The sequence below is a fragment of the Citrus sinensis genome, chromosome 3 (assembly GCF_022201045.2).
Source record: "Citrus sinensis cultivar Valencia sweet orange chromosome 3, DVS_A1.0, whole genome shotgun sequence".
NCBI classification, from domain to species: Eukaryota; Viridiplantae; Streptophyta; class Magnoliopsida; order Sapindales; family Rutaceae; genus Citrus; species Citrus sinensis.
The window spans coordinates 44,429,847-44,710,149 of NC_068558.1; the positions used below are offsets into that span (position 1 = coordinate 44,429,847).

A 280,303-nucleotide genomic window follows, 5' to 3' on the forward strand; every position below is an offset into this window, starting at 1 on the left:
CCAGAAACGCTTAACCAAAGCACAGTCCCGCAAGACATGCATAGCATCCTCAGTCGCAGCCCCACACCGGTCGCAGGAGGTTGATACCGGGATGTGACGACGAACTAATTCGGCCTTAGTTTTCAGACGATCGTGAAATGCTTGCCATAAGAAGATCCTCACACTTTGGGGACCCTTCCAACTCCAAACCGTACGCCAGAGCCTGTCATCATGCATGGGAGTATCATTCGAAAAGGCCAAGTAGGCCGAGTGAGTAGTGAAACGCCCAGATTTGGAGTGAGTCCAAAACAAAGAATCCGTACCCTTATCAGGGGATGGGGGATGAAAAGCCGCAATCTGAATAATGATATTAGCAGGAAGAAATTGTTCAAAACGCTCCCAGAGCCAGGAACCATCTTCTTTAACAAAATCAGCCACTTTACCGTTTAAGATATTGCTAGGAAGATTATTGGTTGTATAAGCCGCAAGAGGGACATCCTTAGTCACCCAAAGATCCCACCAAAACCAAACGGATTTACCATCTCCCAAGCACCAGCGTCGGCTTGCCAAAACATCACTCCACACATTTCCGATAGACTTCCACAAGTGAGAACCATAGCGCGTTGGAAGCAAAAGAGGCGGATTGCGAATGTCAACCCCATATTTAGAGACAAGGACCTGAACCCAGAAGCTGTTTGGGGAAGAGAGGAGACCCCAAGCAAGTTTCATATGAAGGGCTCGGTTCATGATAGCCAAGGATTTGAACCCCAACCCCCCGGCTGACTTTGGCTTACAAATATCCTTCCAGCTGATCATGCTAAGGCTTTGATTAGGTGAAGAGCCACTCCAAATAAAGCGCCTGCATGCCCTATCAATCTTCTCTCTGATACCAGCCGGAATAGAAACAGTTTGCATGACGTAAATGGGAATAGCCTGAAGGACCGACTGAGCCAGAGTAATGCGGCCAGCCAGAGACAAATGGGAAGCGTTCCAGCCAGAGAGCCGCTTTTCAACTTTATCAATAATATCCTGGAACATTTTATTGGTGACCCGTGAGTGGTGGAGAGGGACCCCAAGATACTTCCCAAGATCCTGCGTGACAGAATAACCAAGAATACCCGAGATCCTGGCCACATCTATACCCCTTACATTCTTGGAAAAGTATAACATAGTCTTGTTAACATTAACCTTAGCTTCTGAACTGTAACAATAAGCATCCAAGACTGCCGATAGAATACGAGCTTGCTCAATAGAAGCTTCAGCCAACAACAGGAGATCATCCGCAAAGAAAAGATGAGAGAGAGGGATACCATTGCGAGCCAAATGAATCGGTTTCCACTTATCAGCAGTCACGGCATTATGAATCCCATGGCTCAAGCGTTCGATGCAGAGAACAAAAAGATAAGGAGACAACGGATCACCCTGGCGAATTCCACGGGAAGGAACGAATTCATCCGTCACTTCCCCATTCCACAAAACCCGCATTTTGACTGAGGTAATACAAGCCATAATAGTCTGAATGAGATCGGGGGGAATTTGAGCTTCGCACAAAGTATCATTGATAAATTCCCAACTAAGGCGATCATACGCCTTCTCAAGATCAACCTTGATCGCCATAAAACCTTTAGCACCAGTCTTTTTCCTCATGGAATGGATGACTTCTTGAGCGATCACAATATTTTCCGTTATGTGACGACCGGGAACAAAGCTAGTTTGGTGGGGGCCAATCAGATGAGGTAAAATCGATTGGAGCCGATTGGCAATAATCTTGGTAATGGTCTTGTACGCTACATTGCAGAGAGAGATGGGACGGTACAACTTCAAAGAAGAGGGATTCTCAATCTTTGGAATAAGCGCAAGCAATGTAGTATTTAGATCCCCCGGCAAACGTTTATGCTTAAAAACATCTTTCACTAAGCAGCAAAGAGATGGGCCAACCGTATCCCACTGTGTTTGATAGAAAATGGCATGGAGGCCATCCGGACCCGGGGCCTTGAGAGGGTGCATGCCAAGGATGGTTCTTTTAATTTCATCATCATCCACATTCCCCTGAAGATATTGAAGCTCCTCATCATTAATAATAGGAAAAGAGTTCGGATGCGGATATGCCCGGAAATTTGGCGAGTCGCAAGAATACAGGGATGAATAGAACTGAATCACATGCTGCGTAATTTCCTCTTTATCATAAATCCAAGTGCCCGCATTATTTTTAATGGCTGTAATATGATTCCGACGCCTTCTAGATAAAGTTTTCTGATGGTAGTAGGAAGTGTTACGATCACCTAAAAGGAGCCAATCTTTGCGCGACTTTTGAAGCCAGAAAATTTCTTCCTGAGTAAGCACTTCTTCAAGCTCGGTTCTCAACTTTAATTCAAGCTCAAGGAGCCCTTGAGAACTATACTTCTCCAAGGCCCGCTGAATTCCCCCCAGCCGAGCCATTAATCGTCGTTTCCGCCAAAAAATATTCCCAAATTGCTGCCTATTCCAATCCATGACTTTAAGCCGAAAAAGATTTGCCGCCTCCATATAGGTGACGTTCCGATCCCATGAAGTGGCCACAAAATCCTTGAAACCATCATTCGTGAGCCAAGCCGCCTGAAAACGAAACGGCCTAGAATTTAAATTTCTCGGAGGATTAATATTCTCTTTCACTAGAAGAGGCCGATGATCAGAAATAAACTTTGGAAGGTGAAGGACAGTAGAGGCAGCATAAGTCTGAGCCCAATCTCCATTGCAAATCACTCTATCAAGACGTTTGAAAAGATTGCCGCGAGACCAAGTAAAACGTGGCCCATGAAAAGGAAGGTCATGCATGCCGTGACTATGAAACCAAGACTGAAAAAGTCTGCACACTCCTGCGCCCATCGGAGATCCTCCTTTCTTCTCAGAATTATACAGAATAGTATTAAAATCTCCACCTAACAGCCAAGGGCCCTGGACAGTCAAAGCAATCTTTGCCAACTCATTCCAAAGATGTCGCCTAATGCTAGGATTAGGACTAGCGTAGATTGCCGTCATCCAAGTTAGAAGATTATTGTTCCTTGAAATCTTGAGGTGAATGAATTGAGTATGATTCTCCACTATCTCAACATCAAATAAATTTTTCCAAAGGATCCAAATGCCGCCCGAAAAACCCTCAGCTTCCACTCGGTGAGACTTGTCAAAACCACTATTCTTGATGAAGTTATCCGCCTTGGACCCACTGATGCGAGGCTCCATTAACACCACCATTATGGGCTTGTAATTGGTAACCACAGCAGAGAAAGAACGACGAAAGGACGGTGAGGCAGCACCTTGAGCATTCCAAAACATAGTTGTAATACACATAACAAAAATATTTTAAAAGGGGAACGGGGGCGAAACTAAGACAGCCCTATGGCTTCAGCTTCATCATCCATGAAGGTGTCAGGAACCCCTGAATTATCGTCATCAGTTGAAGGCAAAATCCTACCCGCAACATCTGAATCAAGCTCCCTAAAATCTCCCCCCCGGAAATTAGGGCTCTCCATTCCATCCTCATCGGGAGGCTCTTTATCCAAATTTAGGGCCAAAACTCCCTCAGGCAAGTGTTCATGATGAGACCGAGGATGAGGAAATTGTAGCTGAAGGTTGGGGAAAGAAACTGCACTGTGGTTTAACGGGTTAAGGGTTACATGAACAGGCATCGGAGAAGCAGCCAGTGTGTTGGGATGGGCATGCATGCCATGCATGGAGCTACAGGGAACATCGGAGGTGGCACTTGGTTCAGATGTTGTAAGAACCTTGAGATGTGCGTGCATGCCTTGCATGGCTAGGGTAGGCTTATGTGGTTGGAAAGTCTGGTCACGGCTGTGATTGTTTGGGTTGATATTTTCAGCTATGGAGTTGTTTGCCGAAACTGAAATTTTCTTGGTAGGATATTTCCGCATAAAGTGACTCACTTGTTTCTTTTTCATGCTCCTGGATTTTGGGGCTAATGTGTTGGGGTTTTCTACTGTTGGCTCCAGGATTTCCTGATGGACTACCGAAGTGTTGTCCTGATTTTGTGGTACACTTTCGTCATCCATCACTTTGCCTAAAACATCAAACCGCGACACACGAACATTCAGCCCCTGTTGATCCTGAACCCAGACCTTAGAAGAAACCCTTTCTGTAGATCTACGAGGGCGAGGTTTACGGGTTACCACCATCCACGATCCAAACTTAGACTCATTTTGGTTAGAACCCTCCTCCACCACAATATTCTGGTTTGCAGCAACAGGACAAGAAGTTGGCTGTGCCGCTTCCACATGCGTGGTACCACCGTCAGGGCAAGCATCTTGATAATGGCCAAACTTGCCACAACAAAAACAAATCATGGGCAGATTTTCATACTCCACCTTTTGGATTCTTCCCTCAAAATTAAATTGAGAAACCAGCGGCTTGTCAAGGTCTAGTTGAACCGCAATGCGAGCGAATTTTCCCCTTTGGGCTGCGGCAGTGAGATAGTCTATCTTGATGACCGGGCCAACAATTTGCCCTAACCGCCGAATAATAGTTTTATGATAAAAGTGAATATTCATGCCAGACAAACGAATCCAAGCCACAATCCGATCAACTCTATTCGTGGTAGCATCAAACTCCGGCGTCCATTGCTGAACAAAAAGATAATGCCCCATGATGGTCCAAGGCCCCTCAGTAAGAGCATATTCCACATCTCCCTCGTTCTGAAAACGGACCAAGTAGTAATCATTAGCTAAGTCAATGATGGAGAAACCCATTGTAGAACTCCAGAGTCTCTTCAAACGCTCACTGATAACTCTATATCCCAAGTTTCGTCCAAGAGTTTTAACGACAACTGAGTTCGCCCAAGGTTTTGCTAGTCGATCGTGAACCCTTTGTGAGAAAGCAATATAGGGCATAGATTCGTCCTCCTTGCAACAGACATCCTCCTCTTCCAGTTCCCACTCGTCCCTCATGCCAAACCCCATATTTGCAGAACCCCCATTCGCCTCCATGGCAATATCACGGTAGGATAAGGGCTTAGGGTTATCTCCATCAGCCCCTTCAGCCCTAAACTTTGTCTTTTTGGTGAAACGGTCGCTCGCCAGCGGCGGTGGAGAAGCTTTCCCGTAGCTCATTAGGGTTTTAACTTTCTTCTTTTTAACTGAGTTTTACATGTTTCTTCTTTTATATTGCTTGCCAAGATTTTCTTTTCTTTTCTTTTCTTTTTTAATAAAGAAAAAATCCGGGTATGATGAATGGTCCATGGACATATTCTTTTATCATCTGTACGATTGCCAACCGTCCGTTCAAAAATACTTAAAAACAAAAACAAAAACTAAAGTAAAGCAAAAATAAATTAAAGTATGAGAGAGAGAAATAAAGAATGGTGTCACCACATTGGCTGATGAGGATTGCTGCCTTGCTGGTTCGATTCTCACAAAAAAAAAAAAAAAAGTATATATTCCCACTGGTGAGACATATATTATCGTTCTAAAATTAAAAAAAAATAATAATTGATTAATTTCGTAAGATTCAATCACGACAGAATCTCTTTACAATTGTTTTTCTTCAACACAGTTAAAGGTCGGTCCATTGAAATGAATTATGATTTTTTTTTTCAATTACGGTGCAATTCAGATTTATATCGTAATCTTACGACACTTCTATCTTACCAATACATATTATATACATATAAAAGAATTATTGAAAGTTTTTCTGTAGGAAGGGACTCGAATGTTGCGAAATAAAATATTCAAAAGAATATGCTCGTGTATGATGAGAGATGGATGCTTATATAATTTTGCAGTTGCAGAGTTAGTAAATGATATATATATATATATATATATATATATATATATAGCGAGAGAGAGAGAGAGAGAGAGAGAGAGTAGCACTTAATATGAATAACGGCAATAGCTATTTGACTTTGTAACAGATGGAAGGGCAGTGGCAGTGGTTGATGAGATTGTCTCCGTCCAATTTGGCACACACTTTTGAAGGACCTTACGCACGCACATACACTGATACACACACACACACACACACACACACGTCTGTTTGAGTTTAACATAGACGTCATGTGCAGCCTTGACTTTTTGCTTCGACAGGCAAATGGAACAGCCCCATTTTCATGGCGGATCCCACTTTTTCTGCGGGGCTTTGCTTATGGCTTTGGCAGAACAGAACCACTTAATTAGTGTTTGGTTTGATTCGGTTTTTGTGTCACACAAGAAGAATCCGGTAAAGCCAAACTCTAAAGTGCTAAAGTTAAGCTAATGAAACAAAGGAAAAATTTTCTCTCTGCTTAAAAAAGGGGTGCCTCTGTCCTCTTTTTACCCCCTTTTTCTTTTTTTTCTTTTTTTTTTTTTTTTTCTCTCTTGCATTGCAAAAGATTCATGAAAGTGACTCGTGCATAAAGCTCTGACTCAAAAAAAAAAAAAAAAAAAAAAGAGATTCTTTATGCCCATTTTTTTCCCCCCTAAACGCATTACATGTTGAGTATGCATCACAATTGGTCGTCAATATGCTTTTTTGCTATAAAGGAAATAGTTCGTATAAGATAATGATTCTTCAAATGCATCAAACTCGCTTTAATAATATTCTAATTTGATGATCTGATCCAAATAATTAGAATTTTAATTGCTCTACTCTTTGCATAAGAGGACCATTCAACAACACGATAGTGAATCACTTCTCCGAGTAAAAATAATTTAAGTGGGAGTTAATTCATTTGGAGATATTTCGAGTAAATTTGTACGAGATCGCTCAAAATTCTAATTGCAACCTCATATATAGCAGGTAGATTTCCAAAAAAAAAAAAAAAAGGGATGCTATGTGTTTAATACACCAAAATATATGTTAAACCTAATTAATCTATCTTTGAAGTTTAGAATAACTAAGGAAACTTTTTCAAAACTTTAATCAGTGCAGAATAAGGGAATAAGACATCACGTCTCTTTTTAATCCTTTCAATAAAAGAATTTATAAAGATGGAAAGCAACGAGTACTGCAAAAGTCTGAGTTAATTATTGCCGTTTTTTACTAAAACGCAGGAGCCGAAGAGGGGTGCCATAAATGGTTAAACGGTATCGTATCGTCTGCGTGTGCGCATCGGCCAGAGCGCCAGAGCGGCGCACCCACAGAGGCTGAGGCCTGGTGCAAAAGCTATTTGGGTCCCACTCGCACGAACCTTTCCTTCCTTGTCTATAAGCCAACAATTGAGGCAACCAAACCTCTTACCCTGATCCCTTCATCATCTGGACCCCACAGACGTGGCATCTTCAAAGTTGTCCGTGTCATCGGTTAAAACCGTGCCGCCTGCTGAAGCTCCGAGGCTCCTGCGTCTTGTGCATTGACAAAATTGACCCTGTATTCCTCGGAGGTTGAATTCTTAATTAAAATACTATTATTCATCGGATTCTTTCTTTCTGTTATATATATATATATATATATTCTTTTTAAAGCCATGAAAATTGATCCACGTTTTTGGTATTAGTTTAATCTAGATTTATAATTAGAATCTATTTATAACCCAACGAACCAATAATTCTATTAATAAATAAAATTTTCTGGTAAACATGGATTAGCCCAAATAATTTTCCACAACAAAATTGTATAAACTGTACATGTATTAATTAACTGCTGGATGCTGGATCCCAATTCTACATTTAGTTGCAGTTAGTTGGGGCATTCTAGATCTTCCAACTTTTGAATGCCTTCGGAATTGACAAATGCTCACAATCAACCTAATTAGCATTGTTTTCCTTTGGAATGTTCCAACTCAAATTGATCTTTGATGTTATTTTGGACAAGACAAGTCAAGGTCTATTTTGGTGGCTCACATTATTATTAGTTCGTCAATTTTTATTATCTTAATGGCACCTTTAATTCCATATATCAAAAAAAAAAAAAAAAAAACAAGCTATCAGCATTCAGCAACCTTATTCTTCGGATGCGACCTCACATGCTCTCCATCATCAATGAGTTGTCTTTCTACTACAAAGCGTCCATACCAAGTTTGCTCCACTTGTCCATGTATGCGACCTGACATCGAATCATACATAATACAGCGCCGTATATGCATAAAGGATTAATAATAAACTCTTATATGTTTAGGCTCTACAAAGTTTTATTGATTTTAGATTTAATTAACTAATCGCACTTAGCATGAATCACATGCACAGCTCCACCACATAAATCAAACGGTCGCACAAAGGTATTAGCAAATCAATAAACATCACCATGATTAAGCATCAATAAAATCACCACGTTCAAAAAGTCCCATTTCTTTTTGAGTTTTGTCTATACTCTGCATGGGAATACTCACCAACCCCAATTCCCCACGTGTCAAATACATAATCGTTCATATAAAAAAAGAAAAAAAGAAAAAATACCTAAGTGCTCATCAAGCCCATTTTCGTAATTCCATTTCAAAGCTCGCACTCACGGAGCCTTTGGAGTGTTCCAATTTATAACCATCCCTATTGCAGTATTGACACTTCCCAAGTCTCGGTAAATGCCACGTCACCACATAGCCCCTGCATGTACGGACATGCCACCCTTAACCCTTAATATATAAATAAATCAGCACGCGAAAAACCCCTCCACCTGTGACCCCAAGCCCTCATTTTCCCCTTCCACTCTCTAAATCTCCACACAAGCCGATACTTTCCTTTTATTTATTTATTTTCATTTTAACTGAGTTTTTGGTCCATAACCCAGCACGATACATCCCGATATTTCGGAAACAAAATATTACCAGACCGAAAATAAAATATATAAAGTGAGCTCTTTTTTCTCCAATCCTACTGACCAGTGATGCCGATGGCGGCAGGGCTAGCATCGGAGGCGGATCGAGCGGCAGCAGCGGTGGGGCCGGTGCAATCTCCACCGGTAGTGATGATGTCGGACGCGTTCGCCAAGGACGCGATCATCGCGTGGTTCCGGGGAGAATTTGCGGCGGCGAACGCAATAATCGACGCTCTGTGCGGACACCTCGCGGAGGTGAGAGGCGGCGGAGGGATAGGATCGGGATACGAGAAGGTTTTCGCGGCAATTCATCGGAGGAGGATGAACTGGATCTCGGTGCTGCAGATGCAGAAGTACCACTCGATCGCTGAGGTGACGCTCGAATTACGGAACGTGACCGAAAAGATGGTGGAAGAGAAGAAAGACGACGGTGAGAAAAAGGTTGACGAACTTAAGGAGTGTTTGGATAGTGAGAAATCCACGGAAAATGGCGAGAAAATGACAGAAAGTGAAAAAAAGTGTGAAGTTGAAGAAGAGACTGCGGTGGAAGAAGATGATTCTCCTAACAGTGATATTACTGATTCAGGTAAGTAGATTCTTTAACTTTTGATACTTGATGTTTTAACACTTTGTGATTCGATTTATTATTGGAATTCTGTGACGGAAAATCGGCTCTGTCAACATGATCATATTTCTCATCTCACTTCAGAGATAGGTGACTCCGAGGAAGATACTGATTTAGCTTCAAAGTTTTTTTTTTTTAATTATAAAAAAAAAGTAAATAATGATTAAAAAAAGAATATAACAAAAAATCATAAATTTTTTTTCTTTTGTGCGTAGAAAGATATGAGTTTTTTAATATAAAATGTGGAAGTTATGGTGTTTGGAGGCCGAGTCTCAAAGAGGGGAAAAAAAAGGTTTCTTTTTTTTGAGCTTTAATTTTGTTAATGCCGTACTTCTCCATTCTCTCAGGAGCCAAACGGGACTTTACGTGCCTCCAAGAGATCCGATATTCAAATTTTCGTTTGCGAATTTATCGTTAGATAGCGATACATGTCATTTTGCACTTTTGATCCTTCAAGTGTTTGTTATAAATTTTTTTTTTTTTTAATTGAAAGAATATGCCGGAAAATCCTATATTTAAGGTACCTATTTATCACTCTGATTTACAAAGTCTAAAAAAGAAAGAAATAATTATATTATTTTGTAAAATACAAATTACAAAATGGATGGTATTATTTTCCCGAGGTTTTGGTGGGGGTTTGAGATTTCGAGGTGTGCGAAAAAGAGTTTGGATGCATCCGGTGTTACAGCTAGTTTTGGAAGTCGCAAATACCATAACGTTTGATACGATGCGATGGCGTCTCCTTTTGCGTGCAATGATTTTAATGTTTGTGTCTCAGACTGAACCTTAACCGTCTGATCTTGAGTTGACATCATTGCCGCATGATGATTGTTTTTTTCTCATTGAGTTGTCTGTTGGACATTTCTGACCTGAAGGTGCCGATCTCTAGGAATAATAGAGTCGTGGGTCCCGCTTGTTGATTGGGCCGAGTTGGTGGGCCAACAACGGTGGGAGATCCAACGAAAGTCGAAAAATTAGGACTTTGAGGGACAAAAGTGGTGTTTGGATAGCCCGATTAGTTAATCCAAATTTTGGGAGACCGTAGCATTTTGTTGCCCTGTACTTTTTTGGAAAAATTGATTAATTGACAGCAAAATTGTTTTGTCATCTCCCATCTGTCACCACTCATTAGGTGTTGTTAATAGCAGAATTGAGTGGTCCAATAAGAAAATCATTGTGAAACTTAATGACAATACGTCAATGGATTTACTAAATAGGAACATGATAAGTAAGGTGATAGAATTTATTTACCATCTTAAATTTAAAATAGGGAGTTTGGCTTGACCTTCCAAAAATAAACATAAATTATTAATACTATCGATTAAAAAAGATTTTTTTCCCTTTCAATAGCAATTGCATTACTTACTGTACAATAAAAATTCAAACAACATATCGATTAAAGAATTCTTTTTTTTTTTTTTTGGAAAAGGAAAAATTTTCTTTTTTCAAAATTACTATGGAGATCTTAGAGTGAGTTATTGTTCATGTTGAATGTGACGGTGGTAGAATATTCACTGTTAAAAGTTGCTTGAAAGCTCTTGAATGAAGCTTCTCGCCGATGATAGTTACAGGATTTTTTCTTTGTCAAAATATAAACTTTCTTGGAGGCTGGAGCTTGCATGAACTCGTTACGAGTCCCCTGCAAAAGGCAAAGAAGATTATGATGTTCAAATATCTCCTAATTAATAGTCATATTTATATTATGTTTCTTCTCTTATCATGACATTAGTAATTCATTTCATTCCTTCTGTTGGGATGCAGGATCTCAAGAAATGCAGCCCATTACTGAAAATGTTGAGATATGTTCAAACCACGAAGAATGTGATGCACGGCGATCCCAAATCAAGTTGACAAAAGGTTTTGCAGCCAAGGAGCAAGTGAAAGGCCATATGGCGAGTTCTTTCTTTCACAGTTTGTAAATACATTATTTCCGTAGAGAAGATGGATTTTGGAGGGTTGATATCCTATATTTTTAGCCATGATAAAGAAAGCAGCTGGCTGTTATTGATTGATAAATAATTGCGACTGGCAGGTGAATGTTGTGAAAGGGTTGAAGTTATATGAGGATGTGTTTACTGATTCAGAGCTCTCTATGTTAACTGATTATGTCAATGAACTTCGGCTGGCTGGCCAGAGCGGAGAACTGTCAGGTGACCCACTGTAAAGCCTTCTTCTTGTAATCCTACGTTTGATGCTTATTTTTTAATATTAAGCCAAAAAGCCCACTAGTTTTTTTTTTTTTTTGTTTGAGACTGATTAATCATCAGATTACTGCATTACACAGATATTTACAACAACTGCTTATTGTAGCAGAGGTATTACACTGATATTTACAATCAGATATACATGATTGGGACTTACATTATTACAATGAATTTTATGAAGTACATGCCCAATACAAATAACCCCTCACAGGAGAGGATGTCCATACTCTACTTGCATTTCGCAAGGGAGAAGGATATAAAGAACTTTTAGTATGCTTGAACAGGGTAGTTTTTGATTTTTTTCTCTTGATAACATCAGCCACAGGCTCATGCTGTATGGAGGTCTCGTTTGTTGTACTAATACAGATCTTATATTATATAGTGCTAACTTTGTTATTCGTTGTCCCTAAAAAAACCTGTAACAAATGTATGGTACAGCAAATTTTTGACAAAATCTTTGTTCACAAGATCTAAGCGAATTTTTATTATTGAACATAGGTGAGACCTTTATTTTATTCAACAAGCAGATGAAGGGAAACAGGAGAGAGCTCATTCGGTTTGGCATTCCTATTTTCAGACACATAAAAGAGGAGGCCACAAGTAACAATGAAATTGGTAGACCCATACTTCTAAATTTTGTTACATTCCATTTTACTTCATATTGTGATTGCTACTGGAAGTCACTTATGCATAATCCAGTACAAACTTCGACTATCCCCTTAACTGAATTTCGTTTTTATTTTCATAGGTAATCTAGAACCAATTCCAGCTCTTCTTCAATCAGTCATTGATCACCTGGTTCAGTGGCAACTAATACCAGAGTACAAAAAACCCAATGGTTGCATCATTAACTTCTTTGATGAGGTAACTTCTGCTGCATTATCATGTTTTCTCTACTACTATATATTCACTACATACAAATACAGGTTTTAGATCTGCTCAACGAGCCTTGATTTTTCTCATTTTAGCCTTCAGTTTATTTTGGAGAAAGTATGATATGGAGTCACACTCCTCTACTATTTTTTTCTTGCAGGCAGAATATTCACAACCTTTTCTGAAACCACCTCATCTGGACCAACCTATATCTACGCTTCTCCTGTCTGATTCAGCAATGGCTTTTGGACGTAGTCTTGTTTGTGATAATGATGGGAACTATAAGGGGCAACTCATGCTTTCACTGAAAGAAGGGTATGCACTAGAAACCTTTATTTTTCAGTTACTGAAAAATAAAAGAAGAAGTGAAATTACACTGTAAACAATAGATATTGGAATTCCTTGTCCTTCAGGATCATGTAGTGTGATCATAGGCCTAGCGGGTAAATACCATTTTTAAGATAGTTCTCTCTTTTATGTTATTAAAAAGTAGTAGTTTTTTTATCCGAGATTTTAAAGTGCAGAAAAATTGGGAAATTTTTTAAAATTATGGACTTTAATAGCATTATGAGATTAAACTTTAAAACCGCATGATTTTAAAGTTTTTTCTTAGACTTTCCCACACTTCAGAATCTTGAATTGGAAAATTTCCCTCCTAAAAAGTTCTATCCATTATCCTTACCCAGTACATTGTAAAGTTACTGTATAATATACTCCTAAAAATATTGCAGGTCACTCGTAGTGATGAGAGGAAACAGTGCTGACACAGCAAGGCACGTTATGTGCCCATCTCCAAACAAAAGAATCAGCATCACATTCTTCAGAGTCCGACCTGAGTCCAACCAGAGCCAGTCTCCACCAACTACTCCAACTGGTACTATGAACGGCGCAATGGCTCTGTGGCAACCAGGTGTCCCAAGTCCATATTCAGTGCCCAATGGCGCTCCAAGTGGCTATGAAGCAATGGATATGACGCCCAAATGGGGAGTACTTCGTGCCCCTGTGGTCATGTTAGCTCCAGTGCGTCCTATGGCTTTGAGCCCTGGAAGAATGCCTCATGGTGGTACGGGGGTTTTCTTGCCCTGGGCTGTGGGATCAAGAAAACCTGCCAAGCATCTTCCACCTCGTGCTCAGAAAGGACGATTTCTTGCACTACCTTCCTCAGTTGTAGCAGAGTCTGCTCCTGAATCTGCCGTCAGCGTTGAAGCTAAAGAGGTATGAAGTTAGCTCCAGAAAGCCCTGAGGCTGCGGCAATGTGCGAAGAAAGTATCGTGCTTGTTCAATTCACACTCTTAAGAAGCATCTCTCATTGTACAAACAGGCTCAAGTGCCGCTAGAGAAGTTGGTTTTTCTTTTCATTTTTTGTTTTTGTTTTCCTCAGTAAGAATAGGTACTAGAGTTGGTCAGTGCACTTTTTCTTGGATGCCAAACATGGCAGGATTTAGAGGTAGTTGAGCTCTAAGTCTTAAGGAGTGTGAATTAGCTCTAAAGAGAGGCGGAATTTTTGTATTCGGTTCAGTTATTTATATCAATCTTATTTATCTAACAGATGGTATGACTTTCTAGTTGCACATGCTTAAGTTTCCTAATGAATCCACTTGGATATTTGCATAGGGTTTTGTAATTCTTGCTAGAAGGAAGAAAGCATGAGAAGCAAACATTATAAAGTTAAAAACAGAAACGTTTATCTTTGAGAATGTTTTAGCCATAACCAGCAAGTCACATATCTAGTTATATTGCTGTATGATGATGCTACATCAACTAAGTTGCAGTCCTTGAATGGAATACTGTCTGATCTAATCTCCTCTTACTTAACCAAAATTTAAAATGTCCATGTACCTGCATCGTGTACTTAAATATTTATCTCCTGCACTAGCCGGAGAACATCTGAAACTCCCAATGCTGGTAGCCATGGTCATCTTCTAGAAATTGTCTGATGTCAGGTTCCTGATTGAAAGTTATATCAAGTGCCAGAAGTGCCAACTCCTTTTTTTATAACACAATCATAGAGTTCAACAGTCACTAGCAAGATATAAAAGAAAATTGGTATTTTATGGTTTCCTGAAGATTCACAATCAATAAAGTTCATTGAAGTAGATGAACTAAAATGAAATTTCTTCATTCCATTCCATATATGTTGGATTGTAACGGCATTCAAGAGATCTGGTAGTATGAACATTTCATTTTCTACTATGCACACATATAAGATTAAGATTAATGATGTTAAGCAACCATAAACAATAAAAACCGTAATGAGATGTCTAAGTTACACAGAAAATTTTAATTGTCAGGCAAAGTACAATTAAGAAAATTCACAACAGTTAGGCACTTTCTATGACATGACAGTTTATTTAGCATGAGAAAATTTTAGCTATTTTTTGTAACCATTACTCCCTCAAATATCTTTCTTATCCATTATAATGCCATATCATGAAGCCTGAAATCAAATGCGGTTAACTCTCTTATTTCTTAGCAGAACATCTTTTTGCAAGCAAATTATGTGCCTTTACAATAAATGCTTCACAGCCTAAAAAGAAGGCCCCAAAATTCAAATGGCTCCTGAGCTTCGCAAATGTTATCACAAGCATCAAGCAAAGATGGATGCTGTCAAAACATTGGGACTGAATATAGCAAGCCTATTACATATAAGGCAATGTAATCAATGAACAACATCAATTTGCAGATTAGTTTAGACAAATAACTGAAAAATGATATTATTATGGCACAGTAGCTTAAACTCATATATTAAGATACACAATCATGGATGATATTTGCATTTAGAACAAAGATTTAAGGGAAAAAAAAAAAGGAAACTCCTCCACTCACATAACACTTACAATAAATGTGGAGGAAACAAGAACAGGAGTGCAATCAATTGTAAGAGTTATAATCTTAGTTGCATCAAGCTTTAACTGTGTCATCATCATCTTCAATATCCCAACTCAAATCCTCCTCTTCTTCTGCAGCACTCAGCCGCTTCCTCAATTCAGCTCGGTTAGGACTCCCACCTTGAGTCACTTTCTTCTCTTCAATGCTGCTAAGATCCTCAATCTCATCCCACCCAAGATCTTCTTCGTCAGGCACAGACGGCTGGCTTGACACAACCGAAAAATCACTGTCTTTACTTGACTCTCCTGGCTCAGCCGTACCCATCAAAGTTACTTTCTCTTCTGATTTGAGGCTTGAATTTTCCATGTTCATTCTATCATTACTCTTCTCTGTACCCACTCTCTCATTTATAACACTGTCTCCATTTGGTGCAACAACACTTTTCTTACCATCATCATCGATATTATACTTAGCAATCTTCTCTCCCTCCTCATTACCCAGTAAACTCTCCTCCTTCAAAATTTTCTCAGACTCATCATCAGCCAACTCCTTATTTTTAGTTAAATCATTTTTCACTGCGGCAGGAACCTCTTCACGAACAATTTCCCCAGAACTTTTACCATCCATATCCTCAATTTCCTTTGAATTTAAAGCTTTTTCCACCACATTACTTGCACTCACATTTTCTTCTTCATCATCATCGTCATCAACATCCCAACTCAACTCCTCCTCTTCCCTCGATATGGCTCTCTTCACAAGAGAAGCCCTCAAATCCTCAGCCTGTTTAAGCTTAAACACCCTATAAAAATACCTACACCAAAATGTCTCATGATCAACGTTATTAGGCACAACTGTTTTGTAAATATTATCCATAGCACCATTTTCTGCAAGCAACTTCTCAATTACCTCGTTCACATCACCCAAAACAAATCCAGATTTCCACTTATTATAATCATCCAAATCATCAACTTCCTCACAATAAGTATTCACATTACGCTGAATCGCACGGAGCTGAGTATCGAAACGATTATACCGTCTCTGTTGCCCACTATTATTCTGATTATTGTAGTTATTGCTCTCAGATGAATCGAATTCATGATCAGCAGCGAGGATTGCGTCCTTGATCTGGGCCGTTGATTTCAAAACGGTGTTCCCAAATTCGTCAATGACGGTACTCACGGTCCCCAGTGATCCCTGGGCCACTTCAAGTTCCTTTTTTAGACCCGACCCGAATTCCTTCAGATCCCGCCGGTACGTCTCGAGGACCGATTCGGATTTTGTGGTCAGGGTTTTGATCAGCCCACCAAACGACCACGCACCAGCACCAGAACCGCCAGTACTAGGGCTAGGGTTTGAAGAAGAAGCCGAGTCTGGGTTTTGTTCTTGTTGTGGCGGGTGTTTGGTATTCGTAGATTCGGATTCGGATTTGGGGCTAGGAGGATCTGGGTCGTCGGCGAAAACCGATGCGAAGAAATTCATGATCAGGGTTCCGAGAAGTAAAGTGGAGAGATTTTTAACGAGAAGAAATGGGGAATTTAGGCGATCTTGATTGTTTGTGATTTGAGTTGTTGCTGTTAGACCCGGTCTCTATCTATCTAAACCGGTCGGCTCCAACCGCACTGTGATGACGACTGATCCTTTGACGATTTTACCCTTCGTTTTGTTTATTGCACTAATATACATTTTGTTGACGAATAAAAATCTCATTTCATTTCTATCGGCAGCACTGATCAGTATTTTAAAGTCCTAAATCATATATATCATAATTAAGTGGAAACAATCTTCTCTCTTTTGAAATGTGAATAGAGTAGACATCTCTTGAATATTAGAGTGGGTAAAAATTTATGCAGTATTATATAAGAATTAATATAAATTAATCTAAATAATTGTCTGATTGTAAAAATCAGTTATAGTCTCATACAATATAAGTTGTAATCTGAGCATCAGTATCATATAATTAAAAAAAATCATAAATCATATCAACAATATTAAAGGGTTAAAAATTAATTTAGTTTAAAGAAATTACGAGCGGAACAATAATATAGTAAATTAATGCTACCGATGATATTTTTTTTTTTACGTATATTAAGTTCGTCGTACTCAAATTATCATTATGAACATATCATTAATTATTTGTCTGCTTTGATATAATCATATAAATATCTAGAAGAATTTGACAATTTTATGATTTTGGACAGTCTTAGACACAAGAGAGTGTCCTGTAAGATTCAAAAATCTCCTATACGTCTTTACACTTTTGTCGATATTTTGTTCATAGGAACATTTTCATAATTGGTTGCAAAAGACACATGACAATTAAACAAAATGAAAAAGAAGCGATACCATTATTTAAGATTTTTATTAATGCATAACAATAACATGATGATTGAGGTTTATGAAAATATTTAAGTCAAATTGTTGAGCTATCAATCTTTGGATTTATGAAAAAGGTTTTTGGTAGATAAATATGAATGTACGCTTAGGGTGCATTTGGTATATTGAATTACATAATACTATATGAAATGCATTGCTTTATAATATATTGTATTAGGGGTGCATTGCATTGCATTAATTTGTAATTAAACACTATATTTAATGTAATATAGATTGACTCTATTATATATATATAAAAAATTATACTAATGTTAAATTAAATTAATAGCATTTAATTTTATTATCATTTTAGGGTTTTATTATTAATTTTTAAATTAATTGTGAAATATTTATTTTTATATATTTTTTATATTATAAAAATGATTTAATAATTTACTATTATTAAATAATAAAATAAAATGATATTATGTTATATTAATAAATATTATATTATGACATGATATAACCTATTTCTATACATTAGTTATTGTAATATAATATAAATGAACATTATGTTGTAAAATATTATACTACATGATAAAAAAAGTTGTAAATTTATTATTATTTATTAATGTCAAATATAATTGTTTAATTTAAATTTATTATTTATTAAATAATAAATGACTAAATAAAACAAAAATGCTTTTTATGTATTTAAGTAAATAAATAAAATAACTTTATTTAACAAATGTAAATTAAAATATTATCATTTATTTATTAAATATTTAGGTTTAATACTACCTTATATTATTATTAAAATTAAAATTCTTTATTTAAATATAAATATAAATTAGTATTTAATAAAGTAAAATGATTATTTTGAAAATATTAACAATATCTTAATGCAATACAGCTTAAACCTCATCCCAGATAGTTTATTTATATATTTTTCATTGTATTAACTACCTTTTTAATACAATACAATGAAATTAAAAGTTATACCCAAACATAAGTTATTATAAAACTGGTATTTTAATGCAGTGCAATATAATATAATGCAAATTGCCAAATGTACCACCCAGACTCTCGGTTGGAGAATGATGAATAATGCCCGAAACAAAGTTTGAGAAAATATTCCATTGCTGACATCAACTTTCCATCTCTTTGTTTATTTATGTAAGTGGTAGTGCTCAATTTTATCCTTTGAAGTGTATATCCAAAATCCATGGAAATTGAAAGTGAATTAATTCATATCCATATCCATATCCATTAACACAACATCTATGATTTAATTAGCTTAAAAGATATATTAAGGTAGCGTTTACTTCTTGGATTGAAGTGAAAATCTTAAGGAGTGAGAATCAAAGATTGAGAGTGTGGAGTGAGAGTAAAAGTAGGTTATTTGCTCATATATAGAATGAGAGTGTGGAATAAAAATCACAATCCCATTTATGTGCTTACTTTGTCTTAAATTATGAGTGAATTGTTTCAAATTACAGTTTTATCAATTTTTAAAATATTATACTTTTTAATAAAAAAATGAATAAAAATTATATTTGTAAAAAAAATTATTTATTTTATTATTAATTTTAATTATACAAATTACTAATTATTACCAATATTATTATATTTAACTTGCAAATTAAAAATTATTGATAAGAGCAACACAATGAAACATTATTACTAATAATATAGTACAAAATTAATATTTTCTTAGAATAAATTATTTATTATTATCAATTATTAATACTAAATAAATATAATATCATTAAAATTAAGTAAATACAATAACATTATATTTAAATAAGTTTAATATAATTATTTTTGATAAATATAATATTATTTTATTTTAATAAATATAATTATATTATATTTAATAAGAAAATAATAAAAAAGAAAGATGTGAGAGTGAATTCTCACTCTCATGGTGGATTGAAAGTAGGAATCTCACTCCTCATTCAAAAAATAAATGGATATGTCTTTAAATAAACAAGTAAATGCTGAAGTAGAAGGAATTTATACTTCACACTCCCACTCCAACAAGTAAATACAGAATAGGAGGTTTCTTACAATTAAACCTCTCCAAGTTTTAAGTTTGAGAATTCTTCTCAATAAATATGCTTTACACTTGCTTTTACATGGAGTAAAAAAATGATGCATTAGGCAGCTACAGAATATAGAATTTTAGATTACTGGGTTACTGGGCCACATCGAAACAGTGTGAGGTTTCGCGTGATTGTTGCTGGTTGGGAATAAATGAACTTGAAAGCAAGGTAGAATTCGAACTCCATCTGTTATGCTTGGTATCAACGGTAGATTTGTCTAAGATATTCCTGACAGCTGCTGCTTTTTCTTTCCCACTTACTAAAGCAGGTAAGAAAATTGAGAAGACCCCTTTATAGTTAAAAGAGAGAAGAATTTAATGCATCAAACAAAAATTGAAATAATGTCATTTTCTTGTCTTTTTGTTACCCCATATCCAAAGAATAGAATCATGTATTGGAAGCAACCCATTTGTTCAAATAGACCTCTCCGACTCTTGTTACTGTTATTCCCCTTCAGTTGTTTTCTTCTCAGGCATTGGTTTCTCTCACCCAAGCAATGCAGGAGAAGAACAACAGCCATTCCGATGCCCTTGGTATTTGCCAGAGACTTTTTAATTTCTTCAGGAACAGCCTTATTGCTCGTGGCCTAAAACACGTGACTTTGGGGCAGTCACCGCCTCAAGGATATGATTCCTCGATCCCTGCCAAGTCCAATGGAGAGCTGACGGTGCACCGCAAGGATCATGAAACATCAAAGCAAAATTCGGGTCCTGAAATTCAGGTCCTGTACAAGCAATCTGAGGAGCTGGAGTCTTGGACTCCTGTTGATCCCATTGCGCCCAAAATTTCGGGCCAAGCTGGGAATAAGATAGGTAGTGAGCAGCGGCGATCCGGCCGCAAGAAGGAGATCCCTCTATTGCCTCTAGAGAAAACCGAGCAAGGACTTCAAGGCAAAAGGTCCGATCATGTTGTACAAGAGCCCAATATCACAGTCGGGCCGACACCAAGATCTGGTCCCAAGAAGACGGTCAGGGTAAAAGGTAGCGATGAGGAGGAGGATAGGCGCAAAATGAAAGGGAAGAGCATAGCAAGTGAAAATTTAAAATTAGCGATAGAGGATGAAGAGCTAAAAGGGACTCCGAGGCGGTTAAGACCACCTCTGAGTGTGGCTCCGAATATCAATGAAAAATCAGATGAATTTATCAGGTCAAAGAAGGAAGCCATGAGCAGAACTATGGGCATGGAGCCAAAGAAAAAGGATCAAATCTTTATCAGGGAGTCAGTTATTTAATTGGTAAGTTAAACATTGGATGTATAGTTTGGTCTATGATTTGACAATAAAATGCTCTAGATATATACGACTGACTTTTCTTATGCACTTCTTTGGCTGTTGTTGCAATTGTAAGAATAACTTGTACTTAATTTGGTATGATTGATGATGATAAGGCATGTTTATATAGTTAAATGGTAAAGGAGCAGTTACATAGTTTTTGAGATGATTAACAGCAAGAATCATAAGTTAATAATAGCACTCAAAACTGGATTTAGAGATAGATGATAAATATATAAACATACTGTTCATCGTTGTCATCAGAGCGAGCTAGACAGTGCACATGAAATTAAATCTGATAGAAGAGGATCCACGATCTGGCCAGCCATCATCATGACAGTCAGCTCATCCAAGTAATAAAATATTATCTACACAAAAAGGACAAAACTGACACTGCCCTTACCTGTTCATTAACAACAAAATTCACATTAATCTTCTCTATCTTCCTCAAAAATCATGATCTTAATTACTCTTTAGCTCCAGAAATTGAGACACACACACACACACACACACACACATATAATACATAAACCCTCTCTTCCCCCTTCTTAATTAATAAGAAAAGCGTGCTTTTGAATTGATATTCTCCTTCCTGTTTCTCACCCAAATCTCACCATATTCAATAATAACAACAAATCATTATTCTTCGAGTTCTGGAGAATGTGTTGATGGTGGTGGACGGTAGAGATCGTAAGGCGCCCAAAGATGATCAACGGTGCAAGGCTTCCTAGAGTCAAGTCGCAACCAAGGCTTCCCTTTGCCACTCCAATGAAGCAAACTGATAGGCCCAGGATGCAAATTCCTGCACTTGCCTTCAATATTATCACCCCCTAATCCATGCTGATTCCACCTGTGATCGACCCCCTTAATATTCCCGGCCAAAACCAACAGAAAAGGCGGCAGCGAACCCAAATGATAAATCCTCTTCTGCTTTTGCACCACCATCCACTCCTCGACTCTCTGTGAATACCCACCTTGTCTCCACTTCTCAACATTCATCACCATAACCCCCGTGTTAAAGTAACATGGATCCCTCCCATCAAATGTCTTCGCCAAGTTCCTGTCCGACCAAAACAAGTCCGTAAAGAAGTTTGTAAAATTTGCATGACAATACTCTGGCGCCGCCAAAACTCTGCCTTCCAAATCAACATCCCATAGTTTCCCAATATCATCAACCACAACAAGATCAGAATCCAAGTATATTACCCGTTTCACATTCGCCGGCATAATGTCGGCTAAATAAATACGAGCATAATTCAAAGGCTGGTCCAATGCTTGCCTGATTGATTTTGAAATTTTCCCACGAACCCTGTTGCTGTCGAATTTGTATACTTTGAGGTTAAGATAGGGGAAAGTTGAGTTGATGCTGGAGTAAACGTCCGGTTCGAAATTAGAGTATAAGAAATGGAACTCGATGTTTTGAGGACACGTGGAGTGTTGTAGGATGGAGAGGACAGCAGCCATGGTGCCTCGGAGGTAGTTGGCATCAAGGGTCATGGTGATGTGGATTGTTTGAGTGTTGCAGGAGTCACCATTGCGGAAAGCAGGCGCTTCGTGGAAGAATGGGACACGAGATGATGATGATGATGAAGGTCTGCGGATAAAGCCGCCAAGCCGAATACCGGAGGACGGAGGGGCCGCCGACGAGGCAGAGAGGAGGAGTGACAGGAGGCCAATAAAGATGAATGTTGAGGTGGTGGCCATCCTGTCAATTAACGGAAGTTGGTGATGATGATGATGAAGAAGAACCCCCAAAAAAAAAAAATTAAAAATTAGAAATTAGCTAGCTAGAACTAGAAGCTAATGAACATGAAGAGGAGAGAGAGGAGGAACAGCCATTGTTAGGCTGGTTAAGAGACGGTTTAGGAGAGAGGTTAATGATTGATTATAATGCTTAATAATATTATTGAGGAAGGAGAGAAGTTGTTGATGTGATTGTGCATTGTGAGGAAGAGAACAAACCTCGGATGCTTGCTTAATCTTAGTTTTATATTGTAACAAGAGCAAGCCAATTAAGTCACCATGCACCCTTTTCATATTTATTTTCTTCTATATAATATGCTTCTAATTTTTTTTCCCTTTCTAGGTAAAACTTCAATATATCACAAGGCAACTTCTGATACGGTTAATGTATGTTTTAAAATCCAGATCTAGAAATTCTCTAAACACAATTATACTAACATAAGCATTGAAGTGCCCTCTACAAATATCTCTTTCAGTCCAATTTGTGAAAATCCTCAAGAACATAGAGTTGATATTCAAGATTGCTGTTGAATATGCATAATTTATCATTTATTTATTTCTTAAACACTTGAGTTGGGATCATTGAAGGTTTTTTGAACCTTCACTTATGAAGATTTTTTGTTAATTTTGGTCAACATGTAGTCAAAAGTTGACATGTTAGCTCTAATGGGTTGCTTCAAAAAAGAAAAAAAAAAGAGAGATTTAATTTATATAAATAACATACTTACGTTTATTAGAACCTTTTTCTTTTTAATCAAGGTTGGAACAGATATTAAAATGTGTAGTCAAAAAATATTTTTCTAATTAATTGTAATGTTGATAATTTAAATTTAAAACTCAAGACGGAATTATAACGGAAATTATAAGAGGTTGATATTACACTGAATCTCTTAAGATTAACCAACTCCAAACGCAAGAACGGCATCATTACAACTGGGATCAGGCTACGGTGCAATTGTGGTACCGTGCCACAGTTACATTCAGCCGTTGGATGCACTTAGATTGGTGGGGTTCACTGACATCCAACGGCTGGATGAAACTGTGGCACGGTACTACTGTTGCACCATAAGTTTTCCCTTACAACCGACATTAAAATGGCATCATTGGGCAGGCAAATGCGATAATAACGTGTTTGAACTGGGTATTTATTTAACCAAATTTTGCTTTGTTTTTTCCATTACTGGAAAATTTTCAATTTAGAAACTCATTATGGGTTTCTCTTATAATTTGTAGAAGAGGACTCAAAATGTCACGTTGACTGTAAACAATTAAATTGCTATCAAGTATTGGGTAAGAATTTTACGATTTACATGACCAGATATCATGGAGATTATTCGCTAATTAATTGGCGCGATTCCCGAAACCTTACATAGAACTTTAATTAACGGATCAAATAAATTCTTAAAATTTCCTATAATGAAGTACAGGATCCCGTTGGAGTTACCATAGTTGATAATCTAAAATGTTAAATGGCATCATAAATATATATTGATAGGCTCTGTCATTTATTTGCTAAAAAAGAAAAAAAATATATATATATATATATCAAATCTGAAAATGTAGTAATGATAATATTAGTATACTGAGAATATGTAGTGACGTATTAAAGATGCATTAGTATACTGAACATGTAGTGACGTATAAAATTTATGCTTATCATAAAGAGCACTAATAAACAGCAGGGGCGCTAATCATAAGCTAATCATAATCAACACAAAAATGACGTTGTTTTGTCATGAATTTTTTTTTGTTTGTTTTTGTTTTTATTTTAAGATATCAATTTGCGTTAGTTTTGGTTTCGAGCTCTTTGTCATGTTCTATCACAACACCCTCTTTATTTACTAATTTTGTCATTTACATTCTGTAATTACGATTATTTGATTCCGAAAAACGCGAAGAATATTCTACGTGCAAAATATGATCAACAAAGGGACTGACTCGCTATCAAAATGTCATCAACTGATTCCTCCGCACATCAAGAGAGAAAGAGAAAATGGATGAGAATCATCTTCATCTCCAAACAACAATAGAATGGCTTAAAGGAGCATCCATCATCCATGGGCAAGGTCTGCTGGACACCAGTGCCCTTTAGGGTATTCAAGTCCTAAGAGTCACGTGTCGGATTTTTACGCTGCAGCTCCATCATACCAATTCGCCTTGCCGTAGTTTAATTTTCTCTTTAGTTGATCAATTCTTTCTTATATATTCGCTGTCCGATCGTATGAAATATATAGAAACGATTCAAATGAAAATGAAGTTTTTAATTATTTCATTTCCAGGCATCTTTTGACTTCAGTGTTTCATTTTGCTCCACTGCTAAGATTCAAGTACGCTTGCTAGCTCTAATTCATTTTAAATTATAACTGACATTCAGCATCAGTTTCAACTTTCATGTCATGTTTACGAAGTCGTGCTACTGCTAGCTACGAATTTTGTAGCTTTGTTGTTATCACTTATCACAACTACAAACTGTCATATAGTAAGTGACGGATCACTTATCTTACCATATTGCTGGTGTATAATCAATTCGGTGAACTGTCCGAGGGCTGCAACACTAATTTTAGGGTTAGTAATTATATTTCATTACTTGTCAAATCCCATTGCTTAATTATCGATCCCATGTACAGTAATTAATCATGTGATACATTGCAAAGTTTTGGTCTTTACTTTTGTTTCTGTCTCAGATGGAGAGATAAAAATAGTAGGCTTATCCGTAGCTCTCTCTATTCGAATTGCATTTAACAATCTTTGAAACTATACGAAGAGGACATGTAGAAGGAGAATTCAGTCACTGTCTTCCACACAAGAATAATACATTTGAATTGGATGCACAGAAAAGCAAAATAAAAGTGCAAAGCCTGCAGGGCGTCTTCTTCAACCCAGATAAATGGGCCCTTAAGATCATCAATCAAGAGAGCAAAACCGCCAAGCAAAATTTGTACATAGATTCAGCTCGAAGGGTGCTGAACCGTCAGCTAGAAACCTGACACACTTGTTCTCAAGTGTGGTCCTTTGCACATTTGCCTATGCCTAATTCGTTTACGGAATTACACATTGGACATCAACGACTGCAATTGAGCACAGAAACAAAAATGGGGCTAGTAGTTACCTGGATTTAGTTCGCAACTCATATATCTTATATAAAATTAAAGTCAGGGTGGGGTATATTGACTAAAATGTTTCAAATATTTTAGCATTTCAAGCATCAGAATTTGTACTTAGGCTCTGACCCAAGCAAAAGAATGATAAACAAGCCAGTTAATAAAAAGAAAATTAACCATTTTTCATATCTGTTTGAGAGAATACTGGGAACCAAATTAACTTCCTGTTGTATGGTTTATTGTCGACCATTCATACCGTTCTACCAGAAAACTAAGAATACAAGAAGATACTCAGTCTTTGGATCATAAAACTGAAAAGACAAGAACCAATTTATTACGGTATGAAGGTTAAAACTATTAAAATTGGCGTGATCAGATGCTCAAAATGGCAGCACCTGCATTTCAAGATGACGCCAAATGGATCAAAGTTACTGGTTTTGCGATCTCAAAGCAGCTTACTCCCTTTCCTTTTACTTATAATTTTGAAGTCATCCAATTCTTACCCAATGCAATTAGTTCTCCGTTACCTTTTCTTTTGACCTCCACTAGCACGGATGTTAGCTTTCCCCTGCTGCCCACAACCTTTGCTTCTATTTCAACTTCTTCCTGCCATTAATTCATATTTGCCATTACTCATTAACTTCTCATTTCACCAACACAAACACACAATTACTATAACATTTTATTTGAGTAAAAACACCGTGAAAAATTAAGAAATTCTTATTTCTTGAGGATTCTATGCAGTTCTGGATTGGATACCTGATTCACAAAAATTAAGTCATTTTGCTCAAAAAAAAAAAAGAAGCATTTTTCAGAAACTAATAATCCATATTAGGAATGAAAATGGATAGAGCAATGAGAAACATCACAAAATTTTATTTCAAATAATGTGATATGGACGTGTTGTTAATTAAGCAATTGATAATTTTTAATTATTTTCAAATTAATTAATTAATTTTAACAGCCCGGATGACTAAATATATATTTAACGTGTCAAAAACGTTCAACATTATAAGGGTGATTTAGTAGTTTTAAAGGAATCAGTGATCGTCATGGACGTATTTATTACAAATATACAAAATATATATTTAATCGAAGGGGGAAAAAAACCTCAAGGACGCAGATGTAATTGTTGCAAAAATGGGAAAAAAAAAGTTAGAAAAGTACTTGAATCTTAGCAGAGTAGTACAAAGAAATGGTCAAGTCAACGGAAGCCTTGGATTTGCCGGTGAAGGAATTGACGGTGAGCGCCCCCAAGCCGTCGATTAAAGTTGCAATCGCTCCGGCATGCCAATTTCCATCTTGATCCTACAAACAAACACACAAAGAGAGAAACTGACGTTAAAATCACAGGCTTCAACAGAAACAGAACAAAAGAGAAAATGTCAACAAAACTTTTCTTCTTCTGGTAATTAAAATTAAAAAAATTTACAGCTGCGTGGATTGGTATGACGAAATAGCAGCGCAGAAAGCCCGTTCGTAACTCCACGGCTTGAATACCCTGAAAAGTTATAGCCTCCAGCTCCGAACACTCGACGCCCTTTGATGTTCTTTCCAGCATTTTTATTGATGCTTGCAGGGCATCGTCATCTTCTTTCATTCTCATATTGTTCTATCTTACTGGTTTTGCTTTGTGATTGGTTCAATTTAATATATATATATATTAATTTTTTGGTTTGAATCTTAAAATATTCGAAAAGTCAATCAAAGTTTTAAAACAGTGGAATTTAAGTGATTTAAAATTTTAAAATTTTAAAATTCTGCATTAAAAAAAAAAATATATATATATATATATATATATATATATAGAGGGTCCAGCTATGGTACCATAGTGGTATCATTCCTCAGATAGATCTAGCCATTGGATCCCGCTCTAGTGACCACTGTGGACTGAATCCAATGGTTGGATCCAGTTGTAGTATGGTACCACTGTAGTACCATAATTTTACCCATATATATATAGTAGTTTTTAGGTTGGAAATATTAAAATACAGAAAAAGTATGAGAAAGTTTTAAAATTGCTGGGTTTTAAAAGTTTAAAACTTAAAGCGCTTAAATCGTAAGATTTATGCATTTTTCCGGACGATCCCACACTTTAAAATTTTGAATTAGAACATATATATATATATATATATATATATATAATAATAATAATAATAATAATAATAATAATAATAATAATAATAATAATAATAATCATTCTCAACGCCTACATTTTTTTTAATGCGGATATATTTTTAGACATTTCAGTTTAAAAAAGAGTTAGTTATTGAATGAATTATAAAATCGTGCTGTTTTAAAGAATTAAAAACTAACTCTCTTAAGTCCCGTGATTTTAAAGTGTGTCAGTATACAAAATAAATGAGGTCGCTACACTAAAAAATGATTATATATATATACATGCCAAAGTTTCAACCATTCTACCATCAAGCTTTGGTTAATGTTTTCAACCGATTTTGGGGTAGGAAAATCCAGAATCTATTTTAAATAATGAATTTATATTTTTGGGGGAAATGGGGTACCTCACTGATTTGTTGTGTGCGGTGCGGTGTATCTGAAATTCGGAGGAGGTGAGAAGGGGAGAGAGAGTGGTAACAATGGTGAAAGGTCAGAAACAAGAGATGTGTCCTTCAAAATGAGCTTCACGCCTGCAAAACAGTGAAATTGAGGTCAGAGGTGAAGCCGGGGTACCCCGGCGTTCACACTCCGACGCTCAAGTTAGCAAACTCAAGCTTTTATGGCAAATAGAGCTAGCTAGCCCTCTGTAAATTAGAGTTTAAGGTTGAAGAGAACCTATTTTTTGGAGTGTGAGTGTTCATGGTGAGTGAGAACATGAAGGAGAATGAAACCTAGGTACCTTTATATATGGAGCACCTCAGCTGCCATGTGGTGTACCATTTTTGGCTAACGTCCTTTTACCTCTTTATAATTTTTGGGCCGTTATCTGCATGTTCGCGGCGTATCTTATCTTTTGGAAACATGGCGCGCGCTGGAGAGTAGTCCAGGGTACCTCTGCAGTAGCTGTCGGGTAGGCGGTTGGGGACCACTGTCCTTCACTTTTGGCAGAGGTGGCAGGCGGCTGTCTCTCCTTTTAGCACGTCGTTTTTTATTCCTAATCTTGACAAAATCAAATAATATCTTTAAGGAGGTGGAGACGTTTCTCATGGCAGATATTTTCGGAGGATTCTCTTGCATCTGTTCTGTCGGGTACCTCGAGTTACGTGGTGTACCTCTAATTGTACGAGGTACCTCTATTTGTGTGGGGTACCTCTGTTTATATATGGGGTACCTCTATTTATACATGGGGTACCTCTATTTGTGTGGGGTACCTCTAATTATACGGGATACCTCAAATCACGCCGGGCACCTCAGATTGTGCGGGGTACCTCAGATTGTGCTGGAATCATTCAATTAGTTGACACGTGGCGCTCTATTGACTTTCCTATTTTTCCCTTAAACAGTTAATATTCACGATTTATATTGTCATGAGGAAACAACATTAAAATACATATAAAGATTTATCACAATGCAAATGACGCACTAAATTGAGAATATAATTAATTTACCAAGAGAAATACACAGAGAAAGAAAGCAAAGAAAGAGATGAATATAGTCTTCAACAAAAGTCAAGTCGACCACAGAATTAAGTGATAATGCCTACAAAATAAACAGAGTCAATGAAAACACACAGGCTCAAGTTAGAAAAATATGGGAACGTTTGAGAGAGAAATTTTAAAGAAAGAGAGAGAGAAGAAAAATTGCAAACTCTTTTAAAGAAAGAGAGAAAAATACTAAAATAGCCTCGTTCCAAAGCTAGCCTTACCCACCCATTACACATGTTGTCTAGGCATTAGTCTCATATTTCTTATACACGAACCATTTAGGCATCGAATGCTTGACTACTTAGATAACCATGTTGGATTGTTCTTTAATGGCACATCGACTAGTCACTCTCGTTCCAAGACCTCGATCCGACGCCAACTAACACTGCACCCTAATAGCTAAGCATTGCTCTAGATCTAGCAATTTATGTCTAGCTTTGGAACTAACATGGATATGTATTTAATGTGGGCAGTGGTTGATATTCTCTTGTTGAGATATTCCCTTAGTCACATGTGGAGATGACATCTAGCGGACTAGCACTTGTAATGATAAAGTGATGTCGAGATGATAACTTTGTCGCAATAAGACAGCACAAATAAGGTGCGTTGCTCTAAATGCTGTGGTGCCGAGGTGACACCTTTGTGGCAAGGAGATGGCGCAGGTGCTTTGCTCTTACACTTGGTGACAACTTTGTGGCATCGAGGCGGCCTCAACAAGGCACTTTGCTCCTACACTTGGTGTTGAGGTAACATTTTCATGGCAAAGAGGTTATGTCAATAATAAATGTTGCTCCTAACACAACAATGATGCCGAGATGGTATTGTTGGCACCAAAATGACATCTTACTTAAACGTTGAATAATGATCCTCTTTCTTAACATTGATTTGAGCGTATTATGTTACCTAGTTGGTTGATCTTGGTTTGCTTGGTTGTGATCTTGTTTTGGTCTTGATTTTTATATGATCTTGGTGTGCTTGGATATGGCATGTGCAGCTTCAAGCTTGGACCACGGCAGCAACTTGTAGATTTGGATCAAGCTCCGATCTGAGCAGCAAGGATTGGTCATGTCTAATCAAGTTGTATGATCTTATCTATCTCTCAAGCATGTGTTTGAACGAATACATTAGATAATGGTTTTAGGCTTAATTCAGCAGTTTAATTAAGGTAATTATTTTGGTTCCTTGCTAGCAAAGATTCTGAATCATGCCAGAAATGAAAGAATCTAGAAAATTGGGGCCCGGCTAGGGAGCTTACTCATATTTCCTCCTTCTAATACCGCTGCCATCTGCCCAAACGTTGCAAGGTAAAATCGCTGTCATACTGGCTGCAAAAACCATATTTATTGAGATATACTATTATGCAATACAATCTTAATATATTCGCCATTTTTTTTTCTCATTTCCTGGGGGCATAGTATCACATCCTTGTTTCCATGGGGGCATAATATCACATCCTTGTTTCCATGGGGGCCCTTAGCAGTAAAATAAGTCCAAAACACTGAAGATAGTCTATAAATATGCATGAAAAGAAGCCTTCCGCCGAGTAGTCAGGCTTGTTTGTTTTTTTTTTTTTTTGATGAATGGAAATTTCATTAAACAAGAGGATCAGTCAACAAAGGACATAACCATAGAGGTGGAACAACCCTCCACTCTCTAGGACCTGACATAGAACCCCCCACCCTAACTACATTGTGGGCAGCGGCGTTCGCAGATCGACGCACAAAAGAGAATCTCACTTCTCCAATTACTTGAGCTATAGCTCTACAATCCGCAATAAGTAAACCAAAACCATTAGAACTAGCTGATGGAGAAAGTAAAGCAGAATACACATTTAAGCAATCTGTCTCAATAATAATTTTAGATAACTGCATAAGCTTTATCCAACTAAACGCTTCTCGGACAGCCAACGCTTCAGCCTCGCGAGGGTGAAAAGAACCAGGAAAACTCTGACACTTTGCTGCAATAAAATCACCACCAGAGTCTCTAATCACCCCTCCAAAGCTGACTCTCCCCTGAGATCTAGATACCCCTGCATCCACATTACACTTCAGCCAACCTACAGGAGGCTTGCCCCAACACATCGAGCCGTGACCCAACGGAATATCCTCTGCAATAGTGAAAGTTCTCCTTTTAGCCTCTTGCCATTGGAAAAGACAATGACCAGCAGCATTTACTAGACTTTGAGCTTGGCTACCATGATTATTCCACACCTTATCATTCCAATTAAACCAAAGCCTCCAACACAACATCACAGCTAAATTACAATCGTCTTTACAGCAGCGGGTAAATACTTGCTCAAACCAATCAAACAAAGAAGAACAGCTCCCAAAAGTGCCAATAGAAGACAACACCCAGCAAGATTGAGCAAACAAACACTCCACTAAACAATGTAACACAGACTCATTTTCAGCATTACAGATGGGGCAAATTGGGGATACCTCAACCTTTCGAGGCCGCAAGTTATCCACTGTTGGTAATACATTCATCAATGCACGCCAAAAGAAATGTTTAACCTTACCTGGAACCTCCAGCCCCCATAAGCGTTTCCACACCCTACTGCTTGTCACATTAGCTTCAGAATTCAGTAGATTATAGCAACTTCTAACTGTAAATTGCCCTTTAGGATCTGCAAGCCAATACCAGCAATCGTCATCTTGTCTAACACTGAGAGGCACCTGCAAAATGAGGGCAGCGTCCCTTGAATTGAAGACATCCGCAATCAAATCATAATCCCACCTCCGTTGCCCTGGCACCATAAGACTATCCACAGTCGCTGTTGCAAGACTCTCATCCAGCTCCGATGTGATAAAGCCATTGTTTGCATCAGGAAGCCAGGGGTCCTTAGAAAGCTGAACCTGCTGCCCATTCCCAATTCGTATGCGACTACCATTTACTACTACATCCTTGGCAGCCATAATTGACCTCCATGTATAACTGGGGTTAAAACCAACAGAAGCATCAACAAAAGAAACCTTAGGATAATATCGGGCCTTGAGGATCCTTGCTACAAGAGAAAGCGGATTAGTCATAAGTCTCCAACATTGTTTCCCAAGCATGGCTATATTAAAGTCATGTATTCTTTTGAAACCAATACCCCCAACAGATTTTGGCTTACACATTTTGTCCCATCGAAGCCAATGAATACCTTTACCTCCAGTCCTCGTAGATCCCCACCAATATGAATTCATCATAATCTCCAGATCGTTACACAAGTCCAGAGGCAGTAAGTATATGTTCATAGCATAATTTGGAACAGCCTGGGCTACTGTTTTCAGCATGATTTCCTTTCCCGCCCTACTCAAAAATTTCTGACTCCACCCTTGAAGCCGCTGCCAGACTTTCTCTTTAATAAAATTAAATACCACGCTCTTCTTCCTGCCGATCTGTGAGGGCAGCCCCAAATAAGTTCCGTGATTGTCTGTGGCAGGAACTTCCAGAATGCCACACACCTGGCGTATAGACTCCTCGCCCATATTTGCACTGAAAGAGATTGAAGATTTATTCAAATTCACCTTCTGTCCCGAAGCAGCACCATAAACAGCCAATATACTTTTCATAATTCTGGCTTCATTGTGTTGAGCTTTAAAGAAAAGGAAGCAGTCATCAGCAAAAAATAAGTGGGATACCGCAGGGGCCCTCCTGGCGACTTTGACTCCATGAATTAATCCTGCCCTTTCACGATTTCGAATTAAAGAGCTTAGCCCCTCAGCACAAATGATGAATAAGTAGGGCGATAATGGATCCCCTTGGCGGAGACCTCTACTTGGAACAATTGGACCCACTTCTACCCCATTTCTAAGCACCTTGTATCTCACAGTAGAAACACACATCATAACAAGCTCGACCCAACCCTCATCAAAACCCATCCGCAACATCATGAGCTTTAAGAAACTCCACTCAACTCGATCATACGCTTTAGACATGTCAATCTTAAGCGCAGCTGTCCCAGCCTTTCCTTGTTTTTTCCTCTTTAAGTAATGAATAATTTCAGTTGATATAAGAATGTTGTCGGTGATTGCTCTGCCCGGAACAAATGCACTCTGGGAATCTGAAATAATTTCACCAAGAACAAGCTTCATTCTGTTTGCAAGCATTTTGGCAACAATTTTATATAATACATTACATAATGCAATGGGACGCATATCTGTCAGTTGCTCAGGCTGCGTATGCTTAGGAATCAATACAATCAAAGTGTCATTAAATTTTTCTGGGAAAGCTCGATTCGTGATATAACTAAGACAAGCTTCAGTAACATCCTTCCCCACTACATGCCAAAATTTCTGATAAAATGCTGGGTTCATGCCATCCGGTCCCGGGGATTTGTCTGGATGCATACTAAATAAGGCCTCTTTAACATCTAGAGTCGTGAAAGGTTCTAACAATAATTGGTTATGTAGTGCAGTGATACTAGCCTCAACACAAGCTAATACTGGTTCACATATACAACTCTCCGAAGAAAATAAAGTTTGAAAATATTCAACAATCAAAGCATCAATCTCAGAAGGGCGTGAATACCACATACCCTGTTGATTCCGCAACTTATCAATCATGTTTTTCTTCTTTTTCTTGGAGGCTGTAGTATGGAAAAACCGAGAGTTCATATCCCCCTCTTTAAGCCAAAAAGACTTGGCTCTCTGTTTCCAATATACTTCATGGCTGTGAAGTAATTCATTGTACTACTTCTTGACTTCTGTAAAAGCTTCCAGCCCTTCTTGATATCTCCTTCCACGCAGAATTGCCATCTGTTGTTTGCAGTCCACAATACGCTTGCGGAAATCCCGAAATAACTTTCCCCCCCAGATCCATAAATCCCCTCCACATACAGCTAATTTATGCTGAATTGGAAAACCAGCAGAAGAGCTCCAACTTCTTTGAACAACAGCCTCACAATCTGATTCTCGAAGCCACACATTTTCAAACCTAAACCGTGTGTGACGATGAATGAAGCCCGAGGGATTCTGGTCCACGAAAATGGGTAAGTGATCAGAACAAGTTGCCTCCAAACTCCAGACCTTTGCTTGCGGGAATAAATTACACCAGGCCGTATTTGCAAGAGCCCTATCTAACCGCTCCTCAACCCACTCCTCTGCACCACGCGACCTCTCCCAAGTGAATGGGTAACCCGCCATCCCCAAATCCACCAAACCAGCATCAGCCACAGCCTCACGAAAGCCACGCAACTTCCAATTGGGCTGAGCTCGACGCCCTCTTTTCTCATAATTAAAAAGTAAGTCGTTGAAATCCCCTAAGCAAATCCATGGCAGAGATGAAATGGTAGTAAGGTAACGAAGAAGATCCTAAGACTCACGTCTTCGAGCTGACTCTGGATACCCATAGTAACCTGTCAAACGCCAGTGACCCATACCCGCTCCTCTTATTTCGATATCCACAAAATTCTTTGCATATTTGATTAGGTGAGCTTCGTATTTGCCATCCCATAGTAAGGCCAATCCTCCACTACGGCCCACCCGATCCACCACAAACATATTTTCGAAATCCAATTTATTTTTAAGAAACTCCAATTGATTTCTATAGCAGAGAGTTTCCATAAGAAAGACAAAAGAAGGTTTTTTGTGCTTGACCAAATCTGTGAGAACCTGAACTGTCCGTGGTTGGCCCAGCCCACGGCAGTTCCAGCTAAGGATACTCATTGGGTTCGGTGGGCCCGATTGACAAAGCCCACCGCTAATCTGTTTTTTTGAAACAAACCTATCTCCATCATATGCGAGGTACCACTTTGAAGTACCAGATTCTCTTCCAGTTCGAGCTTAGATCTTCTTCTCTTATTCTCAACAACTACAAGGCCCAACTCAAAATCCTCCTCACCCTCCTTTGTTGGCCCAGTACCAATTACTTCTTTTCCTTTGCTAGTAAGTTGACTCTTGGCTGGCACCAATAAATTGGATGCCTTGTTAAGCAGCACTGACCTATCCTTCTCACCTCCCTCAGTGCTACGTAAGTTTGCAATTCCTGATTTTATGGGATGCACGGAATCAATCGACATATCATCCGCGGATTCCATGCAATTTCCATATTTTCCTTCTCCCATCTCCGGGGGAACCGAACACAACCATTTCTCACCGGAATTCATGTTATTCCTTCTTGTGGGAGCCTTCATCCATTGCCCATATGGCTTTGTAATGGTGCTTGCATGACAGTCATAAAGAGATGGACATTGTTTCTCAGTGTGGCCAAGCAACCCACATATAAAACAAAATACATGAAGATGCTCGTACTTGAAATCTATCCATATCCACTCACTCCCAATTTTCTTCAGCTTCATACGGCGTTTAAGCGGCTTTCGAACATCAAGAGATACCCTTATCCTCATATAATTCCTCCAAACCCCCATTAAGTTATTTTCATCCGAGGCCTGGAATTCCCCAATATAGTCAGGCTTGTTTGTTGATTGCGAGGATAATGGTTCAAACCTTATAAAAGTATTATAGAGGTAATTCTTTCCTTAATTATATTCTTCCCTTGATTATAATGTATAATGGAGTGTAGACAACTTTTTCCCTTACAAAATATTAAATATTAGGGAGAGTAAAAATATCAAAAGAAATGTGAGTAGACTAAACGTCTTTCGACTATTAATGAGGGTAAAATTTAGTATAAACTAGTGTTTCATAAAATTTAATGTAAATTAATAATTAAGTAGGAGTTTTGGGCGTCTGAAGGTCGAGTTAAGTAAAGACTATATATTACCTTCTTTAAGAATATTAGTGAGTCAAATATTAGTGAAGGTAAAAATATCAAACAAAATGTAGATAATGAGAGTAAGATTTAATGTAAACTAGTGTAAACTAGTGCTTCACAAAAGTTAATGAAACTAGTCACATTAATTGTCTAATTGTAAAAATTAGTAGCAATCTCATATAATATAAATTGTAATATGAGAAATAATTTTATGTAATTATTAAAAAAAAATACTTGTCTTCAAACTTACCTGAGATGTAATCTCAACAATAATCTCACGTAACTTTTTTAAAAAAAAACAACTACTTGTCATCAAAAAGTTTGAATCCACAGCATAACAGATGACGTTTAATATTTTAAATTAATATATATTTAAAGCTTAAAAATAAGGGGAAAAAAATTTATGATATGGATCAAATTCTTATTTAATAAAAGTCAGATAATAAGGCCCTCACACTTGATGGACAGTCAGAAACTTGTATGATCCACTATACTACACAATGGTACGACCATTAAAAAAAATTAAAATTAAAAAAAAAAAATCATTGTCATGACCAAGTTCACACCATTAACATCACGATCATCAACGAGTTAATTTCTGACCTTTGCATACTAATAAGCTAAGTGGTTTTTCAGTTCTCACTGCATCGTTCTTGGACTAAGTGAGCAAGATATGACCAATGGTAGGAAAACTAATCATTGACCACGCCACCTCCTCCACCAGGAGGAAGGAGAAGGTCGCTGAGGAGGAGGAGGTGTAAGGAGGTCCAGCATGGTTTCCTTTTCTTTCGGGGTCAATGGTACACCTCTAACAAGGTTCAAAGCCATGATGTGTACATTAGTCTTTTGCCTGTGCCTGTTGTAAGCCCATATTCCTGCGGCAGCACCTGCAACGAGAAGCTGTCCCCCAAAACACCATTACTTATATGTAAAGAGAAATATCACAGCAAGAATTGACCTTTAATTTAAGATGGTTCTACTTCTCTTAAGTTCTACTTCTCTTATGCCCTGAAACTGACCGGTGATAGCCACAAGGCTGCAGTCTGCAGATCAAACTTCGGGGCATATAGTACTGTCTCCCCAAAATCATCCTCAAGCTTCTTGTAAACCTCTTTATCAGTTTTCCCAGCTTGAATCTCATCACGAATTAACTGCAGCATTATTGCAAATATAATTGGTACACAGGTTCAAATAATCTAACTTGTGAAGTGACATGAATACGGTTAAAACATAAACAAAGGAGAAAAGGCATAGCAATAGACGACATCAAAATGAGCTACCAAATCAAGTTCTAGGCCAACTGAGGATTCCCTCGGAACTACGGCATTTATCCTATATTCCAATTGGACAAAATAGTTCCAAGTTCTCGATAATATTTCATGTTGAAAATAAGTTTTTATGCATTGTGAAACAAAATCAGTCATAATAAATCTAATAAAATAGTTTGAATTACTGTGGCGACATATTAGAAAACTGAGAATCTTAGGACTACTACATACAGAAAGAAACAACTTGCAATATCTGCTTATGAATGTTCCTGAGAACAATGACAGTATCTGCTTGTGAATCAATATTTATCTCAGAGCAAAAGAATTACCTTTCTGAGGAGAATGGCAATATCTGCTTGTGAATCTTCAATGGATTGACTCCCACAGTCAGTGCACCGGACATTTCGACTGATGTTTCTTGCCCTGGCATCAGCCATTTGTTTCTTTTTCAACTCATCATCATTACTGGCCATTGTCAGCGTGTATCACCTCTAGTCTGAAAAACTATCAAAATCCAAACAAAACCAAAAACAAAAACATTACAATAGTTACCCGAAACACAAAATACAAAATTCTTATTAAATTTTGGTAGTTCTATATTCACAGAGACATTTTGTCAAACACTTACCAAACAAGGCGACTATAAACAGAGTTTGACCACTCCCCGCTTGTGCACTCAATCTATTAACACAATATCCAAACCCGCTTCAAAATTCCAAAATTCCCGGATTTTCTATTTCTTATGGGTTGATTCAAGTTATTCAATACATAATTTGCCAGTAAAGAAGAATAATAACTTCAAACGTAGGTTACACAAAATTATATATACCATAACTTTATATCCATGACTAAATGATTGCATCTTTGATTCTAACCAAAACCAAGATGACTTTTAGTTATAAATGCAACGAAAGAGAGTTGGACTCTCTTCGGTTTCCCAGAAACTACTAACTTTAAACAACTTAGGTCTCACTTCAGGGACCTCAACTAAGCGAAACAGTTGAAATAGTTTCAGTTGATTAATAAGCTTTTCATTTCATTGTTACCCGATATCCCAGCTGCCTATCAGATATAGAGCGCGGGAAAAAACAGAACGATGAAGAAGCGATAGTACAAACAAAGACGAGAAAAAATTAGTGTAATCAGTAGGCACCTGGTACGCTCTACTGAGGCTTCTTTGTTCTTGGAACTTGAATCAGCTTTGATGATGATAGAGGTTTAGTAGGGGTTTAATAGTTAATACAAACGCTTGGTTCCTCTTCAACTGCCTCACAATTTGATGAAAAATGGTTCAGACAAATTTACAAAATAGATTTTTTTATTTAATTTATAAATTAAATTTAAATTCAAAAACATATCTTGTATCCGCCACATTAATCACGTACTTAAATTTATTATTTAGAAATTAATGTGTCATTAATTTACTGATATTTACAATAGAAATTTTTAAGTAAATTACATTTTTACCGTTAAAAAATTTAAAATTAATATACTTCTAATTTGATGCTGCCTTTCGCCTCTCACTTCACCTAAAAATAAAATAAATTAACGTAAATTTTTTTTTTTATTATTCTGACTATCAGTGAATTGATAATGTAATAGGAGAACAAATTCATTTTTTTTCACTTCATAGTTCATATGAGAACAAAATTAAATAAAATTTTACATAATAATTACGTATATTATGTTGTACTTTTTACCTAAAAAAAATTTATATTTATATTTTCTAATACGATGTTGCTTTTCGCTCCCTCATTTCCCTCAAAAACAGTTTTTCTCGCTTCCCTCCAACCAAAGTACCGAACAGGCCTTTTAAGTTAGGGTTTAGGGTTTTATTTCCTCTTCCTAAACTATATTCGTTTATTTTGGTGGTAACCGAAATGAGAAACTTACAGTTATCGTTCAATCAAACGCAAAAGGTGAGACTTGAAAAAGCTCTCGAAAGGCTTGAGTCTTTATCTTCAAAGTCAAACCCTAACTCCTGCGTCACCGTCGGCGACACCATCCCTGTTTACGAAGATGGCATCCTCAAGTAATCACGGATTCCGACTGAATCTATTTATTTTCGCTTTATTGTTCTTATTTTTCTAAAATATGGATTTAATTAAATACAGGGGACACGGAACCTCGGACCAGAAGGGCGAGCTTGCTGCGACAGTCTGTGGTGTTGTCGAACGCATCAACAAGTTGATCTACGTACGCGCTTTACGCGCCAGGTAATTGGAATTTGCTAGGTTTTAGTCAGTGTTTTAAATCTTATGCATTTTGTGTTGTTTGGTTCCGAAAAATCGTTGCTTTTGCTTTAGTTCTATTGTTTGTTCATAGATACAAGCCGGAGACGGGAGACATTGTCATAGGACGTGTCATAGAGGTAAATTCAAATTACTTAATTAACTTCATTATTTGAAAGTTAATTCATATCACATTCTTGTACTATATCGTCTCTTCTACTTCTTCAATTTTACTAGCTAGAACCTGAACAATGTTCAGGTTGTTCCGAAGAGATGGAAATTGGAAATAAACTTCACACAAGATGCCATTTTGATGCTTTCTTCAATGAACTTGCCTGATGGAATTCAGGTATCATACTTTTTCTTGAAGGTTGCTCTAGTTACCCTATTGGGTGAAATATGCTATAACTGGGAGTATCAAAATAATGATTTTGTTCATAAATATGGCACCATATGAAGCATGGGGCTTGTCTTATATTTTTATGTTTAAGATCTGCCTAAATGTGGATAGTTTTGTATTGAATTTTCTCTTTTGTTTGCTAGAGGCGGCGAACGGCCGTGGATGAGCTCAATATGCGCAGTATTTTTACAGAAAATGACTTAGTCTGTGTAAGTGAATTTCTACTTACTCTTCGTTTCTTGTATGGTGTGCAATGTGCCATCTTAGGGAAAGAACTAGTTACTTATTTGATGTTGCCAACTCTGTTCTCTTTTACAGGCTGAAGTTCGTAGTTCACAGGGTGATGGCAGTTTACAACTTCAAGCAAGAAATCAGAAGTATGGCAAGGTGTGTCCTGTTTGAAAAGTTTTCAGGTGCATCTTCCGCATTTTTTTATCTTTACGCTCACTCTTTTATAAGGAAGAACAATGTAGATGTGAAGGAATGGCCAATACCATCAGTGCAAGAAAAAAAATATATATATATTAGTAGGTAAATTTAATGTCCAACTAGCAATTTCCTTATTCCTTTTTTGGCTTAGAATTAAGCTGCCAATTTGACTATACCTTGAGGAAAGGAAAGTTGTACTTTAAAATTATGCCTTGGCATGGGCAAATCAATATTTGCTTGCAGCTAACAAACTGTTGAGGATGGGAACTTTAAGAATTCCAAAGAAGACTAGGAGTAACTTAGTGTAGTGATAATAACAATGTTTATGATTCATTTCGTTATGTAGGAAACAGAAAAATTTCATTGTTAAACTGTTTCTCTTTTTCACTTTAATACCTAGCATCGTTGCCATCAACATTATTTCATTAACATCAATTTCATGTTATTCATACCTCTAATGTATTATTATTGACATGTACCAATATGCCTGCAGCTCGAGAGGGGTCAACTGCTCACAGTTGATCCTTATCTGGTGAAGAGACGGAAACAACATTTTCACCACCTGGAAGAGTATGGAATTGACTTGATAATTGGATGTAATGGATACATCTGGATTGGTGAGCATGTTGAAGCCAGAGACAAGATGGTGGTGGATCAAGGAAGCAATTCTGAACAACTGATCGCTAAATGTGATAAAAATTCCATGGATCTTGATGAACAAGATGGAACTTGCACTCCACGAGAAGCGAGACAGAACATTTGCAGAATTGCAAATGCTATTCGCGTCTTGTCTAGACTAGGCTTCAATATAACAGTAGAAGTGATCCTGGAAACAGTTAACCTGAGCAACTCACTGAATCTTGATATACACGACATGCTTGGATCAGAGTTCTATGTTCTGGTTGCAGAGAGTGAAGCTGAAAGGCGAAGCCTGAGCAAAAGGAAGCGATGAAATTTCATACAAGTGATTAGAAAAGTCACGTCTTTTTTATACATTGGGAATTAGGATAACTTTATGCTGCGAAAGGGTGTTATTTAGCTGAAATTCTTGTTCAAAATCGAGGCAATAGTTTGTTTAGATGTACTAGTTTGTCATGCTTCATTCAGATTAAAAAAAAAAAGGAAGAAAAATGCAACAGTTCGATGGCTTGCGCTATTATCATCATCGTCATCATCATCATTATCTTTGTTATTCTGAAATAATTTGCTACTAAAATTGGTCGCAGACCTGAACTTTCTCCTCCCACACATTTGTTGGTAGCGTATGTTTATGTATTCCTCTAAACTAATGAAGGTAGAAATTTAGATTGATTTACAATAAAATTGATTTAAATTGATCCTTGTAGATCTTTATAATTTTAAACGTCAGAAAAATTCTAATGGTAACGTCTTAAACTAAAATTAATTACACATTACATCGAAGCTTGAAATCTGTTGCAAAGTTTCGCGACGGAGGGACTTTTTTTTTTTTTTCTCCATAACAGCTTATGCTCTCTGAAATTATAAAAGATCGTCAAAACTTGCAATAGTCTAGTAGCAATGTAATCATGTGTTTATAATTCTCAACTCCTACAAATTTACAACCCCCATTAGTATATTTTTCTACAAAGATCGACGTCGATCATAATCCTATTGTTTTGCAAGAATAATGTGACGGTAAGCGGTTGTTCCACCGTGTGCGGGGCATTAATAATCAAAGCTCATCTTTTACAGGAGATTGTAGGCATTGTTCATCCCAGAAGTAGGGAAACTTCAATTTTGCTGCAGTATGAGGCATGGACCAATCTTCGTATATAAACCTGAAGCAGGAGCCAGAACCTCGGTAATCACAACAAAAAGAATCAAGAAAAGAAAGGGAAAAATAAAGAAAGCAACAAGGTGCTTTGCACTCAAACATCTGAGAACATTATAGTATAAAACTGAAATAGAGTTGCCTCTATGCTACTAAATGGTTTTCATGTAAGACACATTGGACTAAAAGAAAATGCCATAATCTCGGTAATCATCTATTTGATTTCAACTCTATTCTGAATTGGTCTTACTAGAAACTAATGCTGGAAAGGTATTGACAGAAGTTACAGAGTGAGTTTCTTTTGGACCCCGGCCTGCAAATGAAGTTGTTCATAATCATAAACAGCAAGATCTTTGCCAATAAATATTTTTTAATGTTTATTTATTCTCATATAACATAAACTAAAGCCCAATTTTAATGTTCATTTACAGATAAGCCTAAACCCAACACTCAGTAGAGCTCAATTCAAGCTAAAAAGCAGTTGAGCCAAGCCTGAAATATCAAAGGCAAAATTTGGATAGGCTTGACTAGTCCTCTAGGTAATTCTATATGGAGCTTTTTCCTAGAAGTTTGTTCATTAGAAGTAACCGTGGATAACTTAGAGCAAACACTAAAATGGAAACAGTAAAGACCACAGAAACTATGAAAAAAACTTCAAATGGTAGCACGCACCTTGAGGCATATTTAAAAATTTTGAATATGCAAAACATTTTGACCCACAACTAGAAACCAAGCAAAAATATGGAAAAGTACAGTAATAGCAGTTATTGAAGAGCTATAAGTTGAAGACGAAATGTCACATACACTTTAACAGGCGGGCGAGATATTACAACAAGCATTTGCAAATCCTCGTTTTCATTTGTATTCCACACCTGCAATGAACATCATCAACAGTCGTCAGACCCTGGACATCTAGTCATCCATGTTTTGTTGCCCTTGCAGCAATTTAAAAAATTAGAAACTCCAAATGTGTGAAGCATGAGTAGTTGATTCAACCATCACAATTATCTGGCAGCATAATTATGAGAATTGTCAACTCTTTGGCTGTTGTATGGATATTAAATTCCTATATATAAAATTTTCTCTGTCATCCACAGAGAGCGATGGAGTGTGAATTTGTATGGTTGAAAAACCATGTAGATCTAAGGCTTCACATGTCGTCCAGCCTTTGTTGAGTGTGAATTCTCAAACAAGCTTGTCCACAACTGACTAATGTGCAACACTAGAACGGTAGTACCAGAGATAAAAAGTATGTCCCCTTATTAGTGGACACTGCTCAGTAAGATGAAATAATGATCAGTTTCTCCATATTAATAATATGTTTACAATGCAGACTCATAAACTAAAGAACATCTGAGGTGAACCATCAACAAGCAATAACGATGGTATGGTTTACCTGGTGAGCATCATTGACAGGAATGTGAAATGTGCTATTTGCAAAGAAAAAATGTTCTTGTGGCTTTCCAGGGTGCTTTTCATGTGAACTTGAGGCAAGATAGAGAGTGCCACTCCCTTTTAGGACAATGAAAATTTCTTCACAAGAGTGCCTATGAATTGGTGTTCGCGTTCCAGGAGAAAATGTTTGCAGCCAAACTTCAATCTGTAAAACCCCAGAAATGCATTACACGGAGCCTTTAAACAGATATAATGCATCATAAACTTGTCTGCAGGAGGATGACAACCCACATTGATTCAGGGCAATGTGAAGGAAGTGTGGTTCTAAAATGACAACCAATATGAAAAATGCAAACATTTATTGTTCAAAGGCACAATTTTGATAATATCATGAGAAAACTCCTAAAAATTCAGAATTGAAAGCAAGCAGCTGGTTTAACTCCTAAAAATTCAGAATTAAAAGTAAGCAGCTGGTTCTATTTTCAACCATACAAGTACAACCTCTAGCTAGTTACTGCATGATTTTATATGCGATACCTAGGTTAAGTTTTTAATAAGATCTTTGGTTTTGCAAAATGAAACCATGAACTCACAAGATCCTGGGAAAAGTAAATTCCCAAATGCAAATATGTATCAATACCTCTTTCATCCCATGTAAAATTGAGCCTGCCACAGTAATGTGGGCCAATCCTTCCCTTCCATAGTTATCCTGGGGAAGCTCACTGATATTCCTTACAAGTGGAAATCCTGCATCAAAAAGTAAACAGACTGAACTAGTAAATACCAGTATAAAGCATATAGAAAAGGGGATGGGAAAATCACATTTAAAATTTTTCATTAAGCCGCAAGCAGGTACATTTTTCTCACTAAAACACATTCAACGGAAAATCCACATCATTTTGGCTGCCTTATAGAAACTCAGTGCACAAAAAGTACTACGAGAATGTCATTTACGTATGAACAAAAGAAGGCAACAAGACCAATTTTAATTAGACACAATACAATGTCATACGCACATAGCTTGGTCCAATTATCACTTAATTTTCCTCAATCAAACCAATGTTTAATAATCAGCATTGAACTTAATAATACAAGTAACAAAAATAAACAAATAAATAACAAAATAAATAAGGGGGCTAATGCTAGCCGAGACCCATACGCACGAGTTAAAAGTAATATATTACTTGATTCTTAACACCAATTTTCTACGTCATTTTTGCAAACAACAAATAACTAAATAAAATAACAAAAATGAACAAACTTGACTCACCCTTGATTGAGCAATGTGAAGCGTCAGCTTCAATATTTGCAGATAATAAAATGAAACTTAAGCATAAGAAAATCAACCAAGACCTCGCCATCTTCCGGCTGCCCCTAGCTTTCTGTTTCAGCCGAACAAAACAAAAATCTTCTTTCGTACTTCTTCGCTAAGGCTGCTGGTTTTAGTAGTGTTTGTTTTTGGTATCCCGGTTTCTTATTTTTAGCACCTTCTGGTACTTTCTTCCCGATGTCGGATCGGATCTTCCAAATGGGTCCGTAACTGAATTGTATTTATATTTTTTTTCAAAATAAAACAGTTAATATCAACATCCAAATAAGTTAGGGAATTTTACAGTAATAACCATTAAAGTTTTGATTTTTTTCATCTTAACCCCTCAAAAATATTTCTATCAACATTAGCCATAAAACAACTTTTGAGACCAAAATACCCCTCCTTCATCTCTCCCCCAAAAAACTTGTTTTGTGGCCAAAAAGCTTGATTTTTTTTTTAAAAAAAAAATCTAATCTTTTACGGCTTGTTGCATGACTTTAAGATGGAAAATTTGTCAAGTTGTATTCTATCAGCATTATTATTATTAATGCTTTCACCTGCAAATCCATTGATATTCATTCCCCCTTCCATAATCTTCGTGCCCAAATTGCTTCTAACTTTTCTCGACTTCGACGCGGGTGAGAGATTGCTTTTCCTTTCACCTTTTTGTTTTCTTCCGTTTAGCTTCATTATTTAAAAAAAAAAAACCGAAACAGAACAGAAACAAAAGCTTCAGCCCGCGGCCACCGTCCAAGGCTGCCGGCTCTCGTTTTCCGTCACCGATCCGGACGCAACCACCACTAAACGGATCATAAATCGCCGGCCATCAAACCCCAAGCATCGGACACCGTTGATTAGCCACAGATCGCCGGAAAAACAACCAAAACAGCCGCGCCAACCGTGCCGTCATTCACCGGTTTCCGCCGCGATTTAGCCAGCACCACCGTAATCAATCCACTCCTCTCCACGAGCTCAACCTCTTTCGTTATTCCCCACCTCCGATCGACCAACCCATCGCCGGAATCTAAGCATCACCAAACAGTTACAACTTATCTCAAATTTCCGGCCAAAACGCCACCGTTTCCGACGAATCACAAACATCATCATGAACAACTTCAAAACTTAGTGCGACAGGGTGCCTGTCGCACCAAGCCTGTCGCACCAAAATTTGGTGCGACAGGCACCCTGTCACCAGATTCATCCCCTGTCTTGGTGCGACAGGCACCCTGTCACCAGATTCATCCCTCGACTCAGATCAATAAGTTTGAAAATAACTCATGCCACGATGCCGATTAGTTTTGGTCTGTAAAGAAGGGTAATTTGGGGAGAAAGACTTGTGTTTGGCTAATGTTGATAGAAAAAAGTTCAGAGGATTAGTTACAAAAATAACAAAATATTTATGGTTATTTTCGTAAATTTCCCAATAAGTTATGTAACACTCATATTTTAACGAAAATTATACTACAGTAATGACGGTAGAGTTCGTTTGGTTTAGAGATAAAAAGCTTGTAAGTGGAACCTTTTTTCCTTCAAATTTTATTCTAATGTTATGTTTATTTGGGGTAAATAACATGAGTTAAGATGGTTTATTTACATTTAAATTTAGTATTGAACTAAATCCAGATCTTTTTTTTTTTAGGGAAATAAAATTCATTAAGCAGATAACTTAGAAATCAACCAAGGGGGTGGAACATGCCTCCACTCCCCCGGAGTTGACAAAGAACCTCCCACCCGAGCAATAAAATGAGCAGCGGAGTTCGCAGATCGCCTAACAAAGGAGAAAGTAACATCTCCTATAGATTGAGCTAAAGCTCTACAATCGTTAATAATAAGACCAAAACCATTAGGGCTAAAACTATTAGTAGTCAAAGCATTGAAAACTTGCAAGTTGTCCATTTCAACAGTGACAGGAAAAACGGGTAATCCTTTGAGCCAGCTGAGGATCTCTCGCACTCCAATAGCTTCAGCCTCCCATGCATCAAAACTACCTATAAAGCAATCACTCCTTGCAGCTATGAAAACCCCATCCGAATTACGAATGACAGCCCCATGACTAATCTTGCCACTGGAAGAGAAGGTTGCCGCATCAACATTGCATTTAAACCACCCCACACTTGGCCTTTGCCAACACACGGTCCCATGAGAATCTGACACAAAAGTGTTATCAAACAGCTGCAGCTTCCTCACAGAACGCCATTGAAAAAGAACCTGGCCGGCTAGATTAAGAACACTTGACAGCCTCCCATTTTTGTTCTTCCAGACCTTAGAATTCATATTCAACCAAAGGCTCCAACAAATCATAGCAGCAAGGTCACAATCACCACTGCTGCAGCGGGCAAAGACTCTCGCCAGCCAATCCCCAAAATACATACAACCCCCCTCAAAACCAATTGGAGACAATAACCAACATGATTTAGCAAAAGAACAGTTCAACAAACAATGGACAACAGATTCATCAGCCGCATTACAAATGGGACAGGTAGAAGCTAACTCAACTTGACGGGGTCGTAAGTTATCCGCGGTGGGCAGGACATTAACCCCCGCACGCCACATAAAATGCTTAACTTTAGCAAGGACTTTAAGCTTCCAAATTCGTTGCCATATATTACTAGAAGGAATCTCCGAAAGGTAAACTAACATTTTGTAGCAGCTACGAACAGTAAACAAACCTTTAGAGTCAGCAGACCAATACCAAACGTCATCATCTCTTTTGCTACTTAGAGGAATTTGGGTGATAAAACCTCGATCTTTCTCATTAAAGATGTCTGTCAGAGCATCCAAGTCCCAGTTGCGTTGCCCTGGTAACATGAGACTGCTTACTGGAGCATTGATTATAGCATCAGGCAGGGGGGTAGTAACATATCCATGATCCAGATCTGGAAGCCATGGAGAGCCACCAATCGTGGTTTGAAGACCATTACCGATTTGAATGCGACTGCCCTGGGTAATCACATGATGCGCTGCCATAATAGACCGCCAAGCATAGCTAGGATTGCTTCCCACAGTAGCTTTGCCAAATGAGGTCAGCGAGTGGTATCTAGATTTAAGGATGCGCGCCACCAAGCTATCAGGCTGAGATAAAAGCCTCCACCCTTGTTTTCCATGCATTGCCACGTTAAAGTGGTGCAGCTGCTTAAAACCGATTCCACCATGAGCTTTAGGCTTACATAACCTCTCCCACCGCATCCAATTTATCCCTCTACTGTCACTCCGATGATTACCCCACCAAAATGAATTCATCATGCGCTCAAGCTCTCTACAAAGATCCAAAGGAAGAAGGTATAAGTTCATTGCATAATTCGGCATTGCCTGTGCAACTATTTTCAATAAGATTTCTTTCCCCGCTCTAGATAACAGCTTTTGATTCCAGTTTTGGAGACGACGCCAAGCCTTGTCACGGATAAATCGAAATGTCTCATTCTTGTTTCGGCCAATAGAAGATGGCAAGCCAAGGTAAGAGCCATGGTTGCTGGTAGCCGCAACCTTCAGAATGTCGCAAACTTGCTGAGCTGAGGCAGCCCGAACATTAGCACTATAAGAAATCGAAGATTTATTGTAGTTCACCACTTGTCCCGAAGCTGCCCCATAACTGGCCAATGATTGTTTGATGATCCTAGCCTCTTGTTCATTTGCGTGAAAAAAAAAAGAAGCAGTCATCCGCAAAAAAGAGATGAGTCACAATCGGAGCTCCCCTAGCTACCCTAACTCCATGCATCAAGCCTGCCCTCTCTTGCTTGCGAAGTAAAGAACTCAACCCCTCCGCACAAATGATGAACATATACAGAGACAGGGGATCTCCCTGCCGCAGCCCTCTGCTAGGAGCAATTGGGCCCACTTCCTTATTATCCTGGATAACCTTGTAAGTGACGGTAGAAACACACAATAAGATTAGCTCAACCCATCTCGCAGCGAATCCCAACTTCAACATCATAGCTTTTAAAAAACCCCATTCAATCCTATCGTACGCCTTGGACATGTCAATCTTTAAGGCTACAATCCCTGTCTTCCCTTGCCGCTTTCGCTTTAAATAATACATAATTTCTGCCGATATTAGGATGTTATCAGTGATGGCCCTCCCAGGGACAAAAGCACTTTGATTCTCAGAGATAATCAAGCTGAGGACAGCCTTCATACGATTAGCTAACATCTTGGCCACAATCTTGTAAAGAACATTACATAATGCTATTGGCCGTAAGTCAGCTAAATACTCAGGTTTAGACTTTTTTGGAATTAACACTATGGCAGTAGCATTTAACTCATCAGGGAATTCACAATTATCAATGAAATTTAAACAAGCAGCAGTAACATCACCTCCAACAATATGCCAAAATTTCTGAAAGAATACAGGGTTCATTCCGTCCGGCCCGGGCGATTTGTCTGGATGCATGCTAAAGAGCGCATCACGAACATCAATAGCTGTGAAAGGCTCCAGTAACTCCTGATTCTGTGCAGCAGTAATCTTAGTTGCAACACATGAAATAATATATGCACTAGTACTTCCTTCCGAGTGAAATAATTTTGAGAAATACTCTCCTATTAAAGAGTTCACCTCTGCCGGATTTGAGCACCACTGGCCAGCGCTATTCCGTAATCTCCCAATCATGTTTTGTCGCTTCCTCTTAGAGGCAGTAGAGTGGAAATACCGGGAATTCATGTCCCCTTCCTTCAACCACAGCGACTTCGACCTTTATTTCCAAAACACCTCATGGTTGTGCAATAACTCATTGTAACACTTCCTTGATTCCACAAATTCGGCCACACTCGTTTGATCTCGACAGCCCCTAAGAGACCCCATTTTCTACTTGCAGGAAGCCAACCGATTGAAAAAATCACAGGCAAGATGACCTCCCCAACACATGAGAGCAGATCCACAAAACAGAAGCTTAGATTGAATAGGACAACCACCTGAAAGCTCCCAACTCTTTGTAACCACCTCCATACAATTTGGCTCACTAAGCCAAACATTCTCAAACCTGAACCTCTTAATCCTAGAAAATTAATGGTGTGAGGAAGGGTCCAGAAAAATTGGCAGGTGATCTGAACACATAACTTCCAGACTCACTACACTAGCTTTCGAAAAAAGGGAGAGCCAAGTGCTGGAAACCAGAGCTCTATTTAATCTCTCCTCCACCCAGTCAACCGTACCCCGAGACCTCTCACAAGTGTACTGATAGCCTTCCATGCCTAAGTCAACCAAACCAGAATCTGAGACAGCCGCGCGAAAGCCTTGAAGCTTCCAATTTGGGTGCTGACATCTGCCACGCTTCTCACTATTATGCAGGAGATCATTGAAGTCTCCAATGCACACCCACGGTAAAGAAGAAATGGATGATAAAGAGCGAAGAAGCTCCCATGAATCTCGCCTCTTACTCGTCTCAGGGAAGCCGTAGAACCTCGTACACCGCCACGTTCTAGAGTTTGCATTTTCTACTTGGACGTCAATGAAGTTACGCCCAAATTTCATAAGCCTAACATTGTGAGAAGAATTCCAGTAAAGGGCGAGCCCACCACTTCGGCCCACTTTATCCACAGTAAACAAATTATTAAAGCCCAACTTAAACTTCAAGATCTCTAATTTTTCTCTACTACATAAAGTTTCCATTAGAAATATAAAATCCGGTTTTTTACTTCTGACCAAGTCCAACAAAACCTGCACTGTCCGTGGGTGGCCCAGCCCACGGCAGTTCCAACTTAAGCAACTCATTGCTCTCGGTGGGCCTGTGAACTAGGGCCCACCGCTAATCCGTTTTTTGAACCACCCACATTCTCCATTACTTGGGTGGATTTGGTCTCATCACTCCCCAACTCTAGCTGTATTGCACTATGAGCCCTTCTCTGTTTGGCATCTATAACAATAATACCAGAGTTAAACTCTTCCCCACATTCCTGTAATTGACCCGAAACTTTAGGAGGTGTCATCACTTCCTTTCCTTTATCAAGCAGTTGACCAAGTTTTGTCAGAAAATGTTGAGATCCTGCTATAGTATCCATAATCCCAGTAATGTCTCCCCCCTCATAATTGTTTCCCTTATTCAAGCCTGGATTTATGGTACCTTCCATATCAACTGTCATGGCCTCATCGGAATTAATGCAGCTTCCAACTTTCATCTCCTCCTCCCCTGGTGGAGTTGACCGCAGCCAGCGATCGCCAGCATTCATCAAATTTCCACGTGTAGGCGCCTTCATCCAATGGCCAAACGGCTTAGTAATAGTAGCCGTAGTACACTTATACAAAGATGGACAACTTTTCTTTGTGTGACCAAGGAGACCACAGATAAAACAAAACACATTCAACCTTTCGTATTTGAAATCCACCCACATCCAATCTCCACCTGCTTTCTTGAGACGCATCCTACGCTTGAGAGGCTGCCTAACATCAATGGCCACCCGGATCCTCATATAGTTCCTCCAAATCCCTTTAAGGTTATTTTCATTTGATTCCACAAACTTGCCAGTGTAATTACCAATGCTCTGTAAGATTTTCTCTGATTGAAAACCAATAAGAAGGTTGTAGATTTGGGTCCAAAATGATGTATGAAATAAAGGTACATGTTGAGGTTGATCCTCTGCCCCCAGCCGCTGAACAATGAGAATATGCTGGTCAAATGTCCAAGGCCCTGAGTCTATCACTCTGTTGATGTCAATTTCATGAAAGAATTGGAAGAGAAATAGTGTAGGCGACAGATCTTTAATACAAACTCCTCTGCCAGGCCTCCACAGCGACGCCATAGTGCTCTTCATGGCTGGGAAGTTAATCACCTTGTCCGTCAAGAACCTACCCACAAGGCAGTAGCGGAAATCACTTTTGGCCTCCTCGCATTCATCATCCTCAACCCCCGCTACAATTATCCCCCCTTCCTCATCCTCAGCAAGAGTAAGCCATGCATAAGAGTTGTTTAAGTTAGCCTCCATTGTTGTGTGCGTACCCGCCATACTCAGAACAACGTGACTAACTTGGTTGAGGCGAAACAGTGAATAAGAAAAAACTAAAGAGCAAAGAAAACGAAGAAGGTATTTATTTACTTGTCAAGCAGACAAGACAAACACACTTGCCAAAGGACAAGACTTTTTCCACAGAGACATTTAAACGAACAGAAGATGTCCATGTTAACTGTTAAGTAGATACTAAATCCGGATCTTTAGAAAACAAGCAATTGGTAATTATTAAATAAAATATATTAATAGTTATTAATATAGTAAAATTAATTTATAATTTATTTTAAAATATCTTTTGTATTACAAATATATATGTGTGTTCACGTTTTTGTGTGTGTATATATATACACACACACATATGTATAAAGGATTTATAACCGTATTAAAGTTAATGATAAATTAAAAGATAAAAAAGTACAAACTATAATGCAGTGTATTTTATCATGTAATGTATTGAAATTTGTACTTTTTTATTTTTTTACTTATCGCCGACTTTAACATGATAAAAAAATCTATGATTGAAAACTCACTTTATATACATACATACATACATACATATATCTACATAGATGTTTGTTAATAGCATTCTCACTTTTTTTTTAATACTGATATTTACAATCAGACATATAATTAAAATTATAATATTTTATAAAATTCTATGAAGTGCTTACCCAAACAAATAACCATTGTAAATGAGAGATATAACAATGGACGTTTCTGCTTCACTCGCATTTTATAAGGGAGAAACACTATAAATTAACTTCATACAATCATAATTAATTGAGGAAGATTGAATTCATGGAGACTCGAATCATTGTCCTCACAATTATAAGGGCAGTGGTTCATCACTCGGCCAAAGGCAACATTCTCACTTTAATGTCCTCACTAAAAAATCATTTTGGTATAACTTTTTAAATAAAATTTATTTAAGACAAATTTTTGTTAGGAGATATTTTACAAATAGAGTTTTCACAAAAAAAAAAATTTATTGCACAGTTGTCAATGAAAGTTTTATTAAAAGTTATATAAAATTATTTTAATGGACAAATTTTTTAAAAAGTTATGTTCTGAAATAAATGAAATAAGATTATTAAATAAGTAAAAGATATTTTAGGTATTTAATATTTTAAATAAGTATTTAAATCTTTACTCATAAAAACTCAAAATTTAGACTTTTGTTAATAGAGGTACAATAATTTATTTAATTTTTAAAAATTCTAATAAAAAATGAAATAACAACAAAAGAATAAAAAAAAAAATGAGAATAAATAATTACTATGCCCATTACATGAATCATTTGAAATGGGTACATAATTTTCCTACAAGCCAAACATTAATATCTTATCTTGACAGCAAAAGGCGAAAGGAAAAGAAATCCCACTGTAAACGGCTGCAGAAAGGACACTTGAAAGCATACAACGGAGCTAATTAACAGTAAGAAACCTTAGCCATTTCCGAGTCAGGGCTTAACTTCCGGCTCCCCTCCGGTCACCGAATACAGTCATATTTACCGACCTCCTCGAACAGGTCCTATTTTTTTCTCTTCTTATTCTATCTTTCTTGGATTTACTGTCAATGATTTGCGTGCTTTGGTTGCTGAGAAAATGCAGGGAAAGAGATAAGTTATTAAATTCGTAGACTAGCAAATGGGGCGTTTAGGATTTTATGCATGTGAATTGAAGTTTCAAATTTTGTTCAAACAGAAGCTTACTGCCTATACATGTACATATGCTTCTCGATGTTTTTACACTGCACCGCCTTAAACAAATTATTAGTGCTGTTGATAAGAGTCAATTTAGAATGGAACTGTTTATGGAGTTCAGATTGGAAAGTAGTGTCATAAGAACTTGTAAAGTTGCTGGTGACTCTTCTTATATTTACCTTGACTTTGTGCAGATTGTTGCTTTTAAGAACATGAGTATAAGAAGCTATTTTGGCATTAGAAAATCCAGTTTTTTGCTTGTACACCCAGAGTTACCTGCTTTTACATGTTGGAGACCCCAGTTAGAATCTTTATCAACTTTTGGAATCACTGGTAATCATGGAGGTGCGATTAGGTTGATTGCAAGGTCCCGGTACTCATTTGCCGATAGAAATGTGGATGCATCTGTGCGCAATCCCAGCACTGTTCGTTTGGGTCGGAAGCAAGGAGGTTCCTCATCTTTGTACAGTCGTCCTAGTATATTAGAGATGAAGAATGAGAGGATGGCAAATCGTGCCAAGGTCTATGATTTCTTGCAGGGCATTGGTATTGTTCCTGATGAGCTTGATGGGTTAGAACTTCCTGTGACAGTTGAGGTTATGAGGGAACGTGTGGATTTCCTTCACAATTTAGGGCTAACAATTGAAGACATAAACAACTACCCGCTGGTTCTTGGCTGCAGTGTGAAAAAGAATATGATACCTGTGCTTGACTACCTTGGCAAATTAGGTGTTAGGAAATCCACTTTCACAGAGTTCTTGAGAAGATACCCTCAAGTCCTCCACTCTAGTGTTGTTGTAGACCTTGCTCCAGTGGTCAAGTATCTGCAAGGCTTGGATATCAAGCCGAATGATATTCCTCGGGTTCTTGAGAGATATCCGGAAGTGTTGGGATTCAAACTTGAGGGGACCATGAGCACATCAGTGGCTTATTTGGTAGGAATTGGAGTGTCAAGAAGAGAAATTGGAGGTGTTTTAACTAGATACCCGGATATTTTGGGCATGCGAGTAGGCCGGGTGATCAAACCTTTTGTGGAATATCTTGAAAGTTTGGGTATTCCAAGATTAGCTGTAGCTAGATTGATAGAGAAGAAGCCTTACATTCTGGGATTTGGATTAGAGGAGAGGGTGAAACCAAATGTTGAATCCCTTCTAGAGTTTAGTGTTAGAAAAGAAGCACTTCCTGTAGTAGTGGCACAGTATCCTGAAATTATAGGAATAGACCTGAAACCTAAGCTTCTTGGTCAGCAGAGTTTACTCAATTCAGCTATTGACTCAAGTTCCAAGGATTTTGGCAGCATTGTTGAGAAGATGCCTCAAGTTGTGAATGCAAGTAATTCTGCTGTTACAAGGCATGTGGATTTCCTAAAAAGCTGTGGATTCTTCTTGCAGCAAGTGAGACAGATAGTAGTGGAGTGTCCCCAAGTGCTTGCATTGAATCTGGATATTATGAAATTGAGCTTTGATTACTTCCAAAGGGAGATGCAAAGGCCTCTGGATGATTTGGTTGTTTTCCCAGCTTTCTTTACTTATGGTCTGGAGTCTACAATTAAGCCAAGACACAAAATGATCGCAAGGAAGGGTTTGCAATGTTCCCTGTCATGGCTTCTTAACTGTTCTGATGAGAAGTTTAAGGAGCGGATGAACTATGACACTATCGACCTGGAAGAGATGGATGCAATGCCATCATTTGACATGAATACACTGATGGAACAAAGGAGTGATGAGTCAGCTTCTGAATATGAGGAAGACAGTGATGATGAGTATGCCTGAACTTATGAATCTGCGATTCAGAGAATGCGGTCCAGTTGGTCTTTATTTGTAGAGCTTCTGGCTTAATTTATCAAAAAGGCATGCCTTGCTAGACTGCGAGAAGATATACCTGGTTTGTGGAGATACTGATATGAATTTCTATGATGTAATACTTTTTTTTTTATGCTGATAAGTAATTTCAAAGCATTGGCCTAGTTTTAGGCAATTTATGTATGTGCGTGTATATACATTGAAGATGATAGGCATTTAGGTATTCATGAAAATTTCAATAATTCTATGTTAATATGTGATTTCATGAGTTTGGAACTCATGATTCTAATCCTTTTCTGGCCTTTGCCCAAAATCAGGTCTTTATATATAAATTCATGCCCACATAAGATGTTAACCTTAATTGCAAGCATCAATTAGAAGGCCTTGCGGAAAAAGAGATAAGAGAGTTCAAATTGGTGTTAAAGCATGTGGATCAATGTATGTTGGAAGGCAAAACAAACCTTACAAAAAGCAACCTTGGGTACACTTTCTTCTGCCATTTTGATGACTTCTTTCTTATAAATTTTAGTATTAGTAGATGTACATATTTCAAGTCTCAAAAGTTGTACCCATTCACAATTCTCCTAATGAACATTGAATTATATACATTCTGTCCTCGTAGCTGTAGGTTGTAGAAGAATAAATGGACAAAAGAAAAGGTGAAACCACCCGGCACCCAAATGGAAATGGTATATTTAACTAAATATTAACTCATCTCGTAGCTTAAAGCAAAAATTCTGTCTTGCTTCCACCAGGCAATAAATGTTGCCCTGTTTACCATAGGTTTGAAGAAACTTTACATCAGAAATCCATTGTGGACCAGTTGAACAGCATGAGCCTCTGGATTCAGTTGAAGAAATACACCACTGCATAAAAGCTCCTACTCTGTTGTTCGTAGCCACCCAAACTATGCAAAGAAAATTGTAATTTAACATACAGATGCAACTATAGGCAGGGTGTCAAATTCACATTTTCTGCATCAACAAACCATACCTTCCATGCATACATCGCAAAGAATGCAACAGTGTCTGCAGACCATACGACAGAAAATGACTTCCAAAAGAATGGGATTATGACATTGAGTAAAGGGATGAGGAGAAAGAGATAGTTAAGGGCTTCTTTCTCATTCTTTGAGCAGTCTCGAGCACGGAGGGATGGAATTGCTGCGAATAATAAGCCATGAAATTTTTTAATACAATTCAAGTCTACAGTGACCAGAAGTCAATGCCTGCAAATTATTATCTGAAAATTAAGGAAAGACCACAACAGAAAGGATTTGGTTATAGAAACATGCCATGGAATATTTTAACTTGCAGCAATATGTAGGATAAACAAACAGAATTATGGATAACTAGGTTTGAATGTTAATAGACATACTTCATATGCTAAGGCAACGATGAAGTGAACAGATGTAAATTGCTTGTGCAAGTAGTTAATTATAGTATTTCACCCAATCCACCAGAAGCACCAAGAAAGTTAATGGCAGAATAAGTAAAACTTGCTGCAGAGAAGTGCTGCAAAAACTAACATATTCCTGTCTCTCATTTATATTTTAAGTATGGAATTGAAAACAAAGGTGCAGAACTTACCGAACATCCATATAGACCACATCCCCATTAGTCTCCATATGTCGGGTTCATTCGATGGGAAAATGAGATTGAAAGATAGAGCTCCACCTAGCAACATTGAGGCATAACCTTGGACCTCAAAAACAGTGTACAAAATAGTTCCAGGCACTGCAGGATTTTTGGTTGCTGTAGAAGCTCTTGGTGCAAATGTGGCAGCTGTCTTTTGAACAACCTGTTTCAGCAAGGACATGGAATATAGAATTAAGAGAAAATAGTTATGAAAAAACTCTCAATGTCCTGAGTCACCTATCAAATTCCAAAATTCTACAATCAAAATATATTGGATGAACTCCCTTGCACTATCATCCAAATTAGCCCTTCAGCCAGAGTAATTTGGATGATAGGCAAATTTCAAATGCCTCGTTAAAGACAAATCAGATAAGATTAAAACTGCACTAGTAGATTTACAAAGCCGTAATTCAGTGTAAGCATGACCTTTCTCCCAAAAACTATGCAATTGCCAGGAAACACTTGGTGTATATATAAAACATCTCAAGGGATTGACTATCAACGTCAGTTCAGTATAAATACTTCTCAAATTCACATGACCAAATAATGTAAATCTCCGACATTCCCTCAACAAGGAGAAAGAATAACATGCATGCGACCAACTGAAACCGAATCCTGTTACTAATAAACGAACTTCATTTTTACTCAGCTTCAGAATCACAATAACTTGAAAGAACATCCATGAAACCATGTTGACAAAAAAAAATATATAAAAATACTAGCACAAATTAAGATCATATATTCATATATAACTGTCTTCATTATAGTATGCGCCAACGTAACCTTTTTGAGATCTTTGTCAAGTGCAGGTGGGGCGGTAGAGCTGAGCTTGTTAGTTTCTTTGGGTTCTGGTAGTGGCTCTTCATTCTGAGATGATTCCTCTACTGTTGCCTGTGCATCCACTTCATTAGCACTGGCTTGTATTTTCAAGCTTGTGCCACGAAACTTGGGCCAGCATAACCTGTTACGGAGTAATGGGAATTTCGAGACGTGGCAGCTGTATGGAGATGTTGAGATGATCAACGTATTCATATTTCAAATGCAATGTTCTTTTTAAGGTGTTTTCATCAGCGGTTTTTCGCCCAAGCGGGTGGAGCTACGAGAGAATAGAAAGAAACCGAGGCCGATAAGGAATGAAAGGCTGCGATCGACCGTGCCACTTGCTTCGAAACGACAGTGTTTCTGTTGCAGTCATGTATTTAGATAATGGTAATATGCTCCAACCATTTATATTACGCACAAAAATGTAATTAATAAAGAAAATTTCTAAAATATAATTAATGTATATATATATATATGATTAATTAAATTCTTTATTAATTAATTTATATATATATATATATATATATGTAATTAAATTTAATATAGCTACATACTTCAAAAAAAAATAATATAACTACCACCTGGTAATATTTTTTAAAAATAAATAACTAACATATGTGTAATCATTTTTTAAAATAAATATGCATTTATTATTGTATTATTTACTTATTAAATAATTGATATAGTACCTTTAATTTATTCTACAATTTTTCCTTAGTGAAAAAGATCAAATTATCCCCTTCCTAATTTTTGTAGACAAAAAGCATTGATACTAGAATCTTGTTAGTTTGATATAGGGATAGCAAAATCCTCCATGAGTTTGGGGCAACATTCCAAATTGGGTAAATTTTGAATAATTTTTAAGGAATAAGGAAAAAATAATTTCCAAATTCGCAATGAGGTGGGATTTGATTTTGTACTCTGCATCCCACCCCCATCCCAATTCCCATTATATATAAGTATTTTTTCTAATTTTTATTTTATGAATTACAATATTAGTTAATAAATTTTCTTTTTATTTTTACTTCATATAAATAGGCTATAACTAAAAGAAAACTTTACAATATAATTTTTATTCTACCCTAAAACACTATTATATTTCCTTTTTTCTCTAAAATGTTGCTCTCTTCAAATATTTTTCAGTTTTGATATTATTTCAAGATATTATTTCTAACATTTGGAGATTTTTTAAAATAATTTAAATACTTTATAATATGATAATAATTTTATTTAAGTTTTTAATTTTTAATTTATTGAAATCATGTGTATATATCTACTATAAAATAAAACAAATGAGGAATGGTATGAGGGAATGGAGACGAAATTTTTAATGGGGTAGGCCTCCCCACCCAATTGTCATTCGTAGTTTGATAAATTAAGTAAAACTAGGTAAGCCGGTCGAGTTAGTAAAAGTAAGAATACTTTAATAAATTGAGTAAAAGTTAGATAAAATTTGTTTAATAACTATAAAAGGTTATTTGGTATTTTTCTAATCCATTAAAAGCATATTCACTTAAAAATAATTTATCGAACAAGTAAATTATAAATCTATACAATTTTTATGTTAGTGGAGCAGTTGCATACTAGCATGTTAGGTGCAATATGCACCATCACTCCAACAAATTTTACTACATTTAGATTTTACTGTGTACACAAGAAACAAAATTTTCAATTTTCATTTTTTTTTAATTGCTAACTACTGATGGTATGTTAGGTAAATCATAAATGGGTGGAAAAATAGTCGCAGACTATTAGCGCGTTTGGGGCAGCTGCGCTGCCACCGCGCAACTGTTCCCCAAGCCATATTCTAGGGGAATATCATAATGGGTGAAAAAATTACCCTAGAAAAATATGGCTTGGAGAACAGCTGCGTGGTGGCAGCGCAGCTACCCCAAACGTGTCTTATGTCTTTCACACGTTAAGATACGTTTCTTTGCATAGATTATGAAGAAGAAAAAAAAAATCCAGTATTGGAGGGTTGTGGTCATTGTCAGCTCATTTTAAATTACTTAGACAACTGACAATTAACCTAATCATCTTAATTAAATATTATTCTAATTGTAGTTGAATTTGATTACTTAATTGTGCTAAACTTTTCATTGTAGTCTTTTCTAGTTAAATTATAAGAAGATTGTCAATTTCTCCGTATTAAAATTAAGATATTCTCCTGACAACAAAGATTTTAAGGAAGCGAGGAGTAATTTAATCATTTGCTTAATAATTTATCTAAGGAATGTAGAATATATATTTATTATAAGAAAAATATTTAAAAATAACAAAAAATATAAGAAAAATATCTTAAATTTATTTTTTATTTGCACTAAAACATATATTTATTATTTTGAGTACTTAAAATTTTTTGTTTTGATTTCCATTTATACGATTTATTCAATTTGTAATAAATATAGATAAAAATGTATTTGAAAGTAAGGGTAAAACTCTAAAATTATGTTATCAAGGGAAGTTATTGACTATTATGAAAATAGTGGTGAGTAAGTGGTATAAATTGATTTCGGTAGAAGAAAACTAATAATCTTCCTAAATTGTATAAAAATCTAATTTTACATGATTAAATCACAATTTTTAATCTAATCCAATCCACGGATTGGTGAAATTCAATCTACACGTCTGCAGATCAAATACGAATTTGACATAATGCATATCCAATCAATTATTTTACAGATTGGTTTAAGGACTAAAATTTTTTAATAATGTCATGTCCATAAATTAACTAAATAAAAAAATTAATATAAAAATAATTTTACTACCGATCAAATTCAAACTTAAATAAGATTTAAATAAATTAATTGTTTAAATAAAGGTAAAAAATACATTCAAGGTTTCAAAATATTACACATTAAAAAGAAAAAAACTCATTTGTTTATATCAATACATAAAAGTTAATTGTTTAAGAAGTTATTTTTTTTAATTATTTTTATTTTATATTATTATCGGATAATATATAATATGATGTTAATGTAACTATATTTTAATTTATTTATTAGTAAGTATAATACCGTATTTATAAGTTTAATTTTTTTATTAAATAAATATATATTTTTTGTTTTTTTAAGGATTGGCGGGTGCGGTATCGGCAGACTCGCACCCTTCCTTACCCACTGTCATGTCATCCTTGGCTTAGTCCCGTACGCGACGTCGTCTAGAAGTCTCAAATGGGAATTACTCGAGGAAATAGCGTGCTCCCATTCCCGTTGGGCATTGCCGTAAACAAAAACAGAACCCAACACTTTACAGCGTAGATGGGGTAGTTTTACAGATCCCATAGCTTCACGTTATAAATATATTTATTTCTCTATTTTGCTGAAAGCTGCTAAGTTGCTTAACACGATAAAATTGATTTTTCCCCAGACTTGCGGGACTTCATATTCCAAACTGTTAGTCGTTTCATCAATATTTTCTTAACTTCTAATCGTAATTTTAGAAAACCCATCATCGACAAAATTCAGTTCGTTCGTCGTTACATTTTCCTTTTTCTTTCCTTCATGAAAAGATCGACGAATTTTATTTCAATATTTGGGTTTCGTGTGAATTGTGTTTCCTTCATTTCTGAAGAAAATCGAAAACCCATTTGACAGATTTGTGAGTTTGACACTGAAAGAAGAATAATGATGAGAATTGAGTGATCGAACTGAACATAAGAGCTTCACATGGGGAGTTTTCTTATTGGATTTGTGTTGCCTTTGCTACTTTTAACAGGTACGCTTTCATTATTATTTTTTTAAGAGAGTTTTTTAATTCTTTTTTAGTTGCATAATCGAGCTAATGAGATAGTTTAAAAAAAGGTTAATACGACTGAAATTAGCACATAGGTGTATAAAGTTAGTGCACCTGTGGATTTAGAGCTTTAAAGTTTGTGTTTAATTGCTTATAGTTCTGTCTTTGTAGTTATATTACTCACAGCGCTGAATTGGGTTTATACTTAAGCTGTTTGTTCGGTATAAAATCATTTGAATAAATTATTTCGGGTTTGTTTCATGAGTTGACTTTCGATATAATTATTTACTCCTAAAATCTGCTGCCTTTCTTGCAGCTGCTTTAGTCAATTGGAGCTTGATCTCTCTTGTTGATTTGATAGCTTTTCTTCTTTTTCAATTTGTCGCACCAAAGATAGGTAATGCATTTTATGTAAATTTACCACTTTAATTTCTGTTTTATTGCTTTCAAACAGTTCTATTTGGTTAAAGTGTAAATCTAAGCTTGTATGATGTTCTGCATATTCATTTTTTGTTCCGAGTACGAAGATGGGCAAGGAGGGTGGAATTCTCTTTTCAAAGCTACTGAATGAGAGTATCTTGAGAGTTATTACATCAGAGTACTACTAAATTATTTCTGATTCTTGCATGATGTTCCACATGTATTTGCTGAGGGAAAGTGGTTAATAATAATTCTAAAATATTGTATAAATAATTTCTCATGTCCCATTAATGGGTTTGCATAGTTTTTTTTTTTTTTTTAATCTGTTGATAAGCGCATAGGAAATATCTGATATAACCGTATTGAAGAATTTTCCCAGTTTATTTCTTTCATATTTTTTCAAAGTTAGGAAGTCATGGGTCAAAAATACATTATGTTTGGGTGCTTCCAGCAATGGTGTTACAGACTCACTCAATGTGGGGCATGGCGATGGTCTGTCATCCCCGCTTTTGAGTTTGGCTGAAGTAAAATGGGATAAAAGCTATCAGGTGAATATTTGTGAGATAGGGGAATTTCTATAGGGGTTGTTTCAATGGAATATTCTAGATCTTCACTTTGCTTTATACATGCTATATGTCATTGGCTAGATTCCTCTTCATTGTACAGTAGGAATTTATATAGTCCATGATTATTTGAGCTTTGCTTGTTTAGTTTGTACTTCACTACAATTTTGCAATTTTGCAATTTTGGAAGCAACTATCTGCATACCAAACTTCGGCTTAAGCACACACACAAACACTCAAAAGGAGGAAAAAGAGAGAGAAAATTATCTAGATGCTAAACTCAATCATCAATGACTGCAAACTGTTGGTTTTTAAAATGTAAAAATGATTATTATTTTCAAATCTGGAAAATTTAGATAAAGAAATGATACTTAAGAGAATGCTGTAGTCTCCGTGATTTTTTTTTAAAGATTATTATGATTTTGATGGACTGATATTGGATTGTTCTTGCCTGTAGGTTTTCGCTTCCGAGGGAGACTTTTGTTGTTGTGGCCTGTCATTATCTTTTCAACATTTGTAATTGTTTGTCAAGTTGTATATCTTGTTATATGGGCTTGTAAGGGTTACAAATGGAATCTAGTTGATGCTTGGTGGATGAAGCTAATTGGTTTTATGATGTAAGAACTAATTTTTAATTTTAAATTTTAAATTCTGAAAATTCTTTGTTTCCTCTGCATGGATTGACAAATTGTATCTTGTTGTATGCTTTTGCAGAGTGAAGTCCTGGAAATCCCCATCAGTTGTATATTTTTTAGTTGGACAACTACTTGCTCTTTTTGTAGCTTTGATTGATATATATGGGAACAATTTTGGTCTGGATCCGTGGCGAGATTCCTGTTGGGGTCATTTCTTAACGGTTGTTGATCATCTAGGTTTGTAAGTGTTTCATTACAACTCCAAATGCTGTTCATGTGTTGCTAACTTTTCTCTCTCTTTTGTTTCTCCTTCCTGAATATTGAATACATTATGAATTACCACTAAGCTTTGTAATAATTTTTACTTAAATAAATCTCATTTCATATGTACGAATCTCAATTGATCCGGAATACTTTTTCTTCTTTGCAATTTGAAAGGTTCTCATCTTAGGGTTGCTTCCTGTTTGCTGTTGCCTGCTATTCAGCTGGTTGTGGGGATTAGCCATCCTTCATGGGTTTTTCTTCCATTTTTTATCGGCAGCTGTGCTGGTGTAGTAGATTGGTCTTTGACCAGCAATTTTCTGGGACTTTTCAGGTTCTTACTTTTTGATTCTTTATATGTTAGTACTTATATTTCTCGTTCTCTTTTCAATGGTCGGCCTTTGGTCTCTTGTTGGCTTACATTTGTGTATCTTGTCTCTAAGGTGGTGGAGGCTGCTTCAGCTGTATGCCTGCTTTAACATCATCCTGCTTTATGTCTATCAGCTCCCAGTAAATTTCCCAAGCATGTTTCAATGGATGGCTGATTTTGTTGGTCTGTTTAAAGTGTCTTCAAATACTGAGTGGCCTGAAATTTGCGCTGGTTTTTCTCTTATACTTTTCTACATCATGGTATGCACTGTTCATTTAGATATTTGGTCATCTTTGTTTAAGGTTAGTTGGGAAATCACTGGAAGAAGCAAAAATGATTATCTTATTTCTTTTAAGTTTCTGGTTCTGCAAGTCATATTTGGTTTAATAATTTTTTAATGTTATAATAACTTGCCTTCCTGATTGTAGAAACTACACCTGTCTGGATATGTAGTTTTGCATGTTTGTTACTGTATGTAGGCAACATTCAAGTATTTAAGAGCAATATGGTAGGGGCAATGCTCAAAGTGAATAATGAGTTAGTGGATAGAATGACTAAAAACTTGTCCTATTCACCTTTGGGTTGAGTAACTAGTACCTGTGCATATAAGTATGAATTAAGTATTGCCACATGGCAAATGAGTTCTCCTCTATGTTTGCTTTAGTTTTTTAGAAGATGGGTGCCAGCTCTATTTTACTGGTAGGAAGATGTTGGTATGACTTATGTCATCGAGTTCAATTGTGGCTACTGGTAGCCAAAATTTTTTCCTAAACAGATAAAATCAGAGCTTACATGCAAATTTATAGTTTTGGATTATTTGGGCCTAATAAATGGGACAAAATAAAATAATGATTTCAAAAAATTGCAGGGAAACTAAATTTTGTATTGAGGAAACAGTTTCTGTACATATCACGACGTATATGTTGTACTTTTTCTGGGTTGTTTCCTATAGATATATATTTTTCCCCCCCCTTAAATTTTCTACCCAACGGTGCAGCTTTCTAGCATTCAATGTGATTTGGAGGAAATGGATGTTATTGTGTCCTCGAGAGAAAGTAGCATGACAGAGCATCTACTGCCCTCAAAACATTCATTTTTCATACGTGAATCAAGGTAACAAACTTGAAATATCCTTATTGTTTCTGATAATCCTGAGTCAACCTTTTTCTTCTCAACCTTAGAATCTACCAAATCTGATTTGGTAACTTCATATTAAGTTCTGTCTACATTGCTTTGAATCAAAATCTGACACTCCATACATTTAACTAATAATTTCCTGCAATATTTTGAGCTAAGTATCCATTTCTACAAATCTGAGGGCTGGTCTTGCAAGTTTCGTTCCATAATTTTTCCTGGGTCCTTCCATAATAAGGTTATTTATGCATTCTGCATCAGAACAATTTGTAGGTTATATTCATTAAGTTACAAGAAGATATGGAAAGCCTATCTAGTGGCATCTTTTGATAAGATTTCAAATGCAAGACTGGACGTTAGAAGATGCTTTCGCAGTGAAATACTAAGGGAACACAATGCATTTAAGAAAGATGATGATGAGGGAGTCCTTGACTTGAACCTATTACCTTTTCAGTCTCCCATGACTACTGTGAAGTATTTCTGAAAGAATTCAATCAAATTTAGGAGAAATTGTTTTTAACTAGCTTTCTATTGCCTTCTGAAAAAAATTTATGTCAAATTGCAGGGGTTAAATTTTTTTTGCCCTCTATATCACTTTCTCCTTTATGATTGATGTAGATATGTGAGTTCTCTTGTCTATAAAACATTAAACGTAAAAATGATCAAAATCCACTATATCTCCTAAGATCTGAGTCCTTGGACAGACTGAAACTTAATGGTTTCAAATTGAAGGCAGACTGCTTTGCATGTGAGAAAAAATATTGGGAAAATATTTTTTTATTCATAGAAGCTGCAATCTTTACATTATATACTACTTTGACTGGGCTATATGAGGAAGTTATAGGAAATTAAGAAAAAATAAACCATATATCTCTGACTTTCAACATTCCCCCTCAAGCTGGCTCGAAGATATCTATCATTCCCAGCTTGGAATTCAGTGATTGAAAGACTTGTTTTGATAATCCCTTGGTGAGAGAATCAGTTACTTGCTTTTGAGTTGTAACATTTGGAATGCATATCAAACCTCTCTCCTACTTCTCATTGATAAAGTGTCTATCAATCTCAGTATGTTTTGTTCAATCATGTTGGACTGGATTATGAGCGATGCTAATGGCAGCTTTATTATCACCGTACAGTCTCATTGATCCAGCTTTTCACACCTTCAACTCCATTAGAAATATTCTCAGCCATAGAAGATCACAAATCCCCAATGCCATTGCTCTAAACTTAGCTTCAGCACTTGATCTTGCAACTACTAATTGTTTCTAGCTTTTCCGAGTAACTGGATTCCCCCTAACAAATGTACAATAATCTGATGCTGACTTTCTATCAGCAAAGGATCCAGCCCAATCTGCATCTGTATATGCCTCAACCCATAGGTGATTATTCTTAGAGAATAAAATGCCTTTTCCTGGAGATGTCTTCAAATATTTCAGTATCCTAAACACAACTTCCATGTGCTCTACATTAGGAGAATGCATAAATTGACTCACAACGCCTACTGCAAATGTAATGTTTGGACGAGTATAACACAAATAGATTAGCTTTCCAACTAACCTTTGGTACTGTTATTTATTAACCAAACTACTTTTAGTACTTGCCCCAAGTCTATGAGGATTCTATAGGAACATCGCTAGGTTTGCATCCTAACATCCTAGTTTCTTTCAAGAGATCCAAAATATATTTCTGTTGTGACAAAAATATCCCTTTATGAGACCTAGCCACTTCAATTCCGAGGAAATATTTCAGAGAACCTTGTTCTTTAGTTCCCAACTCTTTGGTTAACAACCTCTTAAGTCTTCAATTTCATCTCTGTCATTTCCAATCAAGATAATATCATTCACATACACAATAAGGATAGCGAGCTTATCTTCTTTACCATGCTTAAGAAACATCATATGATCACTATGGCTTTGTTGATGTCCACATTTGAGAATAAATCTCGCAAATCTGTCAAACCAGGCTCTAGGTGATTGCTTGAGCTCATATAAAGACTTTTTCAGCTTGCAAACTCTTCCTCTTTCAAATGTATTCTCAAACCCTGGTGGTGGATTCATATACGCCTCCTCTTCTAAATCTCCATGGAGAAATGCACTCTTCACATCTAGCTGTTGTAATGGCCATTCTAAGTTTGCAGCAAGTGACAATAAGACCCAAATAGAGTTCATTTTTGCAACAGGGGTGGATGTCTCTTGGTAATCAATTCCATATGTCTGAGTAAATACTTTATCCGCCAGCCTAGCCTTGAATCTCCCAATTGATCCATCAGCCTTACGCTTAACCATAAATACCCATTTACAACCCATAGGTTTCTTTCAGAAGGCAAGTCTGCAAGAGCCCAAGTTCTATTTTTATACAATGCTCTTAGTTCTTCATAAATTGCTTCTCTCCACTTTGGGTTTGCGAGAGCATCCTGTACTGTTCTGGGAGTAGTTACAGATGACGGATTAGTAGCAAAAGCTTTAAATGGTAGTGACAATCTATGATAAGAGGCAAACTTAGAAGCAAGATGTTTAGTAAAAGTTCTAACACCTTCTGTATAAGCGATAGGCGAATCTAAATCCAAATCAAATGATGGTAGAGAATTTAAATGTAATTTAGACTCAGATTGAACAGTACCTGTATCTTCCAACAACTGTATGTTCGGTTCAGAATTCTGGCAGTCAATAGATGTACAAACTGTTTTATTTGGTCAAGAATACACCTTTAGCTTTTTAGCATCCTCTTGATTTTGTGCAGTGGATGGTTGAATTTGTGAAGACACTTGCTGATCATCACTTGGGTAGGCTGTTTCTGTGGGGAAGTGCAATCTTGTTCCTCTTGTTGATTGTTATTGGAAGATGGCAGATTTTGTGGAGAGCAAACTATCAAAGGAGGAGTTGAATTTGTGATATTATCTCTAAAAGATGGCTCACCTGACTGTGTGGACTTTGGAAAAAAAAAACTTACAAAATTGATCTTCCATATTATATTCCTCCCCGTGAAGAGAGGTTTTGGAGAAATAAGGCTTAGTCTAAAAAAAAAAAGTCACATTCATGGTTACAAAATATTTACCTGTTGGAGGATGAAAGTCCTTAGCTGACAACATTGTTTCTCAAGTGCCTAGTGAGAATGGTCGTCAGCCTATGGTATGTCTATTGACCCATCAAGATAGTCCGTTTTACCTTTTCCCTTCACATACAACTTCACAGACTGTGACCACTGCAAAAAGTTTTGGCCATTCAATTTGTGAGTTGTAATCTGCAATGATGGATTGTTAACAGAACTGTTGGCCTGAACATGTTTAATGTTGACACCAGAGCTGGATTCGCTCACATTTGACATTTTAAATTAGAATTTTAAAGTCATAGAACAAGATAAAACCCTGAAGGTATTGGCGGCTGAAAACTTGTTGACAAAATAGATGCCCAGAAACCCTAACGTGGGCTCTGATACCATGAGAAAAAGTATTGGGAAAATAATTTTTTATTCATAGAAGTTGTAATCTTTACATTATATACTACTCGGACTAGGCTATATAAGGAAGTTGTAGGAGATTAATGAAAAATAAACTATACAAGGAAAGAATAAGTATATGTACACAAAATTAGGCTACAGTCTCTGACTTTCAACAGCATGATTAATGTAAACTGGAGGATGAAGAGGATTGATATTACTGTGAATCTACTTTATCTGATCTTGTCTTGTTAATTTGCTTCATTTTTCTGTTTTTTGCTGAGACAGTGCATTCTGCATTATGTGCTGATGCTTGCACTCATCTTCAATTGTTGCTTTTGTTCGCCACACAAGATGTATAATTGCCCCTGGATTATTCTCTGTTTCAAGTTTTCTTAATCGTGATTTAGACAAAAATTTGGTATTCTGCTCACCGTTTACTGATCTGCTATTTTCAGATCTGGCGTGAGGCATTCAAATGTTTTGTTAAGGGGAGCAGTTTTTCGAACATTTAGCATCAACTTCTTCACTTATGGTTTTCCGGTACATATTCGTGAACAATGAATATCGTCATCTGCTTTCTGAACTATTTGGTCTTCCGCTCAACCAGTGAAACTAAAGATGGCTAATGGTCGTGGACCTAGTTCTTGACTTTAGCAATAAATGTCAAATTTACATTCTATTTTCAATTGTACTTATCCATCATTTTTGTTATATGTGAAAGCCTACAATGGTGGTTTTGACAGGTCTCACTGTTTGCTCTTTCTTTTTGGAGCTTCCATTTTGCAAGTATATGTGCATTTGGACTTCTTGCTTATGTTGGCTATATTTTATATGCCTTCCCTTCTTTATTCCACTTGCACCGGTTAAATGGACTGCTGCTTGTCTTTATTCTCTTGTGGGCTGTTAGCACATATATCTTCAACGTAGCATTTTCTTTCTTGAATTGGAAGCTTTGGAAGGTAGTACTCCCTATCAGCATGAAGTTTCATATTCCTCATTAAAAAGAAAGCAAGGTTAATTTTGGAAAATATGCAGGACATGGAAATCTGGGAGATGGTTGGGCTGTGGCATTATCCCATTCCTGGGTTCTTCCTGCTTGCTCAGTTCTGCCTTGGGGTTTTGGTTGCTTTAGGTAATCTCGTGAACAACTCTGTTTTTGTCTACTTGTCTGGTGAGGATGGGCGATCTTCCAGTGAAACCTCAACAGTAGAAGGTAATTAATACAACAGCCCCTCTAAATGTCTTGTATTGATTCATTCTCAGGATCTGATTGGATGATCTACAAAGTAACTGTAGGGAAGATTTAGTTTGTGGACCTCTGGTTCACTTGTGTAATATTTATTCCCTTCTAATATTGCATAAAATTTCTCTGTTTTCTTTCCAAAAAGAAAAATAACTGCAAAGTTACTGAATCGTGTCTCCTCTTGTAATTGTCATTTTCTATTAACATTTTATCTCTAATCAACCAATATATGACATTTTAGTCCTTTTGGGATTTTGTGTTGCTTTGCCAAGAGCATCTTTTAAGAAATAATGTCCTATGCATGATTTTCAATTGATGCAAAACTATCTTTAGCTTAAGTTCTTATGTGAAATTTTCTTTTAGTGTTCTGGTTTCCTGACACTGCTTGTAATACGTGAAATATTTCCAGATTTGGGGATTTGTTATGCCATGCAAGCATGATCTGCTTGAGAATCCTCTCTTGCTATTTCTGATTTTTATTTTGTTCTTATCTCTGTTATGATGTCTTGGTATACTTTGAGTACAGTGAGAGAAGAGACCAAGGTATTGATTGTGGCCACGATTGCCTGGGGATTGCGCAAATGTTCTCGGGCAATCATGCTTGCACTCATAGGCCTCCTTGCCATGAAGCCTGGTTTCATACATGCTATATATAGTAAGTAAACAATAATCTGTTATGTTCTGTTATTAATTTATGGCAATTGATCCTTAGCTCAAGGCCTTTTCACCTTCATATTAACGTACATGTAAATGGATGGAAATCTGTGACGTGGCATTGACTAATGGAATTTTTTTAATGGTGTTTTCTTGACTTATGTTTCAGTGATATTCTTTCTGATATATCTTTTAAGCCACAACGTCAGCAGAAAGATACGCGAGTCTTTGATTCTTCTATGTGAAGCTCATTTTGCACTCTTGTACCTTCTTCGGATTGATTTGATCTCTAATGCTTTGCGGCAAAAAGACTCTTTAAGTATGGAAATTCTATCACAGCTTGGTATGCGGTGATTTCCTTTTATCTGGTTTGAATTGTTATCCTCCCAGTGGATGTGGCCACAGGTTTTAATTAATTTTACTGGGTTGTTTTGATCTATTATCAAAGTCTGAGGTACTACATGAATTGATGCAGGTCTCTTGAATCATGACAGCTCCTGGGATTTCTTAGAAATAGCTTTGCTTGCTTGTTTCTGTGCAATTCACAACCATGGTTTTCAAACGCTATTTTCATTCTCGGCCATCGTGCAGCATACGTCTAGCCCTCCAGTTGGATTTAGCATATTAAAGGCTGGTCTGAACAAGTCAGTCCTCTTGTCAGTGTACTCAGCCTCAACTGCAAAATACAGTCATGATAATTCCTCTTATGGTAAAATTTCATTAATCTCTTGATTAATTTGATTATCCAACTTCGTCCAACAATTTTAGTAAAAATTCATCACCGCTTCAATTTCTCTGAAGTTATTGCAAAAGGCTAAATAAAGTATTTAGTCCATCTAATAATTCAAAATTATATGAAACTGGAATTGCTGTGATGATTATGCTGTTCAGAAGGCTCCGAAGTCTAACTTACCATTTCTTTGTACGTCTGCAGTCTTATTCTGGATATTTAACTATCTGTTTATTGCAAGTTTTGGGATGGGTGCAAATTTAACGGTTATGTTTCTGAACTTTATTTCTTCAATGAAACAGAAATATGAAAAGTCCCAACTGAGCCTAAAACAAACTAGTTGGGGTTGACATGAAGCAGAATTTGAACCAATAAACATTATATGGTACTCACTGTAATGACCACGCTTGTGATTTTCCATTGGTTGAGACCAGTTATCTACTTGATGTCAACCTTACATTCTTTTTGATAAGATGACGCAAATAAGACTATGAACCTGCTTTTGTTAATTTTCTAACTAATAGGGAAACAGAGCATTGTCAAGTTTAAACTCACTGATGTGACAATTCTTGCTATCTGTGTCTCGGAATAATACAATCAGTTGCACTGCAGCTGTTGTTTGCTACTACTATTTTCACTAACTATTCATTTGTTTCATCTACTTTCAGAGAGAAGGATAGCATCGTTCCTTAGTGCAATTGGGCAGAAGATTTTATCTATGTACCGATCATGCGGAACCTACATTGCTTTTCTCACTATTCTCCTCACAGTATACATGGTGAGACCCAATTATATATCATTTGGGTACATTTTCCTTCTGCTTGTGTGGATAATTGGAAGACAACTTGTTGAGAAATCAAAAAGACGCTTATGGTTTCCATTAAAATTATATGCTATCACGGTGTTTGTCTTCTCTTATAGCTTGAGCTGTTTCTCCAGCTTTGAGCTGTGGTTATCCAGGTTGATAGATCTGTATTTTTACTTGGATTACGATTCAGAAGCATCATTGCTGGAAAATGTTTGGGAATCTATAGCAGTCTTGATTGTGATGCAACTTTATAGCTATGAGAGGAGACAAAGCAGGCACTACAGGCAAGATGATCCCAATCTCTTGGATTCTGGGTTACTAGGTTTCATCAAACGGTTTCTAGTTTGTCACAGCCAGAAGATCTTGTTTTTGGCAGTGTTCTATGCCTCTTTATCTCCAATTAGTGCATTGGGTCTTGTTTATCTACTTGGACTTGTCATCTGTTCAACTTTACCTAAAGCTTCCCGGATCCCATCCAAATCATTCTTAGTTTACACAGGATTTCTAGTGACAATTGAGTATCTCTTTCAGATGTGGGGCAAGCAAGCCGGAATGTTTCCAGGGCAAAAGCACTCTGATTTGTCTCTTTTTTTGGGCTTGCGAGTATATGAGCCCAGTTTTTGGGGCATAGAATTGGGCTTGAGGGGAAAAGTGATGGTGATTGTTGCCTGTACTCTGCAGTACAATATCTTCCGTTGGTTGGAGAAGACTCCAAGTAGTAGTTTAAACAAAGGTAAGTGGGAAGAGCCTTGTCCATTGTTTGTGTCATCCGAAGATGCCTTTATTAATGGCCCCCATCCTAATGAGGAAGATAAGCTGTTGTCAGATTCAGGCACGCGCTCTATGAAACGAGAGGTGGCTGCAAGCAATTCTTGGCCTTCTTTCACTTCTGTTCTGACTCAAACACCTAATTCTGTGTCCTCTAAAAGAGGAGAGTCTGAGGCTAGTAGCACTAGAAAATTTTCATTTGGATATTTCTGGGGAGGCGCCAAGGAGAGCCATAAGTGGAACAAGAAGCGGATCCTTACATTGAGAAAGGAGAGATTTGAAACACAAAAGACACTCTTGAAAATATATTTGAAGTTTTGGATGGAAAATTTGTTTAATCTTTTTGGTCTCGAGATTAACATGATTGTGCTGCTTCTTGCCAGTTTTGCTCTGTTGAATGCCATTTCTTTGCTGTACACCGCACTGCTTGCTGCTTGTGTTCTTCTGAATTGGCATTTTATACGTAAATTGTGGCCTATGTTTGTCTTCTTATTTGCTACCATTCTAATCCTGGAGTACTTAGCCTTATGGAAGAATATGTCTCTAAATCAACATAATCCTAGTGAAAATAATGTACGTTGCCATGACTGCTCAAGAAGCTCAGCTCAACATTTCCAATACTGCGGGAATTGTTGGTTAGGTATTACTCTCTGAAGCATTTTACGATTGCACTTTTTTGTGGTTTAGACATGTCTATGCACTCATTCGGATGGCTTGTAGGATGGATATTGGCATATAGTTTCTTATTTTCTTTTTGTTTGTAAAATGCTTAGTGGAGATGCTTGTATTTATGCTGAAGTTTATTCATTTCTTATTTTGGTCTAAATTTTCTTAATGTTTGAAAGAATACTAGCATGGATTGCTGTTTTGAATCCTGAAGATCTTTTTGATGTCTACTCTACCATTAGTTATTTATTTATTTATTTATTTTTTATGTAGTCAAAATCATTTAATTTAATCTGCTAACAGAAGGTACCACTTTCCTGTAGGACTAGTGGTTGATGATCCCCGGACGCTTATAAGCTATTTTGCAGTCTTCATGCTTGCTTGTTTCAAACTTCGTGCCGATCTATTGTCCAGCTTCTCTGGGTCCTCAACGTATCGTCAAATGATGTCCCAACGTAAAAACACATTTGTTTTGAGAGATCTTTCTTTTGAAACTAAAAGCATGTGGACCTTTCTCGACTATCTGAAGCTTTACTGTTATTGCCATCTACTGGACCTTGTGCTTGTACTGATTTTGATTACTGGTACCCTGGAGTATGACATTCTGCACCTTGGCTATCTTGCTTTTGCCCTTACATTCTTTCGGATGAGACTAGAAATACTAAAGAAAAAGAACAAAATATTCAAGTTCTTGCGCATATACAATTTTGTCCTTATTATTCTTTCTCTTGCGTATCAATCTCCATTTGTAGGGGAATTCAGTGCAGGGAAGTGTGAGACAATAGACTATATCTTTGAGATGATTGGATTTTATAAGTATGACTATGGGTTTCGGATTACTGCAAGATCTGCACTTGTTGAGATTATTATATTTATGTTGGTATCACTTCAGTCATATATGTTTTCCTCCCAGGAATTTGATTATGTCTCGCGATATCTTGAGGCAGAGCAAATTGGTGCCGTTGTGTGTGAACAAGAAAGGAAAGCTGCCTGGAAAACTGCACAATTACAACATATTCGTGAGTCTGAAGAGAAGATACGCCAACGTAACATGCAAGTGGAAAAGATGAAATCTGAGATGCTCAATTTGCAGACACAACTTCACAGCATGAACTCCATTGCTAATTGCAATACCACTTCACCGGACACTGAAGGCCTAAGAAGGAGGAATACTCCTCTTACTTCAAATTGGGAATCAAGGACCCCTGATAAAGGGGAAGGTTTAATTAGGAAGCAAGAGCAGATTATAAAAGAGGAATTACAATTTCCTTTGGAAGTTCATGAATTTCCTGCTGTTGTTCACATGGACAATCTAATGGGGGTGGTTTCTCCAAAGGATTCAGTGGGATCTCCTCCTTGTGAAATCAATGAGATTGAGCTAGATGTTGCGGATAGTGCAGACTTCGACTCAAATAGAAGTATCAAAGCCAAGGAAAATCCTTTAAAGTCTGCAGTACAACTACTAGGTGATGGAGTTTCCCAGGTACAGTCTATTGGAAATCAGGCAGTTAATAACCTTGTGAGCTTTTTGAACATCACTCCTGAAGATTCAGACATGAATGAGCTGTCCTCTGCTGAGGATGAGGCATATGATGAAATGGAGAGCCAGAAGAAGAGGTACGTGTCTCTGGATCGTTCATATTCTCTGCAATCTGACAAGAGTTCAGACGCTACGAGTTTGCAGATTGGAAGGATCTTCCGTTACATATGGTCCCAAATGCGGTCTAACAATGATGTTGTGTGTTACTGTTGCTTTGTGCTTGTGTTCATTTGGAACTTCAGTTTGCTTTCAATGGTGTATTTGGCAGCTCTCTTCTTGTATGCTCTATGTGTGCATACTGGCCCAAGTAGCATCTTCTGGATTATTATGCTAATTTACACGGAAATGTACATTTTAGTTCAGTATCTGTACCAAATTATCATCCAGCACTGCGGGTTAAGTATTGATTCAGACCTCCTCCAGGCATTAGGGTTCCCTGACCCTGCACATAAAATCACATCATCTTTTGTTGTCAATGCAGTGCCTCTTTTTCTGGTCTACTTTTTTACTCTCTTACAGAGCTCTATAACTGCAAAAGATAGTGAATGGATGCCCTCTACAGACTTCATTTCTCGCAGGAGGGATGCTCTCTACAGGAAAGAGGTTCTGGTGAATTATAGTTGGAGTAAGAAGGCACAAGAGCTGCTTCAACAAATGATAAATATGGTGAAATTGATAATAAGAAGGTTCTTCAGGTACTGGAAATCACTGACACGGGGAGCAGAATCTCCTCCTTACTTTGTTCAGTTGTCCATGGATGTTAACTTGTGGCCAGAAGATGGGATTCAGCCAGAGAAGATCGAGTCTGGAATAAACCAAGTGCTTAAAATTGTTCATGATGAGCGATGCAAGGAAAAAAACCCTAGCGATTGCCCTTTCGCTAGTAGGGTTAACATTCAGAGCATTGAGAGAAGTCAGGAAAAACCAAACATTGCGTTGGTTGTTTTGGAGGTAGTGTATGCCTCACCTTTGACTGGATGTGCTTCAGCAGAATGGTACAAATCACTTACTCCCGCAGCTGATGTTGCAAAAGAAATTCGTAAAGCACAAAGTCTTGGGCTTTTTGAACAATTGAGATTTCCTTACCCACTACTCTCTATAATTGGGGGAGGCAAAAGAGAAATTGATCTTTATGCCTACATTTTTGGAGCTGATTTGACTGTGTTTTTTCTAGTTGCCATCTTTTACCAATCCATCATAAAACATAATAGTGAGCTTCTTGATGTTTATCAGCTTGAAGACCAGTTTCCCAAGGAGTTTGTATTTATATTAATGGTAAGTCTTTCTCTTGAGAAGTTGTGGTGGTATATTTCTCCATTACCTGGCTGGCATCTTCCACTTAATCTAGTTCTCTTACTGGATTAAATGCTTTCTTCATGCAGATCATCTTCTTTCTGATTGTTCTTGATCGCATAATTTACCTTTGTTCATTCGCCGTAGGAAAAGTGATTTTCTACCTTTTCAACCTCATTCTCTTTACATATTCAGTCATTGAGTATGCTTGGAATATGGAGGCTTCACACCAACGTGCGGGAGAGTTTGCTCTTCGTGCAATATTTCTCGCAAAAGCGGTTTCTTTATCATTACAGGCAATACAGATTCGTTATGGGATTCCTCACAAAAGCACCTTGTATCGGCAGTTCTTGACAAGTGAAGTTTCACGAATTAATTATTTTGGCTATAGATTATACCGTGCCCTACCATTCCTATATGAGTTACGATGTGTACTTGATTGGTCATGCACATCCACATCTTTGACCATGTATGATTGGCTGAAGGTAAGTGACGATATTATTCAGTAGTGTTACACTAAAATTGCTTTGCGATATTTACCTAAACTTCTTGAAGTTATACAATTATCTCCTACCATAATTCACCTCCTGTATTATACTGTTCTTTCTGTTATTAATTGTTGCTTTTCTTCTTTAGCAGATTAGGGAACAGAAAATTCAGAAAAAGTAGAATTCTACCAGTATGTTCCAATAATAGGAAGTTTTTAGCTAATTTATCAGGTCAACTGTTTTCCGGCAAGTAAATATTTCAGCTGAATTGTTTGTGGATGTGCCTAATAGATGTGTGTCTGCTGGACGTGCCTCTCTGATGGTGTCAACTTTGAATTTTTGTCAATTTTTCCATTTTAGCTGACCTCAGTCTACCATAGCTTGAGATCTAAAAGATTTTCTTCTTATCTAAGCTCAAAAAATGTTTAACCCAGCTAAGTGTTTGTTCGTCAGAAGACCATCATTATGGTTGTTAAAATATCCCATTGTTCAAATACAGTTTAATACGGCTTCTCCGCACACTCTAGCTTGAGTTATTATTTGGTTTAATTAATATGATAGTATAACCAAGTTTGTTTTGTTTTCTCCTTTTTTCCCCCATTATTCCCAATTTGTTTTAGTTTCTGGTCTGCATGCTAGGCTTAGTCAGTTACGGCATTCTGTCGAACTTGCTTAAGAAGGGAAAGTGTTAAAATTTGCACATTTATTAAATATAACATATGATTTGGACACGCATACCAAAAGCATGACTTGAAAGCTTGGGTTCAGTTTACTAATAATGTGCACTTCGCTTTCTGAAGTTTATACCAACATGCCATTTGTTGCCATTTCTTCCACAATTCGCAATTCGAAGTCAAATCAAATTAGTCCTGGTCAGGGCTTTGTTAATCTTTGTTTTCCAACTGTCTGACATTTCTTATGCTCTCTGTTGGTGCCATCCTCAACTCCTCTCCATCCTCCTCATGGTGCCTTCTTAACCTCTGAACCTTTTTTTCTTCTAAGCAAGACACAAATTGAGAGATGGGAGTGGTAGAAAAAGAAAGAAAGAAGCCTAAGAGTGCTTAATTAGAAATTATCATGAGTCTGCATTGCTAAGATGGATTGTCTAATACTTGTCAAAAAAAAAAAAGGGATGGATTGTCTAATAGATCATAAATTCCTTGCTTGCTTAAAAATGGATAATGGATCTATATGTTATTACTTTGTTGAGTTCCCTAGTTAGAGCTCTATTCTACAGCTGCATCAGTTGACATTGGTATAGAGCATATCATTTGTTTGTTTCTGTAGTATACTGGTCATAGAATATATAGCTCACTTGATTTTCTGTTCTTAGCAATAGCTGCTTGATCGGACTTTTTTCATGATTATTTTTGTAACTGATTTATAGCTTTATTCTTAGCTGGAGGACATAAATGCAAGTCTGTACCTTGTCAAATGCGATGCAGTGTTGAATAGAGCTAAGAACAAACAAGGAGAGAAGCAAACGATAATGACCAAATGTTGCAATGGGATATGTTTGTTCTTTGTGTTAATCTGCGTTATCTGGGCTCCGATGCTGGTAAGTAAATGTAGCTTCTGAGATTTGCAGTATGTCTTAGTAAATTGCCTGTGGCTTGTTCATGAGCTTCTAACTTAGATATGCTTGTCTTCTGAGCTACTGCTTTTAGATGAAGTATAACTTTCATTTACTAACATCCTCTTTTTTCTTTTTTTCCCCCACTTTCTCAGATGTATAGCAGTGGTAATCCAACGAACATTGCAAACCCCATAAAAGATGCAAGTGTTCAAATTGATATTAATACAAGGGGTGGAAAGTTGACATTATATCATACTACTCTCTGTGAAAAAATCCCATGGGATGTGCTCGACTCTGATGTTAATCTTGGTCAAGGGTTTTTGGAGACATACAATACACATGATATTCAGTTGATATGCTGTCAACCAGATGCAAGTGTTTTGTGGCTTGTTCCTGGTTTAGTTCAGACCAGATTCATTCACTCCTTAGGCTGGCACATGGGCATGGATATTAGATTTACTTGGGTACTTACAAGAGATCGACCAAAAGGCAAGGAAGTAGTGAAATATGAAAATCATGTAGATCCTCTTGATCTTCCAAAACCATCAGATGTCATAAGTGTGCTTAATGGTTCTACTAACAGCTTCAGGGTGAAAAATATTTATCCAAGATACTTCCGTGTCACTGCTTCTGGTGATGTCAGACCTTTTGAACAAGAGGTACAACTCTTTTGTCAATCTGCTCACAGTTAAAAAAATCATTTGCACAGTATAAATCTGATTTGGCATCATATGATGCTTTACAATAATTATTATGTTTCAACTATCATAATGCTGCTGAATGTAAAATTCGTATTTTAGGTTGTTTTTGAGGCTTTACAACAAATGTTATGGTTCAACTATCATAATACTTCTGAAGACAAATTTCATATTATGTGGTGTTTTCTGTGGTAACAAATTGTTAATCTCTAATAATTTACTGGAAAACCCTTCCTAAAACTGTCTTTGATGGCAATTAACAAAAAAACTTCATAAGCAACTAACATTTTTGTAAAAGAGATGGCTTACTCTAAAATGAGTCAGTAGACGCTATTGTATGGTATACTAGCTGTCTTATCATAAATGATGTCGTAGGTGACCTCAGGACAGATTGTTGTGATGACAAGCCTATAATATCTTTATAGGTATATGCAGTTAGTGCGGATCTCGTTATGAATCGTGCTGATTCTGAGTGGTGGTCCTTCCATAATATCAATGCATCTGACATAAAAGGTTGTGAAGGTCTTTCAGGACCAATGGCGATTATAGTCTCTGAGGAAACACCACCACGTAAGTTTAGAAAATAGTTTCTTGTATTCATGTATTTATTACATCCATTATGATTCTTCTTTCATACAATTACTAATGCTAAGATTATACTTCAGAGGGTATTCTTGGTGACACTCTAAGCAAGTTCAGCATTTGGGGTCTCTACATAACCTTTGTGCTCGCGGTTGGTCGCTTTATCAGACTTCAGTGCTCCGACTTAAGAATGAGAATTCCTTTTGAGAACCTACCTTCTTGTGACAGGTAAATGCATAGTTGTGAGGCCCTATTTTTATTTTTATTTGTCCGAGCACAGGATGTACTACCATGAAAACAGAATAATGGACACACAGTTTCGATGGTCCTAATGCCCATGGTCGGGTCTTTAAGTGAGAAGGAAGTACAGCTCTATGTTGGTTTTATTTGGTTTGACAGGCTGATTGGAAGTGTGAATACAACCTTTAGCTGCACCATCCAAACCATTTTTGTATATGCTATAAGCCCAGATTGAAAATCAAATATTTCATGTTGGATTCTGTTAGTTTGTCCTCGTGTTTGCTCTCCATACATAAGAAGATGAGAACTTCCGGCTCCTTTTCCTGTTACATGTCAATATCTGGTTTTTCATTTTTTGATGCAGGTTGATAGCCATATGTGAGGATATATACTCAGCTAGAGCAGAGGGTGAGCATGAAGTTGAGGAGGTCCTTTATTGGACCCTTGTAAAAATTTATCGGTCACCACACATGCTGCTCGAGTTCACAAAGCCAGACTAGGTGGTTGAATCTGAGCACTGCCTTTGATTGCTAGAAAATGAAAGTTCACACTGACGTTAGATCTGACACACACGCTTATAATTGGACAATGAAGATCAACAACTGATTCTTGTTTCTATGGCCCCTAGAGATGCTCTGGTGGTATACTGGTATTACATTCTTCACACTGAGGCTTTAACAGTACTGAGATTTTGAATGTTGAATTCTCCGTGTGTATATATAATCAACAGGCTGTCCATTCTTTGTACAGTATCTGTTATTGGGTATTAGAATTTTGGATTCATGTTGTATGCATGGGGGTTCATCTCCACATGATTGAACAGAGGATTGCCCGTTCTGTTCAGGCCCAAAAAAAAAAGGAAAAAATTATAGAAAATAATTTCGAACCCAAGCTCATCTTCGTTGCTCTTTTGACTTATCTTTTCAAATTTAAGTGTTTTTCTTTTTTTCCATCAAGATGCGCATCTAAGTGACAGGTAAAAGGCTGAGCTTTCATCACTTGGTAGCGCGCATTATTAAGTTCAATCACCAACGACGTACAAGTTGCATCATAGTAGAGCTGGTGCAGCCGTGCAGAGTTGCTGTCTTCCTTACAATCTTTTGTCATCTATATTTATTCAATTTAAGAGCTACCAACATCAAATAACAAAAAAGATAAATAAATATGTGAAGTGGTTTCATCGGACCGTTGGACGATTCAATATTGTCCAATTTGGTGGCAATCAATCACAACTTAAATTTTCTTCTGTTACAAGCAGAACAGGAGAAAGCAAGGAATGTTCTGAGGTTTTTGACTGTCGTAGCTAGCTGTGCAATTTCCACTAATTGAGTAAATATTGAACGTGTACTCACCAATGCATTAGAGACATCAATGAAAACGGTGATCCAACGGTGTTTGCCCATTCCTGACCCTGAAACGGTTACCAGGACCAAGATATGTATCTAGAGGCTAGAGCAACCACTGTCCACTTAGTCCCAATTTTCACGGAATTCTCAATGGGAGATGAGAATTTGTGCAATTCTACAAATGAGCTTTATCATGGTTTCTGTTACGGACAAACAAACTTCTATGGTACTTAAAATAACTCCCTCCACCAATCCTATGCCAGTTCTGTTCTATGCTCTAAGGGGAAGGGAGATTTAATCACATACTTCAAAATACAATAGTTCACTCGGGACAAACATTCACTGGGGGGAAAAAAGAAGAAATGCAACCATTACAACAGATCCAATAGCTGAGCCTACTAACAACATTCAAGTCACAATAACATTAGCTGCTCCATCCATACATAGTTCACTCCCAAAAAAAAGAGAGTAAGAAAGAAACATGGGTACATTACCTAGAATATCTAACAACATAAAACTTGGCCGTTTCGGAGGACATAATTCCACCAAACAAAAGTTGCCAAACATATTCACTTGGGCCAATACTGCTTCCTCTGGAAATCTACCAGAGGTGGCATAATTCCACCAAAACAAAATGCAGGTTGACCAATTCATGTATACGATACACAAATCAACTCAGTCAATTAAAAATAATCAAGATCAGCTACAGCAAGCAGCTCAATTGCATCAAACCCAATTCTCGACGAAAATAACTTTTAACATACATGGCCCAAGAACAAATTCAGTGCATGGCAACAGACCCTTCATCCCTAGCAGTTCCATCTCCAACAACACCCTTCGATGTTTTAGGTTTCCTTTTAGCATCACTACTGGCAGAACCCTTTTTGACAACATCCTCAGGAATAGTATCGTCCATTACTTTTGGAACTGAAAAGGTAAAATCTGAAAGGGATACATCACTATATTCAGGATTTGCTGCAAGAAATCCTGCTACTTCATTAAGAGTTCTTAGTTTCTTCCCTGTGGGAGTAATATAGTAAGCATCCATTTTAGAGAAATCTTTTCTAAGCACCAAACTTCTCTTAAAACCTCCTGGGGTCTTTGGGATTCCAGGTCTGTCAATGACCCAGACTCGTGAGGCATCATACTCAATATCAGCAGGATCCTCACAGGAAACACCAGGTTTTCTGTCACAAACAAAAGGGATCTCTGCGATTTTACATCTAATTTCCTCATACTCTTCTGATGAATTAATCACCCTCCATTTAAAACATTTTTCGCACTGTGCTGCGTATGTGTCGATTGACCTGATCGGTTCCCCTCCTCCTCGGGGCTTCTGTCATAAGAATTCAAAAGCAGTCAGTGAAATTGCCTAAGAAAATACATTAACACATTAAGGTTGAGAAGTATAATGACCCAATTTAAAATTTCCAATTTCCAATCAGCTCTAAATGAACAAATGAAAAAGCAAATGAAATAATTAAGAATGTGCATCCATTAAGCATATAGATTTCAAATAAATTTCAAGCAATTGTTGACCTTTTTCCCAAAGGAAATCTTCCAACTACATTAAAAACATAATCAGGAGGCGGTGCACTGACAAAACGGCCTCATTGACACACACAAAGACACCCCAAAAAAAATAATTGAAATAAAATAAAATCCTATAGGTAAGATGCATGATTGATTCTTCATGATTACCATGAATATTGTCTGTCTAAAATACCTAATTTACTTCCTAAAGTATTTAAGTCCTTTCAATTTGGTAACCATAATTATTTAATAAAAGGGATAGTCAGAAGCCTCCAAGACGTAACGAGTTCTATATCTTCGTTTATATAAATAAATAAATAATCTATATGCTTTGAGATTGGTGTCTAGGCTGGTCTAATTTTGTAGAGGGTTGATTGGTATATTTTTATATAGCACCGATAAGTTTTCATTATTTTGCTTTCTCAGTGGACAGCTGGTCCACTCCTTGTACTGACTCTTCATCTTTAATACAATTTAAGGTTTCTAATAAATAATAATAATAATAATAATAATCAACTTGGTCACAGGAAAAATAATCTTTTTTTCTTTTTTTTTTTTGGTGGGGGGGTGTAAGGGGAAGAAGAGGGTTTAAGAAACAAATAGACTTTTATGGAGTAAAAAAAGCCACCACATCAATTCTAACATCTGCCCACTTCAGAGCTCCATTACATCCATATAATAAACACATACTTTCCAGCTTTCAACATTTTGGAAGACAAAGCAAAGGTAGCAAACAAAAGTAAGAAAAGCATGTTAGTCCAATCAGTTCTATACCATACAAACATGAGCTGTGCACAAGAATCATGTCAAACATTATTGGTTAATCCTAAGGAAGTATAACATTTACCAAAGTAAATTTCACACTCCAAAGATAGATCAGAACGACATAAGGTTCTGAGGTGCTGTAGCTTAAAATCTGTAACTATTAAACAAAAGTTAATAATATATAGTACATATAAATTTTAAATAATAGTTTTGACAAAATTATTAAAGATATAATAGATTTTTCATCATACAAGTGGAAAATCATATCAATATAGCTTCTAAGATACAGCAAATAGTGCTTACCAAACACTTTAATGCTGTAGCTCTGCCCAACCTCAATCCCGAACACACCCTAAGTTATTGAATGTGTGGTTTACAACATAAATGGTTACAAATTCTGTGCTTCCACATAACCATAACCTAGTGTAGATTATTAGCACGCATTACTTCATGCCCTTAAAAAAGGCACTATGTACAAAATAACACTCAAAAATCATTCATGTAAACATATTTAGCCAGCAGCCCATGTAACAAAATGGACAACCTAAATGTTGGCTTATCACTCAGATGTTCCACCTTACCACAACAGAACCGAAACCCACTAGCCCAAGCATCACTGCTGACCAATGTCAAACGCTATCAGTTTATCTTAAGAAAGCATGCTATTTAACAAAGTTAGCAAATGTAACAATCCAGAGACAGATGAGAATAACATATGTTACTGAATACATGTCATACAACAGCGGGGTGGAGGCGGAAAGAGAGAGAGTGTGTGGGGAGGACAACAAATTCCACACTCCTACAATACCATAACACATAGAAGATGATTAGGATACCCTAAAACAAAGGCATAATATACAAAATAACACTCAGAAAGGTTTTGTGTAAACACATGTAGCTGGCAGCCCATGCAAACAAATGAGCATACTATATGTTGTTTACTACTAAAATGATACATACGGACCACCATTGAAACCGAAAGCTAAAACCCACTAACAAAATCATGAACGCTGAGCAATGTCCAACGTCACCAGTTTATCTAAGCAAGTAAGTCATTTATTTACCAAAGCAAATTTAACAGTCTGAGGGCAGTTGACAACAATTTATGCTATTGAATATGTGTTTAACGCCCAAAAACTAACTCATTACAATGACGCATAGTAGATGATTAGCAAGCATTAGCTCAGAACTAGACATAAGCATTATATACAAAACATGACTCAAAAAGGACTAACTTAAAACATATGCAGACCATGCAACTAGATGGGCATTAACAAATCTGACCAATTCTTCTAGGATTGAACAACATCCCTAGCTGGCAAAACGCTCTTTCATCATTTCAAAAACGCAAAATTTCTGGCTGTCCTGTAACTAAGAAAAGGAACAAACCAACAAAAATAATAATAATAATAATAATAACTAGTTACTAGAGGAATAGTAACGCTCAGCCGATGGTTTCGATTGAACAAAATATCATTTGAATTTTAGGCTCAGTTGAGCGAGCGTTTTTATCGATTGATGCGAGACACCTGACTCATCACACTAAGTGAAAACAAAAGATTCCCAATTTCCTTCCGTTCCCTAATCTACGCTGCAATTTCATCCGCATCCAAACACGGCTCAAACGAAATAATAAACATATGAATAAAAGATAATTATTAATTATCGATTTTTATAATAATAAACTCAACAGAGCAGTTACAAATTTCATGTCCGTACTAAAATCTCGTAACCGTTATTTGAAGAGGAAAAATAAAAAAAAAATAAATCTAAAAAAGAATTAGGTTTGAGTTCGTAGCGTACCTTCGACGCCGTTTTCGGCGTCTCTTGTTTGTCTTCCATCTTTCTCTCTCTAGAACTTACGTCTACTCCTTTCTTTATCGTTTCCTAATTTTTCACAGTTTTGCGGTTTTTTTCACTTCTCAGTGACACGTGGCGTTGGGTCGTGCATCAGTTACTGTCTGCCTTGGGGAATGCACATGCACTCACGTGATATATACTGTAAGAGTAAAATGTTTTTGGATATTGCCCGTTGGTTCACCTGGATGTCTCGCATGCATGCGTCAAACGTGTCGTGGGTTTTAATTACAAATCCGATCCAGCGGCACCGAGGGGTGTATGGCCCCATTAGAGCCCGCGTAAACTGATTATTGGATTTTTCCTCGCCACGTATATAATAATTGACACCCATGGACATTTGACCTTCGTTCAGTGGACTTTTTTTTTTTTAACCCCACTTACTAAAGAAAACCGACATTTGAACAAAAGGTTAATTATTATTAGAAAAATTATCATTCGTATACCTTATAAATGATCTGTTATAAAAAATATTATAATATTTTAAGGGTGTATTAATCATCCATTCTAACTTGATCGTCTATCAAACTGTTACTTACCGTTTAAATAAAATAATATCAGAAGAATAATTTAGTCTTTTCATATGATACAAATAATAATAAAATAATTTAAGGGTATACAAGTGATATTTTTTAAGGGTAAAATCGTTAATTCATTGTAATTTCATTAACTTTCAAACGACAGCTAACAATTTGGTGGTCGGCAGATAACTTTTGTTAATTTAAGATAGACAATTGATACACTCTTAAAATATTGTGGTATTTTTTATAATAGAGGATCTATAAAATATACGAATGATATTATCCCTTATTATTATTCAATTATCTCACTATCCAAAAGCCGACGACTAGATTATTTTGGTATCGATAAGATTCAAATATTGTCTGAGAAATGTAATGGTGTTATTCTTGATATTATTGACAGAAATGCAATTTCTCGGCAACCAAACACAGTTCAAACGAAATAAATAATAAACATATAAATAAAAGATAATTATCGATTATTGTAATTTGCTCGCTCATTCATTTCAATTTTCAACGTGCATGCCTTCCACACATCGCCGAGTCGTTCCATGCAATTAATAATATAATTTAATTATATCCACCCGTCGCCCGCTGCTGACTAAATTTCATCTGGTCACGCTCTGCTCGCGACGTCTTCACCTGGTTCGCTCTGCTCAGTGCGTTTCCACCCGTTGTGCTTTTTCAAATATATATCACACGCGTCACGCTCCACTTACTATAACGTAAGCCTATTTCATTTATAAGCACCACTTTTCGCTGTCTGGTGAAGCCATATCCAGATCCATTTTGTATTTCGGCAGTGTCATTACTGGCTTCAAGTTGGGTTTCAAAATATTGCAGTCATTTCAGCTATGACAGACAGTGAGTGTTTAATAATTTTCCTTGATTTCAATGTGTTTTTTTTATTATTATTTATTTCAATATTTCGACGGACCAATTTGTGTTATATGTAGAATGCTGACCAAATTTTTCTGATTTTCTAACAGTATTAACGGTTATTTCATATACAACTCTGATTTTGGTTGAATAGTGATTTTTCCATTTTGGTATATACAACGATACTTTGGTTTCCTGCCGTGACTTGCCCATCAACAAATGACTGAGAATAAATTTTCTATATATACATATAACCATATACATTATAATTGCTTATAATAGAGTAATTTTCGAATGATTTCTGTTTCCAATTATTTTCTTTTAATTTTATAAAAAAAGAAAAATATTTACTTTATTTTATTTATTTCCATTTTCCCAAAATTTCTAAGGCGTAATACACATTTTTTTTTTGGGTTTTCTTTTCACTTAAAAAAATTATAAAAATTTGAATTATTTATTAATAAATTAATAAACTTTATCGTAAATATTAAGTATGTAATTAATGTGTAATCTGGGAGGGAATTAGTGAATCCAATACCAATTGGCAAAGACTAATTAAGGGTTAGACGAATAAGCCAAAAAAGGGCCGAACACTGACTCTGGTTTAGTGGCTTTTGAGTGCAAAAAGCCCAAACGCACAAGCACACCAACACTACACCGGGCACAGGCAGTGCAGCTGCAAAATTTGTCCGCGCGAAGAAATGCAGCCACGGCGAAGACAATGGGGACAAATTACCATTGCTTTTTGGTTCTCTGTGACATACTAAATAGTTTTCTTCTAATCAAAACCACTAAGTATAGGTATAAAGATTCTGTTTTTTCTTTCTTTTTCTCTTATGGTCTTCGTTTGAAGTGATTCTTGGGTTTTTTCTTTTTAGTGAGTCTGTGTGCTGCTTCCTATGTTGCAGCTTAGGCTATAAAAATAAAAGGGTTTTGTATTAGTGTTATCTACGCATTCATTATCATTATTATCTTGAATAGCAAAGTAAGCGTGCTCTGAATGTAAGTGGTTCCTGTTTTTGATAAACTGACTGTTTTTCGGTTTTTCTCTGATACAGGGTAGAGAAAGATTGCCTCACTTGCCCTATTTCAGAGATACTGGTATGGGTTTTGCTTATTCATTTTTCTTTCTGCTTTGTTATGCTATTGGTTATCTTTGCTTACAAGAGAAATACAACGGTTCAATTTGCATTGTTTTTGCAGTTCATTCTCTCTGTTTTTTTTTTTTTTTGTTCATTTTCTTATTTGCATTGTTTTTTGCAGTTGATTCTCTGTTTATTTGGTGTTCATTTTCTTTGGACAATGTGTTTTATGCACTTTTCTTTATTTTTTATTTCTTTGGTTACTGTTTGAGCCTTTGCTTGCTTATGTAGGGAATGTATCCGGAAGCCTAAGTAGAGAGGACATTGAGTGTTTTGTTTTTGTTGTTCGTAGAAGGATAACATGGCTAACAGTGGTGCTAACAAAGCAGGGTCCTGTTCTGTGTTATCCCTTGATAAGGGAAGTAAGAACAAGAGAAAATTAGCCGAACCTTCTCAAATGAACCCAGTTAACCTTCCTACATCCTTGACCGAATTCCCTCGGTATCAACAGTCCTTGGAGAAACCCCAAAACCCATTGAGTTATCCTCCATTGTCTGATGCTGGGTCTAGTCGGGGTACGGAAGTGGACAAAGAAGCAGAGTGCGAATCTGGGGAGTGGGATGATCCTATTGTGTGTGCACTCGGGGAACTTCTATCCTCTGGTTTGAACACACTATTCAGGAATGTAATTAAGCAGATTTCTGAGTGTGGCTATAGTGAGGACGATGCAACTAAAAACATTGCAAGGCATAGCATTTACTGTGGGGGTAAAGACCTTGTGTCAAATATTGTCAATGATACTTTGTCTGCTTTGGAGAAAGTGAAGGGAACTAATTCTTCAAGGGATGAAATGTTTGACAATTTGCAGCAAATGGTGGATTACACCATGTTGGAGATGATTAACGTGCTCAGGGATGTGAAAACATCCTTATCCATTGCGGAAGCGATGTGGTGGTTGTTAATGTGTGACTTGAACATTTCACAAGCATGCACAGTTGAAGGAGATATTTTGAGTTTCCTTGATAGTAAAGAATTCTCAGGAGAGAGCTCCTCCAGTTCTTCACCTTCCCAATTGAGATCAGAAGACCAAGGCTCTGGAACTTTTCCTCCAAATACTAGTAAATCAAATGTTCCAAGACCTTCAAAACCTACAGAACCCTCAAAATTTTCAAAACCAGGAGCTAAATGCTCTATGTCTGAAACCCTAAAATTCGGAAGTTTCCCAAATATGCCCAACCCCAGAAATTCTTTTGTTACTGAAAAGATGCTACCAGAAAGAGACAGTCTGGTTTCTATGGCAGAAAGTGTAGAGAAATCTTTGAGTTCCCTAGGGGAACATGCTCAAAACATGTCGCTAACACTTGGTTCTGATGAAAGATCTGGAAATGGTCGGAAAGGGCGGTCCAAGAAAGAACTAGCAATCCTTCGCCAAAAGTCCTGCCATGTGCCCACTGAGAAATCCTACAGAACTTATGGCAAAGGGGCTTTCAGATCAGGCAAGCTTGCTAGCATGGGGGGTTTTGTTTTGGAAAAGAGAGTGAGACCTGCATCTGATTTATCTGCTGTGCATCCAAAGAGTGGTCCCTCAAAGATTAGTGCAGATACAGGAGCTGCAGCAGCATCAAGAGATAGAGGTCATTGTGCCTCAACCAGGACTCCACTTGCTCACCCTGTTTCAGATAGCCCTTCATCATTACCTACCAAGGGCACCACACTTGCATTACCTGTGCCAAATACTGAGCTGGTGGCATCATCCTCATCAAAAAAGAATCCTGACATAAAGGCTGTAGCAACCACCTCTCCATCTCCCAAGCTTCCTGAGTACTATGCTGGAATTCCTTTTGATGAAACTCTAGGAAGATATATCCCGCAAAATGGGAAGGATGAACTCATTCTGAAGCTAGTTCCTTGGGTTCCAGAGCTGCAGAATGAACTAAACAGTTGGACTGAGTGGGCCAATCAGAAGGTAATGCAGGCTGCTCGTAGGCTTAGCAAGGACCAAGCTGAGCTTAAAGCACTGAGGCATGAGAAGCAAGAAGTAGAGCAATGCCAAAAGGATAAGCAAATCTTGGAGGAGAACACCGTGAAGCGGCTATCTGAGATGGAGTTTGCCCTAACCAATGCCACTGCTCAGGTTGAGAGGTCCAGTTCCACTGTTCACACGCTTGAAATGGAACATTCTGTGCTGAAGAAGGAGATGGAGGCAGCCAACTTACGGGCGGCCAAATCAGCTGTTAGTTGTCAGGAAGCATTTGAGAGGGAGCAGAAGGCCCTCAAGAATGCACAGTCATTGGAGGCCCAAAGGGTTTTGCTGCGGGAGGAGCTTGCAACTGAGAAGCAGAAGGTGGCTGTGCTGCAACAGGAGATAAGCAAGGCAGAAAATCGCCACAATCAACTTGAGGTATACTTCTTTGAAGCAGTTATGGATATTTACCTTCTGATTATAATAAAATGCGTGTTATTGGACTGTAAATATCATACATGGGGAATTCATTTCCGTACATATTCCTCGCAAAGCCTCTAGGTCATATTATGTAATAAGCCTGTTCATCAAATTGTTGTGAAAAATATGCTAAAATCAGGATTTTCCCGTCAACCACAATACAGGAGTGTCATATTCCTGCAATGCATAATTTTATTTTTTATTACTTACTAGAAACAATGGAAAAAAAAAATTGCAGACTAGATGGAGAGAGGAGAGGATGGCCAGGGAAAATCTTCTTGCTCAGGCTGCTGCTATAAGGAACCAACGAGAACAGCTTGAAGCTGCTGCAAAGGCAGAAGAGGAGATGATAAAGCTGGAAGCTGAAAAGGAGATGAGCAAACTTACAGAAGACATCGGAAAGCTTGAAAGCCAGCTTTCACTGTTGAAATATAAGTCAGACTCTTCCAAAATAGCAGCACTTCGAGGAAGTGTTGATGGAGGTTTCATGCCTGACGGCAAGATTGAAAACCCAGCTATGAAGAAGGGTAGTAAAATTCCTGGTTTATTAATGGGAGGAGGAAGTTCTTCGGGTAGTTCTTTGATGGGAGGATTAAAACGGGAACGGGAATGTGTCGTGTGCCTAGCAGAGGAGAAATCTGTGGTTTTCCTCCCGTGTGCCCATCAAGTCCTCTGTCAAAAATGCAATGAGCTCCATGAGAAGCAGGGTATGAATGACTGTCCTTCATGTAGGTCTCCAATTCAGCAGCGTATTCAAGTGCGTTTTGCACAGCCATAGCAAATCTTCTTAGCTGGAACGGTGGGGCTGGGGAGAAAGAGCAACAACTTGTATAATGTAAATGGAATTCTGGCAAAGTTCATCAAGTTGTTGCTCATTTTGTTTTTTGTTTTTGCGTTTTCAAATAGTTCAGAAAAAGTTATTCCTAAAAATGAAGAACTAGAAATAGAAAGAGAAAAAGGAACTTACAGTTACAGAAGTCAACTTGTAAAGTTTAGGTTTATGCTTTGATATATACAATATAAAATGTCAGTTTTGCTCTCCCATTGTTCTTTTATATTTCTCATCCTGGAATGGGTATTTAGCATTATACCTAAAGCTGTTGCCACTAAAATATGAAAACGAAAGCACACTCAAATGCATCGAAAAGTAAGCTCCATATTCAACTGAAATTGACGGATGTAGACAGAGCAAGAGAAATTGTAAGCAAGACACTTTTTTTTATAAAAACCGGTTAAAACTTAAAACTCATGCACAAGCAACTATAGTTATTAATAACATGCTCCTTTGGCGGTGAAATATGATTTTAGATTGTGTCTAATTTCATATGTTCATCTAAATCTGACGTTATTAATCGGCTTTCTGAATTTACTTAAACTTTTATTTTGCTAATGTAATTCCCATTGTCTGATGACTAATATCAGAGGAATTAATTATTATTTTGTGCAAATAATTAAAAACTAAGAATATAAATAGTATAATATGATTTAAACAAGCTCAAACGGCATGCTGGTCGATATGTCCGAGTGGTTAAGGAGACAGACTTGAAATCTGTTGGGCTTCGCCCGCGCAGGTTCGAACCCTGCTGTCGACGATTTATCTTTTGCAACGAATTACACATACATAATGCATGTAGATTCAACCGCCGCAATTTAATGCGTTGAGGTCTTTTTTCTTGATTGTAACGTTGTTGTGGATTTTATAACGCGGCTAATAGAAATTGAAATATATATATGCTAAGAGATTGAGATTTGACGTCACATTAAACAATATTTTCTCGGGGACATTAATGCCAATGTGTGTGTGACAATTGTGAAAATATCCTAGTCGAAATAATGCAATCTCGCCATAGCTAGATCTCACACATATCATACGGCTAACATTCCTATAACTATAATATCATCACAATCATAAATCATTAAAATAAAAACTAGCCTTGTTCCTGCCGGGACACCGCCGTCACTTAATTTGATTTTATAGTTCTTTCAATGACGTTTTGCCCATACGAAACGGTAGGCGATTCTACCAGCTCATACAAAAAGTGAGATAATGGAGAGGGAAACTCAAACAGCCACAAGATTCTCGAGTTCGGGGAGACCATTAAAGAAAGAAGAGCCAGCTGTCATTTTACTGAGATTTCATCTTACTTCTCTGTCATCACATATTTTTTCATTTGGCATCTTTCTTCAGCCGGCAAATCCAGCTAAAGAGTATGCATTTATTCCTCCATCGGCAAACATATTTATTTGTTTAAAATCTCATCCCAGAATTAAAAATTAAAAAAAAAAAAAAGAAGCAAAATCATATTGATACATCTCCACCTAACTCTTAAAAAGGGTATTTATTATTCAAGCTAGATTATAGGTGGACACCACTTGGTCAACTTCTCGACGTTCGCCGATCCCTTTCTTTTCATCATTTTACATCTTTTATGTGAGCTAATAATGTGTGCCCTCACCCTGTAGGGGACCCCAATCTAGACTAATGTTGGAAAAAAAAAAAAAGAAGTAATTTTCCCCAAAATGCTGCTTGGGAGCCACCCTCTCTCTAGTTAGATGTAGCCCATTTTTCTCGTAATTATATGCGACAAAATTTTGGTTTTTCAAGTATCTAAGATAGATTCTTAAATTATGCACATATAATTAGAGTTCTCTTTGTAAAAATTAATTTTCCGTCAAATATTAACTTTGGAATGTTCAGTGTTTGAGAATAGTCAGTTTTGGGCATCCAATCGCGAAAGACCTGGAGGTTAACTTAACCAGGAGATGATATACTGAGCCCAGTCCAACTCGCCTCATGTTGGTTGCAATTGTGATCATGCATAGATTATGACTCGTGGGCTCCACTTACGCCACTGAGGTTGCATGGGAGTTGTGTGCGGCGTGTTTTAGGTGACGTGGCGTTCCAAACAAAACAAGAATCTTGCGTTGCATGGCTAGTAGTCGTTGGACTCTTTCATTTTCTTGACCGATAATCTCTGTCTCTCTCTCTCTCTCCCAAAATTAAATAATTATTATTCTGTTATGTTTGTGAAATAAATTAGGTTAAAAGCCCAAACGACATTTACATACTGTCCGGTGAACACCCTCTCTCTGGAGCAGTTGGCACCGCACAAACTCTCATTTTGTCCGCCACGTGTCACAAAACCAATTTCCCCGAAGGCTCCTTGATCCCTTCAACCTCTGAAAAACAAAATTTTAATCAAAAGTCTACTTACCTAAATAATTAACCATATTATTATTATTTATTTTATTTTATTTTTTTAACCTTCATTTCTTATTAAACAAACACCAAAAGCATAGTTGTTATTGTTGTGTTAGTCTTTGATAACAACTCTGCATCTTCTATTTCTTTCTTCTAAATTCTAATGCCACCATTAACAAACCAAGAACTCATTTTCTTCGAGACCAACTTCTCCACAATGCTCAAAGTCCTCAACAAAAGACTCCGGCGCCTTTACTGCCGTCTCCGGTGGCCGGTCCGCTGCCGACCGGAGCCCAAAGTTATAGTAAAAAAGTTCAGAAAATCCAGCTACAAATCACAAAACGACTCAAAAAACGAACTTCCCCTTAATGGGTCGGCTACGGTTCATCCAAATGCTCGAACTGTTGACCTGAAATCAGAAAAATCAATACGTGTAGCCACTTTCAACGCTGCTCTGTTCTCAATGGCCCCCGCAGTACCCAAATCGGAGAAGCCTTCAAATTTTGACCATGAAAATGAAGATTTCAACAGAATTAATTTACGTGCCAAGTCAGTGATTGATCGTCCAAAGAGCATACTAAAGCAGTCTCCTTTACATTCAAGCTCAGTGAATGGAACAGAGAATCTTTCCAAGCAACAAAAGTTTGCAAAATCAAAGCTCAGGGTATCCATAAATTTGCCTGATAATGAGATTTCTTTGTTGCGTAACCGGCAGCTGAGTTTCAGAGAAGAAGATAAAGATGAACCTTCAAGCAGTGCTGTCAGAAGGATTTTGAGAGGAAAGGCGCCATTGAAATCAAGTGTGAGTTTTCCGACGAGTTCTATAGCCAGTGTTGGCAGCACAAGGACAGTTCTTGAGGTTTTGAGGGAATTGGATGCGGATCTTCTGGCTTTGCAAGATGTGAAAGCAGAGGAAGAGAATTCGATGAAGCCGTTATCTGATTTGGCAGCCGCTCTGGGGATGAATTATGTTTTTGCTGAGAGCTGGGCTCCTGAGTATGGCAATGCTGTCTTGTCTAAGTGGCCGATCAAGCGCTGGAAAGTGCAGAAGATTTTTGATGATACTGATTTTAGGTGAGTCAATTTCTCAGTTCTAGTTAGTTCTTTTAATATATAAAATTTCTATGTTTGAAGGAATAAAGGTAGAAAAAAAAAAGTTTCCTTTTGAAAATGTCAGCAATTGTCTCTTCTTTTGATCAGAATAATATGGGGTTTCTAAGTGTAGCTTTCCTCAAAGTTGAAGAAACTTTCCATAGGATATGATTTTTTGATAATCTATATAGTAATTGAAGAAATTGTTTACTGCTGTTAGACTTTTACATATTATTAATTATTGCCTCTGCGTTCTGCGATCTGTTTGGCCTAAATCGTGTGCAAGCAGCTCTGACACTGTCAAACTCACAGTAACAGCTGTATGCAGGGTCGTATAAAACCTAAGTTAGGATTTTTTTTTACCTATATTATATTATCATCAGTTCTATATCATTCAGATGTTTTTTTTTTTTTATATATATATATTCCCAACATTTTCATTAAGGCCCTATTGGTGACTGTTGAGTATATCTATCTAGTGTAATTTCAGAATGAAAACATAGTAAATAGCTTTTCTTGTGAACGATGTTGAATATTTTAATTTTTCCCAGAAAACTTGTGAGTTTCAATTTTACTGCAATGCCTAATTCCACTGAACTGTTAGTTTACCCCTGCTCAAGATAAAACTATGTTTTTGTTAATAAACCAGTTTTTTAAACTCAAATATGTAGAGCTTAGTGATTATTAACCTGTTGGGAAATTTACCTGTTTTCTTGAAAGATATACTTTCGAAAATGATTGCTACTATTACTAGAAGTCAGAAATTTGAACTGTTTCCATCAATCTATTTTTTGAATTGTTATATAGAAAGGGATGATTTGTTTTTAAAATAAAAACAAAATAATAATAATAATAATAATAGAAAGCACTAATTCGATTTGACGTGAAGTGCGTATTGTTATTATAGCTGCAATTTTGGTATGCCATGAGTCAAATTATTAGCATAATTGAGATGAATGAATGCTACATCCAGCGAACAACTTTTTGTTGGAAAAGCAACATTTTTCAGATCAAGATAAAATAATCAATTATGACTCCTCTTTGCTCTTAATGTCTACTATTAATTTAAGCAATTTATTCGATCATCGTACGACTAATATATTTATGGGTTTCATGCTTCAACATGTCGTTCTGTTGTCTGATAAATGATAAAAGGAACAAGGAGAAATGTATATATTATATGACCCTGCATGGTGCTTTTTACAATGCAGGAATGTTCTTAAGGCCACCGTTGATGTTCCTCAGATTGGAGAAGTCAACTTCCACTGCACTCACCTTGATCATCTCGATGAGAACTGGCGGATGAAGCAGATGAATGCAATCATCCAATCTAATGATCATGGTGAGGCCCACATCTTGGCTGGAGCACTTAATTCACTTGACGAAACAGATTACTCTTCGGAGAGATGGACTGACATTGTAAAGGTAAAAACTATTGCAGCTTTGATCATTCTCAATCCGGTCACAAAAACAACTTGATTTAACTTCGTTTTTTAACTGGATTCGCATTACATCTTATATAGTACTACGAGGAGATGGGAAAGCCAACCCCAAAAGTTGAAGTCATGAAATTTCTGAAGAGTAAACAATACACCGATTCTAAGGACTTCGCTGGTGAATGTGAGTCGGTGGTCATGATTGCCAAAGGCCAAAGTATGCAACTTATCACTTTTAAATGTTTCCCCCCAGCTAATCAGAAAATTTCTCTATTCAAAACCACTGTTTTTATGATCTTTTCTTTTTTTTTTCCTCATAATACGATGATGCAGGTGTGCAGGGGACATGCAAATATGGAACCAGAGTGGATTACATATTGGCATCCCCGAATTCACCGTACAAGTTTGTTCCGGGTTCATACTCGGTCTTTTCTTCGAAAGGGACTTCGGATCATCACATAGTGAAAGTTGATATAACAAAAGCGCAAAGCGACGAGAAGCAAAACGATGTCGGTCGGAAGCGATACAAACCTAAACAGAAAGTTGTAAAGATATCAGGGTCTTCTCCAGCAAAAGGTATATGGAAAGCACAAATGCCAGAGAGATAATAAATTGAGTATAGTTTATAATCTTTTATTATTATACACACAAAATTACTGTTTCATAATCACGACGGGGCAGATTGTTTTAAACCTGCTTTACTTCAATGGTTTTGTAAATTATATTAACTTTGTCGAGGGCGGTAGAAACTCTGTAGGACGAAATCTTGGCGTGGAGATTTTTATGATTACTTTATTTGTACACTGTGAGGTTGGGAGCGATAACTGAACACTTGAAAAATGTATTTTTCTTTGAGCTTCTCTTTTGACCATTATCATCGATGTCATTAGTAATAGGATATATATACTATAAATTTGACTGCATTTTTTAATGTTATATATCTCCTGGTTTTGTAATTAGTTCCTATGACAAATACAAGCAAATGGTCTAACAATGAAATCGTAATCATTACTTCAGGTTCATGCCAGAATATTTCCTGACGGTCTAAGAGTAAGTGATTTCATGCGGATAGAGAACCATCACTGAATGTAAAACAAGCGAAGTTAGTGTGCATTGGAAAATATCTTCGATACATAGAGAGTCACAATTCACCGGAATGTTTGATGTCGATGCCTCTCAAAGCCTATATACTCTCACGTTTCACAAATTCAGAGCCCAAGCTTTAATGGATGGGCTGTCATCGAAGCCCATCCAGGAAGAGGACTAAATTCCCACAAAGCATATTCACTCACTCGGCTTAAATTTTCAAATAGACTGGCTAAGCAAGTATAAATTGACCCTGGAAATGGACTGTCGTAATTTAATACACACCTGAACCCATGCACTAGCGTTGTTATATCATACAAAAGGGAATCAGATATCACAGAATTATATAAAACATGCACTGAAATAGTAGAAAATACCAAGAAAAAACTAAAAACAATGAAGGAAGATAAAGCATACAAGAATGAATGAAAGAAATTTTAGTCACCTTTTAAATCTCCAATTCAAATGAAATCACGTAATGCTAAACTAATTAAGAGACTTTTTCAATCATGATTTAACCTAGAATTGGAACAAGATGCTCTCGCAGTAAGTAACCTAAATGAACTCCCAAAACTTGGATGGGGACCTTCTTAGTTATCATGACCACCTCCATCAATTTTTCCCGCCAAAATCAGTTACTAGCAAATGCGACAAAACAACCTAACATAACTTCCTCAATTCTTCGTCTTCTTCTTCTTATTGTCATTCTCATCATCAGTCATTTCCACCGTCTGATTCACATTATTATTACCAATATCATCGCCACCTTAATCACGATCACCGATAATCTCCTTCATGACGATCATCACCAGTCACCTCCACCTCTCTATTCTCATCCCTAGCATCATCACCTAGACGATCACCGATACTCATCTCACCGTTACCATCATCAACTTCTTGATCAACAAGATTATCACCAATCATCTCCTCTATACGATCATCAGCAGCCATGTCCTCTTTTTGCTCACGATCACCAATATTCATCTCGTGATCATCATTTTTCAACTCACCAATACCACCATCAACTTCTTGATCATCACGTGCCATCGCCACTTCGTCACCACCGCCAACAAGATCCGCCATATAATCGACCATTACGATATTCAACCGTCCATCACTCCCCGTCACTTTCTCGAGACTGAATCTTGGCCGTCCGCTGCAGAACAGTGTAGACAAAAATGGCGGGAGAACTCTTACTCGGCGCATTTTCGTCTTTCTGCCGCTTGATGTAATTAATCTTGATGAGTGCTCCTCAATCACCTTGGACAAGTCCATCTTCTCCGACATGCTCTCAAAGCCTAGGACCTCCGTACACATTTCGTAAAACTCCGTACTTCCTGTGGCAGTTCCCGAAGGCCTTGGTACATTCACATAGTCCATTCCCGCGGCAGCAGCGATTCCTAAAAGAATGTCGCCGGCTCTGGTATGTGGATTAACACTGCTTCCGATTATAGAATCAAGAATGCCGATAGCCGTAGGTGGTGATGAGGTGTCTTCCTGCGGCCGACTGTCATCCGGAGGCTGAGGTTGTTCCTCATCAGGTTCTTGGTTCTCTGAGGTGGAGCGCTCGGATTTGTTGGCAGAACTCATTGTCAAGTTCTTTTAATTTCAAGAAAATCCTATTAGAATTGAGTTTTTATTAGAGTTTTTGTGGAAGAGAGAGGTCTAGTATGTATACATATACTGATGATGCTTAGGTGAATTTTTTTTAGGGCAAAAAAAAAAATAAAAAATCAACGAACGGAATTGAAACGAGGGCATGCGCCAATGTGGCAGTTGATTTGATGAAGGGAAACGGGCAAGTTATTTGTTGGTCGCTCTACTCTACATAGATAGTTGGGGGAGTTCAGCGTAAGATTGTGCCATCCATTACCACTAATAATATATCCAACCTTATTGTAGCACTAATAAAACTTTTCACCAATAAATTTACTCACATATATTGTTGAGGGATGAGTGGGCATTTCAACAACTAAAATTTTTTTTAACCTCTACGAGTTACTTCATTAATCAATTTTAATTTGTTATTATATTTATTGAGCTATATAAAAATAATATTACGTACATTTACAAGTTAATTAAATAATGCTATACGAGCAGATGGTCGTCGAGGCGAAACTCTAAAGAGCAGAAATGTTGACTTCACTCTGGCTGACGCGAGCATCGTTAAATTGAGTCTCTGCGGCTGCGCCGGTTTGGTTATCAAAAGCTGGGACACGGCTACCATGCAGGGCATAAAATCCCTGTATGGTGCAGGGGCTGCCTTTGAACCGTTGGATTCAGCTTGTTTGAATCCAAGGGTTGTGGTTTTAATTAAAAAAAAAAGAGAAAAAAATAAGGCAACCGATTAAAGGGAGTAGCTACAGTTCATAACAAATTACCGTTGGATTGAATAGAGTGGATCCAATGGCTGAGATTTGTTTAATTATTAAATGATTAAAAAACTTTGAAAGAACAAACCTATAAAATTGAAACAAACAAAAAACGAAACCCCTACCACTCACTCACTTACCTCACACACGCCAAACGCCTCACCACTCCCTCACCACACACCTCACCACGGCCAGCAACGGGGACGGCTGAAGGAGTTCCTAGGCAACGATCAACGACGGCACAAGGACGGGCTGATCTCCACCGTCGGCAATGATCAACGAAGGCAGAAGGACGGGCTGATCTTCTTCGTTGACAATGATCAACGGCGGCACAATCACAGCGCCCTCAGCCCCTTCAGGAATACATGCAACAGTTTATAAAATTTTGTTTCCCGTAAGTACTGTGATGGGTTTTGTTTGGTTTGTGAGAAAAGTGAGGAAATTTTAAGAAAATAATGTTTTTTTTTTGTTTTTAGGGTTTATGTTGGTTTTGATGATGAGTACAAGTTTGTTTGGTTGCTGAGAAAGTGAAGATAAGAAAAAAAAAAGTTTTCTGTTGTTTTAGATTTTGATTTTTAGGAAAAACTAATTAAAATTTCTAATTTTTAGATTGACAGCTTTTATTTTCTCTTGATCCTAGTAATGAAAGTAGTTGCTATGTTAAATTCATTTAAAATTATTTTCCTGCCTTTACGAGACTCCTTTTTTTTGGACAAAAAAAGGAGTCAATGATTTGGCTTTTATTTGCAGTGAATTTGGTGTGTGTTGTTAATTTTGTGGCGCATAGGTTGTTGTGGCATATGCAGTTAGGCATGTGGCTGCTGCAGTGAGTATGGCCAAGGTTGCAATTTCAGTGTTTTGGTTTCAACGTTTCTTCTGGATCAGACATTTCTTTTGCCAATTTATATGTCCCTTGTTCCAATGATTTTGGTTGTGCTCTTACTGCGGTGACCAAGCTAAAGTTAAACATGACTGGTAATCAGAATTTTCCTTTATTTCTGGAAACTGAAACAGCAGTGTATATGATATATTCACTTGTTATCTAGTAAACTTGGTATCAATGATTCTTGTATAATTCTTTGTTCCTTGCTTTCAATTAGAGATGTGAACTAAATTATTAATTTGGGAATCATTTATCGTTTTTTCCCCTTTTTATTTGATTCTTTAGTTTTGTTTGTTGGTTTCCACAAAACCTTTTTATTTCCTCAATTTTGCCATCTTTCTTTGCATGAGCTGCATATGATGATTTGAGTAAAATTATAATAACATTTTTTAATGGGAACTTTTTATTGTTTATAAGTAATATGTATATGGGAATGGGAACTAAGAATAGTGTGTTTAAAGTCCTGAACTGTTTTTGCCATTTTGATTTTGATGTCAAGTAATTTTCATAGTTTTAAGGGAATGGATTTAGGTTAATATTGATTGTAACTAGATAAGTCCTTTTATGTAATAAGTTTGAAGGATTGGTTTTGTAAATTCAATGTAATGGCTTAAAAAAGGCTATTAAATTGGCTTAGGTTGCCACGAGCTATAACTAAATCAGAAACATAATACATTTTACTTATACAAAATTAGTTCATTCTTGGTATGGAGGATTAAAATTTGTACAATGATAAATAAAATCAATGTTGTCCTTATCTAATACACGCTTTGATCTAGAAATAGCATATTACAACATGCATGTTAACTCTTCGATAAAATGCCTATTAAAATTCTCAGACCTATTTCAAGCTCAAGTATTGCATGTCCCTTAAGATAATGACAGTTTCATTGTTTTATATTGCAGATTTGAGATTTTTTGGGTGCCTATATAACAAGTTAACAATGGCGGCTTAATAGTTTAAAAGGGAAGGTAATCTCTCTTCATATCTTCTCGAGGATTCTTCTTTATGTATTTCAATTATGTCTCACATATGTATTAAATAGAGGTTTTGATTAAAAGCTTTTTGTTTTCAAAATTAAATTTCTTATTAAGGGGTTGATTTTTAGCTAAATTGTGATTGCTTGCTGAGAAATTGGATTGTGTCATGAGATTTTGTACTCTATTGGTTTATTTTTTTGAGTTGTTTGGATTCTGATTGAGTGGAATTTGCCATAAATTTGTCAATATAATGCCATGTACTGAAATGATGTAAAGCATGAGCTTCAAGGTTTACTCTATTTTTTTAATTTTTAATTGCTTATTTACTAATTGCATAATGTGTTTTCAAATGAGCTTATGTTTATTAGAAAAAAAAGGGCCAGATTGTTTTTGTGTATAAATGTGAATTGATGCCCAAATTTTGGAATAAGTTTGTGAAGAATCTGGAGTTGAGAGTTAAAGACAAGTGGATAAAAAATGATGTCTTGAAAATGTCACTTAGTGTTTTTGTTATAGTGACTTAATCTTTGAGTTGTTTTATTGCAAATACTGAATACTAGAGTTCTTGGAGCGATTATGATGATGCAAGCATCTATTAGATGGTTGAACATTCTTTGGTCAATATAAATTCACTTTAGCATGACTTAAGGCTAAAAGAAAGGATAAAAAATTGGCGATTATGATGATTTAAGTATCTAATAAACAGTTGAATACAATCATTAAATGGAAAATTGCTATGTTTTCTCCAGGGGTAAAGGTTTCCAATAACGCAGCAAACCCATTTCTCTATTTGTGCTTTTCTTTGGAGCTCTCCTTGGACAGGACTCGATAACTATTGCAAAACTTGCTGCTGTTTTTATAAGCATGGATGGTGTTGCCATGACGACAGTTGGAAAAACTTGGGCAGTGGATGAATTTCTTAGTGCCTCTGAAGAAGATAAATATGTTGTTAATAAGTTGTGCTGAGCTTTTACTTTAAAACTACTTACCTTTCTTCCTCTTTTTATTTGCCGTAAATTTATGCAATATATCAATCTACTTTTTTTCGGAGATGATACTTGTAATAAGATTGTATGATGCACTTAGTGTAATGTACTAGATTTTGGTGGATTTTTATAATATGTAGAAACTATTATGTTTGATATAGGAATAGTTAATTTGAATTATTTTCTTTAAATTGTGTTTCCTATAATTACTAAAAAAAAATAAATTGATTAAATTGATTTAGCGGATGGGAAAATAATCCTATAAATTTGTGTGGGAATTAATAGAATTAAAAATGGTTGTAAGGTTATTTATAGTGGAGATTTTGGCTATAAAAAGCGCTAGTAGAGTATAAGAGCTCTTCCGAATTTATTTGTGAGGCCACTTATTGCAACCATTAGTATTTTACTCATTTTTAGTTTTTTTTATCAAACTTAATAGTTAAGTCATATTTTGCTTTAGCACACTTATTTCTTCACTTTAATGGTTCACTTTCACAAATTTCACTCAAATGTGAAAATTTTCAATTTCCACTACAACTTAGTTGAAAGTTATTCATTGGGTTTACTACTTTTTCAAGCCTTAATCAACAAATTGAAGGCATACATTGCTTAACTAGAATTTCAATAATAATTACAAAAAGCGAGTGCTATATTTCAAAGATTAAAATTAAATATAACACACTAAGAGGCTTTGATAGTTCTCCAACCAAACGAAAGAGTTAAAACACTAAAAAGCAAATTCATATTGGAATATTATTATTTTGTTGGTTACCTTTATTCAGAATACAAATACTTCGAAAGTGATTATATTTATAAAAAATTAGAAGAAAAATGTTAACAAAATAATATTATTGAATGTCTAAAACGAACACTTGTAGTCTAAAGTATGATCATTGAAAGATTAAAATCGGTGCACGAAATTCAAGTGAAACGGTTAGATTTAAGACTAAATAAATAGTATTCGTACAATGAGTGTTGTTAAATCCCTTAATATTCTTCTAATGCTTATGTTAAAGTCACTTTACAAAATGGTGGATTAAAAATTTTCGGGTGTTTGAAAAATAATTATCTAAAATATTGAATAGTAAATTTAAAACATATTACTTAAAATATGTAACAATGAGTACCTCCGTAACAATGAACATAAACATCAAATATGAGACTCCGAACTTAAAACATAAAACATGAACCATAAACATGAAACGATGGCAAAATAGAAAAATTTTAAGGTATTTAAAAATTATTACATAAAACATTAAATAATAAATATGAAACACGTTACTTAAAATGTGCAACAACGAACATAAAATATGAGTACCTCCGTAATAATGAACATGAAATATAGAACAGCAAACATGAAACACAGAACGTAAACATGAAACGGGGGCAAAAAAGAAAAATTTCGGGGTATTTGAAAAATTATTACATGAAATATTGCACAACCATCGTGAAACAGATCACTTAAAATATGCAACAACGAACATAAAATATGAGTACCTCCGTAACAGTGAACATGAAACATAGAACAACAAACATGAAACATAGAACAACAAACATGAAACATAGAACGTAAACATGAAACGGGGGCAAAAAAGAAAAATTTCGAGGTATTTGAAAAATCAGTACATGAAACATTGCACAACCAATATGAAACATGTCACTTAAAATATGCAACAACGAACATAAAATATGAGTACTTCCGTAACAGTGAACATGAAACATAAAACATGAAACATAGAACAGCAAACATGAAACATAGAACAACAATCATGAAACACAGAACGTAAATATGAAACGGGGGCCAAAAAGAAAAATTTTGGGGTATTTAAAAAATCAGTACATGAAACATTGCACAACCAACATGAAACAGATCACTTAAAATATGTAACAACAAACATAAAATATGAGTTCCCCTGTAACAGTGAACATGAAATATAAAATATCAAATATGAAACATAGAACGTAAACATGAAACGGGGGCAAAAAAAAAAATTTCGGAGTATTTGAAAAATCAGTACATGAAACATTGCACAACTAACATGAAACAGATCACTTAAAATATGCAACAACAAACATAAAACATGAGTACCTCCGTAACATGGAACATGAAACATAAAACATGAAACATAGAACAACAAACATGAAACATAGAACGTAAACATGAAACGGGGGCAAAAAAGAAAAATTTCAGGGTATTTGAAAAATCAGTACATGAAACATTGCACAACTAACATGAAACATTGCACAACCAACATGAAACAGATCACTTAAAATATGCAACAACAAACATAAAACATGAGTACTTCCGTAACATGGAACATGAAACATAAAACATGAAACATAGAACAACAAACATGAAACATAGAACGTAAACATGAAACGGGGGCAAAAAAGAAAAATTTCGGGGTATTTGAAAAATCAGTACATGAAACATGGCACAACTAACATGAAACAGATCACTTAAAATATGCAACAATAAACATAAAATATGAGTACCTCCGTAACATAGAACATGAAACATAAAACATGAAACATATAACAACAAACATGAAACATAGAACGTAAACATGAAATGGGGGCAAAAAAGAAAAATTTCGGGGTATTTAAAAAATCAGTACATGAAACATTGCACAACCAATATGAAATATGTCACTTAAAATATGCAACAACGAACATAAAATATGAGTACTTTCGTAACAGTGAACATGAAACATAGAACAGCAAACATGAAACACATAACGTAAACATGAAACGGGGGCCAAAAAGAAAAATTTCGGGTATTTGAAAAATCAGTACATGAAACATTGCACAACCAACATGAAACGGATCACTTAAAATATGTAACAACAAACATAAAATATGAGTTCCCCTGTAACAATGAACATGAAACATAGAACGTAAACATGAAACGGGGGCAAAAAAGAAAAATTTCGGAGTATTTAAAAAATCAGTACATGAAACATTACACAACTAACATGCAACAGATCATTTAAAATATGCAACAATGAACATAAAATATGAGTACCTCTCTAACAGTGAACATAAAACATAAAACATGAAATATAGAACAGCAAACATGAAACTTGAACGTAAACATGAAACGAGGGCAAAAAAGAAAAATTTCAGGGTATTTAAAAAATCAGTACATGAAACATTGCATAACAAATATGAAACAAATCACTTAAAATATACAAAAACAAATATAAAATATAAGTACCTCCGTAACAGTGAACGTAAAACATAAAATATGAAACATAGAATATCAAACATGAAACTTGAACGTAAACATGAAACGAGGATAAAAAAGAAAAATCTTGGGGTATTTAGAAAATCAGTATATGAAACATAAAACATAAAATATGAAACTTAAAATGTTAAACATGAGATAAATTTCATAAAAAATGAATAAAACTTTTATCTTTTTCTTAAATCATACTTTATTTTATTTTTAAAATATTTTTAATAAAAAATATTTTTTTTCATTTTTACTTTACTTATCCTTTTCTACAACTTATTATTATTATTATTATTATTATTTAAATATTATTCGTTTTAAATATTTTTTATTTTAATTTATTTAAATAAAAAATACATATTAATGGCAGCAACCGGCTGGAAAACCGGTTCCTGCCAGTCATAAAAGTTTGGCTATCATAGCCGTGTCCCAAAAGCTGTTCATGCTAAGCTGCCCCGTCCCGTGAGCACACCACGATACCATAAACCGCGGCCACTACCGTTCCCGATAGATATGATGACCGACGAAGACATCCTGAAGAAGCTCGAGGACTCCACAAAAAACGCCACGCGTCACCAGCTCGAGACTCTGCAGTCAATCCTCGAACGCCAAAGCGGCGTACGTTATCTCCAACCCTACCTCTCAGGCTGCTGTGCGCCGATCGACGCGGCAACTTACAAGCGCACAGTGCCGTTGTCTTGCTACGATGACTACGCTGATCACATCAATCAATTGGCCGGTGGCGATCACGGTCAAAATGATCAACCTCTGCTGGCCGTTGATCCCTTAGTATGCTTCTTTTACAGGTAAAAAATCAATCTTTTCTCCAAGCCAAACATTGATTTTAGAATTTGTTTAATTTTTCATTTCGAGTTTTAATGCTTTCCAGTTCTGGGACAAGTTCAATGAAGCCAAAATTGATTCCATATTTTGACTCAGCACTTTCAAAAGCTGCTTCACAAATAGCTATTCAAGGCAGCGTTGCAATTCTTCGAAGGTCTTAAATTTTTTGTTGTTAATTTCACGTCTTTATATCATTATGCATATTACTTTGTTCTGTTTCTGATTTTTGAAATTCAATCGATCTAGGTTGTTTCCTCCGAAACATGATGTTAATAAGATCTTATTTTTCATTTACTCCGACAATAAAACAACAACAAAAGCTGGATTTAAAGTTATGGCTGCGTCTGCTTTTCCTTTGCAAGGTAGTAGTAACGAAAACTTGTCTCAACTTATCCGTCATTCTAGTCCGCGTGAAGTCATTGTTGGATCAAATTTTCAGCACCAAATGTACTGCCACCTTCTTTGCGGTCTAAGGAATTATGAATTTATCGATGGAATTTTTTCTCCTTATGCTATAGGATTAATTGGAGCATTTAGTTTTTTTGAATCTAAGTGGGAGCAGCTATGTGATGATCTTGAAAATGGGTACCCGTGTTTGGATATTACTGAGGTTGCAATGCGAGATTCTGTTATTGAAGTTCTTGGTGGGCCACAACCAGATTTGTCAAAAAGGATCCGATCAATTTGTGGAGAAAGTAATTGGTCTGGGATTTTTAGTAAATTATGGCCTAATGTTCGATATATTAAGTGTGTTACAACCGGAAGCATGAGTCAATATTGTTCAAAAATAAAGTATTACGCAGGGGAGGTTCCTGTTTTAGGTGGAGATTATTTTGCATCAGAATGTTATGTGGGTATTAATTTGGATATCGCACAGCCTCCGCAGACAACACGATTCGTTATGCTTCCCACTGCGGCCTATTTCGAGTTCCTTCCTTTTGATATGGAGAAGAATGAGGCTGTTGGAGAAGAAACTGTTGATTTTTCTGGTGTTGAGATTGGAAAGATGTATGAAGTGGTTGTGACTACTTATAGAGGATTTTACCGGTACCGTTTGGGTGATATTGTGAAAGTTGTTGATTTCTATAATTCTTCTCCACAAGTGGAGTTCGTGATGAGAGCTCCTAAAAGTTCTTTTGAGATAATAAGTGAGAGAGATTTGATGTCTGCCATGGAAAGTTTCCAAATGATGCTTAGAAACGTTATGGCTGTTGAGATCGTGGAGTTTGCAGGCTATACGAATTTGGAGTCGAGTCCAAAGAAGCTAATGATCTTTGTTGAAATTAGAGAGGGATGTACTAAGTTGCGAGACTCAGTTGCAATCCTTAGAAGGTGTTGTTCCTCGCTGGAGGATGCCTTTGGAAGCATTTATAAGGTGCAGAGGGACAGAGGTGAGATAAGCCCTTTATCGGTATCCATTGTGAAACCTGGTACATTTGATAGGTTACTACAAGTCGCCATTGAAAAGGGGGCGCCAGCTAGTCAATACAAGCCACCTAAGATTGTAAGAAATCGGGAAATTGTTGAATTTATGGAAGGATGCTCTCTTGTGACTGTGAGACTGGATTCTTTAGATGGTTAAGGGATTGGAAGCACATGGTGTTAACTCCTACATTTCTATATTCTGGTGATAGAAGTATGCTGCCTATTTGATCAATGAAATTGTGATATTTTTCTGGCTCTGGTTCAAGTATACTGGTATCTAATTGCAGTACAAATTGTCGGAACATCTAAAGTTTGGGTTGATGGGCAAGAGGCTTCTTATATATTCTTAGAAGAGAGTTTTAACTTTTTTTGCATTGCATATTACAATAAAATTATTCCCAAATAACATGTGATTTTCAATGTTACTGCAATACTTAATTGTACTTTTTAATTGCTAATTTATGCTGTGTTCAAAATCATTCTACCACTTCTTGCATTTGTCGTTCCACCAATTTTATAATCACCAACATCTACAGTCTATTGATGTTTAACTTGTCGGGAAAATTATCTGTTTTCTTGTAAGGATTGTTGCTAGCGCCATAGTTCAGAAGCTTGAAGCTGTTCGATCACTCTGTTTTGACTTGCTATTGAAAGGGGTTATTTAGTTTTATACAATAATGCTTAGTGTGCACTCTTTTGGGTATAGCTGCAAATTTGGTATGCAATGAGTCAAATTATTAGCATCATTGAGATGAATTAATGCTCTATGTATTATTAACGAGATTTTTTGGAGAAAGAAATATTCAGTTGAAGATAAAGTCATTGATTATGACCCCTCTTGACTCTTTGAAGTACAAGGAAAACCCTAAAGAGCAAACCTAGTCTTTATCAGTGGGCAGTTGGGCTTGCAATTTGCAACGTCACACTGTGGGACACCCAGCACACCTCAAGTTAATGGTACCTCATTCTGGATTCTCCAGTGGCGACAGAATGCTGTATTATTTACCCAGCACCTAGTAATTTGTTTGTTCAAAAAGCAATATGCATATCTATGAAGTCATTGAACAATGTATCACGTTTGAAGTTAAACAGCTAGCTGATGCAAATCACCTATGGTTAGTATGGCATCTGCTCTTTCTAGAAAGGTAGAAGATGTATATATGTCACAGGTTCAAAAGTGATAGATCATCGATGCCTCTGAGATATGCATATCAAGCCTATTATGGCAACACATTCATTCAACTCTATTTGAATTCTACACTATAGAACCAGCTAGTGCCAGTTCAAATTAATTTCCTATAGTCTGATCGTACAAACAATAAGATTTCTTTGCTTTCGAGCATACCTTGAACATTCTTTTTTAATCTGGGCAATTACCAATATCAAGGATGGCACAGGCAAATACTTATTTAGTTCACAATAAATCAAGCCAAGATTGGAAAGCCCCAATGTTTGACTTGGCTCAGCTTGCATGATGAAATTGGGCTTCGAACTTTTTTGACAAAATTCTTTAAAACATGTGCTCCATTTCTTCATGTTCAATGGGATCCCTATTTGGGTCAGTCCCGAAGTAAATACCAAAATAACCAGAAAACCTGATTTGGAGAAGATCCAAAGCTTTTTAATCTACAACTAATTATGAGAATATCAACATGCATTTGAACACAAGGTCACGACCTCTCTTTGTTGAACATCATGAAATGAAGCAAAAAGCGTCATACTAATAGCACGTACTTTTAACATAATGTAATCCAAGAATTCAACCAAACTGTTCTATATATAGTAAGTAACAAAAATGAGTTACCAAAACTTGATGGACCTTATTATTAGTTAACCCCTCCATCATTTTCCCGCCAAAATCAGTTAGTAGAAAATGCGACCAAACAAAGGGTGAAAAAAAAAAAAAAAAGGCTTAACTACCTCTTCCCTTTTCTTCTTCAAGTCTTCTTCCTATTGTTCTTGTTCTTCTTCTTCTTCTTGTAGTTATTCTTGTTCTTCTTCTTACTGTTCTTCCAATGATCACCAGTCATCTCGTCCGTCCGATTATCATCATCATCTTGATGATCACCAAGCATCTCCTTCTCGTTGCTCTCACCGTTATTATTACCAACATCTTCCTGACGATCATCACCATTGTCACTCGCATCATTACCACAATCGTCTTGGCGATAACCAATCATCTCCGCATTCGACACCCCATCTCTCCCCACCGCTTTCTTGGAACTGGGTATTGGCCTTCTCCGGCTGTCCACTGTGTACAAAGTTGGCGGGAAAGCACCTTTCGGATTCGAGCTCATATTGTCTCTCGTTACTCCGCACGTTTTCATCGCGCCTGATATTAATCTCGATGACTCATTAATTATCTTGCACATTAAGTCCATCCGCTCAGAAAAGCTTTCAGACCCTAGGCTCTCCATACACATTCCGTAGCACAACTTCGTCTGATTCTTCTCATGATGATGATGACGATGATCACCAGTAGCGATCTCCTCCTTGTTATTCATATCATCACTAATATCCTCTTCTTGATGATCGGGTTTCATCTCCACCGCCGGTGTCTCATCGCTCCCAAATTCAAACTTTATGATCTTCAACCGTCCATCACTCCCCGCCACTTTCACGACACCGAATCTTGGCCGTCCGCCGCTGTTCAGTGCAGACAAAAACGGTGGGAAAGCTTGCGGCCTACATTTTTCTCTCATTATAACTCCGCACAATTTCGTCATTCTGCTGCTTGATGTAATTAACCTTGATGAGTGCTCCTCAATCACCTTGGACAAGTCCGTCTTCTCCAACATGCTTTCAAAGCCTAGGATTCCTTTGGCGGTTCCCGGAGGCGTCAGTTCATCCACAGACTGCGTTCCCGCGGCGGCAGCGGTTCTTCCAAGAATGTCGCCGGCTCTGGTATGTGGATTAACACTGCTTCCGATTACAGAATCAAAAATGCCCGTAGGTGGTGAGCTTGTGACGCCAACGGATGATATCTCGGGAGGTTGGCTGGCCATTGGTTGTGAGGCCACCGTCATCCGGAGGCTTCCTTATCAGGTTCTTGGTTCTCTGAGGTGGAGGACTTGAATTTCTTGGGAGAACTCATCAATAAGTTTTTTTATTATCAAGAAAATCCATTAATTAGAGCTGAGTTTTGATATTTTATTTTATTTTTTGGTTTTGACCACGAGTTTTGATATTTTATGGGAGAGTATTCAGAGGAACGGTGTGTGGGGCCGTGTGAGCGATTGGGCGGGTGGCATGCCAACGTGGCATTTCAGTAGTTAGTTGTGGCGACTATAGTTTGGGAGTTCGGTAACCGTATACATACAGTTACCATCTATAGTGAAGCACTACTCTTATGATTTACTAATCAAATCTAAAACATATTGGTAGATAAATTTAATTGATAATGAAAAAGTTGCAACCACTAAAAAATATATCGTCGGAATAATAAGTATTATGTATCATGATCATTGTTCCAACAACTAAAAATATTTTAATTTTTTTTTCTCCTAACCTCTCTTAATTTAATAAGTGGGCAATATTAAATTTTAAATTTTAGTGTTGATAATCAAATCAATTGTTTTTTTACTTTATAATCAAGTTATATTTTTTTCGCTAGATTTAAAAAAATTAAGAGAGGATCATAATTCTAAGGACTATGATGGAGGAAATTTTGGCTACGCTGCATGCACAAATTGAAATTTTCCGGAAATGTTTCTCATGCCATCATTAACTTAGGATGACCCTAACTTATCTCCTTTAATTTGGTAGTGGATTTCGAATCAACCAATGTTGTGTACCTTCTTAACAGAAAAAAAACGAAGTAGTACAGGACATTCTACAATAATTTTCGGCATGTTATAACCTTGTTGCTTCTATGCTGGGCAAGCTTGCTTTCAAATTTTTCCATGTCCTCGTGTTGGCTGGTAGATTTCCGAGTGACCATTATTTGCACACTTAAATTCTGTTTTATGAACGAAGTTCTTTTACATAAAATAAGAATAATAATAATAATTCCATTTATGAGTTCCTGAATTTATTTGCTAATTACCATGTCAAATTAGAAAATTACATTAATTAAGCAGTAAAAGACTGATGGAGTATTACTGAAGATAACAGTACAATATTATTCGACCACATAATCAGGGGTATAAAGGGAAGAAACATTGACTTGGCCCCACCAAACTAGCTGACTCTTTAAAATTTGTCTTTAATACGGCAGCGGTTGCTGGCTATGAAAGGCAGTTGCTGGCTATGAAAAGCAGTTGCTGCTAACCGGCGCCGTCAGTACACCGCGATAGAAGCCGCCCCGCCCGGTCTAGTTGAATTATCTCGAAACGTTATTAACGCAACATTAATAAGTTTTGTTTGTTAAACGAAATATCTACGACTATTATAATTTATTTGGAATTGAGTAGTTAGTAACTTAAAATATAATTTTTATAAAATAAAGTTATAATTATGAATTAAAAGTTAATATTATATTATAAATATAATTTTTATATAATAATTTTAATAAAATTAATAAATTTTTAATAAATATTTTATCGTATAAATATAAAATTAAATCAATTTAATTTTTAAATTATTTTATATAATATTTATTAAACACTTTAATACCGTACGTTAACCTCAATCCGAATCAGAACATATAAAAGATATATGCCAAAGTCATATTTGTGTGATTACTAGGCAATACAAATAGAATTCTAGCATAATAGAGTTTGGAGTCCGGGTCCTTCAGTACTTATTGGTTCTTACATTAGAGTTTGAGAAAAAATAATTATATCAATTATAATAATAATGATATTTGTATAAAAATGATTTTAAAAAAATTATTACAGTATTTTTTATTTTGTGGTGATATTTATATTATTTTTTGTGCTATTTATATGTACATATCCTAAATATTCATATGATTTAGAAAATCTAAAGTAAATTTTTAATACTAAACCATAAATTCATCCATTTAAGTAAAAGATTTAAAAAACGAAGAAAAAAAAAGGAGAAGAGGGGGAAGAGAAAAACTACAGATGGCGGCTGAAGGAGGTTATTTTGGTCATTTTACATAAATTAGGTGGATATGGTTTGAAAATTTTGAAAGTCATCTCTGACTTCAAAATCCTCTTCACCTTTACAAATCCCCAGTTCCTTCCCCACCAAACGAATAAGCTCATCATCTATGCGATTAGAAATCCTCACCAAACGCATAAGCTTATTGTCTATCCGATTAGAAACAGAAACACAATCATAGACAGACAGTGATCCAAAAATGGAAGTAAAGCGACGCACCGTTCGGTCGTTAGTGACCAAACTCGGTTCAGTGTCGGAACAAACACGGGCCGAGGCTCTGGCCGAGCTGCGCCTCCTTTCAAAGCACGACGCCGAAATCCGTCCTATGATCTCCGAAGCTGGCTCTATCCCGTACTTAGCCGAAATCCTTTATTCCTCCTCGCACGCATTTCAAGAAAACGCCGCCGCCACGCTCCTGAACCTCTCAATCACCTCGCGTGACTCTCTGATGTCCACGCGCGGCCTCCTCGACGCCATCTCCCACGTGCTCCGCCACCACTCCACCTCCACCTCCTCCGCCGCCGTACAATCCTCCGCCGCTACGTTGCACAGCCTACTAGTCGTCGATTCTTACCGCCCGATCATCGGTGCCAAGCGCGATATCATTCACTCTCTCATTGAAATCATAAAAACGCGTAACTCACCGCTGCGTTCTGTTAAAGACGCGTTAAAAGCGCTTTTTGGAATTGCGCTTTATCCGTTAAATCGCTATCAAGTAATTGCGCTAGGTGGGGTCCAGCCTTTGTTTTCACTGGTTGTGAACGGGGGAAGGGCTGGGATTGTGGAGGACGCGAGCGCAGTGATCGCGCAAATTGCGGGATGTGAGGAAAGTGTGGACGAATTTAAGAAATGTTGTGGAATCGGAGTGTTGGTGGATTTGTTAGATTTGGGCACGGGATCAGGTCATAGAGTAAAGGAAAATGCAGTGTCAGCGCTGTTGAATTTGGTGAATTTTGGAGGGGAAAGAGCTGCAGAAGAAGTAAAAGAGATGGCGATGCAAGTAGCGGATGGAATTGCTGATGTGGCCCAAAATGGGAGCGCAAAGGGTAAGACAAAGGCAGTAGCGTTACTGAAGATACTGGTTGATGATGGGAATATGGTGAGAGATTCATATTTTTCTTCTTTGCTTGATCAATCAGAGTCTTTATGAATGTAGTTTATATTGTTTGATCTAGTAGTGACTTTAGGTTCAACGTTGTACAATTTAGAAATTTTATTGTATTGGTATTGACAATATGATGTATCATCAAATTTAGTTTATAATAATTGTTTGGTTTTGTATATTTGACAAGAATTGATTTTAGCACGACATATTTATTCATTCATTCACTGGTTGCCTTCATTTTCAGTTTTTTATTCTAGTTCTATTGTGAGACGGTGATGAACATCTGTTTATCTCTATCTATATTATTGTCAAATATCCATGGATATTTGGTTATGAAGTCCTGAAATAGCTGTTTATAAGCTTCATTAGAATATTACGATGACCAATGAAGAGATACTCAAAAAGCTCAAGAACTGAAGGAAGGTCACCAGCTCGAGATTCTCCAGTCCATTCTTGAATGCTGAAGCTCGAGATTCTCCAGTCCTTTCTTGAATGCTGAAGCTGCATACGTTATCTCCAAACCCATCTCTTTGGCTACGGTGCATTGATTGATGCAGCAACTTTATCAATCAACTGGCCAGTGGTGATATGGTCAACATGATTTGCCTCTCCTGTTCATTTATCCCCTAGTATGCTTCTTTTACAGGTAAAAGGAAGATCATCTTTCCCTTAGCCAGTCCAGGCAAATATTAGAACTTGGATGATCTTTTCTTTTAAAAAATAAAACAATGTTTATATTTCTGGAAGGCCAAATTGATTCCATATTTTGACTTGGCACATTCAGAAACTGCTTCATTAATAGCTCACTAAGGTAGTGGTGCAATTCTTCAAAGGATTTTTTTTTTTTTTTCCAGCTGCTCCTCTTTGTACAAAACAGGAAGGAATGGCTAAACTTTTGATTGATTGGCCAGAGGCTTCTATATTCTTTGACTAACTAAATTTCAGCTTGCTAGTTTCTATGTTTTTACATGGAGTTGTAATTGAGCACCACTATCATCATCATTCATAAATCCGCACCAATAACAAATTGATGAATTTCCATCATTAGATGTAATGTAGACCATACACATTTGTAAGTATGATTATTCCTGTCCTCAGTCTAGGCATGTATGTACTTAGAGTGAAAAAAAAAAGGAGAGAAAAATTTATTCCCTTGAAAAGTGTGTTTTCTACAAAACACAAGGATTTCAGTATCATTGACTGTGCACAGCATCAAATTTTATCATTGTTATGGAACATTTCCTATTTCTCAAGGTTTTGAAGTTCCTTCAAAAGTTAAAATGAAAATGTCCTAGACATCACGGTCTTTATTCCATTTTTGCGTCTCTACATATTCATAGTTGCTTGAATTTCCTCCAGGGTTCTCCCCTTTGTTTCAGGTACCACTGTGGTGATGAACACGATACCCAATATGTTGACTGCAGCATAAAGAAGGAAGGTACCTGAAAACCAATAGCAGACACTTCAGTTAAGAGAGTAAATTTTCAGCTCTAATGCTGTTTCTGGTCTTCATAATGTGCTTTTGTCATGATTTTCTTGAGGAAAACGAAAATAACTTTCAGCATGACGATGCTTCTAATTTTCAAAATGGTGTATAAGTAGCATTTAAGACTAATCTGAATTTACTGAACCCTTTTATGACCTAACTTATTAGCTTGTTCTGAAGCATTTCAATACTATTACTCTTTTGATTGTTTGAAGGAAAAAAATTAACATTTCTCTATTTAGTATTTTACCGTAGGAGCTCCAAGTCTCGAGGAAGTTGAAAGTGTAGGAAATTGCCCATGCGCCAAACCAATTCACTAATGTTGTCAGGCTTCCCCCTACTCCTTTAATATTTATAGGAAATATCTGCAACAGAGAGCTACTTTCAGATTTCGGGGAAAGAGCAAAGCATCGGAGCAATAATAAGGTCTTCACGTTTTGATTACCTCAGACATTAGAACCCAAGGAGTTGCACCCATTCCTGATGAAAATGATCCTATGTAGACCTGAGCTCAAAGAATAGTGGTCATAAGTATTTGATGATTAATAAACTGAGTGGTTAAGATGAATTCAAGAGCTGTTGATATGTATTACCAGTACACCAGCCAGCGTTAGAGCAGGAACTGACTCAAGTGCCAATCCATAAGTCTGGTTCACAAAGATTTTCCATTGGTTAAAGATATAGAATTAAATGATGTTGTGAGGGCTAATATTTGACAGTTAATCAGTTATATACCTTTAGAAAAAATGCAGCTGCAAGAAGTAAACAGCCCAAGAGTAATCCTGTTGCAGCAAACTAGAAGGTGTTCAACAGAGAAAGGAAATTAGCCTTGTGCAGATGAAGATGGAGTTCTAAAATCAAAGTTATAGAGGTAGCAAAATATTCTTAGCGTTAAATGTTACCAATAACAAGGGCTTTCTTCCAGCCCTGTCGATCATAATGATATTGAAGAAAGTAACCACAACCTGCAGGATACAGTCATTACCAGCTAGTCTTAACAAACATAAAGATTATTGAAGAGATTGTTCGAGTTGATGAGATAGAAACCTGAAGCAAGGCATAGCTTATGGTTCCAGTGCTGGGAGAAAGTCCTGAGACATTAAAGATATAACAACTAATATGTTAATCGTAAAACTAAGAATATCTGTCACCACTTGTTTGTTAATCTCTTCAGAAAATGGCAGATAAATGTATGGCAAAGTAATGGCATAACCCTGCCCGAGACCTTTCATTTCGATTATGGTGATAGCATACCTGCTGTCTGAAAAATATTGGCAGCATAAAATGCTATTGCATTGATTCCTCCAAATTGTTGAATGACCATCAATCCAACTCCAATCTTTCCAGAATAAATGCATAGCAAAGAAAAGTTAACGAACAGAGAAAAACTTTGATTACAGAGTTTTTTGAAGAAAATGGTGAAATGGTGCTGGTAACAGAGATTGTATTATGGGTTGAGAGAGAAATTCTTACGGTGACTGAGTGTAAGTATCTTTTCTGAAACAAATCCAGGAGTCTGGCCTTTGGTAGCCGTTCAAGAGTTTCTATGTACTCCTGTCAAGCAATGAAATAGCATTATGCTTCACATATGTATTTTTCTGTTCAATGTTCAAAGTCTTATCCATTATCAATTTTGAATGTGATATATAACTTCAGGAAGGAAACCTGGATTTCAGTTGCCTCTTGTGATATATCAGCATCCTTGCCGCGAAGTTTCTGCAGTGCAGCTTCAAATTCCTCATGCTTTCCTATCTTTGCCTGTATCAATGGTAAGGTCAGTTCATATACAAATCTTTTCTATTTTTCAGGTGTTAAAGTGATATTCCATAATTCTTACCAGCCATCTGGGAGACTCTGGAATGAGGAAAAGACCCAGAAGCAAAACTGCGCATGGGATGACTCCTGCAAACAATTTTTATTGGTGAGCCACCATTCATTCTTAATTTTTTTTTTCCAATTTAAAAGAAAATTATTTATTTATTTAAAATCCTTAAATTGATGAATGATAAATTCATTTACCTACTAGAGCTAATGTCCTCCATGTTGCGACTGTCCCAATTATGAAGAAAGTGGATGCACCAATTACGATCAGAAGCTGTAGAAACAATAAGACACAGAGTTAATCTATCCTTATCCTTATAATAGATCTGGAATTATTTATCAGCCACTTTTTAATCCACAAAACTGATATAAACTTATTAAGAAATCATGATCAAGGCTTCAGGGATGTAAGTTAAAATGAAAATGAGTCTTCACTCCTAATCTACTGACATCATTTTCATTTTCCTGTTTTACCTGATTTGCGGATGTTAGTGCTCCTCGAAGCTCCTTGGGTGCAATTTCAGCTGTAAAAACAGGCACCACATATGAAAAGATTCCCATTCCATATCCTGTTGCCAGCCTTCCAAGATCCAAAGACAAAGCCCCCTTTTGTTTATAGAGTCAAGACATGAAAAATTACAATGGGCCGGTTCAAATTTCTTTAAAAAAAAAAAGAAAATCTTGGTTGTTGCAGGTGTGTGAATTTTTCAGAGGTTTAAGATTATGCAAACCTCGGAGAAGTAAATGGCAAGCCACCCGGCAATGCATACAAAACTTGAAACTCTCATTGCCTGCATAAATTCCACACGGTACCCAATATATATTCACCAGAAATAAACACAAGGAATTAGAAATTGTAAACAAGCAGTGATCTGATAGATTACCCCTTTCCGACCAATAAAATCAGCAATAGGGCCACTTGTGATTGCACCAATCATTGCACCAAAAGTCAATATGGAACCAAATACTGAATACTGCATGCATGTAAAAGCAGAGCCAAATTAAGCCACTATGGAAGTTAAAAAAGTTCATGGATTTGCAGGAGAAATCTGCTTAATATTCGCCGTATGTCTTGTATTGCAAATTTGATAAATATTCAGCATGATGTTAACCAAATCTTGATTTACCAAAAAAGAGAGAAAAAAGAAGAAATATTTACCTCTGCCAGAGATAGAGAGAGATCTTCCCTAATAGCATTCTGGGTAGGAGATGAATAGCCAACCTGAAATCCATTTAACAATACAAATATTCACTTTGCTTGGCCTAACAGGACAGTGCATGAACATTTACGTTTCACAAGAAGTGGGTTCGAGTGTAAGAGGAATGGGAGTTAATTACCCCAGTTCCGAATGAATAAGAACCAGAGACTGCAACGAGAGTGCTCAGGTAAACCATATACAAACTGTCTTTGCTTCCAGTTTTTTTACCAGATCCTCCGTTTTCATCAGCCAAATTCTGCTCTCCCCGCAGAAGCGGCTCTGTCATCTTGTCGTCAGCAGCGTTGTTAACAACATTCTGATCTTTGTTCGCCATATACGCTAGCTGCTTGCTTATCAACTTCTTAGAGATACTGTATATATCAAGGGAATCTCTTTTCTTGATCTAATATGAACAATTTCTCCACAGTTTCGCGGATCTCGCTAGCTCGTGTGTTAGCCTGACGTGCTTCGGCCCTCAATATTTTCTCGATGCATCAAAGACAACCAGTGTTGGCAAGATTAAAAAATTGCCCCTTGGATCATAGCTTTTCTTAGGCACCACGTGCTCTGCTGTTGCCACCTTCTATTTAAAAAACATGCAAGCTGACAAGATTGATTTGTCTTTGTCGTTTGCATGAAAACTGACGCTAACGATCGAGAAAATATGATTAAGGCCTCGATCAACACCGGCAGAGGAGGAAAGAAATACTACGATCGTGGGTCCTTGAGTTCCCTTTATATGGAGAATTGTTTGGATAATTAATTAAGGTTATCCAGTCAATTAGCCTAAATTTTCTCCTTTATTTGCTTCAAATATAGGATAAAGCATTAGTTTTTAACCTTTGAAGAATCATTTGACACGTGTGCAATTTTATCAATGTTCAGATTGGTCGAGGTTAATTTGTCCTGCTATTTAGCTGCAGCCTCCACGTATTTTGTCTGAAGGGTCTCGTCTCTCTTTGATGTCCTCCTATTTATTTATATGATAATGCAATTGACAAAAAAAGAAATTATTTAGATATATTTGTCATAAATAGCAGTAACAGCATGAAGATTGGCAAGGGCATCTGTAGTTTTGTTTACTCATTAAGTGCCAAAAAAAATTACCGTCCACAAAAAGATCACATATTATGGAAACAAAAAATTCCAATTTTGGTGGTTACTTGCATTGATTCTCTACTAATATGAGAATTAACAATCTCTGGCACAACATGTTAATATTAAGAGTAATACTACATATCATCAATTTTTAGAATTCCAAATAATGTGTCATTCATCAATTCATCAATTACTTAGTGAAATAATACAATTAATTCACTGAATTTTGTAAAAAAAATCTACCAATTAATAAATGTCACATCATTTGAGATTGTTATTCAAGATAAAAGATTTAAAATGTCTATCATTACTCTAATATTAATTGATTTACTTTTTTATGAAATTATAATTTTTCCCCCCTAAAATACGATTTTTCCAGTGAAGCCGTTTATCTGGTTTTTCAAGCTAGTTTTATTATTATTATTTTTCTAGAATTTCTTACGATGAACAGTTTCATTTTCCTTAAAAAAATAAATAACATTCCCCTTTCTCAAGAATTTCTGATGATGATCTCAATATATATAGTCCGTTCATTGGCGGATGTTGTTTATTCCTCATGTTAATCGTCTAAGCATTGATAGCTGCTTGAATTTGTTCCAGGGTCCTCCCTTTGGTCTCAGGTACGACAATAATCATGAACAATATGCCCAACGCGTTGATTGCAGCATAAAGAATAAATGTACCTGAAAGCCGCATCCAGCCACTCATGTCATGTTCATGTAGATGAGTAAATATGAAGCTCAGATCATGCAGTGCACGATCCTGAACTTGTGGGCGGGTCAATTGCTAAATTGGTTATTAGTATTTACCATAGGAGCTCCAGGTCATGAGGAAGTTGAAAGTGTAGGAAACTAGCCATGCACCAAACCAGTTCACTAATGTTGCTAGGCTTCCACCTACTCCTTTAATATTTATAGGAAATATCTGTAACAGAGCCAGAGGGCCATCTTCAGATTTGCTAGGTGAATAAAGCATGCATGGAGAGAGTGATGAAATATCCTAATTTTAATTACCTCGGACATTACAACCCAAGGAACTGCACCCATTCCAGCTGAAAAGGCCGCTATGTAGAGCTGACCACCAAGAACAGTTGTCAGACATGAAGAGTCAATTTATCATATGAACAAACTGAGTGGATAACGTGCGTGTATTACCAGTATGCCGGTCACAGCAAGAGCAGGAACTGACTCGAGTCCCAATTCATGATCCTGGTTCACAAAAGGTACTTTCCGAGTTTTTAATATCATTAAAGAAACTGAAATGACTCAGGGATAATGTTTGACTATTACCTTCAGAAAGAATGAAACCCCTACGAGTAAACAACCCAAGACTAGTCCTGTTGCAGAAACCTGGAATAAAAGTGACAAGAAGGAAATGTATGATTTTTAAATGACGATGGTTTCCGAAAGAAAATATATGGGTGTAGCTTGTAGCCTGCACTAGAATTTACCAATAATAAGGGCTTTCTTCCAGCTCTGTCGATCACAATTGTATTCAGGCCTGTAACAACAACCTGCAGAAAATAACTTGCTCAGGTCAGTCCTATTAGAAAAAGTATCTAAATTCCGAGAAATTATTAGAGTCAGTGAGAGATAGAAACCTGAAGTATGGCATAGATTATTGTTCCAACGCTGGAAGAAAATCCTAAGGACATTACAAGTATTAGAACCAAAATATTATGGTCATTCTAAATTTTTGAGAGAACATGAAAGCATATCCTTGCAGAGATCTCATTACCTGCTGACTCAAAAATAGTGCTGGTGTAAAAACAGATTCCATTGATTCCACCAAATTGTTGAAACACCATCAATCCGACTCCAATCTTGTCAAAATGAATAAATTGTAGGAGGAGTCAATGAGAAGATAAAACGTAGTTGCATTATAGATGAAGGAGAGAGGAATTTGTACCGTGACTGAGCGCAAGTATCTTCTTTGAAACAAATCCAGCATTCCAGCTTTTGGAAGCCTTTCTAGAGTTTCTATGTAATCCTGTTAAGCAACGAAAAAAATGCTTCAGATAAATTTTCTTCTCAATGGTCCAATACACATAGTCAGTGTGGAATGGCACTTATAACTCAGATATAAGACCTGGATTTCAGCTGCCTCATGTGTTATATCAGCATCCTTGCCACGAAGTTTCTGTAGCGCAGCTTCAAACTCTTTTTCCTTTCCTGTCTTTGCCTGTGTCCATGGCAAGTTCAGTTTCATGTATTCATCTTTTTCTTGGAGTGTCATTATCAGGTATCCTTACCAGCCATCTAGGAGACTCCGGGATGAAAAAGAGACCCAAAAACAAAATTGCACAGGGGATGATTCCTGCAATAATTTTGTCTGTAAGCCTTCTGTTTCATTATCCTTTCCTAGTTTGTTTTCCTTTCTAATTTTTCTTGGACAGTTGAATAAATGGATGGTTAATCATTTTCACCTGTTAGTGCTAAAGCTCTCCATGTTAGTACCGTCCCAATTATGAAGGCAACTGACACACCAGCACAGATCATAAGCTATATACAAACATCAGAAACAATTAGATAGATCATAGATTGCTTAATTTTGGGGCAACTAGCTATTCGAGAGATAAATTAAAATGACAAATGAGAATTTCCTCCAATTAAGATGTCTGCATTTTTAGCTTACCTGATTTGCAGCTGTTAGTGCTCCTCGAAGATTCTTGGGTGCAATTTCAGCAATAAAAACCGGCACCACATACGAAAAGACTCCCATTCCATATCCTGTTGCCAATCTTCCAATATCCAATGGCCAAACCCCCTTTTGTTTCAATCAAAACAGAAAGAATATAATTGGTAAGTTTATAGGAAAATTGTTCTCTTTGCTATGTAGCTGAAAGAAATAGGGGAACAAAAAAATATTAATAGAGCTTAAGAATATATGAACCTCAGCAAAGTAAATAGCAAGCCATCCTGCAACGCAGAAGACACTTGAAACTCTCATTGCCTGCACATATTAAACAATCTTACAAGCTAAATATTCACTAGAACACAATTAAGCTCATATCCTAAACAGGCAGTGATTAATCAGCTAAAAAAAATATATCTTCTTACCCCTTTCCGACCAATATAATCGGCAATTGGCCCACTTGTGATTGCCCCGATCATGGCACCAAAGGTTAATATGGAGCCAAACACAGAATACTGCATGAGTGTAAACCAAAACCAAAATGAAAAAATTTCATATTTACCAACTGAATGGAATTAGTCTCTGCAGGAATCATAATAACATTTCTGCACATCTGCTTCAGCTTAATATAACTTGTATTCAACAAGACATGCTCCGTCGGTAAAACATCATTGTCAAGACACTAAACTCATGATTCTTTACTTCTTAGTAAATAAACGTACACTAAAAAAGTGATTAATTTGGAACTAATTAGAAGAATGCCCATTCATCAGCATACCTCTGCGAGGGACAGAGCGATATCTTCCCTGATAGCACTCTGAGTAGGAGATGAATATCCAGCCTGCAAAACCAAATTGACAACTCCACAACCTAAGCCTTCCAAGCATTCAACAGAAAAAAAGTGAAAATCATTGTTTCAGAAGTTGGTTTCAGGAAATGGACTTACACACGATCCGAAAGCATAAGAACCGCAGACTGCAATGAGTGTGCTGAAGTAAACCATGCATGGATTTACTTTCTTGTTGTTTGCTTGGTCACCAGCTCCACCATCTTCACGATCTAAAATGTTCTCAATCGGCATAAGTGGTTCCCTTATATTTTCTTGAACATCCTCTTTGACGGCCATGATGAAGCTGATACCTTCCAAAAAGTTGCCTTAGTTTATCTAATAGAAGAAATTGAAAGAAATTGTTACCAGATAAAGGAGATACGCAAAGATGGAAGCAGAAGCAAACTATATCATCTATCAATTAGCCACAAGAGGCTGGAATTTCTCGATTCTTCCCTCAATACTCCTTCGCGAATTTTATGGAAGTAATAACACTGAGGACAAGTAGGCAATTTGTTTTTGCACACAACTGGATATTGAATCTGAATCAACGACCATATGTACACGTTTTTAATACGTTCTACTCGAAGTAATATGTACGCTACTAAACTCAACTGGTGTTATTTTGTCGTTTGCATGAAGACTGAAACCTGAAAAGATTACTTAAAGATACATGAACAGGCAGAAACGGCAAGCCAACACGAGGGGTTTTTAATTAAATATGCCTTAAAAGTAGGGTATTTAGTTAAATATATCCATGTTTGAAAATTATCTAAATATGTCTTTTTACGTGGTACATTGTCTAAAATATTCCTAAAGAAAAATATAAAACACACACAACTCACAACACTCCTTACTTCTCACAACACAAACGCCCACTCATGAAAAACACCACACCACACTCAAAATCACTCACAAAGAACTAATGCACAGAGATTTTTGTTTGCAGCTGGGTGTATTATTCATCCCATGAATAAGGTATTTGAAACTCTTTTTTTTTTTTATAATTTTGGGCTATTTATTTAATTTGTTGACATTATATTATTTTTAGGGTTTTGTTTGGTTTGTGATAAACACTAAAGCAACTCATATTTTCATTACATTTGCATCTTATGACTGTTATTTGATGGATTTTATAACTACATTCGTTAAAACCTGAAGTTGTTGTGAAATTTTTTTTCTGCACCTGACATACACGACAACAGTCGTGTATGTATGTATTTACACGACTATAGTCGTGAAAATGTACAAAAAATTTCAATTATTATAACACCTTATCATTATATTTGTTCAAAAAATATATTTTTTCCCTATATATATCTTTTTACTATTACTGGACTATAGTCGTGTGTGTTAATAAGTTACACGACTACTAGCGTGTACGTATAAACTTACATACTATAATTGTGTATATATGTAAAATGTTCCAATTGTTATGAGATCCCAATATTTTTTTAAGAAGAAATATGTCCTCTAATTATTTACTGAGTCATGTATTTTCCAACTTACACGACTTCTGTCATGTATGTATGAATTTACACAACAACAATCGTGTAAGTTTGAAAGATATAGTAGTTGTTATGACACCTAGCATTCTGTTAGTACAAATATTACAGTTATATTTTATTAAATATATCATCTAACTGTTTACAGAACTATAGTTGTGTATTTTAACAAGTTGTGTATTTTAGCAAGTTACACAACTATTGTCGTGTAAACTATCAATTACACGACGTCAGTCGTGTAAATAGGCAGACAGATCCACACTTCGTTATAAATCTTGTTTGATTTTATTTTTGTATTTGTTGTATAATCAACTGTTGTATTATTACAGGAAATGACTTCAGTACGTATGCCTATTATGTTTTGTGGTGAATAGATTGAGCAAAACGGTCGGCCACAACATAAACAAGCACATGTACTACTATGAACCTTATATGCTTTTGCCCCTTGTGAAAAAGCAAAAAAAAGGTCGGCCACAACAAATTAGGATACCATCACAAGGTGAAAAGAAGTTGCGCCGTAAGTGTGGTAGGTGTGGTTCTCGAGGACATAATCGACTAACTTGCAGTGCACTAATCCCACTGTCTAACAATGAGCCCGTAGTTAGACCGAATGAAACATAAACAAGCACATGTACTACTATGAACCTTATATACTTGTTATTTTTTGTTGTTTAAATTTTTTAATATCTTTCATATTTAGTGATAAATTTTTACCTTTTTGTTTCGCAGATGAATAACCGTGTTTGTGTGGCTTTCTAAGAATAAGTATTGAAGGGAGGCGACCAGAGACTTGTAAAATATGGACCGAGTGTTTGGGTTGAATAGGCCAAAAATTTATGATGAATGTTAAATAACTTCTATTGTATTACGACTTATTTACGATTTCAATAAGTATTGGGTTTATGTTATTTGATAGGCAACCGGACTATAGTTAGTTTTATTTATTTGAAGTTTGATATGTTAAAATTTATATTGATTGTGTTATCAATATAATGAATGATTGAAAAGAGTTTTTATTCTGTATACATACCCGAGTACAATCGTGTATTTTGGCTGTTATAGAACTTGTCATGTTTATTTCTAAATACTCGACTACAGTCGTGTATCTGTGCAAATACATGACTGTCACAGAGAGCTTGTAATGTTTATTTCTAAATACCCGACTGCAGTCGTGTATCTGTGCAAATACCTGACTGTAGTCGAGTATTTTGTCACAGAGAGCTTGTCATGTTTATTTCCAAATACCCGACTGCAGTCGTGTATCTGTGCAAATACCCGACTGCAGTCGAGTATTTTGTCACAGAGAGCTCGTCATGTTTATTTCCAGATGCCTGACTGCAGTCGTGTATCTGTGCAAATACCCGACTGCAGTCGTGTATCTGTGCAAATACCCGACTGCAGTTGTGTATCTGTGCAAATACCCGACTGCAGTCGAGTATTTTGTCACAGAGAGCTTGTCATGTTTATTTCTAAATACCCGACTGCAGTCGTGTAACTGTACAAAAACCCGACTGCAGTCGTGTATTTTCTTACAGCGTATTCCCTGTGCATATATGGCAATCCTGTTATATCACATAGATTGTACAAACTATCTTATCTATCATTAATATAATTAACAAAGAAATAAAATATATTAATGCTGTCAAGTTATCTTTGATGACATTAAATATCAACAACATCCTCATCATAACTATTACATCTCATAGTCCAAAAAATGACACTACAAAATTTTTTTCCATGACCTATGCCCAAATAATTTTACAGCCAAGGCTTTTCGAAATTATGTAACATGATCTTGTTGGCAATCTGAATTGACATCAAGTCCATGGGTTAGGACCTCCAAGTACCGCAACAAAAATGCTCCACAATCACCACTAAAAAATTCATAGAAATCAATTGTTAAAAATCATCATTCTTATTATTATGTTCAAAACACATTATATATATAGTACATACCCTGATTTTTGTTGCGGGCTATCACGCACTCGTACGATGGGCCAAGGAATTTTTGATATAACCTCACTACAGTTTGGAAGTGTTTCGTGATATGCTATCTTCTGAAGTACTAGAGGTATCATGTCTGCAACAGGCAGCAATTGTCTCACCAAAACTGAATCCTTTGTTAAATCTATCATGGAGTCATAAATAGAAATCTTGCTCCCAAGTATATCGACCACACCGAGAATCCAATGATCATTTATGAATATTGACAAATACACCTATGAAATACAGACAATATTCTTAACAAGTAACGACAAATATATCTACGAAAAGCGGTAACTGTTTTTATCTACTTGCAGTGCATATGATGTAAAAAACTAAGCATACAATGTGAAACTTACAGTGGAAACATTTTTCCAATGAGTGGCACAGTCCAATTTTGCACCATTAGCATAATCAATGCAGCAACAGAGAGTCAAGATAAGAGAGTAAGGCGTTGGGTTTAGGGGACGGTGAAAAATAAGAGGAGAGCAAAGCGCCAATGGCGTGCGAAGCGCATGCGGAACGGGCACGGAGAAAAATCAGTGTGGAGGAGAATCAGCCGAGCTCATTCCCTTCGCTTCTGGGGCCAAATCAGTGCAGTTGTTCCTGGCCAAATCAAGGATTTGGGGCTTCTTGCTACACCTACGCTACTTAAGAATGTTCTTCGGGCAGAGAGAGAGAGCTTTGTATCTCTGAAGAAGAAGAGACAGTAATCAATTGAAAGAAGAATGAACGGTAATCAATTGGAAGAAGAAGAGCTTTGTATTCACCTCTAGCTTCAACTCTAGGGATGGGTGCGTGTTTTGTGACTGATTGTGCAGGGTAATTTGGATGATTTAAGTTTTTAATTAGGGTAATTTCGTAACTGCACATAAAAAAAGGCATATATGAGAAATTTTAGAGTATGGAGGTGTTTTTAAATAAATACCCTTTTTTTGGGGTATACCACGGACTGCACGACTTAAAGAGAATTTCTTCCAAGTAAATTTTCCCACGGTTTGTTTTGTGCAGGAGAAAAACTAGGTCCCTCGTTATCTCGTGTTTAGAATGGTCAACTGTCGTGCGAGCCTCTAAAGATTCAAGAAAATCAAAGACAATTTCAGATTTTCCTTCACCTGGGATGTGGCTAATTTCTTTCGGCACCCATACCTTCTGTATCATTTAAAATGTCTTAATAAGCTTAATTAGCCCCCATGAAATGCCTCTCAGCTGAAGGCACAGCGAGTGTTTGCTACTTACTAAATTCACCAGATTCGAACTATTCCACTAACATCCTTTCTTAAGGATTTATTTTGTATCACCTTAATCTTTAAAATTCTTTTAAATTTTTATATATCTCAACTTATTCTTTAGTTTTGTCAAGAATACTAAAAAAGCAATTTATCAAAGTGCCCTCGTGTTTTTCTTTATTTTTTAAATCAAAATAAAAATAAATTGAAGTTTATAATAATTTAAAAAATATTTTAAAAATTATCATTTTTTTAGGAAGTAATCAGTAATTAACCCCTTCTTTTTTACATTAGCAATGTAAGTACATCTATTCAACTTTGGGAAAAAGATTATCTCTTCATCTGAGCTCTTATGAACTTTTAAAAATCTTGCACCATGTGTCTTTAAGTGATAGTGTATGGATATGATTTAACTTCTTTATTTTTTTATTTTATTAACAATCAATCACCACATGAATGTTTGTTCAGAAGGAGATTAGATCAAGAGAGAATCCTGATCCTCAACTTTAAAAGATAGTTCGAATGATCTCGAGGCTCTATATTTATATATATGGCCAAAACTATATATATATATATATACATCGACTTTCACACGGAGATTATAAGCTGTAGTCAAATTGTAAGATAAGAATGAAATTATGGATACGTCAAAGTGTCAGATTGAATTAATAAAAAAAAGGAAAAACGACGGTTGTGTCTATCCTATATCCTACATTATAAGGAAACAGTTAAGTTTCCAACAAGAGACATGATACCCTTTTATTTTATTATCCTAAAAAAATTGACTCAAATATTTTATAATAAATATCAATATAATATAATAATATAAATATTTTAAATAATTTTAATAGTTAAAAAATACATTAATATTTTACAATTTATTAGATAAATTTTATTACATTAAAAAAAGTTTTAGAATAAATGAAAACATAATATTAAAATAAGTATAAAAAATTCAAAATATTTGGGATACTATGTAAAATAATTTTAATATTATTAATGCGTGAGATATATTTTATTAAATGTAAAGTATATTTAACTCAGAGATTTATTTAAAATCTTTGTAATAGATTCATGAAAGTATTAAAATAATATAGTGATATAAATTATTTTTAAATATTTTACTTTTATTAATTTATTAAATAGATTAAATTATTTGTGTTTATGTATATTTACTCAAATATTTAAAGTTAATTATTTTAATCATTATATTTAAAAGGTATTATTTAACTTTATTTATAAAAAAATTTAGAGATATGTATGACCATTTTCATAAATTTTACGGGTAATGATTCCTTTTTCGTAAATAAATAAATTAATTAAAAATGGAGAAAGGTTTGGCAGAGTTGTGTTTGGCTTGAGATTCCTTTTGACAAGCAATTCTTGACGGGAAAATGAGTTGGTTGTTTGTCTTTTATCCCCAAAGATGTGAGACTGATTCAAGTTATTTACGCATCCTGTCCATTATCCAACAACAATTCTGGTGACGACAGTGATCTGATCTACTACCCATTTTAATTAGTAATAAATTAGGTACAGCTAGCCACCGATTTAGAAAGGAGAGTTGGCAACAGCATTGGTTCACTCCTGAAAAAATATTAAAAAAATAAATCGAGAGTTGCAATTTGCCATTTGTTTCGATGATTATTCAAAAGTGGTTGTTTTGGGATACATTTGAATAAAGGAATGCAGGCCTTGGAGAAATAATAATAATAATAATGAACAACATATATGAGATCCTCGGTTGGCCTCTCCACATCGACATCTATAGATGCAGTCTCGGATCCTCAAGAAGCAACAATGTTAAATGCATATCACTCACAATATCCCGTAATAACACAATCTTATGAGCAAAATTTGCAAAAACACCAAAACCACACAGGACCTTAGTAAATGAAAACACCTGCTATTCATATACAAGTAGAATTTTAGCTTTGTTATCACGATGCACCCTACTTGAAAAGAATCAACTTTGAATTATGCATCTATGTACTCTTTACAAGGTGGAACATGATTCAAATTTCAAGAACCACGAAAGCTATATAAAAAATATATCAAGGCCAACAAAACCATCGGTGCAGACACCGGTAATTACAACAATTCTACTGGTTTGGAACCAGAGTTTCTCACTTCTTCCTTATGGCTGGAATCAGAGATTCTCACTTCTTCCTTATGACTAGAAGGGCGCTCAATTTCAGTAAAAGCCTGATAGCCGGTATAACTTGAGAACTGACCCGAGCCACTATTACTGCTCATAGACTTCTCAATCTCGTCCATCTCAGCTACAAAAGAAATTGGTCGTTCTGGGATTGTGGGAACAGACTGCTCAGTTTCCAACATTTTCACGACCTGATCCATCGTTGGCCTGGCATATAACTGTGGATGGGAACAAAGAATGGCAATCGTTACATACTTCTCTACAACTTCGGGTGCACCCATCTCTGGCATACCATCTTCAATAACATCCAGAGCTCTCCCCTCCTTCACCAATGACCAAGCCCAGTCCGTCACAAGAGAAGCTTGACCATCATCATTCATAATGAGTGCCTTCCTGCCACTTAAGAGCTCCAGAAGCACAACACCAAAGCTGTACACATCACTCCTGTCAGTCAATTGCCCATACAAAGCATACTCAGGAGCAAGATATCCCATTGTCCCAGCCACCCTAGTACTCAAATGAGTGAGCCCCTCCGGCGTAAACTTTGCAAGCCCAAAATCCCCCACCTTCGCCTCAAACTTCTCATCCAATAATATATTACTAGCTTTAATATCCCTGTGAAAAATTGCCGGCTGTGCACCAAAATGCAAATAGGCCAATCCCCTTGCCGTCCCAAGAGCAATCGACTGCCTAAGATGCCAACTAAGCTTCGGCCCATTGGAAGCAAACAAATGATCGTAAACGCTTCCATTCTTCATCAAATCACAGACAATAATTCTCTGGTGACCCTCTAACTGAGTAGTGGCAATACAATAACCTCTCAAAGCAACAAGATTGACATGCCTAACGCTAGCAATAACCTCCACCTCATGCTTGAAATTTGCATCACCCGCCGCGGAACAATTCTTGAACCTCTTCAAAGCAACCTCAGAGCCATCGGGCAAAAGCCCTTTGTAGACATTACCATAACCTCCTCTCCCAATGATATTATCCCTAGAGAAATTCCGAGTAGCTTTCTTAATGTCATCAAACGTGAACCTGACCAAATTAGTACTCTCATGAATAGACTCCAATCCCATTTCAATTCTATTAACCTCTTCGCGTTCCCTCTTCTTTCTTCTGTTAGAAACCACACGCTTACGCCAAAAGATCCAAACCCCACCAGAAATTAGCAACAACCCAACAACACAAACAACCAAAACCCCGGCAATTAAGCCCTTGTTCTTCTTCTTACTCTTCTTTGATGATTCAGTTACCTCAAATGAGAACAAACACTTAGCAGTGCCCCTATCGGTGGGACCAAACTGATTGACGGCCGCGGCGGCGTAAATGAAGGGATAGGCCAGACAATCAGACAAGTTCCCAACGGAACGCCCGGTCAAATGGGACGCCTGCAAGCGGGACAAGCTGGTAGTACAAGCAGCACAAGGGGCACTATTCTCCAAGGACTGGTTACAGTTGGAAACGACGTCGTCGAGAGTGGACTGGGGGATCAATCTCTCGAACTGGGATCTCGTGGAGATGTTCATACAGCCTTCAGAGATCCAATCGGTTTGGAAGCCGCAGCGGGAGCGTACGTCGAAGTTCGGGGCGACTCTGTCGACAAGGGTTTGGTAAACGCGCCAGCATGACTCGGAGGCGTTGAGGGGCGGCAGGAAGTTTCCGGAGCGTTTGAGGTATTGTGAATCCACGAGACGAAGGCCCTTTTTAACTTCCTGACACTGCGAGGGCAGGTCACTCGGAGTCCTGAACTGGGGTATCAGCAGCTGTAAGAAGTTGAAGTCAAGCGGGCACGAAACGGTGGCGTTTCGTTGTGCCGCGGCCGTTGTTGTGGAGGCCGCCAGGAAAAGAATGAGAACAAGGCCTCGTAAGAATGACATCGGCATCGACATCTCGGGGACGGGGAGAGATACCGGGGGGTGTTGGTAGCAGTACAGAGACAACAAAGACAACAATAAGGAAAAGCATGTGCACGTGCTTGTGCTTGGGGATTGTGGTGCAATTTGAGTAAACTAGTGTAATTTGAGTTGGGAGTTTGACTAATCACTAGTAAATTCCATATGCCGAGCAATGGGTGAAGGCGGCAGGCAAGGCAACACAGCCAGCCAGTTATGACAGTTGATTAACTTAACCTACTGCAAATTTGAAGCTTCAGAGAAGGTGAGATAGTTCAATTCATTTGATTTCGTTCAATAAAAATATAATAAATAAAAGTTATTGCTTCCTTACTTACCTAGTTTGTTCATTTTCAACGCCTTATTTTTGTCTGTCAATAGAAAATTCAAGTCCATTCATCGAATTTGTGTGTGAAAGTTCAAGAAAGGGATGCAATAATATGTAGGGGAGGATTGGTTATTTTTTATCTTACAGGCGGAATAGGGTGTTTTTATAATGGGCTGCTCTGGATCTGAAAGGAGACTCTTTTTAAAAAAAATGAAAGAGACAAAAGAAAGAGACAAAAGAAAATTGCAAAGACATGTCATCAATTTCTAAGTCTTTACAAGGAGGTCTCCTTCTCCTTCTCCTTCTCCTTCTCGTATGGCCTTTTATTTTATTTTTTATTTTTTTTGAGTTAGATAGGAAGTCTCTGTCTTGTCTTAAACTTGATGTTCTGTAAGATGTCCCATTGGTCCGAATTATTGCACTATCTTTTCATCAGGTACTGTATTTTATATAAATATATTCTCATGTCACATAAAATTCGATGCAAAGTTTATTGGGATTTAATGACATCAATAAATCATCAATAAATCCTCCTTTGTTTATCTATTCTTTTAGACTTTCTTGTACAACCTTATTTCTCTTTTCCTTATGGGGAATGCTATTCGAACGTCTATCCATTTTACCATTTAAAGTGAAAAGCGCTTGTACAAAAGACAATAATACTAGGGAGATCTTAGTAGTAGTATTTGAGTTTTAATCCAAATTTTATTATCATGTATCATTTATTTATTAGATAATAAATTTCATAACTTATACATTATTTGACCACCATCTGATAAATCAATACTCCTATAAAAATAGTTATGGATGGAACAATAACATTCACATCACTCATTTTTCATGTGTTATCATAAAAGCATGTTGTTTGTTCATTTTGTAAAAATACCCTTAACCCATGTTTGGTTGGAAGAAATGGTAGGAGCGGAAAGGAAAGAATGGGAGAGAAAATGAGTGAAAATGAGTGAAAAAGAATGTCAATTTCATTTTTATTGTTTGGATGGTCAATGAATTCATTTTTCTCCCCTTATTTTTTCCCCTCTCCTCCTTTCCTCTTCTCTCCTCTCCTTATATTGTTCCAAACCAAACATGCCATTAGTCTTGAATATTTCTCAAAAATGACACTTGGAATCACAATTTATATGAAAATGAACAAAAAAAACTCTCTAATGTTTCGACAAAGGCATCCACACATCATTTGATTGTAAATTCAATTAGTTTATAAGGCAACAATGGTAATTTAGTACATTTATCCTAAAAATATTCATGATATACTAAAAAAAAAAAGGTTCTAATCTTATTTTGTTTTACATAAACATCTCAAAATTCATTGTAAGTGATGTGATATTCATTAGGGATGAGGATTTCGATTTTTTGTTGTTCAATTTTTACGATTTTCGGTTTAGGTTACAACCCATTCGAGTCTAAGATTTCAACCTAAGCATGTTGAAAGATTGTTTCAGTTTGGTCTACTTTGGTTCGGTTTGGTTCGGTTTGGTTCAATTTGATACGAGTATATAATTTGGTGTGGTTTTGGTTTGTTAATTCAGGTCTAAACACAGTTTCGGTTATAATAAAATAGCAATATGTGATTGTAAGAGTGAGGCAAAGATGGAGAATAATTTTTTTTTTTTTTAAAAGGTACCTTATGCTCGTGAAGATCACAATTGTATTTAGGCCTGTAACAACAACCTGCAGAAAATAACTTGCTCAGGTCAGTCCTATTAGAAAAAGTGTCTAAATTCCGAGAAATTACTAGAGTCGGTGAGAGATAGAAACCTGAAGAATGGCATAGATTATTGTTCCAACGCTGGAAGAAAATCCTAAGGACATTACAAGTATAAGAACCAAAATATTATGGTCGTTCTAAATTTTTGAGAGAACATGAAAGCATATCCTTGCAGAGATCTCATTACCTGCTGACTCAAAAATAGTGCTGCTGTAAAAACAGATTCCATTGATTCCACCAAATTGTTGAAACACCATCAATCCGACTCCAATCTTGTCAAAATGAATAAATTGTAGGAGGAGTCAATGAGAAGATAAAATGTAGTTGCATTATAGATGAAGGAGAAAGAGGAATTTGTACCGTGACTGAGCGCAAGTATCTTCTTTGAAACAAATCCAGCATTCCAGCTTTTGGGAGCCTTTCTAGAGTTTCTATGTAATCCTGTTAAGCAACGAAAAAAATGCTTCAGATAAATTTTCTTCTCAATGGTCCAATACACATAGTCAGTGTGGAATGATACTTATAACTCAGATATAAGACCTGGATTCCAGCTGCCTCATGTGTTATATCAGCATCCTTGCCACGAAGTTTCTGTAGCGCAGCTTCAAACTCTTTTTCCTTTCCTGTCTTTGCCTGTATCCATGGCAAGTTCAGTTTCATGTATTCATCTTTTTCTTGGAGTGTCATTATCAGGTATCCTTACCAGCCATCTAGGAGACTCCGGGATGAAAAAGAGACCCAAAAACAAAATTGCACAGGGGATGATACCTGCAATAATTGTCTGTAAGCCTTCTGTTTCATTATCCTTTCGTAGTTCGTTTTCCTTTTTAAGTTTTCTTGGACAGTTGAATAAATGGATGGTTAATCATTTTCACCTGTTAGTGCTAAAGCTCTCCATGTTAGTACCGTCCCAATTATGAAGGCAACTGACACACCAGCACAGATCATAAGCTATATACAAACATCAGAAACAATTAGATAGATCATAGATTGCTTAATTTTGGGGCAACTAGCTATTCGAGAGATAAATTAAAATGACAAATGAGAATTTCCTCCAATTAAGATGTCTGCATTTTTAGCTTACCTGATTTGCAGCTGTTAGTGCTCCTCGAAGATTCTTGGGTGCAATTTCAGCAATAAAAACCGGCACCACATACGAAAAGACTCCCATTCCATATCCTGTTGCCAATCTTCCAATATCCAATGGCCAAACCCCCTTTTGTTTCAATCAAAACAGAAAGAATATAATTGGTAAGTTTATAGGAAAATTGTTCTCTTTGCTATGTAGCTGAAAGAAATAGGGGAACAAAAAAATATTAGTAGAGCTTAAGAATATATGAACCTCAGCAAAGTAAATAGCAAGCCATCCTGCAACGCAGAAGACACTTGAAACTCTCATTGCCTGCACATATTAAACAATCTTACAAGCTAAATATTCACTAGAACACAATTAAGCTCATATCCTAAACATGCAGTGATTAATCAGCTAAAAAATATATATCTTCTTACCCCTTTCCGACCAACATAATTAGCAATTGGCCCACTGGTGATTGCCCCGATCATGGCACCAAATGTTAATATGGAGCCAAACACGGAATACTGCATGAGTATAAACCAAAACCAAAATGAAAAAATTTCATATTTACCAACTGAATGGAATTAGTCTCTGCAGGAATCATAATAACATTTCTGCACATCTGCTTCAGCTTAATATAACTTGTATTCAACAAGACATGCTCTGTCGCTAAAACATCCTTGTCAAGACACTAAACTCATGATTCTTTACTTCTTAGTAAATAAACATACACTAAAAAAGTGATTAATTTGGAACTAATTAGAAGAATGCCCATTCATCAGCATACCTCTGCGAGGGACAGAGCGATATCTTCCCTGATAGCACTCTGAGTAGGAGATGAATATCCAGCCTGCAAAACCAAATTGACAATTCCACAACCTAAGCCTTCCAAGCATTCAACAGAAAAAAAAGTGAAAATCATTGTTTCAGAATTTGGTTTCAGGAAATGGACTTACACACGATCCGAAAGCATAAGAACCGCAAACTGCAATGGGTGTGCTGAAGTAAACCATGCACGGATTTACTTTCTTGTTGTTTGTTCGGTCACCAGCTCCACCATCTTCATGAGCTAAGATGTTCTCAATCGGCATAAGTGGTTCCCTTATATTTTCTTGAACATCCTCTTTGACGTCCATGATGATGCTGATACCTTCCAAAAAGTTGCCTTAGTTTATCTAATAGAAGAAATTGAAAGAAATTGTTACAAGATAAAGGAGATACGCGAAGATGGAAGCAGAAGCAAACTATATCATCTATCAATTAGCCACAAGAGGCTGGAATTTCTTGAGTCTTCCCTCAATACTCCTTCGTGAGTTTTATGAAAGTACTAACACTGAGGACAAGTAGGCAATTTGTTTTTTCACACAACTGGATAATGAATCTGAATCAACGACCATATGTACACGTTCTACTCGAAGTAATATGTACGCTACTAAACTCAACTGGTGTTATTTTGTCGTTTGCATGAAAACTGAAACCTGAAAAGATGACTTAAAGATACATGAACAGGCAGAAACCGCAAGCCAACATGACTTAAAGAGAATTTCTTCGAAGTAAATTTTCCCACGGTTTGTTTGTGTAGGAGAAAATCTAGGTCCCTCGTTATCTCGTGTTTAGAATTGTCAACTGTCGTGCGAACCTCTAAAGATTCAAGAAAATCAAAGACAATTTCAGATTTTTCTTCACCTGGGATGTGGCTAATTTCTTTCGGCACCCATACCTTCTGTATCATTTAAAATGTCTTAATAAGCTTAATTAGCCCCCATGAAATGCTTCACAGCTGAAGGCACAGCGAGTGTGCCTTTTATTTTACTACATCGACTTTCACATGGAGATTATAAGCCGTAGTTAAATTGTAAGATAAGAATGAAATTATGGATACGTCAAAGTGCCAAGTTGAATTAATAAAAAAATAGGAAAACGACGGTTGTGTGTGTCTATCCTACATTATAAGGAAACAGTTAAGTTTCCAACAAGAGACATGATAGCCTTTTATTTTATTATCCTAAAAAAATTGGCTCAAATATTTTATAATAAATATTAATATAATATAAATATTTTAAATAATTTTAATAATTAAAAAATACTATAATATTTTACAATCTATTAGATAAATTTTATTATATTAAAAAAAGTTTTAGAATAAATGAAAACATAATATTAAAATAAGTATATAAAAATTCAAAATATTTGGGATACAATGTAAAATAATTTTAATATTATTAATGCGTGCAATATATTTTATTAAATGTAAAGTATATTTAACTGAGAGATTTATTTAAAATCTTTGTAATAGATTCATGAAAGTATTAAAATAATATAGTAATAATAAAAAATTATTTTTAAATATTTTAATATTATTAATTTATTAAATAGATTAAATTATTTGTGTTTATGTATATTTACTCAAATATTTAAAGTTAATTATTTTAATCATTATATATAAAAGATATTATTTAACTTTATTTATAAAAAATTTGGGGATATGTATGACCATTTTCATAAATTTTGTAGGTAATAGCCCCTTTTCCTAAATAAATAAATTAATTAATTAAAAATGGAGAAAGGTTTGGCAGAGTTGTGTTTGGCTTGAGATTCCTTTTGACAAGCAATTCTTGACAGGAAAATGAGTTGGTTGTTTGTCTTTTATCCCCAAAGATGTGAGACTGATTCAAGTTATTTACGCATCCTGTCCATTATCCAACAACAATTCTGGTGACGACAGTGATCTGATCTACTACCCATTTTACTTAGTAATAAATTAGGTACAGCCAGCCACCGATTTAGAATGGAGAGTTGGCAACCGCATTGGTTCACTCCTGAAAAAATATTAAAAAAACAAATGGAGAGTTGCAATTTGCCATGTGTTTCGATGATGAATTCAAAAGTGGTTGTTTTGGGATATATTTGAATAAAGGAATGCAGGCCTTGGAGAAATAATAATAATAATAATGAACAACATATATGAGATCTTTCAAATTGATGCCGTAAGAACTTGATAGATCAAGAGGGTACTTATAAAAATGATCGACACTAAATTTTCACGGTTGCATTAAATTTGCAGTTCGCCAACAAATATTTCCACCCATTTGCAAGTAAAAACGAAATTCAACATCATGCCTTGCCAATCTCAGAGTGAACAAGCATGGTTGTAGCTCAAATTGACCTTCAGGCTCAAGAGAACTTGCAGATCCCTTTCCCACAATTTTTCAGAATTGATTTAACATGAAACATCACCTCAGAACAAGAACATATAGTAAGACTCGAATGTTAACATCTCAGAACAAGAACATATAACAAGACTCGAATATAACTTCCCATATTTACTGCCACAGCACAAAATTCAGAATTAGTTTCTTCGGTAAATCCCGATTAAAGAACTGGCCGAATCCATCAGTTTGAACTATAAAAATGCAGCGATAAGGCTATAGAAAAAGCAACAAGAAGATCAATGAAGCTACAAACACCAGTAGTCTCAGATAGTTGACCATAACATTCAATGTACAGAGACAAATCCCACCTTGTACCGAGATGGTGTGCTGTTTCTTCCAGCACAAGTTTCACCCGTATGAAACTGCCACATTTTCCTTAATCTTCTAACAGCTCTTAACCGACTATGCTTTTATGCAGACACTTAGGTCCAAAACAAGCAGATTAAGCCTGGAGCATTTACTCTATCAATCGAAAGAGACAGGTAATGAAGACTTCTCAAATGCATTTACTTCACACAGGTATCCTCGGTTGGCCTCTCCACATTGACATCTATAGATGCAGTGTCGGATCCTCAAGAAGCAACAATGTTAAATGCATATCACTCACAATATCCCGTAATAACACAATCTTATGAGCAAAATTTGCAAAAACACCAAAACCACACAGGACCTTAGTAAATGAAAACACCTGCTATTCATATACAAGTAGAATTTTAGCTTTGTTATCACGATGCACCCTACTTGAAAAGAATCAACTTTGAATTATGCATCTATGTACTCTTTACAAGGTGGAACATGATTCAAATTTCAAGAACCACGAAAGCCATATAAAAAATATATCAAGGCCAACAAAACCATCGGTGCAGACACCGGTAATTACAACAATTCTACTGGTTTGGAACCAGAGTTTCTCACTTCTTCCTTATGACTGGAATCAGAGATTCTCACTTCTTCCTTATGACTAGAAGGGCGCTCAATTTCAGTAAAAGCCTGATAGCCGGTATAACTTGAGAACTGACCTGAGCCACTATTACTGCTCATAGACTTCTCAATCTCATCTATCTCAGCTACAAGAGAAATTGGTCGTTCTGGGATTGTGGGAACAGACTGCTCAGTTTCCAACATTTTCACGACCTGATCCATCGTTGGCCTGGCATATAACTGTGGATGGGAACAAAGAACGGCAATCGTTACATACTTCTCTAGAACTTCGGGTACACCCATCTCTGGCATACCATCTTCAATAACATCCAGAGCTCTCCCCTCCTTCACCAATGACCAAGCCCAGTCCGTCACAAGAGAAGCTTGGCCATCATCATTCATAATGAGTGCCTTCCTGCCACTCAAAAGCTCCAGAAGCACAACACCAAAGCTGTACACATCACTCCTGTCAGTCAATTGCCCATACAAAGCATACTCAGGAGCAAGATATCCCATTGTCCCAGCCACCCTAGTACTCAAATGAGTGAACCCCTCCGGTGTAAACTTTGCAAGCCCAAAATCCCCCACCTTTGCCTCAAACTTCTCATCCAATAATATATTACTAGCTTTAATATCCCTGTGAAAAATTGCCGGCTGTGCACCAAAATGCAAATAGGCCAATCCCCTTGCCGTCCCAAGAGCAATCGACTGCCTAAGAGGCCAACTAAGCTTCGGCCCATTGGAAGCAAACAAATGATCATAAACGCTTCCATTCTTCATCAAATCACAGACAATAATCCTCTGGTGACCCTCTAACTGAGTAGTGGCAATACAATAACCTCTCAAAGCAACAAGATTGACATGCCTAACGCTAGCAATAACCTCCACCTCATGCTTGAAAGTTGCATCACCCGCCGCGGAACAATTCTTGAACCTCTTCAAAGCAACCTCAGAGCCATCGGGCAAAAGCCCTTTGTAGACATTACCATAACCTCCTCTCCCAATGATATTATCCCTTGAGAAATTCCGAGTAGCTTTCTTAATGTCATCAAATGTGAACCTGACCAAATTAGTACTCTCATGAATAGACTCCAATCCCATTTCAATTCTATTAACCTCTTCTCGTTCCCTCTTCTTTCTTCTGTTAGAAACCACACGCTTACGCCAAAAGATCCAAACCCCACCAGAAATTAGCAACAACCCAACAACACAAACAACCAAGACCCCGGCAATTAAGCCCTTGTTCTTCTTCTTACTCTTCTTTGATGATTCAGCAAACTCAAATGAGAACAAACAGTTAGCAGTGCCCGTATCGGTGGGACCAAACTGATTGGCGGCCGCGGCGGCGTAAATGGAAGGATAGGCCAGACAATCAGACAAGTTCCCAACGGAAGGCCCGGTCAAATAGGCCTGCAAGCGGGCCAAGCTGGTAGTACAAGCAGCACAAGGGGCACTATTCCCCAAGGACTGGTTACAGTTGGAAACGACGTCGTCGAGAGTGGACTGGGGAATCAACCTCTCGAACTGGGATATCGTGGAGATGTTCATACAGCCTTCAGAGATCCAATCGGTTTGGAAGCCGCAGCGGGAGCGTACGTCGAAGTTCGGAGCGACTCTGTCGACAAGGGTTTGGTAAACGCGCCAGCATGACTCGGAGGCGTTGAGGGGCGGCAGGAAGTTTCCGGTGCGTTTGAGGTATTGTGAATCCACGAGACGAAGGCCCTTTTTAACGTTCTGACACTGCGAGGGCAGGTCACTCGGAGTCTTGAACTGGGACATCAGCTGCTGTAAGAAGTTGAAGTCAAGCGGGCACGAAACGGTGGCGTTTCGTTGTGCCGCGGCCGTTGTTGTGGAGGCCGCCAGGAAAAGAATGAGAACAAGGCCTCGTAAGAATGACATCGGCATCGACATCGACATCTCGGGGACGGGGAGAGATACCGGGCGGTGTTGGTAGCAGTACAAAGACAACAATAAGGAAAAGCATGTGCACGTGCTTGTGCTTGGGGATTGTGGTGCAATTTGAGTAAACTAGTGTAATTTGAGTTGGGAGTTTGACTAATCACTAGTAAATTCCCTATGGCATGCAACGGGTGATGGCGGCAGGCAAGGCAAACACAGCCAGCCAGTTATGACAGTTGATTAGCTTAACCTACTGCAAATTTGAAGCTTCAGAGAAGGTGAGATAGTTCAATTCATTTGATTTCGTTCAATAAAAATATAATAAATAAAAGTTATTGCTTCCTTACTTACCTAGTTTGTTAATTTTCAACGCCTTATTTTTGTCTGTCAATAGAAACTTCAAGTCCATTCATCAAATTGTCAATTATATTATTAGTCAATTTATTACGTGTTTGATTCGAATTTGTGTGTGAAAGTTCAAGAAAGGGGTGCAATAACATGTTTTAACTGTAGGGGAGGATTAGTTATTTTTTATCTTACAGGCGGAATAGGGTGTTATTATAATGGGCTGCTCTGGATCTGAAAGGAGACTCTTCTTAAAAAAAAAATGAAAGAGACAAAAGAAAATTGCAAAGACATGTCATCAATTTCTAAGTCTTAACAAGGAGGTCTCCTTCTCCTTCTCGTATGGCCTTTTATTTTATTTTATTTTTTTTTTGAGTTAGATAGGAAGTCTCTGTCTTGTCTTAAACTTGATGTTCTGTAAGATGTTCCATTGGTCCGAATTATTGCACTATCTTTTCATCAGGTACTGTATTTTATATAAATATATTCTCATGTCACATAAAATTCGATGCAAAGTTTATTGGGATTTAATGACATCAATAAATCATCAATAAATCCTCCTTTGTTTATCTATTCTTTTAGACTTTCTTGTACAACCTTATTTCTCTTTTCCTTATGGGGAATGCTATTCGAACGTCTATCCATTTTACCATTTCAAGTGAAAAGCGCTTGTACAAAAGACAATAAGAGCCTGTTTGGTATGACTTATTTAAGAGCCATAAGTGCTTATTTAATCGTATAAGCACTTTTTAAAATTTTTTATGGTGTTTGGTTATTTTTTTAGTAGAGTTTTTTTAGCTTAAATAAGCTAATTTACCTCTATTAGGAAAAGCCCAAAATTTGAGCTTTTGGGAGTAGAGGTTATAAAGCTTTTCTAAATATATATAATATAAAAAATATCACATAGTTTAATGGTTCAAAAGTGCTTTTTTTATTGACAACCAAACACCCAATGACTTTTTGTCCAAAAGCTCTATTGGTATAAGCTCTACTGCTATAAGCTCTACTGTTATAAGCTCTATTTAATAAGCTGTACCAAACGGAGCCTAATACTAGGGAGATCTTAGTAGTAGTATTTGAGTTTTAATTCGAATTTTATTATCATGTATCATTTATTTATTAGATAATAAATTTCTTACTTATACATTATTTGACCACCATCTGATAGATTAATACTCCTATAAAAATAGTTATGGATGGAACAATAACATTCACATCATTCATTTTTCATGTGTTATCATAAAAGCATGTTGTTTGTTCATTTTGTGAAAATACCCTTAACCCATGTTTGGTTGGAAGAAATGGTAGGAGCGGAAAGGAAAGAAGGGGAGAGAAAATGAGTGAAAAAGAATGTCAATTTCATTTTTATTGTTTGGATGGTCAAGGAATTCATTTTTCTCCCCTTATTTTTTCCCCTCTCCTCCTTTCCTCTTCTCTCCTCTCCTTATATTGTTCCAAACCAAACATGCCATTAGTCTTGAATATTTCTCAAAAATGACACTTGGAATCACAATTTATATGAAAATGAACAAAAAAAACTCTCTAATGTTTCGACAAAGGCATCAACACCTCATCTGATAGTAAATTCAATTAGTTTATAAGGCAACAATGGTAATTTAGTACATTTATCCTAAAAATATTCATGATATACCAAAAAAAAAAGGTTCTAATCTTATTTTGTTTTACATAAACATCTCAAAATTCATTGTAAGTGATGTGATATTCATTAGGGATGATGATTTCGATTTTTGGTTCAATTTTTACGATTTTCGGTTTAGGTTACAACCCATTCGAGTCTAAGATTTCAACCTAAGCATGTTGAAAGATTATTTCAGTTTGGTCTGGTTTGGTTCGGTTTAGTTCAATTTGATTCGAGTTTATAATTTGGTGTGGTTTTGGTTTGTTAATTCAGGTTTAAACACAGTTTTGGTTATAATAAAAATATCAATATGTGATTGTAAGAGTGAGGCAAAGATGGAAACAGAAATGGAGAATAATTTTTTTTTTAAAAAAAAAGTAAGAGCACTTTGACTACGAGCGTAGACTCATTACTGCATATATACAAACAATACATTAATATATAATTGCATTGTTCATTAAATTAACTAGGCCAAAATATAATTAGTATTGTCTTTTTTGTATATCAATTGATAAACAACCAAAATATCATCATGCCAATCGTAACCCCAACCTGAGAGGAGGAAGAAGTAACTAGTTGCGAGTTGCGACAACCAAGAGGCATTACGGTGGCCGATTTAAAAACTAAGGACAAAATGGATTATTGATTATAAAATAAGAATGTAATGAGCTATTGCATCAAACCCTAAGGATGCAAAAAGTTTTTTTCCTCTATTATTTTAACGGCAATACAGTCATTACTCCCTTAATTCTTTCATAGAATCATTTGTCCAAATTGTTAGCCAGTTTGTTGACTTCACCAATTTACACACACACACACACACATAGGAGAGAGGGAAAGAGGGAGGGAATGAGAGAGAATAATTCTAGATAAGTAATAAAATTATTATTATTATAACATTCAATAGATGAATGACATATCAATTAAAATATAAGTTGAGACCCAAATATTAAGATCCCTAATATTATTCATATATATAACAAATCCATTTTTATTATATCAATTGAGGGCATGTAAAAATGGATGTCTCCAATGCATCAAAACTACTCTACATTGGGTAAATTCTTTTTGTTAGTATTGAGGTTGGATATGTATAACTTAAAAAATGGCGAACTAAAATGTTTTGTAAATACTAGACGTTGTAGTTTGGAAGTTAAGTTGAGTTGATCTCATTACCTATATGATAAAAATCTATAATAATTTTACTATTTTTATCAAATTATTATTTAAAATTAAATTCATTAGATAATATCAACTTTTATTTTATAATTACAATTTTTTTCTTTCAACAACTGTGCCTTAAAAATTATAACTTAATATCAATTAGGGTTTAATCCAAAGTCTATATATACATATACATGGACTCATATTAAAGTACTTTTTTGATCTAATTCAAATGGACAAACCGTATAAAATCTCAAAGACTCATAAATTATTATTACCGAGTTAAAATTTAAGAAAATAAAATTTCAAACACTTTACTAATGTGTACAGTACTTCTCAAGCTCCAATAGTAGCCGATTAACACTGAAATTGGAAATCAGTCTAATTATTTTCATGGGCACAATTCCTTGTTGCTCATTAGGCAGCACTTGATTGCCCATATTGTGGTGCTTGAGTTTCCACCAATTTTTAACAAATAAAAGTTAAAGTATTATTTTAATCATAAATTGCACGGATAATTGAGGGGGGGAAAAAAATTAGTGATAGTCACCAATAAAGTTTTCCCATGCATCAATTATGTGATTTTCGCCACAAAGAGAAATGTAAAATTGAAGTTGAGACACCAACTAAACCGATCAAGCAATGCAATCTAATCTTTTAGGTCCAATAATATTCATTAGTTACAACATCTCGTTATTTATTAGGCAATGTATCATTATCCCTATTTTGTGTGTGCTTACATTTATTTGATTTTGGACACGATAAGATAAAATTGACAATAAGCCTGACTCTAAATTAGCACATCACTCAACGTACAAGTCTCAACAACTTAGGACCAATTAACTTAAACATAAAAATATCAAGACTTAAATCATCAAATACACACAAATTTTGCATTCACATTTTAAATGATACATTATAGTAAGACGGTATACCCAAAAAAGAAAAAATTTTAATGAATGAGATATTTTTGTCATGACATGAAACTTTATTCTATATTGCTCATTAATTAATTCATGCATGAAACGTGTGATGTTCTAACTTGAATAACGACAATCTCAAATTCCGATCGCAAATTTATCTCTTGAATAATCAATAAATGACACGAATTCTTTCTGTTTAAAATTGATATGGGTATCGAGAGTGACAATCATATAAAGAACGAATTAGAAACATATGGATTTGAATTTCATAGTTTCAACTTTGAAGTAATACGAAACTGGCGTATTACCCAAAACTACAAATTAAAAGTTGTTACACTTATCGTATTGAAATAGAAACTGGCGTATTCACAGAGTGCTCAAATTTGGTGAGCTTGTCGGTCCATACTCCATACATAATCTTTTTGGACCCATCCGTGCATGTTGTTGGACGGTGAAGAGAAGAAAATAAAGAGAAGAGTCCATTTTGTCTTGTTTCAGATTACAACATTAAATACAAATTATAGGTTATTTTGTAGCATTTACTAATAATATATATATTTTTTAATCATCATCATTATTATTTTGTTTGAATATGAAGAAAACGAATAAAATGTGCTTGAAAATAACCTCATGTCTTGGATGTATCATGCTCTTGAAAATAAGTTTTTTTCGTAATACTAATTGAAATAGTATTCCCATTCGTCCAGATTCTTCCCCCAACTAACGAAAAGATTCTGGCGAAATTGCCACATATGAAATTGAGCACAATTTTGCAACCTACTTATTTCTCAAGAAGATATGGGAAAAACACTCCCTATCATTTGATTGAATGATTGACCCAGCTCCATGTTGTTAGAGGAAACCCTACACTTCAATTGGTATTTTTTCACAAAAAATAAAAATGAGATAACAAATTCAATCTCTCTTTAAGATTTCGAATAGATGTCCCGAATTCAAGTTCATAATGTTTTGCTTCTCAAAGACAATCAAACAATTCCCAATCATGGTTCTTGCGGATCGGATCATCAATATAATATTCAAAAAGAAATTCCAGATACTTGAGATTAGGGATGACAAAAAAGTCTGGTTGGCCCGGCCCATTCTCACGGACTTTGACCTGACCTCGCGCACATGAGGGCTTGGGCAAGAGCTTAAAAAATGCCCGAGCCAGGCCCAAGCTCTCTATGTTTTTTTTTTAAAAATAAATTAATAAATTAGAATAATAAATTCACATTTGAAAAATAATGAAAAAATAAAAAAAGTAAGTGTAAATTCATAATATATATATATATATCAATAATGAATCAAAAAACTTAAAATTATAATACTAAACTCACTTTTAAGTGTTAATTAGTTAAGAGAGTGCTTAAATTTGAGAATCCAATACTAAAAAATTAAACTTTTAAACTTTTATTTACTTTATTTTCTTTATTTGTTATTTTATTTTAAAATATTTATTTTCTTTAATTCATTATTTATTATAATAAATTGATTATTTTACAACAATTTTTAAAAAATTTGAAAAAAAAAAGTAAAAGCTCAACCCATCCCAAGCTTAGCCCAGGCTCGTTGTGGGCCCGAAGACCCAATCTTTACACTTCTTATCTAATGTATTTGAGCCTGAGTTAGATCTTTTGATGTAAATGAGATTGTGATATGTGTATCATAAGTTTATCAAAATATGTTTATTTATAAAGAGAAATGTTCCAGTCAAAAATTTTAAAGTGTGGGAAAATGTGAGAAGCCTTTAAAACTGCATGGTTTTAAAGGGTTAAAACTGTAAACCTTTAAAACCACTTGGTTTTAAAGCTTTCCCGGACTTTCCCGCACTTTAAAATTCCTGACAAAAAAACTACTCTACTTATAAATGCTAAGAAAATATAATCATACAATACACATAAAGAAATTCAAATATTCAACGTAGATAATAAAAGGATTAGGTATCCACAATTAGATTAAAAAAAAGTGAAAAATAAGATTTCTTTTTTCGAGGAAACAAAACAAAACAAAACAATTATCTTGAAAGTATTCAACAAGCACCTCTCAAACGGACATCACGGTAAGTTTTTTTTTTTTTTTTTTGTGGGTCGTTTCAAAACTATTGCAATTAAATTTACCAAAATGGTAAAAGATGGAGTAGTGCCGAGTATATCATGACCGTTGAATTTAAACGTAAGATGAAAATAAGCCACCGAGACGGAGTCACCAACCGTAAACAAATTCTCGTTGACACTACTTATATTCGAATCAACCAAATTAAAATTTATAAACTAACCCAAAAATATCATCTGACAGCTAATCTGAAATCACATGCTTAAAATAGAAGCGAAAAATTTCAATCATTTCATATCGTATAATGCCAATTGGTAGAAGAAAAATATAATAGATTGTATATATATATATATATATATATATAAATATATAGATGTTATGATTGCCCGTAAAATAATTATATCTCTTTATTTGCGGGCTAAGGATGTCCGAAAATCATTTCTGCACAAACGATCTTGATTCCTTGCGTGGGGCTTTTGTTTATTTATTTATTTATTTTTGTGTATAACAATTTTAGTTGTTTAATTTATATTTGCAATCATTGTGAAGCAAGTGATTACAAAATATAATTTAAACCGGAGATTGATACATTCTTAAGGCATCATGTGTGATATGACCCCCCTCGGTTAATAATTAACTTATTCTATGTTTATGATTTGGTATAATTAGTGACATCTAAGTGTTTCAATCATAAAAGCTAGAGTTTTCTATAAGTTCGAGGGCACATTTAAAAACTTGTCCACAACAATGACACTAATAATAATAAATGAGATATGAATGCAGTGTTATTTATTTATTTATTTATTCATGTATTAATGTTTAGTAACCCAACACTAACAATTAAGTTGTGAAATATTATATTCGAAAAAAGCAAAAGTAAGAGCATCAAAATTGTTCATGAATAACAGAGCTATTTTATAATTACATAAAAATTGTTTGATTTTCAACTTTCATCTTGGACAAATTTTGGATTACTCCTTGAAAATTAATTAATTTTTAATCACCTTTTTATCTTTAAAAACCTTAAGTTACTTTTATTTTTATTCAAAAAAAAAAAGAGAGAATAAGAGTGGATTGATGATTTTTTAATCTTATTAACAAAAACAAAGATAAATTAAAAATTTTGAAAATAAAGGAATCATTTAAAGAGGAGATAATCTAAAATTGACTCACACATTTATATATTTGTTAAAAGAACAAAACAACGAAAACTTCAAAGTCGTAGTACAAATGGTGTGCGTGCAAGGACAAGTTGTATTGTTTATTGTATTTAGGACGTGCAAGCAAAATTTGAATGCAAATTGAACCCAATCTGTCAAAAAAAAAAAGAAAAAAGAAGGAAGCTCACGTGGTAGAATGATCCCTGCACGCCACATCTTGAAGTATCGAAACTTGAAAGTTGAAACTTGGAAAGTAGAAAGAATCGTCTCTGACCATCGAAGCTTACTGGGACATGGATAAGAATTTGTTAGCCATTCGCTCTACAGCATCCACTATTTGCTTTTGTTTTTTATTTTCTAATAATATTTCACTTTCACGTTTTTTAAATTATGAAGCTAAAATCTTTTCTTCTTTTAAAAAAACAAAAAAACATCTGAACACCAGTTTACTAACATGGCATAAAATTGAGAAACCAGTTTGTCTTTTAAGCGGTTGAGTAACTCCGACTCGGTATCCGTCCACCGCTCCTCTCTCCTCTGCTTTCTATTTCTTGTGTTCTTGTTTCTCTGTTTTCTGCCATCTGGGGAATATTTTAGTTTCTTTTTTGACTGGTATGTCTCAAATTGTGTATCTTAATTGCATATATTCTTTTTCCATATTTTGTCAATTTATTGTGTTTCAAATCATGGGTATAAATTGTTTTCCTGTTTTCTGTATCACAAAAGTTTGAGTCCTATTTCTGTTTCTTGTTCTTCTTTTTCTGCAACCTCCATCAATTCAATATCTTTGCACTCACGTTAGCGTTAGTTTTTATTATCTTCCCCATGTTTTTGCTCTATCAATTATTTTCTGTAGTGTTAAATTTCGTTTGATTTATCATGCTTACTCTCTATGTCTGCTGATCAAATTTGCAGAGATAAGAGGACGGGACAAAGAAACAGAATTTAGAATGCTCTGTTCTCATTCCCTGTTTCTGGTCCAGGTAAAATTTTAATCCTTCTCAATTCTCGCTTAATAGTAACAAATCAATAATTTAGAATTTAAAATTTGAGTTTTCATCTTTTCAGATTTTATAATATCTGGACATGGAGAAGAAGGAAGATTCATGCTCGCCGGTTGGGGTTCTTGAGGACTATTTTCGAAGCGAAGACTCCGAAACATGTTCTTCAAAAGAACCATGCTCTGAAACTAAGCCGGAATCCAAATCCAATTCTCGCTGGCATTTATTCTACGACTTATTCAGAAACAAATCGAAGAAATCATTAGTCACATTGTATCCCCTCAAGCTTTCAATAAGAAGAAGCAGTAGTATGAGAGAGGGCATTGATATGCCGAGGAATCTTTTTGTAAATTCCTACGATTCACAGTCTCCCCAGAAGATTTTCTCCCTCTATGAGCTGCAATCCGCCACCAACAATTTCAGCTTCGGTGTGAACTTGTAATACGATTTTTCCTTTTGGGTGTTTATAATTTGATTGTGGTATTAACTTTAACATGGCTTCTGTACGTGTAGAAAATTTGATTGGAAAGGGAGGTTATGCTGAAGTTTACAAAGGGCGTTTGAGAAATGGGCAGCTTGTGGCAATCAAACGGCTAACAAGAGGTACAGCAGATGAGATTATAGCGGACTTTTTATCGGAGCTTGGGATTATGGCTCATGTCGATCATCCTAATACTGCTAAGTTATTAGGATATGGGATTGAAGGAGGCATGCACATTGTTCTTGAATTGTCTCCTAATGGAAGCTTAGCTTCTCTCCTTTATGGTTAGTCTTTTTAACATTTTTGTGCGCTAGAGTTTCTTATAACAGCTTCACAAGAAATTTATCAATTAAATACGAATCTGTCTCCTTATTGCAGGTATGAAGGAGAAACTGAAATGGGGTATCAGGTATAAGATTGCGTTAGGGGTAGCCGAAGGCTTACTTTATCTTCATGAGGGCTGTCAGAGGAGAATCATTCATAGAGATATTAAAGCTGCCAATATTTTGCTCACTGAGGACTTCGAGCCTCAGGTATTCTTTAAACACTTCTACATACTTTTTAATATGTCTACTAGAGACATTATATGTATCTGTAGTTTAAAATGGTAACTGATGGCGGTACTGTGCAGATTTGTGATTTTGGACTAGCGAAATGGCTACCTGAGCAATGGACTCATCACACAATATCAAAAGTTGAAGGCACGTTTGGGTTAGTAAAGCTAAACCTTCCTCCATTGGTAATCTTGAAACGATGTTTCACCTGCATATTCATTGGTTTCTCACAATTGCAGCTATCTTGCTCCTGAGTTCTTAATGCATGGGATAGTAGATGAAAAGACCGACGTCTTTGCCTTCGGTGTATTACTACTGGAATTGGTCACAGGACGCCGAGCTCTTGATTACTCTCAGCAAAGCCTTGTATTATGGGTATGTCATTCATTTATAAACTGTCCTTTAATTTTTGATTTTTTGCCCACTCGCATGCAAGCAGGCATGATAATGAAAAATTGAAAATATCTGTTTGTCTTGAACTGTAGGCAAGGCCTATGATAAAGAGGAATGAAATTAGAGAGCTAGTTGATGCCTCCCTAGCAGATGAGTACGATACCCGGCAGATGAATCTGGTACTATTGGCGGCTTCGCTGTGTATACAACAGTCTTCAATTCGACGGCCCCAAATGAGTCAGGTAATTTAAGTAAAGGTGGTGGCAAAACTGTTGAGTCTCCAAGTCCAATTCCATTGATGATCATTTGATTGAACGTTGGAAATTGGAACATGGCTTTTTGCAGGTGGTACAGCTACTCAGGGGCAATCTTTGCTGCTTGAAGTACATGACAAAATGTCGGTCACCACTGTTACGAAAAACTCTCCGTGAAGAGCTTAAGAGCGCACCAAAATGAAAACGAATTTATCACCCCTGCTTTTTGTACATATTTAAGAAAAATTCAAAGGAGAATGAGAGAGCAAAAGAAATATTAGTGCAGGAGACTAGGACTGAGGGTAAATGATGAGAATTCTTTTTTTTTTTTTTGATAGTGAGAATTCGTTATATATTTTAAATAATGTACATAAATGCGGTATCCGGATGAATTTTCAGAACCCGGACATACACTGGAAAACCCCGTGTATCAAATCAATTTATAAAGAAATTTGATAATCCAAATGATTTTTATGTTCGCCAATGCAGGGTCGACATCCGGATTCGGGGAACTTGGACTTTTCCGGGTCCATTTTGGACTCGGAGATGGAAAATATGGGTTCTTACCAGCTTTCAGTATTCTGAAAATTCCATGCGGATCTAGAATCGGAAATGCCTAATCATTGTTGTTCAGGCCTTCAGGGGTTTAGTCTTTATCATAAATTAAGGTCATCGTTTTCGACTCAAATCATTGGGGTGCATTTGGTGTTGGTTTTGGCTGAGCATTTTCATTTTACAAGGAACATAAGAGGGTAACATGCGTCGCCAGCCCTTATTTCCTAGTTCGGCTTCATAAAAGTAAGGAAGTGCAAAATCTTCGTTTCCCACTTTTGAATTGTAAAGTAAACTTTTTCAAAAAAATAAAAAAAGAGAAATTAGGGTCCCACAGCGGTTGCATCATTACTGTTATTACCGTAGACTAAGCGGGCTAATGCCAAAAGTATGAGGGAAAATTATCTACTGACCATTTGATTTTTTGTGTTTTTTTTAAAAAAATAATTTTTTTATTAAATTTTGCGTAAAGTTATATTTTATTTCACTTATCCACTTTCGTCTGTACACTGTTATAACTTTGTTGATATTATAAGAGTAAAATTATAATTTTACATGCATAGCAAATAGTTTATAGCATTTTATCAAGGGGAAAAAGGTAAAATAAAAACAATGCCGCTTACACCCAACCCAAGTCGGATTATAATATCTCTATCCTCTCACATGTTCATCTAACTATAACAATAGCACATCGTAGATGCAAGTTGTGGTGACTAACAGACGATTCCACATAAGCTTAATGGAGGCAATGGCAATTTGGAGAGTGAAGCGTCTATTGTTAACGACATAGTAAATGGAGTTAATCATGGTTGTAGCGGTGACCAGAGAGAGGAGATATGAGGGAAAGAAATAGAGAAATTTAGGGCGAAGAAGGGAAAGGGCGCTGGCTCGTGACTCTTGCCACACAATCGTAATTCAAAGCATGTGGGGGGCGTTGCAAGCAAGCGATTCAGGCTGTAGATGTGATTCTTGATGGCATGGCAAGAGAAGGAAATGGATAAATTATAAAGGCAGCATGCAGCATGGTGAAGTTAATTTTAATATTGCAATTTGGAGAGTGATAACATATAAAATTGTAATTTTACATTCTAGGGTAAAAATGTCATTTGTTGAATATTCCGTTAATTCTCTTAACAACATACAAACAGAGGTGAACAAATGTAAGAAAATATAACTTCAGGTGGAATTCAACCAAGAAAAAAAGAAGAATTATGTACTTTTTCAAAAATAAGAAAAACACAAGTGACCGTTGGATAATTGTCTAAAAATACAAGTAATGTTATTATTTTTCCTTTTTAGAAAATTGGGAATGGTCATGTATATATTTCATAATGTTTATAATCACACATTATACATGACAAATAAGTGATACATGACAATTTCACTTTTTGTTTTGGTTATCTTTATATGTTAGTTTTAAATTAAGTTACCAATTTTTTTTATAATCACTAAAAATTAATTATTTCTTTATTATAAAATAAATATTAAAAGCAATACCATACACAACCTTAATACTTGGATTAGGTTGTTTTAATTTAAAATTTATTATCATTTTTATTTAAATATTACGTTTCAAAATCAACTCATATTCATCATTATTTGACCCATTTTTTTATAAAAATAAAAAATAAAAAACTTTAATCATGTAAATCGAATACTTAGACTCAAAATGGTTGAATTTATTTTAAATATTTGAATAAAAATAATTTCACGAGGAACTTAAAGTTTAGGTCCCATCAACACTTCAAAATTTATGATAGAATTAATTATCTATTCAAAAATGAAAAGTAATAGAATTCATCAAATTTGAATTTATCTAATGGTTGGTATAATTTGATAGATCTTGTTAAATTACATAATCTGAAATTTACATAAATCTAAAATTACTTTTTGGTATGACTAATAAAGTAACAACTATTAAAGATCAAATTTACATACCTTCGATGGTTAAAGGACAAATGATGATAGATTGAGATACAATCTTTATCTCCCAAAAGATGTGAAGTATCACTCCTTTATTAATGGTGTGAAATTATCTCATTAATAATATTATAAAAAATCAATTATTACCAAACACATGTTAATCGTTAATTGATTAAATCTCTTTCAATATGCAAATTTATATTCTAACTTTGTTAGCTTTTCATCAAAGATATTTGAAAATGAAATATAGTTGGTATTGATTCACGTTAATGTATACTTTATCTCGCCAGAATTGAGTAACAAGAACACAATCAATAGTAGAATAGTGATCAACTTAATTACACGTTCAATTATAAAAATGGACTATTTTTATTTTCTTAATTCTGTAGAAAAACCCAATTAAAATTCCAACTATATTAAAACCTCTTTGTAATGATATTTTATATAGTAATAACCACTATATAGTCATAAAAAAATTATGTTCTAATTTGGGCCTATTATAAATAAGAATAAACTTCATATTATAATAATTTATAATTTTTTAATCCCATCTTAAGAATTTTACCTTCACAAAATAATAATTATCTGTATATTGTAAAAAAAAAAATGCTATGTCACATTAAAGATTAAAGACGAGATGAAATATTTTTTAAAAGTTACTTGTGATAATAATTTATTTTTTAGAGTTGTTACTAGATTATTGTATAATATTTATAAAGATTACATTGAGAGAAAAATGTTAAGAGACTGAAAATGTTTAAACTTTTAAAATGACTTCACATGCATATTCACTTCGAATAAGATTCATTTAGTATATACTTTACCTTTCTTATATTCGGATTAAAGGTATCTAGGTCAAATCAATAATTTTTGTGATCGCGCCTCTATCAAATTATAACCTCATCGTATTAACTGTTAATAAAAATAATTAGTTCCAACATTATAATTGTAATGGGATTTTTACTGTACAACAATTAGGACATGCACTCGAAGCCATGATTGGGAAAAAGCCGAACACTGTAAACATCACTCAATTTTCAACGAATTCATAAAATTAAAAAAAAAGAAGAAGCAAAAACAACGACAACAGCTGCACACTCTAAAATCTAATAAGGTATAAGAGAAATACTTCATGAATTAACATAATCTACCAATTCACCTACTGGCTGTCGTAGGTGAAGAAACAGTAGTTCATCATCTTTCAATAAACACCGAAAATGAGATAACATAAATGCGTTAACCAATAATCGTAGTGAATTAATGACCCGTGGATTAGGTTAAAGCTTGATCACCAAGTCAGCAGGCAACGAGGACAACAAATAACTTATCCAAACAATGATTAAACACTAATTAAAAAAAAAGTGGGACCATTACAATCCTTTTATATCCTTATAAAACCCTTTCTTATCATAACTACATTAAAGGATTAAATAATTTTACTTAAGCCCCTATATTTCTCTCTTTAGTTTAGGTCTTACATCTATTTATATCCACATCACTATGCCAGTATTTCTCTCTCTCTCTCTCTCTCATCGAGGTCGGCCTAGAATCGGGTTTCACCCACTTGAAAGCTCGAACAATGATTAAAAAATTATACATATGTACGTATATGTGTGTTATTGTTATTTTGATTAAAATAATCCTTTTAATGTATATTTAACCCATAACATATATTTCAAGTTTAAATTATTTAAGCCCAAATTTTAAAGTCTAATTTAACAAAAAAATTAATTTTATGAATTATGAATTTGTAAAATATAATAAAAATCTAAAAAACAATTTTTTTGGCCTGGTCTCGAGAAAAGGTTGACCTAAGCAGGGCCAAACTTAGCCCGACAAAAGACATGCTAAGGCGAGGCTGGGCTTTGACTTTGCCAGGTCTGCCTGGGCCCAATATTTTGCCATCGCTCATCTCATGTGCGCTTACGCTTGTCAATGTATTCGTCTATTTTAAATTTCCATTATAAATTTAGAGGAAGAAGGTAGTTTTAGAATTAAAGTAGGTCTTGACCAAAACAAAAGGAGTTTAAAAGGAATTGCAGGGCTGCTAAAAATTAACAAAAAAAAAAAAATCAGCAAAACGGGTAGTAGGGCCAAACTTCGGCCCATTTTCTCACGCAGACAGGCCCGTTGGTGCAAAAATAAATAAAGAAACCATCATTATTTGTCCATCAACGTCAGCGTATTAAATAGAAAAACACCCCAAAAGATATTTTTATATTAGTTTTGGCCTTTGCGTGTTGGCATCCACACCCGCAATCCGTTTTTCCTTGATCCTCGGCATTTCTTTTAAAAGATTAAAATTAGTAACGCAAATATTAAATAAAATAAATTATGAAAGAGAGAATGAAAAAGGATAATAAGGTGGATCCGTAACAGTAAAATTTTCTTACAGGTTTTACTCCGCCCGAAGTACCGGCGGAGATACACAACACGAGGCATCGCTACAGTAGACAGAGATAAGTGAGAAAGTATAGAGAGAGAGAGAGAGAGAGAGAGAGAGAGAGAAGAAAATTAAAAGTAAACAAATTGTAAAAGGAAAAAAAAGGTTATAAAGTCAAAGGTGGTTGAAGAAGTTTACAAGAGAAGGAAATCAATTGTTGTTGTGTTGATTTTGATCGGAAAGGCGTCGGATGATATATCCGATCGTGAGCGATCGGAGATGTTTGTCTCTGTCGAGGGCGACGACGGTGGAGGACGGAGGAGGAGGTGGTGGTGGTGAGTTGTTTGGTGGAGAGGGAGGAGGATGAAGAAAGGAAAAGGAAGGAACAATGGCTTGTTGCCGAATTCGTTGAAGATAATATCATCTTGTTTGAAGACAGTATCTACGAATGCTAGCACCGTTGCTTCTACCGTACGCTCTGCTGGTGCCTCTGTTGCTGCTTCTATTTCCAATGCTTCCGAAGATCTCAAAGATCAGGTTTCTTCTTCGTTTTCTTCTTCTTTAACCAAAACAAATCGTTTTCTTAAGTTTAATTTATGCTCTTTTTGTCCGTTGAAGTAATATTTGGACTTCATTTTTGTACTCTTATTTAGTTCTACAACTCTAATTCTTAGTCAAGGAAATTTGAGAAAGAAAGACTGATGAGTGTAGTATTTGTTGAGTGGATATTGTAGTAGATTAGTTTTTGAACTTTTGGATTGATTAGGAGCTTCTATGTCTATATGATACTCTATACATATTATGATAGAAACATTTGGAACTTAACTAGTTTTGGCCTTAGAAGCATTCAATTTTGTGGAGTTTGTGTGATCTGTTGGTGTGAATCTAACTCCTATGGTTTTGTGAATTCGAAAAATTTTGTTCGCATTTGATTTAGGCAGACATATTCGTAGTAGAATTCTTTCTCTTTTAAATAAATGTTTCTTGTTGATGAACTTCAACATGCATGCATTAACTCTTCACCTTCACTTATTATTTTGTCTTATGCCTTTTTTATATGTTTGAGAAATTTTGAATTTCTTATGCGAACTAAATGTGAGTTGCTATCGGTGATGTTGTTGATGATGTTACAAGTTTATGGAGAATAAAAGGGTTGCAAATCTAATAAAAGCCACATTTACATGAAGAAGATAAAAGAGATTGTTTTTTATTGGATGGTGAAAGAGACCAAAAGATGTTCCAAGTACATGAGATATAGTCTTAAATTGTGAAAACTTGGTTCTTTTTTAAGTTATGTATACTTGATTTGTATTTTCCCACCTTCCTTATTTATTTATTTTTGATAGGAGACTTTTTCCCCCCAATGTGTGCTCGGTCGATTTTCATTCAAACTTTTGTGTCTGTTAAGAGTTCTATCTCACCGGAGCATATAGGCTTAGCTTATACATCTTTGTGTCATACATCTGCTACCGTTATTTATGTTTGTCATTTTAGAAAATCTTGTTTTCTTGATTGCCCTTTTGAACTTGTGTTGATGAACAGGTAACATGGGCTGGCTTTGACCGTCTGGAGTATGGTCCATCAGTCTTCAAACAAGTTCTTTTGCTTGGTTATCAGAATGGCTTTCAAGTCCTTGATGTGGAGGATGCCTCTAATTTCAACGAACTCGTTTCGAAGCGTGATGGTCCAGTTTCATTCTTACAGATGCAGCCCTTCCCTGTGAAAGACGATGGATGTGAAGGATTCAGAAAATTACATCCTTTCCTGCTGGTTGTTGCAGGGGAAGACACCAACACTTTGGCTCCAGGTCAAAATCGTAGCCATTTGGGTGGGGTCAGGGATGGTATGATGGACTCTCAGTCAGGAAATTGTGTCAACTCTCCTACAGCTGTTAGGTTTTATTCATTCCAGTCTCACTGTTATGAGCATGTCCTGAGATTCCGCTCATCTGTGTGCATGGTTAGGTGCAGTCCTCGCATAGTGGCTGTGGGTCTTGCCACACAGGTTAGTGTTGATTTGCACTCTTTTTGGAATTTTATATTGTTTAAAATTTTGATATACATTATTGTTAAGTTACCATCTAGAGCATTAGCACAAATTGTTCATGGTCAGGGATAGAAAATAGAGATTAACACTTTGATATTCAATTACCTTGGCATGTTCTTAGCGGTTAATATGGATTTTATTTCTTTTCTACCTCTGGAAGTTGTTTTGATGTCAATACGATTTTTTTCTTTTTCAATTGCCTGGATTTGTTGATTTAAAAAATATTTGTATATGACCCATGTAGGAGTAGTAATTTCTGGTTCTATTTATCATATGACTAAGTTCATTGGTTGTGCTTTGACATTTGTGAGTCTTAACTGATCTTTCTTATAAATGGTGGCAGATATACTGTTTTGATGCGCTCACGCTTGAGAATAAATTTAGCGTCCTCACCTATCCCGTTCCCCAGTTAGCAGGACAAGGGGCTGTGGGGATCAATGTTGGTTATGGTCCAATGGCTGTCGGTCCAAGGTGGTTAGCTTATGCTTCCAACACTTTGCTATTATCAAACTCTGGGCGCTTAAGCCCACAAAACCTTACGCCTTCAGGCGTTAGTCCATCAACATCACCAGGTGGTAGTAGTTTGGTGGCCCGGTATGCAATGGAGCATAGTAAACAGTTTGCTGCTGGTCTTAGCAAAACTTTGTCGAAGTACTGCCAGGAGTTGCTTCCTGATGGGTCTAGTTCTCCAGTATCACCGAATTCAGTCTGGAAAGTTGGTAGACATGCTGGAGCAGATATGGACAACGCAGGAATTGTTAGAATTTTAATTATTTTGAAAAATATTTGTTCTCTCTTTATCCTACTAAGTTTGCTCTATATGTGAGTAAAAATAGATGCAGTAGTTTATTAAGTCTTATAAGTTAAAAATTTGTTCATTGTAGGTTGTTGTCAAAGATTTTGTTACCCGAGCTATTATATCCCAGTTTAAAGCTCATACCAGCCCGATATCCGCTTTGTGCTTTGACCCTAGTGGAACACTTCTGGTTACTGCCTCAGTGTATGGGAACAACATCAACATCTTCCGAATTATGCCATCTTGTATGCGAAGTGGATCAGGCAATCATAAATATGACTGGAATTCTTCTCATGTGCATCTTTACAAGCTGCATCGTGGGATAACATCAGCTGTTAGTATATTACTATATAGAAACTGTTTACCCTTTTTTGTTTCTTATGTGGTCTATATTTACCCATTTGTGCATGTGATTTACTTGACAGACAATCCAGGATATTTGCTTCAGTCATTATAGTCAATGGATTGCAATTGTTTCATCCAAGGGAACTTGCCATGTTTTTGTTTTATCCCCTTTTGGTGGCGATTCTGGCTTTCAAACGCTTAGTTCTCAGGGTGGAGACCCATACCTTTTTCCAGTTCTATCTCTACCTTGGTGGTGTACTTCGTCTGGGATTAGTGAACAGCAATGTGTGCTGCCCCCACCACCTGTTACCCTCTCTGTGGTGAGCAGGATAAAATATAGTAGTTTTGGATGGCTTAATACAGTTAGCAATGCTTCTGCGTCTTCAATGGGGAAAGTCTTTGTGCCATCTGGTGCTGTTGCTGCTGTTTTTCATAATTCTATAGCTCACAGTTCTCAGCATGTTAACTCAAGAACAAATTCCTTGGAACATCTGCTGGTTTATACTCCATCAGGTTATGTAGTTCAGCATGAGCTTCTGCCATCAATTGGCATGGGACCAAGTGATGATGGTTCAAGAATTCGGGCAGCTTCTTTAATGTGCTTACAAGAGGATGACTTACAGGTGAGAGTAGAACCAGTACAATGGTGGGATGTTTGCAGGCGATCAGATTGGCCAGAAAGAGAAGAATTTATTTCTGAGTCTACTTGTGATGGACATGGTGCTGTTGAGATATTTCAAAACAAATCTGATTGTGAGGATAATTATGGGATAGATTTTCTGGACATTAATGATTGTATTGTTGAAAAAAGTACTTTCAAAAATTGCTCTGTGAAGTCCTACGAGAGATCCCACTGGTACTTATCCAATGCAGAGGTGCAGATGAGCTCTGGGAGGTTACCAATATGGCAGAGTTCTAAGGTATTTCCCATCTAAAGTTGCTATGCCTAGTATTCCCTGATATATCTTTGTTTTGATTTTATTTCCCTTGTTTCTCTAGATTTCTTTCTTCAAGATGGATTCTCCAAGAGCTAATACCCATGCTTCTGGAGAGTTTGAAATCGAAAAGGTCTCCGTCCATGAGGTTGAGATCAAAAGGAAGGAATTGTTGCCAGTATTTGATCATTTCCAGTGCATCAAACCAAGCTGGAATAACAGGTGATGATCAATTTATTTATGGCTCCTTGCAGGTTTTTGTGCCTGTATAATTAATGTTGTCACGGGTGTTGGTATCTGTTTGTCAAAAGAGTTTTGGTTAAGATGTTTTCGAACTTGTAATATCCTTTATGGATGGTGGTTGCTAAAATTTACGGTAAATAAGTTATCACTGGACTGGACAAAATAACACTTTCAATAAGTTTTCCTTAACCTTGATGTCTTAAATATTTAGTTATTTGTTATCGAGACAAAAATAGGTTTGGAGTAATAATATAGTTGTTCTTGCTATTGTCCAAGCATTTAATAAAGGAGATATTTGTTTTTCAGTGTTTTTGGAGTCAGAGAGTTTGGTTTGTTGAGGTTATTTTGCTACTTGGAACTTTTTCTGGACGCATGATCTCTTGGTTTCTAACATGTTAGGTAAAGAAATGTATCATATGGTTTTGCTAAATTCAATTCTATAATCAAAATGTATCATATGGTTTTGCTAAATTCAATTCTATAATCATTCTTTTGTGGGGTTAATCCATTTCTTATTTAGGTTCATATAATACTAAACATCTAGGCACTTTGGCATGGAATATTGCTGATCTGACCAATATCGTACTTGCAATCTTATGCCTTCAAGAGTTCATATATCATTCTAATTTGCAGTTACGCTAATGGTAAAATGACTTAGCAAGCATATAATCGATCTGAACATTCTAAGCAGCTCACGATTTCTTTGCCTTGATGACGATAGAATATGTGCATCATTTTTTCTTATCATGAGGGTTATTTTGTTCTTTTTGTGGGGGTGTTGTGTGTGTGTGTGTGTGTGTGTGTCATGTTTATGCATGGGGATGGACATGTGTCCTTTTTTGTGCTTTACATTTATTTAGTGCCTGCCACATGCATCCTTTTTCTGCTTTGCTTCTATAACTTATTTAGTGCCTGATTGGTTGTTTCATACAGAGGCCTTGCCGAAGAAAAGCGTCCTTTGTCACCATCTTCGGGACCTTATCAAGCTGAAGACAAGATCGCGCAACAGACTGTTATTTGTCACTCAAATCCAGCATCGCTTAGCTCTACTGAAAGTTCTGAGGGGGGTAAGACATTATTTTTTGTCTGTCCTATGGAAATAATAAACTGCGCAATTTGGAAAGTAGAGAATTTGGGACATGATATGAGAAACTGACCCATCATTTGTCCCTTTAGTGGAAAGGATCAACACTGACTGATGATGTAAATCATTGAAGTAAATGCTGAAGAGTGCTTTCTGCTTGTTATTAACCTAATTCATTTCTATGATCACTATTCCAATCTGGTTATTGTTGTGAGTTGGGACAATTTGAGCCCTCATATTTTTGGAGTTGTAAAGTTAATGAAGTAATGTCTATTTCCCTGGTTATGGTCATAGTGATTCCTTGAAAATGATCATCATCTTCTGTTTGTAATTTTTCATCAGGTTCCTCAAGGAGAATTGAGAATCTGCTTGATTTGGACCAAGTGAACAATGACAAGTTATATGTACCCACTGGCCAGACTCTAAATGAGATTTATAATGGAAGACATGAGGTTACCATGGTTGAATCATCAACTTTGAATAAAAGATGCTTGGACATTGTATCTGCTTCTCCGGAACATTCAGAAAATGATAACCCTCATGTTAACAATCACATTCCAAATGGTTTGCCCTCATTAGAGAGTAACTTGCCTTCTGCAGGAAGAGATGACACGATTGTTGCTGTATCAATGTTGGGCGCTGACTATTATGATTCACATATGGGCATCATTATGGAGGATCGAGCACTACCTTTGCTTAGCTGTCCAGTAAATCTTGGCGTGTCTTTGCGAGAGGAGCATTGTAAAATAGTAGAGCAAAATGGACTCTGCAAGTCAACCGATGTTGTAAACGACGACATCAACGGTGGCAATAGCCACTGTGAGAGTAAAAAACTTGAAGAGGATGCGGAAGATGATGAAATGCTTGGAGGCATGTTTGCTTTCTTTGAAGAAGGTGAGAAACTGAAGCTAAAGCTGCAGCAATTTTTTAACTGTTACAATATCTAATCATTGTCGAAGGTTCTGTTATTTATTTATTTATTAAATTTTTTGACAGGTTGATCTGCGGAAACTGCTTGATTTTTGGGTATAAGCCTTTGAGGAGTCATCACCTCCCAAAATGTTGTAGAAAGCTTGATTTGAGGTCATTGAAGGAAGTTGTGATGGTATTACCTTTCGATGATTCGATTGCAATGCGCGATGTGAATAAGAATGCTGTCATGTGGTTGGCAATCTGAACTTTCATCCCCCCCCCCCCCCCCCCCCCCCCCCCCCCCCCCCCCCAACTTGTATATTTTGTATATGGAAAATTATAAATTCATTTACGGTTTTACCTTCCGGTGAAGGGTAAAGTTTAAACCTCTTGATAGAACTTGATTTGGGTGTGCATTCCCCATCTTGAACCTTCTATCAAGCTCTCTGTACAAATTCTCTGCAAGCTGTATAACAATATTTGTTTCTCAAGGAATAGAAAAAAGTCAATTGACATTTTGTTGTTAAATACTTGCTTTGCTCTTGTTTGGTACTTTATCGATTGACTAAAGTCTAAATTAATCTTCTCTAAATGCTGCGCCAAAAGACGTGCATTTTGCATTGCACCATAGATATAAGCTATTGATCTGAGTTGTGTCACAAAAGAAAGTACAAATTGGTGGTGTATTTGTGGCGAGAAGGCTATCGATTCATCATTCATGTATCCTGTCGTGGACAGCACCATGTGCTTTATCCAATCATACGGTAACGCCTCCTCAACTTATAACCATTTTTGTTTTTATGAGATAACTTATAACCATTTTGATTGGTTAATAATTTTTTTTTAATTTTTATTGCAAACTTTGACAAACACATTTTCCCTTTAAATTATTAATCATTCAGTCACCCCATGAATATAATTTACTAAACGGCACTAGCCAAGTGAAGAGATAATATTAATTATTTTGAGATTATTATCATTATTATGTATCATAGTAAATTTGTAATATAGTAAAATATTTTTTTGTCTTTAATATTACGTGTAATTTTGTTTATAATGACATATGCAAACATACACAAATTTGGAGAGGTCTACAAGATGTCATTTTTAAAAAAATTTATTTTAGAGGAAAAAAATTATTTTCCTGGAGAATTTTTTTAATTAAAAAAAATTGCACCCGATCGAACATAAAATGGGAGCACAAACAAATAAAATATCGATTTCACGTTGATCCTTTTGAGGACAAAACGGACAGAACAGAAACAGCCAAAGTAAAGAAAACTCAAAAACAGTAAGTACTAAGTAAGCGCCAGCGCGAATTTGGCCCCAGTTTGGTAAAAGTCAATTACTGAGTTTCTTACTTTCTGAGAAATTTACACCAATAATTATAAAAATTTTATCTTTTTTCATCTTAACCCCCCAAATAAATTTCTATCAACTTTAGCCATAAAAAAACCTTTGAGACCAAAATACCCCTCTCTCTCATCTCTCCGCCAACACTCTCTTTCACCCGTCTCTCCCAAACCGAAGAAACTTCCATCATCGGCGGCAACATCACCTCTCGTAGGCAGCGGCTCCATCCCTCATCGGCGTCCGATCTACCATCTACAGCCTTCAACAAAATCTAGGTTAGCCATTTTACTTATTTTCATTAATTTAAAATAAAATTTTAGAATAATAATGATTGTAGTTTGAGAATAATGGTGGTGGTGGTGTTTGTGGTGGTGGTAGTGGTAGTGTTTGTGGTGGCTGTTTGGGGAGTATGTTGATTTGGGGATTTGTTTTGGGTGTGAGGGCGCGCGCGCGCACCTGTGCTGTCGCACCAAATCTGTGCGACAGCACGACTCTGTCGCACCAAATTACAGTGTTTTTTTTTTACTTATTTTCAAGTGAATTTATTTATTTTTGTTGTAAATGCAATGTAATAATGTTATAAATATTACAGATACATGGCGAAATCAGAATCGTCAGATATCGAAGTAGGCAGGATGTATTTTCGTTATGTCAATCACTTTCCGGGTCGAATTTCGAGCATGTGTAATTTATCTTCGGTCGTAAAAACTATCGACAAAAAATTAACAAAGCGGCAGTTGAATATGTTCAAGAAGGATATATTTGGGCATTTCTTAGAGTGTCGAAGTTTTTCATTTAGTGGGGTAATTTTGCACAATTTTTTATTGAGGCAAGTGGCCCATGAAGAAGATAGCCGTGAGGATCAGTTATGGTTTCAAATTGGTGAGCATTTGATTCGCTTGTCAATTGTAAAATGATGCCTGGTTACTGGACTTTCATATAGTGTTGATACCGAACTAAGAGATAACAAAACAGTGCATAGGCTACAGAATACGTATTTTGGTGGTGTGCATCGCAAGATCAGTGTTAAGGAATTCGATGCATTATTTAAGGAGTTGAAATTCGAGGAAATGGACGAGATGGATGCATTAAAGATTGCGCTATTTTATTTTGCGGACAGAGTACTAAATGCAAGAAACAATCACTGTCAAATCAATTTCGATTGGCTTAACGAAGTTGATGATATACAGTACTTTCGAAACCGCCCATGGGATCTTGTGTCGTGGGAAATGGTATACGATAGTCTTGACAATGCACTATTCGAGAAAGACGAGAAATTTAAGACGACTCGGTTGAAAAACCCAGATCATAACATTGAAAAGTACAATCTTTACGGCTTTACGTCCGGGGTTCAGGTGCGTTGTTTTTTTGTTTATTAATAAGTTTTATAGTATTAAATATTTGATAGATGTTTTAATAAGTTTTTTACTTTGGTTGTTGCAGGCTTGCATTTACAAAGCGATCGGAGGTTTGCCGTCAACATGGGCCGTGAAAACGAAGAAGAAGATTCCCCGCATCGTGCAATGGAAGCCCATGGCGTCTTCGAGAATCAACTTTGCTGAGGTTTATTCGTTCTTCAATGACGAATCTCGTCTTGTAAGTAATATATATTAGTTATTTTTTTAACTTTACTAAATTTAAGTTATGTATACTTACTTAAAATTTTCAATTGAATTTATGGCTGGGGGACGTTTTACAAACCCTTGAGCCAAATTCAAAGGAGAGTAGCAGAAGATATTGGCTCACTGTGAAGGATTACATGCCAAGCATTCCAGACTGGGTTTATAAGGTCGGTATCCTCTAAGTAGTCAAACTTTTTTAATCGAAATTTTTGACTTTTCATTTACTAATTTTAAATGATACTTTATACAGCACCAACCCTAAATCAACGCAGTGCCATCGGTTTCAAGGCAATCAGACGAGCATGACAAGCATGATGACATACCAAACCCAACACCAGAGCAGCGTTATGACACTACTGAGAATGAGGTGACTGTTGATGACCACTAGGAGCAGACAGACAACTCTGATGACGCACATGATTCTGAGGTTATAAATAATATATGATATTATTCTTTTATTAATCATTATTGTTTTACTGTTATTCTAAAGTTTTACTTATTTTCTTTTGTAATAGTCGAAGACAAAATAGTTTAATGATTACGTGCGACGATGGCTGGATAAGATTGATCGTAACGTGGATGAATTGAAGTCGGATTTTAAAGATTTTAAAGAAACCATCGTTGGCTTTATCGACACATTTTCTAAACGTCCAAATAAGGATTCTCCCACTGCATGCTCGTATGCGGTGAGCAAAATTAAATTTAATAATTATTTTCGTTTAACTTTTAATTTAATAGTTGTTTAATATGTTCATCTTAGCGAATGGACAGGCCCCGGATGACTATGGAGTGTATACTAACGTGGGCAATCAAAATCTTTCTACGCCGACGTCATTGTATAGTTTCTACGGGGATGTTAGTGGGGAGAGCGTGCAGGTGTTCACTGAGATGCCTCCGGGCGTTAGTAAGTTCGACCGGGTGTACATACCGTCGTATATTTATAATAATCCTTACATGATTCCTCCACTCAGGCGAGGAAAGAACGCCCGACCTATACCTCGACCCCAAATCATGGACCATACGATTGACATGAATCTGAGTGTAGATATAAATCCATTGAGAGGATTGGAGGATTCTAGTCTGTTTGCTGAGTTTGATCGATGGTTCGCTGGTGATATGACAGTGGATCGGAGAGTCCACCACCCGCGGTCATTCTTTCAAATGCTTTTGGGTTTAGCTTCGATGGGATAGCTAGGTGATGAGGTAATTATATTTTCGAAGTTCTTTGAGTATTGTGGATTTGTGTATAAAATTTTTCTTTTAAATCGTAATATTTCTGTTTCTCTATAGCATATCCACGAGTATTTTCGCTTGATTAGCGAGAAACAATGACAATATCTGAATGCCCTAGTTCAACGTGTCACACATACTGACACATTTTTTTGGGTAACGTGCCGACAAAACTTATAAATATCATTTCTGTTTTTTTAATTATCGCTTTAAGTTTTGTTAATTTATGCATTTATTGGTTATCTATGTATTAGGTGTTCTTGAATCAGTTATGGAACAATAGAGATCGATTTGTTAGTATTCGACGACCGCTTGAATTGTTATCTTTGTGGGCGACAACACACAATGTCCAAATCAATGACGGATGTCGATATGGTATGTATTTTATTGCATTTAATATACAAGTTGTCGCATTTTGTTGGTTGTTTTTCAATTTCATATATAACGAACATGTTTTTCAATTTTTATATACAGTTACTCATCCCTGTTAACTTGGACGGCGAGCATTGGGTACTAGCACGAGTAGACTTTCGTAAAAACAAAGTTTAGATTTATGACTCATTACTCACATTTCGCGACGATAAAATATACAAGTTGAAATTCAAGCCACTTGAAGTTATCTTCCCTCGATGGTTGGAATATGTTGGGTTCTACAACATCCGACCTGAGTTGCGGAGTGCCGAGCCTTGGAAAGTTATCGCAGTTAAGAGCGCGCCACAACAAGAGCCCGGAACTGGTGATTGCGGTGTTTTTGTATTAATGGTTACGATGTATTTAATGTTCGGACTTAGATTAGAGTTTAACGCTAGTAATGTTGAGTACTTTAGAAAGAAGATTGCGGTTGACATATTTAATGACGATATTATATTGTAAACCGTTGTAGTATTTTGAATGTTTAAACTTGAATTTTTATTCTAATTTGCGCACATAATTTTATATAATTTGAATGCTCACATTTTAATATTTTAAATAAAATAAAATTTCGTGAGATATAAGTGTACAATACACAAAATACAATAACAGTTTTAACCAACGAATCATTGAAATAATACAACTAACTTCGAGTCGACGCAATGAGATTCTTACATCGCTTACGATTATGGCCCAATTCATGACACCGCCCGCATCTCACAGTCCGTCGGTTAACGTCCTCGCCAGCCGAGGATATTCTGAGCTCTTTACGACGGCCAGGTAGTGGTGCCTCAACTGGTGGGTATACTTGCATCTCCTGAATTTCATCTGAAACTTTCCAATCAGCCACATCGCCAACTGGCTCCACTGGTTGTGCATAAGCTATAACTAACCATTTTGTAGTGTAAAAGTCCGAGCAAAGGTTAATGAAATCCACCCGGTGTGTTAGACACGCCGCAATTGCATGAGCACATACAAGTTGATCAAGCTGAAACACTCTGCAAGAGCAAGTTTTCTTTTGCAAGTCAACCAAACCTTCCTTAAGCCCACCACATATAACTTGAAATCGATCCGGAGACATCGGCCGAACTATCATTCTTTCAGCTATAGTTCTCCTCTCAGTGACAATTTCATCCGCCCATGTTGTTAGCCGAGTACTCATTGATTCAGCCACAATTTTTCTATAAAAAAACCATTGCTGCAATGTTTTTCTAAAGTGATCAACAAAATGAGTAACAAGAAATTTTCGCGGTTCCCTCATGAAAGAATTAACACTCTCCGCGATGTTGGTGGTAAGCATGTTGTACCTCCTACCTTCAAACTGAGACCTTGCGCAATTACATGTACCGACATTATTTTCTAGGTAATCAGCTGCACCCGAGTGGATCATCCACAACCCTTCAAGTTGTCTCTTAAATTTCTCGTGGCCATATGCTTTTGCTGCATTAATAAAGGCAGGCTCAAATTGATCCCAAAGAGCTTTGGACATTCTAAACTGTGACTTAATGTTACCTTTGACGTGGTAAAAATAAACGCCATGAGTTGCATTGTGAAATACTTTAAGAACGACTCTCTTCATGGCAGTGCATCAATCAGAGATAATTACCAACTCAGGTCTATCGCCAATCACTCCGTGTAACTTCATCATAAACCATTCCCAAGCATCATTGTTTTCTGAATCCATGATCCCAATGGCTAACGGATACAATTGATGTTACCATTAAGACATGTTGTCACGAACATGTTTCTACGATATAGCCCCTTCAGATGAGTACTGTCTACAGCAATGACAGGCCGAATGTACTGCATAAAACCCTTGATGGAAGATCCAAGTGCTACAAAATAGTACAAGAAATTATCATCTCCATCTTGCTCGAGGTGAGTGACTGTACCTTCATTCGTTGTAGTTAGTACGTGAGAGTATTTAGGGAGCAAGTTATATGACTCTGCAGGGTTGCCTCGAACTATTTCAAGACCAACTTCTCTCGCCCGATATGCATGCTGGTATGTTAACTGAACACCGTATTCTTGTTGCATATCTGCTCTTATGTCATTCGGAGTATAAATCCTCTTATCTTGAATATATTTTTCTGCGATAATATGACCGACAACCCGGCTCCTTACTTGATGACGTCCATCAATCAATACCTCATTATGACAAGTGTGTACATTGTCAATTCTCCGCACCACTCAAGAAACATTTTGCTCGTTCGAACATCTAGTTGCTCGAATACGCCAATTACATGATTCTGAACAACAATGACCCTCGAAATGTGTCATAGTAGACCGTGCAATCTTAAAATCAAACTTATTCCTAAAGGCAACTTTGCGTAGTTGTAATATAAACTTATTCTTCTCAGCAAATAGCTTACCCACACTGATATCTTCTGAGTCACAACTGCTAACAAATCTTGGAGCAACCATGTTCAAAGGCAAAGTTGGAGCAAGACTTGTGAGGGGGTCAATTCTCCTTCTCGATCGAACTATAGAAGGAATAAGTCTATTGTCTCTTTTATTCACATGAGTATTGTCTTTACACTTATGCTCATGCTGAAACGACGGAACATTCGAAGGACCAGCTCCTCCATCATCACCATCATTATTGAAATGAGTGCTCATATTATTAGAAGGTTCTGCACAAACATTATCCCCCTCTGTCTCATCATGAAAATCATCATTGTCCCGAAAATAATTGTTGTGATACGGAGAATACCGTTGCCCCAACAACGTTGTTATTGGAAATACTGTTACTCCAACATCCTGTAATGTAACGTCATTATCATCAATATAGTCATAATTGTCGTGGATTGGAGAGTAATATTGTTGTAGCGATATTGTCCTTGGCAATACCTCTTCTTCATTATCATAGCCAGACATATTTGCTCTAAACGAAATTTCTGTATCGACATGTGACTCAATACCTTCGCTCGGAACTCGAGGTGATGTGGTCACGAATATAGGAATGCATCCACAATTGGCTACGTCGGATGCCATATGTAACACAACCCTCACCATTTCATCATTAAATATATCTATGGGCAGTGCACATACAAGATATAATGTATTACTAGACCTCAAAGTTGTCTTCATTGTGATACTATATTCATTATGGTTAATTTTTAACACATCGTATACTCTTACCAATAACTGATCAAACAAATAATTTTTTCCAACCAAAAAAACTCTATTTTTACCATTGACATACTCCATACGCCCATCCTCTAATGTCTCCCACCAACCATCGTAACACAATTCAAGTACAACTGAATCCATTAAGCATGAAATTATAAAAAAAATAAATTATTTGAGCCATATCAAATTAATAGCTAATTGCAATGAATCTGACTTTTCGTACGACAGGCTGACTGTCGCCCGAAACTTAGTGTGACAGGCTACATGTCGCTCCAAGTTTTAGTGCGACAGGCACCTGTCACACCTAGGGATGGTAAAATCCGGGTCCGGGTCCGGGTTTGGCCTTCCCGATTCCAAACTCGGACGACCAAATCATTATACCGGACCCGGGTAAACCCGTATATTTTTAATCCGGGTCCGATTCAGGATAAACCCGGAAAAGTCCGGGTTCTCGGATTGCGAGTTCTAAACCCGAATTTTTTTCCTCCAAAATCAATATCTTCAGCATGTTGCATCTTGGTAAAAACAAATAAAATGCAAAGACCAGTCCATTAAATCAACAATCATACTGCAGTTCAAGTAACTAAGCAACCTTTTTAAAACAGTAAAGAAAACAAGTCACAAAAGCATTCATAACAAACAGAAGAATACTTTCCCATTCTTAAGTGACCCACAAAGCCTCAATTACCACAGTACCTCCTGCCATTACCGAACAAAAAACTGGAGTAGAGAAGAGAGACGATGAAGCAGAGAAGCTTCAGACATCTAGAGATTGCAGAGCTGGTGTGGTTAGAGGAGGTGGTTGCCTTAATGATTGGGGATGAGGAAGATGAAAGATGCGGCTGGTTTGAGCCCGTGAGGCTTAGATTTTTAGGGCTGCTTTTGTTTTTTCACTTACTTTTTGCTCTTATATTTATAAATAACAATTAAAAATTATTTATTTAAATAATTAAAAACATTAAAATGCAGGTCCGGGTTCTGAAAATCCGGATTTAGGTAAACCCGGATTCAGCCGGGTTAGAAAAATGCATTCGGATCAGGATATTTCATAAATCCGATGCGGGTTAAACCCGGTCTGAATCATCCGAGTTCATCTGAGTTCGATCCGGGTCCGGATTTGTTTGCCATCCCTAGTCGCACCAAACCTTGGTGCGACAAGCAACCTGTCGCCAGATTCACCCACGAAACCATGATTCGCAGTTCACTCGAACTCTCGAGCAAGTTTAGAAAATAACTCATACCACTATGTGATGCCGATTAGTGTTGGATCCGGATAAATTATGATCAGATTTCACTTTTTATCGTTACCTTTTGTCGTTGCCGTTGGTTGATGATTCAAGAGTCGGAAGTTGCCTTTGGTTTGACAAAAGGGGAGAAAGAAAGTTATTTTTAGTTTGTAAAGAATGATAATTTGGGGAGAAAAACGTGTGTTTGACTAATATTGATAGAAAAAAATTGAGAGGGTTAATTGTGAAAATAGCAAAAATTTTATGATTATTTTTATAAATTTCCCTTACTTTCTTGGACAACATTTTAACAATTCTCAAGGAAAAAAAAAGCTTGCAACGATCTTGCCAGCTCTGTTTCGCTCAATATTATTAAGTCAAATGTTTCAAATAAATTTTAATTTTATGTTAACACACACGCACACACATATATATATATAATAATTTTCTTATTCAAAAGTCTAAAAAAATCTGAAAAACTTTAACATCATAGAATTTAAACGATTTAAAACTTAAAATATATAAGTCGCATGATTTTAAATATTTTTTATACTTTAAAATTTTAGATTAAAAAAAAATATATATATATATATATTAGAAAAAGACAGAAAGAAACCACCCAGTTGTGGGAGTAAATGATATATGCACTCTAGAAGATCTGATCTTTTCTCAAAATCGCATCGGATCGTTTTTGAGAAACGAAGGAAAGAGAGAGGCATCACGCATAGCAAAAACCATGGATGTCGTCAGTCAGTTGCAGAAGCAGTTTATTGATTTCAGTTCATCTCTTTACCGCGAGGTTAGTATGATTTTCCTTAAAACTAATGCTACTGTGAACTGATCTACACTGATGGGTTTTGTTCATCGAGTCCTCTCTGGTTTTTTTTTTTGGTTATAAGGATGACTCTTTTACTGTGAACAGGATTCATTTTCTGGCATAGTCGGGCTCTGGTTTTTTTTTACTTATATTTTATAATTTTCATGATGGTTTTTTTTTTTTTTAATAATTTTTTTGTTGTTTTGTGTTCAGGGATATGTGGATGATCAGTTCAGCCAGTTGCACAAACTGCAAGATGAGAGCAGCCCAGACTTTGTAGTAGAGGTTGCGTCTCTCTTCTTTGACGACGCTGAGAAGCTTATTAACAGTATGGCCAGAGCTTTGTGAGTTTTTTTTTTTTTTTCCCCTCTTGTTACACTTTTCTTCACTTCTTTGACTCAATTGTTTATTTAGCCGATTCTTAAAAATTGTTACCTTTTATTGTTTCCAACGGGATGGAAGAAACACTTGATTTGTTAGAGAAGTTGCTAATTGGATTTTCCTTCCCCTCTTTTCTTTTTTGCTGTTTAGAGAACAACCGTGTGTGGATTTCAAACAGGTAGATTCACATGTCCATCAATTGAAGGGTAGTAGTTCCAGGTACTTGCAGTTTTGTTATTTTTGTAATTCTTAGTGTTGACTAAACTGCTATATGTTATATGTGCTTCGCAGAATATGCTAGAAGAAACATGAAGCTAAACATAATTGTTGGTTGAAAGTAAGATTAAATTGTGGAAGGACTTTTTGCTTTCTAATGTTTGATTGGAATTTTGCTTTCTGTGTCTAACAGCATTGGTGCACTGAGAGTTAAAAATGTATGCATTGCCTTCAGAAGTTTTTGTGATGCCCAAAACCGTGAAGGGTGAGTTCTTGCAAAAGCACTTGTATTCCTTGATTTGTTATTTACCTGTTGTGATTTGCAATTCATACAATTCATCCGATTTACCCTTGAAGTTTTATTTGTCAAAATACATTTTGACACTGCATTGGTTGGTTTAAATGATGGCAGAGTTATGTGTCTGAAGTCCAAAAAGTTCAATAATGCTAACATTGTGATTTTTTAAATTCTATGTAATCAACATGCTTCTGTGGTTTAATTAAGCGAACATTAAGTTGTTTTAAGTTTTAACATATGAGGGTGTGGTTCTTTAACTTTGAGTTTTGGCGCTTGAATGTATTAACTTCTATTAGGTTTGAGAATTTCCGTCGCAGGTAATGTGGGATTTCACTCTAGAGTGAAAAAAGCCAAATAGCTTTTGCCCTTCTGGACTGTATCTATTTATTCTATCAAATTGTTTCTGGCGGGTTATCTACATTGAGAGTAAACATTGAAGTTGCTAGTTTTGGATGGAAGTTAATAAGAGTAAACATTTTGGAGAATTTGGATACCAAGTCAATGAAGAAAACAGTGGTTATGTGAACAAAGGGTCTGTATGCTCCAAGAGAGGGTCACTTGATTTATCTTTTACCTCAATTAATTGTAAAAGCGAGATTGAATAGCTAAACTGTTATTAATTTTCCCATGTGATATGAAGAAAAGGTGGGTTGATGACGAAATCTAACTGGATATGGAATTGTCCGAGTATTTGATTGACTCAGAAATGTTTGGTGCAGGTGTATGAGATGTCTGCAACAAGTGAGTCATGAGTACACTATGTTGAAGAGCAAGCTTCAAACACTATTCAGGGTAAGTGTAAAAGCTTGTGGAAACAGCTGACTGTATTTTGTTATTTTTAATAATCCAAGTAATGCTAGTGCCCGCAAGGGGAATAAGTTTCTACCCTCAAATATAATGTTGAAAAAGGAGTCGCTTCCGTTTTGAAGCTTTTTTTCTACTCTCCGCTTGAGATTGCCATTTCAAATAAACCCTACTTCAGTTTATCAGTTTGATTTGTTTTGCTAGGGAATTGGAAAATAAGAATTGGAGGGAGTTTTTATTTCAATTTTCTATCCTGAACTGCTGCATTCAGAATGTATCTTTCTTACTTTAAATCTTAAGTTGGATTTTAATTTTCTTTCCGTATCTCCTTGCTTGGCTACTACAGATGGAGCAACAAATACTTGCTGCTGGTGGGTCAGTTCCTTTGGAATAAATGGCATTGATGTTATCCCCCTATTGGTAAACAGAAAGAAGAGCGATCTTTTATCATTGCAATTACTTTATGAACGAGTTTTTGTAGTTCTGATTTCCAGCTACTTTGATTTGATGTCAAAGGATAGTATTAGATGTATGTTTAGATCCTACAAGGAGAGATTGTTAGTGCAAGTAAAGATTTCTATCTCTTCTTCTGCTATAAAGCACACAATAACGTCGTTCTATTCATTGGTCTGAATCTTCTGATCAATCTTATCTGAAAACTGAGGTTGAACCTTCCCAATAGTCCTTGGCTGTATCTCTGTTTAAACTGATCTTATAGTGTGGATTCCAGTAATTGCATGTGGCTGATGTTTGATGTTCGAATGACTTTTTTGAACTCAGCCAGTGGAATGAATGAATTTAGTCTCTCTAGTATTTATATCTGTCTTATTTGATGTGTGGATGTGCTAATAAGCTCTAAACTTTCAAGAGTGTGATCGAGTTTTGACATGGTAAGATGATCAAGGCATGTTATGGCTATCTATGAAATCTGTGTGGTCCTGATCCAGCAGTTACAGGCTCACAGCCTGGTATCTTCTGCGGGACAATGGTCCCGGATGAGATAACAATATTTGAAGAAGAAGTCTCTCTGATGATCAAAAACTAAAACTAGATCCTCTCGTTAGTGTGTCAATGGGTTAGTCATTGGTGTTGCCTGTCGTCTAAATCGTCCTGCCATGTCTTGTTACGTTCGTTTTTTTCTATGTCGTCTAAATATTAATTGTAATGTCTTATGTAATGTCAGTAACATCTGTGTATAACAAATTTAAAAAATAAAAAATAAATAAATAATATTTTTTTTACGTGATACATTGCCTTGAGAAAATGGAGCATATCCAATCTGATTTTTGACTATTTGTTTTTTTTTTAATTAACTATCAGGTAAAAACCGAACCAAATTTTAAAGTGGCCACCCAGCTTGAATTACTGGTCTTCGCCTCTTTTAGATGATAGTGAAGGAACTGATTATGCCATCTTATTCGATGCAACAATATATGAATCGAACCCTTTTTCTTGTCTAATTGATCTCGGTTGGTGAGGCAATTAAAGCATCACCCAATCTGGTTCAATATTGATCCTGGGTATTTTCGTGAAGGCTGGTTGGGAGAAGACGACAAGTCGCAAAGGTCCTCCTATTAGACTGACTATTAGTATGACAATCAGGGCCATCGTTAATTTCGTAGGAAGGCAAATGAAAATCGATTATGAGGGAGCGTACGAAAGAGCCATCACAATTGTGCATAGGAATATATTTTTTTGCTTAAAAAAAAAAAGGAATATATTTTTTGTCTGTACAGATAAGTAGGAGAGGGACACGTGATATGCAAATCCTGACACAATTTTAATGCGTCATGTCCGAATGAATTCTTTCTTGCAGCATTAATCAACGGACTACTACTGTGTTTATGTTCCGACAATTATATGTAGCCGTTTGTATTATTTTATGTCTTCGGATTTGAGTTTCTTACTTGGGATTACCACTTTTTGCAAATATAGTCTCATAAATGACCCACCAAAATTTTATCTATCATCATTTCAAAAATCCGTAGTTTATAATAAGCTGACAAAAGTTCTCGAAGCATTTATAATGTTTGTTATTAAAAATATATTATAAAAATTTAAATTTTTCGATTCTACACCCATAATATGTAAAGTGTATTATTTTTTAGTTTTTTTTTTCAAATTTTTAACATAATATAAATAAAATGATTATTTAACTCTTAAATTTAAGCCTATTTTTAACTTTCGCCATAAATAATAAAATAAAATTAAAAGAACAAAACTAATCAAAACTGGACTAATTAATAACCACCCAGGTGGTGCTACCAAATCTGCCAGCATGTTTGATCAATAACTCACAGACTCACAGGCCCGATACCGTCCACCGTAGCCTTCTCTTGTTTTTTTATAATATAAACAATAAAAAGAGAAAAAAAATTATTGGATCCTTCATCCAACGTTAGGTTTATATATAAATAATTATGTATTGCGAACTATCATATAAAATTAATTATAATTAAAAATTATTATTAAAATTTTTAAAAATTTAGACTTTAATGTATCTAATAAGCTGTGAGTTTTTAATGTGTAGAGATTTAAAGATAATTTTTTATTTTTATAATAAACTAAAATGAAAATACGTAAATATAATAAAAAAATTATTTATACAAATGATTGATGTTCCAAGATCAGAAGCGTTGACCAAAATGCATTTATTCACAGACCACTGCCCACCTCCACCGTTAGAAAACTTGCACGCGTGGAAGAACGGGCACGGAAGAAGGAAGTGCATGGAAAAGAAAGGGGGAACTTGCGGTGGTTTCAATGATAGAGAAAGGGTGGGTGAAGCCATTGATGTTGTGGGAGACAAAAGATTGAAAATTTATAGATAAAAGTCGAGAAATGAAATCGAATGGGAAGTGGATTTTCGTGCCATGACTGTTGAGAAGAAGAACAAGAATACGTTGGAGGAGTAGCAACAGCAGAGAGATAGAAGCATCGATTCATTCGTCAGATTTAATTGGATTTGATTAATTATAATTAATTTTGATAGAATTATAAGCGTAGTTAATATAATTTTGGTTATAGAAAAAAAGTTTTTTTATTTCTTAAATGTTTATATTTAAGCATTTATTTTATTTATATTTGGCATGTGGTGTGATCATAAATTAATATTTATTTAACAATAAAATGGATGGATTATATATATTTTTATACAAATAAGTATAAAATAGAATAGGTTTAAATTTTTACAATTTTTTTTGATAATGTGATAATTTTAAAAATGAAAGCATAATTTTTAATAATAAAAAGTAACCAACTTTACCAATTATAATTTTATTATATGTATATAAGGCATTGTGCATTCATATTATATATTAGTTGAAAGTAGCAGAATATTTTCCTTCATTCAAGTGTTGCTAGTACACTGTGCACTGCCAGTACCAGTAACAGAATTCAATGGACAGAAGGAGGGATATGGGCATATGGCCAAAGAAGGTGGGCTTGTTTTGTAATTGAGAGCGGGGGGGGGCAGCTGGATGACAAAGAAAGCACAAGAAAGTTGCATAAAACATTACATGCTGCTGTATGAATATAATGGTCATCATGATCAATGAAGAAATTGTGCAGTGTACTTGTGTAACAAAACAAAAAGACAAGAAAAAGAAAAGAGAAGAATCCACCTGTCTGTCCAAGATATATATATATATATAATGGATCCCTTTAAGTTATATGCATGTACCTTACAACCCTCTCACATAAATAGTGTTCATTTACTATTCATGTGAGAGGGTTGTAAGGTACATGGATGTAACTTAGCATTTGCCATATATAATAGGCAGAAGAACACCTACATACATTCCAACTCTTAATAAAGAAGGATACTAAATAAAACTCCCCTCCCTTTTTTATTATAACACAATTTTAAGTACTAGATATTAATTAAAAAATTAATTTTTAATTTTTAATAAATACAAATATAATTTAAGTAGTTTAATTTATCTAATAGACTAATAATATTATAATATTTTTAATATATAAAATCATTTTTAAAATTTAAATTATTAAATTTAGAAATTATTATAAAAATTTTAAATAAAACTTTGGTTTAGTTAGATTTTACGATTTATAAAAATATATCTCATTTATTAATAATATATATTTCATTTATTATGAAATTTTAGTGTAATATAATATAAGATTGAACAGTATAAAAAATGTTTAAAAAATATTGAAATTATTTTTAAATATATATTATTATATTTATTTTAATAATATATTTTTATTTATCATTAAAAATTTTTAAAATCAATTTTTTAATTATTAGAGTTAAAAAATATTATAATTAAAAAATGATGTTACCATCTCATGTTCAACTACGGTACAATAGTGGTACCATACCACTTCTTTTGTTTTTTGTGGCTGTACTATTGTAAATTTTCATATAATCTATTTCACTCATTTTTATTTAAACTTTGCTTCACAAATATTAACTTAATTTCTACTACATCCATATAAACATTTTAGTTAACACCTTATACTATTTATTATTTACAAATTTTTATTCTATATTGCACATGTATCACAATACCCCCACTCTTTATAATTTTGAGATTAAATAATTAACAGGAAAAAAATCGAGTCGACTCAAACTCGCGAACTTGACCTGGATGCCATTTTCATTTCCGGCCACTCCACTGACCAAGGTTGGTACCAATTGGAAGCTCGTACGACGCGAGTCATCTCCATGTCATTCTTGTCACCGGAAAGCGTTCAGAAAGCTACTGATCCAAGTCGTGAAAAGCATTTGAATCGCCGCTTCAATTCACTGCGATTTCGTCGGTTTTCGATGACATCACCACTTAGATTTTGTTCTCCACAATTCCCTTTGTCTTTTCCGACCAACCACAACCACTAGGGGAACTGATTTACTATTGATCAGTCGTTGAATGATTCGAGAAATTAACTTAATATTTGTGAAGTAAAGTTTAAATAAAAATTGGTGAAAGGAGTTACGTGAAATTTTACAATAATACTACTAAAAAGACAAAAACATTAATATGGTAGTAATTAGAGATGGCAAAAGTCCGGGTTTGGGGGTGCCCGGGACCTGCCCGCATGCCACACATAGCTGCCCGGATCCGGACCGTGCCCGGATTTTTTCTATGCAGGCCAGACATATGCCCGGCACTATCTGGGCACGGGCTTTTCATCCGGGTTTTCTCTACCCGCATTTTGAATTAAAAAGGAAAAAAAAAATTGTTACGACATCTTAATAAGTCACAAAGCCGTTCAGCTGCTTCAGCAAGCTCATGAAACATCGAGCCACCCCCCACTGGTTATAGCAATACTGCTGCAGGTGTTGCAACGTTTTGCTGATGGATGAGTCTTATTCAATCCTTTGGCATGCCATTCAAATGTAATTTCGATAAAATGTTGTGGACAACACTGATAACAATGAGAATAAAGATAATAAAAATTTTAAAGATAGTGGAAGAAAATGTTGATCAAGTGACAACCGACACAGATTTCACATTCTTTTGAAAATGGAGCAATCTCAGGAATACAAAAGCCTGCTGGGATTCCCGACTTCATAATAAGCATAAAGTGAACCATCACAAACAAACCACATCAAGATCAACAGCCTTCAAGAACAGAGAACCAATCAAGTAAGCCCTTGTAATAGAAGGGAATCTTGAGGTGTGAATCTGTTGCTAGTTTGATCTGAACAACAAAAAAGGATTTAACTTCTACACACTCATCCTGTTCCAGACCGTCGGATTCGGAAGCGAGGTGTCTCTGCTCTATGCCGTTATCACTGGGCTCGTCAATGTGTTCAATACGTTGGTCTCGGTTTACGCGGTGGATAAAGCCAAAAGGAGAGCACTGCTGCTCGAAGCCGTGGTGCAGATGTTCATCATGCAGAGCATAATTGGCATCATTCTAGCAATATGGTTGAAGCCGCCGCAGCAGCAAATTGTTTCAGTGTGTGTGTTTTGTGTTTCTCAAGTCTCAATTACTCATGATTTAGGGTTAGGGTAATTGGGCAAAATGGTTTTTTCGCATTTTATATTTTCCACTCTTTTTTTTTTTACCTTAACAAAAATCGGGCATAGTCCGGGTTCCGGGTTCTTAGTGACCGAACCCGTGCCCGGAAACAACCGGGTATTGATTTTCAATGACCGGACCCGCTTTTTTTTTCCATCCGGTTCGGGTTTTACCCGGACCGCACATGCCGGCTCCGGTCTGAATCCGGTCCGAACGAGTATTTTTACCATCTCTGGTAGTAATGTGGTACCATAGTTGAGTCCATCTATCTCTTATTAAAAATTTAAGAGCTTATAAGATTATTCTTTTAAAACTTTTGAGGGAGATAGAGGTGCCCTTTTTAATAACACGAAATGATAGGGAAACACAAATGTACATGATACAGTGGGTATCGTGGTTGTTGGGTTTGGTGAAATCAGAGCACACGTCTCTATATGCAAAGTTAAGATTGTGGGACCAATAATCAATCAAGTGTTGCGAATGGCTTAATATGCTCTTGCAAAAATTATACTGCATGCGATTGTGCCCACCGCCACCACCACAAAGCACAAAGTAATGAAAGCAGTTATAGTTTCCTCAATTTATCTCTGCTTCTTCGTTATTCGACCACACACACTAGTAAGTGTTGGAAAAAAAAAAAAGCAAGCAATCGCTGTCTATAGGAGAAATCAGGCATGGATTCAGAGTTCAGACAATCCACTTGAAGCTTCCCCCATAAAGAAAACAAACGCTTCCAACGAACGTGTTCTCCACCTGATACTGGAACTGCATAACATAATTGCTATACTCATTTCATTTGGTTTAATTTTTCTGCGGTCACTTGTTGACTGAGAAATTTTGGTGGTCCACGCACGCAGGTGTGTGTGTTTCTGTGTACTGTGTCGTGTGGAAAAAGTTCTCTCTCCTTCTCACATTCTTATTAACTTTGGCTTCAAGGAACAAGGGCAAAAATTAAAAGACCATCCTCTCATCTCATCTCATCTCATCACAGCCATATGTTTATTAATACAATACACGTGGGGGCTTTTTTGACTAACTTCCTTGCTAATATAACATCGGAATGCGGTTCCTTCAGATCTCCAAACCCAGAATGTTGTTGCTAAAATGAGAGTAATTAATTATAGTTAAAATTAAAATTCAACAATTAATAAGAATAAATGAGTGCGTGCGGTATAAGTATATATTTTCTTCCGCATGCCGTCCGTCCTCCTTCATATCCACCACAACCGAGTGTGAGAGATGCATCACAAATGCAATTTTGTTTTCCAAGTTTTTATTATTTGTAACCTGTGATTATTGTATAATTTTTAGTTAATTATAAAAGTTCCATCGAAGTACATACGACAAGGACAGCTGGCAGCCACGTCACGTCTTCTTCTCAGTTCTCATAACTGGACTCGGGCATTGCTCTCTCTCTCTCTCTCTCTCTACTTTAAACAGAACACGTGGCAGTTCTAGCTGTCTGTGAAATCGACAGCATCCAACTCACTTGTGCACAGTAAGAAAAAGCGTTATGCTTGCTTACTGCTTAGGGATCACGTGATCCCCGTCCGAATCACCGCGTCCAAACCTACTTATCTGTCTTCCGAACCTCAGGCTCGTACCACCACGTAGGTTCGGACAGCCGTTTGCCCTGGTAACAATTCCCAATAAAAAAAAAAGGGCTGGCAAACATTAAAATAATTTTAGTAAGAATATGAAAATAACAATGATAATAATGATAAATAGCAAAAAACAATAACTGAACAGAGCTTTTAGTGGTTACACAGTAGTAGTAGCATCGACAAGCCGCAGGAGTATTGAAATTGCTTTTCGCTAAGCATATTGTCGTTGCATTAACGTCTTCTCTCACAAGACACAAGCCCCAAATATAATGAAAAAGGCAAAATCTTTTGATTCTTGATTCGTGAAGAAGAAGATTCAATATCATCAAGAGCTAGCTATAGCTATAGCTATACTGGTTTTCGAAGCCAACCATTCTCTCTCTCTCTCTCTCAAAATCTCTCCAGCAGCTTGCTAGCTGTCTCTTTGCTTTTTGATGCTGATAGTTTCGCCATTAATATTTTCACGCCAATTCCCACGAGAAATCGATACTCACCGTTCGCGGAAAAGCTTTTTTACTGCCCATAAAGATAAAGCTTTCTTCCTCCACTATATAATCATCTTCATCGATCCTTCCTCTGTCTCTTCATTGTCACACCCTCAATGGCGAATCTTTCCTGCATTTTCTTCACAGCTTTTCTTCTACAATGTACTTTTCTCAATGTATTCGCCATTCTAGACCCAGTTGATTTCTTGGCTCTGCAAGCCATTAGAAAGTCTCTTGATGACCTGCCTGGCTCCAACTTCTTCGCTTCTTGGGACTTCACTTCTGATCCATGCAACTTCGCCGGTGTTTATTGCGACGCTGATAAAGTTATTGCACTCAATCTTGGCGATCCTCGGGCCGGGTCTCCGGGTTTAACGGGCCGCCTCGACCCGGCTATTGGTAAGCTCACCTCCCTGGCGGAACTGTCCATTGTGCCTGGCCGTGTCATTGGGAAACTCCCCCAGTCTCTCTCTCAGTTGAAGAATCTCCGCTTCTTCGCAATTAGCAGAAACTTCGTCTCCGGCGAAATCCCCGCCGCTCTCGGCCAGTTACGTGGCCTCAGAACGCTTGATCTCAGCTACAACCAGCTCACCGGAGCCATCCCTCAATCCATCGGGACTTTGCCGGAGCTATCCAACGTCATTCTCTGCCACAACAAGCTCTCCGGTTCGGTCCCTCCGTTTCTCTCACACGCACTAACCCGGCTCGACTTGAAACACAACGACCTCTCCGGTTCGCTGGCCCCAGACTCTCTGCCTCCTTCGGTGCAATACCTTTCTCTCTCCTGGAACCGGCTCAGCGGACCCGTGGACCGGCTGTTGAGCCGGCTCGACCAGTTGAATTATTTGGACCTGAGTCTGAACCAGTTTAACGGTAACATTCCGGGTCGGATCTTCACATTTCCAATAACGAACCTTCAGCTACAAAGAAATGCGTTTGCCGGTCCGGTTCAACCGCCCGATCAGGTGACGATCCCGACCGTTGATTTGAGCCACAATATGCTGTCAGGTCAAATCTCTCCCTCCTTTTCTACCGTGCAGAATTTGTATTTAAATAATAACCGGTTCACGGGTCAGGTCCCCGGTAGTTTTGTGGACCATTTACTAGACGCGAGTATACAGATTTTGTATTTACAGCATAATTTTTTGACTGGGATTGAGATTAATCCGACGGCTGAGATTCCATCGAGCAGTTCACTGTGTCTGCAGTATAATTGCATGGTTCCGCCCGTACAGATGCAGTGCCCGTTGAGATCCGGGAAGCAAAAGACCAGGCCTACTGCACAGTGTCACGAATGGAGAGGGTAGAGTTGTGAAATCTGGGTTGCGTGGGGAGGGGCATTTTGGGAAGAAGGGATACAAAATAGGTTGCCTTGTTAATTGATTATATATTTTTGTTTTTGGGTGTTGTTTTAAATTCATTAATTAATTTTTTTGTGACACTGTTGGCAAATAGCAAATAAGAATGTATAAGAATGTTGTGGATACTTGACCTTAGACAATTGTCTAGGAAGTTTCATCTCATTTGTCTTTTCTTATGGCTAAAATATAACTACACTAGTTGTGAGACGTCAATTTCGTGCCAACTCTTTTTTTTTTTTTGTTTTTCTGCATTTCTATTTGTTTGTTCAAATCGAGTTTCCAACTGAACCGGGTGGCTCAAATCATGGTCCTATACCTTTTTTTTTTTTCACTTTTTTCGGCTTTTCACTTGCACGGGCCTGTGTGAATGGGAAACCCATCATTGAGATTTGAGACCAGCTGAGCTCAATGTGTGAACATTAGCATTCATTCATCACGCACTTGAAGTTGAAGATCTCACTTAATGGTCACAGATGCACGCATCATCTTTTTTTTTTTATTACTATTGAAAGAAGAAAACGAAACAACCAAAAAAGCAACAAAATTGTTCATGAAATGGGAAATAAACTTGCTTTGTTCCAATGGTCTGGAGCATCACACGTTGATTCATAGATTCCTGTTAACGAAGGCATAGACATAAGACGTGTGAAAAAATGGGAGTAGGTAATTTGAGATAAAAGAACTTAATAAATCTTTCAGGCACATGGGAGCAGATAGAGCATGGCAAATGCAGCCGTTGGCACAAATGTTAATCAGTAACATACTTGCTGTCTGGGTTAGTTGGGGATTGGGCGAATAGACGAAACCTGCTAAAACATCAAAATCAAAGCGGCACACACCCCACGATCAAAACCTTAGTTTAGTTATTGGTAGCGTAGGTCAAAAAGCAATGTCTTGAAAGATCTCATGCTCATTAAGGATGGTTCCTTGTTTGTCTTCTAAATTGCCGTCGACTTTATGATATGCCTAGCATATTATTGTATTGAATGTTAAGCTTCTTCGATCGAGAATAATTTCTTTTCTCCTATTAAGTTCAAAAGGAGGCCCTCATGATTATTCCATGAACCAATGGTTTTAGGGAGCTCCCTCTTTGATTGTTTTATAATTCTACGCTTAGTGCTTCCGGAGATCTTATCAATTTTGCAAGTAGGGGCCCTCATCTTTTATGTTCGACGTCATGTGCCACCTGCCAAGGAACCCAAATGATTTATTTTCCCCTGTTAAGCGTAGGGACCCCGAATGACTCTGCGACTGAAGAGCCTAGAGTAAGGAACCCCCTTTGAATGAGTGAATCGGGCATATAATTGATAAAGGCACGACCTTTTTAATCATGGCAAAAGTCGTTTCATGCTTTTAGAGCATAAATAGAAAAGATTGGCTGTGGTTTTTGTTGATTTGGACAGCGCAATTCCGACTGAATTGATACGTTACCCCATATATACTGTGAAACGTAAACCCTCCATGTTCCTATTCCTAGGCCTGGTAGGATGAAGAAGCCGCTATTGCAGAATCAACGTTACCAACCACCAAAACAAAAAGAAAAACAAAACAAGCAAAACAGACAAGCTGATTTACAGAGTGATACAATTAAAACATTTATTCAGGAATTCTGTACAGCATACTGTGATCATAATCACATTATTGGACCATACCTTACAACACATTTTGTGATTTTGAAATGTGGAAGTCATTTTTGAGTACAAAAAGCCTCATATTTTAGCATATAAATTAACAGCATTTTCAACTGTCTTTATTCATCACATCATAACATAAATAGTTTGCATGCATCACAAGTAAAACTGTCTCCTCCGGATCCTCTTCTTGTTTAGAGGAGGAGCAGCTTCTCCATTACCCGGAAACTCCCACCTGACAACATCTCCATCCCAAGAAGAGCTAACAAGCATTGGTTGACTTGGGTGCCAACTACAGTCTCTAACGGGTGAAGTATGGTACTTGAGTGCAGCAACTTGCTCACCACTCACCTACAAGGACCACAACCAGAAAATAGAGTGATTACAAGGAAGGATAGGAATAGACAGTCACAAGTAATATGATTGACACTCAATGCTTAGATATCATCCGATAACATGAAGATCACATATAGTCAAAAATATTATTCTGAGAAAAATGATAATGTCATTAATTTATAATCCCAATGAGGGTGCGTTTGGTGCGCCACACTGTATTAGATTAAACTGGACTATATTATTAGTGTGTAGTTTATTTAATACAGAACTATTTTTGGTATTGTATAGATCGTATTGTATATATTAATATTTTATATTATCATTTATCTTAAAGCAATATTACTTTGATTTATTAATTAGAAAATAACAAAACCACCAGGAGCCATTACCGACCACCGCCGGCATTTTGTAGATGTTATCCGTTAACTTCTAAATTGGTACCTTTGGAATCCTCGTTCCGTTGGTAAAAATTTTAATATCGAAAGTTATCGAAAGGCGGCGGCTGTGGGCTGTGGTCTAACGATGGTCTAATGCTTCAGGCTGATATTTATATATTTATATTTAATAAATAATTAAAATAAATTAAATAATTGCATTAGAAATTAAAAAAATAAGTAAATTTGCCAAGACCCGCCCAAACCTGACCCAAAGCCTTTGTGCATACCCATGTGTGCCCAAACATGGGGCAAATAAATTTGCACCGCACATACCCACCCAAACCCGTGTGCCAAACATACCCTCTGTGTACATCTGTGCCTGCTAAATTCTAACCAGCTAGTGATTAAGAATATCATTCCATGCAAGGACAGAAAAGTTCAGTAGGATTGCATATGTTTGATTTACCATTGTTTAAAGAGAGATTGACGGCAGAATAAGATTTGAATACTTACCAGGTCATAAACATAAACACAAGAATCATGGGATCCAGTGTAGATATACTTTTGGCCAGTGCTGCAGGAGGTGATCAAAATAAAATATTAACATGGGTGGACAAAATCTCGGCACACAAAAATAGAATTGAAGCATGGCTAAAGCCTGCTGATATCATTTGAGAACTTAGGCCTCCTGGCAACTTCATGCAAATGCATCAGACAGAACTTCCAGGTCTTCAAATGATCATGTTCAAAATCTTTATAAGCAGGAAACTACAGTAAATACTTACCTGTATACAGGGGAAAAGTGGCACCGGATAAGAGTACGCAAGACAGAATGACCTTTATACGTAGCAACGGATTGATCACATGGGTGTTTCAAATCTCTTGCCTGGGGTGGGTAGTCCATCCATCTGTAATCCCATTCATAACTCCTAAATCCTAAATTGCTGGATTGAAAGAGTAAAACAATTAGCATTCTTCATGCAAGTTTCAGCATCTGCTTAATCCAGAAAACTCAATCCATAACTAGCATATTCAGACTTGCAGCTTATTTGACTATGAGAGCTTTGTTTTCATAAAAAATTGACTGACTGCAAAGGCACCATGTCAAACAAGAAATTAAATTATTTCAAAGGCACTATGTTCAACAAGAAAGCAAATTTACCAGGATGCATTAGAGGACATTTTCCGAATATCCCAAAGTTTGATGGCCTGATCTTTACCATTTGAGATCAGATAACGACCATCTCCACGGCTATCAATGAACGTGATCCCTTCTAGGTGTCCCATCAGGACTCCTGCTGGCTTCCCTTTCACATTTAGACAGCGTCTATCCCATACCTGTAGACAGTTTAAGAACTTAGCAAACCGAACACATTTATCTTTGTCTCTTTTCCAAATAGCAGTCTGATTTATTCATTGTACTATATGCTCCACCATTTGCTTGCTGAGAAAAGAAATATAATGTCAAAAAGGGGCCAAAAATCAACACTAATGCCCCAGATTAACTGGTATCCTTGCCTTTTAAACAAGAGTAAACAGGATTCATCATGATCATGTTAAATTTCTAGAATGACAAAATCATACTAGTTTAGTGTACTATAAGGGGTCATCTCTTACTGTAGCATCTATCATCATGACCCCCATTCAGCTAAAAACCTAAGGTTTCAGCTGTTCTGATCCAGTATCTGCAGGATACAACCTCTTATCCAAATTTAGCTGCTCAAACTACCGTATTGGGGTACAGTAATTCCCTTCTTCAAATCTTTCCAACTGCTTAAGCACTTTTCATTTTTTCTAGGCATTGGGTTTGTTAGCCACGTCCCTGAAGTAACCTAAATGAATTGACCATCTCAGAAAGTGATTATGAACCACCAAGCCATCCAGAATAATGCTCCCATTTCTCATTATGCAGAGCAAGTACTTTAGCATCTGAGAATTAAATCCATATGAAATATGTTCCTGCTATTAGTTGCATAAATAAATCATTTTTCCCCTTCATATGCATACAGCAGAACATATTTGAATAGCATCATATAGTACAGTGAGATCTGAGAAAACCCACTTCAACTAAAATAACCTGGCACCAACAAATTAGTCTCAGCTACATATACCTTAGAACAAAATCTGGTAATACGGTTGTATTAATATTTTCTTGCACATCTATGATTGTGATCATTGTGCAAATAGCCGGAAAACAAAATATGGACCATAAAGGAATAAAATGTCCTTAGAAGAAAATAATTATCCAATAGAATGTTGGGAGAATAAATACTTATTACAAGGATTAAATAAATAATTAAATACTTATTACAAGGATTAAATAAATACTTATTACAAGGATTGATACTTCTAGTCAACAACAGAACAGAATTTACCTTGCATAGATTGTCATCACTCCCAGAATAGATTAGATGGCCACTTTCATCACCAAAACATACAGTGTTAACATCAGACTGCACATAATAACACAATTCTATTTAAAATCTGGACAATACTACATTCTCATTGAAGAAGAATTGTGTGCATCAGAGTAAAGCTTTCTCATCATAGAGAGAGAGAGAATACTGTTCCAGGCAATATTTCCTTCAACATGCCAATTAGTTCAACATCATCCATCTTAATTAATATTTGAGCTTCTTAATAAAATTTAAAATTAAAAAAAGAGAACTTAAATCACTGAGTATATCAATTTTACATCAGAGTAGCCTCCATAACTATATCAGCTAGCAAAATTTAGCTAAGACAGCAATATCAAAATCTGCCAGACAAGAATGCAACAGAAAATGAAAATCAAATACAGGTGATCCACAAAGCAATGTTTACCGTGTGCGCCAAAATTCTGAGAGAAAGCTTATTTGCTTCAAGATCATATACATATATACAATCATCACTGCTTCCGGCAACAAGTTCTCGCCCATCGGTTGAAAACTTCAGAGAGAAGATACCAAAAGAATACCCTCCGTCATCTGCAGCAGAAAAGTCCAATCCATCATGTATCTCCTGCATAGGATGTGGACTCAAAAAGTCAAAACGAATTTACCACGGGAAATTTTCCAATGAAGAAGACCAAATAAAACAAAATATGCTCGAATTGCTCATTGAAATTGAGAGGCTAAACAATTAAAAGGTACTGAGTTGAACTTTACAGCGGAAATTTTTTCTAAAATACCAAAGAGTTATCATCTTAAGCAAATCTTTTACAAACAGAAAGGTGATTAATAATTTGACAATGGGAAAAAACTCCTGTAATTTCAAAACAGTTCATGCAAACAGTGATGTTAACAAAGCGAGGAAAAAAAAAAGAGTAATAGGATTGCGAATAGAACTTCATAGAATAGAAAACTCAAAACCTCACTGTTGGCTTATATAAAAAAGCGGCATCACAATATTCAAGTAAGCATCTGAGTTGTATATTCATTCTATGACATGCAAAATTTTTTAAGAACATTTGTAATCATACCGTAACATTTGCAAGAGACTCCATTGTCCCAGAACCAACATCAACAATGTGCACTATAGGTGACATGCTTGCATAAACCTGCAAAAGCAAAATAAATATTTATAAATTATAGGGAAAACATTGATGTTCAGGTCCTCAACCATAGAAGAAACATGAGCACCTCACATCCTTAAACAAAATAAATCAATATGGAGTGAGAATATAAACAAAATACTTAAACTAGATGAATAGTTTGCCAATCAATCTATACCTGACTTGCATGATGACAATTTATATGTCTGGCATTTTAATATTACATTAGAACAAATTCAGGTAGTATCGCGAAAGTAGGGAATCCAGTTAAACTTGGGCTTGCAACCTGCTTCAAAGTGTTGTAAGCCATGATTTTTGAGTTAATACAAGATGGGACCCCAATGTATGTGTAGCAGTTGTCATCCACCATTTCAATTTCTTTTGCATTCTATCCAATCTGTGGGTACATGCAAATACATAAAGGAGAATGGTTTTTACCTATTGCAAATCAATTAGATAACGAAAAACCAGTAAGCATGTATATTTTTTCATTCCCAGTTTTTGGCAAATTTCTCTCAGCAACCAAACACACAGAGACAGCAGAGACAGCAGAATCTAGATTAACAAGTGCATTTTTTCAAATCACAAGATATTCGTTTCATGTAAATTACAAAACCCCAAAACAGAAACTCACAAGATGGCGCTGATCCGGGGAAAGAGATGTATCTGTGACTGTCCAACGCAAACTTTTAGCAAGAATGTCTTTCTGTATTTTCCAACCTCTCTCCACATCATAGATTCTAATTTGACTAGCCTGAAATTAATATATTAAATAGCCGTAAGTATAAATTATAAAAAGTTTCAATACACTAACAGACAAAAAAACACAATCTCCGATATATTGAAATCTGTATTTTAGTGTTCATCCCCACTTTGACAAAATGACTAACTAAGAAAGTTTATACATTTAAGGGAGCACCTGGTTTCAGATAGAGGAATAAAAATGATACCTGAAATCCAGCAACAAATAAAGAACCATCAGCCGAAAACTGAGAGACATATGCTCGGCTAGTTGTCTGGTCCACAGGCCAGGGCCCATTAACAGGCAAATATCTACTAAGCATATGACAACAATCTGCAGCTGAGAACCTCCCTCTTCCTGAATAATTGCCTTCCCTACCAGCCAACATTTTCACAGTGGAAACAGGCAAGTGCCGCTTCCCAGGTACTTCTTTGCTAAAATGCTCCTTGGGTTCCGATTTCAGCTTCGTGAGCTGGGCAATTTCATGGTCTAAAGCACTCAAGGGTTTCTTGAATTTGCTACGACTATTACTAGCTTGATTGACAGTATCGGCAGCATCATAGAATTCAGATTCTATCTCGAATCTACTCATGGCATATCCCATTTCGTCAAAGTCAACTCCACTTGCTGTTACGAACATTATAACTCAGAAATCAGAATCACCGAGCAATGTTACTTTTTCTTAAGCATTTTCAACTAAGTTGAGCCTTGAGATCACACCTATACAGCTTCTTAGAGCCTCTTCATCCTGTAAATTATATCATCAGTCAATTTCCAGTAATAAGAATCCAAATCATTTACAACTTGAGCCTCTTCAACCTGTAGATTATATAGGATTAAACTGCCATATTCAACAACTGAAGTACCAAAAAATGCCCCAAAAAAAGTCCTAAAAAAATAATCCTTATTATTCTACTAGTGATTAGAAACTGGACAAAATCATATCATTTGCAGCTCCAATTTATGCAGTGAAAACTAAAATTACTACAGTTCCATTGGCTTTTATTAACGAGTAAAATTACCAAGAAGCTTCTTATGTAGAACCATACAATTGAAAATAGAAGAATCAGCAGCCGTTTGAAAAGACGAATCACAAGTTTCAGTTATCAAAGAAACACGATAACCTCACAAGACAAGAATCGTAATTTGTATCATAAGAGTACCAAGTAAACAAACTTTTAGAACAGAGGTTCGCTCACCTTCATAATCCTATTGCCAAATTTAGAATCCTCAGATTCGGCAACGTTTTTTTGTCAACGGATAATAGCAGATAAACACACTGGTATTATTATTCGCGGTGATGATTGCTTCTGCCTTTCATAAATTTATTTAATTTATTTTAATTTAATTGCTGTTTGTTTTGGCCACTGAACCGCTGCGTCGCTCGCTTACCCGCTTTGAGCCTTTGATGATGAAGTTTTTAGATGGACTGCTATGTTGATGACACGTGTCGGCTTAAAGGACGTGTTCGTAAATCGTAAGTTTGTGCCGCATTTGCTGTGACTGTACCAGCCAACCTTTTTCTTTTTATTTTTATTTTTTAATACCCAGAGATTGTCAGCTTGACAGCTTCCAATCCCTCGCTGTAATCAATTCTGATATTTTGTGTCCGCGAATTCTTTTCCGGGGTGCAAAAACAAATGATGTGACACTTTTTAACTAAACCGTAATTTTTTTTTTTTAATTTTCATTTCACAAATTCTCATTTATCAAAATTGGTGTAATAGAAAATCGAATATGGTTGTTTTTAGCAATTGGATAAGGATAGAGTAAGATTGCGCTAAATTTAATTTACTATTGTGTTGTGTTTTATAGTATATAATTGCATTCGACTAACTGGATTAACTTAAACAAATTAAATGCACTAAAACTAAATCTTTAATTATCATATACTTAAAATTGTTTTACTTGTAATAATAAATTAATGAAGGTAAGGAGAGAAGACCCGTGACCAAAAAAAAAAAAAAAGATTTTAATCCAGGTTGAGCTTTTTACATTCCAAAAAATTCCTCTGAACCCCCTCACCCTAAAAATAGTAAGATAATCCCATAAAAAACGTTAGAAAGTTTAAAAAAAATCTAATAACACTCCAATAATTTTAAAACTATCCTTCAATCTACTTCTCTTTATTTTTATTGAAGAAACTCCTATATTCTCCTCCTCCTCCTCCTAAAGAAAAAAAAATCTTAAAAAAAAATCAATAAATCAAATTCTAAGTGCTAAAAAATAGACTTAGTTTTAGTATTATTATTTTTGTATATTAAACTATCTAATATCCAAATACCACATTGAGCCTCGACTAATCCATATTCGAGCCGGGTAAGACCACTTGGGCGGTAAAACTCTCCCAACAAGTATATATGTTGTTGGTTTTTAAGACAAACACTAGATGAAGAAGAAATTTGAAGAAAAAAAATGCAAAATTCAATACATCAAATTCCAAGTGCCAGAATAAAGACCTAGTTAATTGAAGTCCAGTTAGTTAGAGTTGGTAATACGGGTCACTGGCTCGTGTTCGTATCGAGTCAATTTTATATCGTATTAAATTTATGTTAACCCAAACACAATTCATTTAATAATCATATTAAAATATTAAGACCCTCACGCAACACAAAAAAAGGAGTGGGTCACCTAGTAACCTGCTTAATATCTATATATTTAACAAAATTTATATAAAAAAATATTTGGTCTCTATTACTTATATATGATGTTATAAAATATACATATCTATCAAAATATTACATGTTTACCACATTAAAGTTCTATCATGTGTGTGTGTGTGTGTGTGTAATATTGATATTATGAAATATACATGTCTACAAATATTTTTCACATTTACACTATTAAAGTTTTAAATTTATATAGAATTTCATAAATGAAACACTATGTATATATTCTTCTTCGCCAAAAAAAAAAGAGAGTATAATGTCCTATAATTAAGTTTTGATAATAATAAGAACCTACAAATTGATTTAAAATAGAAAATAAAATTATGTCATTGATTGGGTAAATGGGTTGAGAATTTTAATCCTAACTTGACGCGAAAAAAATTGTTTTGACCCCAACATGGTGTATTTAATAATTGTGTCAAATTTGACATTCTATACCCATTTATTCGTGTCGTGCTCGTGTGGTGTATTCGGGTCGTGTCAAATTTTGGCAACTATCAAATTAATTTGATGGTGGCTAATGAAATACACGATTTCTTGTGTGCTTAATGTTTAATAATAAAACATATTATTACAATAATTGTGAGTTTGAAAAGGAAAATATATGTACAAAAATATTATTTTATTATGTAATGATCAAAATAAAAATAAATTTAAATTGTCTTTTATTTATATATTAGGGTTTGTGAAAAAATAATAAGTTATTATCTTTTTGTTAAAATATTAAGATTGTTAATGAGAATTTTAAAAGGGTATGGTGGCCTATCTGATAAGTTGATTACAAAAAGCAACTTCTTAGCTACTTTTGAAAGTGGTCAATAAATAGAGAAACTTATGAAATAAATAGCTTTTATAAAAAATTACCAAATACTATTTTTGTCAAAACCTATTAAATAATGAGACTATAATATTTTCACCTCAATCTCAAATATGACCTAAGGATACTCAAGATTTTTTTGTTAATTATCCTTCACATGCAGATTATTTACAAATTTAAAAAAAAAATAAAGAACCAAGTAATGAAAGAGAAGAAATAATTGCAAATGTGTAAACTGGTTTTTAATATGCGAGAGAAATTATGTGGAATGACATTTTCTTGTTTGTTTTTAAGGAAATTTTAGTTAAGGCTAAAAATGTAAAAACAACAAGGGTTTTAAGAGTTAGGGTATGTTTAGATTGCTTTAGATTCTCAAGCAATCACTTTTATATCCAATTTTCAATTAATCAGGTTTAAAGTAATTTCAATAACAATCACTTTTATATTCAATTTTGAAATAATCAGCTTTGAAAATAATTTCAATTTTTAAACATGTTTGATAAATTTAGATTGTGATACAACCACTTCTAAAATATTTTGTTAAGGATCCATATGTAGTTATTTTGAGAGGTTAAAAAATAATTTTGAAAGGTTAAAAGGTAATTTTCATATTTGTAAATTCTTTTAAGTCACTTTTGACAAAATCACATATCTTACAATAGATTTTGAAAAGTAAGGAAAGATCGGTCTTTCAAAATCTAAATTTGATAATTAATTTTATATTTAATATACATTCATTTATATTGTCATGTATATTATAAAAATTCAAATTTATCCTTATTCAATAACGAAATAAGATCATTAAATTTAAGGAAATTATTAATATTAATAAAAATTATATTGAGATAAAAAAGTAAAATTAATAAATTAAAAATATTTGTTTTAGCTATCAATTAATGTATATACACAATGAGAATAAGTCTCATATTATATATACATGTTTATAATCATATAAATAAATATTGTTCAAACATTATATCAATTTCAGTTATTTACATTCTTATAGTAATTTCACAGCTAGATTTACCAAATACGTATAATTATTTTTAAAATTCATAGCACTTTTGAAAACAAATTTTAACAAATGTTTAACTAATTTTCTCTATAGCTAATTATTTTTATAGTACAACTAACAACAATTATTTTAAAAGACACAACATTATCAAACTACTCAATTTATTTGGTAAAACAATACTAAAATTAGAATGTTCATACATAATGACAAAAATGTACAAATTTTGTTATATTACAAAAAGATATAGCATCTCTAGTTTGAATGAAATTTTAAATGTATTTATTACTTATTAAAAATATATATCAATTTATCTTTACATAAATAAAAAAATTCAATAATATTTATATAAAATAATAAAAAATAAAGGTTCGTTCATTGGCGTCAATGCTGTTGCTGAATACTCACTCATTTAGCAAAGATACTTTGTGATGCAATAAACCGTATTTTTTGAGATTAACTATGTTACGAATCAAATTCCGACAACAACCGACATTTGAATAGTCAATGGTTGAAGAGTTTTCTAGGTGTGTTTTTACATCGAAACTTGAAACTTAAGTTTGGTTTTATTATTAAATATAACACTTCTGTTGAAATCATTTAGGAATGAAATCTAAAATTTAAAATAGCCATGACCATGTCTCCTATCCATACAATATTAATATAGCTTATTTTTGTTGTCATCTAATTCTAAAACCTTCACAGTAGCTCTTTTGTAACATTTGCATATCTTGTTTGAAAATCGAAAAAGTTGCCATTAATCTAATCCTTCATTTCATTCTTTGCATCGTTTTCGTTCTTGGCTACTTGATCCAGCAGTAGTATTGGTGTTGTTTTTAAATTAATTAATTTAAAAAATTTCATTTATGCACTATCAAAACACTTGTTTTTAAGGGTATATTGGTCTTTTCAAACTCAAAAAGTTTTGCATTTTATAATTGTGCGAATTCAAAATAATTTGTCATATAGTAGCATTTTTGCTACTCTAACCCATTTGGCGCCAAATTTAAAGACACATCTACTGTATAAAAAACAAAAAAAAAAATTGTGTTGGAATGTGTGATTAGGGATGGTAACGGGCACCGCCTGCAGCGGGTTTGCCATTATCAAATCCAAACCCACACAAAATTTAAATTATCAAACCTACCCGCAACCCTTAGTGGGTTTTAATTTTTTTAAGAAAACCCACCCACAATGTATTTTAATAATTACCAAACCCGCAATGGTAAGTGGATTTTTTGCGGGTTATCGCATTTAAAATCATAAATATTTAATATATAAATTTATAATAATAACCTCAAATTTTATATAACATACTCAATTTTATATTTAACCAATATAAATGAAAAATTAAAATTTCAACATGAAGTCAACACAAATTTCCAAATATAAGTATAAATCACACAAATTTATTTAAAAAAACACAAACTACTACCTAAAAATAACAATTACATTTCATATTATCATTTAAAACAAGCTCCAAAAGAATATCTCTATTTCATTCACCACAATAAGTACTCATCCAACACGATTCCTAAAATAATAATTAAGAGTAATATTTTCAAATACTAATTCAGAGAAAAAAAAATTATAATAATGAAATAATTCATGTATTAAGGTAAAGAAAAATACTACATACAAAATTATAATAGGTATATAATATACACAACTTTAGACCTTTTGCTATTTGGTAATTCGAATTATTACATTATTTTCTTTCTAGATTTTTTAGATTTAAATTAAATTAAAAATATTTAGAAAAAAATATTACGGCTCTGGTGGATATCCATGAGAGTATTCATCGAATATAAGGTTAATATCAAACCCACGCACATCTATGTGCGAGTTTTAATTTATAATAATAAACACGCCCACAACAGGTAAAATTATCCGCAATGGATGAATTTTAGCAGGCAAATTTGAATGAATTTACGAATTTACATGTACAATTGCCATCCCTATATGCGATGAAGGGTAACTTTTGGACATTCACTCAGCTAACGTTTATCCATGTCCAAAGGATAATATGTCAATGGATAGATTCTATCCACGTGTAACGAAACCAAAACTTAGGAGGTATCGATTGGGTGTAATCCCGCACATGCTCTTATTAGAGCAGCAGCCTCAGTCTTTTGATCCCTCCTGTTACAAAAACTCAAAGCCCACAATAATGTATGGCATCAATTTTTTGATCTCCACTCCCCTCACTGGAGTAGCACTCTGAGTCCAAATTAGCCCTTCAAAATTATAATGCATAATTTTATTCGTTTAATTAAAAAATATATATTAATATCTCTGATTGCTAAATTTTTTAAGTTTAATAAATTTTTAAATTTTTTTATATATCTGATTATTAAATTTTTGAAGTTTAATTCTTTTAATTATTGCCTTATTAATTATTAGTACTAAAATAATAATTTACCAAGACCCCAAAGATTTGCTCCAGTAATTGCAACCGGTAAATATTGAAGTCGCTTTGCTCAAAATTAGGTAAGGAAAGTGCAAACCAAATAAATTATTTAATTCTTATAAAAATAAATAAATAATTTAATTTGGCTGCAAAAAAAATGTATGTGTGTGTCTGTGTGTATATATATAGCTAATTTTGTCACTCGGAGATAAAATAGATATTTTTTTTTTTTAAAAAAAAAAAAAAGAGCCGAACATTCACAGTTCAGCGTTTGAAGCAGAAGCGTTTGTCGGCTTAAACGAGCGAGCCGCGAAGTCACGTGTTTGAGGTAAGAGCGACAGATTCATTCTTTGGTCGCCTTCTTATTGCGTCATGTTCGCCGTCGTATCAATCACCGAACAATGAAGCGCGTGTGGAAACTCTCAGACGCAGCGCAAACCGAGCTGCTTCTACAACGTCTTCAAAGACACTCCTCTAAACCCAAAACCCTACCCCCACTTTCCGTTTTTACCCTCACCAAGTCCCCAAATCACAGTTTTACCCGCGACTTGTGCGCCCCGGCAACCCACACCGTCTTTCCCACCCTCGTTCGATTGTTGTCTGAGACGTTAACTTATCCGGACGCGAGAGTCCGGAAGGATTTGACCCAAACGGTGTCCGCTTTGCGAGACGAGCTATTGGCAAACGTCGATGATTTGGATAAGGTTTTTAGGGTTTTGGATGAAAAGGGCTCGTGTCTCTTCAGGAGGCACAGCAATGGATATGCTTTTGTTGAGCTAATGAAGCAGTTGGGTTCCCGCCCTCGATTAGCACTAGAGGTAGCTACTTTTGTTATTTTGTTTAATTTATTTGTTGATAAAGTGTATTTTGCTTATCGAAGAAGACTTATGGCTCCATTCGCATGGTATTTTGAAGTTTTGGTTGTGTTGTTTTGTGAATTATTCTAGCTGAATCTGTTTCGATAACATCTGAATTAGGTTTGCATGTTTTTATTTTTCTTAGTTTAATATTACAATGTTTACAATGATGGTTGGTTGGTTGTATGAAAACATATAATTTCAATTGGATTAATCTCTATGAATTGTTTAAAACATTTATAAAATGTTGGGAATGGAAAATTATCAACTAGACTTTTCGTTTTTTTTTTTAACCCAATTGCATTTACATGTTTGATATATTTAATTATTTATTTTCAGGTTCTTAATTGGAGAAGAAGGCAGGCTGGGTATGGTACTCCAATGACAAAGGAAGAATATACTAAGGGTATTAAATTTGCTGGTAGGATTAACAATGTAGATCTTGCAGCTGACCTATTTGCCGAGGCTGCTAACAAGCATCTCAAGACAATTGGTACATATAATGCACTATTAGGGGCATATATGTATAACGGTCTTTCTGATAAATGTCAGTCATTGTTTCGGGACTTGAAAAAGGAAGCAAATATTAGTCCTTCGATTGTAACATATAACACTCTTATATCGGTTTTTGGTCGCTTGTTGTTGGTTGATCACATGGAGGCAGCATTTCAGGAAATAAAGGACTCAAATCTCTCACCAAATGTGTTCACGTATAATTACTTAATTGCTGGATACATGACTGCTTGGATGTGGGGTAAAGTAGAAGAAATTTATCAGATGATGAAGGCTGGGCCGGTAATGCCAGATACTAATACCTACTTGCTATTGCTCCGAGGGTATGCACATTCAGGTAATTTACCCCGGATGGAAAAGATATATGAATTGGTCAAACATCATGTTGATGGTAAGGAATTCCCACTAATCAGAGCCATGATATGTGCATATAGTAAGTGTTCTGTCACAGACAGAATTAAAAAGATTGAGGCTTTAATGAGGCTTATTCCAGAAAAGGAGTATCGGCCTTGGTTGAATGTTCTATTGATAAGGGTTTATGCTAAAGAGGATTGTTTAGAGGAAATGGAAAAGTCAATAAATGATGCATTTGAGCATAAAACGTCCGTAACAACAGTTCGTATTATGAGGTGCATCGTTTCAAGTTATTTCCGATGCAATGCAGTGGACAAGCTAGCAAACTTTGTGAAGCGTGCTGAATCTGCTGGTTGGAGATTGTGTCGGTCCCTTTATCACAGTAAAATGGTCATGTATGCATCACAAAGACGCGTAGAAGAAATGGAAAGTGTCCTTAAAGAGATGGAGAATTACAAAATAGATTGCTCTAAAAAGACATTTTGGATAATGTATTATGCCTATGCAACATGCGGTCAAAGACGTAAGGTCAATCAAGTTTTAGGATTGATGTGCAAGAATGGATATGATGTTCCTGTGAATGCTTTTCCATCATAGTGTACCAGTTCATGCTGCAACATGTGATGCCCTGGAAGTTGCAGAAAGCATTCTTGTGTCTTTTTGAATGGTTCATCATCTGTAAGATAGAATTCAGTTTCAAATAGCTCGTAGGTACACATCTTCTCCAATGTTTAGTACTTATTTCCATATAATGTTCTTGTTGGCCTTAACATTTTGATGGCAATATTGTTGGTGATGTTTATCATTCATATGACCGTTCACTGTGAGCAGTGGATAGGCAATGAAGTTATTTGATTGATATTTTATTTTTAAATTATGAACCAAAAAGAGAATAAATAAAGTGAGGTAAGAGAGTCAATATAGGGATTGCGTGATACAACTGTGAAAATTGCAGAGAGAAATATGGCTTTGGTAGACAACTTTAAAATATTTCAGTTGCATGTCTATAGATGGAAGTAATTCTTTGAGAAAAGATGGGATGTCTTCTTTTAGTAGGTAGATCAACTGCATTAAAAGAATTGGATCTCTTCTTTTAGCAGGAGTGACTCTGGTTTGCTGAAATAAGTAGTTGGATTATCTGAGCTGTAGGCTGGTTCACTGTGAATGATGATTGGATAATTTAAGTGTTGTTTTTCTGTGAGACCAATTTATTTCTTGTGTTGAAGTGTAAGCAAACTCATATTTCGGAGTATTTTCTGTTGACGTGTGCCATTCCAATGAATACGATATCTATCTTTGTTGGAAATGCATGTTGTATGAGCATATTCACATAATTTTCCTGGAGTCTGGTGTTCAGATTATTTTTTTCTCTACCTCATTGAATTTCAGTGCCCTTTTTTATGATATAAAAATCTTTCAACTTGAATGCCAGCAATTTCGCATCAACAAATTATTAATTACAGATTCAGCTGGATCAGACTTATAATAATTAAAATGATGAGACATAAATCTATTGGGGATAGGAAAACTTACTGCATTTTATTCAGAACATCTACAACATCTATCGTGACTTTGGAATTCCAGGAAATAAATCATAAATTTGGATATTGAAACTTTTAGCCTGGTGCTCTTATTTGGCTGTACCATATGAATGCTCATTCTTGAAAACATATGCGGTCTGTTGCTCGCATGACTGCTTGATTAATTATTCATTTTATTGCAGGCAATCGAGGGCATTGTTTGATGGAGCATGACCACCAGTATGCTGAATGTGTATGGAAATTGAAATAAAATTCCCCGGGACAAGCAGGAAAAAAAAAAACAAAAAACAAAAACAAAAACAAAACAGCTTAAGTCCTGTACTTTTTCCTAAATTGACTTGACTTGATTCTGTAGAGTAGTTGAGGACAGAAAAGGGAGACAAATTGCCCTAGGTTGAGTTAGTAAAAATTAAGGTGAGGAGGGATGCTCAGGAGCATAAATCTTACTCAAAAAGGGATGAAGGTGACCCTCTAAGGTTACATCTTAGAAGTTCAAATGAATGGTATTGCTGGAGCTGTTTAAAAAAATACTAAGGTGTAAAGAATTATTATAGGTGGCTTGAATCTGATTCGTATGATTCAAATTCCAGAATTTTCTTCTTCCAATGTTTTGAGGCTTTTCAGCCTCACAAGCTAAAGTTTATAACATGTTTTCTTGATACATAAGGGTGTCTACTGTGAATGGGCCAGGGAAAAGCTTATCTCTTGTTCTCCTCAATGTATTCATTTCTTTTCTTGGACTTGCAGATTGGCTTTATCTTGTATCACTAATTTGAGCTATGATTCCCATTTATTCTGTAGAGCTGATTTATTTTGTAATTTTGGATAGTCATAGCTTTTAATTTGCTAATTTGTTTCTTTTCCAATCTGTATTGTTTTATTGTGCCATTGTAACAACATTTTCAGCTATTTTTAACTTTTCATCCATTTCTGGTAAATTGGCATGCTCTGTTTTAAGCCCTTAAATCTTTCATCAGATTTCCGTAGCGAGCTCAGTTGGACTAGGCTGTTTGCCTTTTTCAGTTTAATATGATCTAAGCAGTAGCAGTGCCTATTTATAAAACATCCATCTAATTGATTGGTTGCAGAAGCAGCAGAACTAGGTGCCCTGTCTCAGTCCTGGATACCTTTTTCTTTTTCTTTTCTTTTCTTTTTCGGGGGTTGTTAATGTTAATAGTAAACGGTATATGTAACAAGCATTGATGATAAGTTGTTCATGGAACATTTCAACTGAAGTTTATCAGTTAATCCGCCACCGAAAGAAACGAATCAGGAAAAGTAGATCCCTGCTTTTGACGTCTGGTTTTCGAGAAGCTCTGGTAAGTTCATGGAATTTGTTTAGAGAAACTGTTAATCATACTATTGGTGTCTACTACTGTATTGAAGTTGGCATTTTTGGGTAAATTCCTAATTTGACACCCAAAAAAACAAAAAAATGGGAGATCTGTCGAATCGCGTCGGAGTCGTATTGAAGTAAATGATGCACTCACTATACAGTGCACTGATATGTACTATTACCAATTTGCATCGACAAACATGTGTGATAACAAAATCTACAGCAGTCATGTCTCCCAAACAAATTTTGGTCCACATTTTATAATATATAATTGATTCCTCTAATTTCTTATTTCCTGTTTGTGAATTGTACGTTTGGTACTCATGGGTATTTATCGTTTTTTTCATTTACTCTGCTTTATGTTTCTTCCTTCTGTTATGTGGTAAAGGTAAGCGGTGGGTTTTCAACTTTCAACTCTCTGGATTTCGTAAAGTAGAGCTTCATAACCCCCCATATGTATATGTGCGTGTGTATATATAAAATAATTTTCTAGTGAAATACGTTTTCACTTTGTTAAATTAAAGACACTACTAAAAGTGTTGAAACCCACCGACTCCACAAATGAGATTCAGTTGAGTATTTTAGAGCTTTGTATATTTATTATATTTGTATGTGTGTGTGTATATAAAATTATTTTTTAATGAAATTGAAGATGATAGTTAATAAAAGTTGAAACCTACTTACCACATTAAATGAGACTCAATTGAATATTTTAAAATTTTATATTCTTTTTGTTTATTAATATATTTATTATATTTACAGATAAAAAAAATATAATTTTTAATGTACAATTGAAATATGTATTTTTTATATTTTAATGACATTTCACTGTAGGAAAGCTACATATAGTTTGACCATAACAGTGATAAACCACTTTCATTTTGTTGTTGTAGAAAAAAAATGAAAAGACACTCACACAGAGAGAACAAAACAAAGCAAAAGAAAGAAGCATTTGTCTGTCATTACGGGTGAGCTTGAATCTTCGCATCAGCATCCTTCAGGAGACATAAAAATCCAGTGAGGTGTATATTTGATTTGATGATGATAAAAAAAAAAACCCCCTAATTTGTGTACTAAGAATATTCTCTCTTTGATATGTTCTCTCTTTAAGCAAAACTTTGCTCAAGACTTGACGTTCATACACTTAAACCTGTCAGCCATTTTTGTACTTTGTTGTGTTTTTTTCCTCACCACTGCAATTTCGTTAAAAACTCTTTTTGTGTCAACATCCCTACCGGCCTCCCCTCCCCGAATCTTGTCCCGTGTTACGTTTTTGCGACACTCTCTGCGCAGCGCCCTTTCTCGTATTTTTCTAATTTGATCTTAGTGACGTGTCGAATCAACCTGCGATGATCAAGTTTTCCCGATTAAAAATTTTACCCAAATTAACCGACATTTCTGCATTTTACCAAAGAGGCCGATTAAATTTAAAAAAGTGGTGGTGTGAACCGCAAGCAAAACAGCTGATGACTCAAGACTAACGCCTACGTACGTGTGTAGTGTAGACAAGTACAAAACCAAACAAATTAAGCAAGGAATTTGTCCGCAATAGTGATTTAACTAAAGCCATTTGTCGACAATGACTCCGACTTTGTCGCATTGAGAAGAATACTTTCAAAGCCTAAACAGCTATTTTACGAAGACGGTTGGGAATCAGAACAAGAAAGGTCGCAAGCAATAGTATAACAAAAATCATTAAAATCTTTAATTATGTAAAATTTTTAACAAGTAAAATGAATGAATGAATAAAGAAAGGAGAGATTATCTCGGTGATTGACAGGTGCAAAACTAAACAAAGCATAATATTCTAAGCTAAAGGCCAAAAGCTTACAAAGTCAATTAAAGACAAGGTTCCACGTCCCTGTCCAAGGCTTAGCTGTTCCATTAAAAGCCCTGCAAAAGCAAAATGCCCAACAGTTGAGATTAATTATTAAATATTGATGTGAAAATTGGTTTCTTGTAGATTTTCAAAGTGGTCCCTTTAGAGACTGGGACACTGCGAGTAGTTCCAAAATTTCCAACCACCAATTTAGATCAACGTTTCCCTCTTTTAAAACAACAATGGCCAAAATTCCTCTATTTTGCTGTTATCCCAAACTCCAAACAATCCTATCTCCAATTTGGCAATCATGACACGACTGTGAAATTAATTTAAATTGATGTTGAAACACATGATTTAGACTTGCGTCCAATCATAAAAATTTTCTACGAAATAAACTCATGATTCTGGTGGATGGGATTTTGGTTTTGGCTTCTGGGACACAATGGAATGGTCCGCCAAGCCACACGCCTCATGCCACACTGCCACTTGAACTCCTTTTGCAAAATTTGGACATTTGGTAATTGGTCTTGCCTTTAGGCTCCAATTGGAGGTCTACTAAATCCTCAATGGGGTGCGTTGAGAACGGCTGATCAAAGTGGGATTTCACCTATCAACTGAACAAAGCCCTGTAAAAAAGTTGAGAAGCACTTCATTTTCAAGTACTGGAAATAAAAAGCACATATCATATCAATGACAGGGTGGACTTTTGTGCATAACAACTTTGTTTCCATGCTCGGTACTTGCAAGTGGCATTCATAGATCCCCATCCTTTGCACTTGTAAGCAGGCTTGAACAGTTAAAGGAAAAGAAATGCCTAAGCATATTGCAAAATCGTGCTTTCACCAAAGGAGGCGACCAATAAACAACTTTACAGATTCAATGCTGAATCAAAGGCACCAGTCTCTGGAATTTCTATCTTCAAAACTTGCCAGGCTAAGGACCAGAGAAACAATGAAGTCATGCGAGATTGGCTCTGATAGAGATGAAAGGCAAGAGATAGTTTGGACTAAAAACAAAATCTTTATATAATTTCAGAACACATGTATAACATACAAGTCCATACAAGATGGACACATATTCCAGTTCATGGTTTTTCAAATTAGTGCTTACAAATTACCCGTGCTCACTAAAACCAATTGATATTAACTACCAAATACTACCCTCAGCATTTTCTCTTTCCCCATTACTCGTGACCAGAAGTTACACCAGCGATAAGCTGTGAATTTGGTGGTTCAGCCAAACCAAAGTAACAAATCTCTGATCCTTTGAACAACTAAAAGTCTCCGATAGATTACCTCTGCACACGTAAATGGCATAGGCCATCAGATCTCCATTCTGCAGATGAACAGCCAGTACCCAAAGAAGCAGAGCTTGTATTACCACCACCATAAATGGTAACACAGTAAAGAAGTAATACTACACAAACTTATAACTACACACCATCACTTCGAAAGAGTTGAAAAAAAAAAAAACAACTGAAATGTCAAACTTCTGTTATGTAAGGTTGCCTGTAGTTAAGGTTAAGTAGATATTAACAGCTAGGATTCACGAAGTTCTTTATCTCCTCCATGAGGCAGTAGAAGTGGTCATTATTCGGCAAGAAGTAGAACCCAATCGTGGCTTCCTTCAGGAAAAGGAGTTTCACATCTTGACCAGCTTTCCTCAGCCCTTCAACATAAGCCAATTGCCAGTCTTGAATAAGATCCAAACCAGCTACACAAATGAGGCTTTTAGGGAATTTGAGACCTTCAAGACTTTTGCCCCTCGGACCAAATGGATTACATGCTGGATGATCTCTATCTTCTCCTTCGGGGAGAAATGCTCTCCAATACCAGTTGCGGTCCTGTATAGTTACAAAGTATTTCCCATCCAATCTTGTCTCTGATTCAGTTCTCTTTTCTCCACCAAACATTGGATGAAGGAGAATATTACCCAATATTTCAACCTCTGCTTCAGCTGCCCTCACCGCAACATGGTGTGCTATATTACCACCAGAACTATCACCGGCCAAATAAACATAGACTTTAGAATCCTTTCCACTCTGAAGCCAAGTTCTTGATTTAACCCACTTAAGAGCAGCCCACCCATCATCGTAAGCACATGGATACCTATACTCAGGTGATCGGCGATAATTTACAGAGACCACAACGGCCTTGCAAATGTTAACAAGGCGGCGGCAGAAGGTATCATAGATAGCACTGTTCGCAGAAGAATGAGTGAAACTTCCACCATGGAAAAAGATTATAACGGGGACAACCTCAGTGGTACTCAAAGGCTTTTCAAGCTCTACAATGCCCCACTGAACCTCATTTTGCGGGGCAGCCTGGAAAACCCTGTTGAGAAGACCCGTGGCTCGGTCAACATGATCAAAGGAGAAAACCCCATCAACAGGAATAGTATTGGGTGGGACTTTCCGGTCAAGGTACTCAGCCAAGTCCCGGTTAAAAGTTCCATCAGGCCGACGCAGGAGATTGTAAGCTAGCTTGAAATTGGAAATGAGGACCCATGTATTTAAAGGAACAACCCTCTACAAAAACAGAAAGAAGAAAGAAAAGGGGAGGGGAGGAAAAAAAGAATGATCAAATTAGAAAGCTCGTCCATCAACCATTACCATTTACAAAGCTTTATCATAAAAACAGATATAAAGAAAAACTATTGATCAATCATATCTAAAAATTTAAAGAAAATAAGAAAACATATCTCTCAATCAAGAAGAAAACCCGACAGAACAGCAAGAAATTGTTAGATAAAGAATGCACAAACAACAAAGAAAAGAATGAACAAACTCGGCGGGCTTGATGTTCAAATCAGAGTGTAAAACGAAACTTTAGCCGCAAAATTAAATAGGGCATGCTCAAAGATCAACTTCTAAAACCAGAAACTGAAGCCCACGTATGAAAATTTTTAAAATATATATATATAAAAATTAAAAGAGATTTTATTGAAGAAACTCAAAAAGTAATGAGCCAGATTAGTAGAAGAAACAAAGCAAATCCATTTAAGTAATAACAAACGGATGCATTGTTTTGGCCCAAATCAAGTGAAACAAGCTTCCACAAACCAAAAACAAGATATACAAGTCAAAGATTGACGAAATCAAGCAAGGAAAGAAAAAAAGATTTGAGCAGAAAATCAAAAGTATGAAAGAGAGTGTGTGATACCTTAGATTCATTGAGGTTGACTTCATTACCACCAGCCATGGCCGAAACTAACCCAAGAAGAGGGAACAAAGCCTTAAAAATAACCCAGAACTCAAATGTGTGATCTTCAAAGAAGCAGCAACCTCATAATAATTAATTCGAGGTAAAACTTGTGGAATTGTAAAATCTTTACAATATAATCAAGCAAGATGAACACAGCCTACTTTCTTTCACTCACTGTGTTAGCAGTGTCTCATTTTTTTTTTTTTTTTATTTATAACTTGAAAACATATACTTGAGATTGATTCCTCGTTTAAAAGAGCGTGTTTCTGTTTCTGTTTCTGTTTCTGAACAAAAGAAAAGACACTTGTGAAAGAACGAAAAGCAGAAAGGGAGATAAATAAATAGATAGGAGATTTATTATCCCTATATCTATTATCAATGTTTTTTATCTTACATTTGCACGCATATGGAAGGTACAGGATGTTCAAATAATAAATTAATTAAAATTAAAAACTTTTTTTTAAAAAAAAAAAAAAAAAAAAGAAAGAGAGAGGGAGAGTCAAAGGGGAAACTGAAAAAAAAATGAAGGGTGGGGGAGCGACGGAGGAGAACGAAGACGAAAGAGACGACAAACCGGGGCGGCCGAATTAAACTGTTTACGGTGGGACCCACCCCCGTTTTAGTTTTCTATTACATTTTTTTTAAAAAAAATATAAATATTAAATAATGTCTTTTGTTTATTAATTTTTGTATTCTCCACTTGGCTTTGCTTTGCTTTGCCCCTTTTGTTCATTTTTGTTGTGGCGTATGCGCGACTGACTGTGATGTGAATTCAATGGATCGAGTTTTCAAAGGCTTTGTTGAGGTGGCCTCTGCCAGTTCTGTCCTTTGGACCCTCCTTTGACTGCATTTGCAAGCTTAATCCCTAAAGCATTTACCTTTCTTTCGTCAAAGTGTTATATCCGGAATTACAAACATAAATATAGTTGGACCTGCACTGCCCCTACAGTCGAATCTAGTGGGAATAGATTGAGAGTCGCCATTCTACTAATAGTAATGAAAGCTTCTCACAAATTTCATTATTCTAAATAATAATGTTATATGTAAATGTTTTATTCATTAAATAATTGATAATTTTTTTATAAATTTTAAAATAATTAATTTAAATTATTATCTTACCATCCCATTACTAAATGCCTCATCGTTTAGGTGATCTTACGCTACTATTCTGTTAATTACATTGACAATTTTAATCTAAATATTTACTTCAAATACTACTTGCTAATGGCTCCCATGACATATATCTAATGACCCTAAAATATGCAATGTGCGTCTTAGTTAGAGTAATAATTGGGTGAGAATTTGTGTCTGAAGTTCTTCCATTCCCATCAAAACATTATTTTAAAAAAAAAAAAGAAATGTTTATTTAATACTTAATATAAATATAAGAATTTATAATTTATATATGTTAGACCCTGTTAACCTTTTTTTTTTTAAATTTTGGTTATATCTTAATACTATATCTAAAACCTAATTATACAAACTCACCTACAGAAATTAGGCTCTATGAGTATTATGATGTCGTGTGTTTTAAGCTATATATACCCAAATAAAATATGTAAAATAAAAGCTCTAGCTTTGAAAAAATAAAAAATAAACAATATTTATTTTTGACCCAAAAAAGGAATCTTATTTAATTAAATATAATTTTGACAAAAAATATTTAAAAAAAAGTTATAACATTTTTCATCAAATAGCGCTAAAATTATATCACTTTAGCTTATGAACCACAATTATAAGCGTTTACTAAACTCATTAAAGCTACGACTTTAAAGACAAAACAACCCAGCAGTAATACCAAGGAGAGCCTTTGTGTAGCATGATCCAATTGGAAGAATAGAAATAGATAAATAAATTTCTAGTGGGTATATCATGCTATTTTACACCCACCTGAAAAATATTGTGACGTGTAATTATGTATACAATTATTTTTAAATTGATCAATTATGGTAGCGAAAGAAATTAGTTTAAAAGGTGATGTGTAAGTCTTTTGGACGGTTCTATTAAAACAGTTACATATTATTTTTTCTTATAAAAAAAATCTTATTACTACATTGTATATTATCATTTATTGGAGTGACCTTTTTTATTTATTATAAATATTAGATCATATTTCATCATTTATATTAGTTTGAACGTTTACTACTCTTGAACTAAAACATGTTCAATGTTTGGTTACATAATTTGTGTAGAGTGGATAGTTCAAAATTATGCCTCCAAAAAACAAAAAGGACAGTCTCAAAATTTATACATGAATTTTTTATATATAGAGAAGAGATTCTTTATGTTATGTGAAATGAAACAAAAAATTAAGGTTATGAAAGAGTATTAGAGAAATTCACAAAAATAATAAGTCAAATTAATAAAGTATAATTCTTAACAAATTTCTAGAAAAGATGGTTGACTGAAAATTAATAAAATAATTTATGTTAATTACATTTAAAAAATAATAATTAGTTTTAAATAATTGCAAACAGTGCTGGGTGTAGCCAAGCCAAAAGCAGGCTCTGGCAGTAGCTGTACTCATTAGAAATTTGTCTTGAGAAAAAAACAAATAAAAAGAAGCAGACAGAGTTTCCTGCGTGCGGCCGACGCCAAGGCACGTGGCGACAAAGGGTTCCGTCTCGACTCTTTTGCCAAACCCCACCCCTATCCCCACATCAATTTCCCAAACTACCCTCGTTTCTCAGGAAATCACCAAACTGCCACTGATGAGGACGCGTCTTTTGTCTGCTAGCGGAAAGCGCGTGACGGCATGTTTTTTGTCGGAGCCTAGAGACGAAGAGGGAAGGAAAAAAAATATATATCATTATTTTTTTTTTCCTCTCTCGGTGGACCCCACGTAAGGTGGGGCTTTGGTTTTTGTCGCATTCTGTGGAGGGTGTATATCTAAATCGACCCCTTTGAATACGGGCACGTGTCGATCTCGGAGAAACTCACGTTTTGTAGTTGGGACCCATTAATTCCCGTAAAAGTCCTATTCTTAAAACAAGTCGATACGATGATCGATACACCGCCTGTGGGTCCCGGCGAAGACCCCCTACGCTGGGCAGTACAGCACTCGAAAATCGCCACGTGTTATATTTTAAAAAGCTTTGGGGGAGCGAATCGATAGATTTTTTTTCTTTTCGTGGGAAAAGCATGTGGGGGGCCTCCCTGGTGGATTTGCCCGCCGTTGATCAATTTGTTTGATGATAAAGATTCAAGCAATCATGCCTGTGAGAAAAATGAAAGTAAGACGAAACAAAGGAAGAAAATGCGCTAAGGTAGTTGATTAGGCACATTGCTCGTGCGTACTTGAAAGTAATCAGAACCGTTGATCTTTCCCCCATGGGAAAGGGTCAGACACATGGAAAATTCCAAAGGTTCTTTAAGAAATACATCTTTTGACAAAGTCGCCAACCCCCGCAACTTGCAAATTGCCATGCTGCCCACGGATTCCGGCTCCAATTTTTGGGATATTGTACAATTCAAGAAAGTGTAAAATCGAAACTCTATTGTGATTGTAGTCTCATGTTTTGCGAGACGTTTTCTTTCTTTTTGGATTTGATTGTGCTTCGGACAAGAGTTCCAAACAATAATTGTCACTCTTCTGTAATTCATGTGTTAAACGTTGATTAACTGCCAAGAACATCTGACAGGCTTAAAAGCGACAAAAACAACAAAATTTCGGAACTATTGCCTTGTTATAATTTAGGTATTTCTGCTTTTCACAGCAAATGTGGGAAAATATATATATATAGATTCAATACTAAAATAAAGAATATTTAAGATTCTAGTTCGTCACAAAAAAAAAAAAAAAAAAAGAACGAAAATGTAGTAGAAAATAAAGCTTTTAGTCTTGGATTAGGCTCTCTCATTTCAATTTTAACACGCTTTAAGAAAGTCTAAAATTTCATTATTATTTGTGGAATTTTATCTTATAGCGACCACTATTTTATCAATCAATCAATGTTTGACGGGTTATCATCTTATTTTTAATTTGTGATTAGGATGATATCTCCACATTCAACATATTATTGAGCTCTTATGAGATCAAAAGTTTAGGCCTCTCTATACATATTGTGATAGTAAAAGTTTTAATAATTTGGGAAATATACTTATTTTTTTATTAGAGCATTTCCACATTCTTAAAGTCAAAAGTTGAAGTCTCCTCATATGTACTGTGAAAATAAAATTTTGCTTCTAAAATGAAAATATGTCCCTATATTGTTAAAACATATCTTTATTTTTGGAATTTAAATAAACTACGTAGAAGTAAATTCAAAAATAATAATAATAATAATTTTTTGGTCAGAACTACCAAATTTATTCATACTATCAAATAATAAATACGTACATGAGATAACATAATTATATTTTGATCGATTAAGGGAGCATCATTCACTTTGTAACTTAAATAAAACTTCCACCTCTCACACCCAATACTTATTATTGTATGTATATCTCCAAGATTTTATTTTTATTTTTTATTTTTTGGGCTTTCTTTCACATTTAACCTCATTGGTGCCCCAAGCTTCATGCATAAAAATAAATAAACAAAACCTTTTAATAAATTGAAGAGAGGGGGGAAAACAGAATTTTTTTTTATAAAAAGAAGGTAAAAAAAGAAGAATAAATAACAGCACGCTAGGTAGGCTGATAAAATTTTGGAAGCATATGTTGTCGTCATTAAGAAGGTGGCTAAGCATGTGCCACGCATCTCAAGTCTCACACCAAACAAACATATTTGCCGTGTAGCTTTACACCACCACCTCCTTGACTCTCTCTCTCTCTCTCTCTCTCTCTCTCTAGCTGCAACTCTTTTGTATTTTATTCTTTATTTGCACAAACAAAATTGATTAGTTTTCCATTTAATTAATTAATCATCTTCTTCTGGGGGAGTAATTTAACGTGCGGCCCACATTCGTGTTTTGTCCGTTTGTGCGTTAGGTCAACAACCGGGAACAGTCCTTGGCTGTTTGTGCACGCCACAGAAAGGAGCGAGCCCTTCGATACTTGCGTTTTTTTATAGGATAGAACCCAATTTTCCGAACACTTTTTTTTTTTTTTTTAATTTATTAATTAGTTTTGGCTTCTTCCTTTCTTTCATTTTCATTTCGTGGCACTCGGTGATTGGTTGGCCTTTCTCCTTGTGTCAGTGTGTGTGGTTTTGGCATTTCTTTTGTACACGGCGTTTGTGTCAATCACATTAATAATGCTGTTCTGTTCACTTATCTTTTTTTCTGGAGCGTATCCATTTATTCATCCACGACGCCGACCAATTGTTAAGAGTCCATTGAGCTTCAGCGAGTAAGCAAACGGCTCCGTTTTCTGCTCATTTGCAAATCCCAAATCCTCTTCTTGGTTTTGTAATACTAATTAATCATGGCTTATGAGAGTTGGTAAAGAAAAATTTTGAAGACAAGCCCCTGCCCCCTCGTGTATTAATTTCATTCTTTGGCTCACGACACCATTTTTCTTAAACACTTAACATAAAAAGAAAAAACAACAAAAGCAAAATGTCTCCCCGAAAACACGGTGTTAAAATTCAATGTACATAATGCACAAATCATTCATTTGAGAGAGTTAGTGCAGGCACTGTTAACGGTCCATTACACTCACACGTGTGTGTGTGTGTGTGTAAATAATTATATAAAATTTTCTGTAAACGCAACTGCATATTCTGGATGTCCTTACGGTGGTCCACTAATGACAAAGATTTCTACAAATGACTTTTGAATGATTTCAAAAAGACCTTTCGCTCCAAATTAAAAATTTTACATATATAAGTAAAGATTTGGCATCCAACTTTTAACTCCACTACGTTGGGACTTTTTGTCTGTTGGGTATCGAGACAAAGCGATGTAATGTTGTAACATTGAACGTGAAGTCTTTTGGATAATTATGTTATCTCTTAATTAGAACAAATTAAATTCCACCAACCAAAACTCCCCTCAACAGGTTCTTTGTATGGAACCAAAACAGACATCACAATTTCACATGGGTGATGGGGTGATTTGCATTTCTGTTCTTGTTCCCTCAATCTTGGTTTTTAAGTGTTTTAATAAGATCTAAAAAATGGGTTCAGATCAGACTTCTGGGCTGAAGCAAGGTCTTGTAATAAAAACCACTAATTAAAAAAAAAAAAAAAAAGAATTAGTTGGTTGGTCTTGATTGTTTTAGTTGTTTGTTGTTTAAAATTAACTTGGCTCAAGGGTTTTGAATTGGTCAATGAAGGGATCGATGCATATGTTTGTCTGAGGTTGGGAACTAACTTTGTTTTGTCTGTTTACTTGTAGAAATGTGAGAAAAGATTAGGCCGAATTGATAAAGAACTTTTAATACAATGGTCAATTTGGGTGTTATTATCAATCATGTCTCAAAATGGTTGGCGAGTAAGCAATGTTTGGCTTGTCCAACTGCTTTGTCGTGGCCTTGATATTTTAACCTAATAATGCAATGAGGTGATGATCTCATTTGCTTTATCCACAAGTTATCCTGATTCCTGATTTAAAACAGGTGTTTCATTCACTGTTCTTTGAATTTTACAAGTTTTTACTGTATGTACAGCAAAATTATTACCCTCACAATTTTAATTGGTGGTTTAATCGTTAAGCATGAATAATGATATGATCTAACATACAACTTTATGTTTAGAGTGGGGAAGTACCCATATTTAAAGGTTCAATAACATATGAAATCTCTTTTTTCCTTCAATAAAAATATATATCTCCCACGTATAATCTTAAGTGAGACAAACGCAACACACGCGTCTGTACGAGAGTAAAATTACGAAAGTAAAATTAAGTGAAATAAATCAATGGTGATAGTGATATTATTACGAGAGTAAAATTACGAAACATATGACATGATTTTATTAAATAATAGTATCTTTAAATCTCTGTCATGGTCAATAAAATTTTTTTGTCACTTTCTTTTATGTCAATAGAAATTGTTTTTTTTTTTCTATTTTTTCCCTTTTTAAAAGAAAAATTTATTCAACTAGATCACAATAGTACAAACAACGCAATAGTAACCCGATATATATCAACACAATATCAGGATCTGTCTAGAAATTCAATAAAACAACAAAATCTCATAAAATAGTGCACAAGAGATAAACATATATATATATATATCACATGAAAGGTATTTCTATCAAATATCCACATGAAGTCTCTTATACTCTCCACCATTGCGTTTAACTCTTCTAATTAATTGACGTGGTTATGAATCCCTTACCGAAAATCAATCTTTTACAGTATAGTTTAAAATCTTTTGTTTCCCCTCTTTTTAGAAGCGATGGCCATAATTGGTCTTTCGTTGCATATTAAATTGTTAAATAATATTAGATTCAAGTAGTAAATTCATAATTCCAACTTCCAAGTCAATGCTAGAACATACCATTTCAAATTTTTTTTTTTTTTTTTTATATTTGCTTGGGATAACTAGTAGTTACAATATTCTATGCAATAATAATGGTTCTAACATAATCCATGTAGACAATTATTTGATAAATTGAGCATGTGGTAGTTACAAAAGTATAGAATAATTTATTTAGTCTTAATACAAGGAAGGAACCCTACCAGCAGCATGAAAAGTGATGGATTCTTCTAGGGATTAGGGATATAAAGCACCTGTGAAAATCCAATAACAAAGACACTTGCGCATCATCGTTGCATCATCACAATTCTAATATGGGCAGGGCATCAGGAGGGTCCCGTAATATTGTTTGTTCATTGAAAAGCCAAGATTATTAGCGATCGAGTCTTATTCAATCAAAAAATAATTTATCCGGTATTAGTGGATAATTTATGGGATTGAGTCAGAGTTGCATGTTATCCAAGAGTTTAATTAAATATGATAGAATAGAATAGAGTAGAACAAGCATTTGCCGTGGTGATGACAGCGATGACATCTCAAATGTAAAAAAGCAACAAAGGAAGCGACTATGGCTTACATTATGTGGTTCCCTCTGCCGAGAGCAATTGTTACTGTACCTTTTATCCAATGTCTGCAAATGGAAATTAAACATTCATGGATCAGATCTAATGTGCTCATATTATGATGATCGATACTCTCACGTGACTCCATAGTTAATCTTTAAGCTCATATGTTCTCAGTGTTATTATTATTATATATGGCACGAGAAGTTGGTAGCTAAATTGTTATTATTCTTATTCTTATTATTATTATTACTTCTACTAATACCAAAGAATGTTATATTGGAATATAAATGCTTACAATGTAAGATTTTAATTGCAATTTGTAACAGATAAGAGATCTCATAGCGGAAAACTTTAAAACATATGTACGTTCGTGTTTGGATCGAATGGACTGTTCTGTGTCCAGTACTTTTTGTGAGGGAGTAGTGATGATCAATACTCTCACACGACGCCATAGTTAATCTTTAAGCTCATATGTTTACAGTGTTATTATTATTATATATGGCACGAGAAGTTGGTAGCTAAATTATTATTAGTCTTATTATTATTATTACTTCTACTAATACCAAAGAATGTTATCTTGGAATATAAATGCTTACAATGTAAGATTTTAATTGCAATTTGTAACAGATAAGAGATCTCATAGCGGAAAACTTTAAACATATGTACGTTCGTGTTTGGATCGAATGGACTGTTCTGTGTCCCGTACTTTTTGTGAGGGAGTAGTGATGATATTTGTCAACACAAAATGTGGGCTTGTTGGAAAGACTGTTCTAGCATGACGACCATCACTCGATGTTAATCAACACCATCGGATCCAACCCAAATACTTTGGAGTAGTTGCTTAGTTTTGCTGCTGAACTTGGGCTGACCAGCATCCAGTACGAGCCCACTTAATCCGTGAAAGAAAGCCCCAACTTCCCTTTGCTAGTGGCCCCCCAAACAAGTCAGTAGTCAATCTATCAGTTGCCGCAAATTGCATGCGTAGTAGAATTGAGGAAAGAAGCACCTCGAAGTTAAAATGGCCAACTAGCCAAGCAATGTGTAATTTGATCTCTGCTGAACCTAGAAACACTGTTACTAAAAGAGCTTCTTTCCATAACCAAATTGAAAGTAAGCAACTGCCCAGGCACCGAACGTAAGCACTAATTCACCAAACTTCCAGCCGCTCCATTAACATTATATATTATTATTAACATCTATTTGACAATATTGGTCGCAGAGCACCTTGGTAACGAAATGAGTTTGCCAGCAACATACCTCAGTTCATACTTAATGACCAGAATAGCTCCGGTTCCATTAGGAGGAAACTAACCTTTGGAAAGTTAATTGCATACAAGAATCACAGTAGTATGAAACGGTAAGACATTTTATAAGCTGAACAGGGTTGGGGGAATGTTAGCACTTAGCAGCAGCACCAGCATCCCAGCAAGGACAGAATTAATTTACACTATGGACTTGTTTCTAATGATCTCCAAAGGAGTAGAAACTCTCAGTTATGCAGCTCTACTCACACCAAGCAACTAAAGATATTGATGTATGATATACATGTATCCGCTAATATCAGGTAGAATTAGCTATATTTTCAGTAAAAGGTCTCATCTTTGTCATTTTCTTTGTTGCTTGCATTAGCTGAAAGCGAAGACCAGCTTGTAAGTACTAACTACTAAGTGGTATCTTACTTTTGTTGCTGGGGTAACCATAACTGGGGAAATGAACATCGTTGTGTGTTTCCTTTTATGATTGACCTTGAACTGGGAATATGGTCACTAGGCAGAGCCAATGACCACAAGCTGACACTCAACATTCATCTGGACATTCTTTCAACAAAGCAGGTGTAGTCTTTTAACTTCCACTTATGAGCCACGAACCCCAAAAAAGAATAGGTCAATATCAGATCACTTATACAGAAGAAAAAGGGAAAAACAAGAAGTAGCCGCTGACATATAGAAGAAAGAAGCTACTCTGTTAGTGGTGTTAGAAGTGTACATGGATCAGGGAATAATGGTACAAGGTTTGGAAAAAAAAGGCAAAAGGTTGAAATGGTTGAATCAAGGGGCAGAATGATTGCAGAAACTTCAGTGAAGAAGGTAAAAGAAGAAAACACCACAATAGACTTGGAGTAACTTTTCCTGGCCAAGAGAACCAAATACTATTTTATAAAACTGTAAATGTTAAGAAAGGCATGAAAACAAAGTATTTTGTTCTTATGGATGTTCTTAGTGACAATTTTTTTTTTTGGGGGGGGGGGGGGGGGGGGGGGGTGGGGATTCATCACTTCACTATAACGGCAAAGATTTTTTTAACCGTATCTCATTGTATTTGCAAGAGCGTTGACACATAAAATTCCTTGTCTGAACACAATAATTTATTCATCTGAATAAAAGGCTTATTTTAGGATTTAATGGTTTAAATAACAATTTTTAGATGTGACTCCCCTGATCTTAATTTATATTTTGTTTTGTCTCAGTGATTTGTAATTCCAGGACAACCGGTGAGTATTATAAGATTTTGCCGCCATTAAAAGTGACTTTGTCGCTGGACTATTATCACAATATTTCATTAAAGAAATAACTTCAATGATGCCAGTTCTCTGTCTGTGAAAACCCATCCTTTTATTGCCAATTGAAAAGACAAATATTCAAAAACTCACTTGGCCGGTTCACAGACAAGTAAGTAACTTTCTTCTTTCACAGATTTCGGGAGTAGCTAGGAAAATATAACATCGTTTTGAAAAATATGATGGGATGTAGGCTTGACTTGGCCCTCCTCTACTCCAACTTGAGACGTCCTTTATGCTTATGGAAATAAACAACTAAATACAATATAACAAGGCCAGTTCTTTACTGTAACGGCTATGATGAAATTGCGTAAACAAATCTCAACTCATGGCTTACAGATATTCTTGAAAATGCTTCTCATTTTCAGAAACAACAACATGCATTTATTGCGAGGAATAGAATGGAATTAAAGAAGACAAGCTTTTTGTTTTCAATTGAATAATTTAAACTCCAGACCAACTAACTAGAAGTTAATATGATGAGGTTCTCGTCAATGGGCAAACAACAAGGCACAACTTTTAACAGCATGAAGCCATGATACACTGCCAAGGAAATGCTTAAATTAAGTAATCAACAGCAGTAACGTTCACTTGAAGGGAAGGGCACCCAAAAAAAAGGGTGAAAAAAAGCAAGAGAAATGTCGTTTATGGCTACAAATATCCCAGACAATGAGACATAGACCATGAAAATGAAAATGTGAGCTCATTTGAATTATAATAATCAGTTGAGGCTACAACCACAGACATTGCTAATTATTTTAATATCAATTAGATGTCACGAATGCTCCCGGAACCCACCTAAAATGTCTTATTATTGTCAGAAGAGCAGCTTAAATCAACTAAACAACACATTATAAGTGAATAATCAAGAAATCACTGGTCTAATAGATTGAATAATCTAAGCATTTAGATTCCCATAGCATTTTGCACCCCAATGACATAATATCTCATTAATTCTCCAATGATCAAGTGAGGCTTATTGATGCTACAATAAAAAAATGTTGTTTGGCAGACAAAAGACTAGGCTCAACATATCACATCATGATAAGGAAATTTGTTTTCAGAGAAAGCATCTAGGACATCATAGACCGGCTCTACAATATCTGATTCAATCAAAAACCAAACGAAGTCCACGGCTGTAGGGGCTGTCATATTTATTCAGTACTTACTTGGGAATTAGGATAGATGCTTCACTCATTGCAACAAATGCTAAATCAATAGTTTAGAGATTCAGCAATTCGGAAAAAGAAACTAATTACATAGCCTTAATTTAGTACTACCTCTCTATAATGATGAAGAAACAAATCTAGTAGTACATGGTGTTAATTTTGTGCTCGACTATCTGTTGTGGATGCCAAATTATTGAAAACTTACACATTAATTTCAACCCAACAAACTGTAGACTACAATCTAAGATGATTCTCAGAGATCTGGTCATAGATTGATAGAATAATCACATTTGTTTTCATCTTATGTGGTGTGACATATTTATCATGTCGTACATAGGCATAAAGTAACAGCCTCCATGCTCATAATCAACCAACCTAGGTGTCGGTGATTAAGCAAAATAGGTCTTAAATTTTAGGGCGAAAAAGAAATAAAAAATCTGTTCAAAATGGTCCCTACAAGGCTACAATGAAAAGTTAACAAGAACAATTAGTCAGGAAATTAAAGTGGTGTTTGATGTTAAAGAAAATCAAACGGGCAATAGGAAGCACCTTTTCGTCTTAAATGCGACATGTATGGCTCCATATTCAAACAAGCCATCATTGACTTGTTCTTCATCCTCTCATTTTCAAAGTCCCTGTCCCTACCATCCCTTCTCAGCCAAACCTAAACCAACAATTAAACATTAAGTTAATCCATTTTATTAATTAACATAATTTGATACCAATATTAAAACAAATTAAACAAAAACAAAAGAAAAAGCAACTGCTACACACCCTCTTCATCTTCTTCAAGTTGAGAGAAAACAAAGGGGGTTACACTGACAATGGACCGGTTAGTGGAAGCAGATATAAAAGAAGTTGAAATAGCTTTCAAGAGAGGCCAAAAGTGCACCAAAACGTTTCGTTTAACCAATTTGATGCACACCATGGCTGTTGCTGTCTCTTTGACAACAACGGACCAATCTCTCTTCTCTTTTGATAAACTTTTCTCCATAATCCCACCGCTGTCCTCTTCATCATACACTCTGATACTCTTTCAACCCTCCGATCATCCCCCTCTCTCCAATCCCAACGACGCCGTCGTCGTCAAATCGTCCATGCTTCCCCTCGGCAAAGCCCACCACGAAGATCTCCGCCGTCTGTTCTCAAAGCGCGGGCCCCACATATTCAGAGACGCCACGCTTCCCATCTCCTTTGTGGGCCCCCACGTGGCTGAGTTCCTCATCTCTCGGCGTACACATATACCGGATCTCGCTTCCTTTTTTGACAAAGCGGTTTCTGGTTGCTCCGCTTCTCAGCTCTCGTCGTTACTAGAAAACGCCATCGTTTCTGGAAATGGAGACTTGGTCACGAGCTTGATTGACAACGGCGCTGATGTGAATCACAAGGATTCTGATGGGCGGTCCATGATTTCTTTAGCTGTTAAAGCTGGAAACGTCGATGTTGTTGATGTACTGATCGCTTCTGGATGTCAAATCGATGATTCGAATGATCGTGTGCTGCACGAGGCAGCGGCGATTGGTAGGGTGGATTTAATAGAGGCTTTGATTTCAGCTTTTGCAAGTATTGATGTGAATTCGGTTGATTCAAACGGCACAAGCCCAATCCACGTTGCCGCGAGTAAGGGACACGCGCGAGTGATTCAGTACTTCGGGTCTCTCACCGGAGCTAGAAAACCGGATGTGTTCGATAAAAACGGGGCAAGTCCGCTTCACCTAGCCGCCGAAAACGGCCATTTGGACGCCGTCAAATGCTTGTTACATAATCCGAACTACGTTAAATACGCCGTTAACAAAGACGGCAAGACTGCCTTCGCGCTGGCGGTTGAGAACGGCCACTCGCATTTGTACGACTTGCTGCAACTGGGAGACGCGCTGCATCGCGCGGCGAGAGTGGACGACGTTCGCGCAATGAAGAGTTGCCTTGCGGAAGGGGCTAGCGTTAACGGGAGGGATCAGAATGGATGGACGGCGTTGCATAGAGCGGCGTTTAAGGGCAAAATCGAGAGCGTGAATATTTTACTTAACAATGGGGCGAAGGTGGACGTTGTTGACGACGCTGGGTACACGCCGTTACACTGCGCCGTTATGGCGGGGCACGTGGAAGTTGCGTTGGTGTTGATCGCGCGTGGGGCCAGAGCCAATTTGAAGAGCCTAAAGCGATTGGTCCCGTTGAATTTGGATTGTTTTAAGAATCATCCATCTTTGCTTGTTCATCAGCAGCCTTTGTGTCGAGAAAAAGAATGAGGTTGAAAATCGAGATGGTGACCGTGTTAGTTCAATTTGTAATTTGTATATAGTTTTTGGACAATGTAACGAATCCCTCCATTACTCTCGTCTCGTTTATACTTTGGGGATCGAATAAGTTTAACAGCTTATGAATGAAATGAGATTTTGCTCGAGTGATTACTTCATTTTTTTTTTAGCTTTTGGCTTCTGGCAAATTGAAACATTTTAAAGGGGCGTCTGGACTCAGGACCTCTGTCTTAAGTTGAAAATGGTCGCTGCTTGGGCTTGTGGTCCAGTGGTGAATCATTACTCTTAAAGTTAAGTATGATTATAAGGGCAATGGTTCGAGTCTCCACAAACTCAATCTCTCTCAATTAAACATAATTGTGTGGAGATTACTTATAATATCTTTTTTCTTTGTGAAATGCGAGTGGAATAGAGACATCTCTCATCCGTGAGGGGTATTTAGCTGTGCATGTACTTCACAGAATAAAAATATAATAATATAAGTCTCATGTATATATCTAATTGTAAATATCAGTGTAATAATATGTTGTCACAGCAGCTGTATATATCTCTGTGTAATACAGTCACATGATGTTTAATCAGTTAAAAAAAGTTGAAAATGGTCCGGTACAACGTGTACTTTTTCATACTCGTCAACTTAATGGACTGAGTATGCATACAGGAGCATGCACAAAATTAAGAGATAAATATTTCACTAAAATAGTTGGAGTGATAAAATGGAGAGTAGTTAAATTTAGTGGAGAAAAAAAAAATTAATGAAAATAATATTAACTTATTTGTATTTTTTAAGGGAATTTCTTTTTTACTTTTCTATTTGCTACATAGTTAAGTAAATATGCATTTAAAAATAAAATTTAGAAGTTTTTTAGTGATTCTTTAATAAGCATGGATCTATATTATATGTCTAGTGACTCCTTTAATTGTACTTAATAATAGAGTAAGGATGTGGTAAAAGCTATAGGTTCAAATTTGACAAGGGATTTTTTAGCCTCTTTTTTAAAAGTAGTCAAGTGGTAGTATTCAAATTGAAATGGAAAATAAAAATAGTGTTGATTTGTAATTAAAAAAAATGTAAACAACCGTATAATAATATAATTCTAAACTTTTGAATTAAATAAGTTGTAAGAATATAGAAATTAGAATAGTATTTCTACAGTAAAAAAATTGCAAAGAAAGACACTTTCACTTTTCAGTTCATCAATAATCTAAAAATCGACTACACATTAGAAAATAAACTTTAAATTTTCATTGCCAAAGTACTCTCTCAATCACACTTTTTCATGCTTTAACTTCCACATTCACAATAATTACATCATCTCTCAAAGTCAAAGCGAGTCATTAGCAAAGTATTAACAATAAAATAAAGTGTATGCTATGACATATATAATATCATGTATTAACTAACAAACAAAAATAAAAAGGATAAATTTTGAACTATTTTTTAATTTTAATTTTACTTTTTTCGTGAACCATTAAACCAAACCAAATAAAAAACCAAATGGTTTAGAATTTCTGAACCATTTAGTTTTTTTGCTCCGAACCAAACCGAACTAAATTGTCATAATACGGTTCGGTTCAAACTGAACCGAACCAAATGCCCACCCCTAAATTACTTAGCCTGATATCACCCATATTACTACCAAATGCTCTCTCTCTCTCTCTCTCTCTCTCTCTCTCTCTATATATATATATAGGTACTGAACTTGAACCTTTTCCTTTCATATTTAGAGAGATAAAAATGAGATGCACTCGATTATACATCTTCTTGCTTATGTAGAAGATACCAAGAGGAAATAGTTGCTTCTTCAAATTTGCTTCTTGTTTAAGGTTACCCTAAAATGACATCCTAAAAACACTCCTCTACTTACCTTTTTTTTTTTTTTTGAGAATAGGATTAAAAGAAATTTCATTAATCCACCCTATTTTTTTTATTTTTTAAATAAAAATGAGAGTAAGTTAAAATTTACAATAATTTAAAAAAATATTTTGAAGATTATCAGTTTGTTGGAAGAGAAATCCGAAATTTACATTCTTGTTTTCGATGATTGACAGGATAATTGCATTTAAATGTGGCAAACCATGGGTAATCGATGACCCTGCGGATCAAGGCTGTGTCCAAGTCCAACAGTGTGAACCTCCATCACAATTCAAAACAACGGATAGATGGGGTGCAAAATGAGAATACGGGGGCTAAGTAGTATCTGCTTCCCATTGGGCCAGCAGTGATCTTCCGATGCCTTTTCACCGCAACAAGAAACAGAACACTTTGACCAGTTGACTTTTCCAAATTTTAGAAACGACATCGTAAGGTACAAAGAAAATAAAAGTACTATAATTGGCAAAATTTTTATGTTTCCCGCTCAAACTTTTATTTTTAAATAAAAAGCACCCGCTGTGCCACGCTGGCAATCCTTGAAAAATCAAAACCGCGAGTTACAACCACGTCATTGATCCGCGAACGTCTCAAACAACCAATCAAAACGCATCCCTCATCTCTATATGAACCAAAAACAACCCAGCCACGTTCTCATCGCAAACCGCTTCGAATTTATTCAAAACTCTCAATCTTCCTCAAAAGAAAAACCCATTTCTCAACCATGAGTTCAGAAGCTGCAGCAACCAAGGGTGGGCGGGGCAGGTCCAAGGACACGAAACCGGTGTCCAGATCCCACAAGGCCGGTCTCCAGTTCCCGGTTGGCCGTGTCGCTCGCTTCCTCAAGAAAGGCCGATACGCCCAGCGCGTCGGATCCGGCTCTCCCGTCTATCTTTCCGCCGTCCTTGAATACCTTGCTGCTGAGGTTCGTTCATATTTTTTTTCTCTCTTGTATGAAATTATAAACTGGCGTTTACTACTTATTAATTTTTTTTTCGTAATTTTTTTGAATTTGATAGGTTTTGGAGTTGGCTGGGAACGCGGCGAGGGACAACAAGAAGAACAGAATCATTCCAAGGCACATTCAGTTGGCTGTGAAAAACGACGAGGAGTTTAGCAAACTGCTTGGCTCTGTGACTATCGCTAATGGTGGTGTGTTGCCTAACATTCATCAGAACTTGCTGCCGAAGAAAGCTGCAGCACGGAAGGGCGAAATTGGATCCGTGTCTCAGGAGTTTTAGGGGTTTAATTAGGGATCTGGAATCTTCGATTTCGGGTTATGTTTATAAGTATGTAGTGAATTTGGGTTTTCACTTTCATATGTGTAAATCTCATTTTGGATAATTGAGTAAAAATCCTGGGTTTCTTCGCTGATGATATTTGTAATTGGTAGGAACAATATTTTCAAATGAATCCATAGTTTGCTGCAAAGAATAGTTTTTTCATTTCTCTTGTGTAATAGTTATCATTTGATGGGGCTGGTTGTAATTTTGATGTTGTCTCTGATTTAGTTCTGTTTCTCAGATTACAAGGTCATTCCTTAATTCTTAATATTTGCTTTCGACTAAATGATTGTGAAGCCGCAAAGGATTATCCCACTGCTTACGGCTAATTTAATAGTGTTACTTTGATACTATTGTTTTGGGAAACAATTCCATAAACTGCACATCGGACGGGTGGCACTCAATTTAAACACAAGTTTTTTTTGAATGGTTAAGCAAAATAATATTTGACATTTTAAAATTAATCAATTTTTTTTTATTGATTCACTTTGTGTGACTTTGTATCTAAATTTTCTTATTGGAGGGTGGCAAGATCAGAATGTTTAATTTTGGGACTCACCTATCGTGCAATGGTGGCACCATGCCACTACTTTTGTCTTTTCTGTGTAAAATTTTATGAAGCCCTTTCACTTATTTTTATTTGAACTTTATTTCACAAATATTAAGTTTATTTCTCCCAAATTTGTGAATCTTTTAACGGCCGATCAATGGCAAATCAGCTTTTCCAGTGACTGTGGTTGGTCAGAAAAGATAGAGAGAACTGTGGAGAACAAAACCCAAGTGGTGGCGTCATCGGAAATCGGAGAAACCGCGGCGAATTGAAGCGGGGATTCTATGATTTTTCACGGCTTTGATCGACAGTTTTCCGAATGCTTTACAGTGACAAGGATGACATGAAGATGATTGATGTCGTACAAGCTTCTAATCGGTACCAACCTTGGCTGGTGGAGTAGCCAGAAACGGAAACAAAACTCGGGTCGGGTTGACCCGGTTATTTTTGCGACAAGGATGGCATAGAGATGATCGTCGTCGCACGATCTTCCAATCGGTGCCAACCTTGGTCGGTGGCATGGACGGAAATGGAAACGAAATTCGGGTCGGATTTGCCGGTATTTGTGATAAAGAGAGGGAGTATTGTGATAAAGGTGCAATATAGAAGAAAAATGTATAAATAGTAAATAGTATAATGTGCTAATTATAATGTTTATATGGATGCAATAGAAATTAATTTAATATTTATGAGGTAAAATTTAAATAAAAATGAATGAAAGGGGTTCAATGAAATTTTACAACACTGCCGGCACAAAAGACAGAACCAGTGGTATCGTAGCTGGATCCTTAATTTTGTCTAAATTTTGTTGAATTAATTTTTTTTTGGGAAAAGGAATTTATTTTATTAAATTAAAGATTGCAAAATTTTGATAGTAGAAATATGTTGGGTTCTTTGCTATAAAATATTTAAAATGTAAATTTTTGAAGGAGATTGGCTGATTGCAGAAGAAAGACGAGAGAAAAGTGACGGGACATGTGAGAAAAATGGGATATGTAGTGTTTTCACAAAATTATTTAAAACATTAGAGACTTTATCGAAAACATCCAATTTCTAGGGTAAGAATCTTTCTTTTAATTTTGAATTTTAATGTTAGCAGTTAAATTAATTTTTCACTTTATTTATAATTAAATTAATATTTTGACTAAATTTGAAAAACAAAAAAAACAAAAGTCAAGAGAGGATCGGAATTCTACTGGTAAAGCACGCAGCTAGAAAAATGTCATCAAGAAAATAAAATAAAAAAGTGGTTTTCCAAGCTGGCAATCCGAGGGTTACCTTCCGAGCCAGCGAGAACAAACCACGCACGTCGCCTCCCTACATAAATAAACAGGGCTCTCCTTCCCTTCAATTCAATTTCAGAGCTTCACCAGAAAGCGCAAGCAAGAGAGCATTTGCATTATTTTGTCAATCGATGAGCTCCGCAGGATCAACGAAGGGCGGCAGAGGCAAGCCCAAGTCGACCAAATCAATTTCCAGATCTCACAAGGCTGGCCTTCAGTTCCCCGTCGGCCGTATTGCTCGCTTCCTCAAAGCCGGAAAGTACGCCGATCGCGTGGGTGCCGGCGCCCCCGTCTACCTATCGGCTGTTCTTGAATACCTTGCTGCTGAGGTCATTTTGTCTATCATTTCATTTGATTCAATCTCTGTTTGGTCGATTCTTCTGCTGACAAGAAATGTTGAATATCATTTTTCAATGTTAGGGTTTTATTAACTTTTGCATTTGGGAAATTGATGGGACCAATTAACTAATTACGAGTGAAATATTGGATCTATATTTGTTTCTTTTTAAGTAGAGCATGGAGGAACAGCATTAAAGCTCTGTATTTTGGACATTTGATTTTACAATGTGATTCTCTACTCTGTCTTTTGGTGTCAATGGTATTTGTTGTTGTTTCAGAAACATTTTGGTTTTAGAGAAAATGTTAGAAAATGGAAGAGATTTTGAAATTTTTTTTAAAACTAATATATTTAGTACCCGTTTATATGTTTTGATTCTTTCTCATGTTGTTGTATGCATTAAATTAATATACAGGTTTTGGAGCTTGCTGGCAATGCTGCAAGGGATAACAAAAAGAACCGTATCGTTCCAAGGCACATTCAACTAGCTGTGAGGAATGATGAAGAATTAAGCAAGCTTTTGGGCACAGTTACTATTGCAAATGGAGGAGTTCTGCCAAACATTCATCAGAACCTGTTGCCAAGGAAAATGGGCAAAGGAAGGGAGGATATTGGATCTGCTTCGCAAGAATTTTAGTGCTGAAACTTCTCTGCTTGTTGAATTTGAATACTTAAAAAAAAAAAATGCAGGATTGATTGATTTACGCAATTTTTTTCTTTATTTGTGATCCTTTTATCTCCGTGTAAACTGGGATTTGGGTTCCGGCCGAATATAGTGAAACAATAATTTTTTGATGTCCCATCTCATTGTGTGGGGGTTTAAAGTTAGCAACAATGAAGTTGGTTTGCATTACTCACGTGTTTTGTGGTATTGGTTGTGTGCACCGTGGAATGATTCCAAGTTTTGAACTGGGGAAAATGTTGATGATAACTTGCACTACTTCTGTTGGGCTGGTAGCTGGATATTTGAGTTAACACAGCTGCCTAGGGTTTATAAATGGTGCCCAGAGCCATTGGTGTCTCAAATTACTAAATGTTTTGATATTTGCAAAAAGTATACCTTGTCAGCTCTGGCATGGTTTTCTGGTAGCTGATTAGCAGGGTTACTGTTGGCACTCTCAAATTTCATCTGCTCCACCCAACTATAGGTGCTAATAGTGTTGGGAGGTTACTTAAAATTTGCCAGGCTTGCCTATCAACAGCTATGCCAGACTGCCACTTATCTAGACTTGCAACTCTCCCAGCAAGCGCAGGGAATGACTGAATGTGAGACTGCAGTGTCTTGCGATTCGGCCCGTTAATCACATTTGGGTCGGGTTTAGGAGGGAGGGTACTCTGTTTGGGCCTGTTATTTTTTATCGAATTAAGTTCTGGTTAATTATCTTATTATACCAAATAAAACCACCTGGGGATGTAGCTCAAATGGTAGAGCGCTCGCTTTGCATGCGAGAGGTACAGGGTTCGATCCCCTGCATCTCCAAATTTTGGATTATTGCTTTTTACTTTGTTAAGACTTATTTGGTTCCCTTTGAAAAATTTCAGCTTCAAATGCTATTACATTTAGGCCGTCGAGCATTCACAATAGGTCTGTTTTGATGCACTTTTTTTGCTATCTCGTTATCATTTGAGCAATAAAAGCCAGTCTCTCTTGGTTGTTGTAATTTATACTCTATGGATAGTAGCCTAGTCCTGATGTTTTTTGAGTCATTTTTCAACTATCCTTGTGTATCAAGGGATTCTTTTCTTGTGAGTTCTTCGCTAATTCTTGCATTATTGCATTTTGATTTATACTCTATGGATTTGTAGCCTGATTCTTTCCAGTCGGAGCAACTGATCAACCACATAAACCTCCTTCAAACTAGATTTCTTCAGGCATTTCAGTTAACTTATCAAGAAAATTGTCTTATCTTTTTTCTTTTATATTCTCAAAATTGATAGTGCCATGCCCGTCGTTGGAGGTTTCAGAGGGTGTGTTATTCACAATATTTTATCTGATACAAAATTTACAATTTAAGTGTATTAAAATATGTTTTATGTTTTGCAGCAATATACTTATATGCCCGCAAAATTACTGAATGCTGCGACGTACGAAAACTTTGTTATTATAATTGAACTATCATTATTTGCTATAATTGAACAGTGATCTGTTGATGCCGTCTGGAGTATAAACAAGAGTTCCAAAGTTGCTCTGGGTGTGTTCATTTTTTATGATCTTCACTTTGATCAATTATTAGATAACTGATATGTGGGTCTGTTTCTGTAGCCATATTCGAAAATTGACTAGGATTCCATCTGTCATTATAACTGCAGCTTGATGCTCTTGGCAAAGCTGTTGAAGCTGAGTGGGATAATTGATAATACGATGAATTTGCCCTCAATAGTTGGACTTGGTATCAAGATCAGGTATTCCGGACTCAGCAATGAAACTGCATATGGCGACATGTTGTGTCTTGGGCCATTCCTGTTCATATGAGACTGAGGCTTCCTCCGCATTTGCTCCTTCCACGACCCCTCTTTCTCTCTCTCTTGGATTCTCATATATGGTGACGTGAATTATATGATTCAGTTTTGTACTGCAGAGTTCCAACAGCCTACTCTGCAAAACTTTTGATTCTGGAGTGTCATGGCTGATTGCTGTCATCATCAGAGAGGTATGTCATTCATTTAAATTAGCTTCAAATGAATTATACAGAGGCACGGTTGAATCTGTTTAAAAGTTCTTCTCCAAATTGTTTGTTTGATCTTTTATTATTTAGTGAAATACATTAGAGAGTTCAGCTTTTATCATTTTAGACCAATATCTCGGTTCGCCCTCCCAGGAAAGTTTTCAGATGGGGAGTCCTGAAACAATATGCTGAACAAGATCGTAAAAAGCAGCCACAACAGATTTTTCTCAGTAATGAGATTTTTCGAGCTCTGGAGAAGCCAAGAAGATGATGGGAGTTTACCCTGAAATTTAACGATCTATCTTATGATTCGAATTTTTGTCTGTCTTATAAGTTTACTGAAACCGAACTGTTAGAAATTCCTCTTAAAACTCCTTTTTCAATTGAAATTACCTACAAATTAATTCATTTGTTATTTTGAATGGGAATTTAATGAAATACTCAAATCAATTTTATTTTTTTTAACAAACTATTTAGGGTCCATTTAGGATTATTTTTGGGAAGCTCAAAAGTGATTTTTAAAAACTAAAAGCTAGTTTTAATATTTGTTAAATTTTTTCTAGAAATTACTTTTGGCAAAATCACCCAATTTTACAGTAAAATTTGAAAAGAATGAAAAGAGTAACTCTCTAAAATTTGATTTTGAGAATCAATTTTATATACTATAAAAATCCAAAATTGTCCATATTAATTAGTAATAAAATCATCAACTTCAAAGAGATTATTGCAATTATTGCTAATTATATTAAGAGAACAAAATAAAAATAAATTAATGATATAAATGTTTATTTTAGTTATCGATTATTATATATACACAATAAAAACTAGTTCATATGCATGTTTAAAAATGTGTAAATATCATTATATCAAATTCAATTATTTACATACTTATAGTAGCTTAATAGTAAGATTTAACAAGTACATATAATTGCTTTTAAAACAATTATTTAACTTATTATCAAAATAAATTTTACTAAATATTTAACTTATTATCTTAACAAATGATTGTTTCTACAGCAAAGTTAACAATAATTATTTTAAGACCTATAAAATTACCAAACTGGGCCTTATACTCCCATGAATTTTCAATTAAATACTTAAAAAAGTTTTTTTTTTTTAACAAATTGACTTGTTCAAATAAGAAAAACTTGCATCAATATCTCAATTTCAATTCAAGCATGGCTTTGCTTCACACTCCATGTTATGAGAAATATTCAATTTTTTTTATAAAAAAATTTAAAATTTTAGAGTTGTGGAGATAGAAATTATGTAATAAAAAAATTAATTTAAGATTTGTTTGCATTTTATAAATAAAAACTTTAAAAGAAAATTTTTTTGAGTGAAAATTTATAGAAATTCGGTTAATTTTAATATATGGATTTGTTTTTCACCAATTAAAATGAGGTATTTTAATAATAAAGTTCAAACGAGTACTAGAAGGATTATCAAGAGCTGTTAGAAGCTATAATCCTAAGATTAAAGATGTGCATGTTCTATTGGGCCTGTTTTCTTAGAGCGGCACATCCATTTCTCTTAATCCGTATTTAAATGTTGTTGTTTGGTGAGTGCGTATGGGGCTACTAATTTATGGGCTCATTATTCTGTATTGAGTCCGGGTCTCAACTTCTGATTTACTCGGTTCCAATGAATTGATTAGGCGTTGGTCTGCTGTGTTCACTTTATTGGTTTTGAATGCCGAGTCAGCACAGCTGACGAAGCTTCTTAGAAACGGCCCCCAAATGGAGCACTTTGGAAGAAGAAAGCTAATCGACCTTTCTGTCAACAACGTAAACTAATCGCAATTCGCAAATGCGTGTCCCATCTGCGCTGTATTCGGATTATTGAATAGCATCAGCATAATAAGTGGGCGTCAGGCATTGGTGATTTCTTTTCCATTTTCAATCGTGAATGAGATGGGCAAGCTCAAATATTGTTTTAGTCCATAACACCTTCAGAATTCAAACATCCTCTAAAATTTTAAACACAAATAGTCAATTAAATACAATTGCTTATAAATTAATCACTCAGATTTATTATTTAAAAACAACTCTTATGTTAATCGCAATAAAGAAGGAAAAATTGTGCATGTTTATTCAGTAATGACATCTCTCAATAAAGGCGACTTTCCTATCTACGACTCGAATTGAAAAACAAACCCAATCAAATCACTTAAAGAGACTCCATTACCAATGGCGTCAATACTTTGTTGGTTGTCTCAATGCTAAATATGTTAATTAGCATTGCCCCCATTCGAAATAAGGGAAATTAATAATTGAACGAAGAAAAAAATTAACTAACTTTATTAGAAACCCACGCCCGCGGCTGGGCCACGGACGATAATCTATTTGCCTCAACTTTACAAGTAACTCGCCCGTGCACTTCTTGACCTTTTTTGAGGATAGATTCCCATCGCCTACATTTAGATACCTAAACATCAACCCCAGTCGTAGCGAGAGCCGCATAACGAACAACAACATAGCCATCTACAGAAATATACTTGGTTAAAAAGAAAGTTTCAGCACGTGTAAAAACCTCAAAAATGATGAACCAAAGTTAAAAAAACAAAAAAAAACACCACCTTTTTATTTTATTATTTTTATTTTTCGCCTTTTATCGAAAATGCCCTTTGACACACGCAGCGGAAAAAAGAAGTAGCCGTGAGTGCCGCCGATCCAAAGAAGGCATCATTAGGTGCAGTGCAGTTTGACATTTATCTCATTCTACAGTTATATACTTATCAACTTCCCTGAATTGCCCTTCCCTCCCACCACTGCTACTGCAATAGCAATACCATTAACCATAGACCTTTCGAATTATCTGAATTTAAATTTAAAAATTTGATTGAATTTATAAATTAAAAGAATTTATAGGGGAAAAAAAAGGAAATATATATATCTTGAGGGTCCGGAGACTTTGTCCGGGCCCACCACCAGCGCCGCCACCACTAGCATTAGTTCGTTGTCCGGGATTCCGATTTTTAGGGTTTAATTTTGAAGATCGTTGATTTGTTATATATATTTGAATTGAATTTCAGTGACTCCATGAACGCGAAGCCGTGGCTTCACCCTGCTCCGTCTTATCGGACCTTGGAGACGTATTGGGACACGGATGAGGATGCGCCTGGTCCACGATGCGGTCACACTCTCACTGCCGTTGCCGCCACCAAGACCACCGGTCCTCGTCTCATCCTCTTTGGAGGTGCCACCGCTATTGAGGGCGGTGCCACGTCATCTGCTCCCGGCATCAGTTACATTCCCTTAATTCTCTTTGTCTTTGATTTCAGTTGTACACACACACACACACCCCTACACCTGCACTCTCGTGTATTCGTACTGAAAAAAGAACTTTGTTAATTTTTGTTTTAGGGCTGGCTGGAGTGACGAATTCAGTACATTTGTATGATGTTCTCACTAGAAAATGGACCAGGTTTGTGGGCATTTACTGCTCTAAGTTTGAATTTTTGGTATTCAGTTGCATTCTGATTTACATTTCAGCTGGTGTGTGCAGAATTAGACCTGCTGGTGAGCCACCATCTCCTAGGGCTGCACACGCAGCTGCTGCTGTTGGTACCATGGTGGTTTTTCAGGTAATCAATGGAAATTTTTGTTTGTGATAGTTGCAAGATTGTTCTATGACGATGCTTTAAGATGGTTTTGTGGATGATTGGTGGTGTACATGGTTAGGGTGGCATAGGTCCTGCTGGGCATTCAACTGATGATCTTTATGTGCTTGACTTGACCAATGACAAATTCAAGTGGCACAGGTGAGTTTTTTTGCAGTTATTTTCACTTTATTATGTTTTTGGGGTTCGTTAAATTGTGATCTGGTTGCTGATTTTTTTTTTTTAATTTTTTGGTTTATGTGAGTCTAGAGTGGTGGTACAAGGACAGGGTCCAGGGCCTCGCTATGGCCATGTAATGGATTTGGTCAGTCAGAGATATCTTGTCTCTGTCAGCGGCAATGATGGTAAGACATTTTGCCTGTCACTTTTTTTTTAAAAAATTTAATTGCTTTAGTTAATTTTAGTCGTCATGTTGCTTGAGGCTGTCATTAATAATGTGTTGTAAGGAGAAAATCTTGTGAAACTTTATTATTCCTAAAAGGTTTACCTCCTCCTCCTCCTCCTTCCTTTTTTTCTTTATTAGACAAGGCTGGTAGCATCCAGAGGTTTTATTGGGCATCTGTAGTAGTTTTCATTTGAGAATTTTGTAGAGTTAGGCAGTTAGCTTTGTTGGACTTAAGGGCAAAATTCTGTCCCGTATCTTTTCTGAGAATTTATTATGTATCGTTAAAGTGGGTGCCTCATTGTCTTATTCTTGTTGACCTCTGTATGTGCTTCTGACAAAGAATTGATGTAATCTAGCCTGAAATATTTTTGTTGATCAGTTGTCCCCATGGTTGTGCATTTGATAATTCGTTGACTACAGGGAAAAGAGTACTGTCTGATGCTTGGGCTTTGGATACTGCTCAGAAACCATACGTATGGCAAAGGTTGAATCCAGAAGGTGATAGACCCTCTGCTAGAATGTAAGTGTGAAAATAACATTCAAGAATTATGATTCCTTTAGATTTTCAACAATCTTCATTATAGATCTTACGACATTTCGTTGCAGGTATGCTACAGCTAGTGCTCGCTCAGATGGCATGTTCTTGCTTTGCGGTGGGAGGGATGCCTCTGGTGCGGTATGGTGGATTTATTTTCATGGACAAATAAAGCAGCCAATTGCTATTTCTGTGATTATCTCTGTTAGCCAGGGTTGCAGGAAAAAGAAAATAGGTTTTCCATTTTCACAAAGAAACTGAATAGTATGGCTCTATATATAGGGAAACACAATATTAAAAGTCCACTTATATCCTTCCTAAAATAACTCTAATTATGGCTCAAATTTTGTAATGAATCATGCTGGCCTCATTGAAAGAAAAACATAACATTTACATCCACAGAAAACATGTCTGTAGGTTGATACAATCAAATGAAACAGTGGTATTATATGGTTATCACCTGCATACTGATATCGAAGAGTCAGAATTCTAGCACGGATAGGCAATCTTTCTATCATGCATTGCAATTTTCATTACATTGAGATGCTTTCTTTTATGTTCATTAATTGTATATGTTCTTCCACAGCCACTGGCAGATGCTTATGGGCTGCTCATGCACAGGAATGGTCAATGGGAGTGGACTTTAGCACCTGGTGTGGCTCCTTCACCAAGATATCAACATGCTGCAGTAAGTTAAGGATATACTAATCGTTAGTGACAAATTTAGGGTAAAATTCCTCATGCAGTGCAGTATTTTCTGGAAGCAGTCAATAAGTTTGCGAAGATAGTAGCTTTATTAGCATGTTTCTGTCATCATATTGATTTAGGTCTTCCTTTTGATCCTTTTTCTATCATTAAAACCTGATATTGCTTGTGATTAGGTTTTTGTTGGTGCACGATTGCATGTTACTGGAGGTGCTTTAAGAGGCGGACGTGCAATAGAAGGCGAAGCTGCTGTTGCTGGTAATCTCTTGCTTTTCCTCATCTGTCATCATGGAATGTAACTGCAACATGATCTTTTTTCTCTTCTTTAAATGTTATATGTGTTTTGTTAGTGTTGGACACGGCTGCCGGAGTTTGGTTGGACAGAAATGGACTTGTGACTTCCTCACGTACAAGTAAGGGTCATGGCGAACATGATCCTTCTTTGGAACTTATGCGTCGGTGTCGTCATGCATCGGCATCTATTGGTGTTCGCATATATATTTACGGTGGTCTCAAAGGAGGTAAAGGTCATAAAAACTATATTGGAAACTGAAAGGCTTAAAACATAATTTGAAATCTTAATTCACATGGACTGTGTACTGTACTTAGATTTTGTGGAGCAACAGCTGCTATTGCAATAATAAACATACTTATGTTAATTTTCAAGTAATTTCCACCAAAGTATAGATAGGTTTTATGCTTGAACTTTTGGTTATTGTTACCCCTCTTATTATGTAGCTTAAAGTTCAATATTTTCTCTCGAGTAAGTACTATATCTCTAGATATTTCTGAAAGAAATAGATGAATTAGTATAAACTTGATGCAGAAATTTTTTGGATCTTTGACTGCTGCGAATGTGACCTGTGAGTTCAGCATGCTTTGAATTGTCACACACACACATGTACATGCTCTTAGTTTTAATTTTTCACTTAAAATTATGTCAGTAATTCTTGTTCATTGATTTCATCGTATCCAACAGTAAGGAGAGTGGATGAGTTGGCAGTATTAAATACTACTTTATGAATTGAACCTTTATCATTAGATTGCATAACATCAATGGACGAGAATTTTTGTTACAATTTTAATTAAAAAAATTTGAGTTAAAGATCCCTACACATGTACACATGTAATAAAAGTTTAAGTCAATGGAGGATTGTATCACTTTCTTTCAACATGGGAAGAGCCTTTCTGCTTTAAGATGGTGAAGTAAATTACAATTTTTTGATTCTGAATCATAAAAGGAAAGCAGAAATGTGTGCTTATCAGCATGGACTCTTTAGTGGTCTGAAGGAGCTTGAATGAGAAAAAGATTCACAAAATCTTGATCAAATTTCTTTTCATCACCAATATTGGCATATTGGAACTTCCATGATGAGTCTCTTTTGATTTTCTGTTCTATTGTGGTTACTTGGTCAGTCTTTAGTGCCATTTTATCAGTATTATCCTTTTATCTTGTTTCATGACGTAGTAGCAGCATTCTGTGCAGATATTCTGCTAGATGACTTTTTGGTTGCAGAAAATTCTCCATTTCAGTCTGACGTTAATTCTCCTCTATTAACATCTGAAAGAGCTCCAACCCATACGGGTTCCAAAGTCAATCAAACTAATTTAGGTTATGTGACTACACCAACTCCAGATGGACTGCATAGTCCTTCATTTGGGAGCCTGAGGTTTTATTTCATGACTCTCTCTCTCTCTCTCTCTCTCTCTCAACCTCAACCAGGATATCTGATTCAGCTTTGTTCCATATGTCGGTAATCATTTTTGGCAGCATGGACAAAAATTCTATGGAGAAACTTAGGGAGGCTTCTGCTGCTGAAGCGGAAGCAGCTAATGCTGTCTGGCAAGCTGCACAGGCAGCATCTGCTGTTCCTCCTGAAGAAACGTCTGTATCTGATGATAACTCACAAGTTGCAGAAGCAACTTCAGATGGTAGTGACACTGAGGCAGATGTTCGCCTTCATCCTAGAGCTGTATGTCCTTTGCATCAACATCATGTGTCGTGATAGTTCTATTAGCTGCCAGACTGCAGTATCACAATGTTTTGTTGTCACAGGTTGTGGTTGCTAAAGAGGCTGTAGGGAACCTGGGTGGGATGGTACGGCAGTTATCGTTGGATCAGTTTGAAAATGAGAGCAGACGAATGATTCCCTTGAATAATGAGCTATCATATCCAACCAAAAAGTTCACCAGGCAAAGATCTCCCCAGGGCTTACATAAAAAGGCAAGTGTTACCAATTTTATCCGTTTTTCGTATTGTTATACTGGATAATTTACTATTATGTTTTGTACAACTAAAACTATGTATGTTTTCTGATAGTTCTACTGTGTAATTTACTGTCATATGTTCTGCTTTCGATTATGACTACCATTACTATGGCAATTACTATCATATTTTCTTGCATGTTTTCTGACAATTAACATAACTACCGTAGTTTTACTGGGTAATTAATTTTCTATCACGTCTTCTTGCAGATTATTTCTACATTGCTTAGGCCTCGAAACTGGAAAGCTCCAGCTAATAGGAGGTTTTTCTTGGATTCATATGAAGTTGGTGAGCTTTGCTATGCAGCTGAGCAGATTTTTATGCAGGAACCCACAGTTCTTCAGTTGAGAGCTCCTGTTAAGGTCTTTGGTGATCTTCACGGACAGTTTGGTGACTTAATGCGGCTATTTGATGAATATGGATTTCCTTCCACTGCAGGAGACATTACGTAAGTTGACATCAAGACCTCTTACAATAATCATTCTGTGGGTTGTCTCACCAGCCAGAATATTTTTTGTTTCAGTTATATCGACTATTTATTTTTGGGAGATTATGTTGATAGAGGGCAGCACAGCTTGGAAACCATTACTTTGCTCCTTGCTCTTAAGGCAAGCTTCTGCCTTGAGTCACCTCAAGTTGGTATGGAGTATAATTCTGAATAATTTCAAATGTGACTATCTTGTTTGTTTTGTTGTGATTTTTGCAGATTGAGTACCCTGAGAATGTTCACCTTATACGTGGAAACCATGAGGCTGCTGATATAAATGCGCTATTTGGTTTTCGCCTTGAATGCATTGAGAGAATGGTTTGGACGAATATTCTTATGTTAATTTTGCTGCTTCATCCTGAGAAAGTCAGAATGTACTAATGAAAATTTTATTTACAGGGGGAGAATGATGGAATATGGGCATGGACACGGTTCAACCAACTCTTCAACTGTCTTCCTCTTGCTGCACTTATTGAAAAGAAAATCATCTGTATGCATGGTGGCATAGGGAGATCAATACATTCAGTGGAGCAGATAGAGAAGCTTGAAAGGCCCATAACCATGGATGCTGGATCTATAATTCTGATGGACCTTCTGTGGTTTGTTTTAAATATCTCTACCATTTTAAGGTCAATGGTTCTTTACATTATTCTTTTTTCACTTAAAATCTTTATTTCTTTTATATAGGTCTGATCCTACAGAAAATGACAGCATAGAAGGTTTAAGACCAAATGCAAGAGGGCCTGGTCTGGTCACTTTTGGGGTAAGGGAGGTTCTTCAGTGTATACAAACTCAATATATCCTTTTGTTCGTCAAAGTTTGTACGTTTATAAAATTTTCGGGATACCACTTGAAGCTGTATTAGCATAAAGGGTGGATTTTGTAGCGTGCAGACTTCCACACGCCAAATATTAACGTGTATAAAATGAAACTTTACAAGTGTTCGAGGCTGTCTATTCTTTGGAACTACCTTTTTGAATGGTGTCATATAAATAAACCATTGAATGAGCTGCCTACGATTGAATTTTATTTTATTTTCGTGGCCATTATAGGTAAAGTTTAGTTTTCATCAGCTTCTAGAGTCCTGATCTGGTGCTTATCGTTGTGCGCTAGACGGGCTGCATCTCAAGATTCCATTGGCAGGGCCATGGATTCCACAAAACAGCCGAGCCAATGAAATCTTGAGACGCATCCCGCGTGCCCTTGATCAGATTTTTCAGCTTCTATAATGTTTTTTTGGCAATTTGTGAATGCCTGTATTTATTTAATTGGTTTCAATATTTGGGAATTTCAATTACCTTGTCAATTGACCGCTAATACATGTTTTATCCACGAGCTTTTATTTATGATGATAGTCATTTCTGTATTTTAAATTGCTTATTCATTGGAGTCTGTACCCTTTGCAGCCTGACCGAGTCTCAGACTTTTGCAAGAGAAACAAATTACAGCTCATTATAAGGGCTCATGAGTGTGTAATGGATGGTTTTGAGCGGTTTGCTCAGGGGCAATTGATTACTCTTTTTTCTGCAACCAACTACTGTGGTAAGCAAAATCACCTGGCTTTTCTCCTTTTGCTGTGCTAGCTCGTGCAGCCTAATTTAATGATGATATATGCATCCAGGGACGGCAAACAATGCTGGAGCTATATTGGTAGTCGGCAGGGGATTGGTTGTGGTTCCAAAATTAATTCATCCCTTGCCACCTCCCCTTCAGTCACCTGAGACATCTCCAGAACGTGTTATAGATGACATGTGGATGCAGGTAAGATATATAAACTTTGATGTTGGACCTTGATATCGTCGTTGGATAAATTTCACTCCTCTCAAAACTATACATGGTGTGTTTGTTTCCTTGCAGGAGCTCAACATTCAAAGACCGCCAACTCCTACACGTGGTCGCCCGCAGCCTGACCTTGACCGGAACTCACTTGCTTATATATGATTTTGGCTGACTGATTTTTGCAAGTTACAGCATCTTGTCGCAGGACTGCCATTCTTATTTGGCAGGCTTCATCATCAGTCAGTCAGAACTTAGAAAGGCCGGCAGAATGTCAGCCACCTTGCACAAAATAAGGTGCTTGTGTTGTATTCTTTATGTTTCAAATCGCAGGAGACGGCAGCGTTGTCTAGTGTACACACAGAATTAGGGTTTCAAAGATTTTAGCTGTAAAACAGAGTGTAATATATGTAAAAGTTAGTTTGAAGGCGAGAGTATTTTCTGCAGCTCAACAGAGAACATATTTACATGTATGGTGTAGCAAGGGTTCGTTGTTCAACTTTTGTATTACAGCATAAATGCTGATAGATACTCTGAGGTTCTTAATAAATTATACCATGTGTTGCGATTATGATTTTGACAGAGATTCGTAGTAGTGTCAAGACTAGAGATTTCTCTTCTAAGGATCTTGTGTATCAGTGGGGCTTCTTTCTTGATAAAACTAAGTAGATGTTGATTGATTCAAAGAAATAGAAGTGAAAGTACAATCAAACTCTTTTTGACTTTTAATTGAGAAGAATCATTAAAGGGACTGATGATGACATGACATTCAAGGCATTGGAGGGAAAATACGCGAATGAGAAGAAATAACAGATTCCTGCACATACTTATTGTGGGAATCATTGGGATGAGGAACCCAACGAATCTCACTCATGTTTGGCGTCTCCACAAATGCCATTGTGTACTCTCCAATTTTCTGGACGCTGCCTCTCTTGCCTGCTCTCAGCACGAGACTTTTTCTGACGTAAGAAAATATGCCATTAGTCAAGCGTAAAATATCACCAGGCTCAAATGCATCACACTCGTCTTGCCAGAACTGGAAGTGAACGGCAGCCGTTTCGTCAGCCACGAGCGCTAAGCAGGTCTTGTTCTGCCCTTCCATTGCTGCGGTCTTCATTTTGTCGAGAACTATGAACTTTGTGTTTATGTTGTTTTGAGCTGCTGGTGATAAGTCTTTCAGAGAAATCATATTCACGGCCAGCCTTTGTTACCTGCAGCTAAAACAGAGTTTCTATTTTCATTCAGTCATTTCTACAAACATCTGAGGAATGGTCGGCTGTTCTGACTCCAAGCACCCCCCCTGTTAGTTTCGTTTTAACACAAAACTATAAAACACGCATGCCTGGGATCTCAATTAACAGTACGAGAATAATTAAGAGTAGAAGAATAAACGACAGATTTTATGACACTTCTGTTATATTATATTTATTTAATGTATATCTGATATGTGTATATTTGTTTTAAAAAATTATTATATAATTGATAATTTTATTTATCTCACACATGCATGAATGAGATGTAGGGGCTGTAGAATCTGCCGAAAGCAGCACCCTTCGCATGATATGAAACGAAACTGGACAGGCCGAATTTTGAAATTAGCCCTGAGTCTGATGCTTTGTCTTCGTTGTTAATACTTTGATACTCCTCTTCTGAGGCGGCAATTATTTGCACGCGCCTTATTTGTTTACACGTGCCACTCTATTCTAGATTGTAACTTTGGCGTTTAGCAAACTTCATTTTTATTTTCTTGAAAAAAGAAAACCTACAATATTTTTTTTTTTAAGGAAGGAAAGCAATTTGAATTAGGATAACAAAGGGGCTATTTGAATCCATTAAAAATTTTATTTTTATCCTTATTTTAAAATATAAATTCTTAATAAAAATCACTAATTTTTTTTTCTCTCAACTCATTGTTGCATAATCTCTCTCTACTCTCACGTTTTACAAACGAAAGATTAATTTTACTTTCTGTTGGATTTACTTTTTTGCCTTTCTTAACAAATCATAATATCTATTTTATACTTTCTATATATAATATGTATACATACATACATACATACATACATACATATATATGTATTCACTGGCTTTTGTGATGGGTAAAAATTAATTTCTTGATATTCATTAACTTGCTGATAAAAAATTGTTAAACAAGTTTTGCTCCTCTTAGTTTATAATAGCCCACACAAAAATTAATTATTTATAGTTTAAAAGAAAACATACAAAAGAATTGATGAGAATCAAGGAATTTAAAATGAAAAACGAAGAAAGGGTAATTAAGTAATTTTATCAAAATTATTTTGATAATAAAATTCTTAATTAAAAAAATAGTGCAAAGAAGAAAGTGATTGGTTCAATTAGTTCTACACTTATTTTTTTTTGTTTAAGTTTATTATTTAGAGTTTTAACTTAAAAAGGATTGAATTTATTTGTTTTCCACTATTTGGAAGAAATCCAAAATAAATCGATTGATCATCCATTGCCAAACATTTGATTAAACACACACACACACACACACACTCACAAATGTGCATAGTGAAGTCAATATATGCACATAGATGAAGAAGAAAATGGTTTGCCAAACAAGCAATCATTATTGGCTATTTCCTAGGCATAATTGGTTGTTGAACCAAGGAAGCGAAACAAACACTTCCTAAAAGAAGTGTATTTGTGTGCCATGCTGTCAGGCGGTAAATGAAACAATTAACCGCTTTAGATTGAGGTACTGTAACTTTTAAGATATATTTACTATAGAAAAAAAGTTATAACAATAAAATAAAAATTAGTAATATTTAATAAATATAAATTTTAAATAATAATTTTAATAAAATTTATTAAAAATATAATAAATTTTTTATTATACAAATAAAAAATCATATCAATATATTTTTGAAACTACAGTAACCAATATTTATTAAACACTTTACTACTATAACTATCCAACATCAATCCTAAAGGCACCCTCAAACTGACGTTCTGTTTGCGCGTTGGCAGATATCAATTCTGGGCCTCATGTTTTCTCTCCAGCAACACCATTGAAACCAAACACATGATACGATATGTTTAGATTACCCCGGGCTCTGTGGGCCATAAAGACCCACTGTTATCCCATAACGCCGAGGGTGATAGACATTGCGAGATCATTTCCGTATCAATCAATTATCATTCACTGGAAAAAAGGAAACGGATCTGCTCTTGATTTAAAGTATTAAAACTAGTTTATTAACTGTAACTGTACTAGCTATGCTTTTTTACAGCTTACAGGTAAACAAAATCTCTGTGAAGCTATTTCTAACATCATTTGTTTCGAGTCCGCAACCCGTACATTTTGTTCGTATCCCACAAAACTCTCATTACCCCAAGCTTTGCTTCAGCCTCACCAAATGAGGAACCTGCAGCTTCCGATGGGTGCGGGAGAGGCGCCCATCTCTCAGCCTTTAGCTCAACCACATCCACAGCGCACGTCCCTGATTCCTCCAAGTTCCTTCCAGTCCATTTACCATACACCTGATGTACTCTTCCTGAGCCTATCTCTTCTCCTTGCCCATCTAAAAGCACAACCAACTGACCCGCCTTACGCTGAGCAAATTCAGATGCGCCAATGTCAACAATATCAGTTAATGCCTCCAAGTTATCATCAGCACCAGTTCTCAATGTGCTTCTAGTGCCTCTTGAATTTAATGGGAGATGATCTTCTCCAGGGCTATCAGGTGAGTCATGTGATTGCCTCAACCCTGGCCCACTTTGCTTTCCAGTAAAAGAATTGTCAGCCTCTGAAGATGCACGAGCATCCTTACTAGCACGAGCTAGTCTGGCTTTCCGATTATTGAGCCTGTTGATGATGCAAAGTACAAAAATTTCTTAACCACTGAAAACCATAAAAACAATGACGTGCTAGGATATACCCAATTTCCTGTGCTAAGATAGCCAGGTAAGAAACAAAAGAATTTTTCCATTAGTCATTTATTATCTATTTTAGCGTGAATAGTCATATCAAAGATTGCAAAGAGGACAAATTTTCATTTATTTTCTAATGTCAATTGCAATGAAAGGAAGATGAGATACCAGTTTTTCAGCTGCGAAGATGTAACCTCAGAACCCTGGAAAAGATGATGTACGATCTTTCAGGAAGATGTCTCCAGAATTTATAAATGGCTATAAAAAATTAATTATAGTTTTCATAAAGGGTGAAGTATATATTACGCACATGATGACTTAATCTGCTAGCCCATAATCGTATTGAAGATGTATTTCGCTGCATATCAGGTTCATCCAAGAGGGCCCTCTCAATAAGTGCCATTTGGTTATCATTCATTATGGTTCGCTTCCGTTTTCTCTGCTGCTTTTCCTCACTCTGAACAGTTTCAACCTTTTCCTCCTCTTGAACTCCTCCAAACACACTTTCTTTGATAGGCTCATTCGGTTTTGGAAACTCAACATTTTCCACTTGATCAACAAAATTCTTTCCTCCCAGGGGACTTGTATCTGAACCGCTACTTCCAACAATCTGGACATCTTTGTCGACTTCTCTTGAACTTCCAGGCATACCAACTTTATCTTTATTTTCTCTGTTATCTTGCCTCATCATATCATCCCCTTGATCCATAAGGTTACTTCTGCTATCAAATCTGTCCTCTTGAAAAGCTGAATTCTCTGACATTTCCTCTCTCAGATCACCGCCATTTGCATTATTAAGAAGATTTGAAGGTTCTTTACTTTGTACTGGTGATTGGCATCCCCTTGAGCTCTGAGCCTCCTAACATAAATCAAACTTTACCATTCAGGCTACCATATTGGTTAGGAAAAATAAAAGGTACATCAAATTACTACAGTAAACTTGAGAGCTGTCATTTTGAAACATTTTTTGAGACATCTCATACGTATCACTGAAAATGAATGTTAAAATAAGCATATTACTATATTACAGAATTTGCACTGGGCCTCTAGACAACCATGTCTAAATTCTACGGCCAGTCTCATGAACTGAATCTCCTCAGTTGGCTTAGATACCAGACAAAATTGATATATCAATTTTCTGTTTGACACCAGCATCAGACATCTAAGTGATAACAATTGCAGGAGTAAAATGAAATGGCTTACAGTACCTGATGATGCTCACTAAGATTGAGTTTTGAGAACTTATCACAAGAAACTGATTCCTCAAATTTGCTTTCTTGAATCTGAATTTGCTCCAGATGCATAATTTGACACAATTAAATACTTTCTCCTCAGGTGATATAAATAGAATGTGAAACATTTAAAAAAATAAAAATATAAAGGAAATTAATGTTAGATTAAAATGCTTTACTTGAACTTGATCGCCTTCAATTTCAGCAGAATTAATGGATGATTCTAATTGCTGAAAAAATATCCTGCAATAGAAAGTTAGCAACAAAAGGTTAAGTGATAACAAAGGTTAATTGTCACACAGCCAATAAAGTTAAACTGAAAATCATATGTTAATGCATGCATCTTAGTGTATAGAACCATATATACAGACACAGCTGATGAGATAACACTTATATAAAATCAAGAGCAAGTGAAACATGTACCAACGAGTATACTAATAAAAAGAAATGGCTTAGTTCAAGTTCAATGCACCAAAAGAACAAATAGGAAAGCTGATAACAAGAGTGGTAGAGGCAATGAAGGAAAAATGCCATGTACAATTCAACAAAAATATGTCTTAGGAACAACTGGAACAAAGATTCATATGTATTATTGAAACAAATTCATGAAATGGTTGTTTGCTAAAATTGAGTTTAGAATGGTTGCACTAGCCTATCCTATAGAATAATTTAAATTTGCCACATTTAAGAATAATTACTCAACAGTCATTGCAAAAACCGTCAAAATTTTGTCATGGCATTCTTCTCCAATTTAACAAAAACTCCTAGGAAATACAAAGAACAGATGAAGTCCACAATCACCTTAAGAGAGTTACATCTTCCTCGTTCAGAAAAATAGGAGTCAGAGATTCAGCATGACTTAACAATGAACCTACACATGTAAGTTGCTTGTAAGGAATACAGAACATGTGTAATTATGTCAACATAAAATACACCACTCACATACATTTTATAAAAGTAAGTGACACTTACGAAGGTTCCTGCAAACAGTGGAAGCTTTCTGGGGACCAGAAGTGAAGGAAAACCCAGGTAACACTTTAGATGGATCCATTCGCAAACACCCCAAGAACTTGTTGAGAAAGAGATTTCTCTCCTGCTCTGTGGATAAAAAAAAAAAAGGAACTCTAGTAATGGTGAAAAACACGCTAGTGATAATGTAACAATATCTCGAGCAGGAACTGACCTTCACAGATATTGGGAATAAAACAATGGAGATTTGCAATTACTTTAACAAATAACGATGTTCTATTATGTGCATATGAAGCCTGAGGCATACTACTTTGGATTAATGAGAATTCTACTTTTGTTGCACTCGATGAAACAGTATCCAAAGCCCACCCAGCTGCTGCAAATAAATCATACTCCACAGTGGCATCTTCTTCCCTTGTGGGGAACTCGGAAGAACACCAAATGAACAAAAAATCTCTATGAGATAGTGAAAATATTGCGCTCAGAACTTCAGTCTGGAGTCATTTGTAAAATGATTAAAAAAAAAAAGAAAGGAAGTTAACAAGCACATCATGGAACCATACAAACATAATAATTATTAGTATATGCATTAAAAAGGGGAAAAAAAGAAAAAAAGAAGTTAACAAGCATGTCATGAAACCCTACAAGCATAATAGTTATTAGTATTTGCATCATAGGCGTCAAAATTACTTGACAATCGAGTAGATACCTAGCACATTTTAACACAATCAAATCAGTTTGGTTATTTGTAGAACATGTGATTTTTTACAGATCATGAAAATATAGCTTTAATTATCTTTGAAAGATCATAAATGGTAGTTTTAGAAAGTCATTGCAGTAGTTTTGCAACAGTGGACGTGTAAGGCAAGTACAGAATGTAGTAACTCACAAAACACATTGTAATATATGATCGAAAATTGGAATCATCCGAAAAGATATCAGCTAGACGCATGGCATTAAGTTGCAAAAGCCCTGTTGGGTAGGTTCTGCCCATGCAAGAACCAAAGTGTTTAGGATCCTTTATAAGTGCAGTCCTCAACAAGTCAAAAACCTACATCATGACAAATTATATTAATCAAGCATCTTGACTGTAAGAAAATGCTTCACATATTAAAAAAGAGAATCCATAGGAATTCTACAAAGCAAGCTCTATATTAATGGCAAGAAGAGAGTAAATAACAAAACCCAGACACAATTTTATTGTTACCCAAATAAACATCTCTCTTTTCAAAATAAACAAAAAGAGGTAACCATACTGGGACAATGAGTTTAAGTGCCCTGATAAATTAGTGAGAAATGAGCAAAATGAAAAATCAACAAAATGGGTAGCAATAATTCATCAAACAACTTTCATGCAGAAGGCTTTTAGGCAAAACCACTAGAAATGAAGGTCATATCAGTCAGCCTCCACAGAACGAGCCAACCTGCTGCACTAGCACCATCGATATTCCGTAAGAATGCTAGCATCATCAAATTCTAACAAATTTTTGAATAATTCCAGAACGCCAACCTCTAAAGAAACAGACTTTGCCAAATCCAGGCTTTCTGGAGAGCTGGCAACTTCATCCAGGTAAGAAATGCTTTCTGCTTCACACAAGTGCAAGAGCTGCATAAACAAAGTCATGAATGAAATAAATGAATAATGTCCACTCACATTGGATATGAAGAAGGTGAAGTACATAAAAAAAGTAACTTAAGCATTCTAGTATAATTAAGCATTTTCAGCAACTAGACTTACAATAGACAGGACTTTAGCTTTCAGCCTGGAAACAGAAGTCACAACCGTGGACGACTCTACAAATGGTGGCATAATGCTTAACTTCAAGATGGATTGTGCGAGAAAAAGAACACCACCCTTTGCACAAAGTTCCTGAAATAGGACCACAATCAGAGATTTTATTAAACAATGAAAACTTATGATTTATCTTTGAGAATATCAAATAACGTGTCTCTCCACAGAGTAATCATCTAAATCAAGAGAATGGCCCAAGAGAAGTTCAATTTAAATATGAAAAAATTATGATAACTTTACGTTATTCCATAATCACAATAACCTAGACTTCTTTGGTCATACAAGATATTATTATCATGATACATCTAAATTGTTTGTGCAATAAATCAAAAATGTGGATATCTGATATTGATTCAAAGTAAAATAGAAAAATAAGTTGGCACATCAGCTCATTTCAACCAAACCAAGGGAATTCTAACTTGAAACCTTATTCCGGAGTAGGCGCTCTCGAAACACTTTCTGTTGGCACAGAGACTGAAGAAACTGTAAAGAAGCTTCGCATTGCTGGCAGATGAAGTTTACCACTTGTTCATGTGGATGTAGGCAGACATCAGAATGTTGTTCTGACAGTTTTATCTGAAGAAACATGATGCTTACATGTACAGCTCCAAAAGTGGCATCCATAAATATGTCAATCTGTAACACAGAGTTCAAGATCACCCTAACTATTAGCCTTACATAAATGCCTTGCCATGTGGAACACTTCAAAATAGGGTTTAATCAAAAGATCAACAAATGGCAATCCAAAACCACGCAATTTTTGTGGCCCTGAATTTCCCTGACTATGAGCCTAAACCAATCACTGGGGCTAAATCGTACCTTAGGATGTGCCAGTACTACTTGAACAAGATCCTGCCACTGTGAAGATATACATCCTGTTAACAAATATAGACTGCATGCCACTAGTGTTGAATGCAGCATGAGCATGGGGCTTGAATCGTGGTAGTCCTATATTAAGAAAACAAGTCTAAGTACTGATACATAGCATGGAAAATGAAAGGTACAAAAAACAGACTAAAAACAACCTGTCTGTAATGACCAAGAACGATTAGTAAATAGAACACCAAATCAAGCAGCTGCTCAGAAACTTTTACGTCATCAAGCAAAATCTGCAGGCATTTAAAAAAAAAAATGAAATATTAGGAGAAAAGCTGCTCTGTGAAAGCTTTATCTCCCGAGGTACACAATATCCCACATTATTTCACTGTTAGAAATAGAGAAATAGAAATCAAATTCACAAAGATGCTCAGAGGCAAGTAAAGTTATGTTGGCATAACAAGCAATTTCAAGCAACTGACAGGACAATTTAAAGCATCAATATTTATGTCCCCTTATTGCAACGTACATGCATACATCTGTACAGATGCACACGTGTGCACGACTAAAATTTTAGGTTCAACAATATAATTTCTGGGGAAATATGATACTGAAAAAAGTAAAAACCCTGTCATTGGTTCAAAGTTCACACAGTGGCAGTTCCACCTGCACATGTGAACGTAGGTCGGTTAACCAAAATGGTTGCCCAAAGATGAAGGTAGAAGTTTCTAGTTGAGAATGGCTCCTAACCTTCTCCCTCGTTTTGCAAGACCACGAGCTTACATGTAAACATTCAGATGAGAAGAGGAAGACTTTGCTCTTCCACCCCCAAATCATAAGCTTTGCAGCTACCCCTGTAGACGCCAGCCTAAAGAATCCTATGATATTTGTTTTCCAATTTTAATCACTGGTTAAGGATACCAAAAACTATTGATTCATACAAGTTGTTACTTTCATTAGGTGTTGTAAGACTTGTCACCAGGGCTTAGACAGAAATTCTTCTGTTTCAGCTACATGGATATGCTTGAACAGATGGTGACTGTAGTTGGCTTTCTGAATCAGGTGAGGATTTTGTTATCTAATAAATGATTTTTTATTTAATAAATCCACACTATTTACTGCAAGTTCTTTCTTGCTTAAAAAAATGAACGGTGTATGACTCCAATTGAAGTAATAATTCAAAAGAATATAAGATGAATACTTGACACTGTAATCCCAAACTTCAGTTCCAATAACAATGGTATTCTTAGATTCATAATTTGTTGGAATGCTTCAAAGAGTGAAGAAAAAAAAAAACGACCTAACAAAAACAAAATAAAATAAAAAAATTAGCAAGGACCAGTAAAGCTAACCTGCTCAAGTTTAATATGCCGAGATGTTAGATCCAACAAGGAATGCAAAAGCCGAATACCACGTAACAAATATCTAAATGATTCCTCATCTCTGCCAGATGATATAAGCACTGCAATGAGGTGTAAAGGAAGAAATCTTGCAAGTTTTTCCACATCAACCTGAAATACAACATAATTCAAAATAATGCATGGTAGTTTACAAGTAAATGAAGAAATTAGAAAAATATTAGAGCATAACAATGATAAAAGCATTAGTGCTGCAGCAGCTGCCGCTCTACCTTTATTGACGATCCTTTTTTATTATAGCAGTGAATCGAAAAATTCTCAGAGTCTCGTAGTATTTTATTAAGCTCTTGAGAGCTAAACCCATGCAACTCATTAACTGCTGAAATCAAGTCAATGACCTGTTTATTTAAACAAACAAATACTTAGTCGAGTTATAATTCCAGGGGAAAGAAGAGCAGAAATCATTAAAAACAAACAAACATTAAAAAAATGATAAATATTTAGGTAAAAAAAGTACTTACTCGTTCAGCATTACCAAACGGTTCTTCCCTTGCATGTTTCATTTTTGAGAATCTGGTACCAATACAAGTATGTTTATATAACCTCTGCTTAAAAAATCTCAAAAACCCACATCATAAAACCCCAGATTTCGAGCAAGCAAAGTGAATTGAACGTTCAAACCCTAAAAACACTGAGAGACTCTCAGTGAGAGTAGCTTGTAGTACTAAATTAACAGACACTATAACAATAAAATTAAAAAAATAAATAAAATGGTAAACAAAACAAGATATAAAAAGGTTTAACGGTAAAACTATCGATTACCTGCCAAATAAAGCGAGAGCGCCAAAAAGAAAAAAGAAAACAGATAATTAAAAGATAATTTCGCGGGTTTTTCAATTTTTTTTTTCTTTTTCTGGTGCTACTGTAAAGTACACGTCTGAGATTGGATTTGTAGACAAGTAATAAATACAGAGTTGAAATTGCAAAATTAAGACTAATCTACCATTTTTTTTATGTCGTTGGTATGATAACAAAAAGCTGGTTTGTCATCGCGAAATCTTGAATTTGTTTTTTTTTTTAATTATTTTTATTTTGTTTTGCATTTTTAGTTTTACATGTGTTGTATCTGCTTGATACGGTCTTATTTTATTCCAAGAAAGAGATCTTGTGAATTAGAGTCTTATTAAAAATTAGTTTTTAAATATAACCTTCGATGAATCCCAGACAGAAAAAATGTGACGCTTCGTACCCTCCCCCCACCCAAAACAATAAACTATTTACAATAATAAACAATAAACAAAAAGATCAGGTTACGATACAACTGTGGTATCGTGCTATAATTATATTCAGTCGTTAGATGCACTTAGATTAATAAGGTTCACTGGCATCAAATGACTGGATACAATTCAAATTTTCCCTAAACAAAAACCTCAAACTTCATGTGTTTCTTTCTATTCTATTTTTTGGTCTGCTACTTTTTTTTTTTATAGCTTTTAGTTTTTCTAATGTTTTAGCAAATTTGTTATTTTTTTTACATTTTTTTGGAGGTTTATTTTTTCTCATGGTTATTGGGTGTTAGTTCTATTCTCCTTATAAGGTTCTTTCAATGGCTGTAAATAGTATTATCTTATAAGTCGGATTTGAAATATATCAATATCTAGATTGGGAGGGTATACTAGTATTGGAGTTGAAAAGTGGCTCTAATAGTAGTGCAGTGAGGTTCGATTACCTATGGCGACGGTATATCAAGAGGCTTTTTGGTGTACGCTTTGAGAGGGATTGTCTTTACTAATAAGGTTTTATAATTTTTATTTTGTTTGTTTATATTTTTTTGTTTGCATTGTGCTGTGGTTATTATATTATTGGACACTATAAATTTTCTTTCTCTAATTAGAAAGGGGTTCCACTTATATTAATTAATGTGAGTATGCTAACCTGTAAAATTCTTTCAAGTCTTAAGTAGTTTAATGTGTGAAATCTTCTAATCTCTTCTTAAATATTAGAAATTACTAGTTGTGTAACTATATTTTGTTAGGGATCACCCTAATTTAGGCTTGAGTCTAAAATCTTATTATATGTATTATACTTAAACTTGATGTCACCTTATATTTGCGCCATATGATGATATTCATTCTTAGTTCTTTAATGAAAACATATTTTCTTCCAAAAAAATTATTAATATTAAATGTTCTTGTATAATTCCTTATATAACTAACTTAAAATCAAAATTTACCAATTAGGTTGGTGATAAATTTTCTTAAATAGATTTATTAAAAAAATTTCATTTTAAAATCTTGTAGGGTATTTTTTGTCAAAATCACATTGATGAAGTATGCTAGCTATGTTTGCTAAGGGCATCTCCAAAAGACTCTTTAAATAAGATTATACTTCTTATTTGAAGAGCCATATCAATATTAAACACTCTAAAAGACACGTTAATTTAGATTCTTCAAATAAGATTTATTTCTCACTCTTCAATATGGTCGAGTGAGTTTTTTCCTCTTTTATTAATATTTTATTATTATTTATTGAAAAAATAAGGCTGCAATAATCCTTATTTATATTTATTTTAAAAAATATAATAACAATACAATTTGATAGTGGAAAAGATTTAATTAAAATAATATTAATTTATTCTTATTTAGTAAGTTTTTTAAAAAAAATTATATTTTTTTATACACTTATTTATTACGTCAGTAAACAAATTGAAATTTAAAGAGTAAAATTTTAAGTTGCTCTAACCTACAAGTCTACAAACTACGAGTTGACATTTCTGCTGAACAAGTTATAAGAAGTGTTATTTTTCAGAAAACAGCAAATACTCAAGACCCTAGCAAACACTTCTTTATCGGAAACCAAAACCCTAAACCTCACTTACCATAACCACCTTCAACAATGGCGATAGCAAACGACAGCCAACAACCAACAACAGTATCCAAAAACTTCCCAGTAAAACCCAAGCTAAAACCAAAACCCAGAAACCTTTCACAAACCCCAGAATCCAAGTACTGGTCCTCGTTTAAACCCCACCAAATCCCCGGTCTCGTCTCGTCAATCAATTCAATCGTATTCTCTCCGACTACATCTCACCTCTTCGCTGCTACCCACTCAGCCTCTCTCACTCTTTTCAGCTCACAAACTCTCGAGAAACACTCCGCTATCTCCTCCTTCAAAGACGTCGTTACCTGCTCTTCGTTCCGCCCCGACGGGTCCCTCCTTGCCGCCTCTGATCTCTCAGGTCTCATCCAAGTCTTCGACGTCAAATCGCGGACCCCACTTCGTCGTTTGAAGTCTCACACCCGGCCGGTGCGTTTCGTTAAGTACCCATTTCTTGATAAGTTACATTTAGTGTCTGGTGGTGATGATGGTATTGTTAAGTTTTGGGATGTTGCTGGGGAGAGCGTGGTTTTGGATTTGTTTGGACACAAGGATTACGTTAGATGTGGGGATTGCTCTCCTGTTAATGGGGATATGTTTGTTACTGGATCTTATGACCACACTGTGAAGTTGTGGGATGTGAGAGTTGAGAATTCAAAGTCGGTGATGGAAGTTAATCATGGGAAACCGATTGAGGACGTTATGTTTTTGCCATCGGGTGGATTGATTGCAACAGCCGGTGGGAATAGTGTGAAGATTTGGGATTTGATTGGAGGAGGGAAGATGGTGTATTCAATGGAGAGTCATAATAAGACTGTCACATCCGTCTGTGTGGGGAGAGTTGGGAATGAGAGTGGAGAGGAGGCAATGCAGTATAGGATTTTAAGTGTGGCTTTGGATGGTTATATGAAGGTTTTTGATTATGGGAAAATGAAGGTTACCCATTCTATGAGGTTTCCGGCTCCTCTTATGTCTGTTGCTTTTTCGCCGGATTGCATGACAAGAGTTATAGGCACGTCTAATGGGACTATATTTGCTGGGAGGAGGAAGAAGAAGGAAAATGTTGAGAGTGGAATTGAGAATTTTTGGAGTTTAGGGAGAGTGGAGACTCAGAAGCCAATGTTGAGGCCTACTTATTTCAGATATTTTCAAAGAGGGCAAAGTGACAAGCCAAGTGAAGGGGATTATTTAGTTGTGAGGCCAAAGAAGTTGAAATTGGGGGAGCATGATAAGTTATTAAAGAAGTTTAGGCACAAGGAAGCATTGGTGTCTGTGTTGAATGGAAAGAATCCGGAAAATGTGGTGGCTGTCATGGAGGAGCTAGTGGCGAGGAAGAAGTTGATGAAATGTGTTTCAAATTTGGATAATGAGGAGCTTGGGTTGCTGTTGAGTTTCATGCAGAAGCATTCAACAGTTCCTAGATACTCGGGGTTGTTGATAGGTTTGATGGAAAAGGTTCTTGAGATGCGGGCCAAAGACATTAGAACTTGTGATGCGTTGAAGGGTCATATAAGAAATCTTAAGCGGTCAGTCGAGGAAGAGATAAGGATACAACAATCGTTGCAAGAGATACAGGGTATCATCTCTCCTTTATTAAGAATTGCTGGAAAGAGATGATTTATTAGCTTTTCTGTTGTTTATCGGTACTTTGTGATTTACTCACCATCTTGAGATTTTTTTTTTTTTTTTCCATGAGGAGGTTTTGCAGTTTTGTTTTATCCAAAATTAGCCTGGGTATTTAAGATGTTTAAATGGAAGTTATCTATTGTACTAAAAAGGGGTAGGAAAAGTTTGAATTTGATCAATATATGTTATTTTCTACAGTTAAATTCTCTGAAGGAATGCTCTCAGGTACTGATATATGAGTAATACAGTTGTGTGCTTTTCCCATGTATTTGTCTTATCCTTTTCTTTGGCATATGGAAGAATTTCCATGCAAATAACAGATTTCACATCCTTTTCTTCCCTTGCTGATTCTTTGTTCCCTGAGAATATGTGATTTGATTTTCTGGTCCAGAGTCTTGGATGTTTTACTGGATAACCACAAATTCGTTGCACATAGGATATATTGTAGAGGGAAATGGATTTTGTTGTTATATTTGCTTTCTAACCATTCTTTGAAAATTGACCTTGACATTTAGAATTTAGATACATAATAACAAGTCATGTTAAGGAGGGGATACCTTTACTTAACTTCATCATGACTTTCATGTAAGATTGTGTCCGCGGTCCATGAAGATTTAAAAAATGGCAATGTACTGATGTATGACAGTCAACTTCCAAGTTTATAAGAAAATGGGTAAACTTCAATTTATCCCTATTTAGAATGACAATCTTCAAAAAATAATCATCAACACCCCTATTTCTCCTTATCTTTTGAATGAAAATAAGGTAAATTGATATTTCCATATTTTTAGAAATAAAGTAAATGTTGCTCATTCTAATCGGGGGTAAAAAGAAATTGATCCTAAGAAATTTTTTATGGTTATGGTTGATGGAAGTGAAATTTGATGACACATTTGGTGTTGGATGGTTGCTTGTACTAAGGTTTTAGAATTTAAGAGGTAGGAACTAGGAAGAGATTTTTAATGACTAGGGTTTCAAAAGAAATCTTTTTGATGGCTTAACTGGAAAGTGGGATTTGAGAAGCACTGCTTTGAATTACAGGTATTGAACAAAGAAACAAACGATGAATGACGTGCACAACAACAGGAATGGAAATTATAAATGATTATGTTGGGTTGTAACTTAACCAGCTCCATATTTTCACTCTTTAAATGTGTATGCCGGATCGAAAAGTTCCAAGTTTTAAATGCTAATGTGAATGTATTTATACTTTTTTTTTCAACTCTTTAAATGGGTTTGTCATGTTATTACAACTGCTGTTCTCTACGATTATAAATTTCTAGAAAGGCAAAATTTATGAGCAGTGTAAACCGGTAAAATTATTCAGGTTAAATGTTGAGCAATCTACTCGCACCCTTCAAATTGAGAACATGTACAACAAAAATTATCGTCAAAGTAAATCATCACTCCGCTTAAATTATGAATGTAACTGATTGCACCTGGGCATTTCAATCCTGACTTTATTTCTGATGCACACCAAGAACTGCTTCAAATCTCAATGAACATTTCATGCAAATCCTCTAGCATAAGCCAAATGAGAAAAATTAAGATCATCATTAATGATCCAGAAAATTCTCCATTTTGAGGCGGCAGTTTATGCTAAATTGCCTGCCTCAGAAAGCCACAACTGTCTAACAAGATGCAGGGAAGCCAGCCAACATCTCCACAGCAAGCAACAGTTACAGAGACAAAAGCCCAAACTGAAGCACAGCATCATTAACAAACTTCCAGCTGTGGAGGATTCTGCTTCATCGACGAAGATACATGTACAAAAAGAGACAACCTGTTCCAAAACCTTAGCTACCGCTATGATCTACCCCCATCCCATAATATCTGTACAGGTGCATAGATAATTATATTGTTAGCCGGATGCCCCTGCACAATAAAAGGCTAATTAGTCAACCACACAGAAATTAGGCAAATGGAAATAACCAGATCTAATAGATACCAGGCTTTAGCAGAAGAAATCAATAAAGATAAAAAAGAAGGGCCTAATTGGTTTTCATTCAGAGAGTGGATCAAAGTTACAAAGATTTTCATTAGGCTTATGTGTACTCCCTACTCTACATACAGAGTGGTTAGAAAACATTATTTGCTGTTCATTCCCAGCAGAGTATAATTACATGTCATACCTGATGTTCTTCCAGAAGTTGTCTTTGTCTGGAGTTTATTATCCTCTCGAGAAACTCTCAATGCCCTCAATTTGGCTGATGACCTAATTGAGTGTATCAAAGGAGCCTCATCCTCCTCTTCCTCCTCTTGCTTATCGTCTTCATCTTGAGCAACTTCTTGGTCTGATGCACTAATGGAATCTTCTTCTTCGCTAGAACTGTGTTCATCAAACAGTCTCTTTCCCTCAATATTGCGCTTCTTCCGGGGACGTCCCCTACGTCTGACAGTAACCGCTTCTTTCTCTTCTGCAACAAATTAACTATGTTAGCTATCAAACACTATCTTAAAACTAGTGCCTCCTTGCAAATAAATGAAAAGGACATGTTCGGTAAGGAAGAGCTCAATGTTTGAACCAAAGGAAGTCATGCATAAGAAACCACTGAAAGGTTAAACCATTTTTTTGAACAATGTTAAGTGCAAACATAAACTGCAGCAATTCAGATTCAAGGTAGTCTTGCCAAAAGCCTACTATCATCTTCCATGCCACTTGAAATTACAATCAATTTCAACCACCACCGAACATAAAGGAGCCATGTCCTTAAATGAGAAAAAAAAGGATAGAAAATAATTGAAAAAAGAAAAAAGAGTGGCATTTGAAAATTCAGAAAGTGAGAAAAAGCAGTGGCTAACAGCAAAGCCACAAGGAGAATTGAAACAAATCATCAACCTTCTCACTTCAGATCCACAAGAATTAGAGACTAAACAAAAGTTAAGAATACAATGGTACCTTGAATTCCTTCATTCTTTGTATATTTCTCACGTAAAGTTTCAACAAATGATTTAAAGGGTCTCCAGCCACTGGGATCTTCATCCATGTTCACATTATCCGTTCGTATTTGGACATCCTTTAGACTACATGCAAAATAAAAAGTACTAAATGATGCACTAGAGTTCAACAACAAATAGACTGCCCTATTTAAGATATAACTTATAACAGTTATAAATGATCATATTAGAAGAAAAACACTTACATATCCAGGATATCAGGTGTGGGAAGTTTGGAGACGAAATGAAGCACGGCACATTCCAGAAAAGAGAGCTGTTTTGGAGCATCGAGAAATGCATAATCAATACCTTCCTTGACAGTTTTCAAGATGTCTGATCTGTGCTTATTCCTTGCAGCACCCACATATGTTCCTGAAAGTCGAGAAGACAGCTCCTTGCATTCTACAAAAGACTTCTCCGTCAAGGACTTATCATCACTTCTGGAAATTTCCACTGCATGACGCTGATAGGCCTATTTAAATACAAAATAAGGCAAAATTTATATCAGTCAAATATAAACACAGAAAAGCCCGTTCAAAATGCAAGATAGAATATATTAACAGAAGATTGAGCATGCTTCCTACAAATGATATTGACAAATTCTCATCTATAAAAGGATCTAAAAGGATGAATCCAAACAAATTTTCTTATCAGGTAAAATTTCATAGAAACATTTCCTCCTAATTGTCCTCAAATAATGAATCAATTACTGTGAAAAAGTGAAAATTAAGAAAATCATACACTACAGAACATTTAGAATGGTCAGTTCAAGCAAAAAAGTCAAATTAGAAAATTAAAACACAACTAAAACTTACACAGGCATTTTGTTTTACTATGAATAATAAGTTGTTACCTTGATGTTTTATTTGTAAAATAATAAACTAATCGCACATGGAAATAAATGTCAAAAGGTCATAGATAAGCAGTTCAAATCAGAACACAACATTAAATAGCACATAAAAGTTGCATTTTTGTCAATGAATCCAATTCCCCATTTTTTAAACACACCACCTCCACACACACACAAAATAAATAAATAAATAAATAATCAGCCCTACCCTTTTCAAGGCTTCTAAAAAGATCGTGGAGACATCCTCATCTTTTTTCTTCAGAACAGTGATCAGATGCTTAACAATCTCTGCTACATTCGTTCCATGCATCACAAAATGAGAAATGATCTCAGGACCAAGATACTCCTGCATTCATAGCTGCATCATGTAAATATATCTTCAAAGAAAGTTGAAACGAAAGATAGTAAGTAAATAACCCAAACATGGGAGAATGTAAACCATCAGCTACAGATTACACAAAATATCCAAATCTCCTGTCCAATTACCCACTGAAAAAAGAAGGGGCACGGCAGAGAGCGGCAGACTACCCCATGTTCAAATAGTAAGGACAAATATGACTGAATTTCTTTTTGTTTTTTTTTTTTTTCAAAAAATATGTTTCCTACCAGCTATGTTTTTATAAATATCTTGCTTTTCACCTTAGGTACTGAGTCAATTGCAATCAACTTTGCAGCAGCAATCATAACAGCATCTCTATTTGTCTCTTCAATATACTCTTTGTTCACATCTTCATCTTCTGTCTCATCTGTGAAATAGACAATGGAACAATGATCTATAAACTTTTAAAATAATCCCACAAGAGTGCTCAACATGAAATATAAGGGGTAGTCAGTAAATCAGCCTTCACCAAGGCATCCACTATATAAAATGCCTTACACCTAAGATCTTGGATGGATAAACAAAACTTAACCAGTCTAAAATATCAGATATCGGCACTGCGGCACAAATAGAAAAAACGTACCTGAGATATTGAGCTGTTGTTCACAAAGTTTCCAAAACTTTTGAAGAACAGGTATATCTGGACAATATCCTAACCTGCTCAGCTTTGTTGAAGAAAAATTTGTCATTCTGAACAAACACCACATCTCTGCAAGTATAGTACAAACCTGAGATACATCATAGACATCATTAGATCAAATGCTACAGAAGTCAGTGCAAAACATGTTTGCAGTATTTCTGTAGTTGATATTTATGAATTGAGAGAGGAAAAAAAAAAACAAAACTGCTTACCCTGCAAGCTAGTTGATTTCCAACTCTACTCCCTTCTTCAACTTCAGAAGGGCTATTAAGAAAGTACTCAAGTTCCTCAAACAAAGTATTGCGCTTTAGCAGGAGAGAAGCTAAGGATGCTTCAGAGACAGTTTCAGCATTTATAATAGAGTGCAGAGACCATGCTAGATATAAATACAAATTGAGGAGCAGAAAACTGACCACCTGATTAAGCATGAGCAAGTGAACAACTGATCTCAAGAGGGGAAGGAAAAACAAAATGCATCACTATTTATCATAGGCATTTTGCATACCTCATTATCCAAGTTTCTGAAAGTATGGAGAATCATGACAAGATCTTCATACAAGCTCTCGATTGGCACAGCCTTTGACAACTGAAGCTCATACAATCTTTTCAAATTTACAAGAAGAGAATATTCATCATCGCCATCCTGCAGATATGCAGCATGTCATGTTTTAGTTGTTAAGCCAAGAATCAATTTAAATTGGCCAAGTTAGAGCTCACCAAAACTGCTTTAATAGCAGATTTAAGCTTAGCAATAAGCTTATCTTCAACATCCTTTAAGTTCTTGCGTGCAGAATCTTGCAGCTCTCCTTGACTTTCCGCGGAACAAAACTTAATAGCTTTTACACAAGATCGTAGTGCCTCCTTTTCACCATGCTTAAAAAATGCGTCGTTGACAAGCTGAAGGATGGTTTCAAAACTCTGAAAAAAATAAAAAATAAAATAAGCACTCACTATAATCAAGAATGCAAATGGTATCTAACAACTTGAATTTACAAACAATTCTCCAACCCACCTTCTCATCTCGCTTTAGGGAATAAAGCTCAAGCTTCATGTGCATGACAATGTCTATTAATGATGGCACTTTTGCCTTGTCAGCCATAAATTTGCGTAATAGACGAGGATAGTTCTTCATCATGGCACGAGTTATCTCCCGTTTGTTGTTTTCAAATACTTCCTGAAATTTATACAGAAATAAAAATTAGAACTCTTTAAAGTGGAATGAAAAGTCATATTAAGTGAAGACAATTCCCTGTTACAGGTACAAATAGATAACAAAAAAGCATATCCGAGATCACAGTATAAAGAGCACAGAATCATGACTTGATGGCCACCACTAGCGTTCTAACTCAATGTGATTCTGTAAATCTCCAATCACTCAACATAAAATCTAAAAAGATTGTTTGCTTATAAAATATTTATGCACAAACAATCCTTCTATATCAACAGAAAAAGAATACTGTAAAGTATATAAAACAAGTTATATGGAGAAATATGATTTTATCAAAAAAAACTAAGGAATAAAAGCTTGAACAAACACACTTTTTGAGCCTTATTGTAATAAGGCTTTCGGTTGTCGGAAGCAGGAACAATCCTCTCTCCAACGGCCTTTTTGACAGATGCAGAGAGTAGTCTGATCAAGTTCGTTGCATCATCATCATTAAGATCAATCAATGGATTCTCATCCAAAAGCATGGAGATTATACACTTCCAATCCTGCGAGTAAACATTTCTGTCTTAATCAACAGATAATCAATAAAATATATCTTACATGAAGTAGAAATCACTAAAGCTATGTAAGTCCAATCTTCAATAGTTTTATATTTCTATTAGACAACTAGCTACTGTGTGGCAGTTTTTTCCTCCAAACATTCTGAAATTTATAGGCAATAGACCATCACAGCTAATACAATATGGGGCGGGATGGATCTGGTTTAGGGTTTAGATAACCCTAACTGTTAAAGCTAAAATTCTGCTTAAACTCCCAACCTTAGATAACAGTTGTTCTAACATCATCTTCAATAATCTAGGTCAGGTTGGTTATGCTACTGGTAGAATTACCTTACATCACTCTTAGCTAAAATTAGAATTTTCCAACGAAACCCAATAGCCTGTTCAAAACATAAGACCAAGCCTATTGAGTGGCCAGGTCGAGCAGGATCTATCTTTCCTTCCAAAGAACCCAAATCCAACTCTATTCTTCACAAAGTTATAACATACCTTCATGGCCTTCATGTACTCCCAAACATCATCAATAACATAAATACTTAAAATTGGATCTGCTGAAAACTCCCTTAATATTTGCAACATTCTGCCCAGGTGGACCTCAGAAGAGTCATTATCCTTGCCTGAAAAGAACATTGTCACAGCATTAGCGCTCTAGCAACATAATTATTATATAAACATGGTAAGATTGGATTCTAAGAAAAGTCAGAACCTTTCAATCCAGATTGGGAGCTATTAAATTTTTGAGCAATCAGATGATCGTACACTAGTTCCCCAATGGCACGCCTAATCTCAGGAGGATCGTCAATAAGCAAATCATATAATGGACCCAAGTCATCATCAGGTAGGAGCTGATGTCTGCAAGAGAGAGCAAGATCCATTTTCAGTTCTCAAGCCATAGCAGAAACGTTCAGCAATAGATGAGATTAAAATTGGGAACATTCTTGAAGGAGTTACCTAAGTAATTGTTTCACAAGTCCTATGGCACATACAGCTACTGAAACATCAATATCATCAGCAAGTTCAATCATACGATTCGAGAATCTTTCAGTAAATAGACCAAGAGTTGGCACATTATCATCCACCTCATAAAGATTTTGCAGTGCAAGAACGGATGATTTTCTGACACTGGCACTCTTTGGATGCGAAATGGGAGGGAAAAAACATTAGATTTTCATGGCACATTAGCAGAACAAACACACATTTGAAAATCAATTAAAAACATTACTTTATCATTCAGCGTCCATCCAAGATACTTCAAGTATAGATCCTGCAAGAAGAATGACGGATACGACAAAATCCACACACCAAGTGACTGTATGCATGACATTCGAATATTTGGATCAATGTCTCTGTATCGATGCACAAATAACCTTCAAAAACAACATAAAATATAAGTTAAAAGATTATATTGCTGCTCTACATTTTTTATTAATAATATCATCATAGAATCATACCCAGTAAATATTTTGCGCATCATATCCTCTAGGTCAGTTATGTTCTTATGAGTCATTGACAACCTTTTATTCAATGACTCCACACGAGGCCCCTCAACTCGCTTCTTCTTTTCAGCATTTAACTGTCTCTGAGTAGTTTCTCTCTGAGCACCAAGCATTTTTGCAACAGATATAAAGGATGTTACAAGTTGGAGACCCATCAACGAAGCAACTTGACGATAAACTCTTGGAGGAGTGCTGTTCAGTGTTGAAACTGGGTTAAATTTGATGAAAGCAAGTGACATTAAATCTAACAATTTAAGAACGATACGACTGTTGTGAGTACCAACCATGAAAGGGCAATTATATAATCCATGCACTTGTCAAATAAAACCTTGTCAAACAATGGTCCATTCTGACACTCAACAACCAAATTGTCCCAAAACGAAACAAGATTATCTTTAAAGTTTTTGAGTTCTTTTCTTTTCGAGCTTTGATAATCTTCGACTTCCCCCTAAGATTCCACAAAAGTTAAGCCAAAACTTTGGGTAAACGAAACTTGACGAATGAAGGTAAGAGAACATTGAATATTTGATTATTACATAAAGAAGTTTTAGAAAAATCTCCCAAATATTAGTTTCTCATGCGAAGAAAAAGTAGAGAGTTTGTAGGGAGGATAAAAGAAAATGTATGAATGCAAAAGTTTAGGATACTCTTCTAGCAAGATTCACAAGAGCAACAACAACATCATCAACATCGATCTCATCCAGAGACTCTCCTTGTAGATAATATTTAGCTCCACATGCCTATACCAAGTTGTGAACATAAAATTTCTGTTAGTTCCACATGATAATGCAATTCTGCTTATCATTATTCATGCGATTAGCTCTACGTGCTTACACAATTAGTTCATAACTCACAACTTCAAAATTAAAGTTTAAATATCTGGCGGCCCATGAGTTGCTTTCACAATTCAAAGAATTAAACAAACAGAGACAAAAATTCCAAAATCAAGTTGAACATCATGTATTTGTTCAAGGATGCCCTATCAGTCAGTTTCTTCATGAATCATTTTATAGACATATTTCAATTTATCTTTTTTTTCCCTTTCTTTTTTTATTTAGCATCATGTTTCTAAAAATATCTGTTTTACCTCAAATAGCATTGTCAACAATTCAGCTATTGCAGGTTTTGCATCTTTTTCATACCGCTCAACCCAAAGCTTAACCACTTGAGGAATGAGTTTCCCATTGCCTTTAATAACCTCTGCAAAAGATTACAGTATAAAATTAACCTGCTTACCAACATGACTCAATAAAAACCCTATTAAAGGATGATGCACTTGATGACATACACAAGACAAAACTGAATTAAGGAAAATCAGTAATGGTATCCAAATATCACGACCCAGAGTGCATTGCAACTTAAGGTTTGACAGGTAACAAAATTCAAAAGCTTGCACATCAAGCACAGCCAAGGAAGAGGGAGGAGGGGAAAAAAAGAAGAAGAAGAATATAGAGCTTATGGCACATTAAATGCTCCCTCTGCTATTTTACACCATAAACCTAATGCTTGAAAATCTTAGGCAATAGGCTGGTGAAGCTGAACACCTCAAACAAGTTCAACACAGCGGATGTTGCAGTAAAATGTTTATCAAACTTCTAAAATATTCAAATTCCCCTTTTTTTCTTCATTTTACATGATATTATGCAGTTGCATCAATGTATTGAAAAATATCATCATTTCATAACACACATATTACAATAAGAAGTGAAATATTATTGGATCACAATTAATCATATTCTACAAAAAATATGTAGTTCTATTGAAATGGGTACAGACAGGCATATTTCCCACTTCACATAAGTTCACAGACTATATAATTCACACTCAAACTAAACAGATCACCATATAATACACAGCAGAGCAAATTAAACTGGTCTCCCAACAAAGGTTGCCAGGATTGTAACTAAGAATCTCCAAATCAAACATCATGGAGATCATAAACATATACAAGTCAAATTGTTAGAGACCGTAAGATTGTAGTTCAATTACCGATCAAGCTTAGTTCAATACTCTGCGCAGAGGCGGCTGTCCCCTCGGAAGCACGGCTGCGCTTGGTTTTAGGACGAATTTCTTCAAAATCATCCGGCGAATGCTCGCGTTGACCAGAGGGTTCCATCTGGTCACTGGCGTCGCTGGTCCGCTCCTGATTCTCTGTACTAGCTCCATTTGTCTTCCTTTTCTGTATATCTAAACAGTTCAATATTTATATATGGCTAGAGATAGAGAGAGTGTGTTAGGGAGGGAAAGAGAGAAAAATTTAACTCACGGAGCGTCGTGTTGTAGTTTCGGGGGCTAGAGGCTGGTCCTCCATGACCTATCGTTTTAGTGACCGGCGTAGTTCAACTGAAATTTTACAGAGGGAGAGAGAAAAAGTGAGAGTAGCAAGAAATTGAAGAATTTGATTTTGCCCTAGATTTGGGGAAGAGAGAGGTGAAGAATTAAGAAATCTCCCGCCAAATGAAAAAATTTCTGCAATTTATGGCCATCTGATCGTAAGTGATTACGTGTGTGGGAGGATGCAAACGGATTGCGATGATGCACTGGATTACCTCTCCTTTGCAAAACTCCTTACATGTCACGCTTCGTCATTTTTTTGAGGCTTTTAACGGGCCCTTTACTTCCGGGTCAAAACTCAAAAGTCCTCTCAAGTCTCAGTACAGCATTCTCCTATTTCTTATTTTCTATCTCCTTACTCTTACTAAAATTTCATTTTGTTGTCCCAAATAATAAATTTCATCAGTTTCTAAATTTTTAAAACCAATTTTTTTTTATGAGCTCTTCATCTACATCATTATCTGTTAATTCATCATTATTACATTACTCTTCAAATAATTCATAATTTAAATAATTTATAGGATTATTAAGTATTAACTCTATAATTTTTTTTCTCTGTTATTAAGTAAAATTTTCTATTTATCTACATTTAAATTTTCTATAATAGCCATATGTATTTCTATTTCTTCTTCATTTGCTTCTAATTCTATATTACTTCTTTTTCTATAATTACTAAATATTTGTGTTAATTGATTATACCTATTTATATATGTGTATCTAGTCTTTAGTACTACTAACATTTTATCTTGTTCTATTTTAGGTAACGTCCAATTTAATCCATTTAGTTCATTTTTATTCAATTTCGTAGGTACTATCATTTCTACATATTGACTTTAAAACAGTCTACAATATTTTGACTTTTAAATCTGAATTTTTTTATAATATTTATTATATAGTTTTCCTAAAAAAAAGGTTTTTATTCTAAGGTTTTATCCTTTAATCTATAGACTTGTCTTAACATGTTTACAAAATTCATTTATATCTATGTCTATATTAAGTGTACTGCTACTTTATTTTTTAAGTTTATCTTTGCACTGGCTATTTGTGCTTATTCATTTCCATATAATCTACTGTCATATAAATATATATGTATGTGCTTTTTGTGTCTAATCCTTCTATTGGTTTTGTGTCTAATCCTTCTATTGGTTGACTAAAAATTCCTATAACTATAATTGCCATGTGTATGTATGTATAATTTTGTTTTCTAAGATAATCTCTTTATATTGGACTAATTAATGTAAATTGTTCTCATCTATTTGCTACCGCTAATTTATTTTCATTTGTATAAATTTATAAGATATTATTAATTTTTGACATTATTCCCTTCGTTATATATTTTTTCTTTTTAATTTTTTAAAAGTATTTTTCTAATGATTTATCTGGGTCTTCTTCATCTATTTTGTCTTTTGTCCTCTCTATTATTTGTTTACCTTTACTAGAAATCGACAATGATCTTCTAATTCTTTTTGCTAAAGCGACGTCTACACCATTATTTCTCGCTTGTTCCATTACTTTATAATATTAATTTGGGTCCTAAGATATCCCTTATGTCTTTTTTTTCTAGGTATTAAAATTGGTCCTCCTAAATTTAATCTTTCAACCCCATTTGTCAATATATCTAATTCCTTATCTAAACTATCAAATGAAATATTTAATTCTAGATGCAATAAGGATTCTTGCTTTTTTTTTTCTAAAGTCTTGAAAATTAGTTTCTAGTTTCTAATTTAATTAATCTATCATCTAAATCTTCTAATTTATTATAGATCTTAACTAATGATTTAATTATAGTATTAGCTAGTGCTTGTTATATATTATTAATTTCTTGATTAAATTCTCAGGAACTATAACCTACTAGATTCATATTTGGCTACTTATTTCTTAATTTTGCTAAGGATTCTATTAGTTGTTTATTTAAACTCATTTACTTACAATTAATTTTATTGAATCTAACTGTATTTATAAATCTCTTTGTGTATATTTAATAGTTTCTATTTTAATTATTAAACTTTCTGCAATACTTTTAATTTCTAAAATACTCATTAAACCTAAATACTTAACATACCCATAACCAGAATTTAAAATATTATGTTTTACTCAACAAACCCGTCTTAATATATATATATATATATATATATTTTAAAGGAACCCATCTTAATATCTATTATATCCTTATTGAACAAATTTATTACTATTTGTGCAAATTCTTTTTGATGACCTCTTCATCCTTTCTTCATCTCTATAATTACTTATGGATCTCTCTCCATTATTGCAAATGTTAAGGTTTCACTCTCTTATTTGTTTTCTCAATCTATTATTTCTTGTCCCATTAACCTTTGAATGTATTTTAACATAAATCACACCAAGAACAAAATCTTCCCCTTTGAATGGCTTTTCACATAAACCACACCAAATAACAAAATCTTTTCCCACCACTTATTTTTACTATATTCTCACAAACGGATATATAAAACTTGACTAAAAAACATGTCCAGTAATAAGAAATTGGGTTAGGAAGAACTTACTACCTAACTGGCTAAATCAAGCTTCCTCCAATCTTTACTCCAATAGCATATGAGAAAAAAGATTCAAATTGTATCATCTTTAAACTTAGAAGCAAGTCCATATCAAGCAAGCAAATAACTTTCGTTTCTATTGCACTTTCCTTCTTTCATTGACAAAGGACATCCTTTAAGTTGTTACTCTTTGTGATTCCAATCAATTGAATAGCATTGAATATGATCCAATCAATGCCCCATTGGACAAAGTAAGTGGCCAATACAAAGGAGGTCAAGATGGGAAGAGTTTTTTTTTTTTTTTATATAATTTAATCATATGATTTTGTCTATAATTATAATTTACTTTTGGAATATTTTATTAATAAAAAATTTATTAAAAAATAAGTTTAGTAAACATTTTGATGGATTCATATTGCTTCACCCTTAATTAGTTTACAAAACCAAACCGGAGTTAAAGACTAACTAAAGCCAATGGTGAATAGAGGTTAAATGCTAATTTTTTTAATGGCCTTGTGAACAAGTAACTTGTCCTTGAAAGAAGGATCTTATTAGTTAGGTTGACACTTAGCCTCTCTTTTGCTCCCATTAGCAATGAGAATGAATATTGGGGCATATATATGAACATGGGTCTATTCAAGAGCATATGCATGACAAACAAAGGACCTCAGGTTTTTCTCACCTCACTCAAATCCTTTAAAAGAAAATGAAAAAGAAAAATTACTTAATAACTTTTCTTTCTTTCTTTTTCATATTTTTCAAGTATAATGATGTATTTTAAGCAACAATAACTATATTTAATTATTTTTTATTATGAAGTTAAACGTATATTAAATTTGAAAATTAATAACATTAGTATAGGGTTCTTTTTGCATAAAAGTGGCGGGTAATTTGGTCATGCGTCATGAATTTACTAATTACTAACCATATGTAGGTGATCTTGTTGGCTGAAGTGGTTTTTTTTTTTTTTTTGGAAAAAAAATTAAGTGAGTGGACAAAGTTTAATTAAATTCATTTTCTAGCTCCTTAATTGCCTAAAATTTGAATCCAACTGCTTGGCCACACACTCAGAGGATTGTTAACCGAAGAGTTTGTGAGAGACCTTTTTGTCTTATCAAACACATTCTAAATCGTCTTGGAAGATTATATTCATTATATAAATATAAGTTTTAAAAAAAAAAGGGAGAGAAATAACATTAGTGATACCATAGTAAAATCAATGTAGGGCAAGGACGTTGTGATTGATTTATGTAATTACATAAGAGACTTGAAATAAAGTTTGCAATGGCCGATATCATTCAATCAGGGTTGAAACTCTGCTAGTAAACCTTAGCAAGTGCTGCTTGAAGCCATATTCAATTGATGGAACTATATTTGTCACATTGAAGATCATACACAAGCTGCTATGAATATATACACAAACACGCACAAAAATAAGATGATTTAGTCGCGAGCCTCGTCTTCATAATCACCAGTACTCGAATGGCTCGATTATTATTATTATCATTATTTTAAGAGGGTTCGTTCAGTGTAATGAAGTATGTGCATGTAGCCATCAGCGTTTGGCTGAGTAGAAAGCAACCAATGGGTAGCCGGTTAATTTTCAATGATACAAATTAATTAAGCCTTGAGCTGCACCAACGTAACGAAACACTTAAAATACGCCACGACAAGTGAGGAAGGTTTTCGCTTTCAGTAGCAAAATACTTAACATAAAGTAGTGATAGGTAGGGATGGCAAAATACGGGTCCGGGTTTAGTTTTTTTAGATTCAGACTTAGATACTATTTTCTTTTTCCGGACCTGAATTTTAATCCGGATTTTTTTACTTGGGTCCGGATTCGGGTTCAACCCGAAAAAATCTGGGTTTTTGGATTTCGAGTTTTGAACCCGGATCAATGAATCAATATCAATTTCTAAAATTTTAAAAATAAAAAATTAATACATTTTCAAGCAATAATACATCTAGATTAATCAATAAAATTAATTAAAAAATAATATTAAAATTAGATATCTATGTCCGGGTTCTGGATGTCTGGGTTAACCTAAACCTGGACTCAGACCTGGATATATCCAGATTATTAAAATTTATTCCGAACCTAGATTTTTTTACATTTCGGTACGGATTGAACCCGGCCCGAGTTCGTCTGGGTCCGAATTATTTTACCATCCCTAATGATAGGATGTAGAGAAAAATGATAAAAAAAAATTTTCTCTCTCTACCCACTAACTTACTCTCTTTCCTTTTCTTTTTTATTTATCTCACTCATCATTCTCTCAATTTTTTTTCTACACCCAACATTTTCCTTTAAAATATGCCAAATCTTAGCGATTCCATAGTACTGTAGCACATGTGAACGAGCCGATCTTGTCACATGCATCTTTTTCGATAGGGCTGGCTAGCTATTCGCCGCCATGACCTCATAATTTTCTTTTTCTTTTTTAATGTTTTTGAGTATTGAGACTCGAATCTCTCCCCGTCTTGAGAAATTAGAAGAGTGAGACAAACAAACGTTAATGCGCATTGAATTAATAGGAGATGATCAAATATCTAACGTGCATTTTCCTTTTATAAAGACTGAAGTATTGAAATTTGAAAAAGAAGGAAACAACTTGTCCATGTATTTATTTATTAATTATCAAATTGCCGTCTGCACCACGTGGCCAACAGCAGAGTTCAGTCTTGTTGTTTAGTGATATGAGGAAGAGGGCCAGCGCAAATGAGCAAATCCCATTGTCGAGACTGTTTGCACGTGGTTTTATGACGGTGGACTGAGACAGGTTTGAAGATTTGAAATCCTCGATAGCTGCGAGCCTTTTATTTTTTAAATTTAATACACAAATTAGGACATGATAGAAGAGAGGATAGAAGTCTCATGCATATTAACCAAGTCTTTTAGGTGGACTTCAAAGACATATTAACCAAGTCTTTTTAGGTAACAATGGAACTTTGGTCGAAGTGAGAGAATTTTTACACTTAGAATAATGAGTACAAGAGTTCAAGTCTTTATAAAAATATTTATGGAGCTTAGTTACAATCCTTCCTCAATTATCAAATAATTAAGTGGAGCTAGTCTATTCCTCACGAAATGTGAGTAGAGTGGACAGCCCTCGAATATTTGAGAGGGCTTGAAGAATTTAGGCAGCGCTTCAGAGGAGTATACGCCACGAAGAAGGTCCCAATTGTAGAATCTGTTTGTAAATATTAATTGTAATACCTACAGTCCTGTATAACAGTATTCAAAAAAAAAAAAAACCAAGTCTTTTTAGGTGGATTTCAAGGATCCGGCTACGGTACTACAGCGGCACCGTGCCACTTCTTTTATTTTTTATGGTTGTGTTATTGTAAATTTTTATATAACCCCTTTCACTCATTTTTATTTAAGCTTTGCTTTATAAATATTAAGTTAATTTCTACTACATCCATATAAATATCTTAGTTAGCACCTTATATTATTTATTATTTATAAATTTTTATTCTATATTATACCTATATCACAATACCCCACTCTTTATAATTTTGAAATTAAATAATTAACAAGGAAAAGAACTGGATCGACCCAAACTCGTAAACCCAACCCGGATTCCGTTTCCATTTCCGGCCACTCCATCAGCCAAGGTTGGTACCGATCAAAATATCGTGCGACGCCGATCATCTCCATGTCATATTTGTCGTAAAAAGAACCGGGTCAAACCGAACCCGCAAACCCGACCCGCATGCCATTTCCATTTCCGGCCACTCCACCGCCCAAGGTTGGTGCCGATCGGAAGCTCGTGCAATGCCGGTCATCTCCATGCCATCCTTGTCGCCGGAAAGCATTCGAAAAGCTGTCAATCAAAGCCGTGAAAAGCCGCTTCAATTCGCCACGATTTTGTCGATTTCTGGTGACGCCACCACCTAAGTTTTGTTCCCCACAATTCCCTATGTCTTTTACGACCAACCACAGCCACCGAAGGAGCTGATTTGCCGTTGAAAGATTCACAGGTTTGAGAGAAATTAACTTAATATTTGTAAAGTAAAGTTTAAATAAAAATAAGTGAAAGGGGTTATATGAAAATTTACAATAACACAGCCATAAAAAATAAAAGAAGTGGCGCGGTACCTTGTGGTACCATAGCCGAATCCGGATTTCAAAGACATAAAAATCAAAAGGTAAGGAATTAGTAAATTTTATCGTGGAATTTGACTTAACAATAAGTATGCTTTATGATAATGAGCCAATGGCTCATTATAGCTGCTAGCTTTAAAACGGAAGAAGTATTATGCAATACTATTTTGACAATTTTTATTTAAATTACCAAGTGGGCATTAATCATCTGCAGCTTATCCATTATTCCTGCACGCAGGTGCAAGGATGCGTGATCATGGATTCGAGGCTGGTAAAAGAAAATTAAATTCGGAATTTTTTTTTAACAAAGTAACGTCTCAATCTTTTTTTTGAAGTCTATTATATAGAAATATTACTGATATTGCATCAAATATTACAATTAATATTTATAATCATATTTTATAATTAAAACACCGTCACACACTGAAATATTTTCCTATTTCACTCATATTTTATAAGAAAGAAACTGTCTTTATTCAATTATATTGATAATTAAGAGAGTACTAAAATTAACTCCTATAAAAATTTTATGAAGACTCGAACTCTTACACTCAATATTATAAGTATAAAATTTCTCCCATTGAACCAAAAATTCATTGATAAATAACGTCTCAATATACTATTAGGTTGATGATCATCACATGCTTTACTCCATTAATTATATTTTATTTTTATTTTTAACGAATAATATATTTCGCCTTTGCCTAAAATAAGTGCTAAGTCACATTCAACGTAACTTTAGAGACTCCTTGGCTAGATGGCAATTGGAAAGCAACCCAGTCAAATTAATTCGATAAGAAAGGTAGCTGGTAGTTATAAACGTACAGCCTATCAATGATACAAATTAAGGCTTCAGCTGCACAAACACACCCACATCCTTAATTTATTCCGTGGTACAATTATCAACAGATCTTAACAAACCCACAAGCCCAGCAGCAGACTAAATTGGCAATTACATTGACATCAGATAGATGAATGCAACAAACTATCTGGATTATTAATAACACTGCACTTCTTTCGAATCTCCCCTTGAGTGCCAGTGAGAACATTCATAGCTCCCATTCTCTTCATTGACTGAGCAAACTCGGTGAAGAACTTATCTTGGTTTCTCAACTCCATGACAATGTTTCTTGCTCCCTTATTGGTTAAAAGAGCAGCATCAGATTGGAATAGACCCTTGTTCTCGATAAGAATATCATAGTAATGGCTGTCGAATTTTCGAAAACTCCCCGGGTCCAATTCGGCAGTAGTCGTTGTGTCGGCAAGGCTCTTGCATTTGGTTTTTAAGAATGCAGCGTATCGTGGGTCCAATGAAGGATCTTGATCTCCATTTCCTGTGAAATTGTAGAGCCTGTTGCTGAAGAAGGTGCAGTGCGAAACTCCGATTGTGTGGCCACCTTAGATTAATAAATGCAAATTAATTAGATGTGAAGCATGGTTACATCTTTGTTATTTACTTAAATTAGTTGTAAAATTGGTGCGGTATATATATATTATATATATATAAATGCATACCTGAAAGGACTACAAGATCTTTGACAGTGAGACCTTTGTCGTTAAAATTTTTCTTGAGTTCACTGAAGTTGGCAAAAGGTGAAGGAAGCAGCAGATCGGCCTCAGCAGCTATGGACACACTGCCATCTCTTCTACCGGTGAGCACTTCCCACAGGTCCGGTTTTTGAAACTGCAAATGTTATGGCACAATATTCATATAGACAAATCTCCGTCGTTTCAATAAACTGATGACCAAGCTAAAAAGACAAGGAAATGAAGCAGTGTTTTTTCATCTTTTCAGTAGATTATTAGAGTTGGTATTTGTCTATTTTTAGCTTGATCCGCATAATAAGATTTCATAGACACGCACAATACACACGCACATGTTCAAAGGAGATTTAGCTGATTAACGTAACTAAACTTACTTGGAATGAAACAGAATCCCTTGTAGCCAAAGCTACGATATCGGCACAAGAAACAATTCCTGGACACCTGCTCTCGAGCTCCGATTTAATCTCATTAATAACTTCGAAACCTCCCAAAGATAGATTCGGAACTGCATCCCTCTCTGCTTTGTTACCTGCAGTTGAGTTTATCAAAACCGACGCATCGCAACCCTGCAGAAATAAGTTAATCACAAGCTAATTAGATGGCTCAATGTAATATAGAAGCGCGCGTGCATCGATCAAATAATTTTGACGTTGAAGCTAATTAGCTGTAGTATTTAATTACCCTAACAAAGCAGTCATGGAAATGCATTCTGATAAGCTTGGCCGGCAAGTCAGGGTTACTGGCGGCATTTTTCCAGGTGATGCTCCTGACGATATCTTCAGCAGATTTACAGCTGTCCCTGTAGAAATTCTTCCTTAGCTCACCTCCTTGGCAAACCCCTATAATACCAAAAACTACTAAGCAAACTAACAAAAGAGACCCAGCCCCAGCGGCTTTCTTCATCTTTAATTCACTAGTTACTAAGAGAAATGAGTTTAACGCTGCAAGCTTACTTATCTCTAGCTACCTCTCACTATGTTTTTATACACTTGCAGCCAGAGAAAGAGGCAAGTGGCAGTTGGGTTTCATTATTCAATGCATCCACTCTCACTTTTAATATATATATATATTTTTTACTGCGAAGTATCTTAGGAATGACTTCAATCGTGAGAGATACTTTTAAGTTTATACCGTAATTTAAATTAAAAATCTCCGCTCAAATTAAAAAATATAAATTATCCCAATAAAAATGACTTTCGTGTTACTCGAATTAAAAAATAAATTCAATTAAATCATTTAAAGAGATTTTATTGCAAGTGAAACTAATACTTTATTAGTTTTTAATATTTCTCTTGTCAAACTAGAGGCTATCTCAATCTAGGAGGCTATCTCCTGTCTAATTTTGTATCCAAATTCTACGAATTTTGTTCGGGTCGACGTAGCATTAATGTAACACGTGTGAAGGGATCTTAATTATCCAAAAGCAACTTTAACCTACTCTGCAGAAAAGCTATGCATAATTTACAGAAAGAAAGGCAGTGAGGGGTCGGTTTCGTCATATACTATTCCGAGATGGGTAGCCCCCTAGCCGCGACCGTTTACTTTTGAATTTTTTATTTTTATTTTTTTAAATTATCATAATCTATAGATACATTCACTCAAGTAAATAATTAAATTAAAACTCTGCATAAAGGAACTTGCACGACTACTCAGATCTAAAAAGAGAGGCAGAGTTTCTGCCAACTGCCATCATGGCGAGATGGCCAGCCGCCTGGCTGCGACCATTTCCTTTATAATTCTTTATGTTCTTAATTATGTTAAGTCGCGTTAAACAAAAGTTAATGGACGTTTTAATTAATGGATGATGTTCAAATAACAAATATTTAACATGCATTTTCCTTTTTTTGAGAATCAAATGTAAGACCAATCTTATCACATTATCAATTATTGTCGTCTATCCACCACGCAAGTGGCCAGAAAATCAAAACAAACATGTAAAAGTAAATAATGCGAAGCCAGCTGGTCATCTTACAGGGGTGGCGACCCACCGACTGACCCCATCTTTATTATTACTACTCATTATGGTTTGACTGGACGGTAATTTAATGCTCGAGAGTTCCATAGAAAACACCCGTATAGCCACTATCCAGAGTCGTCTTCTTCTTCCTCGACAATTAAATGGGCTAAAAGTAAATGGCATCCAATCGGACGGAGTTTAAATGATGATAATGCTCCTGTCATTCATGCACGTGGCTTCATTTTTTGTCGCTGGGATTGGAGGGCAGTCCAGTGGCGGAACCAGAAAAAAATAAACAATCGGAAAATGTTATAATTAATGAAATTGAAATTCTATAATGTTTTACGTTGGGCCTCTTTAAGTTGAAAAATTTATGCTGAATCTAATCTAAGTTTATACTTTCTCGGCATTATGGTAATTGTCTTTTGCCCTTTAATTTTATTGATTAAATTTATGACTGCTTCATTTCAGGGTCCCTCAAGTCTTAAACAGAAAATCCCGATTCCGCTCCTGAATGTAGGTTTGATGAAGTGTGTTCGCTGCAGGAGTAGGCATATTATTGGGTAATTTTTAAAAATCTCCCCTGAAGTTTGGGCTCATTGCAAGTAGATGGCGAGAATCTATTTATTTATAAAAAATCTCCTACCATCAGTTAATTTTAACATTGACAGTTAATTGACTGTGCAAAAATAATATTACCCTTAACAACAGTTTGTAGACGGAAATAACTAAAAAAAAACTAAAATTATTGGCTATTTTATCCTTTTTAAATTATTGATATTTTCTTAAAGTTCATACAAAAAAGATAAAATTAAAAATTTGAAAAATTATCTTTAAATTATTGATATTTCCTTGAAGTTTTTACAAGAAAGATAAAATTAAAAACTTGAAAATGAAATAATCATAATCTTTACCTATGATAGTGTAAATATTTGGAATTGACAAGGATAAAATTGTTAAAAAATATGGTTTGTACTTTTCGCGCCAACAATTTTAATTTTTTTTTAGTTATGTCAGTCTACAAACTGTTATTAAGGGCAATATTATTTTTGCACAATCAACTAACGGTCAATGTTAAAATTAACTGATGGTAAGAGATTTTTTACAAATAAATAAATTTTCGCCATCTACTTACAATAAGCCCAAATCTCATGGGAGGTTTTTAAAAATTACCCCATATTATTAATAAACTAATGAACTTGAACGGGAAAGAATATTTTACATAACAATTTTGACCATTGATTTAATACTAATTGAGCATAATTAATGTGTCGGCTTGTGCCTTATCCATTATTAGTCTTGCACGTCATGGTCTAAACGCGTTTAGGAATTAGGATCGTGGATAAGTAGTACTTTTTCGCGGTCAACTTGACAATTTCCTTGTGCTGACCTTGTTGCCCCCTTTTCAGTAAAACACGCAAGGCCCCATGGGGCAATATTTAATTATTTAATTCGATACCGTAAAGAAAGGGGTAAAGTTCAAAATACCAAACAAGGGTATAGAGCAACCGGTATGAGTTATTTTAACTAACTAAAATTTTTAGTCTCATATTCGAGAATATAGTTGTATTAAATATTTATTGGGAAAATTTTACCGTTCTGATAGTCATACCCAGTTCGAATCTAAATTAATCGAGACCCAATATAATCTTCAAATACCATATAATTTAATACACTAAAAAAGAATATCAAAATCAATTTTGCCGTAGACTCTTTTACTTGAAACAACATTCATAAACTCATATTTTAAAATAAACAATTCACTGTCACTTGGGTCAAAGTACATTTACTTGCATTTTTTTTTCTCTTAGTCTGTGTCATTGATGAGGAAGTGCGATTTTGCTATCATTTTTATTTTAATCATAGATGAGGAATTAATTGGGTTTGAGTACATTAGTAGACCTTCACATATATGAGATGTGCGGCTAATATAATACTCTCATTAGTATCTGCCCTTTTTATGGATATTTGATTGAGTGCATGATGCCAAGCCTAATAAAAAATCAACAATTTATTGAAGAGTAGAATAAGTAGATCTTTTGACACCCTTAAAATTTTTTTTTCATAAAATCATTTTTTAATTGAAATTAATTAAATAATCAAATAAAAATTAATTATTTTAAATTTTGAATGGGAATTCAATTAAATACTTAAAAAAATCTTTACGCACTCTATTTCACAATTTATATTTATATTTTAAATTTTAATATAAAAATATTTTTTATGGAAGAAAATTATAAAAATCTAGAGCTATATAGGTAAAAATTATTTAATAAAAAGAAAATAATTTAAAATTTTAGGATCCCTAATATATTTTATATTAAAAAACTTAAAAGAAATGTTTTTTATGATAAATTTTTTTTTAAGAAGATGGTTAATTTTACGAAATGAATAAAATTAAACTGGAAGAATATTTTTAGTAAATAAAACTTAAAATAGTTGTAATAAAATTTTACGGTAATAAACTCGCGTCTTTATTAGCTAAATCCAAAACCAAGGCTGTGGGAGAGAAAACAGATCAAAATAAAGTGGAGGGAAGGAAACAGAGAAATGTGATGATATTTATATAGTTTTTAGAGCAAACTCACCGAATTTTTGCACGCAATAAGTTACGAAAAGGTTCAAATACACCATGTTTTCATTCACAACAAAAGAAAATGACAATGAAGTAAACTCTCACTTCAGTTTTTCATGCAGAGTAACGGACGGCTGAAAATGCCCGTAAACTTAAATAAATAATTACTTGTAAAAAAAAAAAAAACGTAGCATTTTAAACTTGTCAATTTAAGACGTAACAGTACTGCTAAAAATTTTAACACAAAAAATTGTAATGATTGGGTAATACTAAAGATAAACTCTACTTGTAATAACTAATTATTGCCACATGTCTTATTTCCTCAGTGTGTGTTGTGTATGATTTTTTGCCATTTGCAAATGTGAGACGCATAGCAATTAACAAGTCGTGTTAGTTTGTGTACTAGTTTACAGATTTGGCATGACTTTATTCCCCTATAATAAAAGGTGGGGAGCAGTTGTAATACGGCAGAGCACCTGCCTCAAACGCACTCTTAATGTTCAAACATAAACTTAGTTATCAGGTTGTTTGAAAGGACCCTAAAGTTTTCAATAAACGCAAAGAAAAAGAATGGAAAAAATTGTTGATCACTTCAAGGAAATTTTCCTCTAATTTTTCGTAACATTGACTTTTATTTGATTGCTCGCATGTGAGTTTGTATTTGACACGCAAGATTAGATTGTACTAAATATTATGATCGGGCTGGATTAAATTGGATTATATAATATTATCTTATATTTGGTGCAATATTAGATTGGACAATACTAAATTATATTTAATTGAAAAAAAACTATTTATGAATATTTAAGAGTAATAATTAAAATTAATTTAAAGGTAATTAATAAGAATTTTAAATATATAGTAAATTAGTTATTGGGTAGTCATAATTATAATAAACAAATATAAATTCATAAAACTACTTAATTATTTAATTAATTTTTATATCAAATATCTTAGATATATTTTATTTCATCAAAAATTAGCAAATAATATATATAAATTCAATTAATTACTAGTACTAGTATTTTCATGATTATTTTTAATATTACATTAGTGATTATTAAATTTCATACAATCAGTTGTTGTAATAAGTTATTAATAGTTAATTTTTTTGAAGTAAAAGTACCAATTTAATTAGACAATAAAAACAAAATAAAAATAAAATTCAAGTAAATCATGAAAAAATAATTAATTAATTAAGTTTTAAGTAATAAATAAAAATAATAATGTTATGTACTAAAGAAATATTACAAATGGATAATTTATTTCTTATATTCTAATATCATCTAAACCCATTTACGAATCGGTATTGCTAATCATATTACAAATGGACAATTTATTTCTCATATTCTAATCTCATCTAAACCCATTTATGAATTGGTATTGCTAATCTCGTGATTTAAGAACTAAATTTGAATTTAATCTCCCTAATCCAAGATCCTTGGGAGGTACCAAATAAATGACTACTTGAATCGGGGTTTTGCGCATAAAGATTCCACTGACCCGTAAAAAGTGGGCCTAATCCTTTAAGGAAAATGATAAACGAACTCAATGAAGACAAAGGGACGACAAAAACGCAATTTTGAATTGCCGTTTCACGCGTTGATTTCTACTTCTTTAATATTGCGTGGACCCACAAGAAATAAAAAAAAATGAGAAAACGATGGTCATTTCTGCCCCCTCCCCAACCACTCATTTTCCTTTCCTTAGTTTACTCCCCCTCCATTTGCTTCGTTACCGGACTCCCCCTGGACGACAGCCGCTTCTTGTGCTCGCCCAGCCCCACTTGCTTCGTTACCGGACGACGTCCGCTTCTTGTTACCGAACGACGACCGCTTCTTGTTCTCGCCCTGCCCAGATCTACTACGACATCGCTGCTTTGGAGACTTGTAGTTGTTGTTTGCTGCTGCAGTTGTAGTGACCCATCCATAAGCATTTCTTTTTATTTTTTTATGTTGTGGATGATGAAATTTTGAGATTGACAGTGTTAGCATTTCTTCCGTAAGCATTTCTTTTTAATTTTTTTTATTTTATGTTGTGGATGATGAAATTTTGAGATTGACAGAGTAAGAAAATTTCTTCCATAAGCATTTCTTGGGTGGGGTGTTTATGGAATAAGGGTGGATCTTGAGACTTCTACAGTTTTCTTAATTGGTTAGGATGAGGCACTGCAGTAATGTAATTGATATTGACTTTTATATGTATGAAGTTATGTGCACAGGTCGGGATTGCTTGTGATGGTAATAGAAAATTCAAATATTGCAATTTTGTTTTGGCAATTTCGCGATAATGGAAAATTAAAAGACAAGTGAAAAGAATAAATTTTGGATAACAAAGCTTATTTTTCTGCCTCACATTATTACATGCTCTTGCTTGCTTTACTCATCACAAATCACAATTTTCAGCACATCTTTTGTGAGCATAACTCAAATCACCCACAAGAAAAATCCAATTTCAATTAGGGGTTTATGCTCTTGAGAATACCCTCTGAATCTGGATAGGCATTTCTCAAGCCTAATTTTACATAATTTACTTGTACATAGTTACCATTTATTTGTCTTAGTTGTGGAAAGATTAACAAGATAGCCTTATAACAAGTGTTGCTTCTAATCTTTGGCCCACTGAACCCCATGTTTCGCCCAAAGATGATAAGAAAAATTACAAAAGCTATTATTTAGCATATTCATGTCTTCTGAGGATGGCAAGATAAGAGAGAGGGAGTAGTTGGGGAGATATGTAGAGATATCATATCTATGGGAGAGAGGTGGATGAGAAAGTATTTGCTCTCCTGTCCTGAATGTTGTAAGTCTGAGACACATTTTGAGGCTGAATGAGTGTGGAGAGTTATGACCTCTTTTTGTAAGTAGTAATTAGCTAGTCAACTTATTATTCATGGCATGTCTGTAGTAATGGTATTAGACTCCTGGCCTCTTTTCTCTTTATTTACCATTGTTCATCAGGAACAGTTGCTATGATCTGTCTCACTTACAGTTGCAGAAATTAGTTTCTTGGTTGATGCTGGCCTTTGTGCTTTGCTGTGAGGCTCTCATTTTTTTTTCAGAAGGTTAAAATGTTACTCTTTTTTTTCCTTCTGGTTTTGAAATTCTCTCTTATTGTTAGCAGTTGAAATTCTTAGCATACAAGTCTAGAATATTGATCTAAATTTTTTCAATGTAGAATTCAAATGCCTACTCAAAGTTGTTATGTTGTTTTCAAAGGACGAAAGCCGGGCATATACAATTCTTGGCCTGAATGTCAAATGCAAGTAAATGGATTCAAAGGAAATTCTTATAAATCTTATAAATCTTTGTTAGATGCCGAAATAGCCTACAATGATTACATAAAAAGGCATGAAAAATTGTCAGAGACATCTAATATGTTAGAAACTACAAAACTTATTGTGGAAACACTCGAAAAGGGGGTGCAAACTGAAGTGCCTACATGTGACAAAGTTGTGCAAACTGATAAAGGCAGAAATGATTGTATTATTCTGCCTATATTATCTATTGTATGTTGTATTTTAGGGATAATCGTTGCTATATGTATTTTGCATAAATGAAATTGTACCCCGTGTTATGTATAAATTTAAATAATTTAAATAAAATGATTGTTGTGTATGAATTGTTTTCCTCTATACCATATGCATATGAGATATGAATTCTGGAACATAAGAAAAATAATTTTGTAAAATTGTCCTTGCACATACAAAACCTCATGTATCTTTAGTGCTACTGAAACCTTCATGGTCTGGTATGAAAGTGGGTTTATTATAATTACTCGTTTTGTGTTCAATAATTATAATTTATTGAAGTTTCATTGGTCATAAAGAAATTACACATAAAATTAATTTATACCAATTTCGGTTGAGGACAGTATGCGATGGCTATTGATAATTGTCTTCATGTATAATTACATAAGCACATGAATCAATTATCAGTAGGTAAAATTTCACCATCACAATCACATGCAACTATAGTATTATACAGAATATCACAGCATTACTGTTTCATTCCCATTGACTTGATATTACAGAATATCACATAGCTGCAAAACCATCGGTGCCTATACAATATCACTTCATGACAGCGTGAGCAAACAAATTGCAAGTTGACAACATTAAACAAATCTAACATAATTTCAAAAATTAAAAGTTCAATTTAACACAAAACATTATTTCATCACTACAATTTCAAAGATTTAAAATCAAATCTAACATAATTTTAAAAATTTAAAGTTCAATTTAACACAACATTATTTCATCACTACAATTTAAAGCCAAAATACAAGTAAAGTATTATCATTGTTATCTTCATTACGCCGCTGCTGCTGTAGTAACTGTTGAAAATTCTCACTTTGAGATCTTTGATAAGTCATCGAAGGAGAAGAATAATGCAACTGCGAACTATACGGTGGGACTGGTTACTATAATACATAAAAATAAACATCATATTACATTACAGAAATATTAAAATTTATTTTTTCATTAACGACTTGTAAACAACAACTTACTGTGTGCCAATTATAAGGAAATAGCTGATAAATGTTGCTTCCACCGAATTGGGATTGGTACATAGGTACCTAATCAAATAATAAAATATATGTAAAATTCATATAAAAATCTTAAAACTAAAATTTAAATAATTTAATTCTTACATTATAATAGCCCATAGTGCCGCATTGGTTGAGATTTTCGTACATAGTACTTCCTTCTTGTAGCGTCTACATATGCACAATCTTATACTTAATTACATATCCTCGAAATAAAAGAAAATTTTAAAAGAAAAAATTCACAAAATTTACCGTGGCTATGTTGCTCCCTTGTGTGGAGATTTCATTAGGCACATGATAAGATGATGGGGCAGTTTGTTGTAAATCCTACAAGATTATTAAAGACAATTAAACTAAGACCAAATTAATTAGAAAATAGATCTTTGTTTTTAATCATACTTTATTTTTTTGTGCGGACTTG

At 35.7% G+C, this 280,303-nt stretch overlaps 36 protein-coding genes, 1 long non-coding RNA gene and 2 other non-coding genes across 73 annotated transcripts; 21 read left to right on the forward strand and 18 right to left on the reverse strand.

Moving 5' to 3' along the window:
* Positions 1-8,528: 8,528 nt before the first annotated feature.
* On the forward strand, positions 8,529-13,941 carry LOC102631062 (hypothetical protein). Its single transcript, XM_006479719.4, has 7 exons — positions 8,529-9,277; positions 11,078-11,208; positions 11,349-11,466; positions 12,019-12,135; positions 12,269-12,384; positions 12,554-12,708; positions 13,125-13,941. The coding sequence occupies exons 1-7, from the start codon at positions 8,761-8,763 to the stop codon at positions 13,612-13,614; spliced, it is 1,644 nt and encodes a 547-aa protein (XP_006479782.1). The 5' UTR covers positions 8,529-8,760; the 3' UTR covers positions 13,615-13,941.
* A 195-nt stretch (positions 13,942-14,136) lies between these two features.
* On the reverse strand, positions 14,137-16,790 carry LOC102630764 (hypothetical protein). Of its 2 annotated transcripts, XR_008052950.1 has the most exons (2): positions 15,231-16,790; positions 14,137-14,340 (listed from the first exon to the last, which is right to left on the reverse strand). XR_008052950.1 is itself a non-coding variant. In XM_015530866.3 (1 exon), the coding sequence occupies exon 1, from the start codon at positions 16,699-16,701 to the stop codon at positions 15,295-15,297; it is 1,407 nt and encodes a 468-aa protein (XP_015386352.1). In that variant the 5' UTR covers positions 16,702-16,790; the 3' UTR covers positions 15,082-15,294. The 2 variants fall into 2 exon arrangements, 1 of the variants encoding a protein (XP_015386352.1); XM_015530866.3 differs by lacking the exon at positions 14,137-14,340 and having other exon boundaries at positions 15,082-16,790.
* A 4,474-nt stretch (positions 16,791-21,264) lies between these two features.
* Positions 21,265-22,845, reverse strand: LOC102631373 (probable galacturonosyltransferase-like 4). Its single transcript, XM_006479720.4, has one exon. The coding sequence runs from the start codon at positions 22,612-22,614 to the stop codon at positions 21,550-21,552; it is 1,065 nt and encodes a 354-aa protein (XP_006479783.1). The 5' UTR covers positions 22,615-22,845; the 3' UTR covers positions 21,265-21,549.
* Positions 22,846-25,677: 2,832 nt separating this feature from the next.
* On the reverse strand, positions 25,678-27,394 carry LOC102606775 (uncharacterized). Of its 3 annotated transcripts, none has more exons than XM_006479722.4 (4): positions 27,187-27,394; positions 26,922-27,062; positions 26,282-26,360; positions 25,678-25,721 (listed from the first exon to the last, which is right to left on the reverse strand). In XM_006479722.4, exons 1-4 carry the CDS (start codon positions 27,358-27,360, stop codon positions 25,693-25,695), a joined length of 423 nt encoding a protein of 140 aa, XP_006479785.1. In that variant the 5' UTR covers positions 27,361-27,394; the 3' UTR covers positions 25,678-25,692. The 3 variants fall into 3 exon arrangements, with proteins under 3 accessions (XP_006479785.1, XP_015386199.1, XP_006479784.1); XM_015530713.3 differs by lacking the exon at positions 25,678-25,721 and adding an exon at positions 25,912-26,149; XM_006479721.4 differs by lacking the exon at positions 25,678-25,721 and having other exon boundaries at positions 25,912-26,360; positions 27,187-27,393.
* A 9,061-nt stretch (positions 27,395-36,455) lies between these two features.
* LOC102607252 (hypothetical protein) lies at positions 36,456-38,655 on the reverse strand. 2 transcript variants are annotated; one of them, XM_006479724.3, is made up of 5 exons: positions 38,477-38,655; positions 37,952-38,004; positions 37,653-37,827; positions 37,075-37,206; positions 36,456-36,955 (listed from the first exon to the last, which is right to left on the reverse strand). In XM_006479724.3, the coding sequence occupies exons 3-5, from the start codon at positions 37,794-37,796 to the stop codon at positions 36,752-36,754; spliced, it is 480 nt and encodes a 159-aa protein (XP_006479787.1). In that variant the 5' UTR covers positions 37,797-37,827; positions 37,952-38,004; positions 38,477-38,655; the 3' UTR covers positions 36,456-36,751. The 2 variants fall into 2 exon arrangements, with proteins under 2 accessions (XP_006479787.1, XP_006479786.1); XM_006479723.3 differs by lacking the exon at positions 37,952-38,004 and having other exon boundaries at positions 38,477-38,652.
* A 400-nt stretch (positions 38,656-39,055) lies between these two features.
* On the forward strand, positions 39,056-41,542 carry LOC102607744 (exosome complex component RRP4 homolog). The gene is made up of 7 exons (XM_006479725.3): positions 39,056-39,355; positions 39,438-39,539; positions 39,649-39,694; positions 39,814-39,903; positions 40,098-40,163; positions 40,273-40,341; positions 40,877-41,542. The coding sequence occupies exons 1-7, from the start codon at positions 39,204-39,206 to the stop codon at positions 41,333-41,335; spliced, it is 984 nt and encodes a 327-aa protein (XP_006479788.1). The 5' UTR covers positions 39,056-39,203; the 3' UTR covers positions 41,336-41,542.
* Positions 41,543-41,706: 164 nt separating this feature from the next.
* Positions 41,707-45,094, reverse strand: LOC102608050 (auxin-binding protein T85). The gene is made up of 5 exons (XM_006479726.4): positions 44,841-45,094; positions 44,211-44,317; positions 43,572-43,775; positions 42,980-43,047; positions 41,707-42,182 (listed from the first exon to the last, which is right to left on the reverse strand). The coding sequence occupies exons 1-5, from the start codon at positions 44,929-44,931 to the stop codon at positions 42,077-42,079; spliced, it is 576 nt and encodes a 191-aa protein (XP_006479789.1). The 5' UTR covers positions 44,932-45,094; the 3' UTR covers positions 41,707-42,076.
* Positions 45,095-53,113: 8,019 nt separating this feature from the next.
* LOC102608335 (hypothetical protein) lies at positions 53,114-55,617 on the forward strand. The gene is made up of 2 exons (XM_006479727.4): positions 53,114-53,345; positions 53,715-55,617. The coding sequence occupies exon 2, from the start codon at positions 53,733-53,735 to the stop codon at positions 55,290-55,292; it is 1,560 nt and encodes a 519-aa protein (XP_006479790.1). The 5' UTR covers positions 53,114-53,345; positions 53,715-53,732; the 3' UTR covers positions 55,293-55,617.
* A 172-nt stretch (positions 55,618-55,789) lies between these two features.
* Positions 55,790-58,127, reverse strand: LOC102608626 (hypothetical protein). The gene is made up of 4 exons (XM_006479728.4): positions 57,743-58,127; positions 56,912-57,122; positions 56,316-56,485; positions 55,790-56,229 (listed from the first exon to the last, which is right to left on the reverse strand). Exons 1-4 carry the CDS (start codon positions 57,989-57,991, stop codon positions 56,203-56,205), a joined length of 657 nt encoding a protein of 218 aa, XP_006479791.1. The 5' UTR covers positions 57,992-58,127; the 3' UTR covers positions 55,790-56,202.
* A 2,757-nt stretch (positions 58,128-60,884) lies between these two features.
* Positions 60,885-80,514, forward strand: LOC102608917 (hypothetical protein). 12 transcript variants are annotated; one of them, XM_006479730.4, is made up of 22 exons: positions 60,885-61,046; positions 61,378-61,498; positions 61,833-61,913; positions 62,957-63,116; positions 63,214-63,371; positions 63,573-63,729; positions 63,839-64,067; positions 64,763-64,878; positions 68,793-68,877; positions 69,081-69,296; positions 69,373-69,550; positions 70,107-70,235; positions 70,404-70,577; positions 70,710-70,943; positions 71,633-73,180; positions 73,530-76,021; positions 76,129-76,524; positions 77,927-78,085; positions 78,256-78,762; positions 79,227-79,371; positions 79,467-79,611; positions 79,988-80,514. In XM_006479730.4, exons 2-22 carry the CDS (start codon positions 61,450-61,452, stop codon positions 80,121-80,123), a joined length of 7,494 nt encoding a protein of 2,497 aa, XP_006479793.1. In that variant the 5' UTR covers positions 60,885-61,046; positions 61,378-61,449; the 3' UTR covers positions 80,124-80,514. The 12 variants fall into 12 exon arrangements, with proteins under 12 accessions (XP_006479793.1, XP_052293872.1, XP_024954804.1 ...); XM_052437912.1 differs by lacking the exon at positions 61,833-61,913; XM_006479729.4 differs by having other exon boundaries at positions 60,899-61,498.
* An 845-nt stretch (positions 80,515-81,359) lies between these two features.
* Positions 81,360-85,237, reverse strand: LOC102610395 (methyl-CpG-binding domain-containing protein 4-like). 3 transcript variants are annotated; one of them, XM_006479736.4, is made up of 2 exons: positions 85,071-85,237; positions 81,360-82,305 (listed from the first exon to the last, which is right to left on the reverse strand). In XM_006479736.4, the coding sequence occupies exons 1-2, from the start codon at positions 85,107-85,109 to the stop codon at positions 81,751-81,753; spliced, it is 594 nt and encodes a 197-aa protein (XP_006479799.1). In that variant the 5' UTR covers positions 85,110-85,237; the 3' UTR covers positions 81,360-81,750. The 3 variants fall into 3 exon arrangements, with proteins under 3 accessions (XP_006479799.1, XP_052293873.1, XP_024954792.1); XM_052437913.1 differs by lacking the exon at positions 85,071-85,237 and adding an exon at positions 84,520-84,540; XM_025099024.2 differs by lacking the exon at positions 85,071-85,237 and adding an exon at positions 83,849-83,969.
* Positions 85,238-86,406: 1,169 nt separating this feature from the next.
* On the forward strand, positions 86,407-91,088 carry LOC102610693 (putative E3 ubiquitin-protein ligase RF298). 2 transcript variants are annotated; one of them, XM_052438198.1, is made up of 4 exons: positions 86,407-86,509; positions 87,583-87,625; positions 87,898-90,007; positions 90,288-91,088. In XM_052438198.1, exons 3-4 carry the CDS (start codon positions 87,968-87,970, stop codon positions 90,825-90,827), a joined length of 2,580 nt encoding a protein of 859 aa, XP_052294158.1. In that variant the 5' UTR covers positions 86,407-86,509; positions 87,583-87,625; positions 87,898-87,967; the 3' UTR covers positions 90,828-91,088. The 2 variants fall into 2 exon arrangements, with proteins under 2 accessions (XP_052294158.1, XP_006479800.1); XM_006479737.4 differs by lacking the exon at positions 86,407-86,509 and adding an exon at positions 87,096-87,325.
* Positions 91,089-91,559: 471 nt separating this feature from the next.
* TRNAS-UGA (transfer RNA serine (anticodon UGA)) lies at positions 91,560-91,641 on the forward strand. The gene has a single exon. It is a non-coding gene; the product is annotated as a tRNA-Ser (tRNA).
* A 1,467-nt stretch (positions 91,642-93,108) lies between these two features.
* LOC102610998 (hypothetical protein) lies at positions 93,109-96,735 on the forward strand. Its single transcript, XM_006479738.4, has 4 exons — positions 93,109-94,325; positions 95,555-95,768; positions 95,867-95,996; positions 96,113-96,735. Exons 1-4 carry the CDS (start codon positions 93,415-93,417, stop codon positions 96,385-96,387), a joined length of 1,530 nt encoding a protein of 509 aa, XP_006479801.1. The 5' UTR covers positions 93,109-93,414; the 3' UTR covers positions 96,388-96,735.
* Positions 96,736-99,338: 2,603 nt separating this feature from the next.
* LOC102611291 (uncharacterized) lies at positions 99,339-102,243 on the forward strand. Its single transcript, XR_370853.4, has 3 exons — positions 99,339-99,631; positions 101,027-101,092; positions 101,851-102,243. It is a non-coding gene; the product is annotated as an uncharacterized LOC102611291 (long non-coding RNA).
* Positions 102,244-105,718: 3,475 nt separating this feature from the next.
* LOC102611689 (probable indole-3-acetic acid-amido synthetase GH3.6) lies at positions 105,719-108,069 on the forward strand. Of its 2 annotated transcripts, XM_025098909.2 has the most exons (4): positions 105,719-106,128; positions 106,212-106,319; positions 106,412-106,527; positions 106,684-108,069. In XM_025098909.2, the coding sequence occupies exons 1-4, from the start codon at positions 105,836-105,838 to the stop codon at positions 107,745-107,747; spliced, it is 1,581 nt and encodes a 526-aa protein (XP_024954677.1). In that variant the 5' UTR covers positions 105,719-105,835; the 3' UTR covers positions 107,748-108,069. The 2 variants fall into 2 exon arrangements, with proteins under 2 accessions (XP_024954677.1, XP_006479802.1); XM_006479739.3 differs by having other exon boundaries at positions 106,412-108,069.
* Positions 108,070-112,671: 4,602 nt separating this feature from the next.
* LOC102612173 (U-box domain-containing protein 4) lies at positions 112,672-115,229 on the forward strand. Of its 3 annotated transcripts, none has more exons than XR_008053098.1 (3): positions 112,672-113,756; positions 114,132-114,408; positions 115,122-115,229. XR_008053098.1 is itself a non-coding variant. In XM_006479742.4 (2 exons), exons 1-2 carry the CDS (start codon positions 112,857-112,859, stop codon positions 114,028-114,030), a joined length of 924 nt encoding a protein of 307 aa, XP_006479805.1. In that variant the 5' UTR covers positions 112,674-112,856; the 3' UTR covers positions 114,031-114,045. The 3 variants fall into 3 exon arrangements, 1 of the variants encoding a protein (XP_006479805.1); XR_008053099.1 differs by having other exon boundaries at positions 112,675-113,756; positions 114,123-114,408; XM_006479742.4 differs by lacking the exons at positions 114,132-114,408; positions 115,122-115,229 and adding an exon at positions 114,007-114,045 and having other exon boundaries at positions 112,674-113,756.
* On the reverse strand, positions 114,884-123,498 carry LOC102612876 (uncharacterized). Its single transcript, XM_006479744.4, has 34 exons — positions 122,947-123,498; positions 122,779-122,841; positions 122,426-122,515; positions 122,259-122,318; positions 122,001-122,132; positions 121,792-121,867; positions 121,618-121,682; positions 121,455-121,547; positions 121,275-121,355; positions 121,104-121,188; positions 120,967-121,010; positions 120,817-120,879; positions 120,656-120,715; positions 120,521-120,574; positions 120,380-120,439; positions 120,176-120,290; positions 119,937-120,049; positions 118,408-118,671; positions 118,229-118,291; positions 117,954-118,043; positions 117,801-117,860; positions 117,544-117,675; positions 117,268-117,343; positions 117,086-117,150; positions 116,914-117,006; positions 116,722-116,802; positions 116,503-116,587; positions 116,296-116,339; positions 116,151-116,213; positions 115,984-116,043; positions 115,842-115,895; positions 115,694-115,753; positions 115,499-115,613; positions 114,884-115,204 (listed from the first exon to the last, which is right to left on the reverse strand). Exons 1-34 carry the CDS (start codon positions 123,124-123,126, stop codon positions 115,089-115,091), a joined length of 2,955 nt encoding a protein of 984 aa, XP_006479807.2. The 5' UTR covers positions 123,127-123,498; the 3' UTR covers positions 114,884-115,088.
* Positions 123,499-129,436: 5,938 nt separating this feature from the next.
* On the reverse strand, positions 129,437-142,724 carry LOC102615328 (probable LRR receptor-like serine/threonine-protein kinase RKF3). Its single transcript, XM_006479754.4, has 2 exons — positions 142,645-142,724; positions 129,437-133,086 (listed from the first exon to the last, which is right to left on the reverse strand). Exon 2 carries the CDS (start codon positions 131,594-131,596, stop codon positions 129,638-129,640), a length of 1,959 nt encoding a protein of 652 aa, XP_006479817.2. The 5' UTR covers positions 131,597-133,086; positions 142,645-142,724; the 3' UTR covers positions 129,437-129,637.
* On the reverse strand, positions 132,249-136,304 carry LOC102614059 (sugar transporter ERD6-like 7). The gene is made up of 12 exons (XM_015530774.3): positions 135,685-136,304; positions 135,516-135,578; positions 135,163-135,252; positions 134,996-135,055; positions 134,738-134,869; positions 134,529-134,604; positions 134,357-134,421; positions 134,194-134,286; positions 134,014-134,094; positions 133,841-133,925; positions 133,704-133,747; positions 132,249-133,616 (listed from the first exon to the last, which is right to left on the reverse strand). The coding sequence occupies exons 1-12, from the start codon at positions 135,862-135,864 to the stop codon at positions 133,362-133,364; spliced, it is 1,224 nt and encodes a 407-aa protein (XP_015386260.2). The 5' UTR covers positions 135,865-136,304; the 3' UTR covers positions 132,249-133,361.
* Positions 138,552-141,300, reverse strand: LOC102613461 (probable LRR receptor-like serine/threonine-protein kinase RKF3). Its single transcript, XM_052436981.1, has one exon. The coding sequence runs from the start codon at positions 140,776-140,778 to the stop codon at positions 138,817-138,819; it is 1,962 nt and encodes a 653-aa protein (XP_052292941.1). The 5' UTR covers positions 140,779-141,300; the 3' UTR covers positions 138,552-138,816.
* Positions 142,725-148,205: 5,481 nt separating the features above from the next.
* Positions 148,206-151,202, forward strand: LOC102615611 (receptor-like cytosolic serine/threonine-protein kinase RBK2). Of its 4 annotated transcripts, none has more exons than XM_006479757.4 (9): positions 148,206-148,350; positions 148,959-149,026; positions 149,112-149,472; positions 149,558-149,809; positions 149,904-150,058; positions 150,157-150,236; positions 150,319-150,454; positions 150,565-150,714; positions 150,818-151,202. In XM_006479757.4, exons 3-9 carry the CDS (start codon positions 149,130-149,132, stop codon positions 150,926-150,928), a joined length of 1,227 nt encoding a protein of 408 aa, XP_006479820.1. In that variant the 5' UTR covers positions 148,206-148,350; positions 148,959-149,026; positions 149,112-149,129; the 3' UTR covers positions 150,929-151,202. The 4 variants fall into 4 exon arrangements, with proteins under 4 accessions (XP_006479820.1, XP_006479819.1, XP_006479818.1 ...); XM_006479756.4 differs by lacking the exon at positions 148,206-148,350 and adding an exon at positions 148,370-148,554; XM_006479755.4 differs by lacking the exon at positions 148,206-148,350 and adding an exon at positions 148,371-148,655.
* Positions 151,203-155,459: 4,257 nt separating this feature from the next.
* LOC102616500 (autophagy-related protein 18g) lies at positions 155,460-162,473 on the forward strand. The gene is made up of 9 exons (XM_006479759.4): positions 155,460-156,121; positions 157,127-157,588; positions 157,974-158,387; positions 158,515-158,760; positions 158,852-159,691; positions 159,771-159,928; positions 160,883-161,016; positions 161,376-161,927; positions 162,030-162,473. Exons 1-9 carry the CDS (start codon positions 155,948-155,950, stop codon positions 162,032-162,034), a joined length of 2,985 nt encoding a protein of 994 aa, XP_006479822.1. The 5' UTR covers positions 155,460-155,947; the 3' UTR covers positions 162,035-162,473.
* A 4,731-nt stretch (positions 162,474-167,204) lies between these two features.
* On the reverse strand, positions 167,205-168,050 carry LOC107177232 (uncharacterized). The gene has a single exon (XM_015530743.2). It carries the CDS (start codon positions 168,048-168,050, stop codon positions 167,205-167,207), a length of 846 nt encoding a protein of 281 aa, XP_015386229.2.
* Positions 168,051-171,521: 3,471 nt separating this feature from the next.
* Positions 171,522-174,116, forward strand: LOC102616793 (histidine-containing phosphotransfer protein 5). The gene is made up of 6 exons (XM_006479760.4): positions 171,522-171,718; positions 171,950-172,080; positions 172,268-172,336; positions 172,527-172,598; positions 173,351-173,423; positions 173,782-174,116. The coding sequence occupies exons 1-6, from the start codon at positions 171,656-171,658 to the stop codon at positions 173,827-173,829; spliced, it is 456 nt and encodes a 151-aa protein (XP_006479823.1). The 5' UTR covers positions 171,522-171,655; the 3' UTR covers positions 173,830-174,116.
* Positions 174,117-181,135: 7,019 nt separating this feature from the next.
* Positions 181,136-183,086, forward strand: LOC102617092 (probably inactive leucine-rich repeat receptor-like protein kinase IMK2). The gene has a single exon (XM_006479761.4). The coding sequence runs from the start codon at positions 181,629-181,631 to the stop codon at positions 182,817-182,819; it is 1,191 nt and encodes a 396-aa protein (XP_006479824.1). The 5' UTR covers positions 181,136-181,628; the 3' UTR covers positions 182,820-183,086.
* A 1,357-nt stretch (positions 183,087-184,443) lies between these two features.
* On the reverse strand, positions 184,444-190,883 carry LOC102617391 (LEC14B protein). 3 transcript variants are annotated; one of them, XM_006479762.4, is made up of 11 exons: positions 190,691-190,883; positions 190,212-190,239; positions 189,700-190,118; positions 189,384-189,503; positions 188,678-188,755; positions 188,041-188,217; positions 187,593-187,670; positions 186,380-186,555; positions 186,003-186,161; positions 185,731-185,791; positions 184,444-184,855 (listed from the first exon to the last, which is right to left on the reverse strand). In XM_006479762.4, the coding sequence occupies exons 1-11, from the start codon at positions 190,694-190,696 to the stop codon at positions 184,661-184,663; spliced, it is 1,497 nt and encodes a 498-aa protein (XP_006479825.1). In that variant the 5' UTR covers positions 190,697-190,883; the 3' UTR covers positions 184,444-184,660. The 3 variants fall into 3 exon arrangements, with proteins under 3 accessions (XP_006479825.1, XP_024954570.1, XP_024954569.1); XM_025098802.2 differs by having other exon boundaries at positions 190,212-190,310; XM_025098801.2 differs by having other exon boundaries at positions 189,700-190,310.
* A 5,745-nt stretch (positions 190,884-196,628) lies between these two features.
* Positions 196,629-200,983, forward strand: LOC102617868 (pentatricopeptide repeat-containing protein At2g30780). 2 transcript variants are annotated; one of them, XR_370856.3, is made up of 3 exons: positions 196,629-197,217; positions 197,596-198,834; positions 199,847-200,983. XR_370856.3 is itself a non-coding variant. In XM_006479764.3 (2 exons), the coding sequence occupies exons 1-2, from the start codon at positions 196,801-196,803 to the stop codon at positions 198,718-198,720; spliced, it is 1,542 nt and encodes a 513-aa protein (XP_006479827.1). In that variant the 5' UTR covers positions 196,629-196,800; the 3' UTR covers positions 198,721-198,982. The 2 variants fall into 2 exon arrangements, 1 of the variants encoding a protein (XP_006479827.1); XM_006479764.3 differs by lacking the exon at positions 199,847-200,983 and having other exon boundaries at positions 197,596-198,982.
* Positions 200,984-203,822: 2,839 nt separating this feature from the next.
* On the reverse strand, positions 203,823-206,497 carry LOC102618248 (gibberellin receptor GID1B). Its single transcript, XM_006479765.4, has 2 exons — positions 205,984-206,497; positions 203,823-205,349 (listed from the first exon to the last, which is right to left on the reverse strand). Exons 1-2 carry the CDS (start codon positions 206,020-206,022, stop codon positions 204,354-204,356), a joined length of 1,035 nt encoding a protein of 344 aa, XP_006479828.1. The 5' UTR covers positions 206,023-206,497; the 3' UTR covers positions 203,823-204,353.
* Positions 206,498-218,425: 11,928 nt separating this feature from the next.
* Positions 218,426-220,083, forward strand: LOC102618532 (protein VAPYRIN-LIKE-like). The gene has a single exon (XM_006479766.4). It carries the CDS (start codon positions 218,507-218,509, stop codon positions 219,926-219,928), a length of 1,422 nt encoding a protein of 473 aa, XP_006479829.1. The 5' UTR covers positions 218,426-218,506; the 3' UTR covers positions 219,929-220,083.
* Positions 220,084-222,454: 2,371 nt separating this feature from the next.
* On the forward strand, positions 222,455-223,361 carry LOC102618811 (histone H2AX). The gene is made up of 2 exons (XM_006479767.3): positions 222,455-222,735; positions 222,830-223,361. Exons 1-2 carry the CDS (start codon positions 222,535-222,537, stop codon positions 223,049-223,051), a joined length of 423 nt encoding a protein of 140 aa, XP_006479830.1. The 5' UTR covers positions 222,455-222,534; the 3' UTR covers positions 223,052-223,361.
* A 1,454-nt stretch (positions 223,362-224,815) lies between these two features.
* On the forward strand, positions 224,816-226,116 carry LOC102619114 (histone H2AX). The gene is made up of 2 exons (XM_006479768.4): positions 224,816-225,255; positions 225,679-226,116. Exons 1-2 carry the CDS (start codon positions 225,058-225,060, stop codon positions 225,898-225,900), a joined length of 420 nt encoding a protein of 139 aa, XP_006479831.1. The 5' UTR covers positions 224,816-225,057; the 3' UTR covers positions 225,901-226,116.
* Positions 226,117-226,670: 554 nt separating this feature from the next.
* On the forward strand, positions 226,671-226,743 carry TRNAA-UGC (transfer RNA alanine (anticodon UGC)). Its single transcript has one exon. It is a non-coding gene; the product is annotated as a tRNA-Ala (tRNA).
* Positions 226,744-230,397: 3,654 nt separating this feature from the next.
* On the forward strand, positions 230,398-238,276 carry LOC102619895 (serine/threonine-protein phosphatase BSL1). 2 transcript variants are annotated; one of them, XM_006479771.4, is made up of 22 exons: positions 230,398-230,620; positions 230,964-231,175; positions 231,295-231,355; positions 231,437-231,515; positions 231,613-231,692; positions 231,801-231,895; positions 232,357-232,456; positions 232,543-232,612; positions 233,058-233,159; positions 233,353-233,434; positions 233,527-233,697; positions 234,651-234,846; positions 234,948-235,149; positions 235,233-235,400; positions 235,652-235,890; positions 235,966-236,050; positions 236,149-236,247; positions 236,329-236,528; positions 236,617-236,692; positions 237,336-237,471; positions 237,551-237,690; positions 237,787-238,276. In XM_006479771.4, exons 2-22 carry the CDS (start codon positions 230,971-230,973, stop codon positions 237,868-237,870), a joined length of 2,670 nt encoding a protein of 889 aa, XP_006479834.1. In that variant the 5' UTR covers positions 230,398-230,620; positions 230,964-230,970; the 3' UTR covers positions 237,871-238,276. The 2 variants fall into 2 exon arrangements, with proteins under 2 accessions (XP_006479834.1, XP_006479835.1); XM_006479772.4 differs by lacking the exon at positions 230,398-230,620 and having other exon boundaries at positions 230,627-231,175; positions 234,663-234,846.
* Positions 238,277-238,364: 88 nt separating this feature from the next.
* On the reverse strand, positions 238,365-239,379 carry LOC102619405 (uncharacterized). Its single transcript, XM_052437121.1, has one exon. It carries the CDS (start codon positions 238,892-238,894, stop codon positions 238,475-238,477), a length of 420 nt encoding a protein of 139 aa, XP_052293081.1. The 5' UTR covers positions 238,895-239,379; the 3' UTR covers positions 238,365-238,474.
* Positions 239,380-240,900: 1,521 nt separating this feature from the next.
* On the reverse strand, positions 240,901-248,912 carry LOC102620367 (hypothetical protein). 5 transcript variants are annotated; one of them, XM_052437995.1, is made up of 18 exons: positions 248,592-248,912; positions 248,291-248,342; positions 248,042-248,167; positions 247,764-247,922; positions 246,621-246,704; positions 246,415-246,543; positions 246,022-246,231; positions 245,542-245,673; positions 245,314-245,409; positions 244,693-244,854; positions 244,018-244,297; positions 243,807-243,932; positions 243,636-243,705; positions 243,014-243,077; positions 242,811-242,885; positions 241,913-242,452; positions 241,771-241,805; positions 240,901-241,537 (listed from the first exon to the last, which is right to left on the reverse strand). In XM_052437995.1, the coding sequence occupies exons 2-18, from the start codon at positions 248,330-248,332 to the stop codon at positions 241,003-241,005; spliced, it is 2,865 nt and encodes a 954-aa protein (XP_052293955.1). In that variant the 5' UTR covers positions 248,333-248,342; positions 248,592-248,912; the 3' UTR covers positions 240,901-241,002. The 5 variants fall into 5 exon arrangements, with proteins under 5 accessions (XP_052293955.1, XP_052293953.1, XP_024954589.1 ...); XM_052437993.1 differs by having other exon boundaries at positions 241,913-242,461; XM_025098821.2 differs by having other exon boundaries at positions 241,913-242,461; positions 248,291-248,460.
* Positions 248,913-250,576: 1,664 nt separating this feature from the next.
* Positions 250,577-252,536, forward strand: LOC102621396 (protein SLOW WALKER 1). Its single transcript, XM_006479778.4, has one exon. It carries the CDS (start codon positions 250,665-250,667, stop codon positions 252,261-252,263), a length of 1,599 nt encoding a protein of 532 aa, XP_006479841.1. The 5' UTR covers positions 250,577-250,664; the 3' UTR covers positions 252,264-252,536.
* A 1,029-nt stretch (positions 252,537-253,565) lies between these two features.
* On the reverse strand, positions 253,566-262,842 carry LOC102621685 (sister-chromatid cohesion protein 3). Of its 3 annotated transcripts, none has more exons than XM_006479779.4 (22): positions 262,569-262,836; positions 262,292-262,481; positions 261,390-261,502; positions 260,950-261,042; positions 260,587-260,750; positions 260,258-260,494; positions 260,029-260,173; positions 259,758-259,936; positions 259,513-259,658; positions 259,296-259,423; positions 258,618-258,791; positions 258,091-258,252; positions 257,796-257,996; positions 257,584-257,721; positions 257,291-257,494; positions 257,022-257,166; positions 256,699-256,805; positions 256,268-256,405; positions 255,416-255,681; positions 255,172-255,296; positions 254,405-254,689; positions 253,566-254,147 (listed from the first exon to the last, which is right to left on the reverse strand). In XM_006479779.4, the coding sequence occupies exons 1-22, from the start codon at positions 262,611-262,613 to the stop codon at positions 254,134-254,136; spliced, it is 3,399 nt and encodes a 1,132-aa protein (XP_006479842.1). In that variant the 5' UTR covers positions 262,614-262,836; the 3' UTR covers positions 253,566-254,133. The 3 variants fall into 3 exon arrangements, with proteins under 3 accessions (XP_006479842.1, XP_006479843.1, XP_052293952.1); XM_006479780.4 differs by having other exon boundaries at positions 262,292-262,489; XM_052437992.1 differs by lacking the exons at positions 253,566-254,147; positions 255,172-255,296 and having other exon boundaries at positions 254,523-254,689; positions 262,569-262,842.
* Positions 262,843-270,021: 7,179 nt separating this feature from the next.
* Positions 270,022-271,827, reverse strand: LOC102622157 (peroxidase 3). The gene is made up of 4 exons (XM_006479781.4): positions 271,484-271,827; positions 271,177-271,368; positions 270,773-270,941; positions 270,022-270,654 (listed from the first exon to the last, which is right to left on the reverse strand). Exons 1-4 carry the CDS (start codon positions 271,703-271,705, stop codon positions 270,221-270,223), a joined length of 1,017 nt encoding a protein of 338 aa, XP_006479844.1. The 5' UTR covers positions 271,706-271,827; the 3' UTR covers positions 270,022-270,220.
* Positions 271,828-280,303: the final 8,476 nt, after the last annotated feature.

Coding starts and splice junctions, on each gene's coding strand:
- LOC102631062 (XM_006479719.4), top strand. CDS start 8,761: ATGCCGATGGCGGCAGGGCTAGCATCGGAGGCGGATCGAGCGGCAGCA. Junction 9,278..11,077: donor CAGTGATATTACTGATTCAG/GTAAGTAGATTC, acceptor GTTGGGATGCAG/GATCTCAAGAAATGCAGCCC. Junction 11,467..12,018: donor CCAGAGCGGAGAACTGTCAG/GTGACCCACTGT, acceptor TATTGAACATAG/GTGAGACCTTTATTTTATTC.
- LOC102630764 (XM_015530866.3), bottom strand. CDS start 16,701: ATGAATTTCTTCGCATCGGTTTTCGCCGACGACCCAGATCCTCCTAGC.
- LOC102631373 (XM_006479720.4), bottom strand. CDS start 22,614: ATGGCCACCACCTCAACATTCATCTTTATTGGCCTCCTGTCACTCCTC.
- LOC102606775 (XM_006479721.4), bottom strand. CDS start 27,360: ATGAGAATGAAAGAAGATGACGATGCCCTGCAAGCATCAATAAAAATG. Junction 27,063..27,186: donor TCATACCAATCCACGCAGCT/GTAAATTTTTTT, acceptor GTTTGTTTGTAG/GATCAAGATGGAAATTGGCA. Junction 26,361..26,921: donor ACTACTCTGCTAAGATTCAA/GTACTTTTCTAA, acceptor AATTAATGGCAG/GAAGAAGTTGAAATAGAAGC.
- LOC102607252 (XM_006479724.3), bottom strand. CDS start 37,796: ATGGCCAGTAATGATGATGAGTTGAAAAAGAAACAAATGGCTGATGCC. Junction 37,207..37,652: donor TTGCCATTCTCCTCAGAAAG/GTAATTCTTTTG, acceptor ATAATGCTGCAG/TTAATTCGTGATGAGATTCA. Junction 36,956..37,074: donor CAGCCTTGTGGCTATCACCG/GTCAGTTTCAGG, acceptor TTTGGGGGACAG/CTTCTCGTTGCAGGTGCTGC.
- LOC102607744 (XM_006479725.3), top strand. CDS start 39,204: ATGAGAAACTTACAGTTATCGTTCAATCAAACGCAAAAGGTGAGACTT. Junction 39,356..39,437: donor TACGAAGATGGCATCCTCAA/GTAATCACGGAT, acceptor AATTAAATACAG/GGGACACGGAACCTCGGACC. Junction 39,695..39,813: donor TCATAGGACGTGTCATAGAG/GTAAATTCAAAT, acceptor AACAATGTTCAG/GTTGTTCCGAAGAGATGGAA.
- LOC102608050 (XM_006479726.4), bottom strand. CDS start 44,931: ATGGCGAGGTCTTGGTTGATTTTCTTATGCTTAAGTTTCATTTTATTA. Junction 44,318..44,840: donor TTCACATTGCTCAATCAAGG/GTGAGTCAAGTT, acceptor TTTTTGATGCAG/GATTTCCACTTGTAAGGAAT. Junction 43,048..43,571: donor CTGTCAATGATGCTCACCAG/GTAAACCATACC, acceptor TGTTCATTGCAG/GTGTGGAATACAAATGAAAA.
- LOC102608335 (XM_006479727.4), top strand. CDS start 53,733: ATGAGTATAAGAAGCTATTTTGGCATTAGAAAATCCAGTTTTTTGCTT.
- LOC102608626 (XM_006479728.4), bottom strand. CDS start 57,991: ATGAATACGTTGATCATCTCAACATCTCCATACAGCTGCCACGTCTCG. Junction 57,123..57,742: donor TTGACAAAGATCTCAAAAAG/GTTACGTTGGCG, acceptor TTGCTGAAACAG/GTTGTTCAAAAGACAGCTGC. Junction 56,486..56,911: donor GTGGTCTATATGGATGTTCG/GTAAGTTCTGCA, acceptor TATTATTCGCAG/CAATTCCATCCCTCCGTGCT.
- LOC102608917 (XM_006479730.4), top strand. CDS start 61,450: ATGGGGAGTTTTCTTATTGGATTTGTGTTGCCTTTGCTACTTTTAACA. Junction 63,730..63,838: donor AATTTTCTGGGACTTTTCAG/GTTCTTACTTTT, acceptor CTTGTCTCTAAG/GTGGTGGAGGCTGCTTCAGC. Junction 73,181..73,529: donor CTGCGGGAATTGTTGGTTAG/GTATTACTCTCT, acceptor ACTTTCCTGTAG/GACTAGTGGTTGATGATCCC.
- LOC102610395 (XM_006479736.4), bottom strand. CDS start 85,109: ATGGAAGACAAACAAGAGACGCCGAAAACGGCGTCGAAG. Junction 82,306..85,070: donor CGCCGAAAACGGCGTCGAAG/GTACGCTACGAA, acceptor TTCTTATGACAG/AAGCCCCGAGGAGGAGGGGA.
- LOC102610693 (XM_052438198.1), top strand. CDS start 87,968: ATGGCTAACAGTGGTGCTAACAAAGCAGGGTCCTGTTCTGTGTTATCC. Junction 90,008..90,287: donor ATCGCCACAATCAACTTGAG/GTATACTTCTTT, acceptor AAAAAATTGCAG/ACTAGATGGAGAGAGGAGAG.
- LOC102610998 (XM_006479738.4), top strand. CDS start 93,415: ATGCCACCATTAACAAACCAAGAACTCATTTTCTTCGAGACCAACTTC. Junction 94,326..95,554: donor TTTGATGATACTGATTTTAG/GTGAGTCAATTT, acceptor TTTACAATGCAG/GAATGTTCTTAAGGCCACCG. Junction 95,769..95,866: donor GATGGACTGACATTGTAAAG/GTAAAAACTATT, acceptor CATCTTATATAG/TACTACGAGGAGATGGGAAA.
- LOC102611689 (XM_006479739.3), top strand. CDS start 105,836: ATGATGACCGACGAAGACATCCTGAAGAAGCTCGAGGACTCCACAAAA. Junction 106,129..106,211: donor TTAGTATGCTTCTTTTACAG/GTAAAAAATCAA, acceptor AATGCTTTCCAG/TTCTGGGACAAGTTCAATGA. Junction 106,320..106,411: donor AGCGTTGCAATTCTTCGAAG/GTCTTAAATTTT, acceptor CAATCGATCTAG/GTTGTTTCCTCCGAAACATG.
- LOC102612173 (XM_006479742.4), top strand. CDS start 112,857: ATGGAAGTAAAGCGACGCACCGTTCGGTCGTTAGTGACCAAACTCGGT. Junction 113,757..114,006: donor TGGTTGATGATGGGAATATG/GTGAGAGATTCA, acceptor CTTCATTTTCAG/TTTTTTATTCTAGTTCTATT.
- LOC102612876 (XM_006479744.4), bottom strand. CDS start 123,126: ATGGCCGTCAAAGAGGATGTTCAAGAAAATATAAGGGAACCACTTATG. Junction 121,683..121,791: donor GAGAGCTTTAGCACTAACAG/GTGAAAATGATT, acceptor AAATTATTGCAG/GAATCATCCCCTGTGCAATT. Junction 120,440..120,520: donor TTGCTGTGACCGGCATACTG/GTAATACACGCA, acceptor CTTGGTGGTCAG/CTCTACATAGCGGCCTTTTC.
- LOC102615328 (XM_006479754.4), bottom strand. CDS start 131,596: ATGTCGATGCCGATGTCATTCTTACGAGGCCTTGTTCTCATTCTTTTC.
- LOC102614059 (XM_015530774.3), bottom strand. CDS start 135,864: ATGGACGTCAAAGAGGATGTTCAAGAAAATATAAGGGAACCACTTATG. Junction 135,253..135,515: donor TCGCTCTGTCCCTCGCAGAG/GTATGCTGATGA, acceptor ATACTCATGCAG/TATTCCGTGTTTGGCTCCAT. Junction 133,748..133,840: donor CACTATTTTTGAGTCAGCAG/GTAATGAGATCT, acceptor TAATGTCCTTAG/GATTTTCTTCCAGCGTTGGA.
- LOC102613461 (XM_052436981.1), bottom strand. CDS start 140,778: ATGTCGATGTCGATGCCGATGTCATTCTTACGAGGCCTTGTTCTCATT.
- LOC102615611 (XM_006479757.4), top strand. CDS start 149,130: ATGGAGAAGAAGGAAGATTCATGCTCGCCGGTTGGGGTTCTTGAGGAC. Junction 150,059..150,156: donor CTGAGGACTTCGAGCCTCAG/GTATTCTTTAAA, acceptor GGTACTGTGCAG/ATTTGTGATTTTGGACTAGC. Junction 150,455..150,564: donor AGCAAAGCCTTGTATTATGG/GTATGTCATTCA, acceptor CTTGAACTGTAG/GCAAGGCCTATGATAAAGAG.
- LOC102616500 (XM_006479759.4), top strand. CDS start 155,948: ATGAAGAAAGGAAAAGGAAGGAACAATGGCTTGTTGCCGAATTCGTTG. Junction 156,122..157,126: donor CCGAAGATCTCAAAGATCAG/GTTTCTTCTTCG, acceptor GTTGATGAACAG/GTAACATGGGCTGGCTTTGA. Junction 159,692..159,770: donor CAATATGGCAGAGTTCTAAG/GTATTTCCCATC, acceptor TTGTTTCTCTAG/ATTTCTTTCTTCAAGATGGA.
- LOC107177232 (XM_015530743.2), bottom strand. CDS start 168,050: ATGTCCAAAGCTCTTTGGGATCAATTTGAGCCTGCCTTTATTAATGCA.
- LOC102616793 (XM_006479760.4), top strand. CDS start 171,656: ATGGATGTCGTCAGTCAGTTGCAGAAGCAGTTTATTGATTTCAGTTCA. Junction 171,719..171,949: donor GTTCATCTCTTTACCGCGAG/GTTAGTATGATT, acceptor TTTTGTGTTCAG/GGATATGTGGATGATCAGTT. Junction 172,599..173,350: donor GATGCCCAAAACCGTGAAGG/GTGAGTTCTTGC, acceptor TGTTTGGTGCAG/GTGTATGAGATGTCTGCAAC.
- LOC102617092 (XM_006479761.4), top strand. CDS start 181,629: ATGGCGAATCTTTCCTGCATTTTCTTCACAGCTTTTCTTCTACAATGT.
- LOC102617391 (XM_006479762.4), bottom strand. Junction 190,119..190,211: donor GGCTCTAAGAAGCTGTATAG/GTGTGATCTCAA, acceptor TGTTCGTAACAG/CAAGTGGAGTTGACTTTGAC. Junction 188,218..188,677: donor AGTCTCTTGCAAATGTTACG/GTATGATTACAA, acceptor CATCCTATGCAG/GAGATACATGATGGATTGGA.
- LOC102617868 (XM_006479764.3), top strand. CDS start 196,801: ATGAAGCGCGTGTGGAAACTCTCAGACGCAGCGCAAACCGAGCTGCTT. Junction 197,218..197,595: donor GCCCTCGATTAGCACTAGAG/GTAGCTACTTTT, acceptor ATTTATTTTCAG/GTTCTTAATTGGAGAAGAAG.
- LOC102618248 (XM_006479765.4), bottom strand. CDS start 206,022: ATGGCTGGTGGTAATGAAGTCAACCTCAATGAATCTAAG. Junction 205,350..205,983: donor TCAACCTCAATGAATCTAAG/GTATCACACACT, acceptor CTGTTTTTGTAG/AGGGTTGTTCCTTTAAATAC.
- LOC102618532 (XM_006479766.4), top strand. CDS start 218,507: ATGGACCGGTTAGTGGAAGCAGATATAAAAGAAGTTGAAATAGCTTTC.
- LOC102618811 (XM_006479767.3), top strand. CDS start 222,535: ATGAGTTCAGAAGCTGCAGCAACCAAGGGTGGGCGGGGCAGGTCCAAG. Junction 222,736..222,829: donor TTGAATACCTTGCTGCTGAG/GTTCGTTCATAT, acceptor TGAATTTGATAG/GTTTTGGAGTTGGCTGGGAA.
- LOC102619114 (XM_006479768.4), top strand. CDS start 225,058: ATGAGCTCCGCAGGATCAACGAAGGGCGGCAGAGGCAAGCCCAAGTCG. Junction 225,256..225,678: donor TTGAATACCTTGCTGCTGAG/GTCATTTTGTCT, acceptor ATTAATATACAG/GTTTTGGAGCTTGCTGGCAA.
- LOC102619895 (XM_006479771.4), top strand. CDS start 230,971: ATGAACGCGAAGCCGTGGCTTCACCCTGCTCCGTCTTATCGGACCTTG. Junction 231,693..231,800: donor GACAAATTCAAGTGGCACAG/GTGAGTTTTTTT, acceptor ATGTGAGTCTAG/AGTGGTGGTACAAGGACAGG. Junction 235,150..235,232: donor TTCGCCTTCATCCTAGAGCT/GTATGTCCTTTG, acceptor TTGTTGTCACAG/GTTGTGGTTGCTAAAGAGGC.
- LOC102619405 (XM_052437121.1), bottom strand. CDS start 238,894: ATGATTTCTCTGAAAGACTTATCACCAGCAGCTCAAAACAACATAAAC.
- LOC102620367 (XM_052437993.1), bottom strand. CDS start 248,332: ATGAAACATGCAAGGGAAGAACCGTTTGGTAATGCTGAACGA. Junction 243,933..244,017: donor TATTCCCAATATCTGTGAAG/GTCAGTTCCTGC, acceptor TTTTATCCACAG/AGCAGGAGAGAAATCTCTTT. Junction 242,462..242,810: donor ATCTTAGTGAGCATCATCAG/GTACTGTAAGCC, acceptor GATTTATGTTAG/GAGGCTCAGAGCTCAAGGGG.
- LOC102621396 (XM_006479778.4), top strand. CDS start 250,665: ATGGCGATAGCAAACGACAGCCAACAACCAACAACAGTATCCAAAAAC.
- LOC102621685 (XM_006479779.4), bottom strand. CDS start 262,613: ATGGAGGACCAGCCTCTAGCCCCCGAAACTACAACACGACGCTCC. Junction 255,297..255,415: donor ACACCTGATATCCTGGATAT/GTAAGTGTTTTT, acceptor TTTTGCATGTAG/TCTAAAGGATGTCCAAATAC. Junction 254,690..255,171: donor AAAGAATGAAGGAATTCAAG/GTACCATTGTAT, acceptor AATTTGTTGCAG/AAGAGAAAGAAGCGGTTACT.
- LOC102622157 (XM_006479781.4), bottom strand. CDS start 271,705: ATGAAGAAAGCCGCTGGGGCTGGGTCTCTTTTGTTAGTTTGCTTAGTA. Junction 270,942..271,176: donor GGGATTCTGTTTCATTCCAA/GTAAGTTTAGTT, acceptor TAACATTTGCAG/TTTCAAAAACCGGACCTGTG. Junction 270,655..270,772: donor AGATCTTGTAGTCCTTTCAG/GTATGCATTTAT, acceptor TATTAATCTAAG/GTGGCCACACAATCGGAGTT.